At 41.0% G+C, this 288,358-nt stretch overlaps 4 protein-coding genes across 7 annotated transcripts; 3 read left to right on the plus strand and 1 right to left on the minus strand.

The window, feature by feature from the left end:
* The first annotated feature begins 32,010 nt into the window (after positions 1-32,010).
* On the plus strand, positions 32,011-39,746 carry LOC308396326 (uncharacterized protein). 4 transcript variants are annotated; one of them, XM_080881532.1, is made up of 6 exons: positions 32,011-32,236; positions 32,604-33,758; positions 34,463-34,765; positions 35,683-35,800; positions 36,474-36,584; positions 39,368-39,746. In XM_080881532.1, exons 1-6 carry the CDS (start codon positions 32,188-32,190, stop codon positions 39,540-39,542), a joined length of 1,911 nt encoding a protein of 636 aa, XP_080737658.1. In that variant the 5' UTR covers positions 32,011-32,187; the 3' UTR covers positions 39,543-39,746. The 4 variants fall into 4 exon arrangements, with proteins under 4 accessions (XP_080737658.1, XP_080737659.1, XP_080737661.1 ...); XM_080881533.1 differs by having other exon boundaries at positions 36,477-36,584; XM_080881535.1 differs by having other exon boundaries at positions 34,658-34,765.
* A 1,492-nt stretch (positions 39,747-41,238) lies between these two features.
* tyrp1b (tyrosinase-related protein 1b) lies at positions 41,239-47,075 on the plus strand. Its single transcript, XM_080879528.1, has 9 exons — positions 41,239-41,369; positions 42,264-42,619; positions 42,866-42,974; positions 43,765-43,978; positions 44,345-44,549; positions 45,784-45,951; positions 46,258-46,437; positions 46,519-46,665; positions 46,749-47,075. The coding sequence occupies exons 1-9, from the start codon at positions 41,356-41,358 to the stop codon at positions 46,952-46,954; spliced, it is 1,599 nt and encodes a 532-aa protein (XP_080735654.1). The 5' UTR covers positions 41,239-41,355; the 3' UTR covers positions 46,955-47,075.
* Positions 47,076-50,432: 3,357 nt separating this feature from the next.
* Positions 50,433-97,586, minus strand: LOC308395114 (multiple PDZ domain protein-like). The gene is made up of 44 exons (XM_080879791.1): positions 96,793-97,586; positions 95,959-96,052; positions 95,089-95,255; positions 93,630-93,845; positions 93,257-93,325; positions 92,966-93,088; positions 92,472-92,555; positions 92,214-92,321; positions 91,379-91,481; positions 91,177-91,268; positions 90,859-91,072; positions 90,475-90,549; positions 89,815-89,894; positions 89,437-89,583; positions 86,490-86,675; positions 86,153-86,314; positions 85,487-85,696; positions 83,508-83,678; positions 80,776-80,890; positions 78,576-78,774; positions 72,188-72,493; positions 70,200-70,382; positions 69,564-69,741; positions 68,164-68,274; positions 67,757-67,822; positions 67,202-67,273; positions 66,633-66,732; positions 65,568-65,776; positions 65,048-65,139; positions 64,839-64,968; positions 63,880-63,972; positions 63,273-63,347; positions 62,831-63,181; positions 62,508-62,591; positions 56,850-57,043; positions 55,948-56,095; positions 55,784-55,855; positions 55,528-55,651; positions 55,363-55,403; positions 54,988-55,110; positions 54,142-54,246; positions 52,962-53,065; positions 52,656-52,779; positions 50,433-52,018 (listed from the first exon to the last, which is right to left on the minus strand). Exons 2-44 carry the CDS (start codon positions 95,969-95,971, stop codon positions 51,872-51,874), a joined length of 5,766 nt encoding a protein of 1,921 aa, XP_080735917.1. The 5' UTR covers positions 95,972-96,052; positions 96,793-97,586; the 3' UTR covers positions 50,433-51,871.
* Positions 97,587-98,862: 1,276 nt separating this feature from the next.
* adgrl3.1 (adhesion G protein-coupled receptor L3.1) lies at positions 98,863-224,092 on the plus strand. The gene is made up of 26 exons (XM_080879702.1): positions 98,863-99,554; positions 112,243-112,324; positions 131,641-131,808; positions 139,974-140,187; positions 157,138-157,247; positions 163,809-163,823; positions 165,053-165,841; positions 176,775-177,188; positions 177,514-177,617; positions 178,353-178,538; positions 180,125-180,163; positions 186,998-187,181; positions 191,244-191,366; positions 191,532-191,737; positions 194,450-194,626; positions 195,578-195,787; positions 199,210-199,430; positions 202,013-202,079; positions 203,140-203,231; positions 207,203-207,371; positions 208,743-208,922; positions 210,037-210,130; positions 218,857-218,985; positions 219,600-219,617; positions 220,109-220,411; positions 221,407-224,092. The coding sequence occupies exons 3-26, from the start codon at positions 131,754-131,756 to the stop codon at positions 222,048-222,050; spliced, it is 4,743 nt and encodes a 1,580-aa protein (XP_080735828.1). The 5' UTR covers positions 98,863-99,554; positions 112,243-112,324; positions 131,641-131,753; the 3' UTR covers positions 222,051-224,092.
* The last annotated feature ends 64,266 nt before the right edge of the window (positions 224,093-288,358 follow it).

The raw sequence follows: 288,358 nt of genomic DNA on the forward strand, positions 1-288,358 counted from the left end.
TCTCAACTCCTGATTGTGTAGGAGTTGGTGTCATAATCACAAGAATGGTTGAACTCAATAGTAAAACCATGAAGACCAACACAAGTTTAACTCTTCTACCGACACAAGCAAGGAATAGTGTCTGTATATAGGCGAGTATAATGCAGGTGAGCGTTTGCAGCACAGGAAGGGGCTGAGCAGCGTAGCAGCAGAGCTCTGTGACAGAGGAGATCACGGGTTAGTGATGTTTCAGTAAGTCTGGGGATTGAATTGTGTATTTTGGAATTGGCTCGAGTTCTTACTCGAGTCCTTTTATTGAATTGCTCATAGGGGAGTCAGGTGACTGTTCGGGAAGACTGAAGTGGCAGAGAATGGTCGTACGGGTGAGCTTTCCAAGGTGAGTATTGATGAGGGATTGCAAGGTTTTGGTCTGCAGGTAAGTCCAACTTGAAGCAGAGGGTTTTGAAGGATTTCTTCAAGTTGCAAAAAACTTGAATCCAGCCAAAGCCCACACACTGGAGAAAAACATGACAATGGTGACAATGATGTGGCAAAGAGTGAAGGTTTCAGCTGGCTTTTCATCCAGAGGAGTGATGAGTATACGGGAAGCACGTCTTTAGACTAGATCAGATCGTAAGGGAGCCCTGCCCAAGGATGGAATATCCCGAAACTAGAACTGAGAGCGACAGGTAGAGTGGGAGAAAAAAGCAGGAGAGTGGGAATTAAAAGAACAGGGACAGACACCCAGAGATTTCATGTATTGAGAAGATGGCCAGTTAGCTTAGATCAAAAAGATGCATCTTTAGCAATGATAAAATTATATTGCCTAAACAAACTATGACTCATTTTTCATAGATTTTTTGTTTCTTTTGTTTTTTAATTTGTAAAAAGATAATCAAAAATGTCACTCCAAGATGCAGGGGTATTCTAGGCCTTGTCCTGTAGAGTTGCAATCTTCTGCAGCTAGCTCTTCTTCCCCTGAATGAACACTGGGGAACTTCCCAGTATTAGGCAGGTGGTTTTAATGTTGTGCTTGGCTGTTATAGATAATATCTTTTTTGGTCCCAAAGACAAAACAAAGGCCAGTAATACTGAGTTTTAGCTATCTAGCTTCAAAATAAGTTGGTAGCTAGCTTATGTAAACAACGTGACAAAGTGCTTACTCAGAAAGTAGTCCACCTCAGTGCTAAAGCATTTGTCCACTGCCTGTTCTGTGTCTTAACTTGAGGTCACAACACAAATCAAACTGACAGACATGTCACAGGACAAGATTCACGGGAGTAAATAATACATTTCATCAGCTGCTTCAGTTCCATGGCCCTCATATGGAAATTTATCACAGCAGACATTTTGACTTGTCACAGCAGGAAAAGCGCTGGTGGAATTAATAACACTACTGCTGACTCAGTTCCATTAAGGATCGCAGTACGGCATGGCAGTAAACCAGCATGCATGAATGCAGGATCTTCCTTAACTGAAATACTGTAAAATACACCTTCGACTTCCCTGCTATGACATGTCGACATGTCTGCAAGTAAAGAAAAAAAAAAAGCTGGCACGGTGTGACACTACCGTATCTTCCTGGGAGTCACCTAAAGAATATTTTTATCTGTTTTCACCCGCTTCTGTCATCATAATACCCGGTGAGAACAAATGTAAAGTTTGAGGGTGGTTTCATGTCACGGTGACTTATTAATTTATTTAGTTAGGTTGTTACTTTCCCAGCAGATGCACAGCAGACAGAATGTGGTGTTTGTGTAAAGTCTTGGTGCGAAGGCCCGGGTTTATGGTGGGTTCCAGAGCATGGTTTCTTCATACCACGAGCCTCCTTCTTTTACAGGAATAATTAATCATAATGTACATGGCCTGGGATAAACCAACATTTTACGGCAATGTTATCTTTGGGGCAATTGACCCCCCCCACCAGAGAACAAAACAAAAAAAACAACCCTCCCCAAATTACCTTACAAACTTACCTTTTATTTAAAATTGCACATTCCATTCTCATCGATCATTCATCACATACTATCTTCTTCAGGATCCTGTTCTCGCTATTTTAATGCCAGGCCCTTAGAGTCATTTTCCGATGCACCAAGACAGCGCTTTAGCATAATTTTCCGGCACGAGGAAGAATATCAACCTGCAAACCTTGTTTTTACTTTGACCTATCTCTTACCTTTTCTGTCACTGTATTGTTAGGTGTAAGCACTAAAATGAAGTGGTTAAATTGAAGAAAATAACATGGTTTGGTTTAAAACAAACTAGTTCATTAATGTGACCATGCAAAGAGAAACAGGATCTGCAACTTTAATCTGCAACAAGCTTCTCAGATCATTTTTGATCATCTATTTCTTTGGCATCTATTTCAGCAGTTAAAGAAATCCTACTGAACTCTGTCAGACTGGATCTATTATCTTGAAAGCTTCCCATTCAGCCTTACATTGCATTACATTTTAAGCTATAGATCACTATATATAGCTGATTCTCACATGTGTAAAACTGAAATCTGAGACCCTGGTCAGACAAGCCTAGACAAGGGTCAGTGACCATCTAGCAACCACCATTCGCTAGGAAAATGTAGCAACACATTGATGAATGGTTGCCAGAGGTTTCTGGCAGTCACGAGGTGAAACTATTTCCAAAGAGACATATGGTTCTGCACCAAAAATATCCTTGTGATTGCTTTGGTTGCTAGCAGAGTGCAGCTAGTCCTGTAGTTTTCATAGGAGACGTCTGCAAACACCTGTCAACCACTCTCCAAGTGGGAGTGAAACTGTGAAGTGTGACTACTATCTGCCAACAACCAAACCATTCAAAAGGTGTTTTTGTTTTTTGTGGAGCACCCTCTTTGCAGCTAATTTCACTTTGTGACAACCAGCAGCCTCTCTACAATCGTGTGATTGAAGCCTAAGCTATTTTGTTCAACTCAGGAGTATTTCTACCATGTGTGTTTACAGCCGCAGGGGAAATGACCTCGGTAAAAAAGAAAAAAAATCATAAACATCTTAAATTAAACTTTGTATCAATGCAGTCCTACTAGGAACAAAATGGAAATATTTATTCTGTTTTTCAAGTAATTTTATATTAAAAATATAATTATAAAATATTTTTGCCTTCACTGCACTCATGCATTCTAGGCCATTACCTTAGTTCAATTTCAACACCTGCCATGTTGTTGAAACACAGTATAGGTTTGCAACACACTGAGATAGGTGTTCCATCTTGCTCGCCGACCCCTGCCAAATGATGAAAATGTGACACGAAACTTTCAGCTACTGTATAAACAAGCCCAGAATGAGTGCTCGCAGAAATATTATTTCTTTTGCAGAAGCAAAGCATCATATAAAAAATGGAAAGAAGGGGGGGAAAAAAGAAAATGTGCAGGAGAGCAAGCGCTTTGGAGCCTGTCTCTGTGGTTTAAGATGTTATGCATTAATTCTCTAAGGGGCCTTGAGGTCCCAGTTTCCAATGTTAATTGATATCCCCATTAAAGAGATAAGTAGGCTTGGGGAAAAGAAGAGAGCCAGAGAGCAGAGAAGTTACTGCAAGGTGTAGCCGAAAAGAGAACGGAGATGAAGAGGAAGATGAGAAAGAAGATGACAGGAAGTTTAGGGGAAAAAGAGAGAGCAGGAAAACAATGCACCAGTCAGCTGCTGGGAGATGACCCCAGATGATTAGTTCTGGCGATGGCTGTGCAAGTGTCCAATAAATGAATAATACTTTGCATTGTGAGTTTATGTGTCGCTGCATGTGAGAAAGCGAGAGTGACATAAAGAAGAGAGCACAGAGAGGGAAAAAGAATGCGCTTATTGGCTGACAGAGCTGCTCTCACCTAGTTCGGGATGAGTCACAGTTCGCAGAGCTGTTAATTACGCCAACGGCTGAATCAAAACTCGGGGAATGAGAGCAGCTGTCTGCGCATTTACATATCACAGCCTACAAGGAGTGGAAGGGAAGGAGGGATGAAAGATAGAGAACAGAGGAAGGTAGAGAAAGTGGAAGATGGAAGGGGAGTTGATTCAGAGATAGAAAACGAATGGAGGAGTAAAAAGCTCTCAAAAAGAAAGTGAAAGGTAAAGAATTGGGACAGGGAGGAAGGTAACGTAAGGAAGTGTGAGATGCAAAGAAAAAGTGACAGAACTCACTTGATTAGAGAAAAATGCAGTGACGATCACTTCATCTGCATCAGCCGTCATGGGATTTTGTCATTATTTTTGTTTTGGAGTCTTATGCTCTAAATGTCTTGTTTGTGCATGATGTACTCACTTTGCCAAAACATTTATGACTGGAACCTCTGTACCTGAATTAAACACAAGGCTTTAGCATATACCTGGCATACAGTTTCCCGAGTGTTGCCAGAAATCTCCATTTTGTTAGCAACTGCATTTGTTTTATTCTGTTTGCTTCTTTTTCCACTAGATTCGTAAAACTGACAGCCTTAAGGCCAGCACTGACCAGAATAAGACTTGCTTTGATTTCAAAGTCACAAACAAGGCAAGCCATTAGCATACAGCTGCCAACAGGCCAGCCTGCAGCTGCACTTAAAGCCTTTAGTTTCCTTCCAAAAATAAAGCAACAAAACAACGCAAGAAACACAAAACCAAGTGACTGCTTTGCATTGCTTTACCACTTGAATACCAAATACATAGCCTAATACAAACGACCTGGGTATGTGGTAATAATATGTACATCTACACACCTACAAGTACTATACTGCAACCGTCTGAATTACTAACACTAAGAAAAAACTGGATTTTAATAAAAAGTACAACCAGGAAGATACAGTATGCTTTATTTCTAATATTTATTAGTAGGAAAGGTTGAAAATGTCAAGCATACAGAGTATTAATTATTGTCAGTTAAATCAAATGAACTGGTTTCTTTATTCCTGCACAATATGCACATGATGATGAACAATATGAGAAGCTTATGATGTTTTTGTTAATATTGGTTTGAAGCTATATCTCACACCTTGTCATTGTGGCGTGATACTTTGTGATGCACGGTGCATAGCTTGACATATAGCTTATTGGTGTGTTTGTAATTCTGTATCCTGTTTGAGAGAGTAAAATACACGGTGTTGTTGCCAAGTACAGAATAGAAGCTTTCAAAGAAGGACAAGGGTGTGAAAATGACTTTGAGATATTTCCCATGTTTTCAAGGAGAACTGTGAGTCAATGACAGCAGTTGTAATTTGCCAATTTAATTGAGATGATTTCCAGCTCAAAATGAAAATGAAAATGCCATCCCTGGAAACACTTTACTATCAAGTTTATCATCTGCTTTCATCAAAGAGACTAGGTCACTGCTTTTTGGCCACGGTGTTTACCGGACGTGAGGAGAAGGCAGATGAGGGAGTTGTGTCAATCACAAAGACTTCGTTCATGACAAGCAGGTGGCTGTGGTGGTGGTAGTGGTGGTGGTGGTGGTGGTAGTGGTGGTGGAGGGTTGTGAGCAGGGTCTCGAGTGAACAGTCTCTCTCAGTCTTAGTCATCAGAAACTGCACTCAGCTGAGTTACAGAGAAAGAACCAGGCAGCTCTCTGTAATAACAGACCGGCGGCTTTGAATGTGTCCTTCATGTGACAACAGATTTACAGTAGCATCTTTTCATTAGCTTGTAACAACATAACAGTCACATAATCACAATCAACTGATCTATGTCTTAACATCTGTAAACCTTTAACACTGTGACAGAAGTATATTTAATCCACTCTTTTAAGATGCAAACCTCACACGTAATATGTATTATAAAAACGCATCGTCATACATAAATGACAGAATTGGTTGATTGCTAATGACTCTTCAAATGACATTCATTCAGAAATTCATTATACTGCATGCAGTAATGAATGTAATGTCAGTATAATGTGTAATGTCAGTGATGTCGCTGAGCGGTTTTTCCTCCCACTTTAAGTTGCAAAGGGCTATTTTCTCAAATTGTTATATTGTTTTAAGTGTTCATGTAATGAAATGATCAGTTGTGAATGTGTTGCTCATACAGCTAACATGATTCATCCAGTCTTAAAACTAAACAAGGCTCAAGTTGTAGAACCATTCAAAATGCAAAATGAAGTGATGAGAAAAAGTAAAGTAGAATAAAATGGCATTGTATAGAATGGTAAAATGGTATTTGTATAGCACTTTACTGTGGCGATCGTGGCTCAAGAGTTGGGCGTTCGTCTTGTAATCAGAAGGTTGCCGGTTTGAGCCCCGGCTTCAACAGTCTCGGTCGTTGTCTCCTTGGGCAAGACACTTCACCCGTTGCCTACTGGTGGTGGTCAGAGGGCCCGGTGGCGGCAGTGTCCGGCAGTCTCGCCTCTGTCAGTGCGCCCCAGGGCGGCTGTGGCTACACTGTAGCTTGCCATCAGTGTGTGAATGTGTGTGTGAATGGGTGGATGATTGTGTATAGTGTAAAGCGCTTTGGGGTCCTTAGGACCAAGTAAAGCGCTATACAAATACAGACCATTTACCATTTACTAGTCCCTAAGGAACCCAAACATTCAGTCATCCACCCAACTGCATCACATATGACATCTGCACTGGGTTATACAAGTCACCTAGAAGTTACACCTCTGCTGAAAATGGAATAATCAGAAGCCAACAGCCAGTTTGGTTCATTCTACTTTTCCTGTCATTGCCGCTCACAGTTGGTTACTGGACACCATCTTTTAGGGACCAAAAACGAACTCCCTGTGATTACAGCTCTTTCCAGTTGCTCTCTGATTGAAGTTTTAAAGAGGACTTCTTTGACTCCATGTCCTGCCTCTGTCCAGACATGTGAAAAGCATATGGGAAATGCTTGTAAAAGAGGAAAATCCTACTGATCAATTAGGATTACTCAGCATATTAACATTTTTGGGTCCTTTACTGCATATCTCCAACTTTATAGTTATGTGCAACCAGCTTGTGCCTACCACGGACTCAGAAGGGAATATCTTTCTTTTCAAGTCACAGTGGTGCCAGTTTGTGTCTGTTTTGATAATATTCTCCGGTTAATTCATTCAAGTTCTGGAAGAAATACATTTTTGATAAAAAGTAAATAAAGCACAGTACCACAAAAATCATCATAAAATTGCTATTGGAGAGTGTTTCCTACAGCTGTTTTACAATGAGATCAGATTTTTCGTGGGTGACATGAAGATGAAACCTTTGAGAAGAGTTAAATCTTTGCTGCTTTCCACTGAAAACGGGATACTCAGGTTTAATGCACAGCAGAAATTACGAGACAGGAGCAGTTGAACTAAATGGAGTGAGAGGAGGTACGTTTTAGTAGCAAACACTGCATGGTCTAGCTGTTAAAAATCTCACATCTGACACCAAATACATGAACAATAATTTATGTAGACCAACACACAAGCCTTGCTTATGCTTAATGAATAATAAACACCATGCAAGTATTTGAATCAGTAATGTTTTAAACGTTTTGGCTCACAGTTACTGTAGATGTGGTGAAAAATCTGAAAGAATCAGTCTGTGGCAGTTTAGATTAATGTAGAGACTCAAGAGACTGTTGTTGATAAATTCATTTAAACAATTTTAAAATGATGGGTTTGAATTTGCACACCTGGAAAAGTGGAAAAATCAATTTAACAACCACACCTCTGCAGTACTGGGGTCACTACTCAATAAAAGTAACATATTACACATTACTTGTTACTTTTCTTATAAGTACTGCTACAGGCATTAGCAGTACATTACTTAATTACTTAATTACTCATTGGCGAAAGTCATTGGTTACACTTCTCATGACTTTACCTTCACACTGGTCCCTAACATGTTGTGAAATGCACTGTCACATAATTACCAGTTAACAACTTAAATCTTGGGCTACAACACAAACCTGTAACCTAATGAAGACACACAACATCTGTCTTTTAATGTTAAAGTTTGAAAACAAAAGTGTATAAAACCAGCCCAAAGAGATGTCAAAGTGATCGCTATCATGATTCTATTTTAGAAACATGAAGAGGTAGAAATGGGGGCTTCAGTGCCACAAATCTGACTGCTCATCATTGCTTTGGTTACCTGTTGAAGTTCAGTGTCTCACTGCTTGGATTAAGTCAGCAAACACTGAGCTTTAAGAGCACTCTGGGTTCTTTGCTAGCTTTGTCTTAGCATGCCATCTGCACAGATGCTTGCAAAGAGCCAAAGCTGCATTAGTAGTATATTGCAGTTGTTCTGTCCTGGTCAAAGTTTGTACTTTACCATCATGCACTTGTCCTGCATAATATTACTACGTTACTGAAAAATACACAACTTTTCCTGTTGTGTAGCTTTTGTGTTGGTATGTGGGACTGGAGCCTATGTTTTTATTGTTAAGTGGTGTTTATAAGACAATGCATTTCATGTCATTTTATGGAGTAATACAAATAACTTTCGCTGGAAAGTAATTCCTTTTATGAAAAGTCATTACTTGTAAGAGAAGCAACTTTTTAAAGTAATGACAGCAGCACTGATTATAGTAATGTGTTATACTGGAATGTGGGACACCTAGCAATGCACCTGTGTTTACAAATTTCATCCATGAAAATTCAAATGTAAATTGTTCAGTAAGAATTTGCAAGAACAATGACTTGCACTTTAGTGCACATGGTCTTCAAAGGGAGCAAAAAACAAACACTCTGTGTATAGCTCTGGTCAGAAGTTTACATACACTCATCATGAGCACGGATAAAGATAATGTGTGGCTTTTTTTGTTTGTTTGTTTGCTTGCTTTTGGTGCACAAGTTTAAATTCATGTTAGATTTTCTATGATCCAAACGGTCAAAAGTATGCACACAGGCTTAATATTTTATTCCCAGTAATATTTGGTTAAATGTCACTTATAGGGCTGCACCTTGACCAAATTTTTAAAAGGGTTGAGATTGGGCCTTTGGGAAGGCCATTCCACAAGCTTTACCCATGTTGATGTTCCCTCTGTTCCACTAGCCAGTCATGTCTCCATGTCTCATTGTCAGGTCTGCGTCTTTGTGAATGTGTTATGTTCCTGTTTTATTTTGATAGTTCCTTGTCCTGTGTTCAGTATATTCAGTTTTGCTTCGTTATGCCAGATTACTCCCAGCTGTGTCTGATTCCCTTGTTATCCCTCTGTGTATTTAAGCCCTGTGTTTTCCTCTGTCCATTGCGTTGTACCATCATACTACCCTATGTAGCTATTTGCTATTTGAGTGTCTCTGTGTTTCTGGCTTCTCAGTCTTCCAGTTTCTAGTTTGAGTTATATTTTTCTTGTATCTGGTGTTATTTCATACGGCAAAATAAGGCTGGCTTTCTTAGTTTTTGAGTCCTGCATTTGGGTACTCATCGTGCCTGCCACACAGCCGTACTATGGCAGTTTGGAATTAGTATAAAACCTTTCTCCAGAAGGCATTTGGCTTGTCCATGCGGCCAGCGATAAATTTTATTTGAAGGTGTCAATTTTTGAGCGGGGTCTTCTTTCTTGGTGAATGGATATATAAAATTAGCTTCACTGTGGACAGTGACTCTGGTGTTCCAGTTAATGATAGGTTAGCGGCTTTTCTTCCAGATGTTGACAGTTGTTCTCAGTATTGTTCAGTCCAATGAGTAGCGTCAAGCAATTTTGTTTTTGTAGTCAGTCACGCTCACTAAGTTAATATGCCTCAGCTTGGTCAACATTAGATATTGTAGAACTTCAGCAATTACCACGACAGCCATGTCCATAATGAGTGTGTGTAAACTTCTGACCAAAACTGTAGTTTCAGATTTGCATGTATACATAACTACTAGAAAGTTCAAGCAAGAAGAGAAGAAGAAGAAGATAGGAGACACAACTTTAGATGAGTAGCGCAGCATTCGCTAACATTTACAAACCCACTTGTTTGGCTTAATGGATGAACAAAACCTTTGGGACTTTGAAGAAGAAGGCTTACTCTTTTTAGGCCTCACTGATCACAGTGATAGAGAATGGTTTTCCAGCCGTTATGAGGTAGAGGAGAAAATACTCAGTATAATAAATGTAGGGAGTAAGTCTCTTGAAATTAATGTCCCCATAAGAGAATGAGTGATCACAATGTATGGAATGTAATTAATCAGTGCAACAAGGGTTATTGAAAAAAATGAAATTGACAAAACTGTTGTTAATCACACCTGTCCTAACTGCCAGAGCAGAAACGTTTGAAAGCTCTTTCAACAACAAGGCACCCGCAAACTTATAGAACAGTAATTAATACAACAAATATGATCAGCCATAACAATAAACCCCCCTCCCTAATATTGTGTAGCTACATGCCACAAAAAGCTGCATCTATCTACTTATCTATCTTAGAAAGTGCACCTGTTGTATGAGGGGTAAAAGTTTTCATGAGTATACTGACAAAAAACAGACATCCAAGGTCCATTTTGGCAGCTTGCAACATCTCCAACTTCACCATGCACCTAAACATCAACATCTGGGTCCCACTGACTCAGTGCGTATGTCAAAGATTATCAGTGTTTAAGTGAAAGAGCCTACATTGTTTTGCAGCCTGTGGCCAGTGCTTGCTTAATTTTCTTGTGCATTACCATTGGCACATTTCTCCCAGGTCGGACCTTCAACACAGGGTTCAGTATCAGTGGCAGGAGCATTCCAGAGGTGCACGAGGAGACACTCTTTAAGGGGAATTTTAGCAGTGAAGAAAACCAGCTTACTCCATTTACTATACGGGAAAATGAGCTTGATTAAAAGCCACAAACAGAAGTTGATGACACTCAGTGCTGCTGTTTGTTTTTTAGTTTTTTTTTATTTGTGCTAGTAAATAAATTAAAAAAAGATTAATGATCTGTGTTTACTTCTTACTTCTGTACGCCATAATAATCACATTGCAACTGTGTTGAAGCATTTCCTGCCAAATAATTTATGCACGTATCACTGCTGATGTGTGAAAGCACGTTTTTAACATCTCCAGTTTTGGTGTACTGTGCTGGCATTACTTTTCAAGGATTACAAGCATTACGAGCTTTTTATCTTAGCTACTGTCACTTCTGCAGCCACGATGCCTAACGCGGATTAGTTTAGCAGTCCTACATTACAGCTGCCATTAAATCTTCGATTAGTTAAATGGTCTTGGATTGCCAACAGCAAAGTTGTACTAAAATTATAATCCCATTGCATTGAAGAGGGAAAAGATAATATGAGCGCTGATATGCTTGTGAAAAATATGGTTAGCAGTATGACATATAATTCCTGCTCTATGCAGATAACTACAAAAATACAGAATCACGCAATGCTTTACTTTTAATAGTCTACTGATGTGATTTAATGTTTAATATTGTTTTCAGGCCTCAATTTTTATGCTCTGAGGAAATCCAAGAGGATTTGTTTTTCCCAAATCTGGCACAGATTTACAAAACAATACATGACACAGTAATAGTTTGGCAGATAAAGTCAGAATGAGTGTGAACTCATGCTTCACACATCTTTGTCAAATAAGAAAATTGTTCTTTACACTACAAGTGATGCTGAATATTTAACCACATCAGACTTTAACCTCTCCTCTGTGCATTTTGAAAGTAGGTGACGTACCAGTAACATCTAGTCTTTTTCTAAAGATCTGACTTTGGATTGAATGGAAGGAAATGTTTTAAACATTACATCACTAAAAGTGTGAAACACAGGCCAGACACCAGGATTTTGCTATCAAATAGTAAAGGATACATTTAAAATAACCAAATATAGTGTATAAACATGCAAATGTTTCGTGTGGTTGCCAAGTTGAAGAAGCAAATCAACACACGCATGCTGAGTGGGAAGAATGTGAAAGGCTTTCTCTTGAGGACAGCAAGTTTCACTGTGTTCACTATGTTCATGATTATTATTATCTTGTCATGATTAGTTACCCTCTCATCTTTTTTCAAATGTCACCAGTAATTTATTGCTATTGCAAAGCTGTTAGTAAAATTCTATTTGATATTTTGCCTTTAAATTTCTCCAAAAACCTGCAATGTAATAACATAATAGGAGGATTGCAGATATTTAATTAATGCCCTCTAATTAAAACCAGAAAGGATTCCCTCAGAATAGCAAAGGATCACAGTCAAAGTCGAACTAAAGTGAACTCTGATCTGCAAGACTGTCTGGACATTGCACAACAATTGCAGACTTGAAATTTTCCTCTGAATGGGCTGTAATAGAAGGCGAAAGGGAATTCAGAAATTCATGGCAAACCTGGACCTTGAAGCAAGAAAACCACAACCAATTTACCTTCAGTTGAGTTGATCCCATCTTTTCTCACGTCACTCCTCTCATTGCTCTCAATTTTATAAGCTAAAGATGCTACAATATTAAAGACATGCAATGAGTATGCATAGAAAGCATAAACAAAAGTTAAAGAGCTGCATGAGGTGACATGAGGAGTGTAAAGGAGGGGAGTGCAGTGTGCTCAGTACATTACTGCAGGTCCCCCAGAAGACTGAGCCTATAGCAGTAGAATTAAGGGATGGTTAATTGTCACCCGATTCAGCATTAACTAAAAAGGAAAGTTTTAGCCTAATCCTAAAATTAGAGGGGGAGAGACTGTCTCTTGCAAACCAAACTGAGCGCCGGTTTTGCAGGATAGGAGCCTGATAGCTGAAGGCTCATCCTACACTGTACCTTTGGATACAGCACAATTAAGCCTGCACTCTTAGAGCCAAAAGCTCAATGGGGATAATGAGGGTTTAAGATAAGATGGGGCAAGCAGTCTCTGTTTGTGAAATAGTCACAACCACTAATCCACTGATTTGTGTTTCTGGGCACAAATGTAACATGTTCCTAAACATGAATTTTCCAATGTCATTTTCATGTCCCTGAACAAGATTTTTCATCTGTCCAGTCTCATTTGTACTGATTCGTGTCCATGTACACGAAATCAATATCTTCCACTGTAAAAAGGCAAAAAAGTTCACATTTTCTGGGATGGAGGGGTCAGTGGTGGAGCAAATCATTTCACCACTCACACCCGAGACAAGTTTGACCCGTACATGTTACAGATATTCACACATCATTTATATTATCTTATTTTTAGCTATTAAAAAGACATTTGATTAGGTTTAGGACTAAACATGACTTGGTTATGATAGGTATAAATACTGGGTAAGTAAAGACTACAGCTGCTTTGTTTGTGGTTGCCATGGTGACACAGTCCCAATTTTGTCTAGCCAACATAGTATGCATGAACTATTTCCTGGTGTATTTGGTTAAAATTTGACTCGTGAAGCCATAACTACTGAGTTGAAGGAATGCAAGGCTCAACAGAGCCTAGAAAGAAGCCAGGGTTTATTTTTGTTTACCCCCATCAATAATAGGACATTTAGACATAGCAACAACATTATTATTATTTTTAATTATTCGTCTATCATTCTAATAAACAAATGAGTAGTAGTCTTAGCTTGAGAGAGGATTGTTTTGATGTAAATAATTTAAATAGTGTATTTGGAAAATCACGTGCTTTCATGGTGTCATCTTTAGATTTTCATTGGTGACTTGCACCACGAGTCAGACTTCTCTGATAATTGCTTTATTTCTCAGACAAGATAATCAAGCTGTGTGGGCTTAACGTTTACTGAGAGTAGCTGCTCTCTGAAAGAAGTAATGATTTCTTTCAATTTTGGTTAATTCTAGGATAATTTTAAAAAAATCGAAATAATTATGGTTTTTCAGGAAATACCACTAAACGGGAACAAGATCAAGGGTATGATTAAAACAGTCAGTGTTTTGTTTTTTTAATTTTGAGAGAAGCCGCTCGGGTCTAATAATGAATAAAATTCAGGGTTGTGGCTCCTTTTGTCAACATAAACATGAATGTAATTTTATCTGAATTTTGCACTAAATTATATATATAAAAAAAACAATCAGAATCAGTCAGACAGTTCAGATAAAAACTAGACAACAACAAATTTTGAAAAACACACATAGCTCTTTATAAGAGATGACAGATTCATCTGAGTCTGATTCTATGAATGTAGTTCATTTATTTTAAAAAATCAACTCTTTTTTTATTGTTTTGGGAGATAACGTTGTGTTTCTCCTCTATAAATCAGGAAGAATGTCTCTAAACAAACCTTTCTGGTTAGAATCCTGTGTATAGCACTTGCTCTGGCTGCTGAACAGACCTCATACCTCTTGTGGTAAGACTCAGAAGTCTGTCGTTGCTATTTACTTGATAGAGATGCCTCTTCGAACTAAGTCTAAAATGTGTCAGCCACAAGGATGTCACACCAAATGTTCTGTTGGTGGCTACAAGACCCCTTTTGCAGAAGAGAATATTTAGCCTTAACAGATATGGCCAAAGTTATTATCATCAGCTTATTTACATATTTGTCTTCTGTTGCCTGACAACAGTATGTTGGACTGAAACACAACCAGTGAAGGCTGCATGTTCTTGCCACAGCTCTGTGATGGTAAAATCCAATATAATCACTATACAGTGAAAGAAATGTATAATATTTACAAAGGTAAGCACACCATTGTTTTTCTTGTGACATTACCAATAAGTTTGATGTGTCACATGGCCCTCTTCCTATTGGAAAAACAAAAGTTGTATCCAAGATGGCCGACTTCTAAATGGCCACCATGGTCACCACCCATCTTGAGGAGTTTGTCCCCTCACGTATACTAATGTGCCACAAACAGGACTTTAATATCACCAACCATTCCCATGTTATTACGGTGTATCCATATAAATGGCCCACCCTGTAGAATAGTTGTATTGTTGCAAACCAAAAATTATAGCGCATAAAAGATGATCTCTGCCAAGGATAATAATGATGCCAACATTATAAACATGGCCTATTAGCCACATGTCTATTTTTGGTGTATATTATGTAGTTTTTGGTTTTAGCTTCTAAAAATTAATGACCACAAAAAAAAGTATTAAACTTAATGGGAAGAATTTCTAAAAGCAACTGCCATGATGCTGTGGTAAGGATGCCTGTGTAATGTGTTGCAGAAATATCTACTGTAGTTAGCAGCATGTACTTGTACCCTGTTTGTAGCTCAAGATGAGATACAGCGAGTCACTGCAGTGTCTGCCCTCAGTCTAACATGAGAGGAAGAACAAGCAGAGCAGAGCAGTCTTTGATTTTGATCTCTTGTTAATCTTTTTGAAGGACAGGCAATTAATGAATGAAACAGGACAGCAGGATTAGCAGAGCCAACAAGCTAGAGGGCTTATTTTTAGCATGTGTACTCCCTTGCACACTGGCTAACGGCATTAAACAATGTGAAATGCTTCGACTCTCCAGCAGATCATCAGTAGATCAAGTTTGTTGTTGTTTAATTGCTTCTGTGCTGTTGCTGTCTGAGTTTTTATGCACAGTAAAAATCAGTGAAAGTTGGGCTAAAAAGCAAAAGCAGCACCACTGAGGATCTCAAGTGATTGATCTGTGTTATCACTTTTTAAGAGTAAATTATGCTATGTTTTGCATATTTTCAGTGTCTCCAACTTTCTTTTACTGGAATTGAGCATGCCGTCATTTCCAGCAGATCAGAAAGAGAAACTAAAAAAGTGCCAACAGAGAGAAAGTTAGCAGCTGTGCTTTAGCAGATATCATATGGAATAAAGCACATGCACAAAGCGCTGTAGGGGTGCCAGTGTAACAGGCACCATTATGAGGCCATAAGTGTCCAGATTAAATAAAAAAAAAAATGCATGCGAGTGGATTAGCAGAAATGACTGAAGAAATGGGAAACTCCTTTGGAAAACAACAACCTTCTGCAGATGGGGGAGGACACCTGCTGTGTAGCAAATGTGATTTTAGCAGTTAAGATATGACGACTATATGTGACAGCTCACCTATATACCAACCTTGTCCTCCATGCTAGGACTCATTAATGGCTTTCAATAAACAATTCAGTTACTAGTATTGTTTCTTATTTGTAAATGAGATTGTGCACCTCAGCTTACACGTGTAAACTGTGTGTATTGCGGCCAGTTTGATATCACTGGTGGTGAAATATGGAATACAGAAAATTCTACTTTTAGCTATGTAACGTTTTTGTAAATGAAGGAAGGGCTTTTAGGTTTTTTACTGTTTGGAGTCTTCTCTCACCCCCATTCTCTGCGACCTGCTGGAGCGGGGGGGCTAGGAGGAGGAGTTGGCCGTCCGACTGTGGTCTGGAGTGTGGGGCCTCCCTGCTGCTGCGGAGTCGGGGCGGTCTGCCTCCCCCCACCGCAGGGAAAAGGGTAACATCACCTGGGTCTGGGTGCAGTTCCCCCCTCCAGGGGCAAGGGTACCTAGACCCGGTTTGTAGAGGACGCTTGGGGAGTGTGATCGTGTGTACAGCGTCTCTTTATGTCTGTCTCCACGTTGGTTGAGTGTGGAGTAAGTACATATGAGAGCATGAGGGTGGGAATGGATGTTTGTATATGTGTGTGCCTGTATTTCTGTGTCTATATGTCAGGTTGGGTATCAGGCGCCACCTCTCTGGGGACATCTTAGGCCCTCCAAGGTTTGGAGGCCTATCTCCCCCTACCACCACTTCCCCTGCCAGTGGCGGACTCCCTCAGACATCGGTGCGTTGGTGGTTCTTTGTGTCCGGGGATGGGCGTCCAGGTACACACCGGCTCACTCCTTGGCGGCCGCTTATCGGGGCCTGGAGCCTGGGGCTCGCTCGGGCCACTTCGGAGGTGGGGTGCCCCCGGCCTCTCGGCCTGGGGCTCGGTTACTCAGGCACGGCTGGCTGCCGGCGGAGCTCACGGGCGCGTCACTGCAACTCCCCCTGGCTTCTGCTCCGTGGCTGCTGAGTGAGCCCTCATCTGGGACTCTCCTCAGCTCTTTCTGGGACAGTGGCGCGGCTGCCCCTCTGTTGGTCTTCCTTGGTCTCTTGTGTTCTGGGGGCCTCTGGATGTCTGGAGTTTTGATCTCCTCCATACCTGCTTCATGCCCTGGAGGACGGGGCTGTGGCCCCCCCACACCCTCTAGCGGATCATTACATGAAGAAACCTTTAAAAAAAACAAAAAAAACAAGCGCGTCCATGCTCACAGGTGTACACACGGGTGATCACACCCACAAACTACACCCTTAAGTTTTTTTACTGTTATAGTATGTGTGTTGCAGTTAGTAGTGTTTTGTTGATAAGTGTTAGGTGACCAATATCTCACTCATGCCATGTGCACGCACTGTTGCTAAGCTAAGGTTACATATTGAAGAATTCATGGCTATTGATCCCAACTCATTGGAGCGATTAATGCAACAGAAATGTTTGAAGATCTGTATGGAGACGTGTGTAAAAATATTTCAGTTTATTTCTGTGAAATATGATTTACAAATGTGTACTGAGATTTGTAAATTGGGAGTTCGCTTTGTAATCGGAAGGTTGCCGGTTTGAGCCCCGGCTTGGACAGTCTCGGTCGTTGTGTCCTTGGGGAAGACACTTCACCTGTTGCCTACTGGTGGTGGTCAGAGGGCCTGGTAGCGCCAGTGTCCGGCAGCCTCGCCTCTCCCCAGAGTGTCTCACCAGTGTGTGAATGTGTGTGTGGATGACTGGATGTGTAAAGGGCTTTGGGGTCCTGAGGGACTAGTAAAGCGCTATATAAATACAGGCCATTTACCTCTTCACCTTTGTCTCTCTTAGTATGCATAGAGCTATGTCAACCAGCCACAATGTTACAACTACTAAAAGGTGAAGATAGAAGTATTTATCATCTAGTTAATATGCAAAGTTTCGCACTATAACCTTGGTTCCTGGCATTCATGAGGCTGTACTGTCCACATATAGTACCCTTTCCATTTCTATTACTATAACTTGTGTGTAATTTTAATAGTTTTGGTCAGTAATGTTATTATAAGGTACAGTGTGAAGTTACAGTAATTATGTCTGTTTTCAATTGTAAAAAGTAGATTTCCACAGTTTGTTGTTGGCTTTAGATGTTATACACTTGTTAAAAATGTATTTAACATCTTGTTTGTAAACTTCAAAATTAGACAAGATATGTGTTATCTAACAAACACATTTACATAAAATTACAGAACCTATACTTATTTTACTTTTTGTTTAAAGTTATTTTTTCCACTTCTTTAATGCCTGTAGATTGACATAATCTCCATAGGGATTATCAAATTGTTCTGATTCTGATTTACTTATTAAATAAAAATCACATAGTTATAAAATTATGCCATATTTTCTGATTTTGTTTTTACAGTTTTTTTTATGTGAGAAAACATTTTACGGTTATTGTATATTTATTGGAAAGCCATGCTATAAAAACATCTCAGGAAAATGGCCTCAAGACTTGTAGATCTCAGTCCTGATTGAACATCACTGTGGCACACACCACGGATGTCCCCAGAGACTCCATCTATATGCCCCAGTGGGTTAGATTAAGGTTATTGTACTAAGGCTAATAGGTGTATATGCAAATGGGCCCTTGCCTCTAACGCTACATCTAACAACTCTAACATCTCCAACATTTGCTGGAGGCTTAAGTATACTTGTTCATCTATGTCTCCACTCAGATGCTATAAAGCTATGCTACACCACAATGACATTATTTAGCCAATCATGTTTAATACTACAGGGATGTCTGCATGACCAGAGGGGTTCTTTCATGTTTGTAGTTTTGAAAGAGGACACTCTCTAACAATATTATTTCAGGCTACTTTCTAAGCTGTATGTACACTATACTGCATTACTGCCTCTACGGTGAAGGGTCTATAAGAAGTATAAAACACCACAAAACCCTAAAGATAATTAAGCAGCAGACGGTCTTTGAGGTAGTTCCAATGAGAAGAACTCCCAGCTCTTCTCCACTTACTATTAAGACAGGATGTGGGCATCGGTGGAAGGACTGTGCATGAAACAAAGAGAGTAAGCAACAGCGAAGAAGTACTTGGTGGTTTGGAGGTAATGCTCCAGGAAAGTTACTGAGTGGGAGAAAGTTGAGTTGTTGCCTAAGGAAATGCTCATTTTGCACCCATTAAAATCCTCCTCAGGGTCTGTGATCTTTAAGTCTACAGAGCTCCTCAAGGGGAGATAGAGCGAGAGAACTTAACAGTTAGGGAGCCCAGAGGCAAAGCAACAACCAGAAAACAGCATAATTAAATTAATCCCATTATATGAGGATGTGTTACACTCAATGGCCGGAAAATCATTATTAATTGTTGTAACTGTTGCAGAGATTATTCTTCTTGAATTTTTCTTTTCATTTGCCTTAGAAGAGGTCCAGTCAAAACTAATAGGAACATTGTATAAATTAGTAGAAAAACAAGTTAAAAGAATTTAATGTGTGAATAATATTATCAAGAATGTGATTTTTTATCAAGAATGCCACCTGTACATAATGTTTTACATAATACTGATATGCTGATATCTAGTTGAAATGTAATTTTAGCCATAAAAAAAACATGTCTTAAGTACAGTGAAGGAGCTGTCAACAAAGCCTTCTTATTCAGTCATGTACAATCATAGCTATAGGAACTATGTTATCAAGTAACGATAGGTTTCGATACCCCAGTGCCTCCACTCCCTTGACATTTAGTAAAGCAAGGACTAGGTCCCAAGTATGGATAACCCCAGCAAGGGAGGAATGATTCTTAAGTGGTTTAATGAAAAATGCAATAAACAGAAGCACTATGAAAGTCCAGAAAATTAGCAGGCAAGTAGAGAACAGTATATAAACAGGGGAGGTAATTGGGGGAATTGGGTTCCCCATGTGAGGGGGCTGTGCCAGGTAGGTAAGGACAACTGAGGTGAGGACATATGTAGGTGGAAGGGATGATATACAGTACAAAGCTGAACTGTGACACCTACCACATTTTAAGAAGCACTCGGTACAAGGACTTTTGCAACAGGCTACTCTTGGTTTGTGCTCATGGAAGTGTTTGTATCTGTGACCCTTCAGCTTCAAAATAAAACAGTGAAAGCACACATTTTCCTAAAATTACATTATCTTTAGCTATACCGTCTTATCAGCAGGGTATGTATTTGAAAAGATGCAGAGATACTGGTAAAACCTGTAGCCAACATAATTTTTTGTAATGTACCAATTTAAAAAAAAATGTCTTTCTTTATACAGTGGCCTATTATTTTTTTCAGGGAGGAACACTGCAGAAAAAGTCAGCCACCTGTCAGACTATATATTTCTGTCCTCTTTTCTGTCCTCACTTCGCTGTTTCCTCCTTTGAGCCTCTGTGTTTCCCCACCCTTCTTAGCATAACAGCAGAATTGCTACTTTAATCCTCCTCACGCCTAGTGTCTCAGAAAGCACTCATTTTGTTAGCCAATATTATTCTAATGACACTTTATTTGAAATGTAATGTCAAACATGCATTTGTGTATTTCACAAAGTTACATGTGTGATCTGCCTTTGATATGCTGAAGTTGTCATCCAAGTAGAACACACACAGACACACACACGCACATTTACAAGCGCAGATACAACACGCGCACTGACACGCGCGTCGTGCCAACGCTACGCAACAGCGAGGGCTGTTGTGAGGAAAGAAAGTGACTGATTACTTTTTTTATCAGAGGAATTTTAGAGAGAAAGAAAGCAGCAAATGAGAGCGCTGTCATCTTTCCTCTGCTCGTGACGGGATATAAATAGCAAGTAGGTTCTCTTAAAAGTCGAGATGAAAACATTTGCTTTGTTTCCAGTGCATAGCTGTAACACTTCTTTGAAACCTGAAGCAGGGAGAAGATGCTCCTTCATGTCTCCCTCAGTAAGCTGGAGAATAAGGAAAAACAAGAAGGCTCCTCTGAAATGCCTGACCTAATATTTGACAGATAGTCAAGAGATATGTATCCAGGGACCAAAAACAGATTTGCAGGAAAGATGAGCTCATATTGTATTTTATTGTACAATTTTATTAGGTTGCTGTGACTGAGCCGCTGTTGCAGAAAGGAAACTATTTCCTTTCTTCTTCTCCTACGAGAGGAAATTTCAGTAAGCAATTATAATGCTTTGAGAATTTGATTGCGAGAAACCTTGTTTTGATTAATAATAATAATAATAATAATAATGCAACTAAGGAGCATTGAAAGGTGCTGCTGTCCGGGTTATACCTTTCATACATGTTTATAATTTACCTATATTTTGTCAGTCTTTTTGCCCGTGCTGTCATATTACTACACTGTTAATTGCAAAGCCGCCTGGGGCAAGTTTGTTAATTGTGATGTTGGACTACATGCTTAAATAAAGCATGAACTTGACACTTACACTACTATCCAAACACAGGTTGTACTGTGTAAAAGTATGGGAAACCCTCTGAAGAGAAACAGTTGGTAGAGGATATAATGAGGCATTATATTCATGAGATCCACCAGAGTTTTCTTATCATGCTCCCTGTTGTGTAATTGACTAATCAACATCACCCAAAGTACACAGTCTTTGTTCTCTGGCTAATGCATTCTGATGGGTTCAAAGGCATGGAAAACAGAATGAGCAAGTTAAAGACCAAGCATATGTGTGTTTGTATGCAATTGTGTGTGTCGGGAGACCAATTACATTTCCAAGTTGTACTTCAAATGAGGCACATCGAAATACTGCCCTTCCCTGATTTGGCTCTTGCAGAAATGAGAGCAAACCTTGGCGATATGCATGCGAGCACATGCATACACACACACACACACACACACACACACACACACACACACACACACACACACACACACACACACACACACACACACACACACACACACACGTAAACACAAATATGTTTTTGTCTACAGTAACTCATCTGTTCATTTTGGCGGACTCCATGAGTGGTTACATAAGGTCTTTTCCCGGTGATGGCAGCTGCTTTGCTTAGCAGGTGAGGATGTAACAAAAATATTGATTCTGGACAAACAAATAGCCACCGACTCACTGACTGGGCAGAACTTACAAGTAAACAGAATAAAAAATAGCAGTATTGATTCTAACAAACAAATAGCCACAAACTGACTGACATGGGCACAACCTGTGAGTAAACAAAATAGCACAACTCAAATAAGGAACGGAGGAGCGATATCGCAGCGGTTTGTCATGTGTCGATTTAGATTTGCTGACTAATCCTCCTGCCGTTAGTTTCCACACTGGAAAGGCTCTAAGTACCCCACCTCTCTGCTGGGGTAATCTCAGTGCAAGTAAGCAGCATGAACATGAAGGGAGAAGGCCCTTGCTTTGAGAGTATATAAATTTCATAACATAAAATGCATGCATCCATTAATCCTTGGTAGTGAGTAATCCCAGAATGTTTACGTGCTGGGCTAATCTCCTTCTCTTCTGCTGAGGAACTGAGCACTAGGCTCCAACTTGCAGGTAAGCCTCATTCCCATACCTCACCCAGAAGTGCTAATCCCAATTCCAGATACAGAGACTAGGGAAAGAAAGAGAGGGGGTTTGGCACTGTCTGTGCGTTTGTGTTAGTTTGCCTGTGTCGGACCAGTAGACACCACATTAAAACCACGATATAACTGTTGTTGACTAATGTCGCTGACTTCTTTCAGCAGGTCGAAATGTGGGTGTTACAGAAATTCTTGTGTAAACAGAGTGTTGTTGATTATTTTGAAATTAAAAGCTGAATTTGGTGAACATCGGTACACTTTTGAATTGTTTTCTGTATAAGTAGTGATTAAATCACAATTTAATCCTTTAAAGCTTGAACCATCAAGCATTTAAAAGGAATGTTTCTTGCATTATTGCATGTTTTTAATTTGCATCATGTTTGATACATCTGCCTTTTTTGCAATTTATTATTTAAAAAAACAATAAATTTTATTATTACTATTACTATTATTATTATTATTATTGCTTAAAAATGTCTTTAAAACTCCCACGGATGATATACAAGTCACAATAACTCACAAAAACTTTTTCTATCAAATATGATACACTTGAAATTAAGGGGTTAAGTTTCTAAAATTATCATTTTAAACTGCCACAAAACCACAAGTCATTGACTTAAAGTTAAAAATGTATTTTTGGATAAGATAATTACATGAAAGCATGATAATGTGTTGCAGTGGTTACCATTGGTGAGCCGGCACACTGGACTTCTCAGAGAAGTCGGAAACTAACCAAGCGCAATATTCAACCAAAAAAATACATTTTTCTCTTCAAGAACGCAAGCAAACAACTATAATTTTGCATTTTAATAAGCAACAACACCACCAACAACAATGTGCTTCATTTTTGTATTTTGATTTTTTGTTTTTTTCAACTGCAAAGTTTATAGAAAAACAACAATAAATATATTTTAACATTAATATGTTTGATTTAAGTGCTTATAAAAACTTATTTTGTTAATTGTCAGTGCTGTTAATTCCAGAGTGCCTCTCTAGGTTAGGCTTGTGATAGACTGGTGACCTGTCCAGGCCGATCTGTCCCTACCTCTTTCTAGTTAATGGTTAAAAAATGGATGGATGGATGGATGCAAAAATACATAAGGATAAAAACAAAAGATTGCAACCAACATATTATACTTGATACACTTGCAATTTGTCTGTTCACGGGTATTTTCAAATATGAATCCTGACACCGAGAAGAGTTGTTTTCTTCCAGGTTTCATGATTTTTTACTTTATCAGTACACATGCTGATAAGCAAATCATATTTTGATCATTTTGTATTGTTTTATTTTCATTCAGCCATTCTGTAGGCTGTCAGGTTTAAATGGTTGTTCCAAAGCATGGGAGTGTTTGCCCAACTGCGAGTTTGCATGGCTAGATTCTTTTCACTCATATACTTGCATGCAAATTGTATACTTACACGTGTCATTAGTTTGTATAACCACAATCTTTAATGCAAATCATTGCAAACCAGGTCTCCTGATGTGACGAATTATTTAACATGTTTAATAATAACACAGTATTTTTATGTTAATTGTATTTTTTAACTGCCAATTTCAGCCAAAAGCCTGTAATTAAGCACAACAAATCCTTCTCCCACTGGAATATTAATAAGTAATAATATTATGTTTGCAGCAGTGACAGGTACTTGACAGGTAAGGGGCTGTGCTTATATGTTTTGTATTGCCTTGTGATTAAATTGTCACAGTACTTACTGTATTTGTACTTACATTTAGACCTGACAGGTGGCAAGCAAATAGTAAATGCACGCTGATATACACAGGCGTGCGTGTGTGTGTGTGTGCAGATGACGAGGATTCCTTATCCGGCTGCAGAGACAGTGATGGAGACAGTGAAAGGACACAAGGACAGCATGAGTGCAGTTATGGATTTTGCATCCAAATGAGGGAGCAAGTTAATTTTGTATACTTGTAAGCTGAGTATAATTTACACTTTGAGCATCCTGATGTAACGTGTGTGGGAGCGTGCATGACGTGGACAGAGCTGCAGAAAGGGCCAGCTTTCCTTACTCTAGAGGCCTTGAGGCTGTCTGACCTATTTTTGCCTGGGAGTAGATGGTTCATCACAAGCAGACACCAGCCACTGCACCTGGACTGAGACTGTAGGTGTATGTGTATTCATGTGTGCCTGTGGAACGATGCACCATATGTAACTCAAGCATTACCGCACAGCTCTGTTAGGTTCTCAGTGGTGAATGCACTCTCATTCCCTTCTCCTATCCTCTTTCCCCACCCATCACCTTTTCATAAAGCAGCCCTTTCCAACCACACGCACTCACACACATGCATCCACACACTTTCTCAATCTCTCTCAGGTGCTGCCTGCTGTGATGTCCAGTGCTGAGTGCTGCTGTACTTGCGTTCACAGCAGGACCTTCACACATGTGCGCACTCACTCAAACCCACACACACACACACACACACACACACACACACACACACACACACACACACACACACACACACACACACACACACACACACACACACACACACACAAATGTGTTCACAGCAGGGTAAACTTGATTCAAACAGCCAGTGAGAAAGTCTAATGATTGATGATAAGACCGGAATATCCGCAGCCACAGCAAAAAACACACAAACAGGTTATCTGGGACCTCCAGGCACTAAGCTCCTTTCACAAAGGAAGAGTGTTTGGAATCATTAGCTCACACATACGGGGGCTGTATCCCCCAACCACATTTACATGTATGTGTCACACCTGTGCTCATAATAATACCTATATGTGCCATCACGTTCCCCTTTGCATATCAACTCTCACTTGTGCACTCTGGTGCTGCCTCTTTTTTTCCTCTCCCCTTCTCTCTGGTACTTTGAGACAAGTTTTTGCTGAACTGCTGAGGAGGCAGGCAGGTAAGCAGGCACATCAGCAGTGGGGCAGAGGTGCTGTTAGTCTGATGAGCAGTAAAGCTGTCAACACCAGAATAGCTATGAGGAGCTGCATTTGCTCTTATGTTTACCAACCCCGCTTAATGCAGTCCTTTAAGCGACACTATCCTTAACATCTTTATGGATTTTGAATGCCAAAGCACGAAATCTCACAAGCATAGAAGGTGTGCCATACATCTCCTCCACTGTTAGGTCTGTAGCTTCAGCAGTCTAGGACTGGATTTGTGACATGATGAAGGTGTTGCTCCTGTACCAGAAGTGTGATTGGAGTCTTTCCCACTGACGTAAGCTAGAGAGGAGTATTCTCATAGAGAACAGTGATGTAATGGACTGTGAAGGTACTAGTCAGTCTCCTTTTTGCTTCCTCTCCCTCTCTGTCTCACTGTTTCTCCCTCCCTCCCTTCTCTGTTCCCATCTCTGTTTTTTTTTCTTTTCCTTTTTGTCTTGGCAGGCTAGTCCTGCTATTCCTTTGGGATATCTGAAATCAAACCCAACAGCTCCCTCGCTTGGTGACAAAAGGGAATTACATCTAGATACGTCTGCCGTTACTTGCACACATAATAACGCAGCACAGTGCTCCTCCCTCACCCTTTTCCTTCTGATATTTCATTCGGTTGCCAGCCACCACTCGGTGTTACGCTGTACCTAGATCAGTCCTTAAATGGTTTGTCAGATACTTTCTAAACACAGACAGTTCTTTTGTCACATTAGCTGTCAAGATTGTGAAACATTAATTAGACTCAAGTTCCCACTAAGGAGTCCCATGCTAGTGCTTCTCCTCCTCTTCTCCTCCCCCTTTTTTTCTTCTGTCCTTGTTCTCTGTCTTCATCAAAGAAGAACAACCAGCTTTCTCTGCCCCCGGGAGACATCACAGTGAGACAGACAAACCTCCCAGTCCTCTCCTCTACTTGACCATCCCACCGTGAGCAGAAAAAAACAAAATACACACACACACACACACACACACACACACACACACACACACACACACACACACACACACAGATAGAGAGAGAGGCACGCTCTCTCGCAGGCTTTGCTTTGTCTTGCCGGGTGGCCTCCTTGACTTTACCTGTCTAAAATTACAGAGAGTACTATACGTACACGCATGTGCACAAATACCAAAGTGCAATGGGGAGTTTGAGAGAGGAAGCCCACAACATAAATATCCAATTACTAAACACATCAAACGCACAGAGGATGAAATATTGATAACTTTGAGATATTTATGTAATCCACAATGGTGCCTTATATAAGTGTTCCATTTAGAAGGAGAAGCAGAAGTGTGCAGGGAGGTATTGTTTTTCTTCTTTTAACATCACAGAAAGAGAAAGAAACTCTGTTGTATGTTGGCAGACAATGGTGTGAGCATATGAGAGCACTGGCTGAAAGCAGTTGAAAATGAACTCCCTCTTCCTCCCTGCAGTTCTCTCTTACCCAAAGTGCTCGCACTGAAGATACATGTGTGAGCACTTTGGGTGAGATGTCTTAACCACGAGTGTAAACCACATTCGAGTGAGCTCCAGTCAGAGATCCCCCTCTCAGAAATAAGACAACAATTGAAAATGAAAGCAAAATGAGTGATGACTTAATCACTAGTGGGGCTCTACTCTGCTGTTGGGTGTACATTTATGAGGGGGAGTGACTGGGATGTTTTATTTGGCAGTTCATATTGGGTTGTCAATCTTTGGGTGATAAAGCACGTTCCAAGCATATGGAGCTGACGGGGGAAGGTTTTGGGCTTCTGTCTTCGCTGCTCTGCTTTGAGCTGCAGATCATAGAGTGTTTGCAAAAGCATAAACAAGCAAGAAAATATGGATTCTCTAATTAATTGTAAATTGTCACCGCTTGAAGTGGGGATGCTGAGTGATGTGTGCATGTAGAGTGTGTGCTTGTGTTTTCATGAGTGAGAGAAAACGAGAGGGGGAAAAAACAGAGGGGAAGGCTGAATAATTTGACTTAACTTTCGTGCCTTATCAACAAGGCACTCTTCATGGTTTTTCCTTTGAAACTGCTGTTCCCCACTAAGGCCGAATAAATTAGAACTCTAAATAGGAATAATAATGAGAGCATACGTTATTTCTGTTGTTGGTACTGGTTGATGTTGTTGTTGTTTGTGTCGGCAGGAAGGCTCAGATCTCCATATATGCAAAAAGGAAAAAAAAAGGTAACTTCCCCACATGCTTTACAAGTTTGGAGGATCATTTTAATGGTGACCCAAAAAGATGTCCTAGATATTTGGTGAACATCCTTTTGAAAAATTCCTGAAACTACAGACAGCGAAACAGAGGGAAGAGACGGAGAGAGAGAGAATGGAGAAAAGGCAGAGAAAAGATAGAAGAGGAAAAGATTTGATGAAATGGAACGCCTCCCTGTGTCGGGAATGACTTAGAAATTCAAACAATTCCCTGCAATGTCAGTCAAAAGCATTGTTCTATTTAGACGACAAAATGTTTGTTTATCTCCAGATCTGTACTCGGTATGGTAAGTACTTCCAGACCGAGTGAAAAATCATACGGAAGATTAACTATGACTAACCTGTGATACACTAACCTATGATTCAAGCATGATGCCCTGCTCTGAATGAGCATCTAGTCTCGGTGTGATCCTGCTGGCACTCCGCTTCAGGGAATTCCCTGATGTAATGTGGAAAATATATTCACACAAGAAAGCAAATCAAAGCTTACATTCCCCAAACATCTTGAGTCTTTTTAAGTTCAGCATATTGTTGTCTTTTGTATAACTGGTGTTTTTTACTACTTAAGATCAACTTTAACGTTACTTACTTGAACCGTTTATGACATGCAAAAGCAACTGTAAATATTCTGATAATATAACAATTCAGATTTATTTCATACTAGTCATTTCACATGTTATCCATTTCTTTGTTGTTTAGTTTGTCTTCCATGGGCTGGGAGAGATGATGCAGGAGTCAACTACATGCTTAGACTGTGTAGCTTAATGGTGTAATAAATGAAGTACTGTGAAAAATCATGGGCTCGTTTTTTGTCTTAATTTCACTTCATTGTTTTCAGTTATTCTACCTGCTTAAGGGCAAGTGCATTCCATTTTAGAAAAATATTTTCTTTGACCCTGACCACATATTTTGAAGAAGTGCATCACTCCAGGAAATAAGGGAGGACAAATCCTTTCCCACAATGACATAAAATATTTGTAAAACACACACACACACACACACACACACACACACACACACACACACACACACACACACACACACACACACACACACACACACACACACACGCACGCACGCACACACGCACACACACACACACACACAAAAGAAAGACACAAATTTAAAAAAAATTGATCGTGGATCGCCTACATGTGGCAAATGTCTCAAAACTAGTAAATTCATTGTTTTCCTTCTATGTGCATGACACTCATTAGGGAGTCTACAGTGCTGCTGTTGTTTTCTTGCATAAAAATGATACAGCCTAGAGTGGAGCTACATCTATCTGAAAATGTAGACCTGACAATAATGACCTTATGTTCTGATCGGTTTTTTAAGTGTCAATGACTCAAGCCTAAAACACTGTTTTCTTAAAGAAAAAGCTTCTTGAGCATTTTTGTTAACGTTTTTGATGCGAAATTAATATACATCTGTGAATGATTGAAATCTGTAAGTCTTTTCTGTTCAAATCAACAATATAGAACCACATAAAACTGCGTGCTATGTGCTTAAAGTGATTGTTTTCTAGTACTTCTGCTGCTAACAAATGGGTCATTTTAGTGTAGGTAGAGGCTAATGTTGGTTTCCTCACCTCCACTGCCCTTTCTTCATAGAGACCGCCTCTGAAATTCCAACACTGACATGCAAAATACAGATAGCAGCTCTTATGCACTCACAGCACTGCACAAGGTGCTGCTGCCCTCAGCCCTAAACACAGAGCAGCTTCAGAGGCTGTGCACTTTCTAGAGTTTCCCTTTGGTAAGATGACAGGAATAAGATAAAATAATAGAATAAGGTCTATTTTATTCACCTTCGGGGAAATCCGTTGCATAAATAGGGACAGTGTCAACTATGGGTCACTGACCATTCACATTAATAAAGATCTAATTTCATTTTTTGCCTTGTCATGGTTTTCTTGTGGTTTAGTAAGACAAGTTTGTGTTCCTCCTGTTTCATGTGTGAGTTAGCTTTTGCTTGTTATCCTTTTCTACATCGTTTGGTTTGATTTTAGGTGATTGCTTTCACCTGTGTCTTGCCCACATTTATTTGTCTTATTTTAAGCTATCATCAAACTTATCAGACATATGTGTTAGGATGCATACAGTATGCATCTTGGTAATAATCCCCCTCTCCCAGACTTAGTCACAAGCTAAGTATGAGGTGCTACTGCCTGGTAGCACAAAGCACAGTGTGAAGCTCATGTGACTGTATTAACCTTTCAGACCAAATCTCCTGGAGTCACAAATGAGAGCGAGCGAGATCAGAAAGTAAAAGTTGAAGAGACTTTAAAAGCATTAAACAAAGAAAGCAGAGAACAAAACAATTGAGTTATGTCTTGTTGCTCCTCTGAAGCAACCAAGTCTCAGTTTCTATCTCTGGTTTGTTTTGACACAGAGTGTCTTTAATATGCAGAAGTGCAGATTTGGCAGTGAATTGTCAAGAAAATCAAAATGAAGCAGGGAGCACTGCGCAGCACTACATGTGGCTTCAAAAGGAACACAAAGAACTACAGAGAATTCCACTGACACATTCTTATCATAAAATGATGTTTTGTTTTGTTTTTTAAAAAAACATGATTATATCCATATTTGGTTTCATAACTCAGAACAGACCAATAGACTGATGAGTCTGAAAGATAATAAACTTGTAGATGAAGGAATCTTGCTGATTCGATGACAGGAATTTATCATTTTGCCATGCTGGTCCTGTGGTGAAAGAATCAGTGTAGCCTTTGGTGAGGATCAGATGATTCATTGAAAAGCAAGATACATTAAAGCTTCCCAGAAGTCTTACTATTATTAGGCAGATCACAATGCAGCTACGGTATGAGCTATCAAAGGCACTACTTTTTCTTACAGAGGTCGAGGAATGGGGGTGGTGGTGGTGTGTGTTCTTGTGTCGCGGTGGGGTAAAAAAAATGTTACATTCCAGTACACACTGACGTGGGGGTGAATGAATAGAGGTATTTATGTTTAGTGAATGGCTCTAGTCATGCTACCAAAGTTGAGATGATAGCGAAAATCTAGCATGACGATAAATTGTGCTAATGAAATTACTCAGCTTATTTTAAAGTGTAAAGATGGAAAGTGCATACGATGTCATATAATCCAAACCACACTGAATATGCTCCATAGTGTGGTGTTTACACATTTGCCTGGAAAGCAAACGTTGCTGGTTCAATTCCAGCCAGAGATGCAAATCCCCTTTCGGGTTGTGTAAGCAAGGAGATCTGGTGTAAAACTGCTGTGGTGACCCTTCTCACTGGGTCAAGAGAGCAGCAGAAGGTTTCTTCATCAAAATCTCATTGACTTGGATTTGCTGGGTTTTTTTTGGTCATGTTTCTGTCTTCTTAGGCAGTACATTGGTCTTATTTCTTCAGCTAAGATTACTATTTACTAATGATTGATCTCAGTTTGAAACTAACAAACTTCACAGACATAGTGCTGTGTGCTGTTTTTTGAGCTATGGCACTGACATCAGCATGCTACAATCAGAAAGTTTGACCGTTTTGCATTTATAGTTTGCAAAGCACAGTGAACAAATTCAAGCATTAGCAAAATTTGATGGTCATCCGATAAATTAGTTGGTCACTGTAGATTATTTGTCTCTTTACTCAAAGACATAAATCTGAATCTCCTAATGTCAATAGAGAACATCAGAGGCAAGCAAAGTCATTAGGATGCATGCATGAATAGAAAGACACAAATGGCTGTTGATCACCACAGTCAAGCTTTACATGCATCCAACCATCCAAAAAGTCCTGAGATATTGCTGTCTGTAACATAGAGGTGGACAACCTAAGCAGCCCTAGATATATGGAGGTAGCATGTGATAAACTAGGTGTAGTAACAGAACAATGTTTGGTTACTTTATTCGGCTGTTGTACTTTTACAATATGGATATGCATGCTTACTTCAATGACTGTATGCATATAAAAAACAAAACTATCCAAGTGGGTGTTTGGTGCTCTTGGAGTGCCTCTGTGATGCTAACCTAGACATGAATATAAATAAACTGCATAAAAAAAAACCCACCTAGGGATTTTTCATTGCCTCTAGCCATACACTATGTGCATTCACAGAAACAACCCAATTAATGAAACACCTGCTTCCAATTTCCTTGGATTTCCACACTAATCATGCAATCAAGAGATTGAATAGAAACACCCTAGATGCAACAATAGGAAACCATAAGGCATCACTGTGCTGTTCGACATCCTAGCTGTGCACATCGGACTGATAACAGAGAACTGGGCATCTTAGTAGAAACAAATGCTTTATATAATAAAAAACCTGGTAACATAAGGGATTTTTTTCACTCTGTAAACTAACTCATTAAATATTTTTAAATATTGTGAAATTTTGTTTGTAGTCTTTTGGGCTCCAACTCAGCTCTGCTTTCTCTAGCACTGTTTCAGGCCTAAATGGTTGCATCACTCACACTCTCCTTATAATTGCTCCTCCAGAGTTCACTGTGTGTGTGACATGCCGTCCATGCTTCACCACAACCCTTGTAAGAGCCTCAAAACCATTTAGCGCTGCGGTGCTACTTCATCTAACGACACCATAGGGACACCTGGTGGTACAGAGAAACCTTGAGGTGACAATATTTAACATGGCAATGTTTGTTTTCCACCCTCCCTCATTTCTTCGTCACCTGCTGGGATCACACTCCATTTGGGTATTTGCAGTCCAACCAAGTCTCAGTGTATGTCTTGTGATGGTGTACACACTCACACTTGGCATTTTGAGCAAGATTTCTAGAAACAAAAGACATTAAAAGGATCTTCCTGGAAATTACTGTGATTGCTTTGGAGTACACATTTGGAGTACACATGGAGTACTGCGCTTTGAAAGGATTCCTAGTGGTTTTAATAATACAAGGTAGGGAGGTAGTAGATAGGTGTGATTATGTATACAGAGATGTTCTGATGAACGAGTCACAACTGCTTACTGATTCCAAACCACTAGTTTAATTAACTATAATCTACAAAATGAATAAATAATAGTATGACAAAGTGAAGGAACAAGTATAAATAGATGTGTTTAGATTTGATTCACTGGCAATCTGAGATAATGCTACCACATATACTTTATATGTTCATTACATGTGAAAATGTCATGCATATTATATACAAAGATGTAGTAACTAGTCCTTAGGTATATTAAATTATCAATATTCATCACTATCAAAAAAAAAATTAAATGTCATTAAACGTACTATATTCCCGTTTGTTCACTGTGTACTTAGGTCTGATGACCTCTATCCAGTCCTCCACTGAGGGCACCCACTATGGACGGACCTCACCACAGGAACCAGAGCTAACCTCTGCAGGGGTGGCACCAGCAGTACTGTCCCCTCCTAGCCTGAAGGAGGTGCAGCAAGCTGTGCAGGAAGCCTCAGAGCAAGTGGAGGGTCGTAGGACAGAGGAAGTGCTGAAACAACTGCTGGAGAAGGTGGTGGAGGTCGCTCTCGGACAAGCGGATGGAGGGAGTGATGCAAAAGTGGATCCGGGCACAGTCCAGAAAGCAGCTGAGGAAGAAGCTGACTTTGAGGCAGAAGTGCTGGAGCAGAAAGTGGAGGATGAAAATATGGGCATCAGTGAAGAAGATGCTGGTGTTGAAGAGAAGCAGGATGAAGCAGGGGTGGATGCATCTGAAGATGTAACTGATAGAGGAGTTGTCATGGAAGAGCATGAAACAGCAGCTGGATCTGTGGAGAAAACCACAGCAGGTGTAGAAACTGGAGTCAGAGAAGCAGACACTGTGAGGGTTATTGATGAGACTCTAGGAACTGAATTCAGTGATGAGGTTGTAGAAGGAGTTGGAGCCACTTTAGACGAGACAGGAGAGGATTCAGCTGTAATGGCAAAAGTTCAGGAGGACAACAAAGATCAGGCTGTGCTTTCAGAAGAAAAAGGTGCAACACTAACAGAAATACAGGAGACAAAGGAAACTCTGTATGTTGAGGAGGTGGCAGTACACAGAGAGCCTGAACTCAATCTTGGAGAGGCTGATGTGGAACAAATAGGAGATAAGAAAGAAACTTGGCTAGACAAAACAGCAGGTGAGACAATAGCGCTGCTTTTGGACAATTATCAGATAGAAGCCACACAAACTGCAGTCAGAGAGCCAATACTTGAGGAGGAAGATGTAAACATAGCTAAAGAGCCAGATGGACCAGAAGAAAAACAAGAACAAGGTCATTTAGTGGAGGAAGGAGCTTCAGTAGAGGTAGAATTAGGAGGTACAACTGTGGGGGAAGCAAAAGTAGATGACAGAGATGGAGAGAGTGTGATCAAGAGGAAATCAGTGGTGCTCGTGAATAAAAGAGATGGCCAAAAAGAAGCAGAAGAGGAGCAGCTTGCTTCGGAGACTTCAATTGACAGTACAAAAAAGGATCAAGGTGAGGTGGAGTTGCAAAAATGTAGAAAATGCACAGGAACTGAAGTGTAACCTACACTAAGAAATAAGGTTTCAGTCTATAATCTTTCATCTTTTAGACAGAGTAAGTTTTATCTGTCATATTAACTTTAATCTTAGTTCATCTGTCTCTGTTAAATATCTGAAATGCAGAATATCTAGAACCAGCTCATAATTTGGGTCACAAAAACTTAAAACTGCCATGGTCTTTAAAATTGCATTTGCATAAGACTCAGCAGATTTGGTTGAGCATTGCATTGTGTGCATCATAACATACTTAAAGACCTTAAATTAGGACTATAACAGCTTTTAGTGCAACAAAAAAGGCTGGTTACTAGACTATGTCCGAAAACCCCTATAATGTAAATAAGAATATTTAACACTGGCTAGTCCTGCTCTGTTTACTCAGAAAATCTGACATTTCTACTCTGAGTACATTGATACAAACATGAATCCTTTACCAGTTTAATCCTCCATTCCTCTACGGTCATTGGTCATTGAGACCTATGCAAAAAAGAAAAGACACTTTCTGCTACAAATGCATACAAATCACGACCCATCAGGGTCTTTTAGCTATGGCACATCTGTACTTTATTCTACATTCCACTGCTCCACTTGACAAAACCTTAGTCTAGGCCTCTACTCTTCATTTTCATGTGTGTGTCACATACTAAACCTCACTTCTAGATGTGGTGGGGATCTCTGGCCCAGAACCTGATGGTGGTGCTGAAACCACCATATTGCAGAGCTCTGAGAACCAGGCTTCCACTGTGGATTTATTCCTCATTGATGTGGAGACTGAAGAAAGAAACCTAGATGATGAGAAATTTAACAGCAATGAGATCATCACCCCGACCAATGACCTTTCCCTGTATGACCCAGCTGATGCCCATCCTACACTGGATAATTTTATGAATGATGATCTAGCCGAACACCCGAGGACTGAAGGAGAGGCATTGGGGGAGACCAATGAGCTAGTTAAAGATCCAGGTAAAAGCTAAACTTACAGTATAGATAACTATGTATTTTACATAGCCCAAAGACATGCATGGTAGATTGATTGGTGATTGCAATGTGGTCTTTGCGTTTGCCCTGGGACTGACCTCTCTAGGCTTTGTTGCACCTTTTTGTCTGTGTGTGTGTGCGTGTGTGTGTGTGTGTGTGTGTGTGTGTGTGTGTGTGTGTGTGTGTGTGTGTGTGTGTGTGTGTGTGTGTGTGTGTGTGTGTGTGTGTGTGTTTTTACAGCAGTCTTACAATAGCAGCTGTAACTTTTCCCTCCAAAAGTCATATATTAGATTTGCTGTAGTTCTCAAACACTTTTAGAAACACATCCTAGGCTATAAATAGTTTGGGAAATATTCAACAGGAGATTTGTTTTTTTCCACATTAAAAACTTGGGCAGAATAAAGAAGAAGAAAACAGATCATTATCATGATTCTGCCAGCAAAATATGCAGATGGCCAGCTTGATGTTTTTCCATTCCACTGAGCAATTGTGCAGGCTAACTATACCCTAACTGGTGGGGGAAGACCAGAAAGTTTGGACCCTCCTGTCACACAGGCTACAACATGCTGTTTTCTGCCTCTTGTATTTGCTTCATATTTTTTGTAGGAGCCAGTGCCATTAGACACATGCCAGTTTGGGCTGGCACAATTTTACTGGCAGATTGTTTAAAATGACGTAGCGGTGGCAAAAAACAAAAGGTCTTTTCTTCTATGAAAAACCATCATGTATAATTAGACTGCACATATCCATATAAGAGCTTCCTGTTTGTACATTTGCTGGACACTTTGACATACTTGTGGCTGCCCATCAGCCACAAGTATGTCAAACTTTGTATTAAATCTAATGCTTCCACCTGCTCTGCCCTGCAATTTATCTCTCTCTGCCTTATTGTATCTGTTTAGAATCAACTGAATTAGGCTTGGAACCATGGAAAATCGGAGCTGTTACTGCTGCAGTTTTCCTGGTTTTGCAGACTGCTGTCATCATTATCTATATCGTCAAACGTAGTCACAAAAACAAGTAAGTTGCACCAGCTTCTGTGTACTTGATCTACAGGAACATTGATTCAAAACAGTTCTTTTATAGCCCCTGAGTTCCTAAAATTACAGCTCTAATCTTTGCTTGTTAGCAAAAATGCTTTTCTTGTTAATCTCTGGCCAGCAGTATTCCTTTAAAGCCTGCCTTCCATTATTATGCTTTGATTAGGTTAGACTACACATCAAACAGCCTCATTTTAGAGTACATTTCTTTTACAACACAAATTTGTACAATACCATTGCATGAATATCTGTCTGACTCAGTATTTGTAAAGCAGACTCCCCTCCTTTTTTAATTACTTTTGTGAACGTGAATGCAACTAACATTTGTTGCATTTGCACTAGTGTCAGCCACCTTCCACTTCTTTTTCTCTGATATCCGAAACAAACCATTTGATTGCTACCTGTAACAACAAAAGTGCTACAATCACAGATGGGACTCAGAGCAGAACTGGCACATGATTGCTTTAGATGTTGCCTGAGCTCAAGGTAACATTTCAACACTGATACATGATGAAATCAGACCACTGTATCCAGTGTTGGGTCAGAATTTCCTCCTCTGTTCACAAAAGAGAATGGTCTTGCTTCAGTTATATACTTGGCTACTTTTTTAATAGTGATAAAGGGATATTGTTTATGTGTTTGTGTGCGTGCAGCAGCCTGCCCCGACAGCGTGCATGTGAGGAAGAGTGTGTTGAACCAGAGGCAACTACAGGAGATGACTACAGTGATGATACACTGCCTGCGGGCAATGGTGACCCTCAACAGTATGTTCTCACCAGTGTTTCTTGCAGTGTTATAGATGCGTACAGCACACATGAGAGTATCTGCAAAAATAAAGGAAAGGGACAACATTAAGAGTCATAAAATGCTGCCAGAATTGTGTCATTTTGCAATCTAACACAACCTAACACACAATCTTCCACAGGTGTTTATTTGACTTGAGATCTGCTGACTGCAAAGTCGCATTCAAAACATTTAATATACAGTGTTCACATTCTTCTTTAAGCCTGGCCTTTTTCTCTCTTCCCAACCTTTTTATTTTTTCTTACACTGCTCAAAAGAAAATTAAGGTAATGCTTCCTTTTCACAGTATAACACAGAGCCAGTTAAACTTCAGGGACATCAATCTGTCTTGTTAGAAATCATAAACCATTGTGAATCCAATTCACTTGCTTTGGTGCAAATGAAAATGACAACAGGCGTACTGCAGAGGCAATAACAAGACTCCCTAAAAACAGAATGGTTTTCTTATCCCCCCCTCCTCCCTTTTTCCTAGTTTTTCTATTTGTTAGTGTCCTTGTTACTGCTAGTAACATGAGACAGTACCAGCAGTCAATTCAGGACACATCCATGCTTTCCACCATAAGAAGGTTCACTGTGTCTCCCTGTACAGTCTCAGAACTGAGAAAGAGATACTGACCATTACACAAGAACAGCTTTGCAGGGCTTCGACCCAGTAGCATGACTGGTATCAGCTCTTTTGCATGATAGGACCACTGCAAGAGCCCTACAAAATGATCTCCAGTGGGCTACTGACCAGACTCCATGGACATGGCATGCATTAAGTGATCCCTTAACTTTTTTGAGCTGTGCATTTATACAAAGTGACATCTCTTAAACTATTTTAGGACTGACAAGCAAGCAGAAGGTGCAAACAACCTTCACAGATGCGGAATTAAAATGGAATCTTAACTTTAAACTTTAAAAATAATCGAATGCAACAAAGCTTAAATTTTATTGGCAGCCTTCGCTAGGCTTCATCACAGATTACAAGATACAAGATTTCACTGATTTCTTTCCTCAGCTACACTTACTTACTTTTCCATTGTGACCTGCCTAAATATCATGTACTGACCTGCATAGGAGGTCAGGAGCCACCAGTTGTGTGCTTCTCAGCTGATTCCCTCTTGGCGCTTTTATAGTGTAATAGCCCCGGGATTCTGCTCAAAATGTCACATGAGAATGTGAGTCCCGTGAACCAAGAGCATTACTGGCTAATACCATTGCTTTTGCTAATCAGACCGGTGGGCTTGGCTCAGTAATTAAGCTACAGTTGTGTGCTTGCAGTGAGAGACCATGTGAAAAATATGCATGTGGTGACAATCAACTGTAAACAAAGAGATTGAGAGTCTGTGTATTTGTGTGTTGCTTCAGCGAGTGAATGTGTATAAGACACAAGTAGAAATGTGATGCCTGCCTTGCACAGACAATAACAAAGCAACACTGAATTATTAAACAGTCGACACAGTAATTTTGAAATGTGTCCTTGTTAAGAGACTTTGCAGCAGCAGTGACAATCCAGTCGTCATCAGAAGAACCTAAATTCCTGTTAATAGAAAACAAAATTTGCTTTTTAAATACTTTTTTGGTTTTTAAACTCTTTAGCAATAAATGTTTCCCCCCAAAAAAGTATTTCAAGAGTCAAGGTGGCTGTAAACAACTGTACCTGAACAAAAGATGCTGGGACAAAGTCTTTGGTATTGCATTGAACTTGGTGTCCATGAGGTTTCACTTGAAAGGACGGCATCTGTCTTTGGCGCACAATTCAGTGGGTGCTTGGCTGAAATCATAGCCGCAGAAAAAAGATCGTACTTCATTATCCTTGGAACTTCAAGCAAACAGCTCAACAAAAAACAAAAACAAACAAACAAAAAACTCCACAGTGCTCTAAAATTATTTTTCAGTGAGCTTTAAACTGTAACCCAAATCCAGCTCCTATCTGAGTGACTGGTAGTTTCAACACGATCACCTTTAGCCTAGCTATTTCGGCCTAACAGGCCCCACTCTCTTATTAAGTCTTCCCATCCATATTGAATGTTTGCCTGCCACACTTGAATGCATGATGCACATCACCTTGAAAGTCAGAGACAAGAGGACAGAAATGTCTTAATATCCATTTGACAATAACCAACGTAAACCTCACCCGAGCCCAACACAAAACCCAAAGCAGCTGTGTGAACATTAAACTCATCAGGCATTCTGGGTAACGTGCAAATATTCAGCACCCAGGCAACATAATGGAAATGCTCTTAGGACAGCCGCATTGTTGCCCTTGAGGGGTAGTCTACTAGGACGTATTAAAAATTTCAGCCAGGACGGTATCCCCTGCAATTATTCAATAATGTCAAGTGATCTGTTTGTATCTAGGTGTGTCATTAGCTCCCAGGTATCTCATTTCAGCACAGTTTGTAAGCTTCTCCATCTGGTGTGGAAATCATTAAATAAACAGACCTTCCAGTGAGAATATTAGCATTCGCTTAGAGCGGCATACTTAACAGCAGTTTGACAACCATTACGAACAAGCCATTTGAAAGTGTGTTCCGATTTCATCGCTTGAAAGGTGCCTGTCTTTGTTTTTGCGTGAAGCAAAATAGATTTTCTCATTTGTGTGAAATTTATCCCATTTTCCTGCTAGCACTAACCTAATATTATACCATTGTACAACAATGTGAGTTGTTCCTGTTATCAGACGGCTGTATATTTTCTCCTTTTTTCCTGTTTCAACTGGTCTAATCACTGCCAACTGCTCTTTTGTCCTTTCCACCAGGATGGCTGCAGTTGACCCAGCTAATATGGCTTCAACCCTGGCCAAAATAAATGACCAGCAAGGAGATGAGCATGCAATAGCTATGTCAGACCTCCCACCCAGCTCTACAGATGAGTGGGCCAATATTGGACCAGGACCAAATTCCTCACAAGACCTCAGGACTTCCTTTCTCTAGGGGGTCCAACTGTTTCCTCATTCATGCTATATCTAAATTAAGCTCAGTGAGCACAAAAATTTCATACCCTAACCAAACCCAGTAGTGACTGTCTCACATTCCCAAGTGTATTAACTACTGTATAATCATCTTACACTTAGTGCATATGACTTTATTTGTGTTTTTGCATGTGTAAATAAAATAAAAAAAAGCCTAACAATTTTGGATTTTGGCATATATGACTGTGTGACTGAGTGAACAGAGAAACGTGTGTTTGAAAATACTGTGTACATGTGCAAGTGTGCAAATGTGATAAACCTTTTATGTATCTACTGCTGTCTAGTAGTTTGATGTCTATAAACACTTTAGGCTGCACTGGAATTGTTGAGCAATGGTTTTCAAAGTGGCCACATCGCTCATGCTGTACAAAGCTGCTGAACTGCCACGAGCAATCATCCCATTTTATCAGCAAGTCTGAAGTCTGAGAATGCTGGCTGCAACATGAAGTGCCTCATCTGAAAAGTCTTTAAAATGTAAAACGATTTTTAAAAAATGGATTTGTTTTTTATTCTGCGTCAGTCTTGACTTGTGTATTATAAGTTTTGCTTTGAGTAGAACAAAATTAAGTGTCCAAAGAAGCAACTAGATCCATAAACTCCAGTGCCGAGTTCCACTGGCCACCACACACCACAACCCTGCCCCTATCATAATTTTCTCTTCCCGTCATTCTTCTGCAAGTTTATCATCTGACCTTTTTTTTCTCAGAACTGTGCAGGCTCTTTCAGAGGATTTCTAAAAAACACTCATCTGACCTTCATGTTCTTGAGTGTAACCGGTGGTTTGAACCTTGTTGTAAACCCTCTGCGTTTCATGTTTGTAGACGTTAACAATGATATCACTAATATTTTGAGAGTGTTCCCAGCTTGGTTAGATTTTTTTAAGTTGTTTTTCTTAACAGTTGAAATAATTCTGTCATCATCCACTTTATGCATGGTCTTTCAGGCCTCTTGGGTTAGCTGTGTTGGCAAATGCAGAAATCCTTTTTAGAATGCACCAGATTGTTGATTTGGCCACTCCTAAAGTTTTTGCTGTCTCTCTGTTAGATTTATTTAGATTTTTTTCAGAGTGATAAGTACCTCCTTGTCTACAGAGAAAAGTGACAAAAATACAAACTTAGGACTTTGAATCAACTTCAGATATTATGTTTGCTTCATTTATCATGAAATAACAACAAGCGACCAGGCCTCGTGTCACCATGAAACCGCTTGTCAGTCAATTGTCCAATTATTTTTAAGCCTTTGAAAACGAGGGACTGTGCATAAAATTTGCTGCATCTCCTAAAGTGCTAGTGTAAAAATACTGTAAAACTGCTGGAATTAAAGCTAACAGTCTGTACTCAATCACGTCTTGATTGCTTAATTTGAAAATCGTCTTTTGGAGTGTACAGAAACAAAGTGAAAACAAACAAAAACAAAACAAAATTATGGAACTAACTTCTACTTACGTACATGATTTACATAAATGTAGAACTTGGCTAAAACCCCAGAAATTTTCTCTTGTAAGACTTCAGCATGAATGTCATCAAATATTTGTGTGAGTATCCACAGTCTGGCGTCATTTGGTCCATGATCACAAGGTTCATGAATGAGTTTTTGAAAAAACTCAAGTACCCTCAAGTGTACACGTGTGTACGGTATGTGTGTGTGTGTGTGTGTGTTTCTCCTTGCACAAGCTCCACAAAGGCCTGCTCATGTGCTCAATAGCTATTTAAGACAGAGAAGGGCAACGGGCTGATTCTTGGGGGGGACTTCAGTTCTGCAAACAGAGGAGCAGCATGTACAGTCAGAGGTAGGGGAACAAATGATACTGATTCCTTTTTCACCAAATGAACTGTAGAATCCAAAAAGTCATACAACTCGGCGGTATGACTGACTGCTTTAGCGCCTTTACAAATTAAAAGTGCATATTGGACTAATGCGCTACATCTTTGCAGATGAAGTGAAGTTTTGTCTCATATGATGTTACAGAGCAGATTTTCACAGAACCCAGCAGGTGATGCCGACTAGTTAAGTCGTGCATTCAAATATTTGTAATATGCTCAAACATGTGGAGCTATTCCCCCTTTTATATTGGTAACATTTCTTAGGTGCTGTTTTGTTGTTAAATAATTGCTCATAATAATTACAAATTATTAGCCACTCCTTCATTCATTTCTAATCAACAAACTTCAAAAGGCACAAAAGGCATGCAAATCTAACTGCAAAAAAAAGGAAGAAAAAAGAAAAAAGGTTCAAGCAAATCATTGCCTGCTGTCTATTGTTGAAAGCATTTCTGAACTTGTAAGAGTTGAAAGCTAATGGCTTTGTGAATTATAAATAATGACTTGTGCTGCCTGCAGGGATGTGTAAGAACTGAAGTTTTGGAATAATGTTAAGACAATTGGCTTTAACAAGAGAACACGTACTGAGTAAGTTGTTCTAGAGCTTAATTTCAGTGGATGTGGCGTGTATGTGGGGATGTTTTTTTTTTAATCTTCATCTTGCTAAATGTGTTCTGGGACGGTCACTGGTCCTTCACAACCGTGAACAAGACAAGTCCTTTCAAAAAGAAGGAGGCCTGTATAACAGCAATTCTCAACATGTAAAAGATTTCCACGCACTTTGTTCCAACCTTGTTCTCACATCTAAATTACTGCATGGCCCTAAAAAACTCCTTACTTCACCTCATTCTCTACTTTATCAGCTTGTGGAGTGTGGGTTTGGTGGGGACCTTGTGTGCCACGCTCACCTTGGCCCAGTTCCCGAGGGAGTGTGTCACTCCTGAGGGGCTGCAGAGCGGCCAGTGCTGCCCATCCCCTGCAGGGGTAGCAGGAGACGAGTGTGGCTCCAGCACAGGAAGAGGCCAGTGTGTGACCATTGAGGCTGACAGTCGGCGCCATGGACCTCAGTACCCTTATGCCGGGCGCGATGACAGAGAGAGGTGGCCGCTGAGATTCTTCAATCGCACTTGCCGGTGTAATGGGAATTTCACCGGCTACAACTGTGGGCGATGCAGACACGGGCTAACTGGACCAAACTGTGATCAGAGGATCTCTGTGGGTAAGAGAGCAGATGCTTTTTTACGACCTAAAAATTCACGACGACTTAAAATTTCTATCTTCTACCGTGTCCTTCAAGATTTCACAGGTCTACATCAGCCTGGGGAATGAAGGCAGCATTTATTGCTAGGAGCAGGAAAAAAGTGTTAATTTTTAATAGCACTTTCTTTTCTCTACTCTTCCTTCGTTTCCCCCACACTTTAACAACACTTCATTCTCTCTCTTCACCCCATTAACTTCTCCCCAGTAAGGAGAAACATCATGCAGATGAGCACAGCTGAGAAGCAGGCGTTTGTAAATGCTCTGGATCAAGCTAAGAGGACTGTCCACCCTGACCTCGTCATCTGTACAAGACGGTATATTGAAAAAATAACATGATAATCAAGCTGAATACAATTGGATGATTTTAAAGGGTTGATTTTTACCTTGTAATTCTCTGGTCAACAGTGATTCTAAACACAGTATGTTTTGCCCAAGGACCTGCACGCTCAGACTCAGCTGAGTCGGTTGAAAGAAATATATGTGCAGTATCTGTGGCTGAGCCACATGCTGTGTTTTTGAAATTATTTGTAAAATCAGAGGATTTCTCATGGCAGCTTTCTTTAAAAGCTGTAGAAAGTTGAGCAAATGATTACTTTTGGCACGAGTAAAGGGAATTACAGTCTTCTGAATCTGTGAATAACCTCCTTCTAAATCAGCTGAGGACTGCAATTGGTTAATTTTTGAAGCCATTCTTGACTGCAGCTCAAAGAAAATCTCTTAACCTCTGGATCAGACAATTAAAATTCCCCTTGTTATTAATGGTCATGCTCAAGATTCTTAGTTACATGCCACATAATGCATTGCAGCTACAGAGAATAAAATATGTATTAATATCTATATATCCATTAGTGAGTTATTCACCAGTACCATCCCCAAGTTCTGAAGCCGTGTTTGAATGGATCAGTGAAAACAAAATTGTGAAAAACACTTTGTAGAGCTACTAAGATTACAAAGCTTTATGCAACAGCAGAGCATTTAACACATGCATAGTTCATCTAAGGCCACGCATTCTCTTACTTCAAATCAATCAGGGTGAATTTGGAGGATTCAGGCAGGGCAATGTGGAGGAAAAAATACAACGTGACATTCATCCTTTATCTTTAGGTACCAGGAGTTGTTTGGGCCTGATGGCAACACCCCACAGTTTGAGAACATCACCATTTATAATTACTTTGTTTGGAGTCACTACTACTCTGTCAGTAAGACGTACCTGGGGCCAGGCCAGACCAGCTTTGGAGGTGTAGACTTCTCCCACGAGGGCCCAGGTTTTGTCACCTGGCATCGTTTTCATCTGCTGCAACTGGAGAGAGACATGCAGGTGAGCAGAGAGAAGGCAGGGAGAAAGAGGGGTGGTAGTGGAAAAGAGGAGAGACAGCAAGCTTCTGGGCTGATAAAGAAATGGATGAGGAGGTTAGGATAGGAGGAGTGGTGATGGAAAAATAAAAGATCTGACACTGAGTGAAAAGCTAGCCGGAAGGAGAATGGGTTAATGCAAGGAGGAAATAAAAAAGGCAAAACAAAAGCAGGAATATATAGGAAGGGGACAAAAAAATAGGGCGCATAAAGGACAAAAAGAAAAAGGACCAACCTGCATATTTTTCTAATAAACAATTCAAGAAAGCAGTTTGTTTACAGACAGTCCTTCCCTGAACACCTGCCTCCTTCCCCTGTTCGATCTTCACAGGACATGCTGGGCAACCCCACCTTTGCCCTGCCCTACTGGAACTTCGCCATTGGAGGCAGCGAATGCGACATCTGCACAGATGACCTGCTGGGAGCCAGGAGCACATTTGATATGAGCTCCATCAGCCCCAACTCTGTGTTCTCACAGTGGAGGGTCATCTGCGAGAGTGTGGATGACTACGACACTCTGGGCACCATCTGCAACAGTAAAGACAGTCACGGAAACACACACTATACCTCGCCGTGCAGCCGAGCGCTGCTGACATACAGCATCGTCTCAGCTGCATCAGAAAAGAGGGCAAAGAGCTCATAAAGAGAGCATGTAGAACATAGGCTGCTATAAATAATAGCTCACAGCTGTTGTGCTAAATTCGATATTGCTCGCTATTACTTCAGTTTGTTTGAAACTGCTCTAGTTGTTAAACATCGCCTTCTCTGTTGCCGTGTGTAACTGGAGTACTACACACTGCATCTCTAAATACTGCGGTTTGAAAGATTTTTTTGTTTTTATTCAATCAGCCTAGTTTTTCAGTGTTAATTCCTGATTGGTCACAAGATTTAACCTAGAATAAGAGAATTGTTATTCAGTATTAAGATAACGCTGCGTAACCTAGACTTTAGGTGATCAGATTTGCAGGGATTGGCTCTCATTCCGTACTGGCACCAGATTACTAGCCTAATTCACTACCTTTCTTTCAGTGTTCAAATGCACCTAATTTATAAAGGATTTGGTTTTCATTCGGAATAGGCAATCATCTTTCCCCGTGGAGCCTCAACAACAAACTTATAAAAAGAGGTCATAAGAAAAAAAAGTGTTTGGTAACAGGTTGAACACGTGAGTGGCCAACATGTGAGTGATCTATCTTGTTATTCCCCCCAGAGAGTCATGACAGGCCTGGTATTTCCTGCGTCAACAAGCAACATCTCCTTAAATGGGTTAAGGGGGTTGCCTCATTTGTGCATGCGCTTGTTGAAGACAGGAATCTAACAGTCTACTGGTTCCTTTGATCTGAGGGAATAATCTTCAAACAGACAGACAACTCGGTTATGTAGCCTTCTGTTTATGTGCTTGTGTGTAGGAGAGAAAGCCTGAAAAAAGAGAAAGACATCATACATGCAAGAGAGACAAAAAAAGAAAAAAAAAAAAACTTCTGTTCAGTCACAAAGCTCCCACTCACTACTGTTGACTTTTATTGAATAATTAAAAAAGAAAACTGCCATCCTGTCATGTTTAAGGCTGATCAAACTAGTAGAGTCTCCCACACAGAGTTAGAAGGTGGTTAAATAATACATTTTCAATCAATCCATATCTGTAGGGACCTCTGGCTTGTGCCTGATCTTAGGTCTTAGTGTGCCAGTAATCAGAAGTTATCTTTATTATTTTAAACTAATTATATTTCACTCAACCTAGTTTTATTGAGTCCTTTCTTCATCTCCAAGGCACAGAGAGCAGTCCCATCAGGAGGAACCCAGCAGGCAACGTGGCGCGGCCCATGGTGCAGAGGCTGCCGGAGCCCAAAGATGTGCTGGACTGTCTGGAGATCAACACCTTTGATACCCCTCCTTACTACTCCACCTCCTCCGAGAGCTTCAGGAACACCATCGAAGGTGATCCACATTCAACATGACTCATAGGTTAGAGCCAAAGCAGTAGTTGAGATTTAGCATTCTCCCATCAACCCAATCCAAGGAAATATTCAGTTTCACTTGGGCTCAGCTCAGAAAATAAAGCTGCTGAATACTGTGTGAGTGTATAGATGAAACACAAAGCCAGAAAAACACTCACTCAATCCTCCACCCACATGCACATATGGTTAGCTCCAACACAACATTTGTTGTTCCTAATTTTGGTCAATCAGAGTCTTCATTAAACGTTTTCCTTTTTTCTCTCCTTTTTTGTTCCATAATTTCAAGGCTACAGCGCCCCCCAGGGGATGTACGACCCAGTGATCCGCAGTCTTCACAATCTGGCCCACCTCTTCCTCAACGGGACGGGTGGACAGACTCACCTGTCGCCCAATGATCCCATCTTTGTCTTGCTTCACACCTTTACCGATGCAGTCTTTGACGAGTGGCTCCGCAGGCATCAACCGGGTACACCTTTGCGAATATTCAAACAACAAAATTCACTTTGGAGAATGAATGGATGGATTGACATATTCTTCACTCTCTCAGGTGACACTGTTTACCCCGATGAGAACGCTCCCATTGGACACAACCGCAGGTTCAACATGGTTCCTTTCTGGCCGCCTGTCACCAATGCTGAGATGTTTGTGCCTGCCCCAGAAAACCTGGGATACTCATATGAGGTCCAGTGGCCGGGTGAGAAGCAGAGAACGTGTAAGCATGTGCAGATCCACAAAATCCAGGAATTGCTCATAACCGTCCGCTCTTTTCCCTCATAGCTCGTACCTTCACTCTCTCTGAGATCATCAGCGTAGCCGTTATTGCTGCAGTGCTGGTTGTGGTGGTGGTTGGTATCGTCATAGCCTGCGCCATGCGTTCTCACTCTTACAGCTCTGCCGAGGCCCTGGAGCCGCTGTTGGCAGAAATTTACCGACGCTACTCAGAGGAAGACCGCAGGCTGGACAAATCACAGTCCGTTGTCTAACATTTTTGATCATCTTGAGAGGACCCAACATTTACATACATAAATTTGCCTTGTTTTCCTTTTTTTAATTATTCCTCCATTTCTTCTAATAAAGGTGAACTGGTTTTGAGCCCAGGCATAATTGTGTGTCTGCATTTATGAATTGAAAAGCGGAGAGGGTCTGGCGGATCTTTTGTTGAGCACATCCAGTAGATTTTCAGACTGCAGCCAAGATTATAATAACTGCAAGAGCTGATATCCAGTGCTCAGATAAGTACACAGCAAGCATAGGAGCAGCTACTGGGACTGAACCTTCCAAAGCTACATGTCAGAGCTACACTATTTAGTGACTCCACCTCGCTGCCCATTTTCAGCTGACAAATATAAGTTTATCCGTGCAGATGAAATGATGTCTTTCTATAGGAATATGCTTCTATTCCTTTTCATTTTTTTAAACTTTTAACTCACTCTGTTTTTGTGTGAACAAGCAGTATTTTATGAAAACACCACAGGCCTTTTTTGCCGCAGGCATAAATTTGCTTGTCTCAAGCCTCAGGCCAACTGGCAAATCACACCACTTAGACGTAATGTTACTTCTCAAATCAAGCCCATGCAAATTTCCATGTGTTCAAAACAGCAGATGTACCGCCCTCAAGTGGATCTAAAGGATTACTGCGAAAGGAGGAAATCGGTTTTTTTTTTTTCTTCATTTACACTCGTATCCTAATTTTTTTAAACTGCATGTAGGGAATATCAAAGACAAAACTTAATATGACTTTAAGCGCACCGTGGAATTTTAAATCTCCATGACACCATAAAACTGCTACACTGTCCACACCTATAAGCTATTAAAAAAAACAAAGCAGCGGTCGAGTACCCTCGAGTTGTAAGACTAGTTTGCCCTTTTGGCGCAGATTTATTACTTTTAATTTTTATAACTGTGGCTTTTTTGGGTGTGTGTGATAGTTTTACATACATAATATCGTTTGCCTTGAATAAATAAATAATCCTGTCCTGTCTGTCACAAAAGGCGGCCACCTGTCACTGCATGCCTAATTACCACGAAGGCGCACAGTATGCACAATTTATGATCCTACGTTGCAACTTTGGAGGCTTACAGCAAGTCTTCAAGCTCGTACCTACAGCAAGGGCGTCATGGAGGTGGAGGGTGGAGATGCTGTCTGATCTTTTTGATGTGAAGCTGCATTTTCAGCAGAAACTCCCCATCCCAAAACAAACACTTACTTAACCACAGTGTCCCCAAATTTGAAGATTTTTAAGCCGAGGGTGATCAACGGACATTTAAAAACGGACATGTTTTTTTTATTCAGAGTATCTAAAAAATTTTCAGAAATAAGCTTTTGTGAACCGTGAGAAATTCAGTGGTTTATTGAATAAGCGTTAAAAAGATTTCTGTAAAAACTACACAGTAGACTACGGAACTTTCATCACTTGAAATTTACTTTCTTTCTGTAGTACAGGTGTGTGTAGATATGATATGTAGAGGAAACCCTTGTATTTTAACATCCGTATGTAAAATTAACTAACTAATTAATTAATTAGCATTGTTCGGTCGGTTTTCAAACTCATAATCGGATGACGTCATCCAGTGTTTGCCTGCTGTTTCATGATTAGGTCTAACTATTTCGTGCTAGGCTATGTCACTGAATATAAGCCACACCACCGTGCACGCTTTTTTGTGTCTGTGTGCCAAATGCCAACTCAGCCCTGCTCATTCGCTCATTTAATGGGAATGACGTGGACTTAGTGGCACCTAACTCTTCCTTTTGGGATATTTTGGGACATTTTGCTTTATGGGAATCAAGATTTTAACACTCAGCACTGACTGGAGTGAATTTCAAAGGATATTTTTGCAGTGCATGCTGATATCTTGAAAAAGGACCTCATGGGAAAGGATGGAGAAGAAGACTTTTTGGACCCGTTGGCTGTACTTTCTGTATCACCAGGTTACACTGACAGCAAAAAGACACGGTCCCCTATGTTTATGAATATGGATCGATGTGACAGTCACACATAGAACAATCATTTGGCCACTGCTATCCTCCAGAGAGAGAGGCTCATTAGTGCCTTTCAAGCATGCTCTCATGAAAGTCATCTGCAGAAAAAATGCATAGCAGTTTCTGCAGCCAAAGAAGTTACTGTGCTACATGGTGTATGACTAAGGGTAGGAAAAAAAGTCCTGTTCCCTGTGGCTGGAGCTCTTCCCCTTAAAAATGTTTGTCATGAAATTTGAGGCTGGTTTTGAAAAACAACAACAACAACAACAAAAACGGCAGATAAGTCCTTTTGCTTCCTCTTAAAGAAAAAAGAAGAAAAAATAGATGTAATTTCATCTGCTTCCCTGTCAGTTATTTGTATGAAACTGGAAATCCACAGGGGTCAAATGTTTGTGGATGTGAAAAAAATACCAAATATGATGTTTATCATTCTTATATTATAGCAAAGATCCAAGTGAAATGCAAAAAAAAAGAAAAAAAAAGCATTACACCGTTTCTCCATTTCTCCTTGGGCCAGCAGGGAAGCAATTGTTCATCTGGAGAAGGATAAAGCAGACCGCGATGGCTGGGTTTCAATAAAGCTTGCAATGTGAACAGATGGCTTTGATTAATGCCGAGGCTCCAGACAGGATCTCCCTAGATGCCTCCTATTTCCTAAATGAGACATTTGTGTGCAAATGTATTGTTTATCAAGTTGTCACCAGTAACTCTGGTAATTAAAGTGAAAGTACTGAGGATTTTCCTTTAAAAAAAGTCACAGGTTTCCTCTTCCTCTGTGATTGTCGGACCTCAGGTTTAAAACGTCTTTGTCCAAACTTTAGACTGATCTTCTCCGCCTTCTATAAAATGTTGCCTTTTCTCTAATCTAGCTCATCCCCCTTCTTCTCTCCTCTCCTCACGACTCCTCCGTAATTCAGAGCTGCCTGTCATTCCAAGCACGACACGCACTTCATCCTGTCACCTTGACTAAACGTGAGTGATGCCGCATACGTACTCATGGCAGACAAAGGTGGAGAAAAAGTGCGAGAGAGGGATAAAGACATAGAGCATAACCGCTACAGGAAAACACCTCCAAGGCGAAATTCAGTTCACTGGTTTGGAAACATGCAAAAAATATGCAAAAAAATAACATAAAATAAAGAAAAAAGAAAAGAAGACTCTTGCTTCTTCTATCCATTAAAAATGTGACTTTCAGCTCAGTTGTCCTTGTTAAACAGTTCAGAGCTTTTCTCAGATACTGGTGTGTGGTGTGCATGTGTGAAATTTGAAAACTGAAAAAAAAAAGAAAAAAAGGTTTATCCTACTCGGTGAGAGAAATCACAAAATATAACTTGTTGATATTCATTAATAAAAAAGATGAAAAAAACCCCTCATAACATAAAACGTCTCTTTCACTGACACATTGCATCCGGAGATAAATCAGAAGGTAAGAAAAACAGAAACACAAGGTCCTGAACTTCAAAAGGTTTTGGATACAAAATTTTAACAAATAACATTTAATAAGATCACTTACAGAACATTTGGTTACACAATACCAGTGCGTGTGCACCATGTTTATATATCTTTGTGAGGACAAATACAAATGATGGTAAGGGTTAGGGTAAGCAGCTGGGGAAAACATTATGTCAATTAGATGTCCTCACTAAGATATGAAAACGAGTGTGTGCATCCATGTGTGTAAGTGTGAAGTGACTTCTTATATTAATGAAATTAATTACAGCGACAAAAACATAAGTATCACAGCCGTGTGAAGTCAGGTAAATAAATTTATATAAAACGGAGACGGTGTCTAATTTCACACTGAACTATTAACATCAAAAATCAAGTCCTAAAAAAAAACAGCTGCTAAAGTTGAAGACTATGAAAACACTGATTAATACTACACTGGTAAATAACAGTCGATACTCAGCAGCTGCTTCTAACAGATGCAGCAAAATGCATTTTTTCCTATTCTCTGTCCCGTTTAACATAAGGTGGTTATCATTGCTAATTATCAACATGCCACTTAAGACATTCAATATTCATGAAATCATGACACATTTTTAATTATTCGAACACAACAATGAAAAGAAAAGTACAACAGTCTTTCAAAGCAGACATCCTATTGCCATACAAAAGATTGGCAGAAGCAGTTGGCATATTTTGAGTCTTGGGAGTTGTTTGTTTGTTAAAGTAATAATCAAAATCCAGCACTAGGCTGCCGTCAATTGAGACTTCAATTATATATATCAGTATGAACACGTAACGTATTGATGAGTGTGTTTACATGAAAAATAATGCACAACAATGCTAAACTATCCATCCAACCATTTTCTTCCACTCATCTGGGTCAGGGTCTCAGGTGCTCCTCAGCTATTTCCTTCTCCAGCTCTTGCTGGGGCTTTCCTAAGCCACCTGAGGCATAAAATCTCTCTAGTGTGTCCTGCGTCCACCCTGGGGGTCTCCTGCCAGTTAGACGTGCCACAAAAAGCCCCACCTAGATGGCATTCTAGGCCTTCTGGGCTGGAGGAGTAGCATCTCTACTCTGAGTCCCTCCAGAATGACTGAGCTTAGTGGTCATTCTGAAGGGACTCAGACTGGACTCAGGCATCCAATCCCCAAAGCCCAAGATGGAGGCCTTGGCGAACCCAATACCCGGCTCCTTAACTGGATTTAACTGGACATGCTCTGCTATATTTTTAAATACTGAGTGTAAATACAACAAAGCTGTGTTTGCAGTTGGAGGTAGAGTTCACAAATTAAATGCAATTTAATTTAGACTTAAAATAAAGACTCTTCTTATAATTATATGTATTGTTTTGACATGTAGAGTGCCCTCTACAAGAGGAGAATCACTCTACAGCTTTATAGGAAACAACCACAGCCCTCCAGAGCTGTTTTAGGAAGATGTCATTAAATTGAGGTACAGTGGGCAGTTGTCTCATGAGAGCACGGTGAGGACGACAGTTCCTTTGGTCTTTTTCAGAATGTCCACAGCTTCAGCGTGGGTCACACCTTCCAGGCAGTGTCCATTAACAGCAATTATCTGATCGCCACGTTTCAGCCTGCCATCCTCAATGGCTGCACCCTGAAGTACAAAGTCAACAAGAGCTTTTAAACGCTAATATGGCAACACATATGTTAGGAGAAAAGAATGAATGTGAGGTTAAATGAATGTTTGTAATGATCACAAAGGAATTGGTCGCAACAGATGCTCAGAAATAGAATCAAGAAACAAAACAAAGGAAAGCAATCATGCAAAAACTGACATAATGCAGTTTACTAGAGCATGGCACTAAGAGTTTACCACCTGTTACAAAACAAAAGCTATTTAACAAGTTATAACTGTGGCCTTTTTGCTTTGTTTCTTACATTGAGCATTGCCGTTAGGGACAAATTGCTATTTTTGGTGTTGAATTACAAAAAAGGCACTATAACTTAAAACCACACAAGAATCTCTGTCTCTTATGTGGCTTACATAGGTAGTCACAAAACAACAACGCATATAAAGTAAAACCACACACGGTGAAACTGCCTGCTGCCTGCTTTTTTACCCGAATTGCTGATGATTGGAGAAAGTTTTGTTTTGAACAGAGAAAACGCTATGAGAAGATGTGAGGGAGTGACTCAGTGAGTGACATACAGACTGCTGCTAAACTGTCTTTCCCAACATTAAAACTCTTTGGTTTTCACAACAAAAGGAGACCTGGCAGATGCTTTCTCACCTTGTCAAAGACAGTTTTGATGTAGATAGGCAGGTCTCCGTGAGGGCTGCCAAAACCTCCTACAATGCTGAAGCCGAGACCTGAGGAGCCTCTCTCCAGAGTGATGGTCTTATACATGCGAGCGCTGTAAAGAATACGATGCGAAACAATGGATGTTGGCTTCTGAGCGCACCGATGTGCATGCATTTAAAAACAAGTGTTGCACCAACTGTTTAGTAAAGTTTGAGGCCTGCTTTTGTCTTTATTCATTAATTAAAGTGGAGAGAAGAACAACGAAATGACACTGTTAGCTGAACCACTTCTTACCAGAGGCTGTTGTGAAAGCAGGGCAGGCTGCTCGGCTGGCCTAATGACCATGCGCGCACATCGCTGTTACTCTGTGTGCTGCATCCCTGAGAAGCTGCTGCCACCTAGACAATCATAGATTCACACAAACAGCATGTTATGAGTGCAAAGTGTAAAGGTTTTAGCCATTTAGGACTACACGAAGAGACCAGGACAGCCTGAATCCAAGCAGGACAGGACAGCCTGAATCCAAGGAATAGCAAAACATCTACAAATAGTGACAGTAACATGTAATTAAAAATATATCTCATTATTTTATGCGATTACTCTGGAGAACAGTGAGTTTCTCCTGACTGACATCAGCAAGACAGGAGTGCTTTTCTTCACAGCTTTCTTTTAGGAGTATGCAGAGCATCACTTTGAAAATGCCTATTTGTGCTGAGTAGGCAATCTGGCAGACCACTCTACATGAGGTGCCAGTTTCACTTCAATAAAAGACAATGAAAGAACAATGAAACCAACACAGGAGAAGTCATTATAACAGAACACGTGTAACATTTGAGCTAGTGTATAGTACATGTCTACAAAAAATACAAGCTTCTCAAACAAATCTGCAAAACTGATGCATTGCAAATTTATCCAGAAGAAGTTGTGCTAACAACAGATTAATCAGGATTTCTGCAAAAAGTTAATATTTCTATAGTTGGACAATGATCAAATATCTTATTAATGCAACAGCGGTCTTATGCCCATCCAAATATTACCAGAGTAGGAGTGATACAAGTCTAAAACCTTTTGATGTTTATTTTAAACACAAAATACTTGCCAAAAACAAGCGACATGCGCTTCCATAGACACAAATATAGTTTTTTCCCTTACAGCAGAAGTCTTTTTAGAGGTGTGAAATCAATGTCATAAACACTGTTGTCTTGAAATTAACATACACTGACTGTGCAAAATGCTGATAATGAAGGGCCTCCTTTTTGTTAAAGACTTCTTTTTTTTTTTAGTTGTCTGTATGTAAAATTATGTCTTGGGGAAATATGGAAGAAGATAAAAAGCCCTACGGGGAGCTGGCTGTGAACCATTTCTGTGTTTCTCTGACAAAACAGAACTAAAACCTGCTGACGTTATCACACAGAAACTTACTGCCTTTACAGGCATTACATATCAGTTACTGGATGTCTCACTGTGACAGTACCTGCAAAATGATGGTTCCAGTGGTGTTCTTGAGCAGGGCTTCAGCATGGACATGAGTCATTCCCTCAGTGGAAACATCATTGATACTGAGGATCCTGTCTCCCGTCTAGATGATGCACACACAAACACAAACACACATTTGTCCTAGACTTAACACTATCCCCCCTTTTCCTTTTTGCCTACAAAGTCTCCTTTTCTTTTCTGTCCCTATCTTTTTTCTTCAGGATTTCATAAAGGTTTACTTTTGGTATGTCACTTCATTTTCAATATTTATGTCTAAAATGCATTTTATGTTACATGTGTCTGTAATTTGATCATGGAGAAACATTTATGTCCTCTGCCCCTTGCATCCCGATCTATTCCAACCTTTATATTTGTTTTATGAGATGTATTTCAGGAAGAAAATGATGTAAAAATATCGACTTCTATTCCAATAAATATGTAACACAGTCAAGGCAGTCCATATATTTGTCTCAGTGTTGGAAAAGTTCATTTTGGTAACCTTTAGTTAACCAGGAAAAACGGCCTCTTCAGATTCTAAATGACTCCTGCACTCTGCGATTACAGAAGAATACACAGTAAAACAACAGTCACCTCTAAAGAAAAAGGTATCTTGTGCCTCCTTCACCTTATTTTTTATGATTCCCTTAAATTCATCAATGCATACCAGAGAGTCTAAGTTTACAGCTTTTTGCAGATGTTTCAGCCTCTAAGGGACACAGTAAGAGTAAGAAAGTGCAATTTTCCTTATTTAAGGCCCAGTCCACACTCGACTAGTCACAATGTGAAGCATACATGAGACACACATGCATGCACGCACTGGTGTATATACATGGTCACTCCCCACCTGTAATTTCTGTGTTTTGGCAGCAAGTCCATTGGTATCCATGGTAGCAATAAAAAGAGGAAGGTTGCCATGGGGACTGCCCACTCCTCCAGCTACGCTGATGCCCAAGGAGTCGTATGGACCCTGGAGTGATTGCGCACAGACACACAAACACACACATTTGCAACCTTTCCAAATGGCAGATTCGAGCATAAAATAAACACCCAACGTTACAGGAGCATGATATCCAGTCAGGAAGCAGGTTGTTTTCAGTATATAACTAATTTATACTAATTTGTAACTTCTAAAAATAAGTTAAATTATCACTACTCAGTTTCTCCAGTACAGTATGGGGTCCAAAAAGACAATGCTTTTATTACTATAAGAGTGTTTTACCTTTTTTATTATCACTTTTCTGATGTCAGAGTCTTTGAATGCTGCAGAAGAGAATGACACATAACTATGGATAAAAAGATGCAAGAGTATATTTTCCATTCAAAGCAAATTGTTGGACTCAACATTGTAACTCAGACGATACTCGAGAACTTAGTTGACACTCACTGTAGCTCTCTATTTTGTTATCTGTCTCCCTCTGGTGGCCAAAAGAACCATCGCATACACTTGAGGGTGTAAGCGTGGAGCAGTCAGAGTCTTCGCTCTGGATAAAACACAACTTAAGGTACTCCTACGTTCACAGAGTAATATCGTTAAAATAGGTGTATAAACGCAATAGTTGACCTACAAACTACAGTCTGAACTATAATTTCACTAGGAATCATATCACTAAAGAAATACGTAGGCAAGATAAACAGTTTACCTGACTCCGCAGTGTGTACTGCACCCCGGCTTTAAAACGAGCCACCTCCAGGTGGACTCCTCCACTGCAACTCTGAGAGCAAAGTGACACATCTCACATAATGACGCTGGCCATGAAAATGCCTACCTATGTTCATTTATTTATAAACTGTGAATACGGCAGACCTGCAGAAGCGTGTGTGCACGCTCCTGTGATGCTGCACGCACGTCTTCCCCATTGATTGACAGAATCTGGTCGCCTAGCAACAACCTGCCATCCGAATCTGCTACACCTCCTCTGATGATATCTGACACAAAGATGCCAGTGTCATTACTGTTGGAAGAAAACAGAGGTCAAAAGCTGTGCCTGCCCCAGGCTTATAAATAATGTGACCTGTGCACCGGCTGTTTTGCATAATGTCACACCTGATTGTGCAAAAACATAAAGCTGCGAGAAAATTGGCACCCGAGCTCTTTGGAAAATGATGCGTCTTGCGACTTCTTTGCAGTGAGACCCTATCTAACCTTTATGGTAATTATCGAATGCTGGAGAGATCTGTGAAGTAGTTACAGAACACGTCAAAGGAGTTTGCCATGAAAACAGTCAATCTACTAGGGTCTATAAAGGGTTTTTTGTTTTTTTAGAATATAATTTTCGGAATTATATTTAAAAGGAACAGGTATTCTGCAATTTAAACTAACTAACCAGCCTAACTACAGCTTACAAACAAAAGTTGATTAAGAATAAAATTGTGGTAAAAATAGGCAACAAGACTAATCACTCACTAACAAAGTCACATTTATTTATTTTTAACCTATTTCTCATCTTCAGAAGTTGCGAGGAGGAGTACTCCCACTTGCCATATGTTATATTTGAAGCCGATATATTAACAACTTCATCAGCCTCTTAGACTTCAGGCTCTTTCAGCAGGTGACATCACCTAGGTTGCGAACACGATGGTTCTGAACAAAATTTGATTTTGTCTTTGTTGTACTTGAAAGCACAGTGTTAGATAACACAGGCTCAAACCTGCTGTGAACATACCAAGTTGGAGGTTTCTAACTTGATAAAAGCATCCTGACTGTACCTCTTCCCCACAGTAGTGAAGCCCAGTCCTTCTCCAGGACGAGGCCTCAGCTCCAGGCTGAACACATCCCACAGGTCCTCCTCCCTGTAGGATTCCTGGTGCCTGAAGACGCACAGCTGGACACGCTGGGTGGTGAGCCGTAGCACGGCAATAGCTTCGTCATGACTGGCCTGCCGCATATCTATGCCATTTACCTAGAAGACAGTGACAGTGAGAGAAACAGGGGAACAGATGCATGAAAATACATTCTGTTTGTTCAGGAAGTACAGGAACACATATTACAAAACAATAATATGATAAACTTTTCAGATTGGAGTGGTAAAGGAATCAAATATTTAGAACATATACTAGAAGGAACAGAATTTATTTCATTTGACGGACTAGTTACACAATATGGGATCAACAAGAAAAGATTTTTAGAATATCAACAAATTAAATCCATAGTTAAAAAGAAATTTAAACCGGGTCAAGTTGAACTACAAACACCACCAAGTGTGGTTCAATTTCTTACTCTTAAAACCCCCAAATTACTATCCAAAATATACAGAATGCTTTCTAGAACAGATGAATCAATATCACTTCCTATTGCAAAATGGGAAGCGGATTTATCAGTTAACTTAGACCTAAACTTCTGGTCTCAGATTTGCTTAAAAACCTTTCATCTAATTAGAAATCCCAGTCTTCAATTAATTCAATACAAAATATTACATAGAGTGCACTATACAGGTCATCGGATGTTCAAGATGGGCTTTACGTCTACCAACAACAGCTCACACTGCCAAACCAATTCACCGGACAATTATATCCACGCTCTTTGGTTCTGTCCACCAGTTCAGACGTTTTGGCGCGAGATATGTGAGGACTTATCGAAGTTTCTGAAATGTAACATTCCAACTTCCCCCTTAGTGTGTTTGTTGGGCAGCTTAGATAATGTCACTTCAGAAAAGAATATAGCCCATATGGTTTTCACTGCCCTATGCATAGCCAAGAAAACAGTCCTCATGAACTGGAAAAATAAAAACAATCTTAATTCTAACCAATATAGAAATTATCTATTAGATTACATTAGTCTTGATACAGCCTCTGCCGCCACATCAGATCAATTGCTCTGGGCTCCTTTGATCAGCTCCATCACCTAGTGGGGGTGGGGGGTCATAGTTTGGTCCCGCCTTCACTGTTGTGATTGGTGTGGGGGTAGGGACAGGCTTAGGGCGTCGGGGGGTTCCCCGGAGGCATCTTCCTTGGGGGGCTCAACCCGGGGTAGCGGTCATGTCCGGTTGGGGGCTCTTTTGGCTCTCGGGTGACTGTTTCCACGTGGCTGCGTGCAGCGGGGCTAGGGGAGGGTCTGTGCTGACGGACGTGGGTTACTGACCTGGTAGCGTGGCTGCCCCTGGGTGGGTCCGGGATGGGCGTGAGGTTCTGGGGACGCTCCGTCTCTGGGCTGGGGCCCAGGCCGGGCCTCGGGGGCTTGGGTCCTGGTTGGTGTGTTGCCGGGGTTGTGGGCGGGTGGGTGCATGGGGACCCAGCCCTGGAGCAGGGTGCCGCCGGTGCATCGAGCCACCTGGGGGCTCTTCAACTGGTGGGGGAGATTGTCACATCTTGCAGGAACTTTCCTCTCTTCAGGAACTCTCTCTGCAGGAGGGGGAGATACAGGAGAGGTGGAGGAAGATCTCAGCCTGGGCGTTTATTGTCTTATGTAGTCTGGAAGATGAGTGGATGGTGGGGTGGGTGCAGTTTTCTCTGTGGTGGGGTTGGGTGGACTGTCCCGGGCTCTGTGGGGCCGGGAGGCGCTGCTGCACTGGGCCCCGGTCTGGATGGGCCTGGGCCCCCTTTCCCTGGCGGGTCGCGGAGTATGGGGGCGCCTACTGGGGTCAGCGGGGGAGCTGGCCCCAGGGAGGGGTCACCTGCCACTCCCTTCCCCTCCTCCCCATCTCCAGCTGCCTCCCCCCTCCCGCTCCACCACAACCACCCACACATGCAGGACCTTGGAGTAGGGGTATGTCACCAGGGTGCAGAGGAGGCTACCCCCCCCCCCCCCCCCCCCCCCCTCTGTCCCCCTCTGGCTGCCTCTGCCTCAATTTTATCCCACAACTTAGACATTCACATTACTCACACTCTCATTACACATACATATAGGATCTTGGGGGTGGGCACGATACATGGAATCCAAATTACCATCAGGGTATACACCCCACCCCTGGCGTCGTTGCCCACCTCTCAATTTTAAATACACGTAGACATTGAGGGCTAGCAGGAGGGACCATGAGCTTACCTGCTGCTCTCTGGCAGGTAGCTCCATGCCCTCCTGGGTTTTAAATGCACCTTAGAACACACATGCATCAACACTACAATGAGCGGGTGGAGGGAGGTTTGGAGTCTTCTCTCACCCCCATTCTCTGCGGCCTGCCGGAGCGAGGTTTGGAGGCCTATCTCCACCCACCACCACTTCCCCTGCCAGTGGCGGACTCCCTCAGACGTCGGTGCGTTGGTGGTTCTTTGTGTCCGGGGATGGGCGTCCAGGTACACACTGGCTCACTCGGCGGCCTCGGGGCCTGGAGCCTGGGGCTCGCTCGGGCCACTTTGGAGGTGGGGTGCCCCCGGCCTCTCGGCCTGGGGCTCGGTCACTCAGGCACGGCTGGCTGCCGGCGGAGCTCACGGGCGCGTCACTGCAACTCCCCCTGGCTTCTGCTCCGCGGCTGCTGGGTGAGCCCTCATCTGGGACTCTCCTCAGCTCTTTCTGGGACAGTGGCGCGGCTGCCCCTCTGTTGGTCTTCCTTGGTCTCTTGTGTTCTGGGGGCCTCTGGATGTCTGGAGTTTTGATCTCCTCCACACCTGCTTCATGCCCTGGAGGACGGGGCTGTGGCCCCCCAACACCCTCTAGCAGATCATTACATGAAGGAACCTTTTAAAAAAACAAGCGCGTCCATGCTCACAGGTGTACACACGGGTGATCACACCCACAAACTACACCCTTTTTGGCTCCTACCTCAAAGCACACTGTGTTCTGTTGATCTTATGTGCTGCACAATAATGTTTAACATTTAGTATTTACTGTCATATTCCCATATATCATTGTGATGTTGTTTATTCTATTACTCTTGTTCTGTTCTGCTCGTTTTCTTTTTTCTTTCTCAGCAGGTGATCCAGGTGATTGCTATATGTTTTTTTTTTCTTTCTTTTTTTTCTCTACTCATTCTGTTGGTTTTTGTCTTTTGCCCTTCTCCCCCGTCCCTCTTCTCAGCTGTTTCTCTTTCCCTCTTTCTTTCTCCCCTTCCTTCCCCCAGTCAAGTCTGTCCCGTATTCAGTAAGTGAAAATAAAATAAACAATAAAAGGTGAATCAAATGGACCATTACGGCAAGGCTGGGATGGTCAATTTGGTAAAGTAAATCCGTTGGGCATCTTTCTTTGCCTTTAGACAATAATTCTGATGGCAAGAGAGCCAAACGGGACAGGCAAAAAAAAAAAAAAAAAAAAAAAGAAGTACAGGAACAAGTCTTTCAGTGTATACAAATCAGGCTGTGCAGTAGTTAACACTGACGGTAGAAGGTCTGAGGTGTGGCATTTGTACCTATGTCAGTTTCTCTCTCACAGTTCAGAAATGATTGTTAAATTAACTGGTGATTGCGTAATTATCTGTAAGTGTGGAGATGAGAGTGTGTGGTTGTTTTTCTATTTCTAGCAGCTTCCGTTTCCTTACGCAGCTTACCCTAACACTGCCATTAGGCTAAGCAGTCACATGATGGTGGTTATGAACTCGACAAGCTAACCCGTGGTCTACCAATGTAAGTAAGGGTGTGTTATACTGGCAGTAATATATGACCAATATAAAATATTGAAGAGTCTGCTAGTAGAAAAGTAGAAAAGCAACTGATTTTACATAGTAAGATAAAACACACAATACAGACTGAAAGCAACAGAGCTGCTGCACTCAATACAGCGTTAGTGTGTGTGTGAGAAAAAGCACTGAATAGAAGTGCATCATTAAAAGCACTTCGTGAATGTGTGTGCTTTAATGTCTAGACTATTTGAAACTGAAAAGAATGCAGGAAAAATGCCAATTATGTAAGTGAACAGACGTATCAGTATGAGAGCTCTATCATTAAATCACACGCAAATCTGATGGATTACAGATATTATTATAGCGTATAGTTATAAAAATACAAATGCTCTAGGTGCTCTGCTTTAGTATCATATATTAATCTTTATATAACAATAAAATTGGTGTAAAATTGGAAGGAGGAATAAAGCTGCATAGAAATAAAGACTGCAATGCTTGTTAGTCTACATGGAAATTCCAGGAATGCTGACACTATTTTCTTGGTGGTGACTTTATCGTGAACATAACCTAAACCGTAGCAGGTTAGGCCTGCAGCCATGGTGATGTGCCCAGGTAAAAACGTATACTTTTAATATGCACTTCGTATCTCTGTAGTTGCCTGGAGAAATCCTGCTTATCCTCTGTGTACTAACGCTTTAATTCTATGACAGCTGAGACCGGCTCAAGCCGCTCTGCAAATTCTAATTTGGATAAGTGGTAAGATAAATAGACGATTATTATTAGAATTTTGTATTTATTTATTTTATTTGCTCTATTTAACTAGGAGAGATGACAGAAGCTACCAGAGCTTTACAGTCTCTCAGTTCAACAAGTATCTCTGTAAGTGTTTCTCGAGTCGTACTGCAGTTTGTTTAGTAGTGATGCGTACAGGGCTGGAAGCCAGTTTTCCAATTCAGTGTTTGTGTGATGATCTCTCCAATGAGCTGTTATCAGGAAAATGACCTCTAAACAACAGCAAAGATGTTAAATATCTTTGCATAGATGTTATCTTTATAGTTATTCGTGCACAATATGCTGCACACTGAATATCATCATTTGTCTGTTTTTTGGTTTGTTTGTTTTTAAATAGTAGGTAGTGTAGTGGTATAAGAATCTAATTTATCCAGAATCCAGTTTTTGAGCAAGATGTTCATGTGTTTTGTAGGACAATCTGTTCTCTAACATTTGTACATATATTTTTTTTTTTTCATTTTGGAGTTTAGTACAAACTTCAAATTAAAGACTGATATTCTGAAGTGACTGAAAGCAGTCCCCTGGAGAAGGTTTTAGGGGGATCAGTAGCATCCAAGATGGTATTATTAGTGTAAAAGCATCACAGCCCAGTTTCATTTAGATAAGGAGCAAAAAGTAGTGGACCTTAAATAAAACCCTGAGGATAGGTCTTTATTTTTAACTCCTGGGAACCACATTTTCTATAAAAACAGGTTTTTGAGCTTGTAACCAGCAGTGTACCTTAAAACCCTCGCTTTTAAATCATGTGAGTAAACAATTTTTAAGGCAGATTTATTTTTTTCAGGTTTTCTTTGTTTGTTTGTTTCATTTCTGTGACTTTCTTGTTTTCACTATAAACTGAAGCTTGATTCTGTTATATCTGGCAAAGCAATCTGAGTTTGAATTCCCAAAAAATGAGTTTCTGAATTGGAAAAAAATAGTGCATGAATAAAAAAGAACACAGATACATCACAGCTGCATTCTTCATACTGAAAAATATTGCAAAAACAAACAGAAATAAAAATAAATGCTGTGCGGTTAGAAATAACTTATTCACATGCACTGCTGTTTGTTCTGGTGTTTGTGTGCACATGTATCACTGCTATACCTCTAATATCTGATCTCCAGCCTGCAGTCTACCATCTCTCTGTGCTGCTCCTCCATCGTTCACTTCATGGATTATTACTGCCCCCTGGTGTAAAAACCAGAAACCACTTCCATCATTACACAACTCCACAACTGAATATTGAAACAACAAACAAACAAACAAATGCACAACTTTTTGGCCTAATTCGAGTACAAACTTTGCTTCCATCTGTGGATTTTTTATTTGCAAACATAAACAAAAATTATATAAAGTCACCTTCATGTCACAAGGACAAATAATAAATAACGAAATCTTTATGTTAAAAATCATTTAGCTGTTCTCACCAGCAGAGTGTCACATCCACCTACAATGCTGAGACCCAGGCCTAGGTTTCCTTTATAAATCTCTATGGTAGTTTCCTTTCCTGAAACAATTGGACAGCTGACAGGGTCGGAAGTTGTGGGAGCTGATCCTGGCCAATCAGACCGTTCCACTGGAGAGGTCTGCATGGGTTTTAGAGACGAAGAGGAGGAGGAGGCGACAGGAAGGCTTAGAGAGGACACTGGAGTGAGTGAGCGGGGACTGGAGAGTGATGTAGGGAGAGGGAGAGAAGAAGAGGAGGAGGAGGAGAGACTCTTGGAACGGTTGATGGAGAGCTTGACAGTGACCCGGTGTTTGAGAATCAAACTGGACACCTGAATACGAAAAAGACAGCTGAGTCATAAATCATTAAATCAACTTGACCTTGAAGAGCATATATTTCACAGCCCGCATGTGTGCTTGCACCTTTTTTACTGACAGTCCAGCCACGGGTTCATCACCCACTGCTACAATTCTGTCTCCAACCTTTATCCTGCCATCCTGCATAAAGAGACATGAATAAAATATGTAAGATAAGCAAAATGTATGAAAGTGAGTGTGTAGAAGAAAGATGGTGGGCGAGTGTGATTAAAAATCAAGTACACCCTCTGGACAAATATATGAATAACTGTTCCCTTAGGCCGGACATGAAAACGTATTAGTACATGATGACATCACTTGAAAAAATGGCAACCATCATCTGTTTCACATAATATTCATAATGCCAAGATGGCAGAACCATCACATCAGACTTGTACAAACCCTTTATAATTCAAATATGTTATGAGACGAGTTCTGCCCTGGTGAAGGCCAAAATTGCAATTGATTCTACTTTTGTGGGTAAAAAAGGAATAATACATATTTATTAATAACAGCATTTTTATTCATTTAAAAATTACAGAGTAAATTTGCTCAGAGAGAACCAAAAAGAAAACTGAAAATGATTAAATTACTTAAAAGGCTTACATAGTATAGATACTTATAAATAGTATAGATGATATACGGGCATATGATCCTGTTGACGATGTCATACCTTGCTGGCAGTGCCGTGCTGGATCAGGGACGTGACCACCAGTCCTCCCTTAGAATTATCCTCTTCCAAGCAAAGGCCAAGACCTGCATAATCCTGGAATGAGAAGCAACTATGTAAGAAAACAAACTTAAACACAATAATACTCATATGTAAAAAATGACTGTGCCAGTTTTAAGAGGTGTGCTTTAAGATTGGATTTTTTGGCTTTATTAGACAGACAGTGAAGAGTGACAGGAAACCAGAGGAAAGGGGTCGGACAGGTCTGACTAGAACCCGGGCCAGCCGCTCTCAGCCATACAGCCTGCTCATCCAAATTTGCTAAACCGGCACACTTAAGATGGGATTTGAAAGTGTTAAGAGAGTCAGTGTTACAGATGTCTGGTGGGACGGGATTCCAGAGGCGAGGAGCAAAGAAACTGAAGGTTGTAGATCCCAGTGTAGTCAAAAGGGCAGAAGGGACAGTGAGGAGTTCAGAGAGGTACTGTGGAGGGAGGTTATGGATTGCCTTAAAGGTGAGGAGCGGAATCTTGAAATCAATACGACATTTAACCGGGAGCCGGTGAAGCTGCTGAAGGACAGGCGTGACATGACTAATGCAGGGAGGTCTGGTGATGCTCCAAGCGGCAGAATTCTGAACCAGTTGAAGTTTATGAATGAACTTGAGAAGGGAGTTAGAGGATGGCAGTACTATTGGGTATGAGAGATGGATGGAGGCGAATATTGGTACGGAGATGGAAATATGAGACTAGTGAAACCAATAACAGCACGTCTGCAAAATGTGTTTTTGTGATTAAAGTTACATGTTGTTCATTTTGTACAATTACACAGACACTCGTCTATCTATCAAGATTTTGATACAAAAGTACCTGCTATCAGGCTGCCTTTGACACACAAAAATGTGCAACTGCAGTACAGACAACTGACAGTGGTTAGCCAGAGACCTACTGGATGTATTGTACCTGAGGTAGAATAATGTGTTCAATGTCACTGGAGATTTGTCCACAGCCTCCAGTGTCAGTCTGGGAGTCGATCGTGTCCTCACAGTCTTTCCTGAGTCCCTGGACCGTTTCACCTAGAGCTGCTTTATTTCTGGTAAAACAACACCAATGATTCCAGAAGCAGGTTACAAAAACCTTTAGTGTGTAAAACCAAAAAGCAATCATGTTACCTGATGAGAATGATCTTGACTTTACATGGAGCATTACTGATGATGGCGGAGGCATTCTGGTGACTCCGGCCGTACAAAATCTGACCGTTAATCTAGAAGAAACACAGCGTCATGTAGTTCCTATCCAACAACGCCTTTCCCCCTCTATTCACCTCTACATTAATCTTCCTTTCTGTCATCTCCTTCTAACCTCTCCTCCCCCGCCGACTCATCAGCTGCTCCTCTCCCACTACTCTCCTCCTCATCTCTATTACACGGTTGTTCATTACAAAAATCCGGCCCAGCACCAACTATCATTCAAATGGTAATTTGCATGATAAATCTACTGTGCAGGTACTCAACGCTCTCATCCATGTCTCCAACTCCCTTCTATTCTTCTCCTGCTTTAATTTTTGACTTCACTATTTTGTCTCTCTCCAATGGCTCAACCCATTCTTGGAGTCTTCAATCTCACACCATTAATCTGTTAATCCCTACTCACTCATTCTTCCATATTGTTCCCATAGCCTGTCTTCCTTACCTCTAGAAGCTCATCCCCGATCTGTATCCTCCCATCTAAACCAGCGGGGCCTAGAGGGTCTATAGCTGCCACATAGACACCCATACGGGCCCTAGAGTCATCCTTGTTGCCCGTGAGGCTGATTCCCAGGCCGTGAGCTGCAGGGTCCTTCTCTAGCTCAATCATTTGGAGCTTTCCAGACAGACTGCCATAACGCTGAAGCATCTTTTCTAGGACACAGTTAGCAGACAGAAAATTGTTAGGAGAATGATATGATTGTTAAGCCAAAAAAAGTGTGGCAAACTACATGTAATGAGTGACACATGGAGACATGGGGAAAAGCATTACACCCTGGAGGGGAATGTGTGTGGGCTGCTGCATTATGCCTGGAAGGGACTTATTGAGGGTGTTTCTGACTATATACAGCATGATAGTATGCACCTTGCATGCACAACTGTGCAAGGAAAAATGAATATAGAGCCACGACTGTGATTTATATATGCATACAAAGTGTTTCAAACCACTTGTAGCATCATGGGGCAACGCTTTAATGAATGGATTCATATTTTCTTTGCTTGTGTGCATGTGCAAGACACACACAGTTTCCTTCTAATAGTTTTACACTATTTTACTAATCAACAGTATAAAGCACCCTGAAGCTCAAACACACTAGAGCCAGCTCCAGAGTGGGATCCTGATAACCCTAATCCAGGCGAGGTAACATGTCTCATAGTTACGCTCGTAAGAAATAAAACAGTAGATGCAATTTGAATACAGTTTTTTTTCCTGCCAAAAAAGAGACAGAAAAAAAATTACTTAGAAACTAAAATGTATTCATACTGAGGAATGTTACTCTTTCAAATGATGCTATTCTTGAATAATATTTCTAAAACTTTTTTTTAGGCTTTAATTTGTTCTTGGTACATTATTTATGCAAACTGGCTTGAAATGCAGGTGGTTTAAGTGTCATATGGCCTAAAGTATGTCCCAGAATTTGACAATTCAACTGTGAGTGTCAGAAAATGTTTATCAGTATTAAAATCTATAATGGATGGGGATGGCACATAGGCTTTTGAGGAGTCTTACTTCTGCCAGAGTCGTCAGCATCTTCAGCTGCTCCTGTGACTGCTGTTGTGAAATTCGTAGGGCTTCTCTGATCCATTCTATCGGATGCTGGTGAAGGTACCTTGGGACAAATTTTGCATTATTGAACAAGGAGAGTTTGAGATGCCTCAGGGGTCCTTCAGGCATAAGTTGAACTACCCCTGAGGCTTGTTCAGTGCGCTTGATAAAGCACTGGGAAATAACTGATGAAGAGGATGAATTAATGAACGCTGTTTTAATGTCAGCTAAAAATAACATGAAAGATGACCAGAATCATGCATTATTTTGCAACTAACTTACAAGTGGATGGAAAAATAACTTCAAAAGAATGCGCTGACTCTATTTAGAGGCATGCATCTCCATCAAAGGCAAAAAACAAAGGGTTTAAACAAACAAGGTAGCTGCGAGGGACTACAAGGGTTCTATGTACAAAAATGCATGTTAATTAAGTTTCTGGAAGTTGGTTTGATGTAAATGCAAGAGTGCTTTTACAGTGTGGCACACTTGTGGTAACACACACACACACACACACACACTCACAGTGCACCAACCTTAAACGGGGTGGGAATGAAGGGGTTTGCAGGGGAAGGAGTAAGGAACAGACCACCAAGGTTCTCTGCTTCCTAGTATCATGTGGGGAAACACAGACATAGCTCTATATCTATGAAAAAAGAAATCCCTGTCTCAAAAAAAACCTCTTTGAAGCTTCCCCATTCCTTTTTGGATTGCTGTGTAGGTGTTAATGACTCATCTATCTATATATAATATAGTGTGCACGAAACATTTTCTATACACTACAGCAATACACAGCTAAATATCAGTAACTGTGTAGGAACACAAAGTGAGAACTTCACAGCTTGTGTTCTCTCCCAGTGAAAACTAAAGATGTGGTCGCAACCTTTAAAAAACATGAAAAGTAGCTACTGCTCTTTAGCTCCAACGAGCAGTACTTCATATTCTAATGGACACGATTGTCTATACTAGAAAAGTAGTGGAAAGCACTATTATATCAAGGCTGGTGTAAATTTGAAATAAGATTTACGTATGCCATTGAAACAGGAAAAACCTTAATGCGAAGCTTAAAATAGGAAGTAGAGCGGTGTTACCCTGCTGCTGTGTGAGTTGGGCAGCAGTGTTGGAGTTAGTCTTTCATGGTTGATGAGAGCAGGAGACTGTGGGCGAAACACAAGACGCAGAGTAGGCGTATTATTTTCTATAAAACTGTACACGTAATGCTGAATAATTACTTATTCTGTCAGTCAAATGCATTTTTACCTAATATGCATTGTGTCCACAAGACATAATAATGCAACGCCCATGCACAACGCTGCTGCAACTTCTGGTGGGGCTTTCCAATAGAATATGCATTGCACCTTCGCTTTACTGAGTGTTGAGATTCAATGTGAAAGAATCTGAAGCCTCAGGAGACTCAAATTCATGCATGCATGCCAGAATATACAGAGTCTGCAAGATGCATAAAGCTACCAAAAATCTGCTATTTTTGGTGCTGTACCTGAGATCCGTCTTGTCCAGACTGCACTAGAAAGGTCACAGTGTCTCCAGCTCTGCGGATGGCCTCCACTGCTTGCTCATGGCTGGCACTTCTCAGGTCCACACCACATACCTTAGCAACATCAACAAAATTGCACGTGAATACAATTTCAGATCAGATCAGTGTAGATCTGTTTTTAAAGAACACATTGATCATCTAAAATCCAAGTTGCCTTAAAATAGCCATGCCCATTTATTTGCAATGCTGTCGGCTGTCTTTTTCAAAGAGACAGCTAGTGAAAAATTATATATCAAAATTTCTGACAGTTGACAATTTCTTTTATCTTGCAGTGTTGTACACACAGCTCAAACCTAATACAGCAGAATGGCATGTTTTCCCAGTCTTCACTTCACTTTGGTGAGTGTGTGCCCGCCGCTGCAGCTTCAGATTTCTGTTCTTGGCTGACAGGAGTGGAACCTGACATTAGTCTTCTGCTGCTGCAGCCCATCTGCCTCAACATGACATGTTGTGAATTCTGATACTATTGTGCTTACAATGTGTGTTTTTCTTTAAGGACAGAGAATTTTTATTTAAGCTACTTTTTTTCTGTCTTTCTGTTTCCTGCAATCAGTCTGACTGCTCTTTTCTGACCTCTCACATCAACAAAGCCTTTCAGTCCACAGAAGTGCTCACTGAATGCTTTTTCAGAAAAAAAATTTCACACCATTCGCGATGAACTCTAGAGACTGTCATCCACAGAAATCCCAGGAGATCAGCAGTTTCAGAAATATTCAAACCAGCCCATCTGGCACCATCAATCAAGCCACAGTCAAAGTCAATTTGACTGTGTTTCCCCATCTGATGTGCGACGTGAACATTAACTGAAGCTCCTGACCTCCATTTGCATGATTTTATGCATTGTACTGCTGCTACATGATTACCTGATTGGATAAATGCATGAATAACCAAGTATGTTATGGCGGAGGGGGGTATAACTGCATTTTATTGTGCAGTCCTGTATTATATAATGACAGTGGAGCTGAACCTTCAATCTTTGACCAATAACAAATAACGGGCTGCTGCGAATAACATTTTATGGGCATTTAAACAACAAATTGGCCATTAGTGTGTCATATTACAATCAAATTGGCACCTTTTAATACAGCAGAGACCACAAACAATATTGAATTCCAGTACCGCATACACAGTATGTATTATATAAATGCATGCTCATGAAGTATGCACAATACATTCTCTCTCTACCACACACAAGCACCACTGGGTACCCAAACACACACACACACACACACACACACACACACACACACACACACACACACCTCTTTCCTGCAATTTCTGATAACTGCGCCTCCTTCTCTGCTACACACCAACACACATGTCAGTTCCAGGCATTTGCATACCTCCAGTATCCTGTCTCCAGCCCGTAGGGTCCCATTACTTGCTGCCGGGCTGTCTGGGCTGATGTTCTTGATGAAGACTCCCCTCATCATCTCACCGCTGCTCAGTCTTCGGCCCATGCCTCTACCTCCCATTATGCTGATACCTAGGGACTGACCTGGTGCTCGCGTTAGTCGCACACTGAAACACAGAGTGTAACGCAAGAAACATTACCAAACACTGCAGAGAACACTGTTCTAACATTACTTTACGTATCTTAAAAACAGCGATGCATAATTTATCCAATGTGTATTTTTGCTTTTTTCAGTCTCTGCTGCTTAGTGTTGCAGATGGAGATTCAATGATTTAGTTAAATAAAACTTATAGGGAGACACAGAATAGTTGTTTTTTTAAATGAATTTCTTTCTTCTTCTTTTTTATGCAGTGCAATTTTTGTATCAACGCGGGACGCATTCTTTAATGCAATAAATGCAAGCTGAAAATGAAATTCTGTACTGTAGTCGCTTTCTCTAAACCCAAGAAATATGAGCATGTAGACTCTGTTGTGCACCATTAGCACTGCTGTTATCATGACCTGAAGTTGCCTGAATAATCTGAATAATATCTCATGATAATTATTAGATGACAAATTCACTAACCTTTTAGGCTGGTCCCAAGACACTGTAGAAAGAAGCTCCTCCTCCTTTCCTTCTTCTGCACCATCCACCTTTATCTCCACGTCTGGCTTTGATGCCATTCCACCTGTATTAACATTGTCCCTTTTCTCTGCTGTAATGTCTCCATCTTTGCTCTTCAGAGGTAGAGATTTTGCTATCTGCCCGCTGGGGATGAACAAAAAGATTACTTTATATAACAGGTTTTAATGTATGTTTTTGAATGATTATTTTTGTGCTACAATGACTTAAAGTATCTAAATTTACAGGCACCTTTCTGAATATAAAATACAATAGGAGAAGAACAAAATGCCCAACAAAGAAAGAATCCAAATCTGTGGTATAATTGACACGTTTGGGACTATTACCCATGCAGATTTAGACCTCTTAAACTACACACTGTGAATATTTATACACTCCATAATTCTTTTTTTCACATCCATGTGCCCAGTGTATAGCTCCATACCTTTTAAAAAGAGACATATTTTATTTACATACATTATACAACATTTTCTAATTGCAAATGTTTCTATTACATGTTGTTGTTATGTTTACTGTGACTGTATGCACACAAACACAGGCAACCAAATTATGTGACTTTTTGATAAGTGATCTATTGATATAACATGGATTTACAGAAAATGAATGAATTATTCAGTTTATTTATTCATAAAAAATGCCAACTGTTAAGTTGTTATAACTTTCAGAAGTGAGAATCAACATTTTTGTGTTGTGTTATATAAATTTAAATGTTATTTGCTTTTAGTCTGCTGGGAGAAAAACAAACTTTAAGCTTATGATAATTCCCAATCTAACAATCACAAATTAATAATCTAATAACATCACACAAGCAGAACTGGGGCGCACACTGGTGAGCTTTTTTTAATTAATGACACACTGAGGCATCTGGCCAATTGTCACTTGTGTTTGATGGCCTTGAGAAAATAAACTGATTTAGATGAGATCATGAGGTAGTGCCTCTATGTTTGCCATATGTGTGTGTGTATGTGTATGTGTATATATATATATGCACACACACATATACTGCAAAAGTGGAAGAAAAAGGTACAAAAGCAGAGAATTTTTCATGAATATGTTTAACGGTGGAGGGCTGTAATAAGCACATGGATGTGAGTGATAGTGGTGCTATCTGCACAGCAGGAGCCTATAGCCAGTTAAGTTACAGAAGAGGGCAGAACAAATGGTTCGACCAGGGTTGAAAGAGGAGCGAGGAGAAGGGGGATAGATGCCAGGCAGGGAGGAGAGGGAAAATGAGGTGAAGAGAAAAACACCAGTGCAAGATGACTGAGAGTGCGAAAGAAATGAAAGACAGATGTAAGCACACACAGAGAAAGAAACAAAGACAACACATTGAAAGATAAGAGCGAAGAAAAGGCTGCAGAGAAAAATGGGAGTGAGGGAGGGAGGAGAAAGGCAGAGGTACGAAGACAGAGTGAAAGCAGGGACAGACAGAAGCGAAACAATTCATTTTCGCTGACAGTCAGCACTGAGATCCATAAGCGAACAGCTAAATATAACTCAGAGATTCAACAGTGAGAGAAGCTTTTGCCTTTACAACACAGAAGAATGGAGAAGAGAAAATACGTGCTGGAGGAGACTCACACTGAGCTGGCTGCATTCTGAAAACAATTGTTTCCTCATGGATACCGTTAATTAAAGTGTCAGATCATAATTCAGATCATTAGCATGACTTAAGCAGCTGGGTAACTGAATGATGTGTTACAGTAATAAAACCATAGCTGCTACAGCAATCAAAAGCCTATGGTTAAAGTGTTAAAGAATGTATAGCTATTTCTTAGTCTGAATTCCCTGCAGCAAATGTATCAACTTGTAATAAAACTGGAGCCTTGAAGTCTAATAAACCTTTAGACAGGTTTATCTTGCACTCTGGGAATTGGGAAGGGATTAGGTGACCGTAAATAATAGGCTAAGACCTCTGGCTCTTATATTACCTCGTGTCTGAGGCTGGGCTGATGGTTGGAACTGTGACCGGGTCTTTATGAGGAGTTCTGAAGGATGCAGAAGATCTGATTGAAGTTGGATCGGGAGTTGTGGCTTTAAACTTGAGTGAGGAAGAAAGCTTGAGCATAGACAAAGCCGGGTGACTCGAGGATCCAGCTGGGTCCGCTGCTGGCTCCGGAGAAGCAGTCGCTAGAGTGGGTGAGGAAGAGGGGCTTTCTGTTGCAACTGATGCCAGAGGGGGCAAACACAGTCGAGTACGGTGTTCATCCACCTGGTGGGCTGGGACGTAGGTTATACTGGGGGTAGGGGAATGTGGGAAAAGAAGTGTGGGAACGGGGTGAAAGCATTATAAACATTATTTACTTAAGTTTTATCAACACTGTTTTCTCAGCAGCACATTTGCTTTACTTCTTCACCAAAGAATGAGCAATGGGTTCTTAAGGAATGAAAAAACAGTCCCAGTAGTGAGAAATTTCTATAAATCATAAATTAAATATCAGTTGAATAAGACAATAATTGCATTTTATCCACTGAAGTAATGGCAAGTTTTTAAAATGACTCTTATTCACTGCCTTATCAAGATAAGATGAGTTTAGTAACATTTTCATTTCTATAAAGAGGATTTTTAAGCAACCTCCAGCTTAGCTAAGCATAAAGCTCATGCAGGGGGAAACAGTGTGTCCAAAATCCACACAAAAGATAACAGATAAAACAAAATGTGTCAATTAGTTAATTTATTAAAAGAGATTAAGTTATAGATTTTTTGTTTTAAGTTTATAAAGAAGCTAGATGTGGTGACTTCCAGAAGTCTTTAGTTTATTTTCCAGCGTTAATTCTTATGTGATTGCTCAGTGGTATCAAAGCAGGACACGCAAACCAGAGCCAATAAAACTGCAAAGAAATGTGTTACTCGCTGTTTCATTTTGCCAAACAGAAACTGACAAATCATGGCAGTCTTCATGAAATCACTCACTTCTCTCAGGATGCAAATTAACCGCTTCTGCTGTCAAGTAGCTTGGACTATTAGCCAGCTAGCTTGCCTACAAGCATGGAGACATGTCTGAGTCAATTTAGGCTAAAGAATATAGGGGAGAGAGGCTGTTCTCAGAAATTTTGCTTCCTTGTAAGGTGTCCATTTTGTCAAAAAACACTGTACATCCATCATTTTGCCTGGAGACTATCCTGGCTGTCATAGGGAAAAAGTGGGGTACCTCCTGGACAGGTCACCAGTTTATCCTAGATAGAGGCTAACGTGGAAAGACGGACAAGCATTCACACTTGCAATCACCTGCAGAAGAATTGCCAATTAACCTAAACCCATGCATGGCTTTGGACTGTGGGAGGCAACTGGAGACAAGAAAACGCCCCACAAACAGGTCCTAGCTAGCCAGTGAATTCAAACCCCAGACCTGCTTTCTGTGAGGCAACAGCACTAACAACAAAAACCCCCACTATTATTCAGACAGTTTTACTTGTTGACAATTTAACATTGAACTGAAGACAAATTAAGCCATATTGATGGACAAATACCACATAATAGCTAAGCAACTAAAAACATACCCTTTTTGTATGTCATACATGAATTTTTTTTCTTTTACAAACTACCTCTAATCCACAACAAAAACTGAAGTTGTCGGTCAAACGATCTTTAGAGCTCTGAAAATACAGACGTGTCCCGTTCCATCTGAAAAATGGAAAAATCTTCTCAGCGTTTTTGTTTTACATAATCCCAGATCTGCCTAAGCCATGCTGTAAAAGATGTCAAGGACATCATTCAGCCCCCTCCTCCCACTTTTATTTTTCTTCTTTTTACACGGTGTGATGCTACTAGCAGACATGCTTTTTGAATCTGCTGAAAAAGCCAATTTCTATGTTTCATTCAGGGTGGTAGATTGAACACGGTAGTCTACACTAAGCTGTTGTGACTGAGCCATGTGGACAGCCTGTCTTGTCTGAAAGGAGGCAGTTTGATGGTGACAAGCCCTCACCCGTCTATGTGTCTTATTCTGAGGCTGCCAAAGCAACTCATCTGCCTCCACTCGCTCTTAGTTTATCTGAAGTGCTGTTTAGGAGTAGGCAGTGTGAGCACACGGTATGTGTATACTGATGAGTGTTTTTGTGTGTATATGATAGAGAAAGCCAAAACGCGTGTGGGTATTCGTCCGCGTGTGTATTGTGTGCGCATCTATGAGAGGCTCTTTAAAACGTTCTTTTATTCAGAAGCACACTGTTCAAGGTGAGATGAGTGATGAATTATTCAGAGATATTTCCCATAGCAGGAAAAGGTGTTTTTGGAGGTTAGATCATTGAAAGGCTGGTATGTGTGTTAATGTTTGTATGTGTGTGCCCATAAATGCAACACAGAGCGGAAGAGAGAGAGGGAGGGAGAGAGAGAAAGAGAGACTGGGAGAAAGTGAGTGGGTGTTCTGCAGGGCAGTGGGGTGGTGGGGGTGGAGCACATCTCCAATCAGCCAAACAAGCATTGCCAATGTGGAGCCATAACTGCTGATGTTAGAACAAGTAATAATTTATCCAATTTCCCCTTAGGCAATCTTTAAAATTTCATCACCTAATCTAATCTAACATGACTGCACTGCCTCAGTCAGCTATGACTGCAGTGTCAAAAAAAAACAAGGTGGTAATGGAGATCCAAAGTGAGACGAGATCATTTATAGGTGATGATGCGGTCAAAGTCATGTGACTGCAGAGATGATGATATTGATGACATGCTTGTACACATTGCAGATGCAGGCTGTTACATTTTGCATGGGTAGATCTAACATATATGCATGGTAGTCAATTACTTTTTCAGCAGTTGTTCTCAACATTCCCAAAAGACCGTTCCACATTCTCTCCAAACTAATACCTTTGGTTTTCTTGTTTCTCAAAGAAAACTGTCTTTAAACTATGACAGCACGGAAAGTGCACATAAATGCAACGCAAATAATTGCATTAAGTAACTACTGTAACCCACTGGGGTCTCTTCAGTTGGGAAAAACACTCACTTTATAGTTTTGGTAATTGCCTGAGGCCTTGAACCACAAGTTTTAAGTAAACAAACAGTTTTCTTTTTTTAGTGGTGCCTGAAAAACTTTTGAAAATCCGAAAACCTAAATTGTGCATCTGCCTTGTTTAACGAATGTATTAAACCACCTATCACAAAACAAGAAAACACAAATAATTCAGAAAGTGCTTAAAACTAATAATTATATTGTTAGTTATTTGGCAAATAACCAGCTGAATGTACATTTTTATACCGAAATCTGAGAACACTGGACTTCAGTCAGAAACGTATCAATTCAAGCGTCACATGTTTTCTCTTTAGAAATGCAAGTAAATAAATGTAATGTGGCATCTTAATCAAAAATAATATTGAATGGTGGATTAAGCTTTACAGAAACATTATGGTAATTAAAAATACTGTTAATTACGGGCAGCTATGACATAAAACTTATATTGGATGGAGCATTGTTTATATCATTAATATACTCATGGGCATTAATAGGTGTTTGTTGATCAATGGTCATGACAATTTGCATATTAATGATCAAGGAACTGACCTCACAGCCCATTGTTCAGTCAGTAGGCTGGTTTCAGTTATTGTGCAAATGTACTGTTTATAAGGTTGGGGAAACCTGCAGTCAGTCACGAGTAACAAAACGTTTCTCCCATTGAAAACGTGAAAACACTACGTCCAGATGAACAGAATGGGATTTACTTACCTGGATGATTGAGCATGTATCAAGATATATTTTAGACATTTTTGCAAACTGAAAATCAAAAAGTGAAAAATATTAAAGCATTCTGATCTTTAATTTAGAACTATGAATATTCCCTTTGGCAGCAACTATAGCCTCAAGTGTTTTTGGGTAAGTCTTTAGTCAGCTAGTTTGCTACACAGCTTGATCTGGGCAGTTATCCCAATCTTCCTGACAGGGTTCTCAAGCTCTTTCAGTCATCTTCAATTTTCTACACAAATGCATATGTGGGCTGAGCCAGAACTTTGGTTTGATGATTCCACGACTGCCCTGTACTTGACCTGAAGCCATGCTAATGCTGCCTCGGCTGTATGCCTCCGTTCATTGTTGTGCAGAAAGGTAAGTCGTTGCACCAAACTAAGATCACTTACACTTGGAACCTCTCTGTTGTGTATGCATACACTACATACTCAATAACTGAGAATGATAAAACCATAAAACATATTTTAGACATTTTTGCAAATGGAAGATCAACAACTAAAATCTCGCACAAACATTTTCTGATCTTTAATTTAGAAATATGAAGGAATCCCTCTGGCAGCAGTTTATAGCCTCAAGTATTTCAGATTTTAGGGTAAGTCTAAGTTGTACGCTGGATTGCTACACAGCTGGGTCTGGGCAGTTATCCCATTTTTTCTGGCAGATTTCTCAAGCAACTTCAGTCGTCTTGAACTTTCTCCACAGATATTGAAGTGGTTTTAGGCTAAACTTAAAGACTGTCCTTGACCTGACCTGAAACCACACTAGTGCTATCATGGCTGTCTGTTTCAGATCATTGTTGAGCAGAAAGATGAATCACTGCCCTAAACTCAAGTCACTTACATTTGGAACATCTCTGTATTTAGCTGAGAAGCACACACAGCGTGTTGCCTTGTCACTGGTTTTAGACAGTTGATAAGTAATAAGCAGTGCTCAACAGAGATGGTGCTTAGAAATGTGCAGGAGAATCATCCCAGACAATCTTGTTCCTTTAGTCCTCTAAATACCCCTTGTGGGAGGTTGTATGCGTTTTAATCAAGAGTGCCTTCAATCTTGCTGCTGTATCATAAAAGCCTGTTCTCCACAAAGGACTTCTGAAGCTTTGTTTGAGTGACTTTGGGATTCCTTTTATCTGTATGACACTGACCCAACTTTGGATGAAGCAAAAATAATCTGCTGTACCTGACCACAATTTGGATGTGATAGTAAAGATTTTGTAAATGCAGAAAAATTCTAATGTAATTTAAAAAATGTACAGTTCTAAAAAAATCCCTGTACATCCCAGAAAGATGATTCTGTTCATCTGGACGTATCAACTTTTTGATATTTCTTTACCTGGATGATTGAGCAAGCATCAAGACTTTTTTGTGCCTTTTACACTGTGCAAAAATATTAAAACATCAAAATAAGCAATTCAAAAAATACAGTTATTGTAATTTGGAGTAAAATGAAATAAAAAGTAATCTCAAAAAGCTGTACTGAATGTAATGTAAAAAAAAAAAAAAAGACAGCTAAATCAAGTGAAGCTAGCTGCCATGGGTAGCTTTAGGCTTTAAAATAAAGTGTAAAAAAGTGTGAAAAACTAAACATGTAGTTATTGATTTTTTTCTCCGTTTTTTTTATTATTTATAGACGTTATAAAACAACGATGTAGCTTCCAAACCTGACAAATGAAGCCTGTGTGAAAGTGTGTTAAACCTGCTACCTGAAGTCTACAAGATGACATCAGCTGTAGTTGCAATACACTTTCAGTCTTATTAAAGTCTGCAGGAAAAGTGTAGAAGCTTATTTCTGTTAGTGAAAGAAATAAGCAGAACAGCAATGTCTGTATTTCTTAGGTTTTGTGTATACTTTAGGTGAGTCGTTTTTAGGGGTAAAAAAAAAAAGAGTAGCACTGTCCACTCAGGTGTTTTTACTTCTCATGGATGACCTGCACTGGGGACTGTGTGGGCATGTGTACTAGAGCATGTGCTTGACTATCGTAATGATCTGACAGTTTTGCTACATTAAGGTTGAGAAGCTACATCTTCCTCAATTCCAGAGGTTCTTTTGCGGTGACTTAGCCCAGTTTTAACTTGAATAGAGGTCTAATTAGCCATATTGAATATATTTTTGTGAGTGCTCTTTAAAACGAGATAATTTGGCATTTCACAAGAACAATGGCTCTTTGTTTTTATGAAAATGTCCCAGTAGGTCACTGTACCACAAAATACCTAACACCCCACCTGGAGCAAGAAACTGAGACAGCTTGATACAAGTAGTTCATTTTTTCATTTGCACCTGGGATATTTCTGCTGTAAGATCAAGTCTTCTCTTTTTTTGTCAAGAGACCTTCAGAAATGTAATTAGTTTCTTAATATACTTACTCTACTCGAGCCACAATCGTCAAAATAATTTTGCAAGCACAATTACTAAGTATAAGAAATCCAAAGGTTCAAGCAGCACTTGAAACACTGTAAAGGATGTAAACAATACTGCACAGCCAGTCAAACAGTGTGTTTGTTTAGGGATTAAGGATTCTTGAGAAAAAAGGGGTTCTGTTATGTACAGTAAAAAAAAAAAAGCCCTAGAGTGCTTTAGCACTTTTGTTGAGCTTGACCATGTTTTCTGGTGGGCTGCGGGGATGTGACTGTCTCCTTACCTCATTTCTGGACCTATGACGGAGTGCCTGCGGAGCATGGCCCTGGCCTTGGCGCTGGTCAGGTTGGAGGTAGATTCTCCATTGATGGCCAAGATGGCGTCCCCCACCCCGAGCCTGCCATCCTGGCTAACAGCCCCCCCCTGGACCACACTGCGCACCAGCATGCCTGAACCGTCCTTGATAGCACTCACTGTCATCCCTGCCAACACGCACATTAACACACACACACACACAAGCACACAAAAGCACAGGTGAACGGAGGGCTGGCTAAGGCTGCTTTGAATGCATGCCAAACAGAGAGACAGTCGCCCAAACAAACACCTGACAGTGGTATAATCAGCATAATCAAGACAGACACTAGGCAGATTAGCACACAAACATGGCTACAAATGCTTGACATTTACACAGCATCATCCCTCACAGTCACACCCACAAAAGGTGCACAAAGACCGTCATGCGCACTCACATCCACAGAGGGCAGAGGGCACAGGTGACTGACGAGTAACACATGCCTGTCACATAAACACCCGACTTTGGCATTATCAGTTTGGACACTAGGAGGATTACACAAACACTTCATTAATGCAAACAGACAGAAGCAGGTAAATCAGGCGTCCACACACACGCACGCCCATGCACGCACATACACAAACCACAGAAAGGGAAGCCAGCCAGCCTGCAACGAATTAGGCAGTCTGGTCTATAGCTGCTGGCGTACTACGTTGCTATCTAACTACAATCCACAACACTATGGTCGTACATAATTTGAAATTCGTCAAAGAAATGACTTTGTGTTTATTTTTCATCATATAAATAGTTTATTGTCTTTTTCTTATTACATTCAAATTACAATACAATCATAGTGCATGGAATACAGTCAACAGAAGACATAGCTACCGATTTTGACAGGACAAACAGAAGACACATGTTTTAAAGACATTCAAAGAAATTATGGTGAATGTTTTAAACGTGCTCAATACTATGACACTCTAACCAGACAGATTTAAACATTACAAACTCTGCCAAAACAATGCTTAAAATACGTTACGGTAAAATCCAAATGAAATATTCTACATGGAAATCTAAACCTCATCAAAAAGTAAGTCAAACAAATTCACACCAACTGGTTCACGCCAGGAATAAGCAACCACTAAATTGGCTGTTTATCGTCATGTTTTAGATGAGCAAGGCAAGAAAAAAACCCTTTTCACACCATCAAACCTTTTTCTTTGACAACCTGCTCTAAAGAATATCCAAACTCTAGCCCGAAGCAGCCATATACGGTATGTGCATGTCTCACTTGGGTAAAAAGTCATAGTCATGGATCGCATTGCACATGGCACCTATTGGAAAAGTTGGTAAAGTAGCACAAAAAATGTTGCACTACATTACCATTGCTCATAAAAATAAGTCCATATTCAAGCCTTATGGATAAACACTGTAACCCTGTCTATGCTGAGGCTTTTGCCTCAGATCAAACATATGTAAATTCACAAAACCAGAAACAAACTAAATATGCAAACCCTCCATACTTGGATATCCAGAAGACAGAACTTCAATAAATATCTCAGTAAGAGGATCTACAATATTTTTAAACAGGTAAAAACCAAAGAATACAGTGGTGCAACACACAGACACAGACTGTAGGTTATGACCTTGATATTCTCTACCTGTGAACATTTGCATAATTTCAAACTTTCACACACATACACACACACATACTCACACACAAACGTTATTAGCGTGCCTTATTAGCACGTTTGGAGAATACAAATGACTTTGTTTCCTTATACTTTGCATAGAGCAGAACTGCTTTGCACTCTTTGTTCGCCTCCTGTGTTTGAAGAGCCAAACATCAGACTTTCTCTTGGAGCAGTTAAGACAATGCAGTCTCAAAACTGGAGTATAAAAAATATAATCATATATTAGGATCAACATTCAAATTAATATGTCATTTATTAAATCAATGTTACGTTTTCATTCTCTTTTACGCCACTTCATTGCTTCGTACCTCAAACACACACACACACACATGCGGTACACACACGGATCATATTTTTCTCAGGAATGAGGAACACATTGCTTCATCATTCCTCTTCAGGGCAGTCGTCATCACCGCCTCCTATTAGTGTCATTATCGCCATGCCTGCGATGTACACACACCAAGACAGCACCACCATGAGAAAGACGGAGAACATACCAAGGCTACGATTGCCCCGCACAACAGTGATTGTCCTCTCAAAGCTGGTGCGGGGGGGCAGAGGTGGCGGCTGCTGCATGTCGTCATCGTCCATGTTGGTGAAGCGATGATGCAGCTGGTGTTCCAGAGAGAGAGAGAGAGAGAGAGAGAGAGAGTGACAAGGGGGCATGGGTGAGTGAGAGCATAAAAGTGTGTTTTCATGCTAGTGAACAATAATGCAGCACAGCTCCACGCTAACAACGACAGTGTTAACAGATTTATATTCATAAACTTTTCAGTGTTCAAGTTTGGCACACTAGCAGTCTAACATCTTTTAAAACAACTAAACACAAAGTGAAGTGGAGGCTGATCGAAAGGTCAATAATTTTGCAGGCGTTTGGTGAATGTTTTGTCCTAGACACCAAATTGTTTGGGTGATTCATCCAGTAAATGGGTGAAAACTGACCTGCTGGTGGTGTTAATGACATAGTCACACAATCATCAAATCATCTGAATCTGTCATGATTGTTGGTGTCAGACAGGTATTTAGGAAACTGCTACTACTGGGGTTTTCCCACATAGCATCTCTGGGGTTTATAGATAATGGTCAGACAATGAGAAAATATACATATATACATATATATATATATATATAAAATATATATAGAATATAAGGAGATATAGGAGGAGTGGCAGTTCTCTGTGTGAAAATACCTTTTCAAACCAGAGGTCATAGGAGAATGGCCAAGCTCATAGGAAGGCCACAGCAACTCAAATAACCACCCATTACAACCAAAGTATGCAAAAGACAAGAATGGAGAACATTTTAAACCTTGGAGAAGATGGCCTTCTGCAGCAGAAGGCCACACTGGGTACCCCTCCTGTCAGCCAAGAACAGGAAACTGAGACTTCAGTTCACATAGGTTCACCAACAGAAGACTGGAAACATGTTTCCTGGTTTAAGGAGTCTCGATTTTTGCTTTGACATTCAGATGGCAGGGTCAGAATTTGGTGTAAACATCACGAAAGGTCCACCCTGCCTTGATTAATTGAGATCTAACTGTATGGGGTATTTTTTAGTACCAATTAAGCATCATTTAAAACTCACATCCTTCCTTGAGTATTATCACTAATCATGTCCATCCCTTGATGATCACAGGGTAACTACCAATCCAACCTGGTGCTGGAAAGGTTTACCTAATCTAGTGTCCGTGAGTATATGCAGCATCTTTAATGGGACTCAGTTCAGTAAAGACACTTAATATCACTAAGAACCGATGTCAACCTGACAGTGGTGTCTGAGAAGAAATGAAATGGACCCTTCACAGCCAACACCATCAAGACTTCAACAAGGAATTGTGTTGTAAAGATAACCTGGCACTGAAATGTGAAATTATCATTACCACTACCAGCATTCTTGTATGACACAGTAATTATTTCAAAGAGCTATTACTGTAACTCTCTGTGGTTGAGGCCTTTGGAGTTACTCTTAAATGTAAAACACGCAGAAAGTTCGAGTTTTAATGTCCCCTTGGGCACTTCACAAAGAAAAACGGCAACAAAGACATCTTCTTTGAATCTTTACATAAAGTAAAAGCAGCACTGAAGTTCTGAGGCTACCTTTTGCAACAAGCCCATCTTTGATGAAAACACTGACACTTGCTCCAAGTCTCTTGTGTGTATGCGTGAGCCTGAGACAAAACTCTATGTCCTTGTGTTCGACCATGTGCCAAAGCTGTGCAAGCAGTAAGCACTTTTCATTGAGAGGCAATTGTTGGTAATTAAGCAAAGTAGAGTACAAAAGGCCAGCTCAATAGGACTGAGCTGCGGCCACAATGCAGGAACAACTCTGTGACACCGAGTACTTTTCTCTATCCCCAACCCAGTAATACTGATACAGCCAGGTCTAATGGTAAAATGGCCTGCATTTATATAGCGCCTTACTAGTCCCTAAGGACCCCAAAGCGCTTTACATATCCAGTCATCCACCCATTCACGCACACATTCACACACTGGTGATGGCAAGCTACATTGTAGCCACAGCCACCCTGGGGCGCACTGACAGAGGCGAGGCTGCCGGACACTGGCGCCACCGGGCCCTCTGACCACCACCAGTAGGCAACGGGTGAAGTGTCTTGCCCAAGGACACAACGACCGAGACTGTCCAAGCCGGGGCTCGAACCGGCAACCTTCCGATTACAAGGCGACCTCCCAACTCTTGAGCCACGACTCTTGACCCCACTATAGAATGTGAATGAAGCGAACACACACTGACATGGTAATCTCCTTCAGAGCAACTAAAATGGCTACCCACAGAATCTCAGGTTTGCATGGTAATGAGCAATGTTTCCTCTGTGACAGATTACAGATCCAGACCACCGCAGTTTCACTGTATGTGTCACTGCAAATATGCAAATACTATGCAAATACTGCAAGTATGCAAATACTTATTGACAAGCATCCTGAAAGGATTTTGCTTATGATTATACAAAATATTATTAAGATCAAGGACCAAATAACACATTTTAAACTTTATTTAAAATTGTATTTAATCCAGACACATAATAACCAGACAACCTCTTCTGCTTTCTGCTGACAAATAAATAAATGTGCAAATACCCCAAACATAGACAAACTCTACCTCTCTATTATTTTTCTACCCCATAAAGTGTGCAAAAAGCATTTATCAAGTACTGTCCAATGGCAGAAATATCATTTTATGACTGGTGCTAATTTTGTTTAGCTGAACATACCGTGTAACACAGCTGACTGGTGCTGTTGTCCTCTGAGTTTGAAGCGGTGGCGTTGACGTTAGCCTCGGCTGCTTCAGCTACCAGGCTGACCTGAGTGTGGCTGTCATTGTCGTCGCAGGAAGCCCGTGTGCTCCTCTCTGAGATGGGAGTTAAGCCACCGCACAGTTCCAGCTGAGAATACAATATTCAAAAGTTGAAATTTAGGACTTTGAAAAAATAAAGGCCAAAGTAGCTGTGTTGCTTTAAAAGTAAATTTGCATCGAAGCAAACAGGCTAAAGGGGGTGACTATAAATTAGACACCCTGTACTCCTCTCCCCTTCTGTCCATCTGTAGAGTGGTCGAGCATTGTGTTTATCTCTCAGCAGCATTAAAAATTCAGAAGGCCTGTAACTAGATTCTCTCTTCCTTGTTACTAAGCCACAGTCCACAACAAAAAGGAGAAGACATAAAGTGCTTATTAAGAGAAAACACACATGCAAGTAATGATCTTGCATATCTCTGTAAATTATAATACATTTTATTATACATTGCCAAACTGATAAAGATTTAATGAAGTCATAACAGTAAAATAAAATATCTTTTGAACTGAAAGTATGTTTTGAATGTGCAATGTGTGATAATGAATACGACTCAGAATACAAGCACCTAACCATGCAGCAGCCTCGCAAACATTTGAGAACGTAAAGAGCTCAATGAATTTGAGTGTGGAACTGTAATGAGATGCCACCATTGCAACAAGTCAGTTTGTGAATTTTGTGCTATCCTAGCTATTCCACAATCAACTGGAAGTGGTATTACTGCAAAGTGGAACACTGTATACAGTTACAGAGTTGCTTTGCCAGGTACTGAGACTCATATTGTGTAAAAGTCACCAAGGTTCAGCTGATTTAGAAATGTCAGACTTCCAAACCACCTTGTTCATTAACATCAGCACAAAAACTACGTGCTGGAAGCTTCATGGCATGGGTTTCCATGGTCAAGTGGCTCCTGTAGGTGTGATGCTTCTGTGTTTAATCTATGTAAGTACATCACAACCACAAACCTCCTAAAATCCTCTCTAAAAATGTAAATACACCATGCGTGGATGCAGCATGCAACGATTATGATTGGTACCTTCACTTAACGTATAATGGAAAATCATACACAAACATACAGCCACCTGTGTAGGCTACACTAAAGACTCTGAATATAAATTAGCCATAATGTGTAGATGGCCCAATACTTTTGTGTATATGCCATGTAAGATGTACCATACCATTTATTATGGAAGGCAACATCTTACATGGCACACTGTCTGGTAAACTTCCATATACTTGGACCATTATGATAAATAATGTATAATAAAGTATTTGCAGGATTAGCTGTAGGTGACGATCTAATAAGCCGTTTATTCATACACAGTTTGCTTTTGACTTTATCACAGCATACAAGTTAGCTCCAATGCAATATTACTAAACATTTTTAGCAATCAAAATTTTAAAATCTTCCAATATTGCTTCCAATATTACTACTTTGAGAGGCCCAACAGTAAAACATTAGTTAGGCGTTTTACTTATTTTGCATATTTTTATTTTTATTATGTTTGGTATATCGTCCTGGGCACAAACAACGCAAATATGTGGCAATCCTGAGAACAGACTATTTCTTTCCATGCAGTGTCATGTTGAACTGGACATTATAACCCAGGATTAAACTCAAAAAGCTTTAGTTTTGGCAGGTAGTATTTAACCTTGCTCCTGCTTTTAGCTTTATGTTTAAATCATATATATCAGCTTGCTCAAAATGATCACACTTTTCTTTCACTAAGTTTGCAGTTTGTAGTCTTTTCAGTTGGTTTGCTTTTAAATATACTTAAGATTAAAAAGCCTATATTTCATTAATCATTTACTGTTTTATAGGGCAAAGGGGTGTACTTGAATTTTTATGTATACTGTACAGTAATAAAAATCATAAATCCTCATGATTTATCTGCACATACCGGCAGAGGTTTGGCAACACCAATGTGGACAGGGCCATAGCCTGTGGACTTTAGGACATGCACAGCATAATCCAGGCTGGAGCCTTCTAGGTCAGTTTCATTGACAAACATGAGCCGGTCCCCAGGAAGGAGGCGACCGTCCCGATCGGCTACACCTTCAGGCACCAAAGACCGGATTACCAGAACTGTTTTAGAAGCATCTTCTGGATCCTAGATTTAAACCGAAAGAAGAAAGATTTGCTCAAATATGCATAGAAAATTAAAGTTAAACTAGAAAAATGAGAAGATGAGGCGTAAATGCAGGTAAACAAAGTGACGAGGGCTTAATTAACACATGAAAAGCAAAAGCATTGGTTAGCTTCACAGAAGGGAAACCAGCTACAGTTGCTTTTTCTTTATAGCTTGAAAGCTTTTGAAAGGATTGATTTTTTGTTGTGTAAAAAGGTTTCATTATCTAACATTTAAATAGAAACCGTCAGGGCACTTCAACGTGTTGGTGATTTAGAGCACAAAAACACAAAATACAAAAATCTTCCCTACAGAATACAGAAGTCAACTCCTCCATTTTCTTAGTATTCACTGAGAAACTCGAACACTGATATTCTTAGACTGCAGCCTATTACAGCCAGTTCTATTTGTAGAAAGGCTCAGAGGCATGTCTCTGACCTGATAGTCCAGGATACTGAAGCCCAGGCCCGACTCTCCTTTCTCCAGCTCGACCACCTGAGCCTCTCTCTCCCACATGGCCAAAGGAGGTGACATGGGGGGCACGCCACGCTTGGTGATGTCCTCAGCTGTAGGACAGGGAATGACACAACCCTGGTCCAACTGGAACAAATGGAAAGAAGAGAGACAGCAGAAAATGTAGAATGATTTACAGCTGTAGAGCACATCAGTTTCTTTTTCCATGCTGATCTACTGTTATTCATGCTGTTTTCAAGTTAAAGGATTTCAATATTAAATCTACTCCTCTCAGTTTACCGCCTCTTCAGGCTGTCCCTACCTTATCATTGAACCCAGCCAGCAGCTCTTTCAGGCTGAGACAGACATCATCATCGTCTTCCTCATCACTGTTGGGAACTGAAGGGGGTATAATGCGAGCGCACACAAGGTATACGTGCACTGGCAGCTCCTTCAAAATACTGACCACCTCTTTGTGCGTCTCTCCGATGAGAGGAATTCCATTCACCTGCCAGCAAGATACATAAAAATTACAAATTATTTCAAAAATACATGTTCTCGAAGTCAGGGATTGGTTGAGTCGTGTTTGTAGCTTTTAAAAAAATGTGCTCTTTACTGTGCTGTGTACCCAAGGTTAAAGATGCTGTGTGTGAAAATGTTTTCCCATAAAGTGCTGGCTGCAAATCATCTGACGTTTGTGTATATCCCTAACTGCGTTTCTCTGTGCATGTGTGTGAGCATACTTGGCTGAAATTTCTGTTTTGTGAATCAAGGAGAAATTGCTGGCTGCAGTACATCGAGTCACAGCAGAAACAATTAAAGCTGGAAGCAATAACCCAACCGGGTGAAGCTCATTTAAAAACAGAGATGAACAATGGCTTTGGCATCACTTAAGCCATGGGAAGGAGATCAAAGGGTCGAGCTGCGTCACAGATGTCGGTTTGTCCCCACAAAGATATGAAAGACAATCTGGAGTGTGTCTATAAAGCAGCGTAAAGCAGCTATAATTCATCCAAGAGTTCATCCGACTCCTCATCATAATGAGTGATACATGTGAGGGGACCTGTCCCCTGAGAAGTGGATATGCCGTGTTTGGGTTTACATTTTCGTTTTAATTCCTAGATTCATTCCTTTTTTTTAACGCGTTTGCCTTTCCCCCCAATTTGTTCCAGATTGCAGGTTTCCCCAAGTCGAAGTCTGAGTTAATTAACCCTGAGATGGGAAACGCAAAAGTTTCAGGCAGCTGATCAATCAACTCTGACTATGTTGATCCAGATTTATGTGGGTGTGTGAGTAATGAAAGACAAAAACAAAAAACCCTCATCAGTGAAGGTCTTATGGCATGTTTTACCATGGCAACATGTAGTAAATTTAGACTGTGAAATTTATCTTAAGGAGAAAGGAGTTAATAAGTTATATTTATTAGATTCTAGCCAGTGTAGGCCCGTCGTTTAAACATTTCTTCACTTTTCTTAACGGATGGCATTGCTGAAATCCTTCTTGACTACTGTAGCTTACATTTAATACATGCTTTTTTTACTTGATGTATTTTGCAGTAACCTGATGAGGATAAAATGCAAGTGGCAGCAGCTGACAGTGAAAAACACTGTGGCACTGATACTAGTGTTGGTCTAGTGCCGGGCTGCACACGCTGCTGATTGGACAGGAGCCTGCCAGTCCAACCCAGCAATAAGGGGATTTACGTGGTTGCTGAAGTATTTGTTTTAGATTTGAAAAGCAGTATAATGTGAGCAGGTGGCCTTCAATGCCTTTTGATTTGGTTTATGTATGCTACAAGCAGAAACTCGAATGATACAGTTTAAGGTTGGATGTAGATACTAGTTACAGTTAATGTTCAAGGTGCTTGTTACTGCCTGAGGCTGAGACATGTTTCTCACACACACATACATACACACACGCACACACACACACACCTACACACACACTTTAGTTGTCCTTTTGTTTAGAGACATTAGCGAAAAAGATGTGGTTTTGGGCAGAGAGTTGATTGTGTTTACTTTCTATTTTCTTTTGCTGATCTGGAAACACCTACAGGCCATGTTGTCCCTGTAGTTTGTTTCCAAGTCATTTTTTGATTCTTATATCTTGTGGTTGAGCAATAAATATCCTTAGTGAAACTGACAACATCTGGTTCTGTGTCGCTTCTCTCCAATCTAGCTGAGCCATAGCGACCATATAAGAAGGTGGTGGTATTCCTAATTCAGAAAACACTTTTAAAAGTAATGCAATTCACTACACCCGTACTACACACCGTGACCTTATAAAACAGCTGGTGAGTGTATGTTATCATTACCACTTTATTAATCTTTAAAAGGGAAGTCAAACTCTAAAGATTAAGAATTTCTTTTGTTAGTGCTTGGGCCCAAACGAGCAACACTAACCTAGCATGTGTTTGCATGGCAGGAGAAAATCTGTGCAAACAAGTGGAAAACATTCAAACTCCACAGAAAATGACATATACCTCTCACTCCAGATATAAAGTCCAATAGTGCATGTGCACAACTAAAGCTAAAAACACTACGTTTACTGTGCTCTCTGTTCTGACTGGTGATTGGCTGGTCAGCCTCATGTATGTTTAATCACAAGCCCATCCATTTTATGTGCACTATGTCAACAGTAGCACATGTAAATGAGCGTGCACACTCACAGATGCACTCCAACATGTCATTAATGTAGCAGCTCTTCACAAAACAATTTGCCAACTTTGTGTCTTTGCAAAGTGGCAAACGAACTAATCAGACACTTGAATCACCTTCACCCAGCCGAACGTGGACATTTTAAAGAAATAACTGGCTAAAGCTATGCAGAGCTTAGAGACAATCACAAGCCAGAAGAAAAGCCAGAAAAAACATGGACGTAGCTTACAGGTTTGAAAAATTAAACCATTGGAGAAGAGCCTAAAGCCTGCATTCTATATGAGGGTCACTAAGTGGTGATAGATGTGGTTTCAAAATACTTCCTGACCAACAGAAGTCAGTGGGAAAATGGTTGTCAAGATCAATCATTTGGTCATACTATATTTAAAAATGGAAGATTATCTGTGGTATGAAACCATATGATATGAAAACATATCAATGATGGAACCTTATATAATAAGTAATCCAGAAATAACTCACAGTCGTGACAAATCAATCAGTTCCACACAGATCGTACTATAACCTGGTTTGCATAATCTCATATTGTTATCAAATGAGAAAATGATGAGTTCCACATACGGAGGCTGAAAGGGCCTGAAGTATCAGAGTTACCTCTAATATCTGGTCTCCTATGAAGATCTTGCCACTTTGGCCGACGGGCCCCTCGGGTAAGATGGAACACAGATAGTGATGCCCTGCCCGAGCCTCCAGACTGATGCCCAGACCGCTTGTCTCACTGAATCGCTCCAGCTGGCAAACCTGGTGGAGATTGTGGAAAATAAATGGCAAGTAAACAAAAAACAAAGAAAGCTACGTTTAAAGCTAAGTCTGACGGAGAAGACGTTTGAGCATTGTTACGTCAAAAAACTGTGATTTTTCAATGGTTGTTTTTCTGTGTACTGATACACAAATATTCACAAATGTAAAAACACATGTTTATATATTAAATTTAGTCAGGTGACAGTTAGTCAGCATTACAGTGACACTTACAACCACTTCATATCGCGGTCCCACTGCTTGCTGCCACCTCTTTCTCAGGTTTTCCTCCTCAGCTGGAGTCAGTTTCACATCTGTAAAATGTGCACATACAGAAAATCTGCCTCACCCCACATATGTAGAGATATATGAACCCAGGCACATACACACCAATTCAAATCACCTCAAGCCCCCAGATGACCCAATCAATAAATAATGGGATCCTATATGAAAGAATCCACTTGGCTGTATTATAGAGAGATGACAGCATCCTTCTACTTGTGGCAAGGCAGGATGTCAACATACACCCACAGCTCAGGCACATAGGATGTGCATATTCACATCCACCATCTTGTGATTTCTTGGCAAACCAATGTTTTCTCATTCATCTAATAAAGCCTCACAGCAATCAGGGCTTATTTAACTGTGCTCTCTAATCAAGCCCAAAAATTCTTGTCTAAATAAAGCCATATATGCAGGCGGGGTGAGAGACAAATCATCTGGAATTAGCTGAATGAGTTGGATAAACACATGATTGCACAATACTATAAATAGACTCCCATCAAAGAGCACGCTTCACTGGCACATTGCTGTTCCCTGAGTCCAATCAGCATATCACACCAAGTCCCATGATCTAGTTCCAGACTGCAGTGCAGTATGGGAAGCGGAGCTTACCGTTTTTGGAATCGTGTCTGGGTCGTCTGCTGGCGTATGCTGCTCTCCTGGAGATTTCACGCAGAGAGCAAATGCCTGGGAGACGTTTGAGCACACGTGCAGGGATCCAAACAGACATAAACAGACAAAAGAAAAGGTCGGTTTTTCCCCAGCAATCAAGCAAGCAAGCTCAACATCAGTACAGATATTCAATATCATACTCCGATCCAATATTACAAAGTTAATTAGGACACAGTTTAACTCAACTATGAAGGTAGCACCAGTGAATCAATGATCCTTTGAATTATAGATTAATAATCAACACGTTCTTGAGTTTCTCGGGTACAACAAAAATGATTTCACCGTGACACCGCTGAACCAATGTGTTTCCCCTTCACAAATCACCTGTCTCTTGAATCTTGTTGAGGCCCCATTTGTAGGGATTCCCTTCATGGAAGCTGTGGGAGTGTCGGAGGCGCTGCAGAGGAGGAACTGGAGGCAGGATATTACTAAGACGGACGGCTTTTCTCAGCAACCTAAGTCTGACCAATGGACCTGTCCTCCTCAGCACTTCCATGGCACGCTGTTCACTGCAGCCCTGCAGGCTCACCCCATCGACCTGAGTCAGGTGACAAAAGATGTGGATGGAGTAGTATAGATGTACACAACTACAAGTAGATTTAATGGCAGTGTAGGTTAAAAGAGAGAGAAAGAGAAACTCACAGACAAGATGATGTCTCCAATGTGTATGCGTCCATCTTGATCAGCAGTGCTGCCTTTTACTATGCTCTTCACCATCACGCCAGCACTGTATACTGAGGAAAGAACAATATATGAAATATATCAAATCTGAAATGAAACTGAGAACTGATTGCATAAATGTGGCACTGTATTTTATTTTTTATTGGATAAAGATGAAACTTACCTGAGTTTAGGTCACCTACATAGCTAGAGATGCTGAATCCCAGGCCCCGATTGTTCTTAGTGAACTGCACACTGAACTCATAGTCATCATTCAAGTCACTGACCTGGAAAGAAGTCCAGAAGAAAAAAAAACATAATTACCACCTTGCAGTTGTATGCCTTCACCAACCAGTCAAGATGACATTTGCAGCCACGTCTGTCCAGACTTATACAGCCTAATATATAGCGTGATATTTAAAGGAGTTTAATAGGTGGGCACCAAAGATTAGTGTCACGATACGGTCACAACCTCATCTTCTGTTCCTAAGTTACAGCACAGCAGAAAGGAAAAGTGTTTTCAAAGAACATTTTTATATCAAAGTGACATTCACTTGTGGTCCTTTGGTAATAAATTCTAATCTCATCATCATTTTACCCCATTGCACATGTGAGTGATATTTTGTCATAATTAGCATATGAATTTTTGAGCTATACCTATTTTAAATCGGTTCATAATTGAATAATAAAAATTTGTGCATGACGTAAGGAAATTACAGATTTTACGAACACATTACAATCATCAATTTGGGATGGACATGAGAAGACACGGAGAAACTGCCCTTTGACCATTGCATCTAATATATACCTATTCAGGTCTTCCTTGTACTAAAGGAAGATGGGACAGAATATCCAAAAAACACCAGCTTTGCTGGCACAGATGCATAAAGATATTTGATTCCCCATTTAAATCACTGAGTAATCAATTAGATTTGAATTACACTGTAATATTTTTTGATACCCCTCCCCTCCCACCCCTTCTCTTCCACAGGCACACATACACACACATATACACCCACCACGCCATCCAGGTTTTGCTGGTTGAAGACAGGGGAGGAACAGTGGTTGTCCTTAGGACCATCCCGGGCAATGAGCAATTTCACCCTGGTACCAGCATTTCGCAGCACCTATCCAGGCGAGCATAAATGAATAAGATGAACAGTTAAAAGCCACCCTATTCTCAAACAGGGAAAACAGTGAAACCGCAAAAACAGATTAAGCAATGATTTAATCACCAATTTCACAAAGCGTTATTATAATTTGAAATCACGCCTCACCTGCGCCACCTGCTCGCTGTTCATGCCCGCCAAATCCGTATCGCCAATGCGCAGGATCTGATCTCCGCTGTGCAGGCGCTTATCCTGATGAGCAAAAGAAACTTGTTTTGATAACAATGCTTGGCTAAAAAACATCATTCCAACACTGCACTGATTGAACCATTTTATTTGTGTACAAATTAGATAAACGAGAGGACTAATAATTCATTAATTGATCATAAGAGGATTCATTGTATTATCGAACAAGCTAGCATTCCCCTCTGCTTCTCGTCTTTCTAATCTTTTTATATTATATTTATGGTTCTTTCTGTGCTTCTTTCCAGTTCAGTGACTTGAATTATGAGTAGGCTAACCAAAGCTTGACTCTCCATTTGATTAGTCTTTTCATCTAAGTAATGGTGAAAATAAAAACAAGACAGGAAAGAAAAAGGATTTTTTGTGTGTAAACGGATATGTAAACTTTAGCTATGTGATTCAGTCGCAGGCACACTTACCCTTCCAGCAGCTCCTCCAGGGAGAATGGTCTTGACCATGACCCCTGTGCTCCGTCCTCCTATGATGCCAAAACCAAGTCCTTTCCCATCATTGGTCAGCTCTATCATCTCCACATGACGCCTCTAACAGGGCAAAGGTTACAGTAAGTGGGAGGGAGACAGAAAAGGGGGAGTGAATAAATAATTTGTCATTAAATGCTTGAAAAAGGAGAAGAGTATTAGGTGTTATTTTTTAGTTATTTTTTACATACATAAGAGATACATAAATATTATATACAAGGCTTTCTGTACCTCGTGTGCAAAAGCAGAAAGGTTTCTCCCCATGGACATGGTACGGGAGATCCGAGGTGGAGTGCAGTACTAAAAGAAATGCCGTGTGTTAAATAAAAGCAAACTGGAATTATATTAAGTGAACTGATAAGTCTTCTTATGATCAGATAAGACTCTCATTTGATGATAGCCAACTGGGCCTGACTTACAAAATGCAAAGAGATATTCTGTAATGTGAAATGTGACATTTCAAATAGTAATGTGCTCCTTTTTACAACCGAATAAAAGAAATCATTTGATTGATTCGTAGTCTGTGCATGTTGAAAATAAAAGACTCCCTAATACTAAACTACTCCTGAATGACCTCTCTTTTATCGTGGCTATTTTTATATACCTGAGATTCAGTTGGAACATAGTTATCTGGGTAGATGTCTGAGAAGGACAGCTCCTGTGAGCCATGAGAGGAGATGCTGCCGTCCCTGGCAGAGCTGGGCCTTCTGTTCTCCACGGCCCATGTGTACGAGTCGCTGTGGCTCAGCGTCTTTGTGCCCAGTGCTTCACCCTGGCATGGGCCACAGTTCATGGACACGGACTTGGAAATGCCCTTCCCCTGTTTAGATTTACACAACAGGAAGGAAGAGTTTAAATTGAATGCATGAAGCAACAGAAGAGATGGATTGGGTGGAGTGCATGGAGAGAGGATATATAAGAGAAGGATACAAGGGAAAGAAGGAAAAAAAGATGGGTGACAGGAAGATGGGTGACGGGGTTGACACAAATTGAAGAATGGAGACGTGCAGTCAGAGAGGAACAGGATGATGGTAAGAGAGCGATGGAGGCAAATCAAAAAGCATAGAGCAATTGAGAAAGGAGGCCAATGTGAGACAATGGAGAAAGATGTGAGAAGGAGAAGAGGGGAGAGAGAAGAATGGGTTGGGTGGGGGTGGGGTTAATGTGTGTTAACTGAAAGGGAAAAAATACAGAAAGATGTAAAATGGAGCAGAGAGGGAAAAGATTGCAGAGTGGAAACTTAAGGATCTGAGATAAAGGCTTCTTTTCAATACCACATAACCACAAAAGTGTTCTCTTTTGTCTGCAACGTTTTCTGTTTCAGAGTTTAAAAGCAAGTTTCAGTGGGTGCCTATTTGTGATTTGTATTCTATCCTAACAATTTTGACACCTGTTGAAATGGCAGAAAGAGCGTTAAAGAGAGAACGCTATAAAAAAACCATACCAACAGGAAACTTTACCCTCACATTCCAAATGCTATGCATAAAAAAAGAAATGTGCAAAGAATCTCAACTAATAAAAACCATGTCAGCGTCTGTCCTGTTAAAAATATCTAGAGATCTTTGACACACTCCAGTGCCGCGCTTCCCAGAATGCAAAGATGCCAGAACGCTACAAGCCCAAACCACATGGTAATCTAATATTCCCTGTGTGTTTAAACTTTGCCTATTCGAGGATGTCACAACTGGTAGACACCAAATGAGTACGCAGATACATGCGCCGTGGAAGTGCAGGATTGTACGCATAAAAACTCTTGGATGAGTGGCATCCAGAGCTGTATACCTCACAACTCAAACACACACACACACAAACAGACACACACATCAGCTCAAAACTTATGACAATGTTACAGACGACTTCTGTAAACTCTTCAACCTGATATATCCACTTCTTCCCTCCTCCTCCCCTCTCTCCCTCTTTCTCAGGGCTTTAGTGGTAAGCTTAGGTAAGCTGATTACTCATCCAGTCTGGTTCCTGCATTCAGTATTTTGGGAATGATTCCGGGCTCCTTCCTCACCATTCAAATGTACCAAACGCCCACACATTCTGGCTTTTCGCTATACCTTCGCCGCAGGCTTCTGTTGAGCTTGCTGTAAGCTCAGTATATGAAGGAACAGTGGGCTCTGCAGGACAGTCTTCAGCAGGGATAGCTTCTCCTGAGTGGGGGCCTCTCCTCTTTCCTTCAATTTGGCTTGCAGTCTCTCCACCGCCGCCAAGGCACACTGGGTATCTGCGAAGAAATTGTAGATTATTTGTGTCATTCAGAAACAGGATTTATCCCATTTGGCTTTGCATTAGTTTTCGCATGCTGTGGCAGCTGCTGAGACCGTGACACAAAGCCAGGTATTTGATATTAAGCTATTAAATGTCAACACTTACTAGTACCGGTGGGAAAGCAAAAGAGTAAACAATAAAAACAACTGTGCTTTCGAGGTTCGAGTGCTTGTCTGAAAAGAAAAATCTATGAACCAAGGCTGCCTGTGTGAGTTATTTTGATTTAAAATCTGTGGCTTGATATGGAGGCAGAAACTGAATTAAAGTGGTTACACACGCACACACAAACAACAAAAACCTATACTTCATCATACTAAAGGAGGCGTTCGACTTCACCGCAGAGCGAACGATGAAGCGTTTCATCAGGTCATACTGCCCTTGTTTATTTAGCTGAGTAGCAGCTGATGACCACAAGCCACAACTGCAGTAATTGTACTTGGCAGAAGGTTAAAACCCCGTAACTCTTCACCGCAAAGTTTTGACTACTGACCAGATTGTGAGTTCTTTCGCCACCTGCACGTGTAACTGTTCCCTTACTGTCTGGCTGAGGCAGACATGCCTGACACCTTAATTGTAAGAGCTTAATGACGGCAGTGGTGTGCAGTCTGACAGCGGTAACTGAGAGTGCTCTACATTTTCAGCTGTTTGAATTCACTTACCTATGATTTCCATCGTTGCCTCACAGATCGGTATGAGTGAAGATTTCCTCCCGCTTCTTCCCTCAGTTAAATATCATACTTGTCTGTTTGACAACTGCAAGATGAATAAAAACAAAGGTGATTGTGCAGATTTTTTTAATGTGTTCCTTTTCACATTTTTAATGAAACTGAAAGGGATGAAAACATAAGATGATTTCAATAAAGTTTAGAGAATTATGAATCCTGTAACAATGTAATATTACTTCATTGTGTCTTTTTACACCTGTTTAGCAGCATGTATCGTTTTTACCCTACGTCTTGTAGGCCCGTGCCATGCTTGCTTGCAAGCGCCTTGCTTGTCACCTAATGCTCTTTAGCGGGATTTAAATCTTTTCCAAAAGGCTTTATCAACCAATGATGCTAATTAACAGCGACACATAGCCTCCATCATTCTGACTTGAGGAGGGGAGGAGGGGGGCAGTCTGTATGGCTTCGAAGCATGATGCCAGTGGCATGATTTGATTTGCAAAACGATCGACTAGAAATGACAACGACTCATCTTAAATCTAATTAGAAGCCATTGATAGGCAAGAGAGGTATGCGCAGTAATACATACCCTTCACGGCAGGGTAATTAAATCTTTAGCTTGTCCCTGCTGATATTAAAGCAATGCTGACAGCTTCCAAATATTACTAAAATATATTAGAGATTAATGGTTTACAGTAGAATTACACGTCCCCATTAGCAGTTCACCTGATGTTTAATCGAGCACACTGGTAATTTCTATTTATTTATTTTTTTTTAAATTTCTTATCCATAGCACTGAAACGCCATGTGCAGAAAGGTTCATCTCACCTCCATTGCAGCGCCTGTGGACGATCAACAGGTCCCCACTGAGCTCCAAGCACAGCACACACACCACTTTCGAGAGTACACGGGACAGATTTGCCTTTGTCGAGTAGAAAAAAATTAGTCTGTCCTAATGGAATAAGTCATAACAGCTTATTGAGAGACGGGGAAATGTCAAGAAGCGAGCTCTGGGCTTTATTTTCCTGCATTGTGTCCGCAGCTTGTGAGCGCTCCGTGCAGTGCGCATGTCACACCCTCTGATCTTCAGGCGCAGAGGGCTCATCCCTACTGATAAAGAGCTAGCCATCAGTAATCCCGTAGCCACAGGTGGGAAATAATTAAGTTAGCCACTCAGTATAAATGTGAGTATTTATGGTTTCTGCTACTTTCTACGCTATTAGCTTTATTAGACTTTCTTTGACAGATTTAACCTATAGTTACCTCTAAGATGAAGATTTTACACAAGCTAACACGTTTTAATTTTTTGTTTAATTATAAAGTCATGATTGACATTATATGACATAACAGGATTTTCAAATACAACACTGTGGTTTCCAACTTTTTTGGCATCGCAGAAACAAAGCGGTGTGTGGCCTCAGTTACATTTTTGGATGTATGTGAGGCTGTTTTTAAAAAGCCTTTACATTATTTCAATTTTTAACAGATCCAATTGGAGATCTCGCCAAAAATGACCGGAAACGGCGTTTTCCTCCTTTTGACTTCCTGTCATCATATCAAGACCCTCAGTATCTGTTTGCTGTCCCTGTAGGCTACGTGAAACTGTTTATGGGGAACTTGAAATCTTTATCACACGCTTATTAATAACATCATGATGTTACATACAGTACATTTGTTAGAAGAATCAAACCACAGGCTTTCCACCAAACCTAGTATCTACTTTAATACTTTAACCACGCTTTCATCTCGTAGCTGTTCTGTCGCGCTTTTCATTCATATAGAAAAGTTACGATAATGCGTTATTTTAATTCAGAGCGTTCTCACTCCCGAGGCGTAACATGTCGACGTTTTGTCACGTCCCGCGGCGTTCCTGAGGAACGCGAAAGGAGACCTTCGGCGTTCTTATGGTACGCGGCGGGCTATGGCTGGAATCCAGTGCAATGACGCTCCCGCGGTAATAGACGTTCCAGCCCTGTATTCCAGCCCTAAACCTAACCTTATCCCTAGCCCTGACCATAACCTTATTCCTGACCTTAACCAGGACTTTAATGATGTTAAATAGCGTGTTTCTAAGCGATTTGAAGAAAAAGAGCGAACATGTGTAGGTTCAGTCCAGACGGTTCTCATATTCCCTCTTTTTCCGAGGTCGTCATTTAGGAACGTGGTGGGTAGCCGAAAACGTAATATGGTGACGATTTGTCACCTAGCGTAAAATGTTACGCTTTGGGAGTGAGAACGGGTTGTTTAATTTAATGTTACCTTAATTTATTAATGGATTTACATTATTATGCTACTACTTTTCCTTTTGCAAAGAATCTTCTGTTGTTGCTTTCAGCACATGCTTTTTAGAGTAAACCCTTTTGAGAAAATGATGGTTGACGTTGTTGTAAACCAGTTTACGTTTATGTGGGCCTATACGCCTTGTGGTGAAGTAGGCCGTGGACATTAACCATATTTGATTCAATTAAGAAATGTTTTTAAAAATTAAATAAATTTACAAATTTATTTGGAGTTTAATACGTTTTAATAAGTTTTTGCTGTGCCAAAAAATGTCAGGTTTTCCGCTACAGGGAAAACCCGTTCGGATTGATCTGTAAAACAGCCCCTCAACTCATAGTCTGACTTTCTGTAGGCATATGGATAACTTCTGCAGGTCACCGTAGCAAAATCATTTAATGGGTTCCATGGTGCGATTAACCGAAACCAGCCCTGTGGTTTCCCCCCTTGTCCCTCTTGATTAGCTAACAATGTGGAATTTGTGGGAACGCTTACGTGTTCTCACACGGCAGGTGGAGCTCTAGGTCCAGAGATTTAGGAGCCAGATCCAGTTCCTTGTTTTCCACTGCACACCCTAGTTCTCGTCTCCCCATTTCTCTCCCTGCATCCCCAAGGCAAGAATCATCACCCTCTCCCCAGCCCTCCATCCACCCTGCTCCCCGCCCGCCTGCAACGCAACGCTCCTCGCGCCGGGCTGCGCTCTGATCAGCCGAGCATTCACCGCGCCTCCAAATTGGTTTGTCATTTCTGACCCCTCTCTCTCTCTGCGCCGACCACGGTCCTCTGCTCCACTGCGCTCTGCGCCCGTGGACTTCAGCAGAAGTCACTAAGAACATAAAGGCAGCCGAGAAAGATAAAAAGAGAGAGGGAGGGAGGGAGGAAGGGATACAGACAGACGGATAGAGAGAGGGAGAGACAGAGATACGCCTCTGTCCTCCTCCGGCGCTCCGCTGGACTCAGTGCGTTTGGACGGACTGACGGACGTGATACCTCCTACTGTGCGAGCTCTGATCGGGATACTAAGCACGCAGCTATTGGTTTGTTACACCCTCGGCTTCTTTATTTCGATACCCTCTTTCAGGAACACTTGCCAATGTCGTTCTGCAGCCGCGAGAATTAACTAGAGCCGGAGTCGAGGCACAAACCAACCACTGAAATTTATCGACTAGGAAGATACGTTTGTACACAAGAATTGCGTTCTGGTGACTGTATAGAGCAAAGAAGGAGAAGAAGGAGAAAGGTTATTCCCGACTCTTCTCTGCGCTGGATGTGTAAGCTATACATGCGCCTATACTGCTGCGACTGGCGATAAGGTAAGAGCCCGCTCTGTGTACCGACACAAATGATGGGAATTTTTTCCAGACATTACTGGTAAACGTCTTGGCTTTATGTCAAACCGTGTCACTGAATTGCTCCGAAAGCGCTGACTTTGGATGTTACTGGTGCCCATGGGAATGTGGCCTGCCATTATTGTACTTACGGGGAGCGGAAACTGGCCTTAATGGACGATTGGGTAAAATGTAATATAGTGCCAGCATTTGTACAGATGATGGTCCAGAGGCTTGTGGCTGCATGGGCGTCGCTAGGATGTGAGACGTCGCTAAGGCGAAGTAATAAGCAGTGATACCCATAACCGCTCCGGAATATAATCAATGCAATCACATTATCCCATGACATCTTCTCGGCCAGGGTGTACACATAATTATTATTCTGTAGCCGCAAGTACCTGCCTCACTGCAGGGCGTAATGACAAATCACATGCTCTGGCATGATAGATGACAGACAGACCAAGTGTTCACCTCATCAGTATTTCCTCTCCTGTTTTATGTGGTTGTCATTTGAGTACAGCTAGAGCTTATTTGGGGGCTGTGCTGGTTTGATCAACCGCAGTCTGAAATCCAGAGTAAATCCAACGGCTTTGTAAGAGAAGGAATATCCAGCAGGCCAGTGCACCTCAGGATACGTCAATCATGCGGATATATGAGTGAAAGCTTTGGCTCTTATTTACAGAAGAGGCGTCCGGGGTTGCAGATGACCTTGATGTGAAACTGTGAAGGCGGCAGAATCCATCGATGTTGACCTCACGCTGAAAAAATAAATTTAAAAAATATATATAAATATGAACTTGTGTCAGATTCGTGTGACCGCAGACGTGTACTCTCCCTAAGAAAAATGAAGTAGTAACATAGCCTAAACCTTAAAAGAAAAGAAAAAAAGCCACACTGATAATAAACAACATGGTTCATTGTAAGTTGTCTGCCTCCCAAATACTTGCAGGTGTCTGACAGTTAAAACAGCCTTAATAGTCATTTGCGTTCTGTGTCTGCTTGGGTAGCTGTAGGCTCGCCCTTTTGACTTTCAGCACCCAAATGGCCATCAGCAAAGAGATTCAGTGTAAACTCTTTGTGTGGATCTCAGTGTTTAAACAAAGGGTGGATAAAATGTAGGTTGCTGGTTGACGTTGTGTTGAGTCAGTGCTGCGGCTGAGATAGGTGTCTCAACAGAATCCACCAAGCAGGTGAGCAATAGTCAGCGTTGGATGATGTGCATCTGTCTACAGTGAAGACATTTTTGCCATTCTATCTGTTAAAGGACAGCTCTGTCTCCAGGACGCTCAAGGACTGTGAATGTTGTGGATATCATTAATATTTCTGCTTATATCAAAGTGTTACCATAGTTCTTTGCTTTGCTTTTACAGACTAAAACGATTATTCGTTTTACAGTAAATATTCATCAAACTGTTGTAAGAATATAGCTTTCTCTTCAAATATTGCAGTTTATTGTCGGTGTCTGCTAAGCTTTCGTTGTTTGTTTTCAGATTAGTTGTAAAACAGTGAAGAAAGATGGGGACTCAGTAGTGTTTACCTGTCCAAAATCACACCTGCTGCGGGGGATGTTTTTGGTTTACTTTTCTGACGGTCTCAGTCTGCCTCTCTGGAGAGAGAGCCACATCACACTGTGAATGCGAGATGTGTCAAAGAGCATCTTAGGTCACGTTCAGTAATGGCACTCACGCAGCACTGATGTTGTGAAGCACCTGAAGCTGTTTAATGTGCAACCGCAGCAATCAAGCATTCTGCTGACTGTGGGTCTATCTGTCTTCTTTTAATTAGGTCACAGATTCCTTTCTGTTTAGATGCACAAGACATACTAAGCTCCTTGCTGGGGAAAACATGGAACGAATTAGGAGGGTTGTGCTAATTTGGTTTGTTCTGCTTGAATGACCAGGGCCTCACTTTCTTTGTTTGGCACTGTTACCGTAACACAATATTTGATTTAGATTTGGAAGGCTCCAATAACAGTGTCTCACCCTGCAATGGAAGCAGCCTGTAATTTAAATAAGGGATCGTATGTTAAGCATCTTCTGCTCACATGGAAACCTCGAGAAATGAAAACACAACTTGGCAGAGAATATAATCTGTTGCAGACAGACAACAAGACACACAAATACACATGGGATTATTAAGACAAGCAGGCATATAATCAGTTTTGTAATAAGTGTTAGCATGCTTGCTTACTAAAGTCTCTATTTATATTGTCAAGGGTTAATAGAGAGTCTAACTTAAGCACTTGTGCAATTAATTCCATTTAGTAGGCATGCAGAATAAAATACAGATTTCCCCAGAAGCATTTTAACAAGTGATTCTGCAAAAAAAGAATCAGGTTCTTGGATTCGGCTCTCTATTTAGTTAAATTATGCATGGCAAAGTAAAGGTTTGTGTTAGAGAGCCTTGTAGATAGAAGTTGATGTTTATTATGCTCAGCGAGGTTGACAGCCAGCCTTCCTGCAGAAATAAACTGTCTGGCTTGAGCTGTAAAAAAATAACAACAAATCCTAGCGCTGTAATAATAAAACATTATTTTCAATGATAACAGAAGCATAGACTTTCAGTGCTCTGTTTCATAACGTGATGATGATTCACATTCCTGGTTTCAGCCCCACTTTGTGTGCTGAGCTTAACTTAATTCAAAAGCCCTTTCCTGCACTATACGACATCTCCCATTTTAAAACAATGAGACTAGGTCCTTGCTTGCCTTCCTCTGCCATCTAAACCTCTGGCCATGTGTTAACACATCCTTCCTCCTACCCTTTCCTTCCCTCAAACAATAACTCTAGTTTTCTGCATTTTGCACCAGACTACCAGCTCTCTTAATATGTGAAACATACCTCACATAACATCGAACCCTAACAGAGTTTCACCATGAGACGGGCCCACAGTTACTTTGAGCTCTGATTAGATATGTGCTCGGAAAACGGGAAAGCTAATAGCAGACATAGCAGACGATAGTCAGATCTCAGAGCATTCACAGACTCGGTGCTGCTATGATCTCCTAGAATAGTCCCGCAGACATAGATGTCTTATTTTACCTAAAAAAAACCTCTTGAAATATGTTCTGTTTGAACCACCACAGCTTATTATCTGCCTGTACCTTCAGGCTGAAAAAAGGCACACTGTTGGCCTGCTTGCTTATACAGTGTGCTATGGGGCTGTTAGTATGGTGCTGAAAGTGATACATTTTGTCATTCTGCTCAGTGGTTTTTGCATTGTTGAGCACTCTATTATAATCATACCATTAAACCGCATCAGCACTATGATACAGAATCATCTAGTGATTGTAAAGCGCAGGCTTAAAACAGATGATGCACATGGTTCACTGTAACTCACTAGGATGAGGATATAGTGATAATTCAGATATAGAGGATATATTTGTAAAATTTGTGAAGAAAACCAGAATTAAATTAGAATTAATATGTATTATTTTTGGTTTAGATTTTTTATTGAACAAAAATAATTAAAAAAATAGCTGCACATTTTGGTTTCTTTTTGCTGATTTGATAGTGAAATAATGAATTTGGGCTTTTTGTAATGTCTGGTCAGTTGAAATAAGGTGAGTGAATGGATACTTGGAAATAATACATGAAATAAATAATATCAGTGGGCTCACTAGATAGATAACTTGGATAAAGATTCCTAAGTATAAAATGAGACTAAAACATGTACAATAAACAAGTGTGATCCATGGTCATGAGAAAAATTCACCTTATGTTATCACTTTTGTTTACTTTTGAAAAGTTTTTTTTTTTTTACTTTTCAAGAGAACTCTATTTTTGATTTAATTAGGAGCTTTCAAAGACAAAGGAGGGTCTATAGCAGAATAGACAACATGTTCCTTGAAGCACCCCTGAACTATTTTAAAGGCTTGATTACTTAGTTTTCAATCAAAGATTTTTCAAACAGACAAATCAAACAAGATCAAGGGACTTAGGTTGTGAAACGTCTTACGTGGAATGAAAGTAGTTGAGAAATCAGTCGGTGCAAATCCGTTTTGAGAATGATTACACCTCCGTACGGGAAAAATTATTAAGCAATATTTTGATTGACTTATTATGAAAATAAAATGCCAAACATTATTTAGATCTAGCTGTAAAAAATAAATTCAGATTTTTATTAAGTTCCAGTCAGCCGAAATAACGTCAGTGAATACTTGGAAATAATACATGAAAGAAGAAATATTGATGGAATCATTTGGCAATATGTTTTATGGATGTTGCAGAGAAAGTGAGACCAGAACATATTGACAGGGAGAAAGTGTGATCTATGTTCAGGAGAAAATTTTCACCCAATGTTAATTCTTTTGTTTTCCTTTTTTAAATAAAACAACAAAGCAAAAAAAAATTTTTTATTGAGGGCTTTCACAGGACCATCAGTAGTAGACACCCGGATATTCGTCAGGGATTCAGGCACGATTCTTCGAAGCATCTCTTAAAGCTTTGATTACATTTTTAATTTTAATCAACAGCTTTTTTTTTTATTTTTTGATAACAGACAAACAAGCCCAAGGACCTTAGGTTGTGAAATGCCTCACATGGGTTAAAAGTAATTGAGTCAGTGTAAATCAGTTTTGAGAATGATTGCCCCTCAGTAAATGAAAATTAATAAGCATTATTTTGATTGTTTTGATTGACTTATTACGTGAGAGATTTATCGAGAAAAATGCCCCAAATTACCGAGTTCTAGCTTTTAAAATTCAGTTTCCCTTTGATTCTCTTTGCTAATATGATAGTGAATTAATAAATGTGGGTTTCCAGTATGTGGCGGTCACTTAAAATCAGGTCAGTGAACATCAGGAAACCAGAATCAGTGTTTTCTTGCAGTTTCCAGTCTCTATTTTCATACATAAAATATGTAACTTTGGTGGAATCATTAGTGAGGAAGCTTTAAGCTGCATATAAAATGAGACCCCAGCGTGTTGCAAAAGAGCCAGTTTGATTTATGTTCCAGGGTAAAAAAAAAAATCACCTGATATTATTGCTTTTATTATTTCAATTTTCATTGAGTTAGCAACTTTCAGAGACAGAGGAGGGTCAGTAGACACATGGATTAAAAAAAATGATGTTCTCTGATGCACCTCTGAACCAATTTAAAGGTTTGATTGCATTTTGTTTTTAATCAAAGTTTCTTTTTAACAGACAAACAAGCCCAAGGACCATAGACTATGAAATGTCTCACACGGGATAAATTACTGAGAAATCAATTAGTGTAAATCAGTTTTGAGAAAGGCTGCCCCTCAGTAAAGGAAAATTAACGTATTATCTAAGATATTTTTCAAGAAAAATGCCAAACATTGATATTTTGACTATTTTCTGGCAGTTTCAAGCTATTTTCGTACATTAAATATGCATTATGCTAGAATCGTTAGTTAGGAAGCTTTATGGGTGTTTCCATTTAAAATGAGACTAGAATATGTTGAAAAACATCCAGTATGATTCATGTTCAAGAACCACGATGTTGCTGCTTTTCTTTTAATTTTCAATTTTTATTAAGTTGATAGCGTTCAGAGACACAGCAGGGTCCCTCGTCGACATATGGATAAAAAGTGATATGTTCTTTGATGCACCCCTGAACCAGCCTTAAGGTTTGATTGCATTTTGTTTTTAATCAACAATTTTATAACAGACAAACAAGCCCAAGGACCTTGGGTTGTGAAAAGGCTCAAGTGGGATAAAAATAATTGAGAAATCAATCAGTGTAAATCAATTTTAAGAATGATCACCCCTCAGCCATTTATTATGATAATATAAATATGTGTTGTGGTGATGTTTTCTGGCTCTTCCCTACCTTCCAAACATAAAAACTCCTAAAGAGATTGAACATTACATAAAATAGCCTACGCTTTCCATCATCGTTATAATAATGTAAACAGGCTGATGGCTTGCACTGCACCATCTTTCCTTTTAAGCAATCAATTTCAGGTGCTTAAGTGGGGAAAATCAATGTCAGATTTTACAGTTATGTTTTTTCAAAGCCAGATGTGTATACGTTTTTCTGACCAGTTGACTTTTTTTGTCTTGTTTGTTGAGTCAGTGTAAAATCTATTTGAGACCCAACTTTTATGTTGTCACAATTGAGTTTTATTTAACATGGTTTTATTGGTTGCACACTATAGTGCTGTCTTGAAGAGGAGAGAGGAGGCTGTTCATGGTACATTTATTCAGTTTGTGCACCGTTATTATGGGTAACAGTCTGAAAAGTGTGTTTACAATGACTGGAAATTTAGTAACTCAAAGAAGAATAAAGAGAATTAATGTTTGTGTTTATGTCTTTGGGCTTTTTCTGCTTTACTCTCCAAATTTGATATAAGCCAGCAAACTACAGTTCTTTGAAAAGATGCGCACAGCCCTTGAAAGTTGTTGACCTTGTGAACGTATTTAGACAAACAAACACTTGAAACAGTATTAATGCATAAAATAATATGAAGATGATGCTTTCAGACAAATTAAACATAAACTTGACATCTAGATTCATCACACAAGGTTCAGGATGAGAATCAAGATTTCAGCTTGGATCCCAATTTGGCCGACCTCTAACATGTAGAGTCTTTGTTATAGTGTCATCACTCAAACTCATCTATAGCTGGCTCAGAGTTGTTAGAGTTTGTCCTGTATACTGCAGCCCTAACAAACAGATCCCAGCAGTGGAGTGTTCATGCAGAAAGAAGCTTCCAAGAAGGCCAAACATTCATCTTATAGGCTCCACAAGTAACTATTGATGTCAAAGAGGGTGTGTTGCTAATCATATATTATGGTTTTCCCAAACTAGAAAGGCAGTTTGCAACTATGTTTTCTGGACAGATAGAATTGTTTGGCATTATTAGATTGCAGTAAGTAATTCAACTATGAATTCTGCATTATATCAAAGACTGAAGATATGTCTGAAAGTTGAAGTTGAACAGGACAATAGAGAAATCACCATGGCTTGCAAAGATGAAATTGAGTTTTATAGGATATTTATGGTGTAATCAAACCCTTAAACATATTTCAACTGAAGGGGGCAATAGTAGGATCTGAAGACATGGATATAGTTACTTTTTCCATGTAATGATATCTGTTGTGTGGTAAAATATTGAAAAAAACAGTATCGACATTATCTGGAAGAACTGAGTGAAAGATGCTGAAACCTTTGGTCATGTCAAACAAGTCAATAGCTTGCAATAAATGTCTATGACTAAGCTGTTACTTTTTAAATGTGTCCACAGCCCACCAATTTTTAAAAGCTTGCATTCACTATGAAGTTGTTATTATTATTCTACAAAGCGAGAGCTTGTCCTTCCAGTCTACGTATCTTCACACATTTCCTCTGTGTGTTTCACCTCCCCGTGCACCACTCAGAGCTGTCACCACTCAACAGAAATGCACACATACACATGAATTTCTTCCTGCAGATACTCTGAACACACATTAATAATGTACACATCAGCTCCGACCACTTTCTCTGGTTCTCTTAAACACACGTACATTTGTATGCAAACACACGCATGCATAAGCTCACACACTCACACAGAGACGTCCATAGACATTGCCTGCAGCTGTATATTTAGTGACACACACAGTGCCATTAGGGAGCCGAGCGGAGAATCAGTGTACAAGGCCAGAGTGATTGTAAGAAGCCCACTCAAAGGTCTGCCGATTATTTTGGTCTCTGCAGGAAATCATTTACATCACCCATCAGTTCATTTAAACATTGTTTGCTGTTGTGTGCGTTAAGTGTCAAGCCAGTCGCCACAGTATTGATGGGAACTTCTCTGAACTTCTCTGCTTCTCTGCTTTGTTGTTTGAGTGGTTGACTATAGCGTGCTGAGGAGGCCGTGGTTGTTTAGAGAATAGGTTGCATGGAAATGAGTCATACACAATGTGATGCAACACAGCGGATAGATTTGAATTATGGGGCAATGAACAATGAGGTCATCACAATGCTGGGGGCCTAAATCTCTCAGCGCCATCGTATAACACAGCATTTCTTATCAATGGAGGAAACTACAGCAAGTAGGATTGTTTAAAGGCTTATTCATTGGTGTAAATAAAGGACTGGTTGGTTCCCTTCATTGACTCAGGTGCTAAGACAATAGAAGGGGAATTCTGCTTTCATTGTTTTTTGAGCACTGTTTACTGTTACAAGTAACATTTACACTTTATTGCACATTTAAATGATTTCATATTGTTAAATAGTTTCAGTTCATCCTTTTCGAGAGGTGCGAGTCTCTTATATCTACAATACTGCATGCAGTGATATTTTCCATATCTTTTCCTTCTTCAGCAGATTGTCCACAATCAGCGTCTGCTGTAATACCATCATCCCCAGGCCCCTCTTAAATTTCCTGCTTACTGAGCTTTTACTTTAACTGCATTACATAGATCTTCCACTCCCTGTTCATCTGGTTCCTTTCAGCATAAACCAGGCTGAAAGATCTGACTTGAAGCACTTTGATGGGACTGGTCATCTGATGGTAAATAAGAAAAAGGGACAAGGAAAGACAAAACCGTCATTTCTTGTGCTTGTTCATTGGGACAGTTGTGATCATGATTGATATCGAATAGCATATTCATTCCAAGTCTTTGGGAGTGTGAATGAAAGGGAGTATTGATCTGGAGCTTAGCTGCTGGTGTAGTATGATAGGCTGAAGAAGGGCAAGGATGACTAGATAGTCATTCTTGATGGAACAAAGATATTAGCAGATGTAGCAATGATCAATGCCTTGATAATATATGTTTACATTATTTGCGGCATTTTGTCTCAGTCCCAGTGTTATTGAGCGGGCGGAATGTGAATATAGCCTTTTACTCTGTCCAAGGTTGAAGAAGAAAAAGAAAATAATCAAGAACTGAGCTTAAACCTACTAGGTTACTTTCACACATCGTATATGAGCCTAAAATAATCTATCCAGTTCAGTGCTACTCATCTGACATATAACCACCACGCTTTTTTTGCCATGTCTCAGTTTTACATGATACATGGTAGTGTCGCGAAAGACAGATGACTACCACTACGACTTACTGGCCTGGAGCAATAGCTTCCATGCACCGCATGTCTATTTTCTAACCATGTGAGACATTGTACTCTTAGTCTCTTTAAGTGTGCTTACATGCATTTTGAACCCTCTGATTGGTTCTCACTCAGACTGTATGTGTGATAAATGAGATGACATTCAGTACATGGACCTAGAAGAGTGTAAGAGGATATTTAGAGTAAAGGAAGTGTTTGATAAATTATATTTGGTCTTTTAAAACCAATCTCTGCGTGAAAACATATGTCTGGGAATTACTCTAAGCTATGTATAATGGTTAAAATGATATATGTGGTGCATGCAAGTCCTGAAATGTCTGAATGTGTCTGTGCAATCATGCATTGAAATATCTCATTGTCCAGACTTAAGCAAAGTTGATTACAGTTCAGCGGTTCACAGTATCTGGACAAATCAACCAGTTTTATTTATCATGTACACCTACGTTCCTGATTCCCTTTTTTTCTTTCCCTCCCTCTTTCAAAGATTTATGTGGGCCACATAGAGAAGAGTCTTTAATTTTACGCCTGGGTAAACCATATACACTATTGCTCCACATTCCCCGTGCTTATAGAGAGTCTGCTGAAGGACAGGAAGAGAATTGCGGTTTTAAAATGAATATATAGGGGACTCCGCCCTTTAAAGAAAGGCCTTGGATGGCTTGGATTTGCCATAAATCTCCGCCAACAGGCATCAGCACAATTTCCATTGTGTTATGATGCAATTGGTCGCTTAAAGCATAATTACAGAGCGTAATACATGAAAAAAATCATCATGAAAGCATACTGTAGCATCATCCTAATTACATACGGAGAGCTGATGAATAATGGGGATGACACTGGACATCAATACAGCCACTACCTCTCATAATAGAAAACACAATTCAGTTGTTTTACTGTGGGAAAATGGGGATCATCTATCATGTAGAATCTACTCTGTTTTTTTTTTTTAGAAAGACATTGAGCCTTGAGACCTTAAAAAAACCCTCATCCACCCATTGTTCATTCACCCCCTCCCCAGAGTCCTCTTGATCAGTCCCCCTGCTTAGCCTGAAGCTATAGCTACAACTGTTCTCTATCTGAGGCCCCTCTTACATTCATTTGATCAAAGTCCTGCATTTATCACCTTAAGTGTACTCAGACTGTTTTAAATCTTTTCCCTTTCCCTCTTTTCTTGAAACACTCACCAGCAACTAAAGAGAGAAACTAGAAATTTTTCAACTGCCCTATATTGTTACCCTGAGGTATAAAGTTAGCATCATTACATTAGCTTAAACATTTGAAGTTAGCTAGCACTTAGCCTTTGGAACATGTTTGACTTTAGGGTGATGCCAGCTTTCTCTCCTTCTCTCTCTCTCTCAAAAAAAAAAGATGAAATAAAAGAGCTATTTCAGGATTGCGTAAGAAAGATGAACTGATTCCTAGTCTGATTCAATTCTTTGGTTGCTTCCCCAATTTTCAATTTACGTGCTTCCCTAAAGTGGAATCATTTCTTCCCTTGGTTTGAAAAGCACAATAGTATTGTTTGTACAGTTCTTTTTGTGAATGAATTAGCTTATCACACCTTGGTCATTTTCTTGAACCCAAAGCACTTCCATACTCAATTCTTGATGGAGCTATCACAATAGCTGCATTAGTCTCAGTCTTCTATGTCGTTTTTCCTCTGCTATCTGCAGTTTTTCTTGTCCTTGTGGCAGCCCTTCTTATTCAGCATACAACGATAGAATACAATGCTTGTAGCCATATGCTGTCACCATTAGTTTTGTAACAATACAGCCTCTGTACTTACGTTGCCTAAGGTAACTACTACAGAAAGCAACTGTTACATTTTTTGAATTTTGGTATAGTTATCCTACGTGTTGATTCAGGTACCAGCTCTATTATGGGCCCATCAGCAAACACATACTAAACATACCTACTTTCCAAATTAAATAAGGGAACATTACTTCTTATAATGGCACTGGAAATAGGAAGTGAATTACATTTAGTGTGAATGTAATTCCAGTGTTTACAGGGTTAGTGATTGCAAGGAAAAAATATACCAAAAATATACTTTATCTAGTTGTAGTTTTCCCTGTGTGTTTCATGGAAACTTAAATTAGACTTTATTTAAGACTTCCTCTGTAGGGATGCAACAAATTGGTGGTGTACCAGTGTTGTGTGCTCTCACTATTGCGCTGGCTATATCTTTGTTTCTTTTTCCTCTTTTGCACTTGCTACTGTTTATGAGTTGTAATGAAAAAATCCCTTCCCCTGTTTTGCTTACACAAACATGGTCTTTCACCACTTCACATTTACATTCAATCCCATTTCTTTTCGATCCCTCTTCCAACACTCCTTACTTGCTGATTCCACCATTCTTGATCATCTCTGTGTGACTAAACATGTTAAGGGAGATACGAATGAGGGTGATGGATAGTCGAAGGAGCTTAAAACCAAACGTAATTTCACTAGTTCTCTGTTGTCTGTAGCACTATTCCTGCACTTTAGTCACATGAATACATAGAGACACATGCAACTACATTAACAGAGAACAGTGAATCCATCTTTTGTTGTCTTTGCCCACCCAACCATAGAGACATTGCTCATGGCCTGCTTTACTGGCTGATAGACCCAGTTCCACAGCCCTGCCTGAGCGCTCCACAGAGGTTTCACACGTTGCATGGATGTGTGTTAATGCGGCTGACAAATGTCTTGCATGACAGTGAAAATGCACACAGATAAAGACTGTCTAAAAGAAAATTCAAGTCAAAACAGTATATACACTGTTGCTTTTCGTTTTATCAGCCTCCCCATAAATAAACCATGTGCGATTTCAGACACTGTACACAGAGTAATAACACAAACACACAAATACACACACACACACACACTGAGGTTGGTTATATTGGTACAAAGTTTAGTTTTAGAAGTTGGGATTATAGGTGGAAATGAAGGTGGAGAGCAAGAGAAAGAGAGAGAGAAAAGGGAAAAAGAAAAAAGGTTTTTCTAATCTTAATAATAATAACAAAAGAGAGAGTGTGCGAGAGAAAGATGTGAAAACAAAAATACAAACAAAGATGCATTGACAAATACAAAAAAGAACAAAAAACAAATTAAAAAAAGATATGTAACACTAACCATGCATAACTGCCTCTCTGAATTCTGGAAACAGAGCTAACAATTTCCCTTTCTGAAAAGTGTCTCTGGCATTTGGCTGTGAAATGCCACCCATATAAACCAGTTATCATGGCATGAGAGAGCTTTTTAGCTGTAAACTGCCAGCGAGTGCATAGACAGACCATTATAGACTTTGATACCCTGACACTTAAGAGGTCATTATGAGACAGAGCACACACGCACACACACGTGTGCACGTGTATGCACATACAAGAACACACGAATGCTAAACAAGCAATCAGAAGTAAAAGTGGCTTGTGAACTGTCTGGTTCTTGTGTAGAGTGGGTTATGGCTATTCACACAATCTGGAGGGGGGGGCATTATTCACATTGCACCCCACATTCACCACATATTATAGCTATCTGTCTCTATTGTAAAAAATGACAGGGATTTCAGTTCACTGAGCTCGAATAACCCCCACCGTTTTCTCTCTCTCTCTCTCTTCCTCTCTCCTCCTTTCTCCCTTTGTGTCCCTCCCTCTTCTCTCCCCCGTGTCTGCAGAACTGGAACATCCGGCTGGCACTGAGATGTGATTCTCACCAGTTTCATTTCACTTTGACAAAGCAAAGTACACCAGTAACAGGTAAGAAAATGCCACGCGTGTCTGTATTTGTGCATCAAGATTAAATGCACACTATTTCACACTGTAACAATTTTTAAACAGTGGTTAACCAGGGATGTTGACTCAGAATTCGTTCTTATTTACAGCAGGCTTTTTTAAGTCACGGGTATAGTCACGCATATGTACACACACCTGGTGCGTTGTTTTTGCCGACTCTACAGTATACATTATGCTTTTTTAAAATCCAAATATGACCCAGTGTTCTCCCCGGAGGTCTCATGGTTCCATCTGTGCCAGGAAGTGCTCTAATTGGCCCAACAAATGCGTCCTCTGAAACTGCTAATCCAATCAGATTTAATCAGAATCAGAATCAGAATCAGAATACTTTATTGATCCCTGGGGGAAATTATTTTTTGTTACAGTGCTCCATTTTAAACCAACATTAAGACAAGACAGACAATACGCTAACTAAGAATAGTACAATATATACATATATATACATACATACATACATAAGTCACTTATAAATAAATATTTGGAAAAGAAACATGTGTAGTTGTAGCAGTAAACAGTGTGTTAAGTGGATGCGTTGTACAGGGAGATGGCCACAGGCAGGAATGATTTCCTGTGTCGTTCAGTGGTGCTTTTTGGTAATCTCAGTCTCTCACTGAACGAGCTCCTGTGACTGACCAACATGTCATGGAGTGGGTGGGAGGTGTTATCCAACATTGTCTTTATCTTGGACAGCATCTGCCTCTCCGACACCACCTTGAGGGAGTCCAGCTCCATCCCCACAACATTGCTGGCCTTACGGATCAGTTTATTAAGTCTGTTGGCATCTGCGACCCTCAGCCTGCTCCCCCAGCATGCAACAGCATAGAGGATCGCACTGGCCACAACAGACTCATAGAAAATCCTCAGCATTTTCTGGCAGATGTTGAAGGACCTCAGTCGCCTCAAAAAATAGAGACGACTCTGGCCCTTCCTGTAAAGTGCTGTGGTGTTTTTAGCCCAGTCCAGTTTATTGTCAATGTGTACTCCAAGGTATTTATAGTCCTCCACAATGTCAACACTGACCCCCTGGATTGAAACAGGGGTCAAGTGTTTCCTGGTCTTCCTGAAGTCCACGATCAGTTCCTTGGTCTTTGCCACGTTGAGCTGCAGATGATTCTGCTCACACCACGTGACAAAGGAGTCGACCACAGCCCGGTACTCTGTCTCATCATCCCTGCTGATGCATCCAACCACCGCAGAGTCATCAGAAAACTTCTGAAGATGGCATGTCTCTGTGCAGTGGCTGAAGTCTGTGGTGTAGAGGGTGAAGAGGAAGGGGGAGAGGACAGTCCCCTGTGGTGCCCCTGTGTTGCTAATCACCTTGTCAGACACACACTGTGGGAGACGTACATATTGTGGTCTTCCTGTCAGGTAATCAACAATCCAGGACACCAGAGAAGCATCCACCTGCATCGCTGCTAACTTATCACCCAGGAGGGTCGGCCTGATGGTGTTGAAAGCACTGGAAAAGTCAAAAAACATGACCCTCACAGTGCTCGCCGGCTGGTCCAGATGGGTGTAGACACGATTGAGCAGGTAGATGATGGCGTCCTCTGTTCCGAGACGAGGCTGATAAGCGAACTGAAGGGGATCCAGATGTGGTCTTACTATGGGTCGCAGCTGGTCCAGGATGAGCCTTTCCAGGGTCTTCATGATGTGGGAGGTCAGTGCCACGGGCCTGTAATCCTGGGGGCCACTGGGACGAGGCGTCTTTGGTACAGGGACGAGGCATGATGTCTTCCACATCACCGGGACCCTCTGCAGACTCAGACTCAGCATAAACAGTTTATGAAAGACTCCACACAGCTGGGGGGCACAGGTCTTGAGGACAAGGGGACTCACTCCGTCTGGTCCAGCAGACTTGCCTGAGTGAAGTCTCCTCATTTGCATCTCAACCTGGTATTGAGTGAAGGTGATGGGTGGGGGAGGGGTGTCAGGAATCTCACAGGAGGCAACATGTGAAGAGAGAGGCTGGCACAGTGGTGTGGCTCTGGATTCCAGGCTGACTGCAGGTGAGGTTGTGGGGGTGGGAGCAGACACTGTGGTGTCGAATCTATTGAAAAACTAAGCTTTAAAAAGAATACAGAACAACACGCAATATGCAGTGAATGCAACAGGAATAGAATTAGATATGTAAAGATAGTGGGTTCCGTTAGCCCATTGGGAATAAAAGTGAATTTGAATTAATTGCAATCAGCCTGGTGTTCATTGAAGGCATCAGCTGGAGTTTGCCACAAATCCAGACCTTCATCTGCCCATGAAGCCACTCAGCATGGGTTATTTACAGTGTATTTACAAGCTGAGCAGGACCTGTAAAATGTCGAATTTACGAGCTTCCTTTTAATTAGAAATACTGTCTCCTAGAGTTGGGCTGATGAATTGCACATTCAGTTTATTGGTAATCGAGGAGGGTGCAGTTCCTGGGTACTGACAGCTTATCAGAGAATCCTGGTTGCCATCAGTTTTTACATTTTGTTTTTTTTTACTCAGGGAAAAAATATATTGCATCCTTGCTGTAAAAAAGCCCTGAGGTCATGTTTACATGTGGGATCCTATTTGTTATTGATCGAATTGATGAGAATGAGGCTAGTCTCTCTCTCTCAAACTCCTTCTGCTTCCCTTATTTTAGGGTCACATTGTTAAGTTTAATCTGTCATTTCACTGAAGTTTCCGACTGCATGGATATGAAATAAAAGACAAGCCATGATAACATTTGTGTAATTAAGAATGTTATTGTGTGCACGCCCGTTTGAGTTTTGATTGTGTAGGCAGCATATGTGAGTGTGACCACCTCAATGCCCTTCCTGTCTGGTCTTTGTGACTCTGCATGCCTTCCTTGACTCTCACATGGCTCTGAATGCTTGCTTTGAAATCTAATTCTGTGACAGCAAGGCCGCATTTTGTCTTTATTTCACTGAGACAATAAGTAAAAAAGAAAGAACAACAGGAAATGGGATACATCATTGTTCGTATGGGGGATGTGTTTTTTTTTCTCTGCGTCAAACAGGTGTTTCCTGGTCCACACGAACAAACACACAACCTTCAATCACCACATTTCTAATGAGAGTGCAGACTGAAAACATATCCGTGAAGTGTCATTGGTTAAACAGTCATTACATGTATACTGAGTAACACATCAAAGCAGTACACAAACAGAATGCTTGGATAAACAAGCAGATGAATGCGAGATACGGTGCAGTCATGCACAATATAGTCACTCATTACAAAGTTAACAAAAATTAAATATCAAGTGTGAAACTGAATTTAAGAAAAGTGACAGTCTTGACAAGCTTTGCACCTGGAAACCTGACACAGAAAATATATTGTGGAAAGTTTATGATTGAAGAAAAAAACAAATTTGAGAAAAATACAAAGATAATTCAAATTCCAGCTGTAACACCACTTACACAAATCAGTCTCTGTTCTCTGTTTTTCTCTCAATCTCTCTTACACAGATCCATATGCACACACACACACACACACACACACACACACACACACACACACACACACACACACACACACACACACACACACACACTGTCTCTCTCTCCTCTCCCTTGCTGCCACCCAGTGAGTGCAGGCTCATTGTCTTATAACGTGACCTTTGCCTTGTGTTGAGAGGCCTTTATTCGAAGACAATAGGGCCCATATTGTAAACCATGCCAGTCAATGCGGTCCACACAGCTGCCATAAAATGGGTGCAAATTATCCAGGGTCCAAGTTGAGGCTTTGAGACAGGCACTTGTGGCACGCGCGCATGTGTGTTGTCTTTGCTTGTGTGTTTTTGTCTGTACCATTTGTGTCTGTTAGATAGAGGCCATGTTTCCAAAATCAGCAGATGGACTTGCGCAATTAGACTCAGCCTTGTTCTGTGTACACATTGCACACAAACAGACACACGAAAACCCACGCATCCAATGCATACTCGGAAAAATATGCACAGGGCTGGATGTGACACAGATGTTTCTGAAGTTCCAGACCTGGGAGATGAGGATGGAGTTCTTTCTCTCTAATGGGGCTATATAATATATATTATTGAATTTCATCAAGATTAAGTAAGATTAGATAAACACATTTTTGTTTTCTTCATTGAATTACTAAAAATGCTAAAACAAGCAAAATTAAATCTAATTATTATTTGTAAATGGATCAAATGAGCAAATCATCAAATAATTAGGCATATTTTTTGTTTCGTTTTGCACGTATGAAGTGTTTTCGTCGAATGCAATGAATTACTCAGCATTATTCAGCATATATTTTCATACTGTGAGAAATTACAAATCTGCTTTTCTTTAACAGATAACGTATTGTAAATAATTGATAATGAATCATCATTAGTTGCAGTTCCATTCATCTATTAACAAAGAATAAAATGTTAAAAAATATGATAAAAGACTGCGTGACCATGTCTACACCATCTCTGCATTTATCCTCACCAGCCACGTATTGACCCGCAGTGACAGATAGGCTCAGAGGAAATGAGCTTGTGACTGAAAGGTCACGGTTTAAAATCTGTATGGGTACAGTAGCTGGAAAAATCCCGGCAGTTTAAATCCCTCAACAACTACCATCAGGGCTGCGACCTATGGGCATTAACCTTTAACTGTTTCGGTGGAGCAGCTCCGACTTCGGTAGTGTGAGACTGTGCGGCTGTGCTGAACGAGCTCCCAGGTGTGACTGAGTTAATGCGTGGATGTGGTCCACCCTTCTTTCCTGCTCAGCCATTGAGGCAAACATGAACGAGTTCTTTCCCAGTCAACGAGCCAGGCTAAATGAAGCGCATGACTTGATAGCTTACAAACGTGCTACATTTTCAGCCATTATTTCAGCTTTGATTGTTTACAGTTTCTTTGCTGATTTGGTGTATTCACACCTGACAGTCTGGAGAAATTCTGTTGGACTTAGTGTTTGCTGTCTGATATTTGCCGCTGTCTGGTGGCTCTGCATCCTGTTTACTGTGCTTAAAGTATCATTCTTTCCTTTATGCACTCTTTCATCCCTCCTAAGATCAAGCGAGTGCACCTGGGGAGCAAACACACACACACCTACAGAATAATCAAATACACATGCGGTTTTGACGTAAATGCACAAAGACCCACATGTATACCCCTCACAAGCACAAATACATTGCCACCTGAGTGGATTGGTACAACCCCCAGCAACACAGAAGTACATGCACACACACACACACACTTGACAACAGGGAATAGCCCACAGAGATGCTCTCAGTCAACAACTTGGAAAAAAAAGGCAGCTATTTAAGGCCACCGTATTCCAGGAAGGATAAGCCGTCTTATTTGTGCGAAGAAACAAAACAAGTTATGGCAGTTACTATCACTGTTTCTTCCCTACTGTGTCTTCTCCTATTTGGGATGTTTTGCTTATGAGTCAGTGCTAATTGTATAAAGTAGACTATATTGAGAATGCAGATTTCCAACGGGCTTGGTATGATGATGAGCAGATGCACTCGCAGATGTTTTCCTTCCATGTGTGTGTTTACCAGTTCAATTATCCCTATCGTATACTGTAGAGATTTGTTGTTCTATTTGGATGCATCAGCATGGATTCCAACAAAAACCACGAGTTATCGTAACTCTGTTCGTGCAAGCAGACTTGTTTGATACCTTTGGGAGCGCGACAACGGTTAAACACACACACAGACATCTAAACCATAAAATATGCTTTATTTCACTCTAATGCGTTTTGAAAGCAACAGCTGGAAAAGACGCATTGGTCAGAGATTAAAATCTTACTGTTCTAGTTAATAGTTTAAAAGCAGACCTGTTGCTGCGTGCCAGTGTTTCACATTTCAAATCTACATATATATCCATTATCATAGAGGATTAAATGCTGTGAATGTGCTGTGTGTATTCAGTTATTGTAAAGAAAGTCGCAGACCTCACAAGGATCCAAATGTAATCCTCACATTCAGTTCATGTTTTAGGAACGTGGATCTGTCCAGAATGACTACAGTTATGAAAGGGAATCGATGCTGAAGACTTCTAGCTACAACCGGAATATAAGATCTGAGCAGCATAAGATTAATTTTTGATCATATATTTCTTACTGGCACAATAAAGCATTGATGAAACAAGTGAGAATAGTTTTGCAGACCCTGGGTTTCTTTTATTTGAACTTTGTAACTCTATAAAAATAACTTATTCTGTCAATTTGTACTTACTAATGTGTAATTTTTTTTAACACAAATGGGCATTACATTGTTATTACACATACTCAAATGTGTCGATTATATTGCAGCGATAACAAATAAAGTATATGTACATGTAGATTTGCATATTGCATGTGTTTCAACAATGCCGACTGAAAATAATAGACATTTATTTCAGACATTGTGAACCACCCACCAGCCTCATTGAATCATTCTATTTTAAATGCATCTGCTTGCTCTGGTTTGTTGATTGGAATATATCAGCACACCAGGGATATGAAACTGCAATAAGATCCAGACCTCTACCCTGCGTGATTTGAATATGAAATGATTAGATTATTGATTTTGGTTATTTGGGTCTCCCGCCCGAGGTGATATTGTGGCAGCGCAATCACCATAGCTGACATTTAGCACTGTGTTTACCTTTGCTGTCCCCATTGATTGCTTCAAAATCACCACCCATACATCCTGCTGGAGCTCATTGTATCATCAGTTTTATGCTATTTTGGAGAAGTGATGGATGCAGCTTATCAAAAATGCAACAGCTGTGGTTTGAGTCAGTGCAAAAAATATCCACGTCGCCCTGCAATCACGAAACACTGGTTGCATTTCATTGAATCGAATCTCATTGTAAAAATGGCAGATGCAATTCACGTGGGTGCAGGTTTACTCCAGAATAAGTCCTTAACATATGTTGATAACATGAAGGATTATTATAGCTTCCTCTGTGAAACTGATGAGGGTTAGGATTCAAACCATTTTGCCCTGCAAACTGAAAACTAAAGCTCAGCCTCAGTCCTGCAGAGAACAGTAATAAGTCTTGATTTTTATGTAATAATGTTCCAGGTAATGTTCTAGCACTGAATAACCACCACTGTGCTTCCTCAATCCCAGTAAACTTTGAAGAGAATCTCTTCCTCAGTTTAGATTTTTTTTGTTTCCAGGGAGAAGTGAAAATGTAATATCTAACAAAAGTGTTTGCTGACAAATACTCCCATATCAGTGTGGACATCTGTCATGAGACATTTTATACGCATCACGGCTCTGAGCAGCATTGCAGTCATAGTGACTCAAAAAGACTGTAATGTTTAATGTGTTCCATGATATGTGAAGGGAGAAATTTCTATCTGTGTCCACCAGCGCATTTTCCTACACATAAGTCAAGGTGACAGTCTGCAAACGGATGTACTTTTTCTCTTAGGTAGATCTTTCTGTGCTTCCGATGCCATTTTCTCAGCAGTCAGACAATCCAACATTAAGTGCCTCCTTTTATATTTATACACCAGTGTTGGTGCTTATGCATTTTTAATTTATGAACAGCACTGTAAGCACCCCAGAAAGGCCTTTTTGAATAAATATTTCAAGACTCTGATATACACAGTTCATATCTGCTCTATAATGCAAGAGCAAAGGTTTGGTCCTAATGTCTTATGCAAAAATCACTTTTTCCCCTCCTAACTGAATCAGTGGAAACCACAGAGTTTTGAAGTTTGCTGATTCTGAACAAATCTTTGAAATACTTGAATGCACGTGTTTCTGAAAGAGTATTGGGATCTAAAATTAGAGTAGCAGGAGTCTCATTATTTTGGTCCTACCAGTCTCTTTCATGTGAGCTTATGGTAGTTTAAAATGGAAAAAAGTGGGTGTAGAGCACCTGAGCATGATGAGAATATTAAATGTTCATAGAGCAACATGGCGAAGTGGATGGCAGAGGATAGAAAGGACATGCAAGCATGTGAGAAAGAAGAAAAAAAAGCATAGAGACAGAGTGCACACAAAGAAGTAAACAAGGCTGGATGGAGGATAGCAGTCGGCCATGAAAATAAATGGATGGAGAGAACAGAATTGAAGAAAAGTAATTGACAAATGGATAATAAAGCTCAAATGTAAGATGAGGTTTTGAGCATTTTCTCTTGCTAACCAAGCCCAGCTCGTTCACGGGGGTTTAAATCTAGGTCACGAGAGTCGTTTGCTCCCTGTTTGTCTGCCTCCGCTTTAATGCAGCATCACTCACTGCTGAGGTGGCTGTTCTCTGTACTGTACAGGACAACTTTCTCCCTTTCCCTCTCTCTCTTCTTCACCCGCGAACACAATCACACGCATACACAAACTCTGCCGCGCGCTGCCTCTGGCTTTAAGGCATGCCTTTGATGGATCCGTTGTGACAGTACTGGGTTTAGAGCAGTGACAGGGAGTAGGAGAGGGAGACGGCAATGGGGGGAGCAAAAAAAGGTAGTATGAAGGAGAAGACAGATGAATCAAAGGGAGGAAAACAACATCAGTGGCGCCGGAATCAGCATCACTGTGTCTGTAGTTGACATAATTGATTGTATCAGAGGAAGTTTTGTACACTATTAACTCCGCTCTTATGGGGGAACTCAGCTGTAATGCCATGCAGAATTGAATGGCTACATGCGCGTGTGTGCACAGGACTGTGTGCTTGTTATCTGGATATTTGCATGGGGCACAGCCATTTTTGGGGTATGGATTCATTTTTTGTTTGTTTTTTTCATTAGCTAAGCCTAAAAGTAGGCCAACCATAAACCGGACTTCTGCTCTATGCATTGAGTACTTTGATATATTTTGAGTGTTTTGAGTATTTCAGTGAACTAACCTAATTTGCTTGTATGAGGTGGGAGTCAAAATAGTATTCCTCATTATTCCACATTAATCTGTGGGTTGTATAAAGCAGATAAGTTATGAAATCAGTTTTCACTGATAATTGTGTTGATTCTGCGTATTCTTAGCATTGAATTAGCAAAACTCTAACTCATCTGCAAGCTAAAGTATTGCGTCAAGAGCGTAAATGATGAGTGAAAAAGCTATAAAAATTTTTTTCTTGTAAATGAAAACTAACAGGCGCTAAAAGCTGTCGAGAACTGAGTAAACTGGCTCTTCATGACTAATCTGGTGAATCTCGACACCGCCAAGTGGGCTGTTTAATACTTCTCAGCATACGAGCTGCAGTTCCACATATGTGAGAATATACTAGTTTGAAGGGGTTAGCAGTTCCCATACTCAGCGGTCATAATAGAGTGATCACTTACAGTGATGGCAAGCCCACAGATTGCCTGTAAATGATGGATATCGCCATTGTGATTTAACCCATTGGTTTGTGAAATCCTTTTCTGGAGCCTCAAGCTGAGCATTTTTTGCCATTGCGATGTTATTTTTTAAACCACATCTGGATCTGACTGGGAAGCCCAGGATGCTATGTGTCCAACTTATCCCAACCTAAACCCCCGATCTGTTCTACCCTATGTTTTTCTTACAAGGAAAGTGCTTCATGGTGCTCTGACGTCCCTTTTTTAAGGTTATGTGGACATGTGAACACTAACCATGTGACCTTAACTTGTCTGCTATTTTAGATGTGTGACAGTCATGGTGACAATGTAGGGTCAAGTGAATAAGACTCCAGTCATTTAGGCCTAGAGAGTGGTGAGCATCCAACTGACAACCACCAATCGTTCGGGAAAAATGAGTTTTCCCCGAATGGCTGAGAGTGGTGGCAAGAGGTTGATGGGAGTCACTGGGAAAACAATTGCTAAAGCCCTCCAGTCATACAGGCCTACAGATTGATCAGTGGCCCTCTGGAAACCACCTATTGCTAAGGAAAAATGTGTATTCCCCCCTACGGTAAGACGAAATCCTCCTTGTGACTGCTGAAATCGTGGTTTGAAAGGAAGTGATGGACTTGTCTATAAACACCATCCATCTGCAGACAGTATATGGGTAGATTTTATCTCATTGGAACATATCATGACCTAGCTATTTACTGTACAATTGTTACTCAATTATGAAACTTTAAATAGCTTTTACAGTAAGAGAAAATCTGTAAAGCGCATATCTCCCAGACACATTATAAACAAATCTTATACAGCCTGGGTGTGAAACTCTGAAACCAGAATCGCCTCGAGGGTTTTGGCAAAGACTAAAATCTGGCCAATGGGTGGCATTGGAAAATGTGAAGGATAGAGGATAAATTTAGTACTTTTAAATGTATTTTCATAAGTTTTATAACTTTTCCTGCTCATAAAGACCTTCCCCAATAGCTATTCTTATTACACCAAAGTAATTAAGTAATAAATAAATGATTAGATGACAGAAAAGTTTCTTTCACTATATTCAATAGAAATGTCTGTTTTGTACAGTGGGTAGTTAATGTGTAGTTAAACACTGTTAGACTGATGTAAAAGCGAGTTTCTTCAGTTCAGCCCACTTAACATCCAAATAGCTTGTATTTGACCCCCGATTAGAGCAGGGCGATATGGCCAAAAATATTTATCACAATATATATATTTGAAAATTTGCGATAGCGATATAACTGACGATATAATTGATGAGAGACAAAATACAACTCCACAACATTACTAGCGCAAAAAGACAACCTTCCATTTATTTTCACTTAAACAAGAAGCTGGTTATGTACATTAAAGCTTTATAAAAATGTAACAGTGCAAATGCAAATTCCTTGCTGAAAGTTTAACCAAAAGGCATTTCCAGTAGAAATGGGCTGACATATCCTGAGCATAACCATGTATAATATCCACTGAAGTTAAAAAGAGGTGCTTTGCAACATTAAACTGCAGTGTGCAGTACGCATTTTTCGGACCATAAGTTGCACGGGATTATAAGGCACATTAAGCGAAACAAAGCAGTCAGATAAATCAAACTTTATTAAACTCATTCTTCTTGCTTCCTCCACTTCTGTACCATTGATTCATTAATGTTGAATTCTCTGGCAGCTGCTCTATTCCCATGTTGCTGCAGTATATTAATGACTAACCTCGTATTGTGGATGGATTATCTCAGTTGTTCTCCTGACTGAAGTTTGGTCCGTTTACAGCATCCTGCCATGCGATTGCATTTGTCTCTAACCATAAGGAACCTTCATGTTAACTTTTATAAGTGGAAAAGTGTTAGTGTTCGTCCAGCTTCACTGTTTATGTTATGCTAACATAGCTGTGTCGCTAGCGATCACGTAGCACATCATTATATACCAGCTAGCCCAACTTCAGTAACCCTACAAACGTCACTGCTGTTTAGTTTCCTGTCTTCATTTATGTTGGAAGTGATAGCAGAGCTGTACGTTTGAATTTTTTCAGAAATCTCTCAGTCAGAACATGCTAGATCATGCTTAGGTAACTAGCGAAACTAGCGAGCTAACTTCCGCTAGCTTCCTGCTAACTTTTAACTCCGTTAAATGTAATAACTTTTGTTTTCATGGATGCCTGGAAGTTAAACTTTGTAGTTACACCTGGTAAAGCAGCAATGCTGATCGTTTTATTAAAGATGAAAGAATTTAGACAGTTTTTAACTCTCAGTGATGCTGCAGTGTTCGTTTGACCTGAAGAGGGGGTTTAGGACCCAGATTACTCCCAGATTTAAGAGCATCTTAGTCCGACAAATACGACAATAACAACGGCCGCTTGCATGTTCTGCAAAAAAAATGTGCTTTGTCGTGTATCTGACGGACAAACACCAAACCAGTTCCACATCACGGAAGTTGCATCATTTTTACAAACCAATTCTGGTTCATCTGTTTCACTCAACAATCGGCCATGTGCGTATGAAAACAAAGGCACTGCGCATGCGCGTTTTACTCCCATTCTATCGCGATATTTCATTTTCCTATTGTTGCCTAACATTATACCGGTATTACCGTGAAAGGTATAATATGGCCCAGCCCTACCCCGATGTAAGATGAGTTTGACATGTTCTCGAGAGTCTTTCCAAAAAGACTTTGTTGTAGCCAGGCTAGCTAGTTACCTTTCCCCCTGTAACATTATAGATAGTAACAGCATCAGTATCTGTCTCATAATAAATTAAATATTTTAAAGTGATTAAGCATGTCAAAAAAGTCTACTTTGTCTTAGCTAGCCTTAATTTGCTACTGTAATTGATTTGATTTAGCCTGCTTATTTTTCCATGGCATGATATTGTGTTTCTTTGAAATTCTTTGAAAAGCTGGTCTTAAAAAAGTGATTTTATTGTGTTATATTTAGTTTTCACCCATAGTTATTGTGTTTTGTCTTAAAAAAGTGATTTTATTGTGTTATATTTAGTTTTCACCCATAGTTATTGTGTTTTTTCTTTCAGAACTGGTGCTGTTTTATGTCTCTTTTCACATTTGACAGTTGAACTTTTTATATCACTATCTAGTGTCAGAGAGCTGTGTTTTATGAAACCCGAATCTTTTAGGGCAGAGTCTAAGGAGGAGAAAAAAGATAAATGCCTTATGTTATTAACTTGCTTTAATATTCTGCTCAAATCGCTATGATCGCTTTTGGCACTCCCTCTCTCTCACTGCCTCCTGCCATCCTCTCTGTCTCCATCCCTGTGTCACTCCCGCTTTATCCCATCTTTCTATCTCTATTTCTCTTAGCCATTTTCCTTTCCGACCTTCTTCACGAATCTCCTCCTCCATCTTTTTCCCTCCTCTTTAATCCTTCGTCTTTTTCCTCTCTCCACCCCTCCCCACTTCTCCACTTCTCCTCCTATCTCAATTCTTGCTTGCACGTCTCCACCTTAGCCCGTCTTGTCTCATGAGGGAGGGAGGGCATATAGAGTTGATTAGATTGGAGCATTAGAAAGTTCAGAGCAAAGCAGAGCAGAACAGAGTGTGGTATCTAGCTGCCAGGCAGACAGAATCAAAACGCCTGTGCCTTACAGACGAGGTCATTGGTGGTGGATTTTCAGGCTGGTTTTGGTGCATCAGATTTCTGTGAGCGTTCTCAGAGCAGCCAGAGGCAGCCATGCGGAAACTGCAGTGGTCCGGTCAAAGCCAGAGACTCCCTAGACGCAATTTTCTGACGGGCATAGCATGTCTAACATGGATGGAGAGGATGAGGTGCTTAGCCCAAAGCTTTGAACTCTTATGAGTGAAAATAATTTGAAAAGAAAATGTAGCTTTTAAAAAATAAAAATGTACTTGTGGGAAAAATCTTGAATCTTCTTTGAACAGCAACAGAGGAAACTAGTCTGTCAGGGCGGCCCAGCCTTCTTTGCATGTTTTTTTCTCATGCAAAATATAAAGGTGGCTTGAATTAGCCATGATCTGCTCTGCCACAGGCCTTTATCCCTGATCATGACATGTTAAAACAGAGTAAATGTTGCAGTTAAATTAACAGACTTCCCTGCTGCTATAAAAAAAGAAAAAAAATGAGCAAAAAAAAAAAAAAAATCATACTAAACAGCTGTTGTTCAACTTCACTAAGGATGTCAAATTGAGACCACAGTGACCCATACTGATGTAGGGGTGACCTATACCTTTAAGGCGACGCTGAAGCACTCTGCAGCTCTTTGCTACTGACATACAAAGGATTTACAACTGGCACTGTATAAATTGCTAGCTAGGCCACTTGTCTTCGGGGCACTGGTGACAATTGTGCACATTCCTACAGTGAAGCTGCCCTTCATCCGAGTACTGACATGTGTGCACTCGACTGCATGTATGTACTGTGCATGCTAAAAACAAATGTCCAGTGGTATTAACCATACTGCATCTGGCTGCAGTGACCAAATGTATAGATTTAAAATAAGAGACATGAGCTGACATGACTGTTTGTCACATGTTAGTAGTGGCCAGATCTAAACTCAACGAGACACTGACTTAATTTTAATTGTGATTTTAATGTGGTGCGAGGGGGCTTGTATGTGAACTCCCCCTTTCTCTAAACATGCATACACATGCAACAGTAGGAATACATGTTGTGGTTGACACGTCAAGACATTCACATTATTGGGAGTTGACAGTATGTTTTTCCCGAGCCTCTGGTCACACTGAGGGGCCACTCGCTGCTAATCAGTATCTTAGGCTTCATCAGTACCAAGCAATTATGAGGGAGGACCTTCTATTCACAATCACTCATGCTGGTCTGTGTTTGAATGCGTGCGTGCCCGCTGCATGTGAATGTCTTTAGTCTGTTTGCACAATGCATAATTGCTATGAGTGTGTATACACGCGCCTGTTGCTTGAATGTGTGTGCTTGTTTCTTATGTCTCTCATTATAGGCCACAGGCCAGACTCCCACCAGGTTCTATCCTGATTAGTCATCTCTTCAGCTCCACACCGCCAAATTAGCTACCTAAATGTGTGTGTGTGTGTCTGTGTCTGTGTGTGCATGGTCACTCTAATCAAAATTCTCCCAGCCTGTCTACCTGTGCTCATGATAATTTGAAACACTACCTATACCGACTCACACTCTATCACCCACACAACCTTATTCCAACCCTTTCCATCACACGCACAGACACACACACGTAGAAATGGTCCATGGTGGTTACCCTAGCAAGCCAACTGGAGGTAATTTACCGTAGCTTGGCGGACACATGCCATTTTACTGAACATGGTGCATAGCCCCCTGAGCTTTGTTCCGCTCAGACTTCTCTCCAACAGAGCAAAGAATGAACAAATGAAGAAACTAAAAAGAGGAAAGAAAAGAACAGGTGAACAAAAACTAAGTGAAGAAAAAAGGAGAAAAAAACCACAAGATGTCCTCTTCCTCTGCTGTCATAGCACACCAAATATATGTATCTATAGATAGATAGATAGATAGATAGATAGATAGATAGATAGATAGATAGATAGATAGATAAGTACAAGAAGAAAAACTCAGCAGGTTATGCATGCATTTACATTTCTCTCCTATTCTTTCTTTCTTTATTTTTGAACCATTTTCTTTCATTATAATTATGGTGAATGCAAAACTACAGGCAAAGATAGATTACAAAATACTGATTTTAGTACAGTATCTAAACGGGTATTCATTTGCTCTCTATGGTTTGTTTTTTTATAACTACTGCAATCCATCTGTTATCTGCTAGCCTAATATGATGCACATATACTCATACTTCAACACGGTATTCTTTAAGGCATGCTCACAGGATAAGTGCAACATGGACACATTTGAGACTCTGCCTGGAGGCTGAGGGAGTAGGGCATCTGGTCTCCTAGTGATAAGCATGTGTGTGTGTGAAAATGTGTGTATGAAGGCACGTGCATGTGCGTGTGACGCGTGTTGACAAGGTAGCCCAGTCCGGTCAGCATTCATTAGTGATAGAGAGAATCCCCGAATGAGGAGTGCTGTGACAGGCAGGACTCGTTAGGGAACTTAACACACACACACACACACACAGACACACTCAGTAGGGTCAGGCTGCCTTGTGCACAGAATCAGCCCAACATCAATTAGTTCATGGATGCATGCATTATAGACTGTGTGAGTGTGGCGGCTTTGGCGACAGCTATGTTAATGCCGACCCTGTAGGAAATGAAGATTCAGGGCAGAAAAACATGGGACATCGAGGCCACGTCACACATACATGTAAGACTAATGTGGAGAAGATTGTCTTATTGATACAGTAAATAATACAGTGTTGTTGAGACTGTTAACTGCATTAACGGTGCAGTTATAACATTATATATTTATTTTTTTCTTCAAGATGTTGGGAAAACTGCGGTGGCAAAATAGCCAAGGTTGAAAAATGTAGTGTGTGTTTATATTTGTAGCATAATTAGCAGGTGTCTGCTGAGCGGATATGACTAAGCAGAGATGGATAGAAACGGCAGGTACATCCAAAGACTTGGATCCAGTCTGATCTTGTTTCTTTGTTGATGTTTTGCTCAGTTTTATGCAGATGCTGTTTATCTTCTAGAGAGCATCTCCAGTGAGATAGAACTAGTTCAGGATTGGAAATATTGAGCTCATTAAAAAGAAAAAAAAGATTTGATTATTTTCATAATTTTAGCAGTGAGCAGGTTCAGGTGGGGCCTGTGATGTTTGCAAAACCTTATGTGCTCTGATGAATACAGAGTGTAAACGCTTCACATATGTCCTGATAATTAGCACCATTACTGTCTGTTTACTCATTATATATTAACCAATCAACACATTAGGATAATTAAAGGAAGCAGGTTAGGAAAACAGGGCAATGCTTTGGGCAATCATTATTGTCTATGCTCTTGTCAGACTTTGTAGAGGGAACAGTTTTTTTGTCATTATCTGAACATATGGGAGCATGCAGCCCTGTTGAATTATGAACATAACTTGACTGACACGCAGCCATTGTCTGTGTAGCCACCGTGTGCTTGGAGGAAATGAGAGGGTTAATTAACTGATGGGTGAGATGCTGGTGGAGCATACGGGGTGATGGAATAGCTTTTGAATTATGAAACAGCGGAATGCTGTGGCTGGTGGCGTCCGGCCATATGTCAGTGTATGCCTTCTCTGTCTAGCTGGGGACAGCTGGTCAGATTGCTCATGTTCAACTGAGTTAGGGGCCAATCAATCAAAATGGGGCAGTTTGTTAGGTCGTTTAAGTGGAGGAAAGAATAACACAGAGGAGTCTATTGTGAGTCTATCACTTTAGTGCCATTAGGGATTTGTCAAGAACTGTTAACAGATATGCAATCACACTCCAATGAAATCAGTTGCACCGCTTGGTATTTAGAAAGCTGAATAGGTTTGTAGATTAAAAATAAAAATTGAAGGATTTTTGTAAGTAGAAGGATTAAGTCGATTATAACAGACAGTTTTGAGAAATCAAAATTATTCAAACTTTGACTTTTCTTACTTAAATTAGTTGTTTTGCCACCTATTGTCAGCTGACCAATACATTTTATATACTTTTAAAATGATTTTTTTGTAGTAAACTAGAAATCACAAAAAAAACAACAACAGTTTCTTACAGTTAACAATTAGTTTCTTCTGAATGCAAAAGAAAAAAACAGTTTGTAGTTAAGTGCGTCTGTTAAGTTTTTACAGACTTATCAAAGGAAAACTTAAAGTCTCTGCCATTATCCAGAGCTAAAGAATTATGCTCCATAAAAGTAATCTGATTGGATAAAATGCTTGACTACTTTATGCTGGAATGCAAATTGAATTTTCTACAACTTTTCAGACTTCACTAAATTAGGTTTGGCTTGTGTTTTTATCATTAGTTTTAGTGAATTTTCAATTTAAAGGATTTATTTAGACATACAAAAAAGAACAGAACCAATAAAATGCCAGATGACTACACAGGCCTCATCGTCTGTGTGTTTCTGCAGTGTGCATGTGCCTCTGGGTGGCTGTCTGTCCCATTTGCAGGTCTGCGATGAGGCTTTTTATCTGAAGATACGTTATACATATGTTGTGTGATTCTGGTATAAAAAAGGGCCTGTGTGATTCTGGCATTTTCTATAAATTAAAAGGCTTTTGATAACATCAGTTATAAGAAATATCAAAGGCAGAGAATTGTGCCAAAGCAGATATTGCCTTCACAGCATGACATGATGGAAATAGCTGGCTATTGTCTCAGTCTCTGCTGGACAAAAATGATATGGTCACACTGATCAATAGTCTCTGTTACACATGATGTATCTCCCATGGCTGTGGCTGTCTGCTTTGCTCCATCTGTCCCCGGCTGTTGCATATTTCTCCAGCCCCTCTCGCTCCCACTTACAAACTTGATGTGCTTGTTTTTCCGGAGCTGAGTATGAGTTCCCTTGAGAACGGTGAACATTTAGGCACAAAGATGGCTTTTGCTACCTTAGAACTACTCCCCTGATGAAATTGATGTTTGTTTGAAAAGGATGATTGTGTGAAGATTTTATTATCCTTTATGTCATGCACACTTTAAACTTGACATACACACATAATTCTGCAAATTAAATGTAAATGTTGCAGCTTTTCCTATTTAAAACGTGAATTTTGCAGCGCAAAAAAACAAAGAGAGCCACTGAGTTGAGATAAGAGTGAGTGGGCGGTGAGCAAGTGATTGAACAGTGCTGGTCTTTTTAATCTGCTCAGAAAAAAGACGGAGAAACGATGCTTACCAGTCTGTCACTGCTATAACTTATCTCAGAGACCATCCCTGTATTAATTGTTTGTTGCTGATGGACCATGAAATGAACAATTAGGTTGGGACATCAATACATTTCACACTTTGATGCTGATGTGTAATACTAAGTGAAGTGAATCCTAATAAAAGCATCATTATGCAAACATTAAGCACCATTGTATTATTTTACTATTTCTTTTAGACAAGGTCTGCATATAACATTAGTCTTGCATTTTCCAGGCAGATTTGTGTTGTGTATGGATTAATCGGGATATGGTTTGTTGCCATGTGAAATATGGATTTGCACAAATTATTCTGTTCTTGTTGTGTTTAACACACTATCATGGCTTTTTTTTAGCTTAAAAATGTGATTTTAATTCCTTTAGAATCTTTTAAAGCAGATGAGATATTTAGTATGACCTAATGAAGAATATATTAATTTGCAGATCTTAAAAATAATCACAAATTGGACAGAAGTTTTTAACTCCCTAAGCTATTTAATTTAATTGAATTCAATTCAGTCTAATTATACAGCACCAAATCACAACAACAGTTGCCGCAAGCCACTTTCCATTGTAATAAAATAATAAAGAGAAAATCCCAACAATCATATGACCCTGTATGAGCAAACGCTTTGGAGACAGTGGGAAGGAAAAACTCAATTTTATAAGGAAGAAATTGGTTTGCAGAACAAGGCTCATCTCTGTGACCAGTTGGGGGTGAGGGGAGGATGACAGGACAAAGACATGCCGTGGAAGAGAGACAGAGATTAATAATAAAAAACTATACAATAAATGTTATCAAAGTGTTTTTATACATTCATAATCCATAATCTTGTAGTTTTATGTGCTTGTAGGTCCTCTCTGTGTGTCTGCAGAATATCATTTACTTACCTAGCAGGCAAATCCACTTAAAATTGGTCTTCTTTGACTTTTTTTTTTAATTTTCTGAAAATATGATTGAGGTACAAGTGTTGGTCATTTAGTCCTCTCTTTCTTTCTCTCATTATTGTTTAAGGAAATGATTTTTGTTATTTTGAAGTTTGTTAAAATGTCCATCCACTATAAATCAGTTAAATGTTTTGAGGAAAATCTGCTTCTTTGCTGGATAAACTTTGTCAGTTGTTGTTTATTTGTTTATTTGTTGTTAGAAAGAAAAAAAAAATAAGAAAAAGATCATATTTTGGAATAGTTAGTAAATCTGTGTATTGCGGCCTACATAAAGCATCCTAATGTGTATACGTATGGCAAACCAAGTGAGCAGATTCTCTCTGTGTATCAATTCCCAGGTCTGTATGGTGACAGGAAGACTGAGCTGTGACATATAAACAGCTCGCCACAAGACCGTCTGGGCTCAGCAGGAAGTACCTCCATATCTACTTCCAGGTCATCCTCAGACGTCATGTGGACCAGATGCCTGCTCTTGATCTCAACCTTCTTTTCCCCCATAGCCATTGGTAAGGGACACACTACTCATTGCACTGCCCTAACCAAAAAAGGAGAAAAAAAAAACTACATTTAATTTGTTAATTGAAATGTGTTGTATTGCTCAATTATTACTATTGCTACATTAAAGATTTTCAGTCAAATATCTATGTGACTAAAGTCCATTTGGCAAAAGCAAGAAAAACGTTTTGGTCATAAAACAGCTGTTGATTATTTTAAGCTATAGTCTGCGTTTTTAATAACTGTATTGATAAGAGCAATAGGTAATGTTAGTTAATTTTATAACAGTCACAATTGTCTGCTAAAATAAAGGCTTATTGCTGGACTTCTTTCAAAAAACAAATAGCATTTGTTGCAAAGAGCTGTTACTCAGCAGGCACAAAAAGCAAGGATACAAATGAGTCTTGAAACAACACAGATGGGATAAAGGAGGCCGACACACAGCGGATAAACAGACAAACCAACAAAGGGATGCACAAGACTACATACAGCATGGGCTGATTACAAAGCAAGGTGGCAACTGTTCAATTCAAGTTTACTTATAAAGCACCACATGACAGCAAGAGATGGCTCAAGGCACTTTATATTATAAGGTAAAGACCTTGCAGTATTCATGAGAGAACCTTAACAATCAAAGGACCCCATATGAGCAATTAGTTTGCAATGGTGGGAATGAGAAACTCCCTCTTAACTGGAAGAAACCTCCAGCAGAACCGTGCTATAAGCTTATCAAAAATGAACGTGATGAGTAGAGTAGAAAGAGCGTAGGTCTCCCCAATCCAAACTGGGAGTTAGTTTGACAGGAGAGGGACCTGATAGCTGAAGGCTCTGCCTCCCATTCTACTTTTAAAATGTCTAGGAACCAGAAGTAAGCACCGTCTGAGAGTGAAGCACTCTGTTAGGATAATATGATACTATGAGTCTTTAACATATGATGGGGTCTGATTATTCGAGAGTTTGTGTGTGAGGAGAAAGATTTTAAATTCAGTTCTGGATTTAACAGGGAGCAAATGAAGAGATGCTAATACAGAGGAAACGTGGTCTCTCTGTCTATTCCCTGACACCTGATAATAATGAATTAAGATTGTCCAGACTTGAAATAATGAATGCATGAAAAATAGACAAGTAAAGATATATAAAACAAGAGTGAAACTAATCAGGATAGCGCAGACAATCATAAAGGAGTGAAGAGGCAAAGGCACAGGAGACACACAAGAAAAAGCAATTACCAAAATAAGACAGTAAGTGGAAACCAGTAGGACAAATGTGTAAACACATAGACCAGACAGAGATGGGCAAGATGGGGAGACAATGAGGACACCATGAAAATATGAGCATAAGAAAGAATAACAATAAAACCAAAAATAAGAATCAAAACTCAGGGCACCATTTTATTGCACACACAGAAATTTTTCACACGTACAAAATGTTCAGTGCAGATGCAGTCCAGTAGGTCAACTTTATATTTCCTCCTTTCCTACATGACTATAGGTTTAAAAGACTCTGAGAGGGAGCTCTGGCCCATTTGAACTCGGTCCTATTAATAGCTCCTGTCACTCACATTGTGTAACTTTGTAACATGCACTCACGCACAAACACTCATATGTATCCACATTTTAAATAGATGTAGGTCTCTACAGCAAGTGATTCCTGGACCACACACACAAACACACCATCAAGCATGTACTTGCACCAACGTTGCCAGAAATCCCACCTAAACACTAATGGATGCAATTAAAAGGCACACAGGGAGTGCTTATAGTCAGGCATATAAACACCAAGGGCTTAGTTTTGCAGGAAGAGATGAGTTTCAGTTAAATATATTTGCATCGATGTCTAAAGAATGAGTTGATGTATGCAAAGTATGTTCCTTTTGCTTTGTGAGGAAACCTGTACAGCTGAAACAAGGACACCAGCTTGAGGGCACACAACAGCAACCACTCAGTCTTCTCCACAGACCCATATTATTTTAGGATTGTTCAAACAAAAAGACATTTAAACGTGAATCTGGGAATTATTTTGGTTGTTTTTTTTGTTTGTTTGTTTTTTGGATTTTTTTTTTTGGCAGGGTTTTACGGGTTTTTTATACGCTCTATTGGGTGGAGGTGACTGACTGAAGAACATCCAGTTTATTTCCTTTAAGGAACTTGTGTGTGAAGCATTTGCACTGTGAAGCTCTGTCTAATCAGTTTTGCAGAATTTGGCTTATTCTGAGCAGAGGGTCTAGGCCTGTACACTTCAGAATTCACCCTGCTACTTCTATAAGCTATCACACTATCAGTAAACAGTAGTGACCCAATTCCACTGGCAGTCATACATGCTCATGCCTAACCCTCCACCATATTTGACAGATGATGCAGTATGCTTCGAATCATTAGCTGCAACATCATCAACATCTGCAAAAAGCAACTGCTGTTGCAACTAGAGACTGAGGTACAACACATTGAGTGACCTACAACACAAAGACGTCAGGTCTGAGGGGGAATGTCATCATCCCCACTCTCCAAGACTGGGCACCAAGTCCTGAAAACAACTGGTAGATTAAATGCAAGGGCAGCTGGCCTGAAACAGAAGACCATGGCTAAGCTGGGAACCTATAACTCTATAAGATTAACAACAGCCACAAGGAGCGGTATCTTCCATGGAGAAAAAGACTTGTGGCCAAGATCAAGGCAGAACAAAGGGACGTTAGCCAACTATCTGCAGGAAGGAGTGATGAAGTGTGATGGCTTCTGGTATACCTTTTAAAGCAGGGCTCTAGACTAACTTTTTGACATGGGCGCACCGGTACGCCTAACTTTAAAAATTTAGGCGTACCGGCACAAAAGTTAGGCGCACTCAAATTTTTCAACCGCATCGCTTAACACCGCAGTTTTACATGTGCACTTTCTTTGGGGGGGGAAGTCCATACAGACAATATTAATTTCTAAATTATTAACTAACAAACTTGTGCTTAAAGTGCTTTGTCAATATTGTAGAAAATGTTAAAAACTTAATCATCATCTTGGCCTCCTCTGACGACCTGTTTGCTGCTGTCTGCTGCTGAAAGGCCGTGGGGAGAGGGGACACTTGGGCAGTGCATTTACTGCAGCATATAATGTGTTTTCTGTATACACTGTGCTTTTTCAGCATTCAAATATTGATGGCATCGTGTCAGAGCACTGGCTATGAATTTCAGACAGATCAGGCCTTAACTTAACAAAAAAGTTACCAATAGTTCTTTTGATCTTTTCTTATTACCCACAGCTACAGTACATCCACTTCTCTCAGGCCTAGGCTGCTCACTAGGGCTGAGTATCATCACTGATTTCTATAATCCATTCAATTCCGGTTCTCAAAGTCCTGATTTGATTCAATTTAGCCTCAGACAGTCAGAAATATTATAATTCTGATCATTTATCAGTACTGATACACATGAGACTTCATCAGAATTGTGAAAATCACAGCAGATGCCTTTGTGTGAAAGTAACTGAGAATAAAACACAGGAAAACATGAAGGAGATTTTCCTGGTCTGGCTTTTTATAGCAGATAACCTTAAAAATATTCTGCAATTTTGCATAATTTTAAGAAATTTAAATTTCTTCAGTATTGAACAGCAGAAATTAGGCTTTCTTGTCCGAGGTCATTTAAGTGAAAAAAGAAAAAGCGCTGTAAACAACGCTAGACTGGTGGGTAATAAGCGAATGAATAATGCAGAAAACAGATTTGAGACGGGAAACTGTTCCTGAAGTACAGAGAAAGAGAGAGAGCTGTGCAGGAAGTGTGATTTTTATCGTGGTGGAAGCAAAACAGCAAAAGTCAGAGGGAATTCATGACGACATTGATCAAATGTGAAGCGCAGTTTGCTGCTTCTTTTGCTGCAGGCTCGGTGAATTTTGGTTGGAGAGAGGCAAAACCTGCAGCTCAGAATCAGCGCAAAAAGACGTAAACACAGCGCGGACCCGAAGAATCGCTAAGCTCCGACAGCGTGTCCGTGTTCAGGCCGTCGGGTGAGAAAGCCGAGAAAGACGAAGCTGATTCTGATGTGTTGGGTCCGCTCCGTGTTTAGGTCTTTGTGTGGAATCCGTTAATGAATTGATATCGCTTTATTCAAGCTACTCACCTCTCTCTTCCACCTGCACTTTCAACTGGACCACGGCCAATCAGAGAGGTCCCGCCCCTGACTATCTCTGATTGGTTTAGTCCACGATAGGGGCATAATGTGTGTCTGTTGTTGACCACACGGAGAGTTACAGAGATTTTTTTTTTGTTACCGGAACAGTTGGTCGCACAGGTGCGACCAAATATTTATTTTTAGTCGCACCACTGAAAAATTTGGTCGCATTTGCGACCAAATTGGTCGCACTCTAGAGCCCTGTTTTAAAGCAATTAGCTTGAACAGTTATACCAGAAGCTGGGAGAATAAACCAAGTGTTCTCCACTGAACCATCCAAGTTATACTCTTGTGCTTCACAGGTAAAGGTGTGGCTGGTTGGGATTAGCTGAGTATGAGTTATTGGCAGTCCGCGGCAGTGTCATCATTTATGTCATCTCCATTTAGGTAACCAATCTGTATCTGTCGGTCTTCTGGGTTCACTAGTCACCATCCAAGAAAAATAAACAGCACCAGACTCTGGCATGATCCACACCTACTGGCTCAAGGATTTACTTCATTTTGTGAGCCCCTGGAAGCACAAATTAACCAGTTGCTAATGGATGAGGTGTACCCGGAATGGCTAACCGGAGGCTGAAAAGGCCTGATCGCCATGGAACCCCAGAAGAGTACACTAAGCGGAAAGAAGGAGGCTGAGGACTAGTGAGTGTCAGAAACACTATCCAGGAAAGAAAGAACAAAGATCCATTAGCACACAGACAGATGGCCACAACTGATCATGTGCTTAGTAAATACCTCAGGCAGCAGAAACCCAAGAAAGAAGAGGCATAAGAAGAGGAAGCATCATGGATGGACACGCTACTGCATGCCATGGTCTCACTGGCAGGTAGAAGAAGGGTGTGATATTAAAAAATCCTAAATGGCTAGACAAAGCTGGACTGAAAGACAGCATGGAGGCACTAATTGTGGCAGCACAGACACAAGCTCCAAGCGCAAGATTGATGGAGGCTGGGGTCTACCACACCAGGCAAGATCCCAGGTGCAGGCTGTGCAAAGATGCCCCGAGATAATCCAGCACATAACAGGGTGTGAGATGCTAGCAGGCAGGACATACATGGGACCCCATAACCAAGCGGCTGACATAGTATACAGGAACATCTGTGCCAAATATGGCTGGAGGTTACTGAGGTCAAAATGGGATACACCCCCTGGTGGTTGACAATGATCAAGCTAAGATATAGATATATATAGATAGATATATGAATATATCTATATATATATTGATAAAACAATGAGGGTACTGCTAGCCTTAACCTTTAGAATATCTTATGCACTTAAAATAAGTTGTTTTCCCTGTAACTCAAAGCACCCCACATTTAAGACATCAGCATTGGCCAAAAGCTTTGGCAATTCAAGTGAGAGATCACCTTTTAAATCTCTCTCCTCTTTCCTTTCACCCATTCCTTCTTTCCATCTATCCACCTCTTTCGCCACTCTCTTGTTCTTGGCCCAAATGTAAAAATCAATATCCTTTTGTTTCAGCCCCCCGAGGCAATAAGAGTGTCTGAATAAGACTGTCCATACTGTCTGTTGCTGCCAAGTTTCTGTCACCACTTACACAACTAATGACAGACACATTAACATGGACTTGCCAGCTCACACATTATTACATGTAGTCAAAGACAGACAGCTAAATATGTGTGCATAGTGTGTGTGTGCGAGTGAATGCATGTGTATCAGGTGACAGAAATATGTGTAGAGGGTCCTTTGGAGATGGGTTAAGCACAGCAGCTTTATAGGTGAGGCAGCTGATATAATAAGATAAATTAAAATGTGACAGACGAGACAGGATGGCATGTACGAGTCAGTTCATTTACTCCTGCTTACAAAGGCAGAGTGGCTTTTAATGGGAATACAGATAGACCCCTCATTTGAATAGTGTGTGTGTGAGTTTGTGTCATAATGCTTGCTTCATACCCAAAGGGGACCCTGTAAGGCAACACTGTAAGACATCTGATCCAATGCTAGTCTAGACAGCTGCCTTACGATGCTGTTTATTGATCCCCGCATGCTCCAATTAACCCTCACTTCAGAATTTATATTCATGCTCACAGAGTCATGATGCAGCCATTGAAAAACTAATAAACTGACACTTACTTTCACACAGTAATGACCCAGTGCACTAAGACCCCCTGCTTACACAGACAAAACTGCATGATGCCCTGTTAAATCCTCAGCTACTTTGGAGACACACATCCTGTCTGAATGTGTGCTTAAGGTCTAATCATAGCCTGCAGTGGTATACATACGTGTGTGTGCATGTGTCTGTTCATTAGAGAAGACATTTTCAGTAAATGCCACTTATATATCAGTCTTATCTCTAAGCTACCTCCTGCCATTATCAATGTTTTTCCCTCAGGTACCAACACCACACTGATATTGGCTGGCTGTGAATTTCCACCTCTACATTCCATCACTCCGAGCATTTGTATGCATGAGTGTGTGCGTGTATGTGTGTGTGTGTGTGTGTGTGTGTGTGTGTGTGTGTGTGTGTGTGTGTGTGTGTGTGTGTGCGTGTGCTTCCGTGCTTGTGTGTCTGTGATGTGGTGAAGGGCAGTATTAAGTTGAGCCCGGGCACAGTGTCATTGAGCTCATTCAGATTCTTTGCTGCATTTGTGTAACCATGACGCTTCTCTAACCAATGAGAGAGCCAAGGGAGGGTGGACGGGGTTACTATGGTTACCATGACAGGGAGCGTTGCCTCACTTTACACAGATGTTGTATGTCTGTGTCTTTTTAATTGCTTTTGTGTCCGTACATTCATGTGTGTATACATGTGCTTGTTTCTCTGCTTTTAAGAAATGATTTGACAGGATATGTTCTTCCAAAAAGAGCGCTGGGTCTGGCAAGCTTCCACATTAGTTTTGTGTAGATTTAATAAATGTTATTAGTTTATTCAAGTGGGAAATGCATAATATGTATATTGCACCCTGTATAGCAAAAATTCTCAGATGGTCTAGATGGGCAGTGCTATATATATATGTGTGTGTGTGTGTGTGTGTGTGTGTGTGTGTGTGTGTGTGTGTGTGTGTGTGTGTGTGTGTGTGTGTGTGTGTGTGTAATAAAATCTGCATTATTATTATGGAAAGGTTAGGTGGATTCAGACATGGGCAATACAATTGAGCACCTCAGAAGAATAATCCATGCGACACAAACACCCAGAACCACACCATTATTGTCACTGCACTTCTATGTAATAGCTTCAGTCACATGGAGGTATGTATAAGGTGTTTTGGCAGGACATGAAAATAAAGAATGAGAGAAAGGGGAGAAAAGTCCAAATGCTTATGAGCAAGGAGAAAACTTTTTTTAAACTATTTGTGTGGCATTGGGGGGCTGGCTGGCGGGGACTAACTGGAATCCACAGGAAGCAAGGATTAAAATAAAAGAAGTGATGGAATCGCGATAACAAGAAGAATCCAAAATCATGACACTGTTAAGAATACTTTTGATGAGAAGAGTTTGCCTTTCTTCTGATTTTTGCTCATTTTGTTTTTAGATGAAAGGGAGTTGTGTGGCACAAAAGCGTCCGCCAGTGAAGTAAAAAAAATATCAGGAATGTTCAGTAACTTCAGACTCATTGAAATTAATGACATGTTCCCTATTACAGTACAGTCGTAGTGGATGTTTGCATCACATTTGCAACTTGTGAGAATAATTAGGCATTGCCATCTTTGAATATTATCTGCAGCACTAAATATCTGTTGAAATTGCCAGGCAATTACTCTCTATCTAGAATGATGTCCAATACTGCTAACTGCAAAGCACTAATTACCAAGTCAGTTCACTCGCGACAGTGGACGTGCCCTTATAAGAAGTCTTTTGTTATGCTATTGTTTTCATATAGTCTGAATAATTACGTCTATATGAGAAGGGTACAAATGCAATTTCAGTTGAACACAGCCTATTCTTGAATAATTCAGGCCTTGCAGTCCAAGTAAATTAAAGATGGCTCTACCAAAACGTCTGGAGTATTTCACCAAACAAAGACTTAATATCAATACATATGTCTTTCTGTCCAGTTTATGGCCGTGCCCCCATCCCCATGGCAGTAGTCCGCAGGGAGCTGTCCTGTGAGTCCTACCCCATTGAGTTACGCTGCCCAGGCACAGATGTCATCATGATTGAAAGTGCCAACTACGGCCGCACTGATGACAAGATCTGCGACTCGGACCCCGTCCAGATGGAAAACACGCGGTGCTACCTGCCTGATGCATACAAGATCATGTCACTCAGGTCAGTTTGTATGTACGTGTTTGAGTGAATGTGTGATGTGTCATTTTCTAAGAACTGTAAAACCAAAACTGACAACCACAGTGAACATAATTAATTCTTTGTGTTGCTTTGTTAATTAAGTTTGTCCCATGGTATCCTTTTGGTGCGTGTTGAAGGCTGACTCATGGCACAAAGACAGAGCCAAGACAGGAACAGTCTGAATTGCTTTACTTACTCTAAACCCCAGAGATCCTATCTTTAGTAGGTGTATTGATCCTCATTAAGTACAGTGGTATGAAAAAGTCTTTGCCCCCTTCCTGATTTTCGATTTTTTATATGTTTGTCACACTTAAATGTTTCAGATCATCAGATCAACAAATGTAAATATTACACAAAGATAGGGATGGGTATCGTTTAGGTTTTATCCGATACCGGTGCCAAACCGGTACTTTTGAAACGGTGCCGGTGCTTAAACGGTGCTCAAACCGGTGCTCAAACCGGTGCTTAAAGAATGGAGAACACAAAATTGGTCTGAAAACCTCTCATGTTCAGCTGTTTTTTTTTGTAAAAAGATAACAATGTTAGCCTTTTCTGCAGCTATAGGGCATATATGGTATCACTCTTGGCTGGAAGCAGTGCTTAAACAATGGAAAAAACACAAACTTTGTCCAAAAACCTCTCATGTTTAACTGTTTTCCACTTATTCTTTGGTCATTTTAGCCTTTTTGGCCAGGTTGAAGGGAGTATCTGCCATCAAACAAGAAGGCAGCCGCATGTAACTACGACGGTGTTTGCTAGTTCACCTTACATGCATTAATGTAATAACGTGGTTAGCCTACTCAACGTAAATTACACACGAACAACATTAAGCTACTCACGCAGAGAAGAACGGCTGCTGCTGCTGCCATCATCATCCGTCATCATTTCTGCTACACTGGCAGGGCTAGGGGCCAGCACTCTCCTCTTCGGGTTCTTGGGGGATGTTGCTAACTCCAGGTCCGATAACAGGCAACCCACCCGCAGTAGATGTGCTCGATGTGAGGTCTCGCAGCAAGCTATCAAATATGGCGCATTTCTCGGCTTTAAAAACCCCCCGCTATGCGTCGCCAGGTGTTTCATCGGATTTCAGGTGTTACCTCCTTTGACAGTATCACAGTATCAGCTTAAAGCACTTGTTGCAGGCTGCTGAGTTTGCATATTTTGCTGTAAAGTACAGCCAGACTTTTGACCGCTTTGCCTTGGGCATTTTTAATCTGTAGCTCTGCTCTAAAAGAACGTACATACCTGGACCCGCCTACTATCCTCGGAAACGTAAAATGATTGGCTAGAATTCAAAGTGTATGTCATCTCAGGAAAAAAAAGCACCGAAATAAAGCACCAAAATGTGCGCTGCTTTTCGGTCTGGTTACTACCGTTTATGTCAGAACCGGTACCCATCCCTACACAAAGATAACAAAAGTAAACACAAAATGCAGTTTTTAAATCAAGGGCTTTATCATTAGGGGTATGGCCCTGTGTGAAAACTTGATTGCCCCCACCTTGTTAAATCATGAATAAACTGTGATTAACCATGTCTTTTACAACGCTAAGTTTCCCTCCCACTTTAAGGCCTGATTACTGCCTGTAATCACTTAAACAGAACCTGTCTGACAAACTGAAGCAGACTGAGAAATGCAGCACAACATGTCACAATTGAAAGAGATGAGAAACAAAGTCACTGACATCTATCAATCTGGAAAGGGTTACCAAGCAATTTTGAAGGCTTTGGGACTCCAGCAAACCACAGTGAGAGCCATTATCCACAAATGGCGAAAATATGGAACAGTGGTTCCCAGGAGTCGCTGGTCAACCAAAAAGACCCCCAAAGCGCAGCGACGACTCATCCAAGAGGTCACAAAAGGTCAGAGTTTATTATTCAACAATAAGAAAGTTACTGGGAAAAATACCCCCCATTGGAGAGTTCAAGGAGAAAACAGTCACACAAAGACTTGTCTCACATTTGCCAGAAAAAATCTTAATGATCCCCAAGACATCTTTGAAAATACTCTGTGGACTGAAGAGAGAAACGCGGAACTTTTTTGGGAGGTTTGAGTCCCGTTACATGTGGCATAAAACTAACACAGCATGTCAGAAAAGGAAGTTCGCACCAACAGTAGGGCTCCCACAAACGATTATCTTGATAGTCGACTAGTCACCGATTATTTTTACGATTAGTCGACTAATCAGATCGTGCATCCATTGGACGTAAAATGTACAGCTTATCGCACCAGCCTGCATCTGCTCTTGTATAACTATCATTAGCTTACAGCTTGAAGTGTTTAAGGTATGTGCTAACTAAAAATAAAGCTAAGATGATAGTTTATTAAATTTTAATGAAATTTGCAGATTGTTTCGGTGAAGTTTAATAAACTCCTTGCTATCTAAAATATAACAGGACACCGGAGTATATTCTCCAGCATCTCACACTTCTGATAATCAGTTGTCTGCTTGACGTTTATTCAGCTGTGTAAAAACTATAACTTTAATCTCAGCCAAACCGATTTACTCAGGAACAAATAAAATACTAAAAAAAGCCAAACAATAACATTTTTAAGTTATCTAAGTGACTTATATATGTTTAACCTGAGTAGCGAAAGACGGCGGTGGGTTTGAAAACGATTTGCCGGGAGTCCGGTGTTCTCACGGGCTCTAGTGAGCCTTGCCCCCGGCTAGCTATCGAGCTGGTGGGTAACAGACGTCTCCGAAAACGTCGAAGCGCTTTTGAAAATATGTGGTGTCTTGATAAACTGAGCAGATATTTGAGGTTTACACAGCTACATTCTCGCCTGAAAATATGTTAAACGTTTATTTTGTGACCCAGAAAGAATAATAAGAGTAATATTAAAACTAACTAGCTCCTGCCGTTATTGGAAACTGAGCTGGGCTGCGCTATGAATTCTGGGACAGAGCTACTTCTTCTTCGGGGTTTAACGGCAGCTGGCATCCTTGTACATGCAGTGCTGCCATCTTCTGTTTCAGTCCGTTATTACACTCTTAAATCCTACTACTTATTCCTGCGTCTTTTGGGATCTTACAAAGCTTCAAACGACGCGTCGACTATTAAATCAGTCGTCGACGATTTTGATAGTCGACGTAATCGTGACTAGTCGACTAATCGTGGCAGCCCTAACCAACAGTAAAATATGGTGGTGGTAGTGCGGACCTGGAAGATTTGTTGCAGTTAATGGAAGCATGAATTCTGCTTCTACCAAAACATCCTGAAGGAGAATGTCCAGCAATCTGCTGTTGACCTCAAGCTTAAGCGCACTTGGGTTCTGCAGCAGGAAAATGATCCACCACACCATGCTCGAAATCCCCCCTTGTGTTTTTTTTCCCACAATACACTATATATACATCAAGTTCTGAATTAACTATGAATTTACCCACTTTCAAGAAGTTTACACCAAACAACAGAGGCATAAAATGACAGAACTGCTAAACTGTAATGGGGGAAAAGGACAATTGTGACGGATTATTTATAGAAACCAGTGTAGTCTTATCAGACAATGGAAGTGACTCAGGTGACACTTCTCCTGCACATCTCTCTGGTGTGCCTGCCTCCTCCTCTGAGGGTGCTGAAAGGAACACAGCAATCTCAGCGTCTGCTCCATGGAAAATTATCATTGAACAATAGGCTGTAATATATGGATCGTTTAAAAAAAACATTATAATGATATATTATGCCATACAGCATTTTATGTCATAATACATGGAGCTCACAAATTAAGGCTTCAGCAAATTTTCTTTACTTTGTAAATTTTAACAACTGATTTTTCCACTTTTTCCTGTGTTTGTGAAAAATACAATATTTTATATTTGGGCTGCAAAATAATAATAATAATAGATTTTCATATCTCCTTTCCTCACTTGAGTCTATACTTAACACGAGTGAGTGCTGTTTTAGTTAACATCTAACATGTTCAGGTACTTTGCTCTGATTATCCTAACATTTATTTGGTGAGTAGCAGAATAGAAAAGAGAACCCAGCTTGTGATTTATTTTACCGGAAATGGTTTTTAATGCTGTTGTGGTCTCTGCACTTTACATATATTTTGTATTTGGCAGGTAGTTAGTTAAAGCTAGTTGGCAAATGATAGCATGACAAAAATAGCAATAAAGGGAAAGCACCGTGCTCTGTAATGAGAATGTCTGGCTATAAATAATTCATTAATGTCACCATTAGTATCTGGATTTTCCAGGTCCTGCGTTAATCTCACTTTCAGTTCTCTTTCTTGCTGTCCTATTATTTTCTCTCATCTTTTTTCCATCTCAATATTGCTGTCATCTTTCCCCGTCCGTCTCCCTGCTCTGTTTCTCTATCAAACCACCTGTCTGTGTCATGTGGTGGTGCTCTCATTGCGACTGCTTTGGCCTAGCTTGGTCTCTCTTCTCGCTCTGGCAGCTGAAGCTTGTGTGGCCACTTTCCTACAGCCCTTTCCATCCATAATTTATACGGAAGCGCGCTCACACACACATGGCTTCTACCACACACAGCATACACTGCCCAGGGGCTACACCAGACTTTAAGCTCCAATTAGCAGAGCCAGAGGCCATACTTAATCTTGAGGGATTCTCTGTGGAGGTGACTCAGACCGGAAACAACTGTTTATCACATATATTTGTGGTGAACGGTTTGCGAGTTCCAAGAGTCAGCCTTTGTGTCTACGTGCACAATACTCTGCAAAGCTCGGATATGCTCTTGCATACAGTGTGTCCATGTTTGGCATAAATGCTGACAGTGAATCTTTTAATGTGTGCTCATGCACATGTTCGTTGTATGTGTTTTTGCATGTTAACGGGCATTGAAGGCTTCAATTTCGAGTTTGACCGGGGATGTGTGTATGTATATACTTTCAACTCTTCCCATACTCTCACATCCATTTTCTTCAGTCTGTTTCAGCCTGTCTTGTTTCCACTCTCTCATTGCCTCTATGTCTGTATCGTCTCTGGCTTTCAAGCTCTGCTCAACTGGCTGATAAAATCAGAGCATGTTCCGCCTGCCCAGTGTTTCCTCAGTATCACATTCTCTCTTTGTTTTCCTCTCCACCACTCTCCAAGGCCAATGAGTGTGTATGTATGAGTGTGTGTATGTGTTTGTGAATGTGTGCATGTGTGTGTGTGTGTGCTAATGTTTGTGTGCGTGGATGTGTGCGCCTATACCACATAATTGGTCTTGATATCAAAGCCTCATATCTCCAGAGGGTCTCACAAGGCTTCTCAGGCAACCTAGAAAGGACCTGATACCGCTGCATTTCCCAGATTATCTCCCCATTGGGATACACTGGGTTGAAGGGGAAACGAAGCCGTGGCCATGAAAGTTACGCTTAATCTGTTTTAGTGATACAGTGGCCTCAGTTCAGTGACTCACTCTGTTTTATCAGGGTTTGAACAGAGGCACCTTTATTTGAAAACGACTACTGAAAATCCTTTGTTTTAAGGTCTCTGCAGCTTAATTATTTCTTTTTTTAGGTTTTACCTTTGATATTAAATTAAGGCATTGTGAGTATAATTCAATTTTTCATTCTTTGTTAGACTCACCCCACTGGCACTGCACTTCATACTTATTTTCCTAAATGTCAGGATGAATTTCACAGTACCGGTTAGTGCTAGGGTGTGGCTGGGTTGCATGCATATCTGTCACAAGTGACTTATATGAGGAGACATTTGATGGTTGAGTGTGCAGTTCTACACCGGGAGAGAGCTGCGAGCCAAAATGCCGAAGTGCCTTCAGGGATAGTGATTTATTCACATAAAAATGACTTGATGAGTTCTCTGGAGATGCTACAGAATTGGACCAAGTACCTTTCAGCACATTCTCTCAGATTTTCCCTCTTAATCTCACACACATGCATTCGCGCACTTGAGGCTGCAAGTGTCGATAGTGTGAAGAATGTGTGGACGTTACACACGGCCACACAAACTCTGTTTTGTTGCCTCTGCCACAGCTATCGTGATAGAAAATTACTTCTGGACTTCAAACAGGCTTTCCCTCGATACCTCCATACCACCTTTCCCACCTTGTCACCTTGTTGGCCCTTCAGCCTTTTTTTCCCGCTCTCACCTCTCTTTTTCTCGATTGCTCTCGTTTTCTCTCCCTTTCCATGCCTATTGAAGACGCCTCTCAACACAAAGGGAAGGCACTTTGACAAGAGAGACAAGGGTGGGGAGTTGTTCTCCCTTCTCCTCTGTTCCCCGTCTCTTTTGGATGTGTTAAATAACAACATGCTTCATTTATTATTCTCCCATCTGTCACCCTCTTGATATCTCAATTTTTGTCACTCCATTCTTGGTATTTCCTCATTCCTCAAATTGCTTCTCACCCCCTGTTTCCCACCCTCACTGTCACTCTTCCTTTCTCACTTACCATCTGTTTTAGCTTTCATTGGCTTTCCTGTTTTTCCATTTGCTTTTTTCTTTCCTCAACTCTGGGGAGAGATGAGGTTGAGGCTAAAATGCAAAGCCTTATAGGTTACATGTTTCCTGTCTTTTATAGTGAATTCTATATTTTGTCCCTGTTTTGAACCAGGATGCTAGGGGTTGACGGCCAGAGTGACAACCCAGGTCTCCAGATGAATCCTTCAGTGTGTCCCCAAAGATTCTAGGTGCACTATGGCTGTAAAAACACATATTAACACCACCACTGCGTACTAACATGCAGATGAAGGCACGCACATGCATATGTGAAAGCACGTGGCAGCTGTTAAATGCATACTCACACTCTCTCTTGCCCACACACATACTGCGCTCAGAAAGAAATAGAGAGTTTCTTCTTAGTTCTTAAGCCTGCTCAACTTCTCCTTCTCTTTAGAACTGCATCTAAGCCTTCAAAGCTCCAGGCTAGTAGTGTAGCATGTGAATGTATTTGTGTGCATATGTACTGAATATGTGGTTGTGTGTGAACATGTCTGAGTGTGTTCATCTTTAGCTGTATGCATTTGCATACGAGTCCGTATGTGTTATTGAGCATGCACTAGCAAGCTTGAACTACACACGTGGGAGACTCTAAAGCAGCCTCTGAAGTTCTTTTCCTTTGACTCTCTGAATTATAGAAAACCACTTGAATCGCAGACTGCAGTCTAGTGTTAGCTGTGTGCTGCAGTCTCAGACTCTCTAACCAGCAAACTATGCCATGCAGTCTGGCACTTTTTTCCAGGCATACCTGCACGTCATGTTACTTCTCCATTTGAATATAATCCATCTCTGTAAAAGCTGAAGGATAAGAAGAGAGAGCTGGAACAGATAGTGACAGAGGGGCAGATAAATAAATGCTCCAAACATTACATTAATCTAAAGCCCAGTGATTCCAACTCCAAAAACAATATGCTAAATTGAAGTTTTTCACCACAGAAACTGAGACTGTGACTGTGTTTCTTCTCTGGGTGTGAGATTTCTTGCAGAGGTGGACTCACCAGGATATTAACAATTATATCTTGTTATGATATCTATCTCTGACTTGCTCTGTCTCAATCTGTTCACTCTTCTTCTCTCCTCCCTCCATTAACTGTACCCTGCTTCCCACTGAATGAGGTCATATCTGGAAATGTCCTACTTAATGTGTATGTGTGTGTGTGCATGTTGGTGTATGAAAGTGTCTGTGCTTGTGCTACCACCCTAACATAGTCGCCACGGCTACAGGAGATGCCCTGCGGCACCCTGGGGGCCCAACTGTCACCCTTGCTCAGTGTGGTAATTAGGACCCACACACATACGTACGCACACGCAAACACAGATAGACGAATAGGAAAAGTCGTACTTAAAGACTGACTGATTCTGGCACACTGAAACACTGACAGAAACTTTCCCTCAGATATGTGACAGGAATGAACACACGGGGTCTTTTATAATCTTAACAATGATCTTGTTCTTTCTATTGTTCTTTATATATTCCTCTCCGTCTACCCTCGCAAATATACTTTCACCCAAACTGACAACTGTTCTCTTTTCCCAAAACCTCTGTATTTCCACATGTCAAAGTCTCCACCATCTGACCCTGTTCTCCTTTCACCATAGCTCTGCTAACCTTCGTTATCATGCTTCACTGAGCACCAAAGCTGCATGGCTGCCTGAGAACGGCCTGAGACACCACACGCTTTCTCTTTTTCTCTCTTCCACACATGCACACAAAGTCTGACACATCCAGAGAGTAGCACGGCACGTGAATCAGTGCCTCAGACATGCTGGCGTGCTGTAGACATTGACTGACTACCTGACTGACTCGATACTTTGACGCTGACAGTGAAGCACAAATCCAAACCAGGACACAAGGAACAGCCCTCGTCTCCCCTGCACAAGCACAGCATCCCATATTTTTTTATGAGGTGAGGCTGACTAAATTATACTAGTCAGTTACTTGATGTAGCATTGCTCGGTCGTCTTGATGGTGATGGTGTCTTGCACGCTCCTCTGCGTCTCACCAATCAAGAAGACAGCACATCTGTCTGAAACACGCTCATCTTTTAGCTTTTAGGAGGATTTGGGGTTCGTGTAAGCAGGTGGTTTGGATTAAAATGTGTTGGAGTTGGAGGTGTCACATTTAAATTTAGAGAGATGCAAGGTTGGGAGAGACATAGGGATATCAGCTAAGGAATGTTACTAGGTGGAATCAGGAGAAAGACTCTCCGAGTGTGTCCTGGAATCGGACGACGTGGAAGTTGCCATGGCTACCGGTGGAAGAGGAAAGGAGAGACGGTGGAGCTCAAAAACTATACTTGGCAGGCAGCCTGCTCAGAAGCTAGAAGGGTAAAAGGGTTTGTTTGCCTCTGTTTATGATAAGACATACATTGTCATCATTACTATTATTATTAAACAGTCTTTTAGTTGTAATAATCATTAGTTATCCACACACATAACATATATCATACACTCCCAAACTAGGCCACTTCTAAACAATGAATTAACATGCATTACACATTCGGTCTCGTTCCACTTGGAATTATACTCATTTCTTTTTTTCTGACATATAAGAAATTTTAAAATTACTTGTCAGATAGAACACAGTAGGCCCACTTTGCTGGATCTTCTTCCTCTTTTCTTCCCGTATCAAAGAGGCGTGTCCCAGGGGTCGATGTTAGGACCACTGCTCTTCTTGATCTTTGTGATACTTATCAAATGCTGCATTTATTTTTTATGCAAACAACACAGTTATCTGCTTTCATTCTCCTTAAGTGGTACAAAAAACTCAAATTTGCAAATCCAAGTGCATGCTGTTTTTAAATGGCAGAGTTAATATCTAATCTTCCTAAGATCATAACTGCTCAAGGGGCGTAAATTAAAACGGTACTAAGTGAGCTGAAATTTAAATTAGGTTTAATTTTTAGGAACAAAACCTGTTTCTAAGATAAGAAGAGGTTTATCTGGTGGAAGTATATAATATTATGTGTAAATAAAGTCTATAATACTTAAAATTAGATTATCATTTTTTATCAGGATACATTTCATATTATATCTTATTGTGCATGGATGAGAATGACAGGTAAACGAGCCGGTGCTTTGCATTTACAGGAGCTACACACATACAGCATACAGTAATAACAACATCCCATATTATACTGTGCATTGAATATTGTAAAGTTAAAAATATCACATGACACACAGATATAGGAGAAAACAGGAGAGAGTGGCATCCTCCAACCAAATATTAATAATGTAGCACATTTCAAAGTTTTTTCCCAGTAGGGAAAACAACGTAATTTTACCTGTGGCTTGTTTGACAGGCTGTTCGAGAGCTGACAGAAACACATTCGGGGACTGCCGAGGAATGTTTGTGTCTATGTGTGTGGGAGAGAGACAAAGAGAGAGGCAGATCTGTCATTTCTTCATAAGTGTGGTGTGGTGGGGCTGGCAGAGGATGTGCTGCATCTGCTTCACGATACCCCATGGTACACATGTGCTCAGGCTTGCACTAACACATATATAGGCGCCTTCTTTTGCTCCCTTACCTCTGTCACTCACCACACTAGCATCATTTTTCAATTATATATTAAATCACATTTCCTGTGCACCCCTCCACACGTCCTGCCTTTTGTGTTTGTCCTTTTAGGCATCCTTTCCCATCACTCCATTTGTCCATCTCCAAACAGGCCTGTGTATGTGTGTATAACCACATCAGGGAGCTAATAAAGTAGAAATGAGGCCAGTAGAAGAGGAATCTCATATGTGATGTGTGAGGGGGGCAGAGTGAGTGGTCAGCCTAACAGGTTTTTATCCTGTTGTGAGATATAGTGAATGGGCTCTATCTGCTGTCAAATGGGTTTTCCTGAACTCGCACAGGAGATGAAGAGCACTCTGAAATCATCTTCTGGGCTCCCCCCCCTTACTTTCACAAACACAAGAATGCTCAACTCACACTGGTTAATTTTTGCTACTTTGTAGATTTCAGTTGAATTTCTTTATATTTTAAAAGCTCACAAAATGTATGTGATTTATTGCAACAGTAACCAGTGTTACAAATCATAGCAATAGATAAATTTGATGGGGTATTTAAGAACAAAATGCCGCTTCCTTTGCAACAGGAACTGGACCATTCTTGGTAGATTTCTATATTTTTGTCTATATTTTTGTGTTGAGCCATATCAGACTCTTCTATCATTGAATCCACTAACTGCCTGATTCTGGGTTTGTGTAGCTGTCCAGCTGTCAAAAAAGGAAAAAAAAAAAGAAATCCAGTCTTTCTGCAAGTTACGTCACAGTGTGGGTGAACAAGCTGACAAAAATAAAATGGTGACATTATGCAGACCACGAGTCCGTGTTGCATGCTTCAAGCTTTGCACAGCACTCCTAGGCAGATCTACCAGGAGATGTCTCAGTATTCTAAACCATCAGTGCCTCTGCAGGTGTGAAAAGAAAGAAGGAAAGATGCTCAATAATGCAGTTATGAAACATGTTGCAAAATCCTCCAAGAATATGTAAATATAAACAATTAGAAATTAACATAACTTATAGTTCTCGTTATTTAATAGTTTTTTCTGTATTATATAATAGTTTTAGTGTCATCACTGAGAGTTCAAGTTGTGTCTATAGTTGCATTAGGGACAAATGGATGCTACAAAAAGGCCGTATTAAAGTTTCTGAAATAGAGCCTGCTCCTTAAAAAGGTACTGCACCCAGTCACACCCTGTGCTGTAAACAACTGTGATGAAACACAGTACTGGTGGTAACGGCGATATTTTTACCAATTTTATTAAATTTTGCATTTAATGGGTCGAAATTACATTAACACACCATCTCCTGTTTTAAATCCCTGAACCTTGCAAGGCCAATGCTGACACAGAATCATCCATTTGAGACTTATCTATGTCCAACCTCCCTGAGCCACCACTTTTGAGTGGTATTCATTTTCAATATGTGATGATAGAGAGAAGAGTTTATGTCATATTTTGCTAACTCACATAAATGTTTTATTCTTGGCACTTAATTGTCCTTTTGAGAGCTTAAGATACACCACCTTACTGTATTATTTTCTTTGAGAAAATTGTATGGCTTTGAAGTGGCTGCAAATGAGCACTTTTCCACGATGGCAACACAGCTGCAAACAAATGTTACATTAACACTTAGACATCCACTGTGAGAGCTCCAGCTTTTGGCATTATGTGTGCCTTAGCCAGAGGCATGAAGGGATACATGAGTCTTATCATCTTACTGATCTCTTAAACCTGAAATGGTCCCTCAGAAACACATTACCTGTAACATGTCGTCATTATTTGCGAATGTTTGGCTCTTTCCAATATTCTCTTCCTTGTAATAATCCTAATCCTTGTACCTGACCATTTTCAGAGGAATGGGTGCTTTACTGGTTAAGCCACATAACACTGACCTATGAATTATTCAAGCATAAAAAGGCACCTAACTCAAACGACTAACCAGGGTTGTCTACGCATAACAAACGAGTTAGCAAAGAAGCAGTTTTAAATGGTATATATTGTCACTTTGTCACTAATATTAGTGGTGACCAGAAACTTATTTGCATTTCTTTAACTGAGTCTAAGAAAAGGGCATAAAATAAGATTTTTAAACTAACAAGGTGATTCCCAAAGAGCTTTTAGCTGAAAAACTGGCATATCTCAGCATGATGTGCAGCCTTTAAAAAAATGAGGAATTTGAACAAGTGGAGAACAAAAAAAAAAGAAGAGAAAACATCCTTAAGACACAGGGAAAATAATGACTGTTCACTGAAGGGTCTTCAGAAATAGTCTCAGTGGAAGTGACGCGGTCAAAAAGAAAAGACGCTTAAACAAGAAATGGACGAAAATGAGTAGCAACAGGTTTTGTGGAGAGCAGAATCTAAATATGAAATTTCTGGTTCATATCATCAATATGTATGGAGAAGATCAAGTAGTGTCTACAGCCATCTGTAAAAGAAGATGGAGTCTTTCTCGTGGTTTGGAGTTGTATTTCAGCCATTGGTGTTGGGGATCTTGTCAAAGCTGATTGAATCATGAATGCAGATATGAAATACAATCTGGAAAGCAACTGATTGGCAACAACTTCATTTTTCAGCATCACAATGATCCCAAACACACTTCCAATGCAGTAAAAGCATACCTGGATAGAAAAACACACAGTGGAACAGTCGGATTGGCTTTCCCAGAACATTACTGAAGCAGCGAAGAATCATCTTGACAGAGAATGAAACGAAAGGCAGCCAACATCCCAATATGAGCTCGGAAGGTCCTTCAAGGAACCTGGAAAACGAATGCTAAAGAAATTACAAGAACGCTTGTCAAAGAAATTTCAGGCTGTGTTGAATAATAAAGGCGGTCGTACAAAGTATTAACTTTCAAGACTGTTGGAATAGTAGAAAGTCAGTTTCTATTTCCCATTTTCCTAGAAAAACATAAAGAAATGAGTAGTTTCTATACATGTATGTCTATATTAGTCCAGTTCAAGTATCTTCAAGTTCATTTAATTGTTTTTTTAAGCTCAGTGGTTTTTTTGGGGGGTTTTTAGATTAATGATATTCAGAACGTTTGTGTGTGTTAAGCATGTTCACAAACAGTTGTAGATGACTCACAGAGTGCTCTGGAGTGGTTTCACTGTATTCGAACACTGATTCCAGAGGACTTTGGAGAAGCTTTATGCGTCACTCACTCTCAGACACTTCTTTCAACTCACAAGGATTAGTTCCCAGCTCTCTCTTGTTCTGTAATTATATAGCTCTTCAACACATCTGCATTCTAGCACACGCACACACTCACACACGCGCAAACGCGCACACACTCGCAGACAAACACTCAAATATTTATTCCATTTTGCATCTGCTCACAGACATACATGCGCCTGCACATATGCATAAACATACCCCACACACGCTCCAACAGGCAGCGTCAGCCTCATCAAATCATCAGTCAGTTATATGAGGGATAGAGACAGAGATGGAGTGAAGGGAGGTCTGCCAAACAAAGTGAAAAACATCAGAGACAAGAACAACAGCAGCACCCACTGCAGCATAGCAGCTTTCTCTTTCCCTGCCTGCCACAGCTCGGCTTTGTTAGTGAATAGTTTGTTCGTGTGCATGTGTGTGTTGCACGTTGCAAAGAAGAAAGCCAGCGGGCCAGGCGGTATCCAGGCCACTGCCTTGTTTTGATGTGGTCATGCTAATTAAAAAAAGGAGCTTTTCTGCCAACTCTAAGAAAAACACAGAGAAAAAAATATATAGAGCCATTTTGGTGTTTGGGAAAAAAATTAATTCTAAAGGTGCGCGTGTGTGTGTGCGCATGTTCTGCATCTCCTCCATTAATCATGGGTCACAATGCAGAGAGGACAGGAATTGTAAATTTTTGCTGATGTTCTCGTGTTTTGTTAGGCTTCTGGATAAACATGTTGGCAGTGAGGAAATGAGAGTAATGTTGACAAATAAAGAATGAGATGGAGGTACTGAGAACATAAGGGAGTCTTTTTTGGACCTGACTCAGACTACTGGCTCAGACAGAACGGTGACGTCAGCAGAGGCTTTACTAAGGATGGAGGGATCGAGAGAGAAACAGGGGGAGGCTGGAGATGACGCCCTGAGGGAGGCGGGGATGAGAAAAGTATTAAGCAGGGAGAGAGGAGAGAAAAAGAGAGAACGGCAGCAGCAATAAGCGGCCTACCACATATATCTGGGTGTGACTTAGGAAACTGCAGCTAAGTGGGTTTAAGACAGATAAACAGACGGAAAAAACAGCCAGTTGGAATGAGAGACAAAGAAGGAGGAACAGTGAGGAATAATTCCTAGGCGGGAAGGATGAGGACAAAGGCTGAAAAAAGAAATTGGTTTATTATCTTGGCTTAGAGAGTGTGGGGAGGAAGAAAAAAGGTAGTGCAGACAGAAATAGACAGAGAAAGAAGGAGTGATAGCAGAGAGATATAGCTCGCAAGAGAAGATTATGCCAAATCTTTGCTCGATAGCTTTTATTTAAAATAATAGTCCATAACCTTCAGTGCTCATGATTCAGCCATGAGAGCCCTGAGCCATTTTTTTTTTACCTGAAGCAGAAATATATTGACAATTACCTATACCCATGGCTACTGCAAAGCCTAACATGTCTCTCAGTTTTTCCTTAAACTCATTTTTATCTGTTGTTTTCTTCAGCCCGTGTTCCCTGGATCAGGCATACATGATTTAATGTAATTTATTACACTATATAGTGTAATAAATTACATATATATATTGATTTCAGTTGTTAGTTTTAACAATATGTACAAGAAACAGAAAAAAAAACTTGTTCGATTTTAATGTTTTCGCTATTATGTGTTTTCTATAATATTTGTGTCTCATATTATGGTTTACTCATGAAAGTGGCACCTTTTTTGCACTTTTTGGCACAAAATAATTCTACAGGTGATCAAAGGTGATGTCACTTCCATGTGTAAATCATCGTGTGAGATATGGAAATCTTACAGGACTTAGACATGGAACATAAACATTTATGGGAATATTTTACTCCTTTTTTTTCAGACGGGTTGTCACTTCAGTGAATCGGAGAGTTCAAAGTGCCGCAGCCCACGATAACACATGCAAACACTCGAAACATAACATAACTAAAAAAACATTCATCAAGTTGACATCTCTAGCACCGCAAATATTTCCAGACACGAGCTCTAAGTTGCCCAGGTGATAAGAAGATAGATGCGTTTTGTGACTTTTTGAAGCTATTAAAGTTGGCTATTCATTTGTGCTTTCAGCAAATAAGCTTAAATTCACAGCAATTCCTGGCTGGCTCCATCTCTTTTCTTATATTGAGCTTTCTCAGCCACTGTGTCTCTTCAGTGTGAAGACATCATAACTAGCGGCTAGTTGTTGGTTGTTTTTTTTAACTTTAGAAAGTTATGTGAGGTCGTTAAAGGGAGTTTTGTGCTCTGATTCACCAGTGAGTGCCAGCCATTCGTGACCTTTGGTGGGTGCTGTGAGCAAAGTTGTGGCACTGTGTCAGTTTTGTGTCCCCTGCCCCCCCCCCCCCCCCCCCTCAGCCCACAGCTCGCACTGATGACAGGTGACCGATGATGAAGGTACCAGGGCAAGAAATTAAAAAGCACAGAGGCGAGAAAAAAGAGAGGAGGGAGAGAAGATGGGTGGGTATTGTTAGATTATGACAGACTTCACAACACAAAGACTTTGAAACCATCACAAATTCCAATAAACCCTCACGTGATCTGAGACACGCTGGTCAGCGAGAGACGCCGAGCTAAAAAAATTAAGGCAGTTAGTTCTTTCTAGGCTACATTAGTTCTCTGTGTTACATGTGAATATTGAACTAATAATAAAATTAGCTCCTATGAATATTTCATTATGCAAATTGTTGAATGGTATTGTAGGAAAAGTGACTTGGGGGGTTCTGTAGGCTCATTAAAAATATCTCAATGGGAGAATCTGAATGTTTTGAATGTAAATGTCTTCTGTATGACAGGTGTGCACAGAGGGAAAGAGAAGTTGTGCTAATTAATATGAAAGCATTTTAAAAATAGCTTTTTCTCATTTGTCTGTTGTTGCTATTCTTGTATAAGAAATATGTTTCAGTCGTGTGCTTTTGTAGCTCGTTTAAACTTGGAAGATAAAGATAAAGTGTGTGTTTTATGTTATTACATGCATGCATCATCATAACATATGCACCAGCAAATCTTTTGTGGTTGTGACGAGCAGCTTTGAAATGTTCAGTGAAACTGACACGTAAATGTCATGTATGTATTTTCACAGGTGCTCTTATACACACCTGTAAGCAGAAACCCTAAAAGACACACAGGGTATATACTACATCGTGTGCTGCCTTGCATAACCTGTGTTAATAAGAGTGAGTAATACTTACTTTTTGTGTGTCAGAGGAGAGGGCCCCCTGGTAATTAGAATTAATTATCTAAAGTCTGGGGCAAAATAATCTTAAAGGTATAGGTTATTGCCGTCAGTGCTTCACACACTCGTGCAGGTACACACAGACACCCACATACATTCAACGCAGAAGTGTCCTTGTGCCACAGCACTTCTGTATCCATTGTGGGCCACCTTTGTGTACAAGTGAACTCGGTGAATCCATTACTGTTATGTTCACTTCAGGTACCGGGTAAGGCCGTATCATCTGCTCTAGTGTCAACATGAAGGGTCCTTAAGCACAGAAGACTCTCGAGTGTCAGGATGACTCGGCGGATAAAATAGATCTCGCTCTACATTATATCACATGATATCAGGATATGCGTTTTGCGGCGTAGCGTGCTTGGGCTCCAGCTGAAAAAAAAAAAATGATGCAACTCCAGTACAACAGCCCTCCAATAAATCCCGGCTCCTCGATGGCTGTGGTGTTCCGTTTTTGTTTTAAACCTTTTAGAGAAGGCTGATTCAGCTGCGCGATCATTTTGGAAAATGTAGTTTGTGGTGCCGCTGAATTGTATCATGTTACAGGTCTTTCAATTGATTTGTGGATGTTTTCAACTGACGCTATCCATCTATCCCATCTATCTATGTAGATGCAACAACCGTACGCAGTGTGCTGTGGTGGCCGGCCCCGACGTCTTTCCCGATCCCTGCCCCGGCACATACAAATACCTCGAAGTCCAGTATGAGTGTGTTCCTTACAGTAAGTACCCTCTCGCTCTCTCTTTTTTTTTTAAATAGTTCACTACTCTTCAGTATATGAATAAATTGCAGTTTTTGTTATGCCAGGCAGCAGCATTCACAGCAAAAACTTCAGCAGCTTGATCCCACAGTAACTTTACGTGCAAGTTATAATTTTATGCCTCTCCCACCCTGTGGGAAAGTCAAAGGTAGCAAGGATGAGAAACAAGGGCAGTCTCAGATGATTACAGATGGTGATGTGACCTTTGACCAGGTGGTAAGAGACTGAGAGGGGAAATTCACTAGAGTGAAACAGTCGTGCGGCTTTTTAAAAATCTTTTCCACTAGAATGTGGGTTACAGCTCGCTTCAGAACAAATGCATAAGGGATCAGCGTGATGACTTAGTGGATTAGATTTTTTTTTTTGTCCTTAATGTTTATTTTTCAGTACATTCCAGCAAAGTTAGAATGCAGCTGGTTGTGTCTGTTTAATGAAAAAGTTAAATCTCGTGCGAATACCAGCCCCTCAGTCATTTCCCCATCACAACAGGCATCTACAGGTACTTTGTTCAGGCTGCAGTTGCATATGTGAAACCCACAAAACCAGACAGAAGTAAGGTGAAGCATAAAAGATGAAAAGGGAATGCATCAAAATGACATTGCACCTCCAATGAAATGAGAAGAGGTATGTTAATCGTTAAGTAAAAATTTCAGGTGAACAAAGTAACGATGCCAAAATATTATTTTATCAGCAAACGCCGCTTGATATTTTCAAACATTGCTGTCAGGTTGGATTGGAGATTAATTTAAATTGTTTTCTTCTTCACATTACCTGACTTTACAAGCCATGTCTGGCTTGTAAAGCTATAAACATGACTGTGGTAGAACAGTTCTAAGCAATACAGTCAAGAGGACATACAGAGTTGGAACTGAAAAGCTTATTTCTGCATTCTTTGTATCAAAAAGTCAATTTCCAAAGAGATGTAAAGAAGTTTAATTTTGCCCTCATAACCCACACATGCTTTATGCAAAAGCCCTCCTAAAGTAAGAAATAACAGATGCACTTTAGATTTGTCTACGGCCTTGGCACCGCAGTCCATACAGACGGCCAAGGTGATCTCCCACACTGAAGCATTCAATTATGTCTGGCTAAACGGCTCTTGCCTGGCGTCTAGAATGACCAGTAGATTAAATAATAGGACTATCAGAGCCCTCTCTGGAGCAGATGGAAACACAACCTGATACCTGCTTAATGCCCCACCACGCACGCACAGCACATACACGCAGGCATCAAAAAAGACTGCAGCAGTGTGTGTTTTCACTCGTCTCTCATTCATTCAAGACTTGTCTGCATGTTCCGTGTTTTTATTTGATATAACCGCACACCTGCTTGAAAATACAGCGCTCCTTATTTAATGGATTTGTCAGCGTAAAGAATAGTGATTTAAAAAACGACCGAGTGCAAAAGGAGATGAGTTGTGTTTTTGGATCTGATAAACAATGGGTCAGTCAGGGTAACAGTGTCCCCGCGAAAATACACAGTATCTGAAATCAAAGTCATTAGCGAGCTCAGCTAACAGAGGGAGGGATGGAGAGAGGGAGGTGATGCACTGGAGAAAAAGACAGCGAAGGAGAGAGAGAGAGAGCTTTTGACAGTACATTAGCATCTGCTGTGTACTGACTGAAGAGTTCAGGCTGGATCAGGTAGCTGTGTGATACACTACCTTGCTCGCGTGTGTGCTTAGCCATGGTAAAAGTCCAACAGGGGAAAAATGTGATGTATAAAAAAAGTGAAACCTTTCACATAACCTTCACACGGAATGGATCAAATATTTATAAAATCAATTCTTTTTTAAAAGTCATAATATTGCTTGTAACTTAGAAGAAGGCACTCCTGACATTTGGGCTGGAGTTTCAAGTTGTCAACATTCACACTGGCGCGTTTGACACCGCAAATCAATGCTGCCAGCGGCATTGTCGTGAAAGATGCATTTTGTTAGACAATAAGTGATGAAATATCTGCAAAGTGTTGTAAATCAAGATGGCTCAACAGAGGAGGGGCTTTTATGATAGATACACTATATGATAGTGTAATGAAATTTGTTCTGAAATGAATACCAGCTGCATTTTTAATATGTCATCATTTATAAGCAGGCTTGGCTTTTGTGCGCTCAGATAACTATAACGTCAAGGGATCCACTCGAGCAGATCTCCCCTGATGCCGAGCGCGCTGGTGGCGGTGCTGTCTGTTGAGTGTAACCACCTGAACCCTTGCAGTCACCTGTAAGGCCAGGTGTTGCTTATCACAGGCCAGCCGCCACGGAAAGGAAATGAGCCGATCGACTTTAAAGCGCAGGCATACTTTTCCTGAGCGCTGCCAATCGAGTAGAGTAGGTGCGTTTCCCTCTGCATAGATATAGTAAACAATTCTCAAAGTGGGTTGTAAAACAGGTAATTTAATTATGTGCGGTTCAGTTTTCAGGGAAATTTTGCTCCTCCATCTCGCCTCCTTTTATTTAATTTTTTTTTCCCAAGGATTTTTTTTGGCTTGCGCTACCCCTCAAAACTCCTCATCTCTCTCCACTGCACTGTAGGTTTTTGGCTGTTGTCCAAAGCTACAATCAAGTGCTGTCTCTTTCTCTCTCCGACTCTCTGTGGTACGAGTGTGTGGCAGTCGTGTGCCAAACTAGCCAGCTAGCTTTGGCAGTAATTAGCCACCTGTGTATACTTGCTCATCGCACTGCAGGCAGACTATAAATATCCATACATTAACACACCGCTGTACAAAGTACTTCTCCAAGGCAACTCTGGTGCGTGGACAGATTCAATCTCAGCAAATGTGTGTTGCTGAAGAGCAGACACATGATACGTATTGTTTCATTCATGTTCGTCCGTTAAAAAAGCCAGGAACACTTAGGATTATGTCTATCCGTTTCCTCATCTTTATGTGGTATACCCTGGCTCTCCTGGCTGCTGTTATGAAGCAATTAGCCTACTCCCACATTTAGTGTATTAATCAGAAAAGCCAGTGATATGTTATGCAATACCCATGCAGTCTATTTTAGACAATAGAACTTGGCTCAATAGGAAAGCTAATTAAAAGATAAAATCACCTTCTTGTCTGTCCAATTAAAGACTTCTGTCAGATTGGACCCTTGGAATAACTTCATCACAGTGACATGAGAAGCCCTGTTTGTGTGCGTCTGTGTGTGCTTCCTTGTGTGGGTGTGTGTGTATATGTGCATGTTTTTTTTTTTTTGGGGGGGGGGGGGTGCTTGTTCGTTTGTGTCTCTCTCTGTACATGCATGTACAGTATATGCGTGTGTGTGTGTGTTTATGTGGGCACATATGCAGGCATTTCTTTTGTTTCCCAGAGAGAGCAAGGGAAGATGGGAAAGGAACCAATGAGACAGAAGGAGAGACGGCAGAGCGACAGCTGAAACAGAGATAGAGAGAGAAATAGGTTAGACGAGGCCAGCAGACAGGGAACAGAAAGAATGAATTAACTGATAAAAGACACAGGGTGAGAGGTGGACAGGGTTTGGTTTGGGGGAAGTAGGAGAGATACAGAGGAGGTAGTGGGAGAGAATGAACGAGGCGAGTGGGAGGGGTGAAAGAACAGGATGAAATAATGCAATAGAATAGCGGGTGAGGATGAGAGGACAGGAGAAAAAGAATAGAATAATGAAAAAGAGAAAGAAAGTAGAAAACGTCTGCGCCCATAAACGACCTTGGGCTTTAGCCGGCTGAGCTTATTGGAGATCAGAGATGATAGTGGTAAGGCTGCTGTCGCCACTCGTTGTCTGTAGAAACACGCACACGGGCATGTCGGCGCCCCCCCACGCATACACACACATTACACACACTTGTGAGCACACACTGTCTTCCCTCCTAGACGAATACCTACTTAATAAACCATACATTTTCAATAAAAATGCTAATTATCTTTACACAGCAGCACAGTTAGGTTAACACAGCTTCTGTGTGTGTGTGTGTGTGTGTGTGTGTGTGTGTGTGTGTGTGTGTGTGTGTGTGTGTGTGTGTGTGTGTGTGTGTGTGTGTGTGTGTGTGCGCGGTGGGTGTAGGAGAAATAAAAACAGAAAACAGAGAAATGAACTAAAACGAAAGGCATGCAAGGTATGGGTGTAACGTTGTTTGTATAATTACAGATTTTTTCAGACCATTTTACTGAAGATATTAATGAATAATTACATGATTTTTATTAAATCAAACTAGTCAGGCGACACATCCTCACAACACACCGTTGCAGTTTGCATTATTGCTAATATTCATTCAAAGCCATGCTAGGAATAAATTAGTTGTTGTTTTTTCACAGTAGCTGCATAGCTAAATATTCAATAGTGCAGTCCTAGTGGTTTTTGCAAATGATCAGTCAAAGATACTGGATAGATAAAAATACGCCGCTACCTCTGCAGAATTCAATTATGAATAACACAGTGTGAGAGAAGATGCTTTCTTGTTGACGTTTTCTTGGAAACAAGGACGCGTTTCTGGCAAGTTGTCATAAGTCCATATTTTTCCCTCCTCTTTCTCTTTTAGCTACACTCAGCAGTTTAATTAGCAGTAGCACAAAAGACTTTTCATCTCTTGCATCATCTTGCATGCTCGAGCTGCCCTTGAGAAAACCTTGAGGTTTCAATAAATATCCGACCACCCTATATTCGCTCTGTCAGACCGTCTGCACTGGAGAGGAAAAAAAAAATCAATGACTGTTATGACAAACTTTCATTTCTTACCCTTGTCCTCAAGATTAAAAGAGAGATACCGCAGAACAACCCCGCAATGAGCTCACCAACAGAGATATCCATTAATCTGGTGAAACAACGAGCAGCAGTACAAATTGAATGACATTTGTCTGACATTTTGTGTGCCATTTGGTTTACTTGTTGCTGCCACACTTTTTCATTTGAAATCTATTAGTTGCTGGCAACCTTGAACTCTGTGTGTTTTCCTCTGTGTCTGCGAGGCTCCGTAAGAGCCTGAGGTAATGTGAAGGCCTCATTGTGTGGTGTCATTAATCCTCGTCTTCTCCACCGCGATGCCTTTCTTTGTGTTATTTATATGTACGGATGCCGGTGTGAGTGAGTGTGTGTAATATCCGTCGTGCACACCCCTCTGCCTAGACAGACTATCTGCTTTCTTTCCAAGATTTTCTCACAAGGGAACTGTTTTCTTGTGACGAACCTTTTTATATCTTACCTCGCAGGGACACACACACACACACACACACGTGCACACGCGGATGTACACACTTGTTTTAGGTTTAACATGATCTTCTTTCGGAGATTGCTTATTTATCGGGAGTTGTGCTAAGCTGCGCCAGTTACCATGCATTTTTCATGAGCTTAGGATTTAATGGTTGCCTGTGTATGAAGGTGTGTGTGTGTTCTGTGTGCCACATGTGTTTGTGTATGCCTTGTGGTTGGGGATAAGTTTGGGGTTTAATGTAGTAAAGAATTAAAACATGCAGCATGCAGTATGTAGTGCATCTGTGATATATGTAAACATGTGAGGTCCTGGAAGTTCTTCCAAATGTTTTTCCTTTGAAGACTCTGCCTTCCTCTCCTCTCCCCTACCCACACCCACACATACACCCACACACACACCTTTCTCATGGGACTAGTTCCATTCAGCAGGTCTCTAAGTCTTGAAAGACACAACGGCACTGCCTGCAGGATTACGTTTCTGCCGTGTTCACATTCCACTCAGTCCCTCTGGGACCAAGGTGGAATAGAATTCATATGTTTAAGAGGTTCCAGGCAATTGTGCACATTTCATTGCCGGACAACATGAACAATCCTCGCAGATTTTTAAGGATAATGCTTTGAATGTAATAGACTGGGAACCGGTGTTGGGATTGAAGCAAGCCAGCTCTTTTAGTATGCTCCTGCTTGCCCAAGAGATGCCTTCACTCTCATTTTCAGAGGCACACAAGATGACATGACATACACCAAGCATTAGCTCACCCACCGTGCACCAGAAAGCATTTTAATGTGGCAGTTTTGGCTGGTCCACTGAAAAACAATCCCAGTAATCAAATAAATTTTCTGGTTTTCATTGCGCCGCCGCTATTAGCATACATTAAAGAGCTCATTATCTCAGGTCATTTTGCATTGCTCTGTTTTGTCCTGCACCGGGTTGAGGACCACCGCGGACAGCGTGAACATGTGTGCTTCAGCGTGTTGTGCCATGCTCCTGTGTGTTTCCTCTCATTTTGTCTTCCCTCCCTCGTTCTGTGTCTGCCTTACGTGTGCATCTCTGTCTGCCCACATGCGCGTGTGCAACATATGTGAGTTGAATACTGTCAAATAGCTTCCCCATTGCAGTGCAGTCTCCTCAGACGCTTATGTAATGTTATTACCAATCACACATGGAGAGCATCCTGGCACTCTCACAAGGTTAGAATGAAATATGAGGCCGATTATGGAGATCTGAGATTGTATTATCATGATTTCCTTATTATTGCATCATTAATCTATTTTTGTCTCTTGTCTCTATCTCTTTCTTTCTCGCTCTTGTGCTTTCTTTTTTTCTTCAAATCTTTTGCCTATGGCTGGTGCAGAAGTAGAACAAAAAGGTAAGTCTGTGAAGCAAGCACGCCCACATTCGCACATGCGCAAAATCCGGGATTGGGCGTCACTTTTTGATGCCAGCGCTTGAAGCGTTTTGTACCTTGTGGCAGCATGACATCTCTTTCATTGTCACTGCTGCTATATTAAGACAGCTTGATCTCAGCATATAGAAGCAATTTAGAACTACTGGTTCTCATTAGACACACTCCGCTCACGTTATTCCACGGTATGTGTAGAATGCTTCTTAACCAACTCTCCAATGGGCCGAGCACGTTTTTGTGACGAGCCAATGATCAGAGAGTTACGTGGACGTTTAATATTTAAAATGCTTCCCTCATGAAATGAAAACAGATAGCCAGTGAAAATTCAATCAATAGTCAGAGCCTCATGCGTGGGATCTGGAATTATATTATTTGAGAGAATGGGAAAGCCACAGTGCACATCTGGCAACTCTATGTGGATCTGCTCTGTACACACACACACACACACACACACACACACACACACACACACACACACACATATGTATATATATATATATATATATATATATATATATATATATATATATATATATATATATATATATATATATATATATATATATATATATATATATTTATATGCATGCTTATGTGACAACATTCCAGTTGAATTACAAAGGTTCCAATGACTCTTGTCGCACTGGCTTCCCAGAATTTACTACTTCTCCCACATCCCTCATAAAACATGACCCCAGTATTCCAAGAGGAGAATAGTGAGCGTGGAGTGGGAAAAGAATTATTGTAACAACTGCAAAAACAGCAGACAATAAAAGATGTGTTTGGTTCTAGAAAGGAAGAAAGAGCTGTGAGACTAATGAGGAGCTGAGGAGGGAGGGAGAAATGGGAATAGAGGGAAAGGGTGGAAGTAGAACAAAATGTGCCATTTTCTCTTCATCTTTTCGCTGTGAGAGTATCGTATTATCTGTTGAATAGAAGGCATACTGTTGCTGTGCTTAACAATGACAGTGACTATACAACATCCAAATCACAACACAGTAAGCCTATCATGTCATCATCACTCACCGGTGGTTAAGTTAAAATACTCTGTTATGTTTTTTTAGAAACACGTATGAATGGAGGCAAACATTTCAAAAGCTCTGTCAGGAACTCTACTGAGAACAGTTGACATTTTACATCAGCCGTGTAATTTAAACTTATCTAATGTGAAGATGTTTTCTTTTGTTCCTCAGTGTTTCTGTGCCCCGGCATTCTTCGGGGAGTTTACCAAAGCGAACATCTCTTTGAATCGGACCATCAGTCTGGTGCTTGGTGCAAAGACCCGCTGCAGGCCTCTGACAAGATCTACTACATGCCCTGGACACCATACCGCACGGACACGCTGACTGAGTATTCATCGAAGGAGGACTTCATCGCAGGCCGTCCCACCACCACATACAAACTGCCGCATCGCGTGGACGGCACTGGCTTTGTCGTCTATGACGGTGCGCTGTTCTTCAACAAGGAGCGGACCCGCAACATCGTAAAGTTTGACTTGCGCACGCGCATCAAGAGCGGTGAGGCGATTATTGCCAACGCCAACTACCACGACACGTCGCCCTACCGCTGGGGGGGCAAGTCGGACATTGACCTGGCGGTGGATGAGAACGGTCTGTGGGTGATCTACGCAACGGAGCAGAACAATGGGCGCATCGTGGTGAGCCAGCTCAATCCCTACACCCTGCGCATCGAAGGCTCCTGGGACACGAGCTACGACAAGCGCTCTGCCTCCAATGCGTTCATGATCTGCGGAGTCCTTTATGTTGTCAAAACCGTCTATGAAGATGATGACAACGAAGGCACGGGGAACAAGATTGACTACATGTACAACACTGATAAGGGGAAAGAAATGACGGTTAACATACCCTTCCCTAATTCCTACCAGTACATAGCTGCAGTGGATTACAACCCTAGAGACAACCTGCTGTATGTGTGGAATAACTACCACGTGGTCAAGTACTCGCTCGACTTCGGCAACAATGGTAGGTCCAAGCCAAAGTCTAAGATTCCCTTCTCTACCTCTTTCTCATCACTCCACCTCGTTTTTTCATCTTCCCTTAATGATTTCCAATTTCACGTTACTATATGTGTGAGCCAGAAGAAAATTATGGCGGTTAGAAAATGTCTTTGGTACTGAAAGTGATGACTAGCCCGTGATGTGATTTCTTTTAAATCTTCGAGTGAACTACCTTGGCTTTTTTAATGCTAACATTAAAGAAAATAAAACAGTTTTCTTGTGACATAAGGAATACTTATAGGCAGTAATCTGCCTCCAATAATTAATTGTTCAAAATAACTTGAAGAGGAAGAAAAAGGAAAGCACCATCTGTGCTGTCATGATTCTCAATTACGACTGTTCCTCCACCACCCCACTTGTGATATCTGCATGTTTTCAGAAGTCAAAAAAGAAAAACGTTTACAGCTGGTCCTACATATACCACTGCCACTGAAGTTGTGGATGTCAGATGGCAGTAGATTCCTCTACGCGTAAATGAAAAAGATATCATAAAGGCTACCTTGATCTCTACCTTTAGAAGAATACTATCTCCAATGATGTAATGCCGTAAATGCCTTGTGGCTCTTAATGTACCACTTGCCAGCTTTCTCTTTAGTTTCCCCAGCTGCTTAACAAATCATAATGCATTCCTCTTGAGTGGAGCCAGGAGTATGTGGAAGACGGGGGAACTGATGGTGCTTTCACATCCATATAAGATGACAATCTGAACACACTTTAAGCCGTTACATGCACTTTTTTGTTTGCTTTTTATCCATTCATATGTATCTGCTCCCAAATGTTCTCACCATGCAAACTGACTAAAATCTGCAATTTCCCTGTGTCAGTGCTAAAGCGCAAAGCTAACTATTACTTTTAAAAGACAAAAGCAGTTTAAATTTTAATAGATATATGTCTTGAGAGACAGGTTGTTTGTATTACAGCAGCAGATGATTACAGCCTGACACCGGAGTACACAAAAGGACACTTTTTCCAGCCAGTGCAGCTTTTAAATTCTTTGGGCACCGCAAACCTGGTTCATTTTTGTGTTTTTTTTCCTGTCAGAAATAACAGATGCAATCAAAATTCTTTACATGATTAAGCGTAGGGGGTGGGGTCATACATGGATCAGGTCAAATAAAGGTCAAAGTATTTCGATACAGGGTCATAAATCCAGCTGATAAGGTGACTCATTAGGGTTAACAATGAGTCACCTTAAATAGAATTGCTGTATCTGTTTAAAAGCACTAGGAATTCTGTCTATCTAACCGAGGGTGACTCATATAACTCTGGTGTGAGGTTAGAGTACACCCTCCCCTCTTCCTTCCCTCTGGATGGAAGGGCTTAGGCCCCTGGAGCCTGAAGGGCTATTTGCCCAGCGTAATTGCCTTTCAGCACCTTTCTATGGAGTGGTCAAGGCAGTCTGGCTGCATGTCTTATTAAATGATGTCTGAATTAACGCATGCTCTTACAAGCAGTTAGGAGGCACAGTACAAGAAATTATAGAGAGAGGCAGCATTAAACTTGGTTTCTACCGATCAGTGTGCTGTATGTGGAAGGGGGCCATGGTGTAAAAATATGCTTATGTGTATGTTTAGACATGCATAATAATATCCATACCCATGTGCTAATGTACTTACAGTACGGGTTTATTTCTCTATTCATGAGCGTGCATTCGTGTTTATTGGTGAGTGTGAACACTCTCATAATAGAGCTCGGGGTGTCTCAGGAGGCTCTAAAGAGGAGATCAATGGAGATTCAATGTGAAGAATGACCTCCAGTGCACAGCAACAAGCCAGACTGCTGACCAGCGGGGGATAAATACATACAATCAATGCTGCTCCGCACTTTTACTTTCCTCCTCGCTTCACTCCGTCACTCAGTGAAGACAAGAAATAATTTAACTGGCTTAACTGCACGAGTCTCTCATTCTTCTTAAAGTGAGGCAATAGCTCATTAAATTTTTATTTTGTTGCATTTTGGCACAGTGTTTTGCCCTTCCTGCCTTCCAAAACTAGAGAAGGTATTCGACCATTTTATTCACTAACTAAATGCATTCAGCATATACTGCTGTGAGTATGATCACATGTCTCTTAGTCAGTCCAGGAAACAGACCAAAGAAAAAGAGCCATTCTGAGGGTTTCCACTCATTACTGATGTGGCTTAATGCGCGCCTTGTTTTTGTTTTGGCTCATATGGACTTCTTAAGATATAAAATGAGGCAGGAAATGGGCCATGCTCGGAGAGAAGGTTGAGGTAGGCCACTGAGAGCTGAGTGTAATTGGGGTACAACGCAGAGAGAACCAATTACTTTGTTGTGTCTGGATGACAAAAGGCAAATGGTTTAAAAGAATTCAGTCTGAAGTGCTTGCACTGTTTGCTTTTGGAACACACATTTCAATGTGAACAACAGGGCAGGGACGGTATGCTGAAAGACTGAACTCGTGTAAAAGTACTCTTATTTAAAGCAAAAATGGAAAAGATAAACAGACTTGTATTAGGCCGTGGTTAAAAAATATATATATATATATTATAATCATATTATTTTAGCATGCTGAATTAGGCTACTGCGCAGTCAGAGGTCATTGTACACTAGTAAAACAACCTAGCAGCTAAACATGCAGTGTGGATTTTTTTTTGCTCCCTCCACTGGCAGGGAGAACAATTGCAGAAACACTGATGACGTATAAATGACGTCAGTCACGAATAAGAAAAAGACAGCTGTGTTTTCAGACGATGGAGCGGTTGTTGATGTTCTCCTCCAGTGATTGATTGCTGTTATATTCACCTGTTTGGACAAAGCAACAGCAAAGACACGTCTTTAGCCTATTTTTCTTTCAGCCTCGCCGTTTCACTACACCCTAAAGACAAAAGAAGCATGAACTCTGACAAATATATTTGGTCAAAAGCCACAGAAAGCTAGTGAGGAGGTTGTGTTGAAGTCAACATCAGCCATGTATGCTAGTTAGATGCTAGCTTTTGTTAGCTATGCAGCAGTTTGAGTGTGTTTGATTTGATTCACTGGGAAGGATCACAGGGCGGTACAAGAGAAAGATTTATATTATGCGAAATATAATCCCCATATATAACCATGTTTGATTTTATTTATTTATTTATTTGCATTTGGAAAGATTGCCGTTCAACACAGCTTCCATCACCAGTAATGTCCACAACGAACACGTGAACAATGACACAATGGATATCAGACCTAAACATTTTTGAGTACCTAAATTAATATTTTCTCTATCATATATACATACCATGTCTTAATTCGAGTCATATGTTAGAAAATTATCACAATATGCAGAAGTCTGAAATGTTTGAGGTATTTAAAGGTCATGTTTATTTACCCCGGTGCTGAAAATGTCAGGCCTAGTTTCATATATCGCATTGACGGATTTAAAGGGGATCGCAGGGGAGAAACAAATAAAGCAGGTTTAGTTCAGCATGGGCTAACATATGATGTGCAGGTTTTCTCTGTCGCGTCATTGATGTAACACGGAGCAGAAATTTTTCTTTTTGAAATGCATATTTTATTTCTCCCTTGGTACCTAACGAGAAAGTAAACTGTGCCCTCTGCATTTATTGTTAATGTTTGGACTTCTCTCTGTTAAATCGACATTCTTCCTCTCCCTGCCTCTTACACAAACACATGCCCTCACAATGACAGGACTCTTAACATTTCCTCCATCCTGCTCATACGTCTTTCTCTTTCACTCAGTGTTTTTTTCCTCTGTTTTTCACTCTGTCTTCCTTATCTAGCGCCTAATCTGTCCTCCTTTTCTGCTCCCAACCGGTTCCCACATCACACAGCGCTATTTCATTGAGAGTCCTTTAGATCTATATATTATAGAGTCCTACTGAATGCCTATGTAAAGTCAAAGTCACTTGTCTCTGCATCACCCTTTTCTCCTCCCTCACAATCCCCAAACGTTCTCTCATTCTCTACTGTTTATGGAGTTGTTTCATCACGTCTTCTTACATGCATATTATAGAGACTTGCCCTACGCAAGCGGCATGGCTCCGATGAAACATTTGAATAATTTATCACCTCCAGTCTGCCTTGCCACACTTTAAAAAGTTTTCCCAACAAAGTCACAAAATTATTCATGTTATCTGTATCTACGGGGTAGGAGGGAAAAACATGGCTAAAACTAAGAAGCACTGCCTTCTCTGTCTTTGTTTTACTTGTCTTCACTCTCTTCTCATTTTGTCTTGTGCAGGGTTTTTTTTTCCACCTTACTGCACTCTCACAAGTGCTATATATACTCTTTCTAGTGCTAACTCGCAGCTCTTTAGGATTGTGATCTACCCGAGGTCCTAATTTCATGTCTGACAGTCTGATTGCATATTCTATGGGATAGATGCAACACACTGAAATCGGTTTTAAAAAAAAGAAACATTGCGCGAAACTTTCTGGAGTAATCCTGGTGGATTGTTTTTTTTCTGGCAACTGGAGAGCAGTGCTCCAGAAAAAAAAAAGTTAATTAGAAGACAAAAAGACAGCATATTGTTTGACAGTTACTTCCAAGTGTTTTAGTAATAAAAATACAATTCTCACATTGGCACGTTGCTTTTAAGCAATAGATAAGTAGAAAATAAAATAAAATGTGTGGTTTAACCATTAGGCAACACAATATACACCGGAGAGTCAAAATGATCTGTCCTTGAGAGTAATTAAACACTACTTCTGTTATATAAAGATGACCTTGCTTTCAATACTGTCAGGTTAACAAGATGTAAAGGTTGACCTTTGAACTCTTAATGGCTGAAATTGCATAGTTACATTTCCTAAGGAAGTCCACCTCTTTCCTCTTGTTTCCTTTCCTTTTCTCTCCTCTCCTCTCCTCTCCTCTCCTCTCCTCTCCTCTCCTCCCCTTCCTTCTTCCTCTTCCCTCCTCTCCTTTTCTCCTTGACACCAGATTGCAATCAAGCAGCAGTGCTTAGCAGTGCAGGAAATGTTGGAAGCCAGCTTAAGGGGAGAAAGAAAAATACTTAGCGGTTGAAGTGGAGACCATCTTCCACCAGGTCACTGATTAGACTAACCCTCAGAACATTCAAATGCTTTATTAGATAGTAACTTTGAGGAATTTGTCCACTCTTGTCTTCTACACCTGCATCTTTCACCGGCTCCTCAATCGCTGCCTATCTCCCTCACTCCCAAAAACATTACAGCACAGCCATCTCAGCAGAGACTGAGCTCTGCTTCAGAGAGTCTGCTGCACCTGTTCCTTGCCTGGAGTGTGTCCTTATCGATTGGATAGCCTCTGCCAGGCCCTCTGCGTGCATTTGGCCTCAGCACTGCTTTCCTCCTGCCAAAGAGCAGATGCCAAATTAAGCAGGCCTAGCTTGGACAATAGAGTGGAAGGGAAATCCACAGCCCAGCAGAAAGTAAACAGAAACAATAGCAGTTATCGGAGCATGTCCCCATATGTGCATTAGGATTTTACTTTTGACATTTTGACATTAAATGTGCAGGTCAAAAAACGGAGTACTGAGACTGGTTGCCATGTACCATCCTTTAGAAAGACTGGTCCCCCTCCCGATCCCACTGCTGGCCTGCTTTCACACTGGCCTCGAAGATCTAGGCCCAAATCTCCATCAGCTTGGCTCAGCGTATGGATTCCTGTCTTGTGCTTGTTTTCTCTCTCTTTCACAAACACAAATGCAGGGCTGAAAAAAAATACGCTTTTAGAGTACAAGTTTCACGACCTTATGTGCTTTTTGTGCTCATATTTGTAGTTAACAACAATACAGCCATATCGAGGAAGCATTGTAGATCCATGTTTGGGCTTGGATAGCGATCACGCTACATGCATTTCATACCCAACATGCCCAGTTGAACTGTGCCTGGGTTCACCTTTGCAAGCCAGCCAGGGTTGCCCTTAATTTTGAAAGATATGGGGCAAAGCAAACAACTCCCATTCAAATATATTCATTGTATTTTACTAGATGCCTTATAGATAAATTTTCATCGCAGTGCTCATATAACTGACATAAGTTTATAGCCTGCCTGGAAAAGGAGCAATTGAGGCTCTAAAGGAATGTGCTGATGAATCTTTATATTTTAAAACTTAAAAAAAAGAGTTAAAAAAGACAATTTGGTCTGTCCCGTTAGCTTTTTGCTTTGAACAAGGGAGCTTCCTCTGATTAAGAAAGAAGCATGTAATTGGAAAACTTGCTGCAGGTGCCTTAGAGCTCAGCAGAGGGATGGCATGATTATGCAACTGGAAAGCCAACAGGGCTGAGCAGGGATGTGTCTGCATGTGAAGCATTAGCTGTAGATCGTGGTGCGGGTCCCTGGCAGCCATTTTGAGTGAAGCTCTATTAGTGGGGGTTGTTTTTGTGTATGTGTGGTTTTTTTCGTTTTTAATCTTGAAAGTATCGCTACTTTGAAGTGCTCCATTCTGTCTTATCAGCAGACTTGAGCCACTCGCCACAAGCTCTGGTTTTATGTGTGTGTGTGCTCTTCAGCCATAGGGGTGGCATGTTATCGTTGTATGCAGTTCCATTTAGCGCGTGTGCTACCATCAAACCTAGAAAGCGTTTGGGCCCCCAGTCAGATTCATTTTGCCTTTACCCCTCTAGATTCATCCTTCCCCACTGCTCAGAATAGTGTTTGCATGTGTGAGGGCACGGATGCAGTAGATTTTCACTAAATCGTCTCACATTCTCGATAATGTAATAGACACTTCATTCAAGTTCTGCAAAACTTCTCCCTTAATTCAAGTCCCTCTTTGCTTCCGTTTCACTCTGCCTCTCCTTCTTGCCGCCTGTCTGCCATTTTTTTTCTGACAGTGTGGGAAACTTGCCAGGGGAAGTTCGTTTTCCCTCCCCTCTCTCCTCCCTGCCTTCTACCTTTTGTGTTGTGGATTTACGATCCCTCTGTTTACCAAGTGAGAAGTCAACAAGAGCATTCTCTGCAACAGAGCAGAGGCAGCGACAGGCAGTCTTACCCACACAGAAAAACATCACGGCACACACAAACACAGTGCCTGTCTGCATGTCAGATGATCATGTGCTAGCATCCCAGGCTGACTGACAGCATCTCTGTGGCCCCTCCAGTGTGGTGACAGATGACAACTTCAGGAACAAGTTTACTGCCACCCTGCCATTGTCTCTGTCTCACCTTCCCCTGGGCTTGCTACAGGTCAGAAAAACAAATAGAGTAGAATAGAATAGAATAGAATAGAATACCAAATGTTCTTCAGATGGAGTTTGGCAATTGACATGAAAGTGTAGATGCATTTCAGGCACTTCTGAGATTAAGTGTTTATTCTTGTCCGAGGAAGCAACAGAGAGCACAACTACGAGCCCACTGGGTCCATTAGTAACTGATCTTTTGCTTTCAGTTATATTACGCGAGCTTCCTCATCAGATGGAGTTTGCACAGTAGAATTGAATGAGATTAGAGCTCGGCAATTATTTGATCTTATTCATCAGTGCAACTGTAATCGCATTGTTGCACAAATATGTATTATTTGAATGACTGATTTAAAGAAAGTTAATTCAATTTAAAAAAGGAGCGATTGCAGACCAGGCTTCAGCAAATTGGTCAGTTTAAGACGCTGAAGAAAATCTTGTTTCTTTTGCACAATGGCCATTTTTCATCTCCTGGTAAGCAAAGGCAGGTAAGGTAGTGACTCAGGTTTGCCCTAAAAATATATATGTGTTAAAATATGTCACCCACAAGCATGTGCAAGGCTTAGATACGTGCAAAATCCTTAAGTGACGAGCTTGTACTAAATTTGTCAGCGTGTTTTTGTGGCACCAGTTTTGGCAAAGAGCATAGTGTTTAGGTTAGCTGACATCATGAAGTTGTCACGGCACATTTCCTCAAGGTTCCCTCGGTTTCGATGCGGGGAGATATGTCAGTCCCCACAACTGCAACCTCTAGCCTTCTTTCTTCATAAATGTTTCATGGACCTGTTATGTCATGGTCCTATAGTTCCCTACGGTCTCTTACACAGCATCCTGAGTGATGGCGGTGATGAATTCATAGCATTAGAATGTCGTTTTTAGCCAAAATGCTGCAAAACAACAAGGAAAAGGAGGAGAAAACTAAAAAAATAAGAAAACATAGTGCAGTGCACATTTAAAGTAGTGCTGAGAAAGGCTACAAGATGTCTCAGATAGTGGAAGAAAGTTATGAGTGAGAGATAAGATCGGGTGAAAAATGTTAAAAGAACAGCTGAGGAAGGAAGGAAGGAAGAAAGGAAGGAAGGAAGAGAGATAGAGAGCGATGTGCTGTGGCCCCTTACCTATGATGCTTGCAGACTTTTGTGTTACCTCACCCGGAGCTGCCAGCCAGTGTGTTTGCTGCCCTGTACTGGAATGACAGCAGACATCAACCTCAGTCACGCACACGCACACGCACACATGCACACACGCACACGCACACATGCACACACACCATTACTCTTCTATTGTTGTGGCAGAGGCCCTAATGGAGCTTCCCGTTTGAGTCCAGATAGGCACACACACATACTCTGTCTCTGCTTCATAAGTACACACACTCATACAAACACACGCAGATTGACAGCTAGTCCCTAGGCCACTGCCGCCACGCATGATTGATGGCAATGTTCCGTGGAGAATGCATGAGGCAGGGCGGCAGTGATTCAGGAACGGGGAGCAGCACAGTTTAGGTACGGAAACACTCCATTGAGTTGTGAAGGAACAGAACAGAACGTACAGGAGGAGCGGGATGTAAGATGGCTGTCAGTCAAGCAGACAGACAGAAAGGGAGGAAGACAGAATGATGGAGAGAAGCACAGCCCGGTGTCTTTTAATTAAAGTGAGAAAGAAAAAAAATCCACAGGAAGGGACAACTTTAGTTCACAGGAAACAATGTAAACACCCACTCCATTCAACAACAACCCACACACTCGCACTTTATTCTCCACTCACATCTACCCAACAAACCCCCCTACCCAAAAACAAGGAACAAATTAAAATAGACAACATTTATTAAAACAATGCAAAAAGTAAAGCAAATTTTTTCCACAGTCCATTTATAACTTAATGGGTTGTTTCACTTGTTATTACGTCTATCGCGTAGGTTCACTGTCTAATTCAAATCAGTGGAAAATTAATATGAAATTAAAATCAGTAAGAGCTAAACAGCTGCCACACACACACACGTGTGGAGTTATATTTAGGCTCATGTCAGACTTGCACGTCTTCAGTGAAACATCTGCAACCCTACAGTGTCAGTGACCACCGTGTAATACGTATTATGACCTAAGGCAAACCAATGAGAAACACAAGTCTCCTGAAAATTTTGAAATCAATCATTTTAGCACGAAGGCAGTTTTTAAGCTTATTGTTATTATTTTTTAAACGGAAAATTTTTAAAGAACCCTGTTAACCAGAAATCAGAAATACGAAATGTTTGAAGGCACGTGCAGCTCAGTCTTCTCTAAACAGCTTTTTGGTTATCATTGCTTTGTGTGTTAAAAAAAAAAAGTCTACAAGCTGACTATTAGAAAATACATATTTGTGTGGAAGAAAGTAGCATAACGTGAAATTGAAGAGTTCATATTTGAGTTGCCTTGTGATCTGTGCTGTGTGTGTTTGCGTGTCACACACTGTGGGATTTGAATAGCAGGGTGAAGCCAGAACACATTTTTAGAATCTTCTATTGATTTTTGTTTAGTAACTAAGTTGTAGCTGAATCTAAAAATACCAGGTGCAAAAGTGCAATATTATTAAATTATTACAGTGTAGTTTGGAGACAAGGCAACTCACATAATGTGGAATATGTAAACTTAATAGACAGATATCTGTAATTACAATCTTCTAAAAAGTGCTCTTGTGTATATTTTACATATACAAATATGCTCAGCTGTATAGTAAATGTGCGGCGGATGAGACTAATCTGTGCTTTTGTAAAAGGCAAGTAACAATTAAGCTTTAGAGACTAGTCTCCTCCAGTGTACGGTATTTAACTGTAAATCAAATTTAAAAATTGTTCATTTCTTCATATCGTTTTTTAATCGTGCAAGACTGATCTTGCAAAGAGAGTGAGACAGACTGGTACAGCCTCTGCATCCACAATGGCACAGACACTTCACCAATATACTGTACGCTTCCCATCATCTCATTCATTCATTCTTTATTTCTGTCCCCTAAACAGGGTCAATGTGAATAATTGAACCTCTTTACAATTAAATATTGACAATAGAAGAGTGTGCCGTATGCATTTAAGTGGCCTTCCTACCTCTTGTGATGTCATAGTGCTATGAATCATGCATGCCACTGAAAGAATGTTTTTTCTGCCAGGTTAAGCAGCAAGAACCATTAGTTTCCCCAAAGGAAACACAGATGCAGGGAAAAACCAATCACTGGTCTTGCTTTGAGCTGGAGAGTTGCAGTTTATACACTGAAACTTTTTCACAAACCCAACTTTGCCACACACGTTCAAGTTTGTTCTGTTATAAGTGTTGTTGGCTGAACTGTTTAGAAACATGTCCTGCAATTGATGGTAATAAATAGGACTCGATAGTAGGAAACGACCCCACAAAGATCTGGCGCATGACCGCACTGACAAGGATGAAACACTAACATTGGGAAGTCATCAGAAACATGAGCTACTCCCTGTCAAAGCTATTTGGCACCGTGTAAACAAATCCCTGCAATGTGTTTGTGTCCGTTGCTACATTATTTATGCTTATTTGATTGCTCGAATCATTTGGTGCTAATGCGGATGGGTCTTTTAACACTGTACATCTTATGTTTTTTATCCCATGGATGAACCTTGAAGGCGTAAGCCCTAGCCTCCAGGGCTCACAAAACCACCTGTAATCTAATACTGTGGGGATCCACAAATGTGCACAGCACATATTTTTCCTTCTGGCTTTTCGTTGAAGAACTCATGCTTTGTGTGTTTTTGTGAATTTAACCAGTCTCCTCTCTCCTAGACTTTCGCCCACCTCCCATAATCCCCCCAAACCGAGGAGGGGGACCAATTGGTGGGGGAGGTTCCTCTTCATCTACCAGCCGTGCCGCCACCACCACACGGTCTCCCCCCTCCTACACCACTCCAAGGCCTCTACTGACTACATCCCCTGGTCAGCGGTATCGAACAACCACCACTGTCCGCCAGCCCATTCTGGTTCCTCCTGGAGGTTCATCGTCTGACAGCAATCAGATTCCTGACACCAATCAGAAAGTTGGGGGTCGATCCCCTCCAGTGCAAGTCCCTCCAGCACCCCCACAGCCCCCAATCCTCCCTCCTCAAGACTTCTGTAATCCAGTAGTGACAGCCGACATATCGTGGCCTCGCACACAGCAGGGCCAGACGGCCAAACAGCCGTGCCCTGTAGGGACACTGGGTAAGGAGGCCAAATAGTTTCTATCGCATAAACAGTTATACATGGTAACAGTGTGTGTGATAATCTATATATTACTTTTTTTTGTTTTTTCTCCTACCAAGTAATTATTGGAAAAATGATATAACACTCACACACATACACAACACTTTGTCAGGACAAATATTCGTGTTTGGGTCAGTTAATACACACATCAGTAATGATTCACCAATTACACACACACAGGCAAACACAAAATGCTTAGCGAACCCTAAGGAGCTCAAGAGTCTTCCTTTCTCCTTGTGAATGTCAGCGCTGTCATATTATCTCCCCTTTGCTTATCTTGCAGGCGTGGCTACATACATGTGCGTAGCTCATTTGGGCCACTGGGATACCCAAGGCCCTGACCTCAGCAATTGCACGTCACCTTGGGTCAACCACATCATGCAGAAAGTAAGTCTGAAAGCTACCCCCAGACCTCGTGGCTCCTATCAAGCCCCAGTTTAAGCTTAGCGCATGATGAACATAGTTCTGGAGCAATTTTTCTCACGCATGAAGGGGCACTGGTCACAGGGAAAGATTTAGGCCATGTATCCATCCTCATTTGTTAACCCTAACTCGTGTTAGAGATTTGAGGGATATGCCATAGCTGTAGGAAAGAGGAAATGTTCAATAGCATCCCTAATTCACAGTGGGCTCTTATCTTAAAAGGGTAGCAGACCTCATGATAGGCTTATTTACATACAGTGCATCATTTTTTTATGGAAAATGCGTTTGGTACTTACTTATACTTTTGCTGCCCCATTTTTTATGACAAAACAGAGAAAATCTGAGGTGCTAAAACAGGAGTTCTCTCTATAACATAATGCTTAGCTTAGTATATGCTTAGTATATTGCAAATGTATTATTTTTTCTATTCCTTGTGTCTTTTTCAACTTCCACTCTTTTGCACATACATCTCTTCCCTGCCGATCCGTCCTCCCCCCTCCTGTTACTTCTCCATCCGTTGTTGCCTTTTCCTCTGTCTCACTGTGTACTTGTAATGCCCTCACAAACTTTTTCTACTTTCTCAAACTTTCCCTTTACTTCTCACCTTTTTGTTTTATTTGTTTTTTTTTCTTTACTGCCATCCATCTCTTCTTGCACATTGTGACTTTCCCATACCCTGTCATCCACTCTGACATGCAGCTTCGGTCGGGCGAGACGGCAGCAATTGTAGCCAGGGAACTGGCAGAGCAGACCAAAGGACTTCTGCATCCTGGCGATGTGCCATCTACAGTGCGGGCCATGGTCCAACTAGTCGAACTGCTGGACGTCCAACTCAGAAATCTCACCCCTGGGGGCAAGGACAGTGCTGCCCGCAGCCTCACCAAGGTACTGTCTTGAGAAATAAGAGGTAAATGTAGGGCGAGTGAGTGAGTAAAATCGACATTTTCTTGCAAGCGTTAGGATAGAGGGGTTTTGCAGTTTAAAGGCAAGTAAATTAAGAGAAAGAGAATTGAGAGCGAGGGAGACAGAGAGAGGGGAGCAGATAGAGGGAGTCTTTGATGTTAACAGTAAGATGAAAAGCAACAGTTGTTAGTATTTTTGCCTTACGCTCATTCTCAGGGGTTAGGAAAGTCTCTCCGTGCAGAGTTTGATGAAGAGCCATACATAAAGCTGTAGATTTCAAAATGATAAATAGCTGCTTTTAGACAGTATTTTATCTTCTTCTGTGTGTGGCTCTTTGTAACAAGTTTTGCTCGACATTATGGCTGATAGATAACTGCTTTTAGTCTTTGGCATAGTTCCTGAACTCTTTTCAGAGCAAGACCCAAATTTAATAAAAGTCCATCTCAGGCCACGAGGAGTTATTCTCATTAAAACATACGGACATGTTTTACGCCGTAGCTCGTTGTTCTAATGAACTTCAGGCTTTGAGCTATAACTCCGAAGACATTGTTGACAATTAGGCTCGAGCGCTCACTTTGGGATTACGTTAATGGAAACTCGATTCCAAGTATGCAAAGGATCTGTTTTGTTATGGCTGTAGATAAATTTAGTTCTGCGCCATGCAGGCATGTAGGCATTCAATTAAAGTGTGTTAAATCACGGGGGAATGGTTGACTGGCTGGCTTGGCTGGCTAATTGACTGACTGAGTGGATGCTGGACTGTTTCTTGATTGTCTCTGCTGAGGTCAACGGTGATAGGCGGGGTTTAGCCACCGGACTGACAGCTGCTGCCACCGCTTTGGCAGCCACTGCCTTTTTTATTTAGCTTTAGCATCCGAGTCCCTCTGTCGGTGTTGTCTTCCGCTTTTCCCCATTTACCTCTTATTGTCTCACTATCACACACTTTAAATCTCTTCTCCTTCCTCTAAGTAATTCATTAACATGTGGGAAGTCGATACATACTGCAGCAAGTGTAAGTGGAATCAATTAATCTGTGTTTTGCTGTTGACCAAATGGCCTGTTAACTGTTAGATATGTAGAGAGGAAAAAAGCCCTCCATTGAAAAGGAAAAGTGTTCCTCCTGATTTCAATAATGGACCAATTACATATAAATCTAACTGAGTAATACGCTAGCATATTATGCAAATATTTGTTTGGAAATCAAATATGACCAATGACGCACGAGTGGCACAGTAATTAATGCCATCAATTCACTTGACAGTAGATGCACAGAATGAGTGGGGGGGGGGGGGGGGGGGGGGGGGAGAGAAATGGAGGAACAGAGGAAATTATTAAGACAATCTGGAAGAAAAGAGGAGAAGAAGAATAGAGGGGAAAAAGCATGAAAGGCAATTAGAGTATAAGGAATGACAAAAGGAGGGGAATGAGGAGAATAACAATATATTTTAACCATCAAAGCCTTTTTCATGCAGTAGTAATGAAGTGGGTGTAACTGTCTTTGTGTGTCTGCGCGTGTGTATGATTGAGAGGTGTTATATCGCTAACAGCTGAATTGTTTGAATTTGCAGCTTCAGAAGAGAGAAAGGTCCTGCAGGTTTTTCGCACAGGTATTTCCGTTTCCCGGTATGGTTGATTACTTTGCCACACCACAGTCCCACGTGTTTTTCTTTTCTTTTTAACGCTCAGCATGTAATCTAGCAAGCAAGCTTTTGTGTTTGCGTGTGTACATGTGATCAAACATTACAATGCTGCAGTGTAGAATTCGAATTCTACGCTGCAGCATTTGTCCAGTGGTTTGCAACCCAACCCTTTGAAGAGGGCGGCCATTTTAACAGGGGGGACTACCCACTTGTGTCTCCCGGTAAAGTTTTAGTCTCCTCAAAGGGTTTGCTGACATTCTTTTGTTTTCAGCTTTAATTTTTTTTTCTTGCAGTCAGAATCGATAGTACTGATAAGAGGCCATGATCAATATCAATAATAGCTCATCTATTTCGCAGTTCTGTCTGCAGAATTGTAAACAGGCCCGCCTGAAACCAAACGACTCGCTATCCATCTCCATTCAATGAAATGCCCTCTGTGTTGGTGCATCAGAAAGAAAGAACTGAGTATGATGGATATGCTGTTGCATATTTGTTGATCACGGCCTCGCTGCCTTAGAAATAATAGAGGCTTTATGTTTGTGGCTCAGTATTCATTTCATGTTTTCATTGCTGGTCTGCTTGTGTTGATGTTTGTATGTGTTGACGCCATGGGCCGACACCGCTAACAAAACAATCTACCATCATTTAGGCATGTTTCTGGTCAGCTAAAATCACTTTTCAGAACATCAAAAGGACCCCACCTTCCTCATCAATGAGCTGTAGACTAGATAGACTGCAGTCTCGTTTTCTCTGTCGGCACCCCTGACAAACACACACACACACACACACACACACACACACACACACACACACACACACACACACACACACACACACACACACACCAGTGATGGGGTAGCTCTTTTTCTCCTGATGCAGGCTTTTTTCCCACTCTCCCCCTGAAAAGTCTTAACGTCAGCACCAGTCAGCAATGTCACATCACAGAACATGGTTTAGGACTATATGCAAGCTGACACACACAACTCACACACGCACGCACACGCAATATATAAATATATTTTCAACAATGATCTTGTGCTGTCACATCACAACCGTCAGACTTTTTGATGTGTCTCCTTAATCCAATGCAAGTGCCATGTTTCAGAGACCGGCACCATTTAGACAACTTGTTACAGGTTAAAATCAAAACCACCACACACTTTGGGTTCTGCAGGGGGCTGGGAGTGATCGATTATATAATTAGCCTTAGTAATGTGAAACAAAATTATACCAACAGTCCCTTACTCTGCCAGATAGAAATGCGCGTGATTAGGGATGTGGTGTGGTGCTGCCCTCTTCTCGTTAATTATCTACAGCACTAATTGCCAAGTGAGGAGAGTGGGCAGGAGGTTTGGGTTCTTAATAGAGACAAAAAATAATTGAATTCTCTCTCTCCTTTTCTTTCTCTCTCTGTCGCTCTTTCTCCTCCGCTCTCACTCTCACACTCCATCTCTCCTCCTCTCTCACTTCGTTTGGGGAACTGGGGACTCGTTTCATGTATACTAAATTGGCAATTTATTCTTGATGAAGTTGGTGGTGTGGAGAGGCTTTGATGATTTAGGGTGGATTGATGGAGGGGGGTAGAGTCTGTAAGGTAGAAGGGAAATGAGAAACAGGGAAGGAGGGACCAGAAATTAAACAGAAAAAGAGAAGAGAGTTACAGAAACAGCAATGTGAGGAAAAGAGAAAAAAAAAACAAACCCCAAACAATGAAGGGGGCAGTGAGAAGACAGCGATGCTCAATGACAATGTCTAATTTGCCCTCCATTTATGGATGGCAGGTCAGAACATGGCATGCTGTGAATTTAAAGCCTGATTTAGCTGCAAACTCATCCTGTCAGGGAAGACAAACTCAAACAACAACTGACAGATAAGCCTGCTTCTCTGATGAAAACATTTTCAAAACATGCACCTTCTCAGAGCTCATCCAAGCGAGTAAAAGGGGAAAAAAAAAAATTCCATTCTTTTCTCTAGTCTCACATCTTTCCGTGCTTCAAGACGTCCTAACTCTTTCAGGTTACATGTTACCGTGCATGAGTGTGCACATACTGTACATCCACGTGCACGCGCTCGAGCGTGTGCTCGCGATCCCCTTGTGTAGCTCGGAGTAGGAGACCAACCCAGCTCTAGTCTGTCTTGCTGCTGCTGTTTACGCTGGATTACCCCAACGCTTCAAAGCATTTCGCTTCTGCCCCATTTACTGGTGTGTGCATGTGAGTACGTGCATGCGTGCTGTGTATATGTGTGCACGCATGCACTCGCCTACCCTGCAAATACGTGGCCTCACACACGCACACATTCACTCATACACACACAAACGAATGACACTCTTATCTGTCTCTGCAGAGTCTCTCCCCTCTTTGAAGACCCCTAAAAAAACCTGTCTCTATTTTAGCCCTCAAGTCCTTATACTTGTGCGGATAGAAATGTCACCAGAGCTTACAGGCGCGCACACGCACGCACACGCGCGCACCCAAGCATATATTCTATCTCTGACTTTCTGATGCTGAGATGTCTGGACCTCAAGGAAATCATACCCCTTCTTCTCCTTACCTATCTTTCTCCTCTTCAGATATAATCTCGGTGCCAGCGAATTAAATTAAATTTCATTGAAAAAAAAATTATATGAAATTGAAAATGCACGATAATCAAAAGTTCAATAAAAAGCAATGGAAAGTTTAATGAGAGTAGAAAAATGGGGTTATCTGAAACACATCAAAGTGAGCGGTTGGGAGAAGCACCAGTCGCGTGAATGAATGAAAAGCTGCGCCATTGCATTCATATCTGCCATGTCTACAGGACATCCTCTCCACTGAGCATCTCTCTTTGCCTGTTCGGCTACTGTACAGCAAGTGGAGCAGAATGATGCACTACAAGTCTTCTCTTAGCTACTTGTGCACACACTCAACTGAACACACAGCCATGAGAACACATACGTTACATGCAGCATGTATCTCAGTCCCTTTTAATATGTTTCTACACCATATATTTATGAGATATGCACATACACGTTCCCACACTCGATGCGACAATAAGGCAGCTGAAGAAGTTAAAAATCCTTTTCTCATAAAGCACAGATCACATAAAATTCTGATTGTAAACAAACTTCATTGCATGGTTTTGCTGCCGGGGCAGCACAGCAGTGTGGTGGTTAGCACTGTCACCTCACAGCAAGAATGTAATGGGTTTAAATCCAAGCTGGGGCCTTTCTGTGGGGACGGTATGTTTTCACCTGTGCCTCCATGGGTTCTCTCCAGCTATTCTGGCTTTCGTCCACAGTCCAATGATATCCTAAGGTTAATCTGTGATTCTAAATCGGTGTGAATGTGTGAATGTGAGTGTGACTGACTCCTCTGTGCTCGCCCTGCCTGTTCCGGGTGTACCCCGACTCTTACCCAACAACAGATGCGATAGAAAATAATACAAATAGGCAAAAGTAAATAGCAAAGTATAAAATCAATCACAGAAATAACTAACAAAGTTATTAACCTCCTAGGACCTGGCGTCCACATATGTGGACATCACATTTTGGATTGTCTAGACCAAAATACTACATTTTGCTCTGCAAGGGCCTGATGTCCACTTACGAGGACATTATGCTGGCACTGTTCTATCAAAATATAAAACGAATGTCCTCATATGTGGATCTCATTTTTCTCAGAGACAAAATCAGGTTAAAAAAAAAAAAATCTGGTAATTCTTTGTTTTTACATTCATCAGGTCCCAATCAGCCCAAATAGCAAAGAGAAATTAAAAATGCATGACATGAAAGAGTTCGGGTCTCAGGAGGTTAAATAAGAAAATGGATGGATTGATGCATGAAATTTCAAATATCGTTTCTATGGATATGCTAAGGTAGTTTGTTGCAGATCATGGCAGTATCCCTAAAAAGAAGTCAGATGGAGCGGGAAGAATACACTCGGGAAAGAAAACTTCCTGCTTTAGCTATGACCACAATGCTTAGTGTAAGATAGAAGTGCTTCTGATTTTTGTTTGCACAATGCACATGCATTTTTAACATTTTTGTCACTGCTGTTTTAGATATGCTCTCCAAAAAGGAAGAGTCTAATCACTGAGAGATGTTTGAAGGGTCTATCTGTCGATATTTGCAAGTATCCAACAATTTTAAGATTAATCATTTAATTAACAAACTAATAACATTTTAAAATGTTAGAAAAGTGTACAAGTGTGAAAAACTGAAAAGCTGAAACCAAAGAATGTTTTGCTTCAAAAAATGGCTCGAATGATTCATTGATTATTGAACTACTTGCTGACAACGAGTTAATCGTCTCGGTATTAGCTTGATTATAATCAGCATCATAATCATTTAGTTGACTGCTGGTGTTTTTCCCCATCTGGTTGGTACCAGATTTTAATACTTTAATGTCTTAAATGTGGATTTCATAACTAATGGGAATTAATGGGCAAAATAACTAAGAAATTTCTCTTTGAAAGGAACTGAAGCTTGTAGTTTCTTGTCAAAGTATCAATGAGTGGATATAGAAATACATTTGCTGGTTTACACAGATGACGTGCACAATGTGAATCAAACGATTTGCAAGACAGCGTGACAATGGTTGAGTCTAAAAAATGTATTTAGTTTTTGTTATATATAGGTTCAATTTTTATTTGATGTCACCAATTTAGCATTGTTAAATCGCTTGTTCTTAACACTGTAAACATTTGGGAAATTGCAAAAGCAGTACCTGCTTTGAAAATAAAACGTTTGCCTGTCTTGCTTGATAAATTATTTCTGCTACCTCACGATTCAGATCGTCCTTTGTTGTATTTTTCAAGTTTTTGTTTTGCTGAATTGGCCTTCCCTTAAAAAAAAAAAAGTCTTAATACATCCTGTCTTATTCTCTAGGGCACTTTTTTTTGCCTAATCGTGTTACTCATAAACCTGATCAGCTGCAAGATGTTTCACATTTCCTGTCTTCTTTTGCTCTCGTCCATTTTTTTTTTTACTAGTTGTTGACATTCAAAATGAGTATTTATTTTTTTAAAAAGAACATCATGAAACGTTTTCAGCTCCAATATTTAACATGTTCTCTTTGTGTTACTTTAAATTAAATACAGATTTGAAGTGATCTGCAAATTATTACATTCTGTTTTTATTTGCGTTTTACACAGTGAACCAACTTTTTTTCTTTTGGATACTGGTTTGTATGTTTTGCGTGTGTGCTGCATATCCTCTCCTGCTTATTCTGGTTGTTTGCCGAAGCAGTGGATTAATTAGTTCTTGTTTACATGTAGCCCTCCCAAACTCATTCAATATGCATCCCAGCTAATTAACTGCTAGTGCTAAAAGAGGACATAATATTATCATATTAGTTTGTTGGCTAAGCACCAGTTTTTCTTGCGTGAGATATACTGTAACTACACGTGGATAAAGAAACAACAGGTAGGATTAGTTTTGATTCAAAAAGGCAAGTGTTTTGTAGCGCATGCCATCAACACTCGCATGAGTCATCATCTCCACTGTTTCTTTAGGCTTTACTTATCCACCGCGCACACAAAACACATCGTTTACTGCTTCTGTCTCCTCTCCTCCTTCCTGCTCCCTCACTTCTCCTTAACCCTGAGTGAAAGGGACAAAAAGGAAGTCAAACGCTGGATGTGTGAATGCCAATAAACTGATGTCTTTCACTCTTCCTCCCTGCCCTTGCAATTCCCCGCTGAAGTCCCCCTTAGCTTGTATAATCGCACCTGTGTTACTTTTCCCACTTTGCCATCCACGCTTCTCAAGAGAGAGGAGCATTGAAAGAGTGAAGGCAGAGCGAGGGGTTTCTTTGCAGAAAGGCTGGTTTACAGAGCGAGCGAAAGAGAAAATAAAGAGACAGACCGGAGTGTGAGGTGTGTGTGTTTGATAGTACCCGTAGTCGCTTTTCCACCTCTCTTGTTCCCAGTGGAGGCCTGTCACCATGGACTCACTGGACTGTTTTATCACTCTCACATGGCCCTCCCCTTCCTATCCACTTCTGCTCCAGCTCTCTTTTCTCTTTTGTTTCTTTATCTCTCCCAGAGTCTTCTAAGATGTGTGTGCATGTCTGCGCTGTATGTGTGGCGTTCATGTCTGAAAATAAGGAGGTGAACTCTTAAAAGCATAACAAAAAAAAAGTATGAGCTGGAGACAAAATAAGCATTGTTTTATGGGGAACATTTCATCTATGTGAGCCAACACTTTTCCGTTTAATTTGGTCATATTTTTGGATTCAAACCCGTTCTGCACAGCTGGATATGACCCAGCAGGCATTATCTGATAAAACTCTAATTTCTTCTCAGACCCTCAAGCACAAGTTTTCAAACTTGAAGATAAGACTTTGGGTGAAAAAAAGAAAATGCAGAAAGGGAGAAAGAAACTGAACCCGGTTTGGGGGTGTCGACACATGGTGATTGCAATCAGCTAATTAGCTTAGCTTGATTTTCATAACATCTGTGATGGCTTTTCTATCACAGCATCCTCACACAAAGAGAAGAAAAGGGTGTAATAAACATTAAAAAGTGTAGAGTTCAACTTTGAAGATGTACTTTAGATTTAATAACTGTTTTTGTCTTTGTTGTGTCTGCATGGGAATGCCACATTTGCATTGCTAACAGTTTTTTGGTCTTGATTATCATGATTTATTAACATGATAAATGAAAATCAACTGCATTCTCGCTGATGCATTCAGCTGACTTCAGTAGTTGGTGTGTAGCAGTGTTATTTGCACTACGAGTGGATTTGCATTCCTTTAATAAATAAGTGGTAAATATGTTCATTTCCTCTTTGTGACCTCTGTGTCTCTGCTGCTGCCCCAGGCCATGGTGGAGACCGTGAATAATTTGTTGCATCCACGAGCTGAGAAAGCGTGGCGAGAACTGCCCACCAGTGAGCAGCTTCATTCGGCTACCCTGCTCCTCGACACCGTGGAGACCGGGGCTTTTATGTTGGCTGACAACCTCCTGAAGACTGACACTGTGCAGGAGACTAATGACTACATCCGTGAGTACATTGTTAGGATCCTTCCTGTCCTCTAAACTCAGTTGGACCTTGTGAGCGCTGACGATTGAGATAGCCTGTAGTCAGACCTCCAACTCTTACACTGGGTCATAAGAGTTGAGGGAGCCAGTCAAGTCTTAGGTTTTGGTGCTTGGACAAGGTCAAAGCAGGATTTGACTGGAACAAAAGTATTTGCTCATCGTCTTTACCTAAATACAAAGTATTTAGAAGAAATAACTTGTTTTTTTTGTTTTTTTAGAAAGAAATTGTTAGATTTCACTGTTTTTTCTTCTTTTTTGTTTTTTCCTCTTGCAGAACTTATAATAACATGAAAGAGCTCAGTCTGCTGAAGATCTAAGAACATGATGTAATATCATAGTAAGAGGCAACATTGACAGCAGGCATTATCAAACCCAATGTCTGAGATCTATGTTTCATAATACAGATTAGAGGCAAAGCTTAGTATCTAGCTTCACATTATGTCAAAAGATGGCATCTTCCTTCACTTAATGAACGTATACTGTTCAGCTATGACATAAAAACCACATCCTTGTTTGCTCTTATACTGCCAAAACAGTTCGGCCCCTTCGGGGCATGGATACAGCTGGGATCTGCTGGGATGTTCGCAGCAGATCCGTTGGGCCCTGCGGATTGCTGTGATGCTGTTGTATTGTGATTTGGGATGTTTGACAATGACTGCGGCTCTGTTGCTGAGCAGTTTTTGTGATTTGTTGTGTTGCACTGTCCTTCTGTGTATCATGGAGTATCATGGCCACTGCAGAACATTTCCTTTGTAACAGTAGTTGTACGTATGAAAATAAAAAATCATAAAATCTCATTATCAGGGCCCAAGGTTCTTAGAGCAAAAATGCCTTGCTAATACCAGAGGAGAATAGCCAGAGTAGTATTTTAACAAGGTGGCAGATTATTCACTTCACCTGTCTGTTTGCATCCAGGTTTTGATGTTTTGGCTGACTGATGTTAACAAAATGTGTGTTATTTCTTAGAGTTTTGAGACAAAAGATTGCATGAATACTTGAACAAGTTAATGTTGATGTGAATTAATACAGTCAAAGGAAAAAAAATATTAATCTAATAACATTAGGTTTCTATTCTGTAAATGTCCGATCACAGAAAACAAACAAAAAACACGTAATAAAAAAACATGGCAGGCTTTACAGTCAATAAATGTGCTAAACATAAACATATCACATAGTATATGAACTCTGAAGTACTGCTTTCTGCAGTGATAAAAAGGGTAAACAACAGAGCACACTTTCTTTTTCTAGGATAGTAGCCATTATGCTAAAAAAGTGCTTAAACAACACTGAATTTTGTGTCAGAATTTTGGGACACTGAGTGTTGAGGGACTCCTTGAAGACTCAAAATGGTATCACTGATATGTGACTATGTGACTGGACTAAGCATAACAACCTGTTACACTGATCCCACTGTTATAGTGCTTAATCCTCTTAATACTGTAAGTAGACTGTGTACACATATATTATTAATTCCAGCAAAGCAATTACAATTCTGTGCACAAAAGGGCACTACAATCTTATACCTGTTGGGCTGCTAAAGCTCCTAGTATGCATTTCCTTTGCAAGAGATTAAATATATTTTTGAATGTCTAAATAGTTTGATACAGAGCATCATGTACAACAGAATGCATACAGCTTTGCATGCTAGCTTTAGGTCATGGTGAAGACATCAACGTGAAAATCTCATTGAAAAATATTGACTTCAATGCAGAGATGAATTGGTTTCCATATATTTTTCTTTGCTGAACTTGCAGACAGAATTGACAAAAACAGAACACAGATAGTTATTATAGCATTGTGTCCATCACTTTCCCCCTTTCTCTTCTCTTTTTCTCTCATATTCTTTTCTCTTATCTCATTATCAAACCTTGGAATAAGCGCGTTTTAATGGAGAGTAAAAAAATTTTTTGATTTTCATTTCTTTACATGGAGTATGTACTTAGAGGCATCGTTTCATCTTTGCTCAGATCAGCGAGTTGCAATCTGTTATGTTTCCCTTGGTTATCCTCTTGTTTACACTCCCCCGCCCCTCCACCCAATTTCATTTTTTTTAACATTTCCTCCGCACCATTCCCCCATTACCAACACTCACCAAGTCTGTATGTTACTCAGTCAGAGATAAAAAGCCATGGAGGAGGAAGAAATAAAGATGATAACGAAATAAGAAGGAAGACTGGATGAGCGCGTGCTTGAGGGCGGCGGCGGTGGTGGAATGTCAAATGATGCTCTGAGGGGTCTTTTTGCTCACTTTCACATCAGTAGGCAATGAAATTACAGCTATTTCAGTCACAGATAATGATGATAAAATCACTGCATTTCCAATCAAAGACCGTTAAGATTCCTCAAAGTCACTCCTCACAACACGACTTTATGTTCTCGCTTAAGTTTAAGTACAACAGTCCATTTCAACAACTGACATCCTACACAGTTTCACCTTGCATAATTTCAAACTTGCATCTCCTCCAGTGTTTCCTTTCTCTCCTGATCACACTAAATAAATGTGATTACGTAAACAGTCGTGGAGATGTAGGCTACTGCCTCTCCGAGGAACTTAAAAAACAGGAAGTGATCTTTTTCCTGCAAAATTTCTGCTTTTTTTGTGTTGTTAATCTTCCCTCGCAGCTAATCCAGTGGGCAGATCCACCATGATTATCTCTCCCCTTTATTCATAACCAGCCTGTCATTTCTCTCGTTCTCTCCCTTCATCCTCACTGCTCTCTCTGAGTCTTTTCTCCTCCGCTCTCTCCCGTGCACTTTTTAAGCTCCCTCCTCCTTTTTTTTTCTTTTCTCAAGTCTTTGAGATGAGAGTGAGTGACAAGAATAAATTATTTGACGCATTTTAAAGGAGCCACAGCAGCTACTGTAAGTGATATTATTGTGTTAGATTGTGTGCGTGCGACTATGAGCCACTGTATTGAGCAGATGAATAAATAGTGTTATTATTAGAACCAAAACAGTGATTTGAAAGGATAACGCAGCGGTAACAGCGTGCGCGTGTGATAACGATAATGAACAAGTGTGTTTCTTAGGAGGAGGATTGTCTTGACAAGGATGCTTTAATTAGATTAGACTCAGCGTGTTTTGATACCCCGCTGATGTGTGTGGGTGTGGATGCGTGTGTACATGTGTATGCATGCGTGTGGGTGGGTCGACGTAGCTCATGTGGAAGTGGTGGTGGGGGTGGGGGGTGTCTCAGCCAATGTTCCTCTTTCTTTATGCATACCCACGTCTATGCTCATGTCCATCTTCCTCACTCATCCTCCATTTGCTCGTTTCTATACGTTAGTATCTCTTGTCTGTAAAGCCTTATCTATCATATGCCTGAGAGAGAACATAGTCTTCTTTCTATTTCTATTCCAGTCCTCTCCTTTAAGTGTATCTGCTTATCTCATCCATTCGGCTCCTCTGATTACCCTCTTTTTTACCTCTCTAAACCACTCCTCCACGACCTCTTCGTCTGTCTGCCTTTTCCACCTTTTATCCCACCCTGCCTCTCATTTTTACCTTCATCTCCATCAGAGATGTCCTTGTGTTGTTTATTTGATCAGAGAGGTAGGACTTTTTTTTTTCTTTTACCATGAAAGCATCAGTCTAAATCACCAATTTGCTCAGAAACACAAGATAGCAACACACCAAAGGTATAATTAGTTCTTAATTAGAAACTTTATCTAATACATTACACAGCTGTAATCAGGAATGTGCTAACGAACCTGGACGCTGAAATAATTCCTACAATACAGAGGAGGCCGGATAATCTACCTCAAAGTGCTGGAGCAGTTGCCTGGAGACATTGTTACCTATTTTAGCAGGGGAAAAAATGTACATTATTTCACTTTGATATGTTTAGGAGAAGCTTGAAACTGTTTCGGGACTCATGCCAGTGCTGTGCTGTGAAGCACTTAGTGAGAAAACATGGTTATTACAAGAGTCTGCAAAACAAATCTGATGTAATGCGCTATGCTATAACTTACCATTAGGGCGTGCGTGTTTTGTGTGCATGTGTGCTTGTGTGTACGTATTTCAGTGCTGGAAGTAGCCAGGCTGAGCACGGATGGGAACCTCGCAGACCTGACATTCCCTCAGTCGGAACAACACGGAAACTCCATCCAGCTGTCAGCCAGCACTCTGAAACAGCATGGCAGAAATGGTAGCAGAGAAATCGCATGTTTTCCTCCTTGCACTTACTCTCACTGTGATCTCTGTCTCTCTGTGCCTCTCAATCTTCTTTTCTCACCCACTTGAAGTGTCAAATTTCTGTCATCATTGCTTTACAACAATTATCGAGTGCACTATTCGTGTCCCTTTCGTACAGGTGAGATCAGGATGGTGTTTGTCATGTACAAGAACTTGGGCTCCTACCTCTCCACGGAGAACGCCAGCGTCAGACTGAGCAGCGATGCCATCTATCCTAATTACTCTGTTATCGTCAACTCCCCGGTCATCACCGCATCCATTAACAAGGACAGCAATAAGGTTTACCTGTCAGAGCCTGTGGTCTTCACTGTCAAACATCTACAGGTGAGTTAAAAAAAAAAGATTTCACAAAAGACCAAAAGCAGCTAGAAATTGAAGGTTTGTAGCCAGAAGTTTAAAATCTTAATTCCTCTGTTCCATAGAAATCCACTGTTGTGCCAAAAAGTGTTGCTTTATAGGAAACAATATGAGAAATGTAGTTTACGCCATCAAAGCTTCGCATGTATAGTGTTCTGGTGCTGTAAATTCTGACTGACCACAGCTGGAAACACTTACCGGAAAATTGACTACTTACTCCGATTTGAGTAATGTTTGCTTCAACCTACAGACTTAAGCAATTAAAAAAAAAGAAAAGATTTATTTCCAGTCAATTCTACTTTATTCATGTAATGCCAAATCATACGTCATTTAAAGGTCATTTTAAGGTCGAGACTGACAATATTTGCAGAGAGACCCTGCAGTTCTCCAATATGGGAGGAAAAAAAGAAATATTTTTAGCAGGAAGAAACCTGCGACAGAACCAGACTTAGGGTGGGCGGCTGTCTGCCTTTATCAGTTGGGGTAAGAGGAAAGTGAAGAGTGAAAAGATGAGCAATGAGGAACAACAGCCACTCAGCAAGTAGGTGAGGTCAACAACATACTTGCTGAAAGGTACAGGTAACAAGAGTATAAAATGGATATGTGCAGGTTAGGCTTTAAAAGAGGAATCAAAAATATTCCCTGGATGCTTTATCAGGACCACTTGTCTAGCTGCTCATTAACGCAAATATCTAATGAGCCGGTTACATGGTTTGATCAAGCCGGTCTGCTGCGGTTCAAACTGAACATCAGAATGGAGCAGAAGAAAAGTGACTTAGACGTTGAACGTGGCACGGCTGTTGGTGCCAGGCGGGCTTCTGAGAATTTCAGAAACTGCTGATCTACTGGGATTTCTCCACATAGCCATCACTAGAGTTCACAGACAAAGGTCCAAAAAGGAGAAAATATCCAGTAAGCAGCAATTCTCTGGGTGAAAATGTCCTGCTGCTACAGCAACAGAAGAACACCACACCTGTCAGCTGAGAACACAAAAACACAGGCTCAGGCAAAATTGGATAAGAGAACACTGTGAAAATATTGCCAAATGTCAATTTCTGCCAGTACATTTAGATAGTATGGGTTGGTGTAAGCAACATAAAATGCATCCTGCCTTGTATCAGCGGTTCAGGCTAGCGGTGATGTAATTGTGTGGGGGATCATTTCTTGCACACTTTAGCCCCCCTTAGCTCCAGTTGAGCATCATTTTAAATGCCACAGCCTAACTGAGTATTGTTGCTGACTACATCCATCCCTTCATGACCACAGTGTACTCATCTTCTGATCACTGCTTCCAGCAAGATAACACGCTTTGTTACAAAACTCAAATCACCTCAAACTAATTTCTTGAGCACGACAATCCACAATCACCAGATTTTACTCCAGCGCCTTTCAGAGCTTTGAATAATGGATGTGCAGATGACAAATCCGCAGCGACTGGATGATGCTGTGATGTCAGCATGGACCAAAATCTCAGAGTAATGTACCAGCTCCTCGTTGAATCTGTAGACAAAACAAAGAGTTATGGCACTTATGAAGCCAAAAAGAGATCTAGTTCGGTACTTTAGTTTAGTTTAGTGCATAATTCCACAGAAAGTGAGGGAAGTCTAAAAAGAACTGAAGAAAACTTGTTGTTTTCAGACTTCCGTATTAAATCATTGCATATTGCATGTTCCTGGGTCTGTGACTCAGGGTTAGCTGATCCAGCCCTGACTATATGACTAAAATAGTTTGAATAAAGGCTAGTTTTTTTATTAACCTCTAGTTCACCTCTGCAGTATGCATTTGGGTCCAAACTTCCTGCATTTAATGACAGTATATAGTAGCAGTAATAGTAGTAGTAACCAGAGCAAAAGACATAAGGCATGAAACTGGGGCCTGATTCAGACAAAAACATGATGTATAGAAACCCTGGAAAGGCTCAAATATTAAAACGTTGTTTCTGTGTCATTGCGGGATGATGTTCAAACATCAAAATGTCTTGCAGCCATTTTTGATCACTTGTGTACTAACTTGGCTCGACTCGCGTTGACTTGCCCCAAATGACCAAATCATAACATTAGCAATTACTGCAGACTGAATTCCACATAACTTTATAAGAATTTCATAAGTATGAATTAGGGTGGTCAGTAACACGGTTTTATTTTGTGTTTCGCATCCAAAAAGCAAATACTTATCCAGTTGGTGATCCAGCTAGTTGGCAGTAAAAAACAAAAATCCTCACTGTTTCTCTTGCTCTTTTTGAAAGTAGCTTTACCAACCCAACGCACACAGCTTCATCAGTTTACACAACACAAACAGCTCCTACACTCCAGAATCTCACACAACAAGCATGGACGCAGCTCTGTCACCTCCTCTCATGCCTCTATGTTTATTTGTTGCTGCAATCTCACATTCTGTCCCTTCTGTTTGTTGTTTTGTTGCTGTGTGTATTTGACTCTGTCTCTGTGTTTCTTCCTCTACATCCTTTTTCCACCAATTCCTCCTACCAGTTTCTCACTTTTTTTGGCTCACCGACCACTCCATGCTTTCTGCCTCCCACCTACCCATGACCGAGTATCTATTCTGCGTCCCCGTGTTCTCCCAACCCTCCTGCTTTTTTGTCTCTCAGTTCCTTCCTGTCTGTCTGGGTTTCTCTCAATCACACTCTGCCTCTCTTTCTCTCTCTCTCTCATCTTCCAGCATTCAGAAAAGAATTTCAATCCCAACTGTTCATTCTGGAGCTACTCCAAGCGCACCATGACGGGATTCTGGTCTACGCAGGACTGTCGTCTGCTGGCCACCAATCGTACACACACCAGCTGCTCCTGCACCCACCTTACCAGCTTTGCAGTGCTCATGGCCCACGTGGAGGTCAAGGTAGGCATTTTTCTCTGCTTGTGCATGCCAGAAGGGGGTGGGCAATATCTATGGGTCAGTTATTTATTATTTGATTAGCAGTGGTTGGTCAACATATTCTGAAAATAGAAGGAGAGGAAGAAAAGAAGAGAGAAAGACCACAACATCTGAAAAGTAAATTATGAATCTTTGGAGTCTGAATAACCACGTTGGCAGGGAAAATCTTTACAATTGATTTGTCAAGCTGCATGATGACATTGATTTGAGGGGGAAAATGTACTTCAAACATCTCAGAGTTCTGGATTACTAAAGCAGATACAAAAATAAGCTTCAGGTCTTATTTTCATTCTAAAAGTGATGCTTGACTGATCAGACAGTGAAAACATGTTTTTGTTTTCAGATTTTGGTTTTGTTTTGGGGGTTTTTAGATATCCATGAGCCTTAGTGGGTGGTTAATAAAAGCATTATTCTCCCGCCATGTGTGGGATAAGTACTTTTTGTCTCTCTCTCTCTTTTGTTATGTTAAGACCAAGTTTCTTTACACAAATCAGCCCTTGTAACTCTGGATATTGCGCGACACCTATTCCCTCCCCGTGGGCTAGGATGTGTGTTACTTCCAAAGGGGTCATGGTCAGAGCCAGCTCGGCTGCTCTGTGTGAACACAGTGTGAGGGTCTGAGCAGTAGATCCATCACAACAGTGCTAGGTTGAACATTGCTCTACCTGCCAGCTTGCAGGACACTGATGGATAGAGCCAGCACACCTGTGCAACACAGCGTAACGCTGTGGCCCTGAACGCTCAACGACACACAGATTTAACTGTCTGCTCCTACAGTTTGTTTCACCTTACAACAGTATGACTCATGTATGATGTTAGCATACCAAGGCTATGCATAGCTATAGTAGCTGTAAATTACATTGTTATTATTGAATTACCAACTTAAACTTGTCTCTCTGTTTGCACATTTCACAGAAAACAGACAGCATGCACGACGTGCTCCTGGATGTCATCACGTGGGTGGGCATCCTGTTGTCACTGGTTTGCCTGCTTATCTGCATCTTCACCTTCTGCTTCTTCAGAGGGCTTCAGAGCGATCGCAACACCATTCACAAGAACCTCTGCATCAGCCTCTTCATCGCTGAGTCTCTGTTTCTGTATGGGATCAACAAGGCCGACCAGCCGGTGAGGGTCCAGTTCCCCTGTGTGAGCTTATGCGAGTGTGTGCAGTATACGCGGCGTATGGAAGAACATTACTTTGACCATAAATTCAGACAAGTCCACGGCACATGTTGGCATAACTATCCACTGACCAATACCACAAATCATCAGACTGTTTATTAACTTTGTGTCAGTGGTTTACCACACTTGTGCTACTACTGAATAAAACAGGAGATGTTGTACAGTAACAGTGATCTTTGGAATAAATCAAAGCCGTCGTTTCTCATAGTGATTGTGAAACAAAACAATATTCTTACTATTCTATGTAATAGAATTTGCAAAATTAAATGTATTTATTTTTTCTTCAACATGTTAAGTAATCCCATCATCAAAATCATGTACGTACTTGTGCGTATGTAAAAAGAACCTAATTTGCCTGCTTTGCAATCCATTCATAGTCAGCCATGATTTACAATGCAAAGAGCGCCCACAAAGATCTGCCATATAATGCGTTAAACCTTATGCAGCTCATATGAGGCCGATTTGTGAATATGAGTTCAGACTGCTTTCGATTAACACCTCAGTGCGGTTGGATTTCAGCTGTGACCTCAGTCTGTATACATCAGTACCCAACAGTAGAGTTACCTTGTACAAAAGCAAGGTAAAATAAAGACCATTAAAGATGGCTATTTTGAAAAAATTACTCTTGACACTGAAAGTTCTGGTCAAGTGGTGTTATGTATTTTCTTTATTTTCCCTCCTTATAAGTAGGCAATTCGTATTTGTCAAATACCCCTGAGACTGAGTGAAGCAGAATTTATGTACAATATAAGATAGAATATATTATAATTTTAGTTATTACTAATTATCTCATTATTATAGATGTGTTTAGTAAGATTAAACCTAAGCATTACTGACTAGTTAGCAGTTATCTGCTCTCGACCAGGCTCAGAGACAAACTAGTCCAAGTGAAACATCTAGAGCAAAGCTGGGAATTATTTTAAACAGATTCCTGCGATCCAGGTAAACATTTATATAGAAGTTTTTCATGAAGTCACATCTTTGTGGGCAAAAGTGCTAACTTATTGAATATGCTCTATATACTATTTTAAGAATGGTTCTACTCTCCACAGGCGTAATGGTAGCTCTAGCCTAATTGGTCGCAGTGGTACGTTTGTCAAATGTAGTGTCATTTGCAACATCATTGTGTTTTTCTGCATGTGGAATAGAAATGTGCATTTTCAGAACAACAAATGCATCATTAACTGCACAAGTCCTTGTGACACTCAGAACAAATAGCCCTTCCCTCGAGAGCGTGGAGGCTTTTTAAAATCATGAGACACAATTTGCGAAGCATTTTCTTTGCGTATCACTTAAGCAACCAATCAAACTCTATCCCTGAAGGAATTCAGTGCAGTGCAGTTTTTTGGCTCAACAGTGGGGGATCCACATGGTGTGCATTCCAATCATAGCCCAAGATGTATAATCCATATGGTCCGCATTCAGTACGCCAGTCATGGATTAGAACTTTAAACCTCACTTGGGTACAAGCGTTTTGCACACAAATCTTATGGGACAGATTCTGAGAGGAGATTCTCGCCTTTATTATCTCTGCACAAGGACACCTAAATAATAATCAACACACAGGAAAGGACGAGCTTTTTCACCACTTCTCTCTGTAAGTTAAGGCTCAAGGCTGTATCCTTTACCTCCCCCATAGTATACAAGAAGCCTCAGAACACCTTGAAGCATTTGCATCCTGCTGAGCTTTCAGTGAGAAAACCTTCTCACTGTAAATGAAGAGACAAAGCAAATTGGATGGAGAGCGCGTTTTGATCGTGGCGCTTGTGCGTTTCTCTTTGTCTGTGTGTTTGCGTGGGAGGGATCATGTTGTTTTGTTTTTGTGGGGTTTTTTTTTTGCATGTATGTGTGCTGCTGTATTTGCGTGTTGTTCTCCCGTTAATTACCGGTGACTATTCGTGACCTCCATTAACATCTTCAGCATCACTTAGCTCGAAGCCGGTTAATCCAGTAATTCCAGCAGGAAAACTAAATGACTTTGCATAAGCAGCCACTTTTTTTTTCTACCTGTGTGTGCATGCATGTGTGCGCCTTTGCCTGTGAAAGCTACACTCTGCGATCATCAGAAATGGAAATGAGTGACTCCCTCACCCCCTAAACTCATTGTCTCTCAGACATTAGGTAATTGTCTCTCGTTGCAAACTCCTCTATTATAAAAGTCTGTCTGTTAGCGCTTCCACTGAGTGATTTAGGAGTGACTCTTTAGATTAGAACATTGGCATGATTGACCAAGTTTCAGCGCTCATTCGTTTTGCACCTTTCTTTTTCTTAATCAACACTCTTTCTTTGCCATCGAATTGCCAAAATTATTAATGTCTTTTTAGGTTTGATCCCTGGCTTTTGTTTTTTTATTCACATTCTTTGCACCTCTGTGTTTTTTCTTCTCTTCTTTGGAATGAGCAGAGTCTCTCGCAGGGTTTTCATCTATCACTCTAAGACTTACATGTCTTTCGTCCGTCACTGTTCACTGGCACGTCATTTAAAATAGATTTACTCACTTTCAGTGTATAAAACGCAGGGTTAGTTCTGGTAGGTGCAAAACGTTCTAATTTGTGTTTTGTGTTTGATAATTGCAATTCTCTAGGAAGTATGTTAACAAGCACAGTGTTTATCGTATGTAAAACATTTAGTTCTGCATTGGTAAAAGCGTAAAAAAGCTGTATGTTTTCACAGCTTTTTTTTCTTTTTCAAGCTCCGAAATCTGTCAACTTTTATGTGATTTTTCATTTGTCTCTTTCAAACCAAGATGCTGAGTCATTTTTGCAGCAGTTCCACTTATTTTGTTCATCTTTGGCATTGACAAAAATCATACTGTATTTTCAACAGCGCTGGCAAGTAATTCGCCCTCCTCAACAACTCATTGTCAGCCCCCTTTGAAAGTGCTTCGCTACATCTCTTTGAAATGTGGTCAATCAGCACGGGCTGCGGCGCTAACATGTCACTTATATTTTCTCATTTATCTTCCTGGACGACTTGTAGATTGTAGACTGTGAGTGAAGTGCGAGGGGGGGTCTCCAATAATATTGCTATTTTGAAGTGATTTTTTACTTTTTTTGTCATTCTGCCACCTGAAATTTCTGTCATAGTACACTATGATTGTGACTTCTATTTCACGTTGCCTTATTCTATCCCCTGCCTTACCTGTTCAAGCAGTGGCTGTCCAATATTTAATCACTTACGTTTTCTTCCTTAACTGAATATGATACATTATTGCTTTCTAAATCTGACTCATACCCTTACTGCCTGTACTGTTTGCATCTTTATTTTTCTGCCTCATCAGTGCAAGTGTCCAGCACAATAAATATTTCCTGAGTTTAATGTTACTGTATTTTTAAACCCTCTCAATCCTTTATTTGCCTCACCAGATTGTCTGCGCAGTCTTTGCGGCCCTGCTCCATTTCTTCTTCTTGGCAGCGTTCACCTGGATGTTCCTGGAAGGGGTACAGCTCTACATCATGCTGGTAGAGGTGTTTGAGAGCGAACACTCCAGGACTAAGTACTTCTACCTGGCAGGATATGGAGTACCTGCTGTCATAGTGGCCGTCTCCGCTGCTGTGGACTATAGGAGCTACGGCACCGACCGAGTGTAAGGATGCTGCTGAAGAATGCGTGAAGGAAGGATGGATGACGGGGCAAGGGAGGGAAAGGGAGGGAGGCTGGAGTGCCTGCTGTCATTTTGGCTGCGTTTGCCACAGTGGACTCAACAAGCTGTGGCACTTCTGAAGAGTCAATACAGAGAGAACGAGTGGAGAGAGAGAGGCAAAGAAGGATGGAGAGTGGTAGAGAAGTATTGGGGACACGCAGGGGGAGGATGCACCACAGAGTGCCTGCATGAGCATGGCAGCAACAATGTGTGAATATGGAAGGATTTAACAGGCGGGGCAGAAGGAGGGGGTGTACAGTGGAGTATGCCGAGGGAGAAAAAAAACTGCTTTAAGTGTGAGAATGGAGGGATGGGATAGGAAAAGATGGAGTTGTGTGTCAGGATGTTCACACATCCACACTGGCTTACGCTTGCGCATTAAAATAAAACCAGCTTCTCTGGAGAAGAGTAGTGGAAGATAAGCACATACATTAAAAGCACATACATTAAAAGCACAAGGTAACGTATTTGTGCATGCTTGACTTGTATAACCCTAGAAAAAGGATGAATCCAAGAAAGGACAGGCAGCATCTCATTACAGGCTTAATACACAAATTACAGATTCAAAGAGAGTGAACGTAAGAGTTTCACCTGCACACTTCATTCATGCTTTGACTCTGAAAAGAGGCCAACATTCTAATTATTAAGTACATATGCATATGAAATGTATATTGCATATATAATATATATAAGGCACAGTCATGTTCATAACCTGTTCTCCATTCAAATCATAAGACTAAACACTAACAATGTGGACTTTGCACTGAAAGGCTACAGCTTTAGAGGTGTTTCATCCCTCAGCTGCTTATAAATGAGTCGCTCCGTGTTGAGGGTGAAAAATGACGTGTGGTTATAGATATAAATGATTCACCTTCTAAAATGCTCCCAGTCGCTGGTCATTTGGGGACCTTTTGTCGTTCTGACATTGCAGCTTTCCACAAGCTACACTCTACTCGACCAGCTCTGAAAGACAAGGGAAGGGTTGAATTTAGCAGTGTTTAACCATCAAGCCACACCAGTCCTCATGCCACTTAGATCAATATTTCATTGCCTGATGATCATTAAAACATGAGAGTCTCAGTGCCAAGCTTTGGGTGAATAATCACAAACAGAGTGTCGTAAAGGACCTGAGACAACTGCTGTGACTTTAAATGCAAAATGATGTGAAATATTTTGGGACAATGAAGCAGAGCTTATATGTAAAAGGTGCACATAACCAAAAATAAATGCATGAATATAATATTTTCAATATTTTCTTTTGTAATGCTCGTCATGTCCTCGTGCCCCATGGGCCTTGTGGATCTGAAAAGTAAATGAAATTGGAAATTTTTAAAAAGCAGAAACGAACTTACACGATCCATTTATCAGCCCAGGTTTGAAAATGACACTGTGTATCATTTTTGACATAACACATTGAGACAAAACCTTTGAAAATATCATCTGCCATTCCTGCTGTGTCACCTTGTCACATAACACAGACTGTTCTTCTTCACAGTAGCCAGTGGCACTGAGTCTCATTCATGTACCGTAATGAAGGTGGCTACGAGTTAGCAAAGGAGCCCTAATGGAGGATACTGTGACACAGTCAGGGACCCATAATGGAGGGTTCTCTAATGTGGTGGAAATTGAAAGATTAATAATTCAAAAGCAGCTGGTCATGAATCAGTTGGCCATTTTGCTCCAGCCGTTTTTCTCTGGCACCTTTTTCGGCAACTAGTTGGGTCTGACCTCAGTGGAGGGCACTCTTTTTTTCTTCTTCTCCTTCCCCTGCTTGCTGCAGTTGATGAGTCAAGGTGTTTTGGGGTTATATAATTTTGCATACAGCAGTATATCTTTTACAACCAATCCTAACCTTGTGGTCCAAAATGATTGTATGTGTGTGTGTGTGTGTTTGTGGTTATATGTTCATGCGTGTCTTCTGAAAGTGTGCTTGTGTGCATATACACACTGAATGTGCATGCACTTGTGTCCCTCCTTTCTCCTTTAACCTCAACACAGCCATCCGCAGACTCCATAAATAGCCTCGTATGAGGTCTGCATCCATAACTCAGTATTCAAATGAACACAGTCATGTCATATTTTTGCGACTGCAGGATGTGGCCATGTCATATATCTGTGCCCTTAGGGAGAAGTAAAGCTTTATTTATCACAGGTGCTTATCCCTCGCTGTCTCCCCCCTCTGTGTGTGATGTATGTTCGAGGTGTGTGTATAGGCTATTTTCCTCCATCTTGCAACACCTTTCTTCCTGTTCTTCATCTCTTTCACTTTTTACATCCACCCCAGTTCTGTTTTGTCCTCGCTCTGTCGTGATGCATTTGATATACTGCGTGTCATAATGTGCTCCTTTTTTTTTCTCCAGCTTGCGTCCTGTCAGTGATTATATGTGTGAAACCGTGATGCATGTCCTATCCTCTGATTGCTACCCTACATCCATCTAAAGAACATGTTTTTTTAACCCCTTTATTCTTCCCAGCGTCCCTCGTGCGTGACGTCTCTCTCTGTCTCCGTCTCTCCCTGTCTCTAGGTGCTGGCTGCGATTGGATACTTACTTTATCTGGAGCTTCATAGGCCCTGCTACACTCATCATTATGGTGAGATGGACACACGTGGATACTCACACACCCTTGACTTAGCACTTCATCTATGAGTAGGTAGATCTATAGATGTTCGTGCAGCAGTGATGGCTCACATTAAGGTATTTGTTAATCTCCTACAAGGCTTGCCTGAGCTCCTCAGAAGTGCAAGTAAAAGTGGAAGCAACTCTATATGTCAACTTAATAACTCCCATTCATGGATTAACTCTCAGGCGGGCACGTACTCCTGCAACCTGGAAATCTTCGAAGGGGATATGGAGAGCAAGCCGCCGTGCGTCACACAGATTATGATAAAAACTCAGCAAGGTTATGTTGCTATTAGGCACTCATTTGTGTGCTGTTTTTCCTCCTGATCTAGCTGTTTTATTGCTTTGCCACCAAATTGACCATTAAACTGGAGAACAGAGTCTCCCGGGAAGTTTGAGCAATGCCAATGATTGATGTTTCATCAGTCATCAAAATGTTCAGAGAAGCAGGAACAGGCATCCTATCTCGAACAAGTAAACTACAACAGGAATAGAGTTTGATGATCAAGCAGACACACATACAAAGACATTTAAAGCAATGAGACGTATTCCCAGTAGCCTGTGAACCAATCCACTGTACTCATTTTTGAAATGTCAGGCAGGCTATCACAGATCTTGCAGGATGTACATGTGGGGAGCAGTTCAGGTGGGACTGCACTGTTATGACACCACACCTAGTGGTAATGTATACAGCCTCTGAGACCCAGTGTATCGCTTCAGACAGTCATTATTAAACCACCCTCTTTATGCATTAGTACTCCAATAGAACAGAACACATCTATGAGAATTGGGTTACCATTGTTACAATGATCCCGAACTGCTGAAATTTTCCCTGATGTTCAAGCTGCTGTATTTTGAGAACATAAAGGCTTGTTGATTGAGGGCCTGATAGGGTGTCCCTAAGCCAATTACTGTTGAAGAGGCAAATAAAGAATCACTCTTTGTGTGAGTGCTGTGGTGACATTGTGTCTTTAATTAGGCTACTTGCTGCAGAAAATTACCTTGTGTGATTTTATGTCTGTGTGTTTCAGCTGAATGTAATCTTCCTCGGCATCGCTCTTTATAAGATGTTCCATCATACGGCCATTCTCAAACCAGACTCTGGGTGTCTGGACAACATCAAGTAAGTTCTTCAATCCTGCTACTACACTTGTGCATCTGATTTGTGATTATGCATGCTTGTGTGAATAAAGCAGAAGGAATAGTTTGACATTTGGGAACTGTGCTTTTTTTTTTTTTGCAAAAGGGAGGACTAATAGAAGACAGATGTCTGTACAGTACAATCTATAAGCATTATTGTGAAAAAGACACAACAGTATTGTGAAACTGCCCTTTTTTCTTTATATTTTAAGAATCCAAACTTTCTCGGCATTTTTAAGGGGTCTTGAGCAATAGTTCTCCAAGCTTTCCAAAGGTCTTCCAATGCTTTTGCACTCATTTTTAATCCAGTCCTTGTACCTGACCATTTTCAGTTAAATGTTTAGGTTTTTTTTTTAACATTGACTTATGAGTCATTTGAGCATAAACAGACTAATTCAAGGAATGAACTGGCATTCTCAAGATGATTCCCAAAGACTTCCAATGGTGTGCAGTGCGTCATGAAACAGGAAACTGGACAAGGGCAGAACAAAAGAAGTAGCAGGCCTAGAAAAACTATCTACAGCAAATAAATAGTAAAGTCAAGTCAAAAATACACCTGGCTGTTCATTTGATCCGTCGTTTATTATTTAAAGCTTTATCAGAAATGGTTTCGGTGCAAGGATAGTTTTCAAGAAGCAAGTCATAAGGAAAGGAAACAGAGAAAAGGCAGAAATTTGAAACATTAAACAATAACTGGCCTGAAAATCAGTGGCAACAGGTCTTAAGGTGTGGTGAATCAAAATTACACATTTTTTGTTCTAATCTTTATCAATATTTTCTGAGGATGTTCGCAGAAAAGTACAACAGTGTTTCTACAGTATGACCTGATTTTGATCCACCATCTGGAAAACTCCTGTTAGGAAACAGCTTCAGTTTACACCATGACAATGATCCCAAAGATACTGGCAGTGCATTAAAAGTATACCTGGATAGAGAAAAACATAATGAATGCTGTCAGTGATGGATTGGCCTCCCCAGAGCCCGGACCTCAACGTTATTGAAGCCGTGTGTGATCATCTTGACAGAGAACAGAAAAGAGCCAAAATCCAAAGAGCCTTCAATGTCATTCAAGAAGTCTGGAGAACTATTCCTGAAGACTAATTAAAGAATTAAAACTTGCATAAGAGAGTTCAGGCTATGTTAGAGAATAAAGGTCGGCGTAATGGATATTCACTTCACTTTGTACAAACGTCGTTTTCGCCTTTTATACTGTATGTGTGTTTGCACACGTTTCATTAAATCACTTCAACTATTCAACTTCTTCCTATTTCCTAGCAAAATACAGAGAAATGAGGCATAACTCTAAATTTTTGCGCAGTACTTTTGCTGCAGATGGTTAGCTTAGCTTAACATAAGACTCGAATAGGGTTGAAACACTAAGCCTGGCGCTGCCCAATGGTAACAAAAGCTACAAGTTGATACCTTTAGTTCAGTTAAAGCCTTTATGTTTTGTTGTTTGTATCATTTATATATAAGTGGAAGCATAAACACAAATTATGGAGGTAAGGTACAATACTATTTCTCAGGCAAGAGAGACACAATCTCTGAATTTATCGCATTGTTGGTTTCAGTTTGTTTTGTTTATGGAGTCAGCGAAAGGCTATAACATGCTAATTAGTGAGCATTAGAATGTTACCTTTGGACAGAACCAGGAGTATTGTTTTTACACTAAGCTCATTAGCTGCTGGCTCCGACTTCATCATGGCTGCACAAACACAAGAGTGGCATCAATCTTCACATTCATCTCTGCAAGAAAGTGAGCACATTTCCCAAAAAGTCAAACTATTCAATTAATTCTACATTTTTATGCTACCCTGTCGCATGGAGCGCCTTTCACCTTTATCTTACATAATTTTGAGATGCTACCCTCTAAATTCTTCAAATCATTATTCTCAGGCATGTCCCTACTATTCAAGAGACCCTTAGAGGGTGCCACTGAAATATGACTTCACTTCCATTAAATACTGAAACTCTTTCTACCAAGCTAACTAATCGGGATTGTGTCATTTCTTGTTCGAGTCCAGCTCAAGACAAAAAAGGCTCAGTCTACTTCAAACAATATGCCTTGGCTCAGAGTTCAACGCGTATCCGAGCTCAGAATTTATAATGTAAATCCCAAAAATGACTCGGTTCTCATATGATTTAAATATTACTGCCAATGGAGGCAGTTTTTAAGTAGGACTTCAAGCAGGAAGTGTTTCAGAAGCAAAGGCGAAGCCAGCTGATCTTTGCTTTAGTGCAGTTCAGGAAAAAGTACTCTAATAAGAAAAAATCTGATGAAAGATGGAAATCAAAGAATCGTTTAAAACACGATGCTTTGGATCTTTCCCCCCTCTTCTTAATGACTTTCCTTAGTCTTTCTGAGAACACTGAAGGCTGTCTAGATTTTAATCTATTTCACTTCATTAGTCATGTCTTATTGTGGTTCATTTATTCGTTAATCACCATCATGCTCTTTTTGTCTTATTTTTTTCTTCCTTTTGTTTTCTTTGTCTCTCTAACTCCAAGCCATCATAAGTTATCTTTGTTGTGGATTGGCTCTGGTAAGGCCACTCTCCAATCAGTGTTGTCTTCCTAGAGACATTTTGTTTGGTTTGCTTGTTATTCATGTGTCTGTGGAGTCTTCCTGTAGTCTATGCACACACCTAAATTAACCGTGAACCTGTCTTGTAAAATGGATTTCTTGTTCGTGTGTGATTTGTGAGGTCCTGTGACCTATAGACCTAATGTGCTATTGAAATATTATAAAGGTGAGATGTGAATTCATGGAAACAGAGCTGAGAGAGAAACCATGACTCAAGGGAACGCTGGAGGAAGAGGTGAAATGGTGGGATGGAAAAGAGAGATGAGCATACCCTTTATTGAAGAGGGTCGTCAGACGAGCTTTATTGGAGGTTCTGTCTCGCCTGAATGGTGCCACAGAGGGAAACATCGAATCAATCACCTTAGTCTCACTCACTTACTCTCCTCCTCTGTCTGTCTTCCTTCCTCATGACTCTCCTAATATCTCTCCCGCTGCGTTTTTTCACTCTCTCTATCTCCATTCCTGCTCTCTCTTTCCTTGCCGGTTTTCTTTGTCTCTATCACTTGTGTTAGAGGTGATCACTGCCCAGTCAGCCAATCAAATTAACAGCTATCATCTCGGCTCTGGCAGACACAAATCTATGACCTTTAGTGGGAAATGTCATTTATAATGGCCGTAATGTCCCTCTGCTTACTGCCCGATGAAGACACTCACGTGGACACGCGCGCACACACACACACACGCACGCACACGCATGCACACACACGTGCGCGCACACACACATTCTCAGACAAGGACTTACGATGCATACACATGCCTCCGCATGACCAAGTTTCTCTGACATTTGGCCTTTATGACTCACTTCTTCATAGCCTTTATTTGAAATGAAGGTTTGCAGCCTTAAAAACTTTTATCAAATCTACTCCCATTAAACTGTTATAGTCACAAGTGCGCTAACAGACTTCAGGACCTACTTCTGCCTGAAAATGATTTTTTACCTCCTGTCATATACTTTGACTGAGAAAGTTTGGCTGCAGCTTGGGAAAAGTGTGCTCGGTGAAGAATGCTTTTCTTTGTGATACCCGTGGCTGACGTCAGCTCGCTTATAACCTCTCCTCGCTCTCTGGAGATTGGATCTAAATGAAAAGATCCACTCGCACTGCCTCCTCTAAACCCTTTTATAAGGCTTTAATTCTTTTAAGCAAAACTCCCGCTGTTTCCTCCAGTCTACTCCTACAGTGTTGGGGCTCATAATGAACCCTTTCTAACCCCTCTATCGTCTCATGGTCCCTCATGCGTCAGCCTTGACTGATTAGTTTTTTCACCACGGGGGGAAAAGACAAACTTCTCATGTTTGAATTTCATTTGATAATGACACACAGTAACAGGACGAGCATCTCTCATTTTTCACTGTTTGTCTTCTCCTGTAGGTCCTGGGTGATCGGGGCCATAGCTCTGCTGTGTCTGCTCGGTCTGACCTGGGCGTTCGGGCTAATGTACATCAACGAGAGCACCGTGATCATGGCCTACCTTTTCACCATCTTCAACTCTCTGCAGGGCATGTTCATCTTCATCTTCCACTGCATACTGCAGAAAAAGGTGAGGCACAAAGCTAGACAGAAGCTGCCAGTGTGACAGACACATACAAACACACACAGAGGCACACATGCGAGCCAGAAACGATCAACAGGGACACCAAAAATATCTGCAGAGCTGTCACAGAGGTTTGATTGGTCATTCAGTATCCCTACTGCTCAATTCTCTCACCTTTTCATTCTTGCTACCTAACACTCTCTTTCGCTGTCACTGTCTGTCTTGCCTTGAGGCAGCAGGTAACAAACTGAGTTGCTTGTCTTACTTCTTCTAGCAGCAGCCAAGAAAGTTTTCCATCATCAGGCAGGGTCATCGCACCTGAAATAGCATATTATACACTTTGATAATATTCAGCTCTAATTGTTTTAAATATTGGACCCAGGAAGAGGACATGCATGAGTGTTTTGAAGTCTAATTTCCTGAAACTTGAAGTAATTTCCTCAAGTGAGTTTTATGATTTTATGACTCACATTAACCCACGGTTCGCCTTTCAAGTCCTCTATAATTTAAAAAAACCCCAAAACAAACTCTTCAGTATATTTTTTTGGGTTTCCTTGGCCTAAAGGATTACTGGCATTTGTGAGCACATGTGTGTACTTTTTTTATACTTGAGTTATGTGTGGCTTCCAGGAAGAGCCTACACACACCGGAATACTTTTACAGTCTCCCACACACTGTCAGTGCCTGGGACTCCAGAAGAGGAGTAGGATATGGAAAGAAGATTCATCAAATGCTTAATACTCTCATCTGGCTGCCATCCCACAGACAATTTTTAGTTTCAAGTGCATGACCAGTAAACAAGTGTGGTGTGTGTGCACAGTATACTTAGGTATGTGCTAGGTCACGGGATCAGGTATCCAGAGAGATGTCCTCAGAACAATGATGAGGTTTTCTTTGGCTGCGACCCAACTTGGTTTCTCCCAAGATGCATGGAGCAACTCACCACACAGCTGTTCAAACAGAGCATGTGGCAATATATGCCTGCCAGTCCGACGAGCTTGTTAAAAAGCAATTACAGTCGTATTTGTTCTAACTTGATTGGGATCTAAATGCAGATGTTCTGTGTGTACAAGTGCATCACATCTCCCCCTAAGGAATATGTCCATTTTAATTGAATATGTGGCAGCTTGGGGAGGATGTTGATGGGGGAAAGTTTATGGAGCTAATCTTCTAATGTCTAAATTTATGGGTTTAGTGTTTGCACAAGGAAGAAGAGTTTGTCTTTTCTTTCTCGGCCTGTCATCTTGAAAATATGCATCATTATGTGCAACGTCAAAGCAAAAACATCAATCAATTCCCCCTCTTTTGTACGCGCTGGCTGAGAGTGCATTTACAGTTTCTGACGCTTTTTTCCTCCTCCCACCATCTGGGGCCCAGGTGCGTAAAGAGTACGGCAAATGTCTGCGCACCCACTGCTGCAGCGGCAAGAGCGTGGAGACTTCTATATCCTCCTCCAGTAAAACCACCACCTCGCGGACCCCGGGCCGCTACTCCACAGGCTCACAGGTGAGCTTACCTGCCTGCACACCTGGACGCTACAGCACAGCAGATTCTCAGGTGAGGCCAGATAACGCCATGAGGGTTTTGGATCATCGCTGTTCACTTTCAACTCGTCTCATATTTTAGGCAAACACATTAAATGCGACTTTAAGTTGGAATGCCATTCGGTTTATTTTGGGGCTTTAAATTAGAGCTGCACCGATCAGTCGGCTAATATATCCGATCAAGGGTATAGCCGATAGTGCACCTTAGACAACAAAAACAACTTTAATTGCTGTGCAGATATATTACTTCTGTGAAGCAAAATGTAATATCTTATAAGCTGTAAATGTATCTGGCTTCCTCATACTGCTAACTCAGTTGCCAGTAATCTACCAGTGTAGCCATCTGCCATGTACTCTTTTTCATAGTTCTGCCAATCCATTAGTAATTTCAGAACTCTCTTTTCTGCAATAAGAGCAAAGTCAGAGTAACTTTTGTTTAGCATTTATTAGCTCCAACTCTGACACGATCTGCCCAGCTCAGTTGGCATCATATACTGTTGTTGGCACTGTTTGCCAGTAAATGAAGAAGCTCAATATTGTGTCCAGTAACCTGGAGCACTCGATTATGGGTTTGTTGGAGTGGGAGTGATAGTAGGTTCAGTAACCTGATGTCGTATTGGAAAACATTGACTGTTTCAAAAACTTTTCTATGTTTTATTATGAGCAAAAATGGAAATTCTCCACGAAAGAAAGGTTAGAAAACATAGCATAGTAAAGAAAAATGCAATAGTCCAGTAAAATTACATTCAGTGCATCTCTACTTAAAATATGGATGTTTTGTTGAAAGTGTGAGATCCAAAACCCTGACTGTGACAGACAATGTTGCTTAAAAAATGTATATGGAGTACAAAAAACACTGATGTATGATTATTTTTCCCTACCTGTTTCTCTTTTGTCGGATGTTGCTTTGGGTTTTTTTCCCCATTTACTGCCTCTCCTGCACTAATTTGATCCTTTTTTTTTTTGCCAATCGCCTCCCATATATTATAACTTTCTCACTATATTTCTCTCCCTTCTTTGTTGTCGTGTCCTTTCTCCCTTGATCTGTTGCTGGCTCTTCCTTTGATTTCTTTTCCCTTGCATTTTATTGTTTCCCCTCTACAAATTTTCTTTTCTCATGCGTATAGAGTCGTATCAGGCGGATGTGGAATGACACTGTGAGGAAACAGGAGTCCTCCTTCATCACTGGAGACATCAACAGCTCTGCTACGCTCAACAGAGGTAACCACGGGATACCTACAATTTGCATCCTCATCACTGTCACCCTATCTGCTTTATTAATAGCGGGAGGCACAGGCAGCATACGCTGTCATTTAGCAAAGTAGCTGCGGTCCAGACTACCGATAATGGTATTTTGTTCTTGAAGATCGGAAGATTAGCAGGATAGTGTAAATATCGCTTACTTATTTTTGCTGCTTCAAAAGCTGCTTTTTCGCAGGAAGGAGAGGTCTGGGCAGGCTCCCGTCAAAACTGAAACTACTTTATTGTCACAATATTAAATCTACAGAGTGAAGCGCTAACTGTGCTGTAGCACCAATCTTCTTTTTGCAAGGACAGATGTTTCTTTAACTGCTGTAGGTTTGAATCCTTTAAGTTAGTATGTGTTAAGGACTTAAACTAAACACCATAACACCTTTGTTATAATACAGTGTGCTATGCAAATTAATGTTATATTTTTAGATGAATTCACAGCATTACTCATCACATAGCATCCCGTTTCATTTTAAGTAGAGCGAAACTTTGCAGGATTTGCACCTGAGAATTTGTATGCTATTGTAGTCTCAAACCTTTTAAATGAATAAGCCCAGTTCAGTGTATCCCTACTTTATTTAGAGCTGTGTATTGCAGTCCCTTCAGAGTAGGACAGTGTAATGGACTGTAGGAATGAACTCAATGGGTATGGCTATCCGAGGGCTAGGGTAATGAGGGCATAGATACCCAAATGGCCACACAGTTTGAAATACGTGCACACACACACACACACACACACACACACACACACACACACACACACACACACACACACACACACACACACACACACACACACACAAGAGAACACATGCTGCCATTTGTTAGACTCTAAGCTGAGGTGTGGCCCTCACTTTCTTCAGGCCACTAATAAGCTGTTAGCATGACAGATTGATACTAAAGCAGACATGGTGCGTGTCAGCGCTTGAATTATCACACACTTAGTGAGGCAGGGCTTAAGACTCCCACACCTCCTCCTTCCCTCACACTTTAAAGAATGCCACACGGAGCTACTTAGCCAGTAGATGTTGAAATAACTACATACTTTGACTTATTGGATAACGGTGGAATGGAATAAATTGGATTGTCAGATAAGAGACCGACTTCTTGTTATGCCCAGGTCATTTAAGTTATAATGAAGAAGAGAGACCTACACAGCAATGACCAAAAAAAAAAGGTTCTGTGGTATGCTCAGGAATAGAGGAGTCAGTTGTTAGTATGTGGCTGTTTTTCATTTTAGTGAAACTCAAACACTCTATGATATTCTCAATTAATTCAAAATGTAGCTGTTACTTAATGTAAAAAAAGATTTAAAAAAGGGGGGTGTGGGTTGCAAATCAAAGGTATGCACTTCATCTGGAACCCTAGCAGTAAAAGATAATTGTCTATCAGCTAATACTGTTTTCACATGTGTATTTAATAAACTCTGACAGTACCAGCTTACAATAACAGAGTCAGACTAAAGAAGCTGTACACTGAAAAAAATTGATTGGCCATCTCTTGGATTTATGTAAGCATCTTGTGTGTATTTAACACAATTGCCTTATGCTTTAAAGTTAAGTGTAACTATATAGTGTAGAAACTACATTATATGCAGAGAGGCTAGATTAAATTCTTCATATCATGTTCGAGTGAAGTAAGTCAATAATATAGCAATGTTAAATCTTGCGACACTGCACAGGATTTCATGCCCCAGCCCCCCTGCAACCAGGATAAAGATAGGAGGATGGTAGTTGTTGTAGATCCATTCAATTTTTATGGTAACCAGACTCTAGACTTTGTTGAACATTATGTAATATGAAGACAACATGTAGTATTTAAGTGACCGAGTAGTACTGGGGTAAAAGTTATTGAATAGTGTTAAAATAAAATGACAAAATTGTGAAGGATTAAAATATTCCAAGAGCTTTAACTTACTTCATCTAAACATGTTTCAATCGTGTTGTATCAACACAAAATGCACAGGGTTATTGAATATGAATAAGTTGTGTTGATTTAACTCAGTTGTTTAAGTTTCTGCCAAAGCAAAACATTTGTGTGCAACCAGTGTCCACTATTGAATTAAGTAAATCCAACAAGGCCTTTTTTCAGTGTAGTTATATTACTTAGTGTATGTGGCAACACTTTCACAGTCTGTTGTAAAACAGGCGCATCACTGAGCTACATGCCACACTGATTGTTTGGAGGCTTGACCAGAAGGAGAAAAAAAAGGGAATCATTTTCTCTTTGGTTCATTTGTGCAGTAACAACATTAGGAGATGCTACAGTGGGGCAAAAAAGTATTTAGTCAGCCACCGATTGTGCAAGTTCCCCCACCTAAAATGATGACAGAGGTCAGTAATTTGCACCAGAGGTACACTTCAACTGTGAGAGACAGAATGTGAAGAAAAAATCCATGAATCCACATGGTAGGATTTGTAAAGAATTTATTTGTAAATCAGGGTGGAAAATAAGTATTTGGTCAATGACAAAAATACAACTCAATACTTTGTAACATAACCTTTGTTGGCAATAACAGAGGTCAAACGTTTACTATAGGTCTTTACCAGGTTTGCACACACAGTAGCTGGTATTTTGGCCCATTCCTCCATGCAGATCTTCTCGAGAGCAGTGATGTTTTGGGGCTGTCGCCGAGCAACACGGACTTTCAACTCCCGCCACAGATTTTCTATGGGGTTGAGGTCTGGAGACTGGCTAGGCCACTCCAGGACTTTCAAATGCTTCTTACGGAGCCACTCCTTTGTTGCCCGGGCGGTGTGTTTTGGATCATTGTCATGTTGGAAGACCCAGCCTCGTTTCATCTTCAAAGTTCTCACTGATGGAAGGAGGTTTTGGCTCAAAATCTCACGATGCATGGCCCCATTCATTCTGTCCTTAACACGGATCAGTCGTCCTGTCCCCTTGGCAGAAAAACAGCCCCATAGCATGATGTTTCCACCCCCATGCTTCACAGTAGGTATGGTGTTCTTGGGATGCAACTCAGTATTCTTCGTCCTCCAAACACGACGAGTTGAGTTTATACCAAAAAGTTCTACTTTGGTTTCATCTGACCACATGACATTCTCCCAGTCCTCTGCTGTATCATCCATGTGCTCTCTGGCAAACTTCAGACGGGCCTGGACATGCACTGGCTTCAGCAGCGGAACACGTCTGGCACTGCGGGATTTGATTCCCTGCCGTTGTAGTGTGTTACTGATGGTGACCTTTGTTACTTTGGTCCCAGCTCTCTGCAGGTCATTCACCAGGTCCCCCCGTGTGGTTCTGGGATCTTTGCTCACCGTTCTCATGATCATTTTGACCCCACGGGATGAGATCTTGCGTGGAGCCCCAGATCGAGGGAGATTATCAGTGGTCTTGTATGTCTTCCATTTTCTGATGATTGCTCCCACAGTTGATTTTTTCACACCCAGCTGCTTGCCTATTGTAGATTCACTCTTCCCAGTCTGGTGCAGGTCTACAATACTTTTCCTGGTGTCCTTCGAAAGCTCTTTGGTCTTGGCCATGGCGGAGTTTGGAGTCTGACTGTTTGAGGCTGTGGACAGGTGTCTTTTATACAGATGATGAGTTCAAACAGGTGCCATTCATACAGGTAATGAGTGGGGGACAGAAAAGCTTCTTACAGAAGACGTTACAGGTCTGTGAGAGCCAGAGATTTTCCATGTTTGAGGTGACCAAATACTTATTTTCCACCCTAATTTACGAATAAATTCTTTACAAATCCTACCATGTGAATTCATGGATTTTTTTTTCACATTCTGTCTCTCACAGTTGAAGTGTACCTCTGGTGCAAATTACTGACCTCTGTCATCATTTTAAGTGGGGGAACTTGCACAATCGGTGGCTGACTAAATACTTTTTTGCCCCACTGTATACACACATTTTCAAGCAACCTAAATTTTTTGTCATGGCCAACTAAACACCTTACGTAAGCCAGAAACTAGGAAGGTTAAAGTATATATATATATATATATATATATATATATATATATATATATATATATATATATATATATATATCTCTAGCTGCTCTCACAGCTAGAGATTGACGAGGTACAACACAAATGCTACGGCAAGGAGGAGTCAGGACGCCAGGTCAGGGGGGAGATATCATCACCCCCACCCGAGATTGGGTACATAGCCCCAAGTGCGATAGGAGATGACCTGAAAAATAGGATCATGGCCAAGCTTGAAACCTGGATCCCCCGTAGCCGGTTACCAAGATTACGTGAAGTACCCTCAGAAGGTCTGCTAGATGATGTTAATGCAGCACTACGGGCAATACCTACAACCACGATTACCGACACTAACAAGCTGATCTACAATACGGCAGCAGTGATCAGTGAGATGCTTGGCTACAAGTTGAACAGCCACAAGGGGCAGTACCCTCCATGGAGAAGGAGGCTAGAGGGCAAGATCAAAGTAGCACGGAGGGAGGTTAGCCAACTAACAGAGTTGCAGAAAGGTGCGACAAATAAGGTGCCTAAGAAATACAGCAAGCTGTCCATACCTGAGGCCTTGGAAACTGCCAAGCAAAGACTCACAGCCTTGGCCAGCCGCTTGAGGAGGTACACCAGAGAGATAGAAGGCAGGAGAATAAACCAGCTGTTCTCCACAGAACCAGCAAAGGTGTACTCTCAGTGGCAAGGGAACAATAAGAGAACAGCACCACCAAGGCTGGAGACGGAGCAATACTGGAAGAGCATATGGGAGAAGGATGCAACCCATAACGGCAATGCTCAGTGGCTAGTGGATCTGAGGGCAGACCACAGCGACCTCCCTGAACAGGGTCCAGTAACCATCACAGTGGCAGATATCCAAGAAAGGGTCTCCAGTATGAAGAGTTGGACAGCACCAGGGCCCGACATGGTTCACGCCTACTGGCTGAAGAAGCTGACTGCACTCCACGAGCGTCTGGCAGCACAAATGAACCAGCTGCTAGTTAACGAGAGACACCCGGAATGGCTAACTGAAGGCCGGACGGTCCTGATCCCCAAGGACCCCAAGAAGGGACCGGTCCCCTCCAACTACCGACCAATAACCTGCCTCAGTACTACATGGAAGCTCCTGTCAGGCATCATATCGGCTAAGATGAACAGGCACATGGGTCAATACATGAGCGGGACACAGAAAGGAATTGGCAAGAATACCAGAGGCGCAAAACACCAGCTACTGGTAGACAGAACAATCAGCCGAGACTGCAAGACCAGACTGACCAACCTGTGCACTGCCTGGATTGATTACAAGAAGGCCTATGACTCAATGCCCCACAGCTGGATACTGGAATGCCTAGAATTGTACAAGATCAATGGGACCCTAAGAGCCTTCATCAGGAACTCAATGGGGATGTGGCGTACAACACTAGAGGCCAACTCCAAGCCCATAGCACAAGTTACCATCAAGTGCGGGATCTACCAAGGAGATGCTCTGTCCCCACTGCTGTTCTGCATAGGCCTGAACCCCCTCAGTGAGATCATTAACAAGACTGGCTACGGATACCGACTACGGAACGGAGCAGTTGTCAGCCACCTCCTGTACATGGATGACATCAAGCTGTATGCCAAGAGTGAACGAGACATCGATTCACTGATCCACACTACCAGGCTATACAGCAATGACATTGGAATGTCGTTCGGACTGGAGAAGTGTAGTCGGATGGTAACAAAGAGAGGGAAGGTAGTCAGAACTGAGGGGATTGAACTACCAGAAGGCAACATTGCAGACATAGAGGACAGTTACAAGTACCTGGGGATCCCGCAGGCAAATGGGAACCATGAAGAGGCCGCTAGAAAGGCTGCAACCACCAAGTACCTGCAGAGGGTCAGGCAAGTCCTGAGGAGTCAGCTGAATGGTAAGAACAAGATCCGGGCCATCAACACATACGCCCTGCCCGTGATCAGGTACCCTGCTGGGGTAATAGGCTGGCCAAAGGAGGAGATAGAAGCCACTGACATAAAGACAAGAAAGCTCCTGACCATGCATGGAGGGTTTCACCCCAAGTCCAGCACCCTGAGGCTGTACGCTAAGCGGAAGGAAGGGGGCCGGGGACTGGTGAGTGTCAGCACCACAGTCCAGGATGAGACAAGGAACATCCAAGAATACATTGGGAAGATGGCCCCAACTGACCGAGTGCTCAGTGAATACCTCAGGCAGCAGAAACCCAAGAAAGAGGAGGGAGACGAGGAACCATCATGGAAGGACAGGCCCCTGCACGGTATGTACCACCGGCAGATAGAGGAGGTGGCTGATATCCAGAAATCCTACCAGTGGCTGGACAAAGCTGGACTGAAAGACAGCACAGAGGCACTAATCATGGCAGCACAAGAACAAGCTCTGAGTACAAGATCCATAGAGGCTGGGGTCTATCACACCAGGCAAGACCCCAGGTGCAGGCTGTGTAAAGATGCCCCAGAGACAATCCAGCACATAACAGCAGGGTGCAAGATGCTAGCAGGCAAGGCATACATGGAACGCCATAACCAAGTGGCCGGCATAGTGTACAGGAACATCTGTGCCGAGTATAACCTAGAAGTCCCGAGGTCAAAATGGGAGATGCCCCCAAGGGTGGTGGAGAATGACCGAGCTAAGATCCTGTGGGACTTCCAGATACAGACGGACAAAATGGTGGTGGCTAACCAACCGGACATAGTGGTGGTAGACAAACAGAAGAAGACGGCCGTAGTGATCGATGTAGCGGTTCCGAATGACAGCAATATCAGGAAGAAGGAACACGAGAAGCTGGAGAAATACCAAGGGCTCAGAGAAGAGCTCGAGAGGATGTGGAGGGTGAAGGTAACGGTGGTCCCCGTGGTAATCGGAGCACTAGGTGCGGTGACTCCCAAGCTAGGCGAGTGGCTCCAGCAGATCCCGGGAATAACATCGGAGATCTCTGTCCAGAAGAGCGCAGTCCTGGGAACAGCTAAGATACTGCGCAGGACCCTCAAGCTCCCAGGCCTCTGGTAGAGGACCCGAGCTTGAAGGATAAACCGCCCGCAGGGGCGTGCTGGGTGTTATATATATATATATATATATATATATATATATATATATATATATATATATATATATATACACATACACACACATGTACATGTGTATATATATATATACACACATGTACATGTGTATATATATATATACACACACACACGTTCTGGAAATCTACAGATGACATCCGCAAAACTAAGATCAACAATAGTTCCAGTAGCTTGAGACTAATGACGTCACGTCACATAATCAACCAGTAAATAACTCATGCATTCACGTAGCGGTGGCTGACTTTTGGCAGCACCGAGAAAAGGAGGGATCAGTTCAAGTAATTAAAGATAACAGATCCTTAACGTGATTTTCATTTCAGTGTGTCCAGCTATGACAAATTTCCCTCCACCTTTACCATTTTGCAGCAGATTGATGTGTCAGAGCTTACAATTTCTTACGCCGCCGTAATTTGTAGTTTTGATGAATAATTTGTGTAGTCATACATTTGAAAGGATCTAGAATGCATATATTCCCCTTTTTTGAATATTATGACAATATATGACTTATGTAGTTCTTAAATGCTGGGTTATAATGGCATAGGAATCATAAGTTTATAGTTTACATTGTGTAGAAATGAGAAAAAAATGCCTTAGGGAAGTAAAAAATTGCTGTGCCCCTATATTTTTCATAGATTTACTAGCCTTTAGACATGATTTTACTGGGTACGGGATGCATCCGTAGATGTAGCTAGTTTACATAACCATAAGTTCAGATCCCACACAGTCAGTGACAACTGTATAATATTAGCAAGATTGCATTTGAAGCCGCTAGAAAGAGCAGAAAAGAAAAGCAAAAAGAAAAACTGCATGATGCAGACTCTCCACTAGGTCGTCACATACACAGTGGTTGGTCATGTATAATGCCATCTCTGCACCTCATTAGTGGTCCTGCTAAGGTACTAAAAGGAAAAGAAAACTGATAAAGATAATTATTTCTTATCATGTTTTGCTTTGAGTTTATGCTGAAACCACAGAGATATTTGAACCTGTTTTTCCCCTCTCTGTTTTAAAGCTATATGACATGCACAGACAGCAGTAGCACAGCCTGCTTCATACAGTGTCGATAGCATCATGAGGATGAATGCATAAGAGCTGTTGTGCCCATTTGTTGCCTGTATTTTTTGCATTGTCTTAATGTGTATATGAGCAGTCTCTCAGAAAATGCACTGAAAACACTTTCTGTGGCCCCTTTGTCCATTAACTGTCCTGTAGTCATGCTTCTCTGCTCAAGCATATTGAACTGCAGCACAGTCTGCTCCAAGCTATGGCACTCTCTCTTTGTCTCTCTCTCTCTCTCTCTGTCTCCTTCTCCCTTTCCCTCCCTCAGCCTGTATGCAATGGCTGCAAGAATGACTTGTCAAGCTTTTTCTTGCCTTTCTCCCTGAACTGTTAGCCTGTTTGATTTACTTGTCCTCTTCTCTCCCTCTTTCTTCCACACACTCACTCTCCATCTCGCTCTCCCTTCTTCTTTTTTCCTTCTTGCTTACTTCCACTCTGCAATGGCTACATGTTCTCTCCTTTAACCTCTATCTCCACTCTGTTTTTTTTCTCCTGAGTGCTTCTCTCTTTTTCTCTCTTGACTTGGCTGTTGCTTTTCCTCTCTCCTCCTCTCTCGACTTGGCTATTGCTTTTCCTCTCTCTTTCTCTATCTGCCTGTACCAGGAGCCATGGCTAATCATCTTATAACTAATGCTCTCCTTCGTCCCCATGGTACTAACAATCCTTATAACACGCTCCTGGGGGACTCGGCAGTCTATAACAACCCAGCTGTGGGCATGTACAACACCCAAGGTGTGGCTGATGTTCCATTTATGAACAACATTTTTAAATGTAGCATAGAGTTGCTTTATTTTATCTATTTATTGATTTAGTTTGCATGGTTCTTTCAGTTTAAAAGGTGCTTTCTATTTTGATGCATGCATGTTATGGTTCCCAAGTGAGATGATCAATGACACTGAACTGTACATATATGCATACAACTCTATCTAAATTACTATTTGCAGATTTGCTATATCTTAAAAAAGCTACTTGTGAACCATGAAATATTTCTTATATATTACATTTTATATGAATGTTAGATTTACTTTTATTTTTATTTTTACATGCATGTGTCATTTTGGCCTTGTGTTGCTTGTGCAACAGCATGTGTCTGCATAAGCTTAATATCTACATTTATAGCATTTTAAATATGATTCTTATGCTGTTTCTTTCTCTGTCTTTATAACAAAGCACAGATATTTTGTTCTGTAATGATTATGTAAGATTTTTGTGTTTAAAATTTGTCAACTTGCCTTTAGTTGTTGAGCAATTGTTGATGTAACGGTGGCTGAAATGTGTTTCTGTCAATGTCTAAATTCACATCTGTGTTTCTCTTCTCTCTCTCTCTCCCTCATGCTGTCCATTAGCACCATACCGAGACACAAGTATGGACTACATTATTACTCAAACTACTTCAGCTACATAATTATTTTCTTGAATTTAAAGCAATTTAATGTTTTAAATCCAACCTATGCAAAACCTTTTTTCCCCAAAAAGTTTTCCAGTCGATATACAGTATCTATAGTATTAGTCGACCAGCAGGGAGATGAGATGTGATAATAACTCCTGTATAATTACTAGAAGTTCTACTTAAAACATTTTTCAGTGAAATTTTAACTTTTCTTTTTGTATTGTTGTAGTGCTAGCAGCAATTGAAAAAGAAGAGTACTTATGAAGATTCTCCTTAATGAATTATGGACGCTTGAAGCATTTTTCTTTCCAAGAAATTTATCATTGCTAATTTTTAATCCTCAATTCACAGCACCCACTACGATGTGAAACAATAATTAAAATCTTTCATTTGTAAAAAAAACCACTTGGGAGTTGTTTTTTTCTTACATCTTAATAATTAGCACTTTTTAAAATTGTTTCTCAGAGGGCATCCTGAACAACGCAAGAGACTCCAGTGTTATGGATACACTCCCTCTTAATGGTAACCATGCCAACAACTACAGCATGGCGAGCAGTGAGTACTTGAGCGACTGTGTCCAGATCCTCGACCGTAGCGCCGGCTACGGCACCCACGGCAACCACAAGGAGACAACTCTAGAGAAGAAGATCCTCAAGGAGCTGACGTCCAACTATATCCCATCTTACCTCAACAATCATGAGAGAGCAACCACGGAGCGCAATCACAACCTCATGAACAAACTGGTGAACAGCAGCATGGCCAATGGAGGTGAATGTGGTTTCATTTATATAATTGAAGGTTTTGATAAACAGATGTAAATATTTCAATTTATTAAGTGGCACTGCTTGTTAACTCACTACAACAAAAATAGTCTTAGAGTAATTATAAATGCGTGTAAACACTTTTTATTTGTTTCTGTGGGTGAATGAGTAGAATCTGGGTTTTTATCTGGTTACAATGATTTATGCAGACAGGTGATTATTAAACTGAATTAAGCAAAAGCCTGTCATTTATAATGATTTGCAGTAACCCTTCCTTCTGAGGGTTCAGGTGAACTCAACAAAACAGCACAATAGAAGTGGTGAGCAACATATTAAAATCTACAATAATTATTATTTCTAACCGTTCGCAGACAGCTTAAACAACTGCGACATATTATCACAGCTGATATGTCAATACCAAACTTTTACACTTTTGGCAGCTATTGTGAAGCGTAGATTTACCTGAAGTTGATCCTTTTTCCTTTTGCTTTGCCTGTGTGACATTTGGTAGTGGGCAGATCTAGCAGACAGTAGTTTTTTGGGGGGGGGGGGGGGGGGGGGGGGTTTTGGTTTTTTTTACTGGATAACAGACATATGATGCTGGCGAAAATTGCACTGTTGAAAGTGGTGAGCTCAAGTAAAACTGTAATTTCGAAAGCAAGACAACCTGGACAATGACATCAAATGAGCTGACATCCTTTAAATCGCTCTCTTTGGGTCCGGTGTCACATAGCAGGACTAATTTAATCTGTTGTTAATTTCTGAAAATTAGAGTGGGGACTTTAAACTTCACAGAGTGAATGGGTTAAATGCAGAGAGGAATTTCCCCACGGGGGTCAATAAAGTATACAATTTAAAAAATTTAATACTTGTTTTACTAGTAATGCTAAAGTTTCTGCCTTGGGTAGCAGTGGCAGTGCTTTTTGTTCAAAATGATTTAACGTCAGTGGGCTAACATGTTGAGATGTGTGGTGTAATATGATTCTTGCCTGGTTCTTCCAGGGAGCCTGGCAGGGGGCAGCAGCAGCAGCAGCAGCAGCGGAGTTGGTGGATGTGTGGGAGGCAGTAAAGAGGACAATGGCCCCATGGTACTAGACAACTCTGTAGCCTTCCCCCATGAGGAGAACCTGGGTTTGGAGATTATCAGAGAGGAGTCCAATGCACCTCTCCTGCCGCCACGGCCTCCTCCGCCAGACAGCCACCCCCCGCCGCCGCCGCCACCTCACAGTTTCTCCCGGCCACGGCGCATTCCTCAAGAGACCAGCGAGAGCTTTTTTCCCCTGCTGACAAACGAGCACACTGATGAGCACACGCACTCACCAAACCACAGAGACTCACTCTACACCAGCATGCCAGTGCTGACGGACCTCCCAGATGGGCAGATGAATGGTTTAACAGACGGAGAGGAAGACAGCTCCGGGGAGCTACAGCCCTGTAAGAGTGCTACTGCTCCTGAACTGGATGATGTCTATTATAAGAGCATGCCAAACTTGGGCTCCAGGAATCACCTTCACGAGCTGCAGAGCTACTACCACATGGGCCGTGGTGGCAGTGATGGATATATGGTCTCTGGGAGCAAGGATGAGTCCGATTCATCACCCGAGGAGCCGCCTGTAGACCCTTCTCACCTGGTTACCAGTCTATAGAGGCAGTCGAGACTTCTGTCCCTCCCCAGCCCACCTTTACACTTTCAACCTTTCAGTGAAAACATTCTGTGTTGTTGACTGACAGACTGAGCTGGCCCGACCCTGGATTGAGGTACTGTGTGTAACATTAACGGCGGCCCATGACAATATGATTGAGACATCACTGGCCAGTTAAAAGCAGGGATTGAATGTACTGTCATAAAAGGTGCAGACTGAGAGGGCAGCTCTAAAAGACTTTTTGTGAACATCAAGCCAGAATGGAATGTTTGAACTCAGAACAGAAAAGGAATGGGGAGGGATTCTGTAATTTTACCGTACCTGTTACTTTTATTTGGAATCTTCGGATTGACCGTAGCCCTACAAGTTTACCAATATGGACCTCTAGCAGATTATAGCATATAGTCTCCACTACCACCACAACAGGGCCCAGGCCCCCAGCCCTGGGTGAAAAGAGCTGCCTGTCTGTTTGTCTGTATGTCTGTCTGTCTGTCTAACTCTTAAAGACGCATATGTTGGATGACGTTTCCACGACAATAAAGGGTAGAGCAGGACGTCAGACTCTGGTGTTCACAGCATAAACTGGCCCCAAAGAAGCACCGCTACCTGCCAATCAAGTGAAGGATGTATGATATATGCCCTCACTAACAATCACCCAAAAAAAAGAAAAAAAAAAAAAAAGAAAAGAAAAGAAAAAGAACCACTGATATTATTTGGGCGGCTGAACTGTAACCATATCAAACTGATGTTCGAAGTTCTCTTCCTGTTCGTATCTGCTAAACTGGAGTTGTGTCTGGGCTGGTGTAACATTCCTGCAAGTCGTAGTGACAGCGGCTACTGTGTATTTCACTGAAAACAAAGAAGGAAGATCATATTACAACAGACTGAAGTGAAAAAAAAAGTTCTGTTTCTTCTCCTTTCTTCTGTAAAAGTTTTCCGTTATCAAAGGATTATGAAGAAATCACAAACTGTTTCTATGTATTGTACAGAATCCAGATACAGATACAAATGTTGCATATGACCAAGTCTTTTATTTTATAATCCTAAGTTGCAAACCTTTTGTGTGTGAAAACGTTCTGAAATGCAATGATATGTTCTGTTCACGAGAGGACTGCAGAACGAGCAAGAAACAATCTTTCATGTCACTCTCTCGTAATGCAGAGGCGGTCAAGCACCCCTTAATTAATACGCATATACCCTACGCACACTTCATCCTGGTCCTTTTTATAGCAACACCACTGTCACGTACATTTTGCAAATTAGTTGTTACTATATACTTTGCCACTTGTGTAGATTTAAACCAAGCAGGAAACTGAAGTAGTTAAGAGACGAAGGAAGCGATTACTATGGAAATGCTACATTTTAGACTTTTGATGGAAGAGGATCTCATCTCATTTTGTCCCTGCGCGAGGGGCCTCGGTGTGAAAAATTACAAAGACGCCAGATTTAAGACGTAGCACAAAAATAGTTTTTAAAAACATATCCTCTGCCAAATATTCTAGCAACTGATAATAACTTACAGTGCTGTTTGAGATCTTATTGTACAGAAAAATGCTCAGAGAATCTACTATTTTACAAAGGGGTCAGTCTTACCAATGAAATATCATGGCTACACCATATTTGTGTACTGAAAATGTGAAAAATCTGCACACAAGAGCACTGTCCAATGTGGAAAGCCAATGTTTACTTATTTAGCAGGAAAATGAATAAGTGTATGAAGTGTAGCTTGCACATGTATTCCACAAACCCCGCCATGTCCCCAAGAGAGAAATTATTTATTTATCAGTTTATTGGTTTAAATACAGCAAAACAAGCTCAGAGGAAAGAAAGCTGGCAGGAGTAAATAAAGTGGCACTGGGTTTGTTTTTTTTAATTTTTTTAATTTTTGGGGTTTTTCATTTCTTTTTTTAAATTATTATGATCTTGATTATTATTACAATATTACTGCTAATTATTTATTCTTTTTGTATGGGTTCCACGTTGAATGATCTCATAACTAATATTTGTTGTAACAGTGAAAGTTGTTTGCCAACAAATAAATTACTGACATAGCTTTGCGGGTTTCTGCCTCTTGAGTGTTTTCAGTGATTATGCTGAAATTAAACACAAACACAGAGTTAAACCCATCACTGTTTTCACTTCAGATGTGTGTTTCTGACCATTTGGTGAGACTGAGTATGCAAACATCTCGCTGCATGCATTTGGATCTGGTTCTCAGGTGAAATTCTGCTTTTTCGATCTGTCAGAACAGCTTCTGCCAGTTAAAGCTTTTGCGTGCCATAGCTGAGTGTGTGGGAAGTTTACAGAATCATATTAGGCAATTTATTTTTGAAGACTTCTTTCTGTCAGTGAATACATTAGTTCTCCATTGTTTGGAGATTAACATATATTTACATATTCTATACATATAAAGGACTGAACCTCAAGGGTAATGTGATTGATGAATAATTACTTTCACAAAAACTAAGTGTGATATGAACCTCTGCAAGTAACCCATGGTGATCACGCTACCAGCAGAAACTCACTGCTGCACATTTTTCTCTCCCTGTCTATCAAAGTGGAAATCAGTTAATATTTTAAATTGGTCCGGCTTTCTTCCAAGTTTATTCGGTCCATACTAGAGATGGACCGATCCGATATTATGTATCGGTATCGGTCCGATACTGACCTAAATTACTGGATCGGATATCGGAGAAAAATAAAAAATGTAATCCGATCCATTAAATATCACGAAAGCACCTCACAAAACTTGCAACACGCCATAACTCACCTCAGAACGTTAGCACGTCGGAGCAGTATGCATCACGTGATAGAGCGGCTGTGGCATGCGGGACCTGTGGTCTGGATAGCATGTGGAGCTTCGCTAGCAACCTGGCATTTCATCTCTGACAAAGTTATCCCCGAGAGAAGTAAAGCAAGTGTGTAAGTCCATCTCTGAATGTTTGTAAAGCATTCCTGCGTTAAGCTTAACAAGCGACTGCCTCTTCTTGCTGCTACTTCAATCATGAAACTGCTTAATGATCAGCTGATCGGCTTCTTTGTTTTTGGCCCACTTTGCACCAGAAAGTGGAAACCAGCGGCTGAACAACAGCAGCACGTTTAAGTTTGATCAGCTGTTGTTAGAATTTATTTAATATTACTTTCTACACCAGGATCTTTTTCTACGTAGCTGACGCTGGTAACTGTGCAGGGGCGGATCTAGCAAAGTTTAGCCAGGGGGGCTGATAGGGCATTAACAGGGAAAAGGGGGCACAAAGAAATACTTTTCTTTCTTATTCTCATTTAAAATGTCTAGCTTTTAATAAATAATTATCTGACACCCAAAGTTTTAATTTGATGTAAAATGAATAGAAGTCAATTACTGTATATAGTAACTATTAAGTCTAATATATATACCCTAGTAAGCTATAGTACTTTTTCCTTTGGGAAGGTACCATCTGTGCAGTCTGCAATTTTGTTGAAGAAAGATGTTGAATCTATTTAATATTTCTTGAAAAAAAATTGATTTCTGTGCATTTTCTTTTTCACACTGCATCAAATTAAGGTTGATTACGTCGATTAAGCATCATGAGGTGGAGCGTGAGGGGTGGTTCCCTATTTTTTATTTATTTATTTTTGTTGTTGCTGGGAGTTGGAACCCTATTAGTTAGGTTGCTTAATATTTACGCTAAGTACTCTTTAAAATACCAGAATAGGGAGGATGGTGTAGGTTTAAGTTTATTAGATTGATCAGTATTGCTGAACTATGAAATTTTTTTTTTTTGCATACAGGTATAACAGAATAGCTTTAGTGTAGTTGTTGTTTTAAACTTGAGTGTGAACTTATACAAAATGCAGCAAGATATTTAAAAAAACAGTTTTGTTGATTAAAAAACACTATATCGGATTCATATCGGTATCGGCAGATATCCAAATTTATGATATCGGTATCGGACATAAAAAAGTGGTATCGTGCCATCTCTAGTCCATACACAATATAAACAAAAGTACTGGATCACATACACAATACACTTGCAGTTGCTTCCTGGCCTTGGATGCCACAAAGCTCCCAGCACACAGCTTTTGTACTGATGTTAATGCCAAAGGAGGTTTGGAAAAAAAAGGTTTGTTTTGTTTTGTCGCTCAAGGTCATTGAATTAGCCTGTCAAATCACATAAAACATATTTCTCTACATTGTCAGTTTTAAAGAGTCCTCTGTAGTTTCTTTGATGTTATTTCAGTAAAATTCTCTATTCTTTCAGGTTAATTCAGTGGCTTGTCATTGAATCAAACATTTTAGAGTACAAAACAGCCAATTTCTTCAGAGTTACTTTACACACTTGAGTGCAACAACTTTTTAAAGTAAATCTAATTTTTATGTTTTCTTAAAACAGCACAAATGACTCAAGTAAACCTAAAAAACCTAATTTGTTCAGTAAACCCAGTTTGGGTTTGAATAACTATGGTTTCTGAAAGCTTTCACTTTGTATAAATACCAGTAAAGTTGATCTTAGAATATCTAGAAAAATATCTAATATAAAAAATAATAAATCTAATATTTAAGGAAAATTTTCCTTATTGAGTTGCTGACATCCTTTTATTATATCACGCTCAAATTCATTGTGCTCTTAGATCAATCTATTCCTAGACAAATGTTTTTAAAGGTAGGCTGCATGGCTAAGTGCTCAATTTTATAAGCCTGTGGCAATGGCACTGGATTCAAAGATTCCCATTAAAAAAAACCAGACTACTTGTTTGTCTTTTGCAAACTAAAGTTCGTAGTCCTGTCTTTGTAAAAGTTCAGGTCTTCACATTACATTTTGGATTTTGCTCAATTGTCAAGGTCCTTCCCAGTAGCTGCATCATAGCCAGAATTGTGTTGGTCTACTTGTATATGTAGTTTTTTCCATGTAGTCTGTTCCCTCTACATTTACACAGTTCCACCCACTTAATGTGGTGAAGTTGCTAACTTGTCCTTAGGGCCCATGTGCTTAGTGTTGCCCAGCAATAGAAATTCTTAATGATTCCCTGGGTGGACTTTGGTAAACCCCACTGAGGAATGGCTAGTTACCTTCTCCAGCTAGTGTAGTCTCTAGAGGGCAGGAGTGAGAAGCTTCAACATCCTCTAATTTGGCAACAGGCCTAAGAGTGTGTATGAAGTTAATTTGTAAACAACCTGTTGGCTATGTTCTGCTGTTCCACACACACACACACACACTTACAGTCCTTTTGATTGTTTCTCTCCTTACTTTTTTTTTTTTTTACACACAAGTTATAAACTGATTTGTATTGAGTGATATAAGTATTTGATCTCTTAGAATTCTGGCTCTCAGAATTAAAAATGTATCAATCAATCAACTTTATTATGTGTATAAAGCATACCTGTCCACAGAATCAATTTCTTTTATTCCAAACTCTCCACCACCATAAGCAAGACCAAAGAGCTGTCAAAGGACATCAAGGAAAACATGGTAGATCTGCTTGAATGGGATACAAGGGTGTTAGCAAGAAGTTTGACGAGAAGGTGACAACTATCAGTGTGATTATTTAGAAGTGGAAGAAATATTAAATGACGATCAATCACCTTCAGTCTGGAGCTCAATGCAGGTTCTTGCTTCATGGAGTGAAGATGATTATGGGAAAGGTGTTAAATTAACCCATACATACATGGGAAGAGCTTGTTTGTTATCGGAAGGCAGTTGGAAAACCAGCCACAGTACACAGTTGGTAACACACTACACTGTAATGGACTGAAATCCTGCTGCATCTGCAAAGTCCTCCCCTTAAGAAGCCACATGCAGAGGCCAATTTAAAGTTTGCCAGTGAACATATAAATTATTGAGAGAGGGCATGGCAAAAATTGCTGTGATCAGATGAAAGCATAGTTCTTTGGCATTCGTGCAGCCTGCCATATCTTGAGGAAGCGCAATACTGAGTATGACCCAATGACCACCATCCCCACAGTCAAGCACGGAGATGGAAACATTGGAGCTGCCAAGCAGCAGCCAAGAAACCTAAATGATTTTGAGTGTTTCTGTAAAGACAAAGGTCCAAAATCCCTGATGAGATGTGTGCAAACCTGGTGACCACCTACAAGAAACATCATGTTTTACTTGTGGATCAAATGCTATTTTCACTCAAGGACATGCAAATCAATTTATAACTTTTATGTAATGTGTTTCTTTATAACTGATCAAACTTGCAAACTCAGCAGATCATGTAACGTATTATTGCAACACATACTGATGGTGTCTCTTACACAGCAAATTCAAAAGTGTTAAATGTTTTGGTGTTAGTAGTCTTCTTGCAAAAGTAGAGTTAATTTTACTCTAAGTAGAGTCACATTCTTTTAATGTAACTCTGAGGTGTAAAATGATAGTAGTTAAAATCAAGTGTTAAAAATGAATGTTTCTCTGTCAAATCTGGAGGTGTTACAATGGAAACATTAACTCTTGACCTCTTAACTCTGAACTCCTAGAGGGGCTATGACACCAATAGAGTAAATTCACAGACTCCGCCCCCAGCACCATAGGCTCCAGTCGAAGCTGAAGTGAAGCCGTTTCAGAACATTTTGCTCTACATATTTGAGTTGTTTGCCATGCTTGGTAAGTCATTTTTTCAAAGATTGTTTCAATTATTATTATTAGCTTTTACTTCTGTGGCTTTTTGGAGTTGAGACAAAGCTGTGTGAAAGGCATTAGCCATGTTGCTCGGTGATAGCATAATATTCTGTTTTAGCTAGCTGAAATGTATTGTTTGTGGACAAATACCACAGCCTTGAAAAAAAGCTTGCATGTGAATTTTCAGTCAAACTTTTGGTCAAATACACCTAAAACAATGTCTAGAATGTGAAATGTTGGTATAATGGTGCTACTTGAAGCCTGAAAATTATCTCCCATAAAAAAAAAAATCCGAGCAAACAGCAGTAGAAGATGTCCTGACTGGGTTCTACGTTAGCAATTGATTTGTGCCATTAATTAGTGTCAACTAATTTTTATTCAATCTCCACATAGGATATGCTTGTGAAGATGGAATATGGGGGAGAGCAGAAGTGCGTTGAAGTTCCACAAAGTGATGAATGAAGGACATGCATATTGTATTGAAGAAATAAGTGATGAGAATGCTGTTATTTGCATTTACCAGCTCACCTATGTCAGACCTTTTGATAAACACAATTCTAATGAAAGTGAGAACATGTACACTGTTACATCTTTCAGAAAATGTTTTGAAATTGTGGTGCACAGTTCAGAATAAATGTTTTTCAAAAACCATTGCGTCTTTTTAGTAAACGTTTATTTCCAAAAGAAATTTCTAGAAGTTCAGAACAGTAAAATTCCCGCTTTTTAGAATTAATTAGAAGATAACTCTTATGTAGTTAAACTAAAATACTCTTTGAGAGTTAATATATAAACTCTTAACACCTAGTTAGCATTAGCAAGTGTTAAATTATCAACTCCAGACAGATTTGGTGTTTAACACTAAATCAGAGTTAACGTACCAACTCTCCAAAAAGAGTTAAATTAACACTCTGGTGTGGACCCATATAGACACTTTAATAGTGTTGAAATCAAATCTGACAGTGTTAATTTGGACATGCTGGACACATCATGTATCACATCCATAGTCACTGTACAGGCTATGCATCTTGGCATCCTTATGCATCCTGGCAAAAAGACATCACAGCTGTCTATTGCATATATTAAGTCAAATTTATAACCATAGCTGTACAGTTTATTTTATTCCAATGAGAGGAAACATTTTGGAGCAAAATTTACTGCATAAACAGATCTGAAACTGTTATTCTTCACTTGTGTATACTTAAGATGATAAAAACTCAAACCACTGGAGGTGCTTCGCCAGCAATAAATTTGTATTTTCTAAATGGCTGCAGCTCAGATTGCAGAACGGTTGGTTACTAATTGGTTAGGGTGGGTGTTCTTGGTTCAGTATTACTAAACAAATCCTGTGAAGCCACAACAAACTACCACCATGATGTGGGTATATTTACAATGGTGAAGAAAAACTAACAGCAATTAGTGTAAAAAGATTCCAGCCTATACTAACAATATCTCGCTCACACTGACATCAGCTTTGTAATTTGGTGTGTAGCTAAACAGACCATTTTACGAATATATGGAATTTAAAAAAACAAAATAATTGTTTGTCACATGTCAAACAGTTAATAATCTGCATTGGCCTACAATAGAGTCCCCTTATTTTTGTAATAATAATAAAAAAATAGTTATTTAATTTAATAAAAGTGCACTTGGGCCACGATATGAAAAGCTTAATGAAATGGTTACATGCCCTTTTATTTGTGGCACTGCCCCCACAAATGTTTCTTGTTACTCAGTTGGGTGCAATCTCTGCACAGCATCTTTATATTATTTAAGACTTTTGCCATCTTTTATCTAGTTTGATCATAGATTCAGTTCATGAGCAGGAAATAAAAGAAAATAATACAGCAACAGGATTTGAAAAATAAGAAAAGTAGGGAGACCAACAATAAAGGAAGGAGCAAAAATAAAGGAAAGTGTGAACAAGTAGAATGGAGAAAAGATAAATTTTTTATAAATGTATTTTAGTTTCCTTAAAACTAACTAAAGCCACCTAACACTCAAATTTCCCCTGTTCCTCCCTCCGATTCCCTCTTTCCTCTGCCAGTAGCAGACTGATTAAACGAGTATTGGGCTATGTGGGTCATATCTCTGCTGGAGTGCTCTGATCGGTTAGTGCTGCCTGGCTGTGTTATCTTCCTGCTCTCTCTGTTTCCCTCCTTCAAGGGAAGGCATTCAGTATGTCTTACAAGGTGACATGTCTCTCAGACTCAGCTCACACACCAAAGGCATAAGACAGCAAGGATGAGCAGGAATATAAATTAAAGGGAATCATTCTGTTTATTGTATTTGTTTATGATTAATTAATGTCTTTGGCAAGCTGAGGGAATCTAAATGTGGCAACTGTAGTGCACAGACTACCAAAATAAATAAATAAAGGAGAGGGAAAAGTGTGGAATAACTAATGCTTTCTGGAAAGATACTTATAGCCTAAAATAGTTGCTGAAATAGAATTTTTTGAAAAAATGTTCAGAAATGTTCTTTCAGTTCTTTATGACTATTTGTAGATGCAGCAATATGAAAATTCAAATTACATAAGGTAAGAAGGCAAAAGAAAGAAAGAAAGAAAAAGAATTAGAAGTCATGCTCAAAGGCTGTGCCACTGTGCCACATAATTCTGGATAACGTGTAACCATCCTGTAATGTGATCACACCAGTTGCATAGCAAATGGATTCTCACACCACACAAATCATCAAAGGGGTTTTGGGGAGGTTTTGTACACAAGATAAATAATTTTGTCATTACATATACATACAGAACAAAAAGACCATAGGACAGTGACGTATAAGGGGAAGAGCAATCCATTTCTGTCACTTTTTATTCAGTACACACCGGTCATATCCATCTTTGAGCTCTACCTTTAAATTCACATTCATTCATAACTGACTTTCCACTGAAATAAAATATATAAATAAAGATAAATAAAAGTAAGCCAGTCAAAGTTACTTCTACATTAAAAAAGAAAGAAATATGGCTTCATCTTAACCATTATCATCTAATTTTGTCAATAACCACAAAAGAAGCACTCAAAACTTTACAGCTGTAGAAACATGAAACATTAGGCTAGCATAGACAATGAAGCCCTACTCTATAAAACTGCCATAGGTTTAACTCTGCCTGTGAAGCTTGATTTAAGAAATAAATGTTTACATGTTTTAGAGCATAGGTGTCAAACTCTGGCCCGCGGGCCAATTTTGGCCCGCAGCCTACTTACATTTGGCCCGCGAAGCCATACCAAATTACTATCAGAGCTGGCCTACTGGTATTATACAGCTAATATATATATTGTTTAGTATTAAGCTTTGCTTGTTCCATATTCAGTTTTTCAGCAAAACGTGTTTGAGTCCATAAGAAAAGATTCATTCTTATATCTGGAGGAATAAATATATTTCAATAAATATTAACGTTAGCCCACGACTTTGTTCCAGTTTTGAATTTTGGCCTACTGTGTATTTGAGTTTGACACCCCTGTTTTAGAGCATGTTAAGTGTCATCTTTTGTGTAAGTGTTATCACTTGTTTGGTTGGTTGGTTAGTGCTAGTAGACTTACATTAGTTTATGTTAGCTAACCAGTGACTGAACTAATAACTCAGTGGAAAACAAGAAAACTTAAAATCAGTCCAAGGGTGACATTTTTGTATTACCGCTTTCTGCAACAATGAGAAAACTAATTGTACTGCTCACTTTCACTCTCTGTTTCTTTAGCAGCAACTGGCTCTTCCTTGTTGGCTAGCTAAACTGAAACAGGAAATTCCACCTGTTAGCGGTAATGTTTGGGTTTGTAGAGAAGTTTATGAATGTGCCTCTCGGTACACCCAACCTGACCTGATCTGACTCCATCAGTGGACCTGACACAAACAAGCTCTCTCTCTACACTGTCCTCATGCATAAAGTGCTTGAGAAATGGGAAAATCTACCTGTTAGCTGTAATGCTAACATGTGGATATTCCCATTTCAGTTAAGCTAATCAACAACAAGGAACCACTTTCTATTGTTTAAACCAGCCACCTTACAAAAGTGACTCCCTTAGACTGCTTTTAAGAGTTTTTGTTACCTTGTTTTCTGCTGAGTTATCACTATCACTAGTTAGCTAACATAAACATATTGTGTAATCTATTAGCAGCCACCAACCAACAAAACCAGTAGTCATATTCTATATTGGTACAAGACGTCTTTACACAAGCTCTAGAAACTTTAAACATGTATTTCATGAATCCAGGTTCACAGACAGTGTTAAATCTATGACAGTATTTTAGAGTAGGACTCCATGGTGTAAGCTAGCCTTGATACATGTATTGTTTCATGTTGGCTAAACAGCTGTAAAGTTTTATGAGTGCCTCTTTTCTGGTTACTGACAAAATTAGATAATAATAATTTAGCCCATCATCATCTTTAATTTTATTTATGTAGAAGCAAGTATTTCAGTGAAATTTAGTCAGTTATCAATAAACGTGAATGAATGGCATGGCAACAAGCAGCGTCCACTGTGAAACTGGTGTTACATTGTGGTGTCTGTTAATTTAAGCAACTATGACATTTAAAGCTGAATATGAATTTGATTAAAGATGGAAATTTAGCCCATCCATATACGGTATGACATTTTAATGTTTCCATCCCATTTCCTTCTTCTGCATTGTTAAGCACAAGCAGGACATTTTCCAGCCACACTAGAATCTAGTTGAGGTTCTGATGAAATAAAGCACATCACCTCGCATTCCAGAATTTCAGATGTCACTGGAATTTACGGTCTTAAATTACACATTTTTAATTGTGTCATCCGCAGATTCATTTGTCATTATGTAGCCATTCTTTAGTTTATTAGAGGCTAGCTGTGATAGAAGGCTAATTAGTCTTTCTCCAAGTCACATCATATTAACTTCTGAATCACTAGCCTCTCACTGACCTCTGGAAATACATCAAAATGCAAAGGGGTCCGTCCACTGACCTATGCTGGTGCGGGCATGCCTATGCCAACTCATCTGCTTCAGTTGCCCAGCCTGTGTGCGGCAGCATACATGCTCTTGATCATCTTCTCCTCACCTCAATTTTCTGTGAGAGTGCTCATTGGAAGAAAAACACTTAACAGGTACACATAGGCTGCCCTGAATAATTCACTTTAATTGGTAAAAAGGGAAGACGACAAGCCTCAGCTGAAGAGTGACAGAGGGTGAGCTACAAAGTGGAATGAATGGGGGAGAGAATGGCCATCCACGGGCTTTTTTGAGGTCACGTACACCCCCATGCATGTTTAATTGGCTTTGGGATGGCATGGTGTTTCTGCTGTCTCTGCTGTGAGTCAGACTCACTATGCCTTTTCTGCAGCGTGCCTTTTCACAGAGGCTCAGCAATGGAGACACTATTTTAGGAATACATTAGGAGCACAGAAAACACTGACATTTAGACAGTCTCTGGGATGGCGGAGAAAGCGAGAAGGCTAGTCACCAGTGTATATGACAGACACTGGATTACTGCCAGTGTGTTTTTGTGGAGAGCTAGTACAGTAGGCCAGACTCATGTCAAGTTACTTTCTAAAAAGGATTCATTTACTTCTTCAAACTAATCGCAATTCACTAAGAAAAGAACTGATCTGATTGCCCCAAATGTGGAAAAATCACACCTAATTGTTGTAAATTAAAAAAAAAAAAAGCAGTTTGAAAAAGGAATCACATTCTGTCAAGGCTCGGCTGTGTGGCAGGCAGGAGGAGGACCCAAACGCAAAACTCACAGACACGGGGGTGAACTCAAAATCACAGCTTTAATGCTGGAATGGCCGAACATAGGAAATACAAAACTAAACTGGGAAAAGTAAACTAACATACGCGAAGAGACACAGGGAGATCCACACAACATGAGGGACGACGTCACACTGAACAGAGGGAGACGCAGACAGAAATACACAGAGGGTTAACGAGGGAAGTGGGAACACACGGGGAACACAGGTGACACTGATAATCATGACGAGACAGGGCGGGGTGAACTGAACACTGACGGGAGAGGTGAAACAGGAAGTACAGGAGGAGAGAGAGCACGAGTAGAACACCAACGTAACAGGCAGGGGAGACATGGAATAAACACGAAAGGGGACGAGGGCTCATAAATACATAGAGGGCACACAGGGGGAAGAGAGAGCACGGGGAGAACACCAACGTAACAGGCAGGGGAGACATGGAATAAACACGAAAGGGGACGAGGGCTCATAAATACATAGAGGGCACACAGGGGGAACTTAAACATAATGGGCAGGGGAAGCATGGAATAAAATACAAACATACAAGGAAACTAAGAACACTGGGCCAACATGGCCCAGGACCATGACAGTACCCCCCCCTCAAGGGCTGGCTCCAGACAGCCCAAACACAGAAAAACAAAACCAAACAGAAAACAACCCAGGGCGGGCGGCGGGGGCCCAGGACGGAGGGCCCGGAACAGAAAACAAAAGAGCACAGCAAACACCGGAGCCCAAGAAAATAACCCAAACACAGAGCAGTTCAGGGGGCCGACCGTGCGCAAGGCAACGGCGGCGACGCGGAAACAGTTCAGGAGGCCGGCCGTGCGCAAGGCAACGGCGGCGGTGAAGGAGACGACGGAGCAGTTCAGGAGGCCGACCGCGCGGGAGGCGGCGGCGACGATGACAGCGCTGGTCCGGGGGCCGACCGCGCGGAAGGCGACGGCGGCCACCCAGGCGAAGGCGGTCCGGGGGCCGGCCGCGCGGAAGGCGACGGCGGCCACCCAGGCGATGACGGTCCGGGGGCCGGCCGCACGGAAGGCAGCGGCGGCGGCTCTCCAGTGTCAGGCGTACTGGCCGAGGCCCGGTGGGCACAGGACCAGTCGAGACGGGACCAGTCAAGGCGGGACCAGGTGAAGCACAGGCTGAGGCTGCAGCAGACGAAGGCTCTGAGGAGGCTGCAGCAGACGAAGGCTCTGAGGAGGCTGCAGCAGACGAAGGCGCTGAGGCCGGGCCAGGCGAGGACGAAGGCGCTGAGGCCGGGCCAGGCGAGGACGAAGGCGCTGAGGCCGGGCCAGGCGAGGACGAAGGCGCTGAGGCCGGGCCAGGCGAGGACGAAGGCGCTGAGGCCGGGCCAGGCGAGGTTGCAGAGGCTGAGGCCGGGCCAGGCAATGACGAGGCGGTCGCAGATGGCGGCTGGACAGGCTCCTCGGGCCCTCCAGCTGATGCGGCGTGAGGCTGAACGGGCCCCTCGGACCCTCCAGCGGAGACAGGAGGCTGAACGGGCCCCTCGGACCCTCCAGCGGAGACAGGAGGCTGAACGGGCCCCTCGGACCCTCCAGCGGAGACGGGAGGCTGAACGGGCCCCTCGGACCCTCCAGCGGAGACGGGAGGCTGAACGGGCCCCTCGGACCCTCCAGCGGAGACCAAAACAACGCCAACAGGCATGAAGTCCTTCGGCCGACATGAGGACAACTGGCGCTGCACTGAGCACTGACTCTGCCCAGGCAATACGAACATGGTGCAGTTCTTAGGGGGCTGCTTAAACTTCAGGGGTCCAGAATCAGCCGGTGACTGAGACCTAGCCTCTGGGGAAGCCCTGGAGTGGCAAACTGTGCCAACGGCGGCTAAACCATGGAAAGTACCCTGAGTAGAAATCCAGTTACCTCTCTGCATGGAGTGGATGAGCAAAACTGGCGACACAGGAGACTGAGCGGAGAGTGGCTGCTGGGCAGCTAACTGAGTTACTGGAGACACGGGTGAGAGCGGGAGCTGAGCTGCTGGACACACGGGGACCTGAGCTGCTGGACACACGGGGACCTGAGCTGCTGGACACACGGGGACCTGAGCTGCTGGACACACGGGGACCTGAGCTGCTGGACACACGGGGACCTGAGCTGCTGGACACACGGGGACCTGAGCTGCTAACGGTGGAGAAGTAAATGACTGCACAGGGGACTGAACTGATGTCTGTAGTAACGGTGGTGGTGAGAGTGGAGTAGGTGGTGGAGTTAATGACTTCACAGGGGAATGAACTAGAGGTAGTGACGGTTGTGGTGCTGGTGGTTGAGTGGGTGACTGTGCTAAAGGAGACTGCACTGGGGACACTGGAGACTGCACTGGGGACACTGGAGACTGCACTGGGGACACTGGAGACTGCACTGGGGACACTGGAGACTGCAGTGATGGTTGTAGTGGAGGTGTAACGGGTGAAGGAGTGGCTGAAGTGGCTGTGGGTCGGACGGCTAGTGGCTCAGCTACAGGGTATGGTAACGGCAGGGCTATGGGTTGAATGACGGACTGAGTAGCAGCCTGAGTGGCTGGGTGTAGTGACGGTTGTGGTGGAAGAGAAACAGGTGGTAGTGTGGATGATGGAGCTAAGGGCGACTGAGTGGCAGACCGAACTGATGACTGAAGCGATGGTAGAGGTGAAAATGGAGCTTGTGGTGGAGTTAACGGCTGAGCTAGCGGGGACACAGGAGACTGAGCTGCGGGTGGCGGCGAGGGAGCTAACTGAGCTGCGGGTGGCGGCGAGGGAGCTAACTGAGCTGCGGGTGGCGGCGAGGGAGCTAACTGAGCTGCGGGTGGCGGCGAGGGAGCTAACTGAGCTGCGGGTGGCGGCGAGGGAGCTAACTGAGCTGCGGGTGGCGGCGAGGGAGCTAACGGAGCTGCGAAGGGCTGCGAGGGAGCTAACGGAGCTGGAAGTAGCAGCGAGGGAGCCGACGGAGCTTCTGGCAGCACAGAAGGTGAATTAGAAGGCCGAATGTCCGGCTGTGGGGTGGCGCGTCGGCGGCGTGAATGCCGTTTCTTTTTTGATGATGGCTCTGACGGGCCGAGCGGCTCCACATCCGGCCCTTCAGGCAGGTGGGTAGTAGCAGCTGGGGGATGAAGGTGGAGCTCGTTGCGGATTAAATCCTGTTCGAGTGGGTGGAGTGCACTGAGTAGCCAGGGAAGACCACAGAACAAGCGCTGTAGTCTGGTTTCCACAGCACGGCGAAATTCCTTCCCCTCATGTTCTAGCCACAGATGCAGGAGTCTCTCCACGGAGTAGATTATGTCCAGACGCAGTTCTTCTGGTGGGTTGAGTGCTGCTGGGTCCATATCTGGTGACGTCGTACTGTCAAGGCTCGGCTGTGTGGCAGGCAGGAGGAGGACCCAAACGCAAAACTCACAGACACGGGGGTGAACTCAAAATCACAGCTTTAATGCTGGAATGGCCGAACATAGGAAATACAAAACTAAACTGGGAAAAGTAAACTAACATACGCGAAGAGACACAGGGAGATCCACACAACATGAGGGACGACGTCACACTGAACAGAGGGAGACGCAGACAGAAATACACAGAGGGTTAACGAGGGAAGTGGGAACACACGGGGAACACAGGTGACACTGATAATCATGACGAGACAGGGCGGGGTGAACTGAACACTGACGGGAGAGGTGAAACAGGAAGTACAGGAGGAGAGAGAGCACGAGTAGAACACCAACGTAACAGGCAGGGGAGACATGGAATAAACACGAAAGGGGACGAGGGCTCATAAATACATAGAGGGCACACAGGGGGAAGAGAGAGCACGGGGAGAACACCAACGTAACAGGCAGGGGAGACATGGAATAAACACGAAAGGGGACGAGGGCTCATAAATACATAGAGGGCACACAGGGGGAACTTAAACATAATGGGCAGGGGAAGCATGGAATAAAATACAAACATACAAGGAAACTAAGAACACTGGGCCAACATGGCCCAGGACCATGACACATTCAATTAATAATCCCACGTTTCCACAGGAAGAAAACCGTGCAAAGATGTACCTTTAAACCTTATGACAGCCATGAATATGTTCTTGCACTGTAGTGCATTTTAAAGCTAAAGTGTGGACTTCTTGTAATAACGTACAGTCTTACCAAAGTAAGATCTGACTTGGTAAACCTGCATTAGCAAAGATTATCTGTATGTTCAACTGCATATTTGTACCTTCTTAGTTACAGTCTAAATGAAGGGGGGGAGTGCTGCTCGTGGGAGTTATCACAGAAGGCTGTGAGAAGCAGGTTGTAATGTAAAGAAAAATGTGTAAATACAGTGTCTTGTCTATATAAAATAAAGTAAAATAATTCATAATTTCCTCTGGATGCTAAACGGAATCAGTGGCCTGGCACAAGGTGCTGCTTTCACCTTGGTCCTAATCTCTAATAATATCCGTCATATGATCAAATTAAATTACAGATAATATGTATCATTTGAACCCCAATCCTCAGTAATTGCATGTGTTACTAAGTTACAAGCGTTAGATCTTGTCTACAGATTAGTCATTAAAGCTGTAATGAAATTCTCCACCGGACAGAAAAGTGGCTCTGGTTTTACTATGAAAGGATAATTGAGCTATCTGTGCACAAACAAGCAATTATGAAAGGTTGTTGATCTTCCAAAAAGAATCAGTAAAGGAAATACGTGCTTTGCTTCTAGACTGTATTGTGTAATTTTGTAGCGCAGAGATACAGCACACAAAGCAAAGTTACACTGATAACCCGAGCTTTCATGTTTAATATAATTTGGAATTTCTTAAAATAGTACTTCTTTGTATTCATTGTTTGACAACCAGAGTATTTTTGTACAGAACTCCACCTCTAACTTATAACCTATATTATTATTTGTTGTTTGAGTTTCTTCATGACCACAGTTTAAACAGATTTCCTGAAAACTTACTCCAGTTATAACTCCCAGAGTACTTGCCTAACACCAACCTTTAAACAAAGTTCAAGTCATTAACATGAAAAATGTAACTATACAGCTTTGCAGCACACATTCACATTTATGTTAGTCAGCCATTGTTTCCACCAAGCAATTCTGTCTCTACCCAGCCAACATTTATATGTGGGGCCCATATGGTTTGGAAATGGGCTGAAAAATGGGCCCCATATAGGATTGTCCGCGGGTTCCGTAATGGCCCCATATTAAATGCCCATATAGGTGTTATGTTAGGAAAATCTGGGAACTAAATGGGCCCCAACTGGGCAAAGTACACAGAAACCCACCTAGGCCCCATCTTTCAAGTTTTTGTGGGTACCATGTGGGCACCACATAGGCTAAAAAGTGGGTTTTAAGTGGGATTGTCCGCGGGTTCCGTAATGGCCCCATTTTATAAGCCCATCTCGGTGTTATATTGGTAAAATCTGGGAACTAAATGGGCCCCAACTAGGCAAAGTACACAGAAACCCACCTGGGCCCCATCTTTCAAGTTGTTTTGTGGGTACCATGTGAGTACCACATAGGCTAAAAAGTGGGTTTTAAGTGGGATTGTCCGCGGGTTCCATAATGGCCCCATTTTGTAAGCCCATCTCGGTGTTATATTGGTAAAATCTGGGAACTAAATGGACCCCAACTGGGCAAAGTACACTGAAACCCACCTAGGCCCCATTTTTCAAGTTCTTAGTGGGTACAACATGAGGAAAACATGAGCTAAAAAGTTGGAATGGCATTAGCAGTGGGTTCTGTATTTGCATCCTATTTCTAGTTTGAATTGACTAAGTTCTGGCACTGAGTGGGCCCCATGTAGTAAAACAGTCACAAAATCAATTTTTCAGACGGCTAATACGGGTTCTGTGACACAAAGACACCAAATATATTAAAGCTGACCGCAAACAAAATCTAGTTTGTAAATAAAACCATTTCAAAAATCACGAGGGTACACAAAACAACATTTTTCACATTTATTTTGTCCAACAACTGTGATTTTACGTAACTGTATTCCAAAGTGCGTAAACGTTTAAAAACTAGAAATGTCAAACTACAGCAAAATTCCTTAGATATTTGGAACCGTAGCAACATGGGGAAAAAGTCAGATGGAAAACTCAAAAGCTTATCTTGAATCAGCAGGGTTTGTTTTTTTACAGAGCCGTAAGTCTATTTTGTACCCTTGCAGCCCTCGGTCCTCCTCTGTCTTTAGCTCCACTGAACCACTTGGACAGAGCCTTCTCTGCTTCTTGCAAGTTGACTTTTGATGTTAAATAATTCTTCAGTGCCTCTGCAAATGAAGAAGAAGAAAAACGGGCAAGCCAAAGTAAAGTTAATCTTAGCTTACTTCATTTGGTGATGATTTGCAAAGAACAATGTTTATTTCACTTTATTGCCTCAAAAAATATATACAAATTGCATGATAACCAATCTCAGTTACACTTTCAAACACTTTATTAAAAAAGTTTAGTTTTCTAAAGTTCAAATGTCTCAAGTGAAACTAACTTACCATACACAACATTAAAAAGACGCAAATCTCTGAACTTTTTTTCCCCCATGTCGGCCAAGCATGTTGTACTCAACAGCCAGCTCAGGTGATATGAGGAATTTCATCATCCTTCTTGTGGCATCGTCTACACTTGTTTCCCCTGTATCTGCTACCATGGCAACCTGAGGGGAACATACAAAAAGGACAGATTAGATACTGGCATCTGGTTAGGATGCCTCCCTGGTGAGGTGTTTTGGGCACGTCCCACCAGGAAGAGACCCAGAACACCCAGGACATGCTGGAGGGACTATGTTTTTCGGCTGGCCTGGGAATGCCTTGGGATTCCCCCGGAAGAGCTGGGCCAAGTGCCTGGAGAGAGCGAAGTCTGGGCCTCTCTACTTAGTACCGGATTGGGTCGAGGGGCAGCAGCCTAAGCTTAAGATAATGGACCGGAATGGAGGATAAATGAACGCTTTACATATTACTTAATGTTTACTGTGTGGTGATAAAAAAAAAAAAATGGTAGTAAACACAAGCTAAACTAAAAAAATTAATTGCGCTTCCTTAACCCTTTATCCCCAATAATGTTACGCAGGATAACTGGTAGGTCTGGTAGGTTTTTTCCTCTACTGTATACTATATGAATGTAATCAAGGATTAATAACAGAAAGAAAAAAGAAATTGAAATTTTGCCATTTTTACTAAAGGCAATCAAAATGTACATGAATAAAATATTTAAACTAGTCAATTCAAATTAATAACTCTAAAACACTGAACAAAATTAAGTATTTGACCCTGTGGTTTATTTTCGGACATCTCTTTTCTTCTAAAAGTCCAGGCGTGTTGGGCCCCTGGCAGAGCTCAGGTTTGACGAGACAGGTTTGGAAAAACCTGTCGCTGGCGACTTTTTGGGGGCTAAAGGGTTCAAATAAATAGGAATTGGCCAAAATTTGTATAAACTATGAAATAGCAGAACAAAAGTAAAAAAAAAAATCTTTATCTGTTATCAGAATCAAATATTTGATTAGAATAAAAAATTTAACTTTCTGGAAGATTTCTCATTACATCTGTCATAAAAGTAACAACATCTCAGAAAAGAAACATGATAGCAACAGAAAAATATGATAGCAGTGTGATGTGATGGTCCCTGGCCAGATTTTTACACATATTATAAGCCCTGTGACACAAAAACCACAGAACTCTGACACGCACAGACTGTTTTCCTTCGTGCTAATGAAGAAAAATGCTGGTCTGGTATGTAAAAGGGAATTTATTCTTCCAGGACCTGAAGCTCCGTAATGCAGCCCTCCAACAGCCAAACCTATCTGTTCTCTGATTGTCTTGATGCATGCTCAATCATCCAGGTAAGTAAATCTCCAAAAGTTGATTCTGTTCATCTGGACGTAGCGCTTGCAGCATTTTCTCCCACTGAAAATGCTACGTCCAGATGAACAGAATCAACTTCTGGAGATGTTCTCTGATTGGATTGTTTAATTGGTGATTGACATGAAATTGACCAATCAGCTGAAAGGAAGAAAAATAGGGTCAAAATTTGGATGTGTAAGTATAAATCCACACACAGCCAGGAAAGCCGAGCGCAGAGTTGTTTGTAGCACCAATTCAGCCAGAGTGGAGCCAGATGGATTTTCCATCCATCCACACTGTAAAGTCTATAGACCAGCAAGTGATAAATTAACAGTGTTGTTGGTATTTTCTAAAACAGTTGTATGCAATAGGAATTGCTGTTTATAGTCCTCCTGTATATCTGCATGTTCCCTCCCAATTAAAACCTGTGATAATGGAGATTCAAATTCATGTCATACCTATACCAACAGTTATCAAGTATCCAGATCGACCTTTACTGATGTGCTCTGTCAGTGCGCCCCAGGGCAGCTGTGGCTACAATGTAGCTTGCCATCGCCAGTGTGTGATTGTGTGTGTGAATGGGTGAATGACTGAATGTAGTGTGAAGCGCTTTGGGGTCCTTAGGGACTAGAAAAGCGCTATACAAATGCAGGCCATTTACCATTTAAAGGAAAATTGTTATTTCCATGTATTTTCCTGTTCTGCCTTCAACTTTGAGGACTTCCCCCCACATTTCTAGTTGTGACAGTGCACCTACAACAAAAAAAATCTGCTGTGATTTACATTTGTTGAAAGAGCAATTTTGTAAAATAGTCTATTTTTGTATGCACAGTTTACAAATCTGTCCTGTACAGCATGGACTGATTGCATGCTAAAAAGTTGTTGCTTAAAAATAAAACAATAAATTTTTAATTAATAACATCAGCCTTTCATCTTTAATAAAACGATCAGCATTGCTGCTTTACCAGGTGTAACTATAAAGATGAAAGAATTTAGACAGTTTTTAACTCTAAGTGATGCTGCAGTGTTGTTTGACATGAAGCATACGGAGCTTAGGACCCAGATTACTCCCAGATTTAAGAGCATCTTAGTCCGACAAATACGACAATAACGATGGCCGCTTGCATGTTCTGCAAAAAAATGTGCTTTGTTGTGTATCTGACGGACAAACACCAAACCAGTTCCACATCACTGAAGTTGCACCATTTTTACAAACCAATTCTGGTTCATCTGTTTCACTCAACGACCGGCCATGTGCGTATGAAAACAAAGGCACTGCGCATGTGCGTTTTACTCCCATTCTATCGCGATATTTCATTTTCCTATCGTTGCCTAACATTATACCGGTATTATCGTGAACGGTATAATATGGCCCAGCCCTACCTGCTTGTGTCTGCAATGTGACAAAATGTGGAAAAGTTCAAGGGGGGTGAATACTTTTGCAAGCTACTGTATTCCTCTTCAGAATATCTTCTGCAATTTTATGGATTGCCGTACGTGTGAAAATGGCTCACACTTCTATTCTGCACACAATCTTCTGTGTATTTTAGTGAAATGGATTACCTTCTTGCCAAATCACGGACGAGGAGAAGGAGAATTAAAGTTAGAGTTCAGCAGCATTTACAGAGCCTTGCTTTAGATGCTGTGGAACTTGCAGAGAAGGCCGTGGACCAGGCTTTGCAATACACTGAAGATGTGGCGAACAAACATTCGATTGTGGATGAAGCAGTGGAAAATATTGAAGATATAGAAAATAAAGATGAGACTATCAACAAGGCAGAGGACAATGTAGAGGAATATTCGAGTAACAGCTTGGATGAAGATTTACCTCTGGATTTTAATAGTAATGACTTTTACATGGATAGTGAAGCGGATGAAGAACAAAACTGTGACTTTCCTGATGTGGAGTCAAACTCTGATGCTAAGAGGAAACTTGCTGAATGGGCAGCAAACCGAAATGTGTCTCATTCTGTGTTGTCAGAGCTCTTAACCATACTTTTGGAGCTTGGTCTCGATTTGCCAAAGGATCCCAGAACTTTGCTCAGTACATTAAAAGACTGTGAAGTGAAACAAATTGGCAGGGGAAGTTACTACCATTTTGGTCTTGAAAGTGCAGTATTGTCAGAACTGAAAATGATAAATCAACATGAACTGAAAACTGATACATTAACCATTCGTGTGAATGTTGATGGTTTGCCTCTCTTTAAGAGCTCTAATATGCAACTGTGGCCTATTTTAGGTAAGATAGTTGAACTGCCACAAGCAAATGTTTTCATGATGGGTATATATGCTGGTCCCTGCAAACCTGAGTCGGTGAACGACTACATGCATGATTTTATAGAAGATGTAAAAAAGGTCACAAAAACTGGTATTGTTTTCAATGGAAAACACTTCAATGTACCCCTTCCAGATGCTTTTATCTGTGACACCCCAGCTAGAGCTTATTTAAAATGCATCAAAGGTCATGGTGGCTACAGTTCTTGTGAGCGCTGTACACAGTATGGTGTTTATGTTGATGGGAAAGTTATTTTTCCAGATATGGATTCAAGTCTCAGATCAGATTCTCAGTTTGAAGAAATGTTAGATGAAGATCACCACAACTCCAAATCACCTCTTCAAGAGCTAGGCATTGGCATGGTTTCAGCCTTTCCCTTAGACTATATGCATTTAATTTGCTTGGGTATTGTACGTAAATTACTTGCCCTGTGGATTAAGGGACCATTGCAGTGTCGGGTTCCTATTTCTACTCTGTCTGCCATTTCAGATCACTTAAAACAGTGTAGGCAAAGTCTGCCACGCACGTTTTCCAGAAAGCCACGGTCCCTAATGGAGTACAGACAATGGAAAGCTACAGAATTAAGACAATTTTTGTTGTATACTGGACCAGTTGTGCTTTTCCAGAAACTGTGCAATCCACAGTACAAGAACTTCCTGGTTTTGTCATCTGCTATGAGGATACTTTTGTCTCCTTTGTGTAAAGAGTACTGCTATTATGCAAAAAAATTATTGAGATGCTTTGTTGCCAACTTTGCTAAGATTTATGGGACTAAATTCTTAGTTAACAATACACACAGTCTTTTGCACCTAGCAGATGATGCTACAAAGTATGGCCCTCTGGATTTGGTTTCATGTTTTCCATTTGAGAATTATTTGGGACAGTTAAAAAAGATGGTGAGAAGACCACAGGATCCTGTACAGCAAATTGTCAGACGAGTTTGTGAAAAGCAATTGTATCCTCACAGGTCTTGCAAAATGCCAGAGGGTGTACTCACACAGCCACATACATCTGGACCTATGATGACTGAATTTTTTGTCCATCATTCTTTTCAGTACAAGATGTACAGACATGGAAATCAAATAATCTCCACCTCCAGTGGAACAAATTGTTTTGATCTTGAAGGCAAAGTTGCAGTTGTGCGGAACATTGTGCTGTTCATCGGAGAAATACATGTTTTGTTTGAACTGTTTGAGACTGGAACAGCGTTTTTTAACTACCCTATTGATTCAACATCTCTGGGTGTACATTTGTTGTCAAAACTGTCAGGTCATCTTGCTAGTGCTCCTGTAACTAAATTTACAAAACCAATTATTTTGTTACCTTTTCGTAATGCATTTGTAGCTTTGCCTCAGCTACACAGCATGTAACTTAATGGCGTTTACAGGATGTCTTCATTCAGTGTGGTCGAGTTTGTGGATGAAGTTGACTCTGATGGCTGCAAGAAGGTAGACATCATTCCATCAGAGTGGTTCCATGACGCAGAGAGAAAATTATGCTGGTGGCCTCCTGCCTCATTGGTGAATGTGACAAAGGCTGTAAAGGAAGGAACACCACCAACCAGCAACTGGATACTCTGCAATGTCCGTGTCATGGGAAATGCAGGTAAGTTTGACTTTATTTGTACACTACATCTGTATTTCCTTTTCTTTAAAAGTTTATACATGAACTTTTTTTTTTTTTACTTGGAGGCTTTTGAAAATGTAAGGCCCTGTATTACTGTATTATTGTATGTTTCTGTTCTGTGTCCTGTGTACTGTTTGTTTCTATATGTGTCTTTCTGGCTGCTGTTACAACCAAATTTCCCCTTGTGGGACAATTAAAGGATTATTCTATTCTATTCTACTGGAAACCATTTTTTCATTGTCATTGTTTTTGCAGATTTATTTCTTCTTTACATTGTATCTTACATGTTGTATTCTGTACAATTTATGTTATAGCAACTTATGCAAATGCCAGGGCAAAGTTGCATCAAGCAGAGTATTCATCAGACTTGACGGACAATGAGAATGGCATAAGAAAAAGAAAGTAAGTGGTACTAGCATACAAACAAGATGAAGTTTATTTCCTGCAGTGTCATAAATGTTCTGTGCTTAACCTTTCTAGGCCAAGTGTTAAACTGATCAATCAACTGAGCAGCCACACTGAATCAAGTGAGCCTTCTGATTCAGATGAAGAACTTCCACCCACGCCTCCAGAACAACTCCTTCAGCGACCCTCTGGAAAAAACAATAGTGTAGTCGCCAGCCCCGCTGCCCGGAGTGCCGCCAGCCCCACTGCCCGGAGTGCCGCCAGCCCCACTGCCCGGAGTGCCGCCAGCCCCACTTGTGAAGCCATGTTCTCGAAAGTACTTGCCATTTTAGAGGAAGTGAAGGAGACTCAACTGGTTCATAGCAAGATGTTAAATGCCTTGCTGAAGCAGAAAAACGGTTCAGTTACGGAGGTCCCTGAAGGGGTTGTTTTACCTCTTAAAACCCAAGACGATGTTGAGGCTCTTAATGGAAAACTGGAGGACTCCAGTCTCATGTCTGCTGTAGTAAGTTTTTTTTTTTCCTCCCCATTTTGCTTGCCATTGTTCTTTATACAGTAGCCAGAAAAATTCTTTGATATATTTTCTGAAAGACATTCTCCTTCATGATTTTTTTTGGTATACAGCATAATTGGTTTCATTTAACACAGCAAGTCTTACTGGTCCTGAGGCAGCAAAGCAGGCCAGAGACCATCACATCTGCTACCATGTCTTTCTGTTGCTATGATTTTTTTTTTTTCTGAGATGTTACTTTTATACCACATTAGGGCTGCCACGATTAGTCGACTAGTCACGATTACGTCGACTATCAAAATCGTCGACGACTGATTTAATAGTCGACACGTCGTTTGAAGCTTTGTAAGATCACAAAAGACGCAGGAATAATAGCAGGATTTAAGAGTGTAATAACGGACTGAAACAGATGATGGCAGCACTGCATGTACAAGGATGTCAGCTGCCGTTAAACCCCGAAGAAGAAGTAGCTCTGTCCCAGAATTCATAGCGCAGCCCAGCTCAGTTTCCAACAATGGCGGCAGCTAGTTAGTTTTAATATTACTCTTATTATTCTTTCTGGGTCACAAAATAAACGTTTAGCATATTTTCAGGCGAGAATGTAGCTGTGTAAACCTCAAATATCTGCTCAGTTTATCAAGACACCACATATTTTCAAAAGCGCTCCGACGTTTTCGGAGACGTCTGTTACCCACTAGCTCGATAGCTAGGCTCACTAGAGCCGTGAGAACACCGGACTCCCGGCAAATCGTTTTCAAACCTACCGCCGTCTTTCGCTACTCAGGTTAAACATATATAAGTCACTTAGATAACTTAATACTGTTATTGTTTGGCTTTTTTTGTATTTTATTTGTTCCTGAGTAAATCGGTTTGGCTGAGATTAAAGTTATAGTTTTTACACAGCTGAATAAACATCAAGCAGACAGCTGATTATCAGAAGTGTGAGATGCTGGAGAATTTACTCCGGTGTCCTGTTATATTTTAGATAGCAAGGAGTTTATTAAACTTCACCGAAACAATCTGCAAATTTCATTCAAATTTAATAAACTATCATCTTGTCTTTCTTTATTTTTAGTTAGCACAGACCTTAAACACTTAAAGCTGTAAGCTAATGATAGTTATATAAGAGCAGATGCTGCTGGTGCAATAAGCTGTACGTTTTATGTCCAATGGATGATGATCTGATTAGTCGACTAATCGCAAAAATAATCGGTGACTAGTCGACTATCAAAATAATCGTTTGTGGCAGCCCTATACCATATGTTTACCTTCCAGAAAGTTACATTTTTTTTATTCTAATGAAGCATTTGATTCTGATTTTGATAACGGATAGATTTCTTATATTTGTTCTGCTATGATAGTTTGTGCAAATTCTGGCCAGTTCCTATTTATTTTAACCTTTTAGCCCCCAACCCGTCGCCGATGACAGGTTTTTCCAACCTGTCTCTTCCAACCAGAGCTCTACCAGGGGCCCAACACAGCTGGACTTATTTAGAAGAAAAGAGATGCCCAAAAACAAACCACAGGGCCAAAGGTCACAAAATTGTTTTTGTTCTGTTTTACAATTAATAATTCAAATTGCCTATTCGAAATCTTTTATTCATGTACATTATGAGTCCCTTTTTCAGTTAAAACAACAGTAAAATTTCAAGTTTGTTTTTTGCCCTTTTCTGTTATTAATCCCCGATTACACTCTTATAGTATACAGTAGAGAAAAAAACCTAGCAGATGTGGAAACTAGAAGTAATCCTGAAAAAATGGAAAAAAGCACACACACTCACAGCTGATTTTATGACACTTTTACAGCTAAAACAACAAAATATTCACAGGTGTCCTGCTTAACATTATGGATAAATGATAAAGGGGTAAGGAATAGGGGTGGGTTTTGATTATAGATTTATCAAATAAAACCTATTTTAGTTTGGAGAAAGTAAATGAGAGCAGGCACACGCATTCTGCACAAAGATGTAAACACAAAGCGCGGACCCGCCGACAGATCAGAATCAGTGAGATGTGGCCTTTCTCAGCCGACGGCACTTTGTGTTTTTTGTGCTAGATTCTGAAGCTGCAGGTTTTATCTTTTTTCAAACAATATTGACTGAACCAGCAGCAAAAGAAGATCCAAACTACACTGAAAATTTCGCTTCACGTAAACATCGTCATGAATTCCCTCTTACTTTTGCTGTTTTGGTTTTCCACCATGGTGGTTTTCCATGACGGTACTGGAATATTTCTAACATTTTGAGTTATTTTCCAGTATTAGAAAATCAGCACTGCTCAGTGTTAGCCATTGTTAATCTTCAAAACTGACTAGGTTACTTTTAAACATATAACACTGTCAAAAGTGTTAATTTAACACTCAACAGTGTTGTATTTAACACTCTGAGGTGTGGACCCATATAGACACTCTCCAGTGTTAATTTAAAACTGGAGATTTTGCTGTGTAGTATTTTTTTATCTCCACACAATTAACATTAAGTAATATGTAAAGCGTCCATTTATCCTCCATTCCTGGTCCATTATCTTAAGCTTAGGCTGCTCCCCCTGTGACCCAATCCGGTACTAAGTAGAGAGGCCCAGACTTCGCTCTCTCCAGTCTCTTGGCCCTGCTCCTCCAGCGGAATCCCAAGGCATTTCCAGGCCAGCAGAGAAACATAGTCCCTTTTGCATGTCCTGGGTGTTCCTCTGGGTCTCTTCCTGGTTGGATGTGCCCAAAACGCCTCCCCAGGGAGGCATCCTACCCAGATGCCAGTATCTAATCCAGGGGTGTTAAACTCAAATACACAGTGGGCCAAAATTCAAAACTGGAACAAAGTCGCGGGCTAACGTTAATATTTATTGAAATATATTTATTCCTCCAGATATAGGAATGAATCTTTTCTTATGGACTCAAACACATTTTTCTGAAAAACTGAATATGGAACAAGCAAAGCTTAATACTAAACAATATATATATATATATATTAGCTGTATAATACCAGTAGGCCAGCTCTAATAGTAATTTGTAACTGTAATCTATGCATGTTGAAAAGTATACAGCCTTAAATATATACATAAACTAAGTATAAGTAGGCTGCGGGCCAAATTTGGCCCGCAGGCCAGAGTTTGACACCTATGATCTAATCTGTCCTTTTTGTATGTTCCCCTCAGGTTGCCATGGTAGCAGATATAGGGGGAACAAGTGTAGATGATGCTACAAGGAGAATGATGAAATTCCTCATATCACCCGAGCTTGCCGTGGAGTACAACTTGCTTGGCCGACATGGGAAGAAAAAGTTCCGAGATTTGCGCCTCTTTAATGTTGTGTATGGTAAGTTAATTTCACTTGAGACACTTTTTTTAATAAAGTGTTTGAAAGTGAGATTGGTTATTGTGCCATCTTATATATTTGAGGCAAGAAAGTGAAATAAACATTGTTCTTTGTAAATCATTACCAAAGGAAGTAAGCTATGGTTACCTTTACTTTGGCTTACCCATTTTTCTTCTTCATTTGCAGAGGCACTGAAGAAGAATTCTTTGACTGCAAAAGTCAACCTGCAAGAAGCAGAGAAAGCTCTCTCCAAATGGTTCACTGGAGCTAGAGACAGAGGAGGACTGAGGGCTGCTAGGGGACAAAATAGACTAACGGCTCTGTAAAAAAACATAACAGACACCTCTGCTGATTCAAGACAAGGTTCTGAGTTTCCCTTCTTATTTTTTCCCATGTTGCTACAGTTTCAACTCTAAGTAATTTGAATGTAGTTTGATATTTCTAGTTTTTTAAGTTCACACTCCTTGGAATACAGTTACTTAAACCCACAGTTGTGTGACAAAATAAATGTGAACAAAATGTGTTTTGTGTCCCCTCTTGATGTTTCTATTTGCAGTCAGCTTTAATATATTTAGTGTCTTTGTGTCACAGAAGCCGTATTGGCCGTCTGTTAATTTGATTTTGTGGCTGTTTTTCTACATGGGACCCGCCCAGTGCCAGAAATTAGCCAATTCAAACAAGAAGTAAGATGCAACTACAGAACCCACTGATAATACCATTCCAACTTTTTAGCTCATGTTTTCCTCATCTTGTACACACTAAGAACTTGAAAAATGGGGCCCAGGTGGGTTTCTGAGTACTTTGCCCAGTTGGGGTCCATTTAGTTCCCAGATTTTACCAATATAACACCAAGATGGGCATTTAACATGGGGCCATTATGGAACCCGCGGACAATCCCACTTAAAACCCACTTTTTAGCCTATGTGGAACCCACATGGTACCCACAAAAAACTTGAAAGATGGGGCCTGGGTGGGTTTTTGTGTACTTTCCCAGTTGGGTGCCATTTAGTTCCTAGATTTTGCCAATATAACACTAAGATGGGCTTATAAAATGGGGCCATTATGGAACCCGCGGACAATCCCACTTAAAACCCACTTTTTAGCCTATGTGGTGCCCACATGGTACCCACAAAAAAACTTGAAAGATGGGGCCTGGGTGGGTTTCAGTGTATGTTGCCCAGTTGGGGCCCATATAGTTCCTAGATTTTACCAATGTAAAACCAAGATGGGCTTATAAAATGGGGCCATTATGGAACCCGCGGACAATCCCACTTAAAACCCACTTTTTAGCCTATGTGGTGCCCACGTGGTACCCACAAAAAACTTGAAAGATGGGGCCTGGGTGGGTTTCTGTGTATGTTGCCCATTTGGGGCCCATTTAGTTCCTAGATTTTACCAATATAAAACCAAGATGGGCTTATAAAATGGGGCCATTATGGAACCCGCGGACAATCCCACTTAAAACCCACTTTTTAGCCTATGTGGTGCCCACGTGGTACCCACAAAAAACTTGAAAGATGGGGCCTGGGTGGGTTTCTGTGTATGTTGCCCAGTTGGGGCCCATTTAGTTCCTAGATTTTGCCAATATAACACCAAGATGGGCTTATAAAATGGGGCCATTATGGAACCCGCGGACAATCCCACTTAAAACCCACTTTTTAGCCTATGTGGTGCCCACGTGGTACCCACAAAAAACTTGAAAGATGGGGCCTGGGTGGGTTTCTGTGTATGTTGCCCATTTGGGGCCCATTTAGTTCCTAGATTTTACCAATATAAAACCAAGATGGGCTTATAAAATGGGGCCATTATGGAACCCGCGGACAATCCCACTTAAAACCCACTTTTTAGCCTATGTGGTGCCCACGTGGTACCCACAAAAAACTTGAAAGATGGGGCCTGGGTGGGTTTCTGTGTATGTTGCCCAGTTGGGGCCCATTTAGTTCCTAGATTTTGCCAATATAAAACCAAGATGGGCTTATAAAATGGGGCCATTATGGAACCCGCGGACAATCCCACTTAAAACCCACTTTTTAGCCTATGTGGTGCCCACATGGTACCCAAAAAAAATTAAAAGATGGGGCCCGGGTGGGTTTCTGTGTATGTTGCCCAGTTGGGGCCCATTTAGTTCCTAGATTTTACCAATATAACACCTATATGGGCATTTAACATGGGGCCATTACGGAACCCGCGGACAATCCTATATGGGGCCCATTTTTCAGCCCATTTCCAAACCATATGGGCCCCACATATAAATGTTGGCTGGGAATAAACTTTCTGAATCCTTTATCATCCGCAATTGAAAATAGTTGTGGATGATTACTATACCTTTCTAATGTGACGTTGTTGTCCTTGGCTCTCTTTCTCTCTCTCTCCCTCCTGCTCTGTTACTGTGCTACTGCGTGTGTAACAACCGCCCCTCCCCCCTCTTCCCAGCGCAAAGCACAAGGCTCGCGTGCAGAGTGAAGCGGAAAAAAGGGCGAGAGAGAGAGGGTGAGAGAGAGAGAAAAAACACGCTTGTGTCGTTCACTTCAAAGAGCCGTTTCGTTTTGACCAACACATCACTAACAACCATGATGAAAAACGCTCATCTGCTTCCATCACCATCAGCTGATTAACATTGAGCTGCTGCAGTCAACACCATCAAACTAATTTAGTGTTTAATGTTATGTTATTGAATGCTTTTATTTTTAAATCTTTACCAGCGCTTAAAGACTGTAGATGTTCACACCTGGTGTTAGAAAACCGAGCTCACAGCAGTATTTTTTTTTATAACAGGAAATTTAAATTTTTATTGGTTACCGTGTTTATTACCACTTTTATCAGTAATGTACTTCCTATAAAATATGGGTTTGATAAGTTACCGGTTTATTGAAATCAGCTAGTGAACACATCGATCACTTTATTGAACTACACGCCTTACACTCTTGTGAGCTCTGGTTACTAACAGCAGGTGTGAATGTTTGGAGTCCAAAACGCAGATAAAGATTAGAATAACAAGGCAATGTAAAATCAGTTTAATGCAGTTGACAGTAGCAGCTCAGATGGAAATCAGCCAATTGTGAGGAGAGCAGAGGACCAAAACTGTCAGAGTTGTGGGACAAGTGAAGAGAACACTGTTGGCATTATTGTTAGCATAAAAGATGAAAATTAAATAAATGTTAAATTTTAAAATAGATCATTGCCTCCTGTGCCTAAATAAATATATATACTTAATACCAGTAAAAAAAAAAGGATGCCCCAAAGACCATCACTTTTCAAAAATAATAATAATAATAATAATAATAATAATAATAATAAGATAAGATAACCTTTATTAGTCCCACACGTGGGAAATTTGTTTTGTCACAGCAGGAAGTGGACAGTGCAAAAGTTATGACGCAAAAATTAGAATACAATAAGAATAAATACAGTACACAGCTGTACAGAATAGAATAAAATAATATACTATATACAGTAGAATAAAATAGAATAAAAATATACAATAAGATAAAAATAGAATACGAATGCTATATACAACTGAGTAAAAATATGCCAGAAAAGATTATTGCACTTAGTGTTATTGCACATGTGTGGATGTGTGTGTTTGTTCAGTTAAAGTCTTTGTTGTGGAGTCTGACAGCAGTGGGGAGGAAAGACCTGCGAAATCTCTCCGTCCCACACCGTGGGTGCCGCAGTCTCCCACTGAAGGAGCTGCTCAGTGCTGTCACAGTCTGCTGCATGGGGTGGGAGACGTTGTCCAACAGGGATGACAGCTTAGCCGCCATTCTCCTGTCACTCACCACCTCCACTGGGTCCAGAGGGCATCCTAGAACAGAGCTGGCCCTTCGGATCACCCTGTTCAGTCTCTTCCTGTCCCCAGCAGAGATGCTGCCGCCCCAGCAGACCACACCATAAAAGATAGCAGAAGCCACCACAGAGTCATAGAAGGTCTTCAGGAGTGGGCCCTCCACCCCAAACGACCTGAGTCTCCGCAGCAGGTACAGCCTGCTCTGCCCTTTCCTGTAGGGGGCGTCTGAGTTATGAGTCCAGTCCAGTCTGTTGTTCAGATGAACACCAAGGTACTTGTAGCTGTCCACAGCCTCAATGTCCATACCCTGGATGTTCAGTGGTTGCAGTGGAGAATGCTTGTGCCTGCGGAAGTCTACCACCAGCTCCTTGGTTTTACTGGCGTTGATCTGGAGGTAGTTCAGCTGGCACCAGTCCACAAAGTCTTGAGTCAGTCCTCTGTACTCCTTGTCGTCCCCATCAGTGATGAGGCCGACTATTGCAGAGTCATCAGAGAACTTCTGCAGGAAGCACTGGGTGGAATTGTGGGAGAAGTCTGCAGTGTAGATGGTGAAGAGGAACGGAGCCAGAACCGTTCCCTGTGGGGCCCCCGTACTGCAGACGACCCTGTCCGACACACAGCCCTGAGTCCTCACATACTGTGGTCGGTCGGTGAGGTAGTCCAAAATCCAGGTAGTGAGGTGATGGTCCACTCCAGAGTTCTCCAGCTTGTCCTTCAGAACCGAGGGAAGAATAGTGTTGAAGGCACTGGAGAAATCAAAGAACATGATTCTCACAGTGCTTCCAGCGGTCTCCAGGTGAGCGAGGGAACGATGTAGGAGGTGAATGACGGCATCATCCGCGCCAATGCCAGGCTGGTAGGCAAACTGAAGTGGGTCCAGTGATGAGCTTGTTAGGCGCCGAAGCTGAGCCAGGACCAACCGCTCCAGGGTCTTCATCAGGTGGGATGTCAGAGCCACCGGCCTGTAGCTGTTGAGGTCCTTGGGGCGTGAAGTCTTTGGCACTGGTACAACACAGGAGGTTTTCCAGAGCTGTGGGACTCTTCCCAACCTCAGGCTCAGGTTGAAGAGGTGCTCCATCACCCCACACAGTTGGTCCGCGCAGGACCTGACGACCCTCGAGCTGATGCCATCTGGGCCCGCTGCCTTCTTGCCATTAATCCTCCTCAGTTCCCTCCTAACCTGGGTGGTTGAGAGAGACAGGCTGGAGCCTTGTGTTGAGTGTGTATTGGATGCTGTTGTTGGGGGTGGGGAGGAGTGAGCAGGGTGAATAGAGGAGGTGTGAAGTGTCTGAGGTGTCAGAGGTGGAACAGCAGCAGTGGGGGTGGGTGAGTCTGCAGCCGATGTTGTAGACTGTCTCATGGTTGAATCAAATCTGTTGAAGAAATGATTCAGTTCATTTGCCCATCTCACATCCCTCCCAGGCAGAGAGTTCTGCTGTTTGTGGCCTGAGATGGTTCTGAGGCCTCTCCAGACTTCACCAACGTTGTTTTGCTGAAGCTGGTTCTAATAATAAGTAATACAAATAATATGAAAGTTACTTACATGTCAAAGATGGTGCTTGTGATCTTGAAGAATCTAAACGTGATAAGGAAATGAAAGAAAGTGCATGAGAAAATACAAACATTTTTGTTTTTTCCCAGGATAATTCAATATAAAAGATTCTCTTACTAATGCACAAAATGAACAGTGTAATTAAAAGTTTGAAAGGCACTGCATGTGTTTATATGATAAACTGACTAATTCAAGCAGAAAACACTAGCAGTGCAAAAATGTATCTAACTAGCTGACAGACTTTAAAGTCACAGGAAGATATATCAAAATGGTGACTTATGCCAGAACAAATGACTTGACAGACATAAATCCTAAATTCCTTTAAGTAAAAAAGGAATTACTTTTTTATAAGTGGTCCCTAGTGGTTTTCAAATTATTACATGGCTTGTTAATTTTTTATTAAATTATTAAGAAGCCAGATGAGTTCAAAACATTTACAAATTACTATAAAGCACTATCCAAACTTCAAATCAAGTGGCAAAATCTCCAAATTAAAAGTACTCACAAACTATAAAAATTTGATTATACTTAAAAATATGCAAAAACGAATTTAGTGGAATTTTTACCTGCTCAAGAATACATTGAACATGCAATATTTAATTGAAAAGAACAAAATTTGTGTACTTTTAGAAAGGATTATTAAATATTTGGGGATACTAGCCATAAAGAGGGTCTCGTACATTTACGGGCATCTAATTTCCTGGATTTAATGATTTAAAAGTTTAATAGGTCTTTGAAGTTGATAATAAAATTGAGTCCATTATTAGCAAAAAGAATTTAAAAAAAAAGAGCAAAAAAATGCTTAATATATAATAATTGTTTTAAACTTAAGCTTTGTAATTGTAGCAGATTTCATTATGTCTGCAATTTTTTATTTAGCCCCACAGTAGTAAAAGCCATAAATGGGAGTTAGATTTATTACTAGTATTTTACACAGCATTCAGCTATAATAACATGTTCTGCATTTTCCTACTTCACCATCTGATCTGAACAGCTGCACTCTCTTAATTAATTAATGACCTAACATTTCTCAGTAACCAATAACTAGATGGAACAGCACAGTATCTAAGAGAGTGATCAGACAGTGTTTGAGCTAAAGAATCTGCGTGTTTCTTTTGGGGGCTTTTTACACACTGATCCACCACCGTTTTCCCATAGTACAATGCATATCTGGTAACATTACCGTATTCAGATCAGAAAACCGTTTCAGCTGCAGGCATCTACTCCTGTAATTTAAACAATCACCTTGCTACACTGCACATGAATATTACGTAACATGGTATGACTAGCTCATGTTCAGACATTTAAGATACTGTTCAGCCATTTTGTTTACTGGGTAGTGCATAATGGCCGAGTTAGCTGAGCAGGAATCCACTAAAGCCAAAAAAATAATATAAATTTTTTAAATTAATTACAAAAACCTTATAGGAAAACCCAAGAAACAGTTGCAGAAGCACAGAAAAAAAACTGCCGTGTACGTTATAGTGTGTAAATTCAAAAACTGTATAGAGAGAATGGTGCAATGAAAACAGAATAAGATAAGATGAACTTTATTGAGTAGAATATAGGCAGTAAGAGTTTTGTAATTAACTTTAAATTATGTTTGCCAAAGACAATGCAGTAAATTAACCCAGTTCTACCTGCTAGCTAAAGATGTTATGCTTCTCCCCCTTATACCGTTTAGGACGACTATAGAAAGTTACTAAAATAACCATTGATGAAAACGTATCAAACTTTAAGTATTTACCTTTGTCATAGTTTTCGATTCTTTGGTATCCTTTTGTCCTCCACGTTCTTAAACACCAGGGAGAGAAAAGGCGCAACAGACGAAAGACCGCGAAGACTAGACGCTAGGCGGTGCAATCTGCTCCTCCCTCTTTTTAAACGAGCCAATAGGAGCTGCTCACATTAAAAACAACTTTATTTAAAAAGTCGTTTTACACCTGATACAAAAATTTTAAAAGTCAAACAATGCACAAGTTTAAAAGAACAATTTTATTTTTAAAAGTTTTTTAAGCATAGGGATGGTTAATATGTTTTAAAAAGTAATATATAATATTTATCAAAAATTGTCACCCAAATCAACATCATAATAAAAATATAATTAATAAAAATATAATAATGATAAGAAGAAGAATAACAGTTTACCTAAAAGCTCTTCTAACATTAGACTGGTTTTGAAAAGTTTCAATAGTGTCAATACACCATAAGGACAAGGGAGTTTCACAGTTGAAGTGTGACTGCTTGAAAGACCCCATTCCCTCTCCTTTCCACTAGTTCAAAGAAAATATAAATTATTTCTGGTTATATAATTTGAGGGCACAAGTTTGAAGAGTAACATTTTAACAGATCGGTAATATACTTCAGGAGCTTTACTGGATCTGATTAACCAAAACTTCCATCTTCCATGTAACTAACTGTCTTTTCTCTAATACAGTAGAGTGTGTCTGATCTACTAAAAATCCTCAACTGCATGTTTGCTCAAGTAAATAGTCTTAATTGTTTGAACAACCAGTAATCCTTAATTTGCAAATGCCAAATCTGGATTTTGTCTGTGTAATTCACTTTTATCTTAGGTTTTTTATTCGTATTTTTTGCTTTTCTTTTTTTCTACTCTTGTGTCCGTTTTAATCACTTATTATTGCTGCTGTGACAAGTGAATTTACCTAAGAAGAATCATGAAGTCCTTATTTTATCTTATCTGAGCCTCACCATGCAGCCTACCATGCAGAGTTCACATTAAGTACATAAAATGAAATCTAAAATTAAAAAGTAACCAGTTTCAAACCAGTTATTTGGAATAGTGTGCAGAGTGTTTTGAGTAACATTGAATGTTCAAAAACACCAAAGTTCCTATAGTCTCACTTGACAGCTGGGTTGTAGTGTCTGATAACACATAACATCTTGAGGTCTCAATGTGGACTTTGAGTACATTTGCTAGCCAAGGCTAAATACTGAGAGGGTCAAAAATGAAGGGTCAAGAACATCTGACTGTACGTAAGGGTAGCAAAAGTGATAGACTGAGGTTGTGCCAAATATGTTAAAGTTAGGGTGATTTCTTAGAGAATGGTACCACATGGGTGCCGTCTGCAGGTTATAAAAGAGAGTTATGTTCATACTTTCTTTTGAGATTATTTTTACAATTTGACTTTCAGAACTCCCTGGGTTGTGCGCAATCTGTGATGGGCTTGTTTGGAATAAATCCTCCTTTATTCAAATAACACTTTCTCAGGCTCTTCACAGAAGAAGAATCCTCACATAAGCATGTGCTACCATTTTGAACCAATGTACACATTTACCATCACTAACCCAACTAGGACCTACATTGGATGCCCACCCATATGGATTTGATGTTAGAAACGCAAGTGGGTCCCATATATACTAAACAATCTTGAGCCCATGTAAAATATATGCCCATATTAATTTAACACAACCCATTTGGGGCCCACATAGACATGTTTTCAGGGTCTGACTTGCATTTGCCCATGTGTGATACATATAGTTTGACCAGGTGGGCCCCACCTATGTCATCAGTACCAAAAAATATATACCGATTACCTCACTTTGCCCCACCTGGGGCACACAACAACACCTTTTCTTTAAATGACTGTGTTTGCCCATGTCTAACCCAGGTGAAAAACCCAAGTGGGTCCTACGTGTGTTTCCCATTTTGAAACAAGTGAAGTGTTTCCCATGTTTGACCCAGCCAGGACCTACTATATGTTTCCACTCAGTTTTGCCCATATGGCTTTAATGTGAGAATCAGAATCAGAATACTTTATTGATCCCTGGGGGAAATTATTTTTTGTTACAGTGCTCCATTTTAAACCAACATTAAGACAAGACAGACAATACGCTAACTAAGAATAGTACAATATATACATATATATACATACATACATACATAAGTCACTTATAAATAAATAGTTGGAAAAGAAACATGTGTAGCTGTAGCAGCAAACAGTGTGTTAAGTGGATGCGTTGTACAGGGAGATGGCCACAGGCAGGAATGATTTCCTGTGTCGTTCAGTGGTGCTTTTTGGTAATCTCAGTCTCTCACTGAACGAGCTCCTGTGACTGACCAACATGTCATGGAGTGGGTGGGAGGTGTTATCCAACATTGTCTTTATCTTGGACAGCATCCGCCTCTCCGACACCACCTTGAGGGAGTCCAGCTCCATCCCCACAACATTGCTGGCCTTACGGATCAGTTTATTAAGTCTGTTGGCATCTGCGACCCTCAGCCTGCTCCCCCAGCATGCAACAGCATAGAGGATCGCACTGGCCACAACAGACTCATAGAAAATCCTCAGCATTTTCTGGCAGATGTTGAAGGACCTCAGTCGCCTCAAAAAATAGAGACGACTCTGGCCCTTCCTGTAAAGTGCTGTGGTGTTTTTAGCCCAGTCCAGTTTATTGTCAATGTGTACTCCAAGGTATTTATAGTCCTCCACAATGTCAACACTGACCCCCTGGATTGAAACAGGGGTCAAGTGTTTCCTGGTCTTCCTGAAGTCCACGATCAGTTCCTTGGTCTTTGCCACGTTGAGCTGCAGATGATTCTGCTCACACCACGTGACAAAGGAGTCGACCACAGCCCGGTACTCTGTCTCATCATCCCTGCTGATGCATCCAACCACCGCAGAGTCATCAGAAAACCTCTGAAGATGGCAGGTCTCTGTGCAGTGGCTGAAGTCTGTGGTGTAGAGGGTGAAGAGGAAGGGGGAGAGGACAGTCCCCTGTGGTGCCCCTGTGTTGCTAATCACCTTGTCAGACACACACTGTGGGAGACGTACATATTGTGGTCTTCCTGTCAGGTAATCAACAATCCAGGACACCAGAGAAGCATCCACCTGCATCGCTGCTAACTTATCACCCAGGAGGGTCAGCCTGATGGTGTTGAAAGCACTGGAAAAGTCAAAAAACATGACCCTCACAGTGCTCGCCGGCTGGTCCAGATGGGTGTAGACACGATTGAGCAGGTAGATGACCTTTCCCAATCAAAAACCTTGGGTTGACTCTACTGTCAGGAGAGCTCTCAAAGCACGGACCACGGCCTACAATATGGGGCTCACATCGGGCGATATGACCAACTATAAAGCAGCTTCTTATGGTTTAAGGAAGACTGTGAAAGCGGCTAAAAGGCGTTACAAGGACAAGGTGGAGTCGCATTTCCAATATGGCGACTCCCGACGTATATGGGACGGGCTACGAACAATCACAGATTATAAACCCAGCACTGTGAGATGTACGAAACCGGAGTTAGCTGACGAACTCAATGCTTTTTTTGCGCGTTTTGAGGCGCCTCAGTTTCAATCTCAGAGCCCTGCACCCGCCCCCGCTGCTGAACCAGCACCACTGATACTCTCTGAGCATGACGTGAGGAGAGCTCTGAGGGCAACCAACTGCAGGAAGGCAGCGGGACCAGATAGCATACCGGGACGTGTGCTAAGAGTATGTGCAGATCAGCTAACTACAGTTTTCACTAACATCTTCAATGCCTCCCTGGCCCAGCAGGTAGTCCCCACCTGCTTTAAAACATCAGTGATTGTTCCGATCCCTAAGAACACCCGCCCAGCCAGCCTAAATGATTATCGCCCAGTGGCCCTAACATCTGTAGTGATGAATGTTTTGAGAGGCTCATGAAACCCTTTATTAGTTCTTTCCTCCCTCCCGACTTGGACTCATTGCAGTTTGCATACCGGACAAATAGATCCACTGGAGATGCTGTAGCACAGGTCCTGCACACCACACTGAGCCATCTAGATGAGGGACGTGGGAACTATGTGAGAATGCTGTTTATAGACTACAGCTCAGCGTTCAACACCATAGTGCCCCACATCCTTACGGATAAGCTCCGGGATCTGGGATTCAGCACATCCTTGTGCAGGTGGATTCACAGCTTTTTGACTGCGAGACCACAGTCGGTGAGAATAGGGGATGTGTACTCTCATACCCTTTCACTGAACATAGGGGCCCCCCAGGGATGTGTGCTTAGCCCTCTTCTTTATTCCCTCTACACCGCGGACTGCACGGCCAGATACCCCACTAACTCCATTGTGAAGTTCGCTGACGACACAGTGGTGGTAGGACTCATCTCCGGGAATGACGAGAGGGCCTACCGAAGCGAGGTGGACGGATTAGCAAAGTGGTGTGTGGCAAACCACCTCTCCATGAATATCAGCAAAACAAAGGAGATGGTGATTGATTTTAGGAGACAGAGAGGCGAGAAAACTCACACCCCAATTCAGATCAATGGAAACCCTGTGGAGAAAGTCTCTAATTTTAAATACCTCGGTGTTTATATCAACGAGGACCTTAATTGGAACACACATACGGACTTCCTCATCAGCAAAGGCAGACAGCGCCTCTATCATCTGAGGCGTTTAAAGAGGTTTAAGATCTCCAAGAACATCCAGAGGAGATTCTACACCGGGGTCATTGAGAGCATCCTGTGTAATAACATCACGGTGTGGTACGGGAACTGCACAGTACAGCAACAGAAAGCCCTGTAGAGGGTCGTGCGCACAGCTGAACGCACTATGGGAACATCTTTACCAACACTGCAGGACATCTACGCTGAAAGGTGCAGATCCCGGGCCATCAGGATCACTAACGACTCCAGCCATCCCGCTTACAAACTGTTCAGGCCACTGAGGTCAGGGAAATGCCTCTGTAGCCTGAAAACAAGAACTGAAAGGTTCAGGAGGAGTTTTTACCCACAAACAGTGAGACTCCTCAATCAAAACACAAATCGGACAACATGATGGACAATTCCATACACAGTATATAATTTTCTTTTGAGTTTTATCCTTATTTTTATTTGTATTTTATCATTTACATCTGTATTTACGTAAATACGTACACTATAGCTCTTAACTATTACAGCGTAATATTTTGCACGATATTATACATTTTTATACTTTTATATAGATATTTTTTTATTATAAGTTTAGTAAGATGCACAGTCGGGGGGGGAGTACTTTTTAGCCGGAAAAAACATTTCACTGTGTGTTGTACTAGTTATAACTACATGTGACAAATAAATAAAGAATTGAAGAATTGAATGATGAGCTGTTCCGAGACGAGGCTGATAAGCGAACTGAAGGGGATCCAGATGTGGTCTTACTATGGGTCGCAGCTGGTCCAGGATGAGCCTTTCCAGGGTCTTCATGATGTGGGAGGTCAGTGCCACGGGCCTGTAATCCTGGGGGCCACTGGGACGAGGCGTCTTTGATACAGGGACGAGGCATGATGTCTTCCACATCACCGGGACCCTCTGCAGACTCAGACTCAGCATAAACAGTTTATGAAAGACTCCACACAGCTGGGGGGCACAGGTCTTGAGGACAAGGGGAATCACTCCGTCTGGTCCAGCAGACTTGCCTGAGTGAAGTCTCCTCATTTGCATCTCAACCTGGTATTGAGTGAAGGTGATGGGTGGGGGAGGGGTGTCAGGAATCTCACAGGAGGCAACATGTGAAGAGAGAGGCTGGCACAGTGGTGTGGTTCTGGATTCCAGGCTGACTGCAGGTGAGGTTGTGGGGGTGGGAGCAGACACTGTGGTGTCGAATCTATTGAAAAACAGATTCAACTCGTCGGCTCTATTCTCACCTCCCTCAGCTCCCCTGCTGTTGGTTGGCCTGAATCCAGTGATGGTCTTCATGCCCCTCCACACCTCTCTCATGCTGTTCTGCTGGAGTTTCCACTCCAGCTTCCTCCTGTAATTGTCCTTAGCCTCTCTGATCTTGTCCTTTAGTAACACCTGGATCTTCCTCACCTCCTCTTTGTTGCCCCCTCTGAAAGCCCTCTTCTTGTTGTTGAGGAGGGCTTTGATGTCCTTAGTCACCCACGGCTTGTTATTTGGGTAACAATGAACAGTCTGAGCTGGAACAATGGAGTCGGTGCAGAAAGTTATGTAGTCTGTGATACACTCAGTAAGCCCATTGATGTCCTCGGCGTGAGGCTCACAGAGTGTTTCCCAGTCGGTCACCTCGAAACAGCCCTGTAGTTCCGCTATTGCCTCCTCTGACCACCTCCTAACAGTCCTGGTGGTCACAGGTTCCCTCCTCACAATTGGCACATAGCGGGGGGTGAGGTGAATCAGGTTATGATCTGACCTACCAAGTGGGGGGAGGGAGGAGGAGCTGTATGCATCCTTGACGTTAGCATACAGTAAGTCTAAAGTTTTCTCTCCCCTGGTGGGACAGTCCTCATATTGTTTGAATGTTGGTAGTGTATTGTCCAGTGATACATGGTTGAAATCACCCGAGATCACAATAAAGGCACTCGGGTGCTGAGTCTGTAGCCGAGCTATGGCAGAGTGGATAGTGTCACATGCAGCTGTGGGGTTAGCAGAGGGGGGAACATAGACAGCCACCAAGATGACGTGAGAGAATTCCCTGGGTAAATAATACGGCCTGAGTCCAACAGCACACAGTTCAGTGTCCGGGCAACAAGTCCTTTCTTTGATTGTTGAGAAACCTAAGTGGGTCCCATATATACTAAACAATCTTGAGCCCACATAAAATATATGCCCATATTAACTTAACATAACCCATATGGGGCCCACATAGACATGTTTTCAGGGTCTGACTTGCATTTGCCCATGTGTGACCCATATAGTTTGGCCAGGTAGGCCCCACCTGTGTCATCAGTACCAAAAAATATATACCGATTACCTCACTTTGCCCCACCTGGGGCCCACAGCAAACGCTTTTCTTTAAATGACTGTGTTTGCCCATGTCTAACCCAGGTGAAAAACCCAAGTGGGTCCTACGTGTGTTTCCCATTTTGAAACAAGTGAAGTGTTTCCCATGTTTGACCCAGCCAGGACCTACTATATGTTTCCACTTGGTTTTGCCCATATGGCTTTCATGTGAGAAACCCAAGTGGGTCCCATATATACTAAACAATCTTGAGCCCACGTAAAATATATGCCCATATTAACTTAACATAACCCACCTGGGGCCCACATAGACATGTTTTCAGGGTCTGACTTGCATTTGCCCATGTGTGACCCATATAGTTTGACCAGGTGGGCCCCACCTATGTCATCAGTGCTAAAAAAATATATTGATTACCTAACTTTGCCCCACCTGGGGCCCACATAGACATGTTTTCAGGGTCTGACTTGCATTTGCCCATGTGCGACCCATTTAGTTTGACCAGGTGGGGCCCACCTGTGTCATCGATACTAAAACATATATTGATTACCTAACTTTGCCCCACCTGGGGCACACAACAACAGCCTATCCTTAAATGACTGTGTTTGCCCATGTCTATCCCAGGTGGAAAACCCAAGTGGGTCCTACATGTGTTTCCCATTTTGGACCAAGTTAAGTGTTTCCCATGTTTGACCCAGCTAGGACCTACTAAAAGTGCTCACTTGGGATGGCCCATATGGGTTTAATGTGAAGAACCCAAGTAGGCCCCATACAAAAAGCCCAGTTTGAGCCCATGCCCACATGGTACCCATCCAGCCCGAGCAAAAACCAGGTGGGGCCCATATATACATGTTGGCTGGGTAAAAGCCTCCTAAAAGCATTTTTCCAAACTAAAAATATATATACATAATTAAGCTAGACACGAAGAAAGTAAAAGGATGTTACAAACAGAAGTAATTAAATGTGTACAATCAAAAGATTTCTGATGCAATTAAAAACCAGATGCACTGTGTGTCATACAGTCTGAGTAAGTCGTTTTCAAAATAACCACCACAAACCTGCATACTGCATGAGTACCCACGGCTCTGTTCCTTTCACATTCACTAAGATGCATTACATTAAGAATAAGTAGCAGCATGATTCCGAGACATAACAATAATTGGGTTGTAGGCATATCTGCAATAGAGCAGACAGAAGTGACTTTCTTTTTTCACGAGAGGCAAACTTATTTTTCAGTTTACACATTTCACAGCGCTAAGGGTTAAAGAAAATTACAATTGTGGGTGTTTTTCACCCACAATTTATTGTTAAGTCTGTAGAAAGAAAGCTAGAAACAAAGAACGCTAAGAATGAGAGGAAACAAAGCTACCTAGCAACAAAGCAGCGAAAGAAGCAAGGTGTGAATGGCATGTAGACACAGATAACATGAGACAAACAGGACAGAGGATAAGCATCCTCTGTGGTTTATCTACACACAACACCACAGTCAAGAATAGTGTATCCCAGGGGCCCCTTCTTGCTTTTTCTTCTGATTGGTAATGAGGCACAGCTGCCTTATAGTGGGCACAGCAGGCAGGGCCTTGATTGTTACTGCTTACTTAAGCAGGGAAATTGTGGCAAAAGCTACTGGATAGCGATGCAAGTGCAAGAATGGGGACTTTTGGTAATGAAGAGATCCCAATCTTGGTTATCATGATTCAGAACAGTGTTTTCACTTCTGCTAAATATGGTCCACAAGTAGTTCTGGCTTGCTTATTATGTTTTCATTGGCAGTGTATGTGGTGGGCTTTTTATTCTTCCCTCCTTCCCATGAATGGTGTAAATGTGGCTGTGCTTCCTGGAAAATGCTTTTGGAGCAAAAATAGACAGTTGCAAGCCTGAAAGTGGACTAAAAAAAAGTGTAACGGCATGTAATATTTTCATGTACTTAGAGAATATGAAACACTGGAGATGCCTTTTGGTAACAAGGACTCTTCTTCTACAGGCAGCTCATGATTTTGTCCTTTTAATTTAAACACTTTTTTGACTGGTGAATTTAAAAGTCCTTTGGTGTGTATCCACAGGAGCTGACTCACTAGCAAAGCTGCCAGTCTTACTTTTCTCCATCCTTCTGGCATGAAAAAGTTATTACTTTTTACCATCTTGCGATTTGTCAGTACAAGTCAACATGGCTGAAACCACAAGAGGCAAACAGAAAACAATGAGGATGATTGTGATTGTTTTTGTTTATTTGTTTTCTACTTGGCCCCTCCTCCTCACAGCTGTCAGCCTGACTGTCTGGGGGTGGCAGTTTACCTCAGTATATTTGGATTCTCAGGCTGTTGTTGTTTGGATATGAATCATGAATCCTTTTCTCATTCCCTTCAGGAGTTGCTGGGTGCCAGTTGCTATGGCTACAGTACATCGTGGTTCAGAGAGACACCTTGTGAGATAAATTTGACCAGTGAGACTTATTTATTTTGTCTGTCTTTCACTTTTTCCACCGATGCCGTCCAATTTAGCTTCTGGTGAATAAACCGTTTTTAACACATTTGTGGTGTTAGGGCTCAAGTGAGTGATGAGTAGGTAGCATTTAGAAAAGAGTGTTTGCACATTTGGTTAAAATATTTGAAAATTTCGCTATGAAAGCATATTAGAATGCTTTTTGGCTTTTTTATGATTGAATGAAAACTGTTTATACAGGCAGCACAATGACTGAATAGAGTCATTTTTAAGGAGATTTAAGAGAAGTTTGTTCACTGAAGTCAAATGAATGCAAACTGAACGCCTACACAAAACTCAGCATTTGCCTCAGTAGTTTGGGCGCAGTGCTTATGAAGGACGTGGGTTGAATCTTCTCTCATCTGGTCCCTTTAGGGGTCGCCACAGTGGATCATTTGTCTCCATCTCACCCTATTCCTAGCATCCTCTGCATGTTCTCCTTCACAATATCCATAAATCTTCTGTGGTCTAACTCTTTTCCTCCTGCTAGCTCCATCTTCAGCATCCTTGGTCCAGTATATCAACTATTTCTCCTCTGCATATGTCCAAACCATCTTAACCATGTCTCTATCTCTATCTGAACCTTTGTCTCCAAACTGCTCAACCTGAGCTACCCCTCTCATGCACTCATTTCTAATCTTGTCCATTGTGGTCACTCCTAGTGAAAATCTTGGAATCTTAGGCTCTGCCACCTCCTGTCTTTGTGTCAGAGCCACCAAACTATACACCACAGCAGGTCTTGGAAACCTTCCCATTCACTCTTGCTGCTATCCTGTTATAAATCACCCCCACACTTGTCCTCACCCACTCCACCCTGTCTGCAGGGAGGACCATTATTGGGTGGCTGTAGCTCAGAAGGTAGTGCAGGTCATTTATTAACTGGAAGTATGGTGGTTTGATCACTGGTTGCTCTGGTCTTGCCAAAATACTAACCCCAAGTGGCTCTCCAATGCATTTATCTGAGTGTGAATGTTAGATAGTAAGTGCTTAAGTATAGAAAAAAGTGATTGTATGAATGGGTGAATAAGGTATGTTGTATATAGTGTTTTTAGTGCTCAGCTAGAGTAGAAAAGCACTATATAAGAACCAGTCCATTTACCATTTAAGTTCTTCTTCATCTCTCTTGTGCATTGCCCATTGCATTGAATGATTGAGCCCAGGTATTTAAACTTGTTCACTTCACTACTTCTGCGCCTTGCAGCCAGCTTCATTGTTACACCTCTCTCTCTGTCATTCACACCGATGTATTGTGTCTTGATTCTACATTCATTCCTCTCTTCTCTCTAGTCTCTACCACTCCAGGCTCTCTTTCACATGCACCCTAATCTCACTAAAGAACACAATGTCATCTGCGAATGTCATAGTCCACGGAGACTCCCGCCCGACCTCATCTGTCAGCCGGACCATTCTATCACTCCAGCCACAAACCTCACCTGTCTTGGTGTCCTCATACAAGTCCTGCACTACCCTCACATACTTATGTGCCACTCCTGATTCCCGCATGAAGTAACACAGTTTTTCTCATTGCACCCTATCAAATGCTTTCTCTACGTCCACAGAAACACAGTGCAACTCCTTCTGACCTTCTCTGTACTTCTCCATCAACACACTCCCATCTTTCCTACACATCTCCATACCTCCACAAATATGTCACTAGACCACTGTTCATCCTTGTTATAACTGTCCTCACTTCTTCCTTACAAATCCCCTGTACTCACTGATTCATTAACTTTTCTACATCTGTCCTCCTCTCTCTCTCTCTCTCTCTCATTTTCAACATTCATCAGCTCCTCAGAGTACTCCTTACACCTTCTGAACACACTCTCTACCCTCATTAGTATATTTCCATCTCTATCCTCAATGACTCTCTTGCATTCCCTTTCCAGCTTGATCTCTCTATCTAGCCAATTGATAAGTTTTTTTCCTCCTTCCTTAGTGTCCAGCGTCACACACAACTCACTACAAGCCTTTACCTTTGCCACCTCTCTCTTTGCTGTATGTCTAAGCCTCCCAGTACTCCTGTCTACTTTCATCTCCCTTTGTCACTCCCTATGTCTTTACTAACCTCCTATGAATGTTATCCTTTACTTCCTCATTCTACTACCAAGTCTACTTGTCCTCTTTCCTCTTTCCAGCAGATACACAAAACAGATATTTTCAGTTCCCTTCAATACTACAGCAGCACTTTACAAGTCATCTGGTAACTGCTACCATGCAGCCTGTCTCAACTCCTCCCTGAACTCTGTCCAATATGCTTCGTTCTTATCCACCATTTAAAGCTTGCCTACATGTTCACCACAGTTATTTCCACTGTTTTTGCAAAAGCCACTACCATCTGCCTTAGTGAATTTCTCTCCATGCCTACCCAATACCTCCTCATTATGTTGCTTTCACCCATATATCTATTGAAGTCTGCTCCAGTCTTCTTCCTTCAAGATTACTCCTACTCAATTTCTCTTCGTAACTTTAGCGTGATGGAATATTATGAATCCACTTCCAATGTTCCTGGCCTTGGTCCCTTCTCCTCTGCACACATTATACACTGTATAGCCCAAAAGTATTTTCTTGTCCTTGACATGCATATAAACTTGAGTGACATTTCCTTAAACCATAGGGTTCAATCACTCTCTGCACTTTGTGCAGGCCAGTCAAGTTTTTCAACACAAAACTCGCTCATCCATGTCTTTATGGACCTTGCTTTGTACACTGGTGTACAGTCATGTTGGAACAGGAAAGGGCCATCCCCAAACTGTTCCCACAAAGCTGGGAGCATAACATTTAAAAATGTCTGGTAGTGCTGAAGCATGAACAGTTCCTTGCAGTGGACCTAAGGGGCAGAGCCCAACTCCAGAAAAACAGCCCCAGACCGTAATCCCACCTCCACCTAACTTAACAACTGAAACAATGGAGTCTGACATGTACCTTTCTCCTTGCAACCGCCAAACCCAGAATTGTCCATGGGATTGCCAGAAGGAGAAGCGCGATTCGTCCCTCCAGAGAACATGTCTCCAATGCTTTAGAGTCCAGTGGTAGCGTGCTTTATACCACTGCATCTGACACTTTGCATTGTCCTTGGAATGCAGGTGCTCGGCCATGGAAACCCATTCCATGAAGCTCAGTGTGTAACTTTGCCAAACCAATATTAGACTCTGTAGTTTTCTCTGGTCCTCTCGTGACATGTTTAGCCACATGTCTCCTTAAATTGTCTGAGTGGTGTCAAACAATTACCTGGGCTTTACAGATAATTAGGTAACCCTCTGGGGAAAACCTGGTCTTGTTAAAAGAGACGGCACCCATCCTACTTTAGATGGAGCAGCTCTCATTTTTAAAAGATCATCACAAATTTTTTAAGCTCAGACTGCAGGCTAACTTTTTCTTCCCAGAGTATTTCAAAGTAGAATGGGAGGCAGAGCTTTCAGCTTTCAGGCCCATCTTTTGTGGCACCAGCTTTCAATGTGGATTCAGGAGACAGACATTGTCTCTACTTTTCTATAGTTAGGTTTTGATCAGGTGGCCACGAATCATCCATTAGTTATGTTGCAATAGATCTAGGCTGCTGGGGGGGGGGGGGGTTAAACACCTCTCTGCATTTAATTATCATAATTAATCTCTGGCTCTCTTCCTTTATCCTATCGTCTTTATCCTATCTTTATCCACTCACCCCAACCGGTCATGGCAGATGGCAACCCCTCCCTGAGCCCGGTTCTGCTTGAAGTTTCTTCCTTTTAAAGGTGAGTTTTTCCTTCCCACTGTCACCAAAGTGCTTGTTCATAGGGGGTCATATGATTGTTGGGGTTTTCTCTACGGTTGTTTTGTATTATTGCAGGGTCTTTACCTTACAATATAAAGTGCCTTGAGGCAATTGTTGTGATTTGGTGCGATATAAATAAAACTGAATTGAACTGAAGCGAGTGAATACTTTTGGCATTATTGTGTATTTACCTTCCTCTTCTCCATTGTCTCAGCCAGCTCCTTCTCTTTACTAGCCATAGTCCCTACATTTAATGCACCTTCTCTCACCTTCCTGCCTTTCCTTCACTCCCATTGTCGTGTAACATGCCTTCACCCTCTATTTTTTCTTTGTTTTGGGCAAACAGTGGCACAGTTTCCACTGACACCTTCTAGGCCAACAGCGCTCGAGGCAGTTGTCGTCAACCTGGGTTCTGACCAATCCAGTCTGGAAATCTTGTTTCCGGCCTTCTCGATGCAGCCCTCCCCACTGGCACTGGCTTGTGGCCCCCTCCGTGGCTGGATTTCGTGTGTTGACTAGTGGGTGCAAACATTTACAGGCTCATACTTTCATGCAGCATGTATCTGCTTGTCATTATTTGCATAGATTATGGATATTTATACAGAGTCAGTGGGAGAGCCGAGTTGGTACAGTACACTATTGACAATAACCAATAGGTATTTTGTGTGAGAAGAGGGTTCTGTAAATGCTGAAGTTTACATAAGAAATTGCAGAAGCATCATCAAACATTCAGTCTGATTACATTTCTGCTAGAATGATTATCTTCTTTAATGGATATGCTTGATTGAAAGACAGTTAATTATTTTTCGCAGAGGCTATAGATAAAAAAAAATGTATAACACACATACAGGCATGATACACCTCTCAGCGCTCTGAAAAGGGTGTGTGATTATCAAAACCAAGCATGAGAGCAGCGCACAAAAATGAAGTGAAGTGCATTTTGATTGGCTGCTTGTTCCTTCCTGAACTGCCTCTGCAGGAACTAGATGCCCTGAGCCCTCCCTCGGCGAGCAGGACAACACATTTGTCAGTTAACTGAAACAGCTCATCTAAATTTAAAATGTAATTTAAGATCCATTCAAATGTATAAGCTGCAATGCACCTTGCAATATTAACAATTTACCAACACGCTCACAGCATGAATACAGGTCACCTGGGAAGATGTGTGAGTGTGTGCGAGTTACATTGTGTACATCACTGTGTGTGTTTTGATGAACTGAAGCCTTTTTCTTGCACTTGTTTAGCATCAATTCTGAGATCTGGCCAAATTCAAAAACCCTGACACTTCTATGTGTTGGTAGATATTCAAGCCTCACAGGCAGAAAACGGATTAAAAAGCTAGCTGCTTGCTGTAGCATCCAAGGACTCTTATTATGTATCTGCTGCCTCTTTTTAAATCACTGATGCAAAAAGTATGCTCTCATATGACAGAGAGGGAGGGTGCAATGTTTGTGTGTGTGTGTGTGTGTGTGTGTGTGTGTGTGTGTGTGTGTGTGTGTGTGTGTGTGTGTGTGTGTGTGTACACACGGGTGGTGCATATATGCATACTGTGTGGAGGAATGGAAGTCCTTGTGCTGTTATACTCAAACAAAGGTTTCCACAGCAACCACATGCACCATTAGTCCCCTTGTAAAAACTCAGGGATAAAGCACCTCAATTACCCCTCATTCTCATGTACACACAGGCACACGCGCACACATGCACTCTCACCTTTAGATCTGCATGTCAACTTTTGACTGTGGATAGCTTTGTACAAATGGTACCACAACATCCTATAGGACAATAAGGAAATGAATGGAAGTGGCTGGTTTATCAAAAAGCAATGCTGTGAGAAATTAAAAAAAGACTAGAAAGGGCAAGTAATTTGCCTTTTACAACAATTATCAGCCTTATTGCAATTAAAAAAGATTCAGTTCTTTAGACTCCTAAAGAATAGTGACTACAGCTTGTCATAAAATTCCCAGTGATCTTGACAAACTAACTGTGCTTTACTCTGCTTTGATTTGAAAATGTTAAGAACTCCAGTTTACAAATTAAAAGTAACAAAGCTCTATTAGTACAAAGAAACTGAAGGGAACCCAGTTTATGGAGAGAACTTTAGTGCTGGAATTTTTTAATTAAAAGCAACAATGCCGAACATTGCTTCCAGCAACTGGCCTTCAGGAGTTGAGTTTACTCTCATGCCTACACAACATAACAAGACCCATTGTTACTGAAGGGTTTCTAGAAACTTACAGCCATGACATACACAAATGCTAATGCTAAAGCTGTTTCTGCATGAGCTGAGCAGCATCGCTGTTCTTCTTGTACAAATTGTCTCATGCCAATTCAATACTGTTTTTCTGATTCACAGAGTTGTTGTAAAAGCAGTGTATCTGTCTTTTTTTTGCCTGTGGTTTAGACTGACAAATGTTTCTCATGTGATTCAAGTTTTGTTGTCTAACATACTTTTTTTGCTACATTTTTCCTGTTGTTGTTGTTGTTTGGTAATGAGCAGTGCATGTGTCTCTTTCATTTTAATTAAAATGTCTTCCATTTCTTACCCTGTGACAGTGCAGTAAAGGTTTTAGCATGTCAGCTCAGTCTTGCAAGGCAGTGTTGCCAATTTGCTAGCAAACACCAGACTTCTCTCCACCAAATGCCATAATTTGACTGCTTTCACTCTTGTACCAACTGCCTCCACCACCAGTTTTTCATCTTTTACAGACCGCTGCTGTTACTTAGAGTACTCCCAAGTCACTATGTCTCTTTTAACATGGCACAAGGCTGACCGCATGGTCACATTAAAAGACAGGCGCAAACAAACATTAGGACTCCACGCACATTTCTTCTACTGCATGTCTGTTTTACCATACCCAAACTAATCTCACAAAAGCCTCAAAGCCACTCTTTTATTTAAAAAAAATGTTATGTGAATAGTCATTTTTATTGCACATAGGGCAAAGGGTGAAGACAAGGCTGTTTCAATATTTTTTGCATTGTAACTGGTCCACAGAAACTCAGTTTGCATGCTATTATTTGGCAGCGGTGCACGCAAGCCTCTCAAAATCCATTAAAAAAAAAAAACCTGAGTTTTCCCTCATCTGTTTTTTGCTCCACCAGTTTTACACATTGACATCTTTATTAGGTTAAATTTTACAGTTCACTGATGAATCTGTGACAAATCAGATCAACAAAACTCAACAATAAATACACTGACCAGCCACTTTACTGTTGCAGGGTGTGTCAGAAGATGGTTGGAAGCATCAATCAGAAGATGCTTACACTGTGGTCATAAAAAGATGGACATAGTGGCTCATATTTGTCATGGATTTGCTGTGTGGCAGGCAGGATGAGGACCCATATGCAGGACTCAAGACGAAGGAATAAACTCAAAACGCCAGCTTTATTGCTGGATTAACTTCATGTCAAATACAAAACTAAACTAGAAAGACAAAACCCAAACTAAAACACTATAAACCAGGAACTGCGAGCTAGGAATTGACTAGGAGCACAGATGGGAAAACCACAGCATAGTAAGAGGACAACGCAAGAACAGACAGGGAAAAACACATGGCTTAAATACACAAGCAGGACAATGAGAGGATGGGGAACAGGTGGGAGCACAGCTGGGACAAATCAGACCTAAGGAGGCAAGAGGAAGCAAGATTAGACACACTGCACGCAGGACAAGGACTATCAAAATAAAACAGGAAACACACAGACTGAAGACATGCAAGCTTAACACAGTGACTGGGGAGACAGGGAACATAGCAATGAGGGTGAAATGAAACGTGGGACACAGGAAAAGCATAGAGTAGACATGGGAACAGAGACTAAAAAGAAGCTGAGAAAAATACTAATGGGAGGGATAATAAGATCACTGAGAACTAAAGAAGAGTAAAACCAAGAATAACAATAATCAAAGAAAATAATTATAAAGTCTGAAACACAGATAAGAGAAGGACAAGTGGGTGAAAAATTTGTCTGACAGACAGAACTACAGAATCAGCAATTAGAAACAACAGCATTGCAGATGTGGAAGCGGAGCAACTGGCGGTGAAAGTTTTGGCCTATCTTAGCAATGCAAAGGACCGCACATCTAATATTAGCATGCAGGAGAGGAAGCCACTCGCATTGCTGAGTAAGGACAACAACATCATCATCCTTCCAGCAGAATCGGGTAGGTGCTCAGGTTTGCTAAACCAGTAAGATTGCCGGTTGCCGGTTCGATCCCCAGGCTCTCTGTCCTGGTCGTTGTGTCCTTGGGCAAGACACTTTACCCTACCGCCTACTGGTGTTGGCCAGAGGGGCCGATGGCGCAATATGGCAGCCTCGCTTCTGTCAGTCTGCCCCAGGGCAGCTGTGGCTACAACTGTAGCTGCCTCCACCAGTGTGTGAATGTGAGAGTGAATGAATAGTGGCATTGTAAAGCGCTTTGGGTGCCTTGAAAAGCGCTATATAAATCCAATCCATTATTATTATTATTATTATTATTAAGACTATCGTGAGAATATTGTGTCCGCTATTGACCTGACCTGATACCACAGGGTATACCCGGGGTAAGCTAAACCAAATCTGTATGGTTTACCAAGGTGTATCTTTAAGACCTCTTGTCTATTTGATCAACTCAGTCATCTATAACATCACAAAGTTTCCGGCTTTGATCCTCAACCCGTTGATAGACATCTCTAAACACCACATCCAGAACAACTTGGATTTTGTTGAGATGATGAGAGATGTCATTATGGAGGCAGATGAAATGATGGTCTCCTGTGATGTAACATCTCTCTCTATTTTTGTAGAGTGGTACTTCATAAGAGATTACTGGATGACTCCAACCTCAGCAACAGGAGCACTCTCAGCACCGACCAAGTTTATTTTCTCTTGTTTTCTCTTCTCGTGGCTTCATTTCACATATTTCACATACAAGGGTCAGGACTACAGGCAGTAACATGGGTATGTCATGGGTTCCCCAGTTTCACCCATTGTGGCCAACTTGTATATTGAGTAAGTGGAAAAAGAGGGCTTTGCTATACTACCCTGGAATACCACCAATTTATTGGTTCAGGTATGTGGATGACGCCTGAATGAAAATCAAATCTTAGGATGTACCACAGTTCATTGATACCATTAACTCTGCGGACAAACACATCAAATTCACCAGGGAGGATGTGACAGGCTAACTTCCTTAGACTGTGAGATCAGGCGACCATGGCTCAGGGGGTTGGGAAGCGTATCTGTAACCGGAAGGTTGCCGGTTCGATCCCCGGGCTCTCTGTCCTGGTCGTTGTGTCCTTGGGCAAGACACTTTACCCTACTTGCCTACTGGTGTTGGCCAGAGGGGCCGATGGCGCGATATGGCAGCCTCGCTTCTGTCAGTCTGCCCCAGGGCAGCTGTGGCTACAACTGTAGCTTGCCTCCACCAGTGTGTGAATGTGAGAGTGAATGAATAGTGGCATTGTAAAGCGCTTTGGGTGCCTTGAAAAGAGCTCTATAAATCCAATCCATTATCAACTGTGAGATATTTAAAAGGTGACGTGCGCCATAAACCATCACATACGGATCAGTATTTAAGGTTTGACTGTCATCATCCACTGGAGCACAAACTGGGTGTCATTAGGATGCTACAACACAGAGTAAACACCATCCCCACAGAAACAGTGGCTAGTGAAGCAGAGGAACGTCATATCAAGAAGGCCCTGAGGAAATGTTGTTTTCCCAGCTTCATATCACATGAGCTTTCCAAGCTGGGAAGGCACCTAAAGGAAAGCTCCAGATGATCCAGGAGAGAAGGACAACTGCTGTCTAAGAGAAGACCTTTAGTGATCCCTTGTGTCTGGAGTATTGAAACAGCTGAGAAACATTTTCTCTAAGCACCGTGTCTTTTAAACTCTTAAACATGCTGCGTCAAAAACTGGTCCACCCCAAGGATCGGTCCCCCAGCACACTGTACATTGTTAAGTGCCAGAAGGATTGCAATGATATATACATCTAGGAAAGTTAACAACCTCTGTCTAAGCAGATGGTGCAACACAGTAGAGTTAACTCATTAGGCCAGGACTTCACAGTCTATTTACACCAATAGGCCAGCAATCACCCTTTCAGCTATGAGGATGTACATATCCTGGACAGGGAGGAACACTGGTTTGAGCGAGGAGTCAAGGAGGCCATTTATGTGAAAAAGGAAACCCGATCTCTGAATTGAGGAGGGGGCCTAAGGGTACATCTTTCGCCATTTTACAATGCTGTGATTGCTGCCATTCCCCAACTCTCTATGAATGGTATGAATGACAATTTGCATATTAATGATCATGAAACTGACCTCACAGGCCATTGTTAGTCAATGGTGCTGGTTTCAGTCATTATGCAAATGTACTGTTTATAAGGTTGGGGAAACGTGCAGTCAGCTGAGACTGAAGAAGTCACTTGGATGAGTGACGAAACATTTCTCCCACTGAAAACGTTACATCCAGATGAACAGAATCAGCTTTTTGGGACATTCCAATCAAGTCAAACAGATCAATTTCACTAAGATTAGTAAGTATTTGTTATACATTATCAGTGGCACTGATACAGTGTCAGTCAGGATCTACCGGTATACGTAACTAACTTTATGTACTTTACTTCAGGCGGGTAGGCTGACACATAGTGTCACAATTTATAAGCGGTTTTAGAATTTTGAGATAAACACTACCTCCTGCATGTGTGCCCAGAGGTAAAATGTCTAATTTTCAAGCAACTTTCAAAATATAGCCAACATGCCAAGCTTTAATGTAGTGTCAAATCACATCCACAGTACATGACATCACATTTGTATTGTTGTATCACTGGTGTGGATATGTTGTCATGAAACACTGAAAGTCATTAACCCTCTCCAGGCAGACGTTGCAGATTTGCAACAGTTAAGAACTAACAACCTGATTACCCCACATACATATTTTATGAGTCTTTTTTTTACTCAGAAGTACCACTGCAGGACTTGGTTGTGCATTAGCAACAAAACACTTAATTTGGGCCTGAGAGGGTTAATCTAAATGAGACATATGTCTGAATGACAGAATGTCATCACAGCAGAATTATGAAGCCAGTAATTGGCTTTTGTCATCCCGAATCTCAGAAGCTCCAGGGTAACCATGTAATCCTTATTAACTTTGCTGTGAATGTATTTACATTTTCTAATTACCAATGGTTGCATGATTGCAGCAGGAGATACCCTAAGTCTGTCTGTTCCTTCCTCACAACTTGTTTAGTAAAAAAGAAATAACCCGTGTCACAATTACTAAACGTCCGACAGCATTAAAAAAATCTCAAATTTTTTCGCTTTATGAAGTACTTACTCAGTTGTTTAGTTTAGGGGCTTTTTTTTCTTTTATCAAGATTGTATGTGCTTCCAAAAATTTCTCATGACTGCGACATTCTGCAGTCTCCAATCTGAAAAGCAAACTAGAAGAAGAAAAAGGCCTTCATGATTTCTCCATTCACCATCCTTCCAGTACTTACATTTAAAGCTAGGTCCTGGACTCTCAGAAGTAGCTGTGGGGACATTCTGTCTGAAGTTGCTGGAATTTAAAAAGGCTTATAGTTGATTAAAATGGCAAAAAAAAAAGTATGAAAAGTGAGCCACGAGGGAGGCAGATGTAATTAAAAAAGAGAATGAAGGTGTACATTTTCAGATTGCTTCTCTAGACTTTTATTGGTTCAGATGAAATTACCACAAATATATGCATAAATAATGAAAGCAGAGAATTAGAAAGAAGAGTATGAACTGTGACTTATCTCACCTCCATATATATGAATTTTGGATAGCTGTTTTGATAAAGTTGCAGGTAGATGATGCATATACCTTCTTTTCAGTGTCAAAAAGGAGTTTGAACTTGCCTGACTGACAGATGGATAGACATTTTTTCTAGTGTAATAAGGTATACTTTATTGATCCCTGTGGGGAAATTCCTCTCTGCATTTAACCCATTCACTTAGTGAATCAGTGGGCAGCCACCAATCTAGCACCCAGGGAGCAGTGTGTGGCAACGGTACCTTGCTCAGGGGTACCTGAGGGTAGTCATTCAGTGGATTCAAACCCCTGACCTTCCCATTGTGGGGTGACCACTCTACCTACTGAGCTATTCCTGCCACATTTAGTGCTTTTAAGCACATATACTAGAGTAGCATGACAGATTTTTGTAGTTTTCCTTAGCTCAAAATAATAAAATTTTACATTGATAAAACAGATGGGTCCATTGCTCCATAGGCTTTAAAAAATAAATTAATAACAATGGTTAATTGATGGAGGGTCAAAAGTATTATCAGCTCCACCCCAAAGCACTTTATTAATCTGGCCATAGGAAAGAGGCATCAGTGGTCTTGAAAGCAGGTAATAGGCCCATGTTAATTAAACTATGGTTGATATGATAAAGTCTTTCATCAATAAACTAAAGAGCTGCTTTACTTGTAAATTCATCATATGAGTTTTCAATATGAAAGCATCTCATATTCCAGCTAACAGGATAAATGCTCTATTAGAATCCGAATTTCAGAAGTTAAGAGAACATACTCTAATTGTCATGGTCCTCCAGTCCCCCTGTGCTGGCTCACCCATTCTCTCCATATCTATCTTCTCTGCATTTTCTCATTGTCTCATTTGCTCTCTCTCTCTCTCTCTCTCTCTCTCTCTCTCTCTCTCTCTCGCTCTCTCTGACTTTGAGGCTTCTCCTCTTTGCCCTCACCTTACCTGTTTGTTATCTGTTTGTTCTCCTCTGTACGTGTTTCCTGGACCAATTGTGAGTGAGTTACTGAGAGAGTATTCCAGTTGAGAGATTATTCAGTAGACCTGTCTGCACTGGAGCCTTGGATCCACTAACTATAAATCCTCCTGTCAAACCTTGCCTTTTGCTGCATTGTAAATACATTTTAAGTAAACTTCAGTTAACTTTTATCCTCTGAGTCTGCGTCTTCAGTCCCACCGGTTTCATTAGTTATGACACTAATGCACTATCTGTTAAAGCACAAGGGGTACACAGGCATGTAGAGTAAACAGCAACGTACTTGTTGCTCTAACTAGTAAAGTACAGCACATTTATGTGTAAAATATGCTGAATTTTGGTGTGATTTCTTTTTTTAAATCAGCCATCAAATTGTCAGTGATTTTGACTTCCATTTCACGATTGTGCCATTCACCATCTTCTTGTAGATCTATTGAGCAATTTAAACAGTGTAGATTCCTTGTGATGGGAGTATCTTGTTCCAAGGAAATTGCCATATCTTTCTTGGTGCCATTCAAGTGGGATAGGCTGTCTACCAGTGGGGGAGAAACCTCAGCAACATGCTTGCTGCTTAAATACAGGATGGCTGATCACAATGGCTCTTTTGTTTCAGGGGTTTTAATGTGTTCCTTGCTAATACTTAATAAGCAGGAAGCAATAATTTTGTTTTGGGGGATTAGCCCACTCAGCAGAACTGTTGACGTTGATCGGATTCATTGAGAGCTCTCTCTAATAGCAGAGGCTTTCCTGCTTACTTTAACTGCATAACCATTTCCAGTAAGTAATGTGACATAAGTGTCTGAGTGAAGTAAAGCAAAGCGTAATTTAAGCTGTGCAATGAAGTCTTCAGCTGATTGGCATTAGTCATCCCATATCATTAACGTATTGTTGCAGGATATGTCAACCTGGACAAATATGATAGGTTAAGGTTGCCAATTATTTCCATTTAACAAGCATCTTGGGTAACATTTTAAATTCTATTGTGCTGGTCCTCTAACAGGAGTGCAGGTTGCCACAAAACTCCCTCCAACATCCTGACTCCGCCTTATATCATGAGCTTAGTGAGATAAGACTCTTGTATTATCTTGCTAAGCTCATGTGTATATGTTGTGCTGTCTAACAGAGTGAGGAATTTGCTTTCTCATGCAAGGTTTGTTGCCACTCATATTCTTTCAGAGGTCATTTAAGCAAAGTTTATTTTGTCAAAACTAAAAACTAACCAAATAACCATTTATGATGCTCGTGTCAATGCCTGAAACTTAGAGTATATAGTATATGTTATATTTTTATAATATTTAGAAATGAAGGCAAACAATTAATGGAAAAATATATGAAATGAAACTGCATGAGAAAAAAAAATCAAAGGTTTTCAAAGGGCAAAGCTTTTATTTTCAGGTCACACTTGCACACACATACATGCTTGGTTATCTAATCACAGGGCCTGGCATAGGACAGCAATCTGGGGACTGCACCATCATCAAATCCTCAAAGAATCCCAGCTCTCATGTGACTCGACAGCCTTCTCAGCTCATCAAGACAGGAGCAGCAGAACTGGGCTGAGTACCGATACCCTGATTTCAGACTGCTGTACTGAATGTGAACAGACATCTGTTAGATCCCCATTCAGTACATTAAACTGAATAGCTGACTTGTGATTCATTTATGAATTCAACAGTTCAAATAAGTGTTTTTAATGTGTAGTTGTTGTTTTTTTTACATGATTGATATGAGACCATAAATTGCTGTTCCCCATTCTCACTGTGTTCTCTTGGAATTATTAAACTTTTTTTCTTTTATTTTCTTATTTTGGCAGGTGGGGCATCTAACATGTTTGGCCACACACTGACCCATTAATCAGCTTGATTGGCTGGTTGGCCAGTCCATCTTAAATATCTAGACAAGTATAATTTCAAAAGGAAATGCAGTAACGATAACTGTGCCCCCAGAGGATGAAGCCTGACTTTGATTATCCCATTACTTCCCCAAAGACAATTTAATTTGAGCATTTTTTTGAGTTGAGAAAATTTCTTGGCAACCAGCCACAAATGAAGTTACAGATATCCATGTTTCTAATTTTATATTGTGGACCACATGCAACCCAGTTTGATCTTAAGGGGGCCAGACCACCAAAACGTCCCTTTTTGTCAGTTAAAGAACTTTAACAGCCCTTTTAATCCCTGAGACATTTTAATATAAGGAAAAGAAATGTATTTTCAAGAATAGTATCGGTTTGTCTACATGATAAAGAAATGCTGTCTTAGTAAATGAAAGAGGTCTGCCAGCATGACTCTTAAATTGTAAGAAATAAATGTGTAAAATTTGAGAAAAATTCTTCTGATAGCTTATTGCTCAGACTGTTCTGTAATTATAAAACAAATAATTTTTTTTTGTTATAATTGTAATTGTAATTGACAGGGCCGATCTGATCCCCAGCCCTAGGGACCAAAATCTCATATCCTGATATAAGACATCTATCGTCCGATAATGATCTAAATCACAAAAATGTAACATTTTCTGTAAATTCTGTGAATCTCGGGCAGCTCGTCTTGTGGGAAGTGTTTCCAGCTGCGCATCATGTAGCTGGAGTCGAGTGTTTTAATCGATGCGTGAAACTATATGTTAGGTATTTTAGTACCATGGTAGCATTTACTGGATATTGTTTTATAGTGACATTATGCAGGAAAACTCTGTCATTCAATAAGGCCCCTTTGTTTTAGTTATTTTTCTCTTTGACCCAAGAATTGATGTGTGAGAATCACAGGCTGGTACAAGGTTGAAATACCACAGAGATCACTCCCTCAGCTACATTAGTTTCTTAATCTTTTAGGAGACGCCTGTTGAGGCCAAATGGTTTGTTTCAGATTTCACTAATGTAAGAACTCTTTGTTTTGTGCCTTGAAAATATGTCGCTGAGATAATCACAATTGTAGCTGAACTAATAAACTACACAAAGGATGCTTCTTCACCCAAGGGCAGGAAGACGCTCCCTTATCTTGGTCTGTACTGGTTTAAACTGATAATCTGCTGTCTCATGAATTTTACCCTCTATATAAACTGTTGTACTTGTGAATAAAGTTGAGTCACTTTGGGAAGACAATCTAAAGCAGTCTCTGTTTTCTTGTTCTCCCAAGCTGCTCCCGAGCTGCTCGTACTAACACGCTGAATGGCATGCTTGAATATTACTTGAGAATATATTTGACTGTGTTACAGACTAAGGGACATTCTCTGCTGATAGGTGAAGGTACATTCTCTGCTGATAGACGTCCACGCCTCGGAGGAAGCCGATCCACGGAGTAGGCCCTGGAAACAGTTTCCTTCACTATACATTTTTAGACACAAGTTGTAACGGCTGCTTTTCTTTGTGAGTATTTATTACACGGCGTGCTGCGGGGAAAAGCCTGTTCTAACGTTTGAGTCTAAGGTTTATTTTTTAGCACCTGCCGGCTCTTTTTTATTTCTCATCCGTAAATAATCTGCTCTTTCACGTGATTCAGTTTATTTTGAAAAGTCTCAACAGGATCTTGAGCTTTATTGTGAAAGGCTTATGTGGAACATAAACAAGCGGACATCCGATGGTGTTACCGTCCTTGTTGCTAAACACAACTCATAAAAACAGGCGCTTGTCCGTCAGTAGTGTGGTTATATTAAATATAAGAGAAAGAGAGAACTTTAAGAAATTAATATAGCCACTACAGTGACCATCAAAACGATGAAAAAGTATTGCCGTAAACAGTTTATTTTGCGACACCACGAAACAAACGATAGCGTAAAATGAAACGATAGACGTTTTTATATCGTCATCCGATATATATCGTTATATCGAACAGCCCTACCCAACCCTTATGTTTTAAACTCCTGCTCCAAATTGTAATCACAATGGTGAGCCCCTCATTGTTTTTCTAGTACTATAATACAGTCAGAAAATCTGTTTAAGCAACTTGTTTGTTACCAAAAATCTACATATTAAGGAAAATGCTAACAAAAAAAAGTATTACTAAACATTGGAAAAATTATTAATTATAAAATTATATATATTGGTCAGAGATTGCTCTGCTTAATTGCAGCCTCACATTAGTCCAGCAGTAGACTCATAATGAACTAGTAACCGCTTCTTCAATATTGTAAAGGCTTGGAAACCATCTGCCAGCACAACTGTGTATGAAGGTGGAGAATAAATCACTTGCCTTCTTTTTTATCACACCACCATTTCTGTCATTTTTTGGTCTCACTTTCAGCAACCACATGCAACTGCATGTCAGGTAAAACAGTGCAATGCTACCTTACAGTTGCTGTAATGTCAGGCTTTACATAAGGTATGCTCATTTAGCCATTTTACTCCCTGTTACTGCTTTTTTTTTTCTAATGTGTGATGTTTTATTTCTGGAAAGGCTTTTCTTTTCAGAGTGGGAAACTTACAAGCACGAAAGCGCAGTGGCTGTTGGGATATGATTTTCTGCTACATAAATCAATTTGAACTTTCAGATGGCAATAGATAATCGCAACAATTAAAAACAAACCACACAGTAGCAGTGTGTATTGTGTAACCACTATTCCACCCATGAATATGAATCACCTTTCTGTTTGTGTTTTTAATGAGCTTGTGTAGGCGGACAGTAGCCTTAAGACAAAACCCAAAAACACAGCCAATACATCACATCGATCAAGCCGTGGACCTGTTGGCCTTATAGCATCTTTGTTAGAAGATCTACATGTTCCCTTTTTGGCATAAGGATCATTAAGCTAGTATTGTAACAGAAAGACTCTTTTAGAGGTATTTTCTCTTCAGAGCTTTAAAAAAGACTGAAAGAATAAAGAGTATATAGAAAATTTGCCATCATGGTGTACGAATCTATAAAAACATGCATTTACAAACTGCTAGATTTACACACACACACACACACACACACACACACACACACACACACACACACACACACACACACACACACACACACACACACACACACACACTTACCATCAAAAACACTTAGTATCACCATGGAATCTACAGATTGATTGATGGCTCAGAGATCTGCTGTGCAAAGCTTCAAATATTTATCATACACACTTGTGGTCTCTCATCTACTGCCATGTGTTCATTGACCCAGTGCCCCTACTAACATGAGTGTGTATGTGCATGTGCATTTGTGTTGACTTTCGTTGCTATGTTTTTATGATTATCAAGACAACATCTGAAGCTGCTGACTTTCTATAATAATACTCTAAACACTACAGATAGCTTAGGTTGTGAGATATGGTGAGAAAAGAACATAGAAGACAAAGATGTATATGGTTTGAACATGTATAAAGGAGGAATGGTGGATATACTGGACAAAGGATGTTGAAGATGGAGCTGTCAGGACCACACTGTAGGAGGGCATGCAAATGATTGGTCTAACAGGAGAGATGGCAAGAGGTGGGGTCAGAGGGAGGGGTACAATCTGCTGTGCTAGGTTAAACAAATTAGCCCATTAACACATGAAGTCTTTTTGTCTCACATGACTGAGTTCTCTGAAACATGATAGTTTGTTTCTACAGGTTTATCTGTATATACATACATACATACATACATACATACATACATACATACATACATACATACATACATACATACATACACACACATATATATAGAGAGAGAGTAGCAAGTGTTTATTTTCAGACGTGGCTAAATAAGGGAATGAAAGAGATTACTGTTCACCATCTCATTATTTAATGTTGTTTACAGGTTAAAATTATTTTTAAAAAAACATATCCAACTCATATCCAAAATAACTTCTGTTTGTTGATATGATAGTTTAATGAGGTTACTCTGCTAAAGCTAGAGCACTGTAGGGAAGCTGAGACCACCCAATGAGCTGTCAGGGTCTTCATGAGTTTTATTCATGATGCTTTTTATTTTGTAATATAAGAAGTTATTAGAATGTGCTTGTTAGTAAATCCTGTTTGTTTGTATCTATGATTTAGATATATTTAGTTATAGAGTTTTAGTATTTTGTTTAGGAGATTTGTCTTTCTGCTGACAGTATTTATGAAGCTTAGTAGCTCACCAACTGCAGACTGGTAAATATACTTCCTTTGCTTTTCATGTAAATGATTCTGACATGTAACCTCTGTTTGTTCAGATGAATTTTTGAGTGAGCAATGCGGTCAGAGTGCATTCAATATATATATATATTTTGATAGCTGGAAGAAATGGAAGGAACCACTGACCACTCTTGCCTTTCCCATGGTTTTTTTGTTGATTACAAACCTAATTTGAGAAGAGGCCTCATAACTGAGGTTTGTTGAATTATAGGAACATTTAACTTAAGTATGTCACACAATTTTTGAAGTTTTGCCTCTGTACACTAGCACAGTGGATATCAAATCATTATTGGCCTTTATTTTAGCAGCCTTCAGCTGCTGCTTGCTTGTGGCTCTCTCTGCATTCAGTTTTGTCTTCAGTCACTGTAAAACATGCTCTGTTTGGTGGAGATCACGTTACAGACTTGGCCATTGAACAGTATCCCATTTTGTTGCCTTGAGAAAGTCTTGGATTGCTTTTGCAGTATGCTTTTGGTTATTATCCATTTACAGTGTGAAGCTCTGTCCGATCACTGTTGCAGCATTTGGGTAAATTGGAGTATAGATTATAGCCCTGCATTATCCGACTACAGTCATAGAAATAATTTAATCACTAAACACTTGTGTGTTTCCACTGGTACCCTTCCATGCCAATGCCATAACAGTGACTTCACTGTGTTTAACAGATAACGTGTTATAGTCCTTGTCATGGGTTTTTCCTCACACTTCTTCCGACTTTTCTCTTCCTATCATTCTTTTTTTTTCTTTTTTTCTTTTTTTTTTTTGTGTCCCGTTTGGATCTTTAGCCATCAGAATTGTTGTCTTAAGGCCAAGAAAGATGCCAAGCGGATTTATTTTACCAAGTGGAACATCATGGCCTTGCCATATTGGTCCATTTGATTGACCTTTATTATAATTATGTATTTATTTTATTTTCAGTTGCTACAAACGGGACAGACATGACTGGGGGATAGGACAGGGAGAAAGAATGAAAGAAAGAGAGGGAGAGAAAGAAAACCAAAGGGGAGAAGAGACAATGAGAAGGGGGGGGGGGGGGGGGGGGAGAAAGAAAAAAAAACACAAACAAAACACCTGGATCACCTGTATGGAGAAAAAAAACAGAAGAGAAAGCAAACAGCAAAGAGCAACATAATAAAAAAAACAGCACCATTACAATAAACTAGCTAGCAGTAGATAACAGTAGATACTAATTAATAAACGATAGCAGCACGCAAGATAGACAGCGCACAATGTGCTTTGAGGCAGCAGCCAAGAAAGCTGTAGTCCGCGTCTGTGAATACCCGTGTGTACACCTGTGTGCATACCTGTGTGGATCAGCACGCTTGTATTCCAAAGGTTTCTCCATGTAATGATCTGCTAGGGAGTGTGGGGAGCCACAACCCCATCCTCCAGGGTATGAAGCAGGTATGGAGGAGATCCAGGCCCCAGATAACCAGAGGCCCCAGAGTACAAGGACTCGAGGAGGACCACCAAAGGGGGGGAACCGTGCCACCCTCCTGGGAAGAGCTGAGTAGAGCCCCAAAGGAGAGGTCACCCCGCAGCTACGGAGCAGAGGCCAGAGGGGGTTGCAGTGGCGTGCCCGTGGGCTCTGCCGGAAGCCAGCTGTGCCAGAGAGGACCGAGCTTCAGGCCCAGAGGCCTGAGGGCATCCCACCCCCCGGAAGGAGCCCAGCCGGGCCACAGGCGCCCGGCCCCGCCAATCAGCCACCAGGAGTGAGCCGGTACATACATGAGCGCCCTGCCCCTCTTCCTATCCTTCTAATACAATTTTATCTTGGTTTCATGTTACCTGAAATGTGAACAACACTGGCTCTTTTTAGATTTCTAATTCTCTGAATGTAACCAGTGGTATGCACCTTGTTGTAAGCCTTCTATATTTAATTCACGAAGGCCTCCTTCACAGTGTTCTTGGCTTGGTTAGATGTTGTGAAGTGATTTTTTTTTTTTTTTTTTTTACCATGCATATAATTCTTCAATCATCAATTTTAGCTGTTGTATGTGGTCTTCCAGGCCTTTTTTGGATGGGGGTTAGGGTTAGGGTTTTCATTCTTTTTAAACATTACAGTAGATTTTCTGTCTCTCTGATAGGTTTGTTTTGGATTTTCACTCTATGATGGCCTAACTCGCTTGCACTAACATCTCTTTGCACCACATGTTTAAAATCACACTGATAAGATAAACATTCAAATTCACTGCTATCATTTCTATTTCATTAGTCATGAAGAGAACTACAAGAGTCATTACAAGAGAACTAGCCTCACCTGGCAATGAAACAAGATGTCAGTCAATTGTCCAATTAATTTTGAGCTTCTGAATAAAGGGAATTGTGAGTAAAAATAGCTGTAACTCGGTACCAACAGTTAATGCAAGCATTTTGAAAGTCTGAAATTAAATCTGAAACTGTACTTGATTTAAAATTGAATGTGATTGTGTACAGAGAGAAAAATTGTGTCTTTGTCCAAGAAGTCAAGGACTTAATTGTACATAAAAGATTGTGTTCTAATCATCAGCTTGTATGCACCTAGCATGGGGGTATTTAGTGTGTTTGCTGCAGTGCCAGCTTTAGAGACTCCATGCTGGTCGCGACCTGTAGCGCCAACATCTGCTGACTGCTGGTAGAAGATGTGCAGATAAATCTTTGGTCTAAATGTCACTTTACATCTTTTTAACAATCTTTCTTTAAATCCGGATCTGCCTCTTGTGTTCTCTTTTTTCGTCTTTACCTTCCCATGAACTCACAGGTAACTGTAAAGTCATTTTGTTCCTAATGACACCATGTGAAAGTAAAGAATTGGACATGTTAAAATCTAATATCTGTTCATCAATTAGATGGTGAAGCTGACCTGATAAATTTAAAATGAGAACTGGTGAACTTGATTTAACAGTTACCAAATTCTGTATGGAAATTTGTTTTAAGTTATTTTTATTTAATTATTTATTTTTTGGAATATCACTGTGGGGAACATCGTGCTTATTTGTTATGTTAA

Source organism: Rhamphochromis sp. 'chilingali' (assembly GCF_963969265.1).
Source record: "Rhamphochromis sp. 'chilingali' genome assembly, chromosome: 4".
Classification (NCBI taxonomy): Eukaryota; Metazoa; Chordata; class Actinopteri; order Cichliformes; family Cichlidae; genus Rhamphochromis; species Rhamphochromis sp. 'chilingali'.

Excerpts from the sequence above, each read along its gene's own strand:
- tyrp1b (XM_080879528.1), top strand. Across the intron at positions 44,550-45,783 it reads TCTGGGCACCATCTGCAACA|GCACAGAGAGCAGTCCCATC; the intron begins GTAAAGACAGTC and ends TTCATCTCCAAG. Across the intron at positions 46,438-46,518 it reads GCTCCGCAGGCATCAACCGG|GTGACACTGTTTACCCCGAT; the intron begins GTACACCTTTGC and ends TCACTCTCTCAG.
- LOC308395114 (XM_080879791.1), bottom strand. Across the intron at positions 93,846-95,088 it reads AACAGAAGCCTGCGGCGAAG|GGGAAGGGCATTTCCAAGTC; the intron begins GTATAGCGAAAA and ends AAATCTAAACAG. Across the intron at positions 89,895-90,474 it reads CAGACACGATTCCAAAAACG|ATGTGAAACTGACTCCAGCT; the intron begins GTAAGCTCCGCT and ends CACATTTTACAG.
- LOC308396326 (XM_080881532.1), top strand. The coding sequence starts at position 32,188 with ATGGAGTACTGCGCTTTGAAAGGATTCCTAGTGGTTTTAATAATACAA. Across the intron at positions 32,237-32,603 it reads AGTGGTTTTAATAATACAAG|GTCTGATGACCTCTATCCAG; the intron begins GTAGGGAGGTAG and ends CTGTGTACTTAG. Across the intron at positions 36,585-39,367 it reads GGCAATGGTGACCCTCAACA|GATGGCTGCAGTTGACCCAG; the intron begins GTATGTTCTCAC and ends CCTTTCCACCAG.
- adgrl3.1 (XM_080879702.1), top strand. The coding sequence starts at position 131,754 with ATGTGGACCAGATGCCTGCTCTTGATCTCAACCTTCTTTTCCCCCATA. Across the intron at positions 203,232-207,202 it reads GGGTGTCTGGACAACATCAA|GTCCTGGGTGATCGGGGCCA; the intron begins GTAAGTTCTTCA and ends CTTCTCCTGTAG. Across the intron at positions 207,372-208,742 it reads ACTGCATACTGCAGAAAAAG|GTGCGTAAAGAGTACGGCAA; the intron begins GTGAGGCACAAA and ends TCTGGGGCCCAG.